Genomic DNA, 288,358 nt, shown 5'->3' with positions numbered 1-288,358 from the left:
TCGTGTTCCACATGAAGGGAGTAGGAAAAAGCTGCCAATCCAAACTGGTACAAAAGGTTCTTGCTGTGATGCTTCACAGCAAACACACTGCTGAGAGGCTGTGAGGTACTTCAGTATTACAGGTGGCAGAGTTCAATGCAAACAGCTCATCCAAATACCTGTGCCCCCTCCTATGAGCATTTTCTGTAAGCCAACCCACTAATGGCTTGCTCTGTAAGATTTTTCTTGGGAATAATTTGCCTGAACTTCTTTAATATGTGATGAATCTGTCAAGGCTTTTCTCTGATTATTTACTATTCATCTTATGCAACTGATTGCATTTGCTTTTTTTTTTTTTTTTTTTTTTTTTTTTTTTTTTGTTGTTTTGTGGGTTATCTGTGTGTTTTGAAATAGAGAATTAACATTAATGAATGGTGACTAGTTTTGCTGATGCCCAAGTCTCTGCCCTCATGCAATTGTAGGTGTTTGTATGAAGCCACTTTGGGCATTTGTGCAATAACATGTGGGTGAGCACAGATTTGTACTGCAGATTTGTACAGATAGACATCAAGGGCTCCCTCCATGTTTGCTTTCTTATCAGATAAGTGGTTTCCTTCCCCTTGTATATTTGTCCTCTCTATACTGAATTTATGTTCCCTTTCTGTATCCTTTTTCTCTACCATTCTCAAAGGGTCTTACCTTAATATTTGAATTTACTCTGGCTCTTGAGTTGGATGTGCTTTTTTCTAACCTGATCTCAGTAGTGCCATGTGAAGCCAGGAGCCCCTTGTGCTTATTTCTTGATTTGGCCAGCTTGAACATTTTTCTGAGCTCCTCACAAGTGTTTTAGTGAGCTGTCTGTGCTATGTCACTCCTTTTGAGCTGTCGTTGGTGGGCCTTCGCTCCACCAGTCCGACCTACACTGTGTTGCTCTGATCTGTGGCTCAATTTTGCTGCTCTCTTCCCTCTCCAGGCACCACTCTGTTCTATTTCCAGATATATTTTTACTCATTAAACTCCTAAAAGAGAGGCTGATCAGAAGACAGTCCCAGGGAGGATTTGGCCCAGAGATACTTTGCCAGATCCTCTGCACTGGAGGTTGAATTTTGATGGGGATGAACATTTAACAGCTCTGCAAGTGGTCTATGAGCCGAAACCCTGCAGTAATAGTGAAGAACAGACTTAGGAAGAGAAAAACCTGACCCTTTGAAGCCCTTTTTACCAAGGTAGTACATAGTTAACAGTTGTTTGAATTACTCCTGTGAAAGCCCCTTGCACTCTAAGAAACATCACTGGAGAACAATGGGTTAGCCCCAGCTGATTGCCAAGCCATTAACCTCAGCTGCTGGAGTGCCTGCTCGTGCCTGTGTGAATCAGCTCTTCAACTGGTGCCACCAAAGGAGTGCCTACCCTCCACATTCTGGGGAGTAGAAATGTCCAGAGTATTTCCTAATCCAGCCAGGGCTGCTTTAAAACAGTGGCTTGAATCCTCTGGGATTTGCAGAACCCTAAATCACCCCCAGTGATTTGAGCTTCTGCCTCCAGTGAGGGTCTTTTCATCACCCAGATCCCCTGGAACAGGGCAGAGGAACCTCTCCCAGTCAGTTGCAGCCAGGCTCAGGGATCCTTGGCTCCTGACCCTGTGGCTTCTGGGGCTGCGGATGCAGTGGCCCATGGGAAAGGTTGTCCTAGAGCCAGGGGATGCTGAAACTCCCCTGAAAGATCACCCCCAGGGCAGATCAGCTGAAGAGTGGTGGAGTAGCACGAGGCCAAAGGAAAATGCTCACAGTTCCTCTCCTAGAGCTGTTGTGCTACGGCAGATGCAGCAGAGGAGTGTCAGTGTGCAGCCCCTGCCGTGGTTTGGGCTTTGAGAGGCAGGGCACCACTAATGTCCCATCAGCAAACAGTCATGTTTTCATTTCCTTCCCAGCTGTGCAGGATGAACTCAGCCCTCCAGCTGCAGCGGTGCAGGGGGGCTTGGCTGCCTGTGCCACTGGCACCCCTGTCCTTGGCTCCTGAGCCACTGGCACCCCTGTGCCACTGGCACCCCTGCCCTTGGCTGCCTGTGCCACTGGCACCCCTGTCCTTGGCTCCCTGTGCCACTGGCACCCCTGCACTGCTGGCACCGGGCAGCTCCCACCCCAGCCCCGGGGGCTAGAGCATGGAGACCAGATGGACAGGTCAAGGTTAACCACACCCACCTCCCCCTCCAGATAGCTTGGTGGCTCTTGGAACGAAGGAAAAGGCTTCCCCTGAGTGTTGTTCTGGAGTCTGCATGTGTGTATGCCACACACAACCCCAGGGCTTTCTCACAACTTGGACTGTCACAACAGATAGACTCAGAGTCTGAGGCATCTTTTGCATCGCTGATTTGCTTTTTGCTCTTCCCTTCCCTCAGTTAAGGATGTTACTGCAGGAAAGCCCTTGTTCCCGATCTCGGCCACTCCAGGGGGTCCTGAGTTAATAGTTAAGGTTATTGCCTGGCTAACCTAGTTGATGTGCTGCTGTTTGAACTTGCTTGCTTGATGCTCCAGGTGGGAAGGCAGGAGAGCAGCATCCCTGCAGGCAGCTGGCTCGCCTGAGGCAGCCTGGGCACGGCAGCAACCTGCGCTCCCCTCGCACGGCTCAGGCCAGCACTGCCCTTGCTGCTCCCCCAGCATCCCACCAAGGATGTGTCCCTCTCACGTGGCTGCTGCTCGTGGCACTGTCTGCCAGCGCCGCCACACTGATCTCGGTACAAATCCTCGATGGAGCAGAAGTCCTGCTCCAGCAGGAAGGGCAGGGGATGCTGCTGCCCTTGCTTGTGTGCTCCTAAATAACAGCCTGTTTATCGGTGCTCTTTGATAGTGTGTTATTTCCTAGAGTAATGTTGTGTATCAAAATAGCCCAGAAACATCTGATTGCCCGTAAAAGAGAAAAACTATAGATTGCAAGTGCTCTGAAGCTGTTCTAAAGTAAATCTGTTCTGTGTAACTGCAGAAGATTATTGAACATAGCTAGAAATTGTGTCTGTGGGGCTCCTGTCTTAGATTGGGTGCATGTTTCTGGGTGTCCTGAGACCAGTCCAGTCCTAAGGGCACCTGTATATGGCTAAAATACAACACTGTACTAGGCTCTCTTACCCTGTCTTCTAGGATCCCTAGTTCTCTTAGACTGCCTGATGTGAACTCCCTGAAACTTTGGCAAGGAACCCTCTGACTCGCACAATTTTCCCTGGGAGAAAGATCTGGGGTGGGTGAGAAGAAGAATGCTTGTGTGGGATCAGTCAAAACAGTGATTTTAATTCTGATCTGTTATCATAAGGCATGTTCCCATGCCAGACTAAAAAGGATTCCAAGTGAAAAGTAGCATTAGGGAAAGAAAAAAAAAAAAAAGATAATCTTTTGCAATAATGCTTTTTTTTTCCTCATTCCTTCCACTTCTCCCTCCTCCTTCTCTGTGATGTTCTGGCAAAATTTCTGGTATCTTGCCAAGTATTTAGCAAGAAAATGGTTCAGTTTTAGTATTTTTTCGACAGATCCATCACTGATCATTCTCTGGAGTCTGCCCTGTCTGCTCAACAGCTGGTTCTGTTCAAAGAGTCTACTGGAACTATTTGTGCATATTTGTAAATGATGGATTTAGATAATACCCACAATAATTGTAGAGTCCTGCTGTTTTGGCACAGTAACATTTTACATTTGCTTTGCGTAGGGATAAAGGATGATGCCAGGTACACAGACATGAGCTGTATCTTCCTTTAATGTGTACTCAAGCTGCCATGTGAGGTCGTGGCAGGGCTGACTTCTGTGGAGGGAACAGTTGAGTCTTGCTGGGCTTTAGGGGAGTTTATACTGAAGCAAGTGAGCCCTGAATCTTCCAGTGCTGCTTTGGGGACTGGTTTTGAGCAGCTGTAGCTTGGGCCAGTCGTGGTGTTCAGATACATCTCCCAGTGATGGATGCAACAGGTATCACTGGCACAGGAATGTAATTATCCCATTATCTGAAATGGGCCCCTTTGGCTGCATGTGGGGTACAAACAGAATTTCTGGGATTCAGAGGCACTGGTTCAGCTCTTGGGGCTGTTAGGTTTGGGGATGTCGCAGTGCTGAAAGAATGGTATTGACTTTAAACCTGGTGCCTGTTGCATGTGTTCTTGGGTCCTGATCCAGCTTCTCAGGAGCCTCTGGCATGCACCAACTCAGCAGCAGAAGCTTTCCCTCTGTCCCCCAAGCTGAGCAAGTCTGATTTGTGCCTGTCCTTCCAGCTGAAGGCATAGCTGGTGTTCCTCTCCCTGGCTGCAGGCTCTGCATCCAGGGCAGAGCTGGTTACCTGTAGACTGCTTTGCAGTGAGGCAGCAAAGCAGCTGGTGTTCTCTGTATTGATAAAAATGCAAAGAAATTAACGTGTGTGTCCCTTTAATGAATAGAATTAAACTCTGCTTCCTCCTCTGCCTTCTGCTGTTTCTCCTGTCAATCTGTGCCACCAGTCCCACTTGGAGGCCCAATTCCACTAATGCTGTGCTGCCTGTTTTTTTATACATGCTTGTGTAAGCTTGTTTGATCTGGTTGTTTCAGAGGAAAACATTGAAGTAGCCCCTGTGCTGCACCACACTGCTGTGTGTCCAGCACACCTGGGCTCTGCTGTAACAAGATAAGCAGAGCAGCCCTTTCAAGCTCCCCAGCAGAGCTCAGATGGTCATCTCAGGGGACTGCTTCGCCAGCAGAAATCTCTGCTTGTCCTGCTGAGCCCTGTGTCTTGCCTCCAAGCTTGTTTTTCTCTCTACTGACTTGAAGTAAATTAGTTTCCACTCTCTTTCTCTCTTCCCTCCCAAAAATAAAAAAAGAGAGCAAAGAAAGGATAAGAGCTAGCTTGGGAACTGTTGCATATGTGAATGCAGTTTTAGAGTTCATCTGTGTTTCTTGGAGGCTGCAGTTAGTGTGTGCAGCCGTGCTGTTTTCCCTGCTCCCACCAGGCTCCCATGTCAGTGCTCCCAACAGTCCTGTGAGGTCCAGCTCTGCTTCCTGTCCTGCACCTGAATCCTAATGCAGCAAACTGGGAAAGTATCTCCTCATTGCTCTGCTCCTGCTGAATGCTGCTCTCAGCTGGGTTATTGCTCAGCCATGGTGATATTGCTGCCTGATTTATATGGCCTCTCTCCTTCTTGCTCCTCTGCTGCTTGAGTACAGCCATTATAAAAGCCATCTGCAGCTTGTGCCTTTATTCCTTGGGTTTCTAGGCTGGCAGATGGTATGGACAAAAAAAGAGCCTTCCTCTGTCTAAATTAAGCAATAACACATCAACTTCCAATCACATTCTTATTATCACCTCGTGATCGCACTTTCATAAAATCCCTGTTTCCACAGCTAAGCATGATAGATATTTCTCAGCCTTATGGCTTGTGTCTGAAAGGAGTCTCTGTGCCACAAGCCCTAAAAGGACATTTCAAGAAATTACACACCTGTCCTTGCCTCCTACTTTGCAGTTTGCAACCGCTCTGTCCAGCCAGCCATTTGTTGCTGCTGAAATAAAACCTGGATAAATTCCCGTGTTTGGTGGGGTCAGAGCTCAGCCTGGCTGCTGTGCTGGTGGCTGAATGGGCTGCTCACTGTCTCCTGTGCCCTCATTTGGTGTGAGTTTGGGTATCACTGCAATTCAGAAATTTCATTTTAGAGCTTTTATCTTGTCGCCATAAAAAGTAATATTTTGATTCTGTTCATTTACATATTTTTTTTCTTATTTTGACCTGCTGGTTTATTATCTTTTCCTCATTTGCCCTAATTAAAGTGCTGTGTACAGCAGCTTGTTAGACTTAACTACATTCCTGCATCTCGCCAGGAAGTGCCTCTTCACTGATGGCTTCAGCAGCAAGATTGGCCCTGGGCAAATAATTTGTAGCAAATCACTGAGCATCACCTCCTTTTTTGGGTTAGGATTAGTCTGTGGCAGATCGTTGTTCTTGTTTCTTGTAATGATTTCCCAGCTAAATCCTGTGACTAATTTTTGGGCTGGGGTTGCTCACCCCTGACTCCCTGTGACTCAGCATTTGTGGCTCAAGCTTCTCCAGCTGGACCTGTAATTTGTAGACAATGCTTTGGTTACTTGATTGAATCAGTCTAACCACATCAATGCTTAACGTGAATTCCAAATTTTCTTAGACATCCTAAGTATTTTATTCAATCTTTCAGCTTTTCTAAAGACTTGCTTTGTTGCATGTAGAAGTTGAAGACAGAATATAGAAATAAATTAATTACTGAAAATGTTTGTTTTATCCCTGGCTATTTCATTATACACTTTGGGGTTTTTTTCAGTATTCCCTTGGTTCTAGTTCCTAGTATCCCCATCACCCCATGAAACAAGCTGGTTTTTTTCCAACTTGGAGAGACACCCTGCATCCAAAACCTGGGGAAGCAGAGATGATGCTCATGTATAGGTGGAGCAGGGGAGACCTGTGGCCCAAGGTAAACTCCTGTGTCTTTATTCTGCAGCAGATGCTGGAATTTGCCCACAAAGAGCAGTTGCTCCTCCTCGGTTTTGCCTGAGTGTGAAGCAGGCTCGGAGCAGAGGAGTTTTGCAGCTGGGTGCTACACGCTGATGAGGCACTGGGGCTCTGTGGTTCAGCACAGCCCTGCAGGGTCACACCCAGTGCTGGGTCACCTCCAGCACTTGTGTCTTCCTCTGGTGTCTTCCTCAGCTGGGGCAGCTCTGTGCCCTCCAGGTGAGAAGTGCCTTACTCCCAGGAGGAGGCTTTTACTGTGCAGCAGGGGACAAGTTACGGCATAAATGAAAACAAAGTGCTTAGCTCTCTCTGCACAGTGCTCTAATGGAAAAATATGCTGACTGTTTTCTGCTCTTCCCTCAAAAACTGATGTGTTTGTAAATTCTAAGCAAGTACTGACAGGTGACTAATTTATTTTTGTCAGCTTAGCAACAAAGCCTACCCTTTGCCACCACGTTCATTTGTTATGGCAGTGCGTTGGCTGACATTGAGATTCATTTGGGTTTTTAATGTATCTCAGTGATGCAGCATCGTAGCTATTCAGCTGCATTCCTCTCTTTTTCTTGTAAAACTAATTAGTGTCTAATTTCTCCCCATTATTTCCTTAAGCTCTGTGTGCATCTACAGACAGGCATTTATAGTTTTCCTGAGGTGGAGAGCCTAAAGCTGCAGTTTGGAGCCTCATGAGGTCATTGCTGACTTCCACCTCTTTTTTTTTTACAACCCAAAATGCAAGGAGAAATGGAGAGGAATAGAGGCAATTTGATTTTTTTTATTCTTTTCTGGAAGATGCAATGTGCCATTGCCAAAAAAGATCAAGATTGATGTGCCAGCAAGCCCATGGATATGTCAGTGGGTGCTGTCAGAGTCAGTGGGAGCCTGGAGCAGTGACCGCACCGAGCTCTGTGCCGGCCGCTCCAGGCGGGTGTGAGCCATGAGAAGCACAGGGCTCGCTGTGAGCAAACCCTGCACACCATCTCCCACCTTCTGGGGATCCTGTCATTGCAGGAGTCATCTGGGAACAGATCCAGGGCTGCTCTGAAAGGGAAAGGGCTGGGAAAGTAAAGGGCTGGAGCTTTTGTATTTCTTATGCTTCTCCTGCGTGGCTCACATCGTATGAGTGAAGATCACCTCTTGACATGCTCCTGCTGTTACCTACCAGTGGCTGTGATCCCAGGGACAGCAGGACCCACCAGAGCCAATGCTCTGATGGTCAGTCTGGGGCTGGCTGCAGCGTTTGACCCTAGGCAGTGGTGCCAGGATGACACAAAGGTGGCTCCCATGAGTCTTCTCACCATGGTGGGCTGGTTGTGCCCCAAGAGCGTGTCACTCACCCAGAGAAAGCCACATGTATTCTTGTCCTTGCTGATGTGAAACCTCCTCCAGATGTGCTCTGCTCTGCTGAGGGCTCGAGTCAGCTGTGCTGAATCCTGTCCAAAGTCTCCAAAGTCTCTAGGCATCCCTTGTGCTGGGAGAGGTAACTCACTGCCCTGCTTCCCACTGCCTTTGGAGGACCTCATGTGGTCAAATATCCACTGATCTCACATTTGACAGGTTTGCTCTTTAGAGTTTCTTGTCAGTCTCCAGCAGGAGCTTGGATGCAATGTGGAAAAAGCCAGAGGACATGGTAGGCATCACTTTTGCTCACTTGTGTGCTGCTTTCAGCATGTTAGTGTAAATAAGGCTAGTAGCAATCTTGGAAATTATTGGTTGAGATTTTTTTTGCACATCATCCTTCAATATAGCAAGTACAGCAATGGCTTGAACAGGTCTATGTCCTTTGACCTTCATGCAGCTGGACCTTTTCATTATTTTCAACAGAGTTGCTGGAAACATCTAAATGTTATCAGTACCCATGTCAAAGCATATTTTTATAGCACATTTCTAGACCCTTTAACTTCAACAAAGCATTGAAGAGCTTTGATGGCGCCATCTCAATTATCTGTCCTCTGTGCATTCCTCTCAGCTCTCAGACACGAGCCCCGTGCTAACCATACATCATTATTAGACTGACTTCATAGCACTAATTGACACAGAATGAAATTCAGAGCAGGAAACAGAGAGACTTTAGCATTCAGTATGAACAGACTGCAAATTAGTGTTACTGCTGTAAAGGTTAACTGAGATTGAAAACTGTTCTATTGCTGCCATGTAAGCTGAATGTTTCCCTTTTTTTGGGAAATACCCACGATTGGCATCTGAGGAGTGGAGGGGATGCAAAGGGAAGGAGAGCACCTGAGCTTTAATCAGAAGTGGTTATCTGAACTTCCCGAGCAGCTGTGAAACTCCTGAATTGGGAGGTCTTAAAAAAACATCCCAAATCTTGCATGGAAGGGAGCAAGTAAATTACAGCTTAGTGAGCTGCAAGTCTGCGACATCTGGAGCCAAGCCAGGGTAGAACTGAATGCCCAAGTGTACATGGGCACAATGTTTATTTCTATTTCTTACCTTTAAGTCACAGATTTGGATGACTGAAAGAAAAAGTTATGGAGCAAGTCTTGCCTTTCAGAAATTTGTCTAAAGTCCTCCTCCATTTTTTGGCAGTTTTATGTTAAGGGTTTACTGTAAACACCAGAAGTAAATATAGCTGAGTCCATAGAAAATGCTAATTTTGGTTCAGGATGAACACACACTGAACGTTTGCTGCTGAAAGCAGACCACAGCAGAATCATCACCTGCATTATGCAGATTTTCTCATATGATAACATGGCAATATTTTCCATGATTACAATATTAAAATTCTTAAAACTATATTTTACCTTCAGTAGCAGTCTACAGCAATCCAAAAACATCAATTAAAGGGTTAGCAATACATATAAGAGCTAATAAAACAGTTACTACTTACAAACAAGCTCATTAAAACAAGCTCATATATATAAAAAATATTTTTCTTCTCTGTTACTGTGGTGGCAGCTCATCCAAACCAAACCCACAGCTCATGTTTTGGCTGCAAGGTGAATTTCCGTATGGCATGAGGTGTCATTTCTGCTGGCGTGCACACAGAGCCAGTAAAACCCAATATCAGAGTGCTTGTGAGAGTGCATGGGGAGGCCAGAGGTGGTCCAGCCACCCTTTAGTGCTGGCAGGAGTGTTCAGACAGAGCTGAGGAGACAGTTCACTAATGACAATGTACTGCACAACTTGTGAAAGCAGGGAAGTGCTGTGGAAATGCTTCATCAATTTCACTTTAAATTAACCATAGAGTAGAAAACCGATTACTGGTAACTAGAATAATTAGACTACAAGAAAAACTCATACAAAAAACCCTTTTCATCTTATATGAAAAAGGCATGTGCTTCAGAAAGGCCTGTGTAAATGCTGCCTCACACCATGGACCTTTTATTTTTTCCTTCTCCTGGCCCCTTGCTCAACCATCAGCTGATGTAATGCAGGAGGAGCCCTTCAGAGATTTGACCCCACTTTGTGAAATGAACCAAATCTGCTTTGCCCATCTGCAAGTTACAGTGCCATGGAGAGTAGGTCTCAGTGCTACTCTCTTATCCTTTCAGCAGAAAGTGTAAAAAGCCAGAGCACAGTCTGAACTCCTCTCACATCAAATTCCTGCTGCTGTCATGGTCTTTAGCAGCAAGTTTTTTAAGGTATTGGACTCAACATGAAAGTGGCCAAACACTCTGTAGCTTGAACTTGATCATAAAATAAGTCTTGTTTATAATTTTAAGTGGAAAGCTACTTCTGCATTACCCGCAGAAAACATAAATGCATTGCTGCTTCCAGCCCTTTGGCAGGTGTTATGTCCAAGAATGGACTTAGGATAGGTACTTGCAGCTCAGAAATTCATACCTAAAACTGTCTAGCCTCTTTTTCTGTTAGCTAAAAAAAGGAAAATGGTGTATGTTTCACTTAGGGTTTTTTTTTCATTTTTGTTTTTCTTGAAATGCATGCCAGTGCACCAATTAAGTAATTCCTATCTCAGTTTTAAGAATAATTTATAAGGAGATCCTCCTGAGTTAAATCATCTTTTGTGAAACATTGCAATGGAAATGTCTGTCTTCACTGTGATCAGACAGCTTGACTCTGAACAGCTGCATTTCACCAAAGATGACTTCATGCCATGACTTGCTAACAGCAGCCTGTGTTGTGTCCTGTATCTGTACTATTAGCTTACCAGGAGATGGGAAAATAATATCAATATTCAGTGATGAATTTAGCACTGACATATTGCAAAACACAGATGCTGAATCTTAAAACTGTGAAATGAATGGTTCACAGGGTCTGATATTATCCCCAACATTCACAACATGTTTTGGTTTATTTCTGAATGAAAATATCTTTTTCCATTTCAGCATCTCTCTGGTGTGGGGAGCACTGACCATGTCCAATCCTCAGCACCTAAAAGTTGTGGGGGGAGCCTTGTCCTAACAATGTCATGATTCTAATCTCATTCAGCTGGACGCCTTTCCAAAGGCCTGACCCTGGCTGATCTTCACCCATGGAGAAGCTGTAAGGTATGGACAGGTGTGAGTGTGGCAGGGTTGCTCTCTGATGAGCAGCTGTCTCTGTGTGGAATAGTCAGAGGTGGGTTTTGAGAAGCAAAAGGCTCAGCAGTATCTAAACCCCATGTTTTGGTACAGCCAAATAAGGCAATAGCAGTAAGTGGTGGAAAAGCTGAATTTTTAGAAACTCAGAGTGCTTGGAAAAGTGGTGGAGGTGGGGAAGATGAGGCTCCTCACCTTCCTGTGAGCTTTGATTTAGAGCCAGGCAGCTGATGGTGGGGCTGGTGCTGGGGAAGGGACAGGGAGCTCAGGGAACCTGGGGAGCTCAGCAGGACACAGCCCCACGGTGCAGGGAGGTCTGCAGAGCTGACAGAAAACAGCAGCAGAGCCAAGCTGGCTGTTGGGCAGCAGGCAAAGGGAAGGTCCCTGGCAGCAGTAACACAGAAGCTGAGCCGTGCCAGGATTGTCCTTCTGCAGAGGGAGCCTCTCACTGCTGTGCTGCAGAGCAGGGCTGTGCTGGGGCTGCTGCCCCAGCCCTGGCAAGCTCTGGTGGCTCTGAACGTTTTACACCAGTGCAATGATATTGAACGAGGTACTGGTATTAAATAATTATATCAAGGTATAAGAACAGCCCCAGCACTAGCCTGTTTTCAATGTCTTGTAACAGTTCTCTTTATTATTTCATCTAATTCCTCCTGGAGGTGGATTTTGTTTCTTTCTTGAAATCCGGTGTTTGCCCTGTGCTCCTTGCTTCCTTCCCAGTGCTGTGATTTACAATGTAGCTGCATGTAAACTCATTACTAATAGCAGATTTGGTTTCATGCCATGTACAAATTCTTTTGCCAAGAACCATGTAGTAACATATTCTGTCACTTTGCTTTTTGGGTCCTTAATGCCTTTGCTTTCCTTCCCCTCCCTAAAGAGCAGAGGGATGAGGATTATGCACTTAAACCAGAGTGTGTGCTTAAGGCTTGTGGGTAGGAGAGGAATATGTGTATCAAATGATACACACTGAGGCCAGTGAGTATTTCCTGACTAAATAAAAGGATGCACCAAGCCCCATAAACTTCTCTCTGTAGTCACTAGGAATGACATTTCAGCAAGGCCGAGTTGTTTTCCCCACGGAAGCAGCGCCATGGAGTTGATTCATACCTGTCACCAGGAGGGAGCCTTCAAACTGTCATCCTGGCCATTCCTTACAGCTCTCCAAGTTGCTTTCCACAGCTCGCTGTAAAACACCCTCCAAAGCTGGAGTTTGGCTCTTGATGAAGAGTTTAGGTGGGCAGTATGGGGTTGCATATTCTGCAGCATGGGTGTGGAGCAGGTGAAGAACAGGATGGCATTGTCAGGCAGGGCTGCCCGAAGCTTTTGTCTCAGTTTAACTGCCATGGCAGGAGGATGCCATGGGGTTGCCAGAGGGTTTAGTGGCTTGTGTAAATAATTCCATGCTTCAACTGTTGCTTTTAGAAACCTGTGCTATGGCCCAAAACCTGACTGTGACCCTCTAGCTGTGAGCACAGTGCCCTGAGAGACACTGCACACACCGGACTCCTGCACTTCAGGCACAGAAAAAATATTGAAAAACTTTGTCCTTAAAAGAAAACTAATAATAAAAAACCCACCATAGTTTGGGTGCAGTTTGCACTGAAGAGAGATTTTTAACACAGGGTGAAACTCATTGTCCTTCAGAATCTGGTTTTGTTTACCTCAATCAGTGCTAAAATATTCATTAAAGACAGCAGAACTGCTTTGTATTATGCAAAGAAACTTCATATTAAGTGCTGTCTGTATGTGTTCAGCATATGAATACATTATATTCTTAATGCTCAGACACTGCAAATAGTTGTTGTGAAAAGGATTCCAACAACTTGCTAAAATATGTATTTGATTAAAAAAAAACCCAGCCTCAGGGATATAGCACAGCTCTGGATAGTTTTTATATGAAAGACTGGACAAAACTTCCTCCCAAAGTTTTTCCAGAGGAATAAATTGATCAAAACAGAAAATGTGAGATGGACAAAACCAACCAGCTGCTGTATCTTTTCCAATAGTTGTTGTCTTTTGTTGCTTTTACAGGCACTCCTCTGTGTGTTTTGGTTTTGCTTTTGTGGATTATGGCCCTCCCTGCTGGACTGGTTCTCCCTAAACGTGCTCCCCAGGCAACACCTTAGCAGCAGTCTTCCAATATGAAGGAATGTCAGGAATGTCATTCTGGTAGCATTAGTCCCATTTTTCACTGAAGCAAATAAAAAATGCTTTGCAAAATGCACAGAAATGGTTTATAATCCTCAGCCTAAGAAGCTAGGGAATTCCAAATTAAAATTGGCTTTGGACATGTGTGTTGGTAAGTGGCAGATTGAGCTGATGCCCTCCCACCCTATATTTGTGTCCCACTGGCAGTGTATTTCTTGGAGCCTTTGTAGGAAAATATGTCTGATCTGCAATACATCACATTATTAGGGTGGTTTTTTCCACCAGATTGTCATAATATTTTAGGAAGTTTGTGTTGATTTTGCTGTCAGGAAATGAAAGTGAGATTCATGAATAAGTACAAACTAATTGGGCATAGAGATAAATCTGCTTTCTCTAACAGCAACAATGTTAACTCTGGAGTAACTGAGGGTAGCTGACTCCTCATAATCAGCTTTGCTTATTGTACAGAAGAGCAGAGCACCACTTGTGCAACTTATAACAGTATCTAATAATTTCTGAAAGAGGAGTAAAAGAAATGACCAGATAGCCACTTAATGAGTGAGTTTTTAGTCAAAATATTGTTTATCCCTTGCAACTATGCCATTCAAGTTCCCTAATTTGTTTCTTTTTGCTATTCTAATAGACACTTAGTTATTAATACCATTATTGAGATGAAACTGTGGTGAAAATTTCCTAACCATTTTTATTCATCAAATGTCCTGAGCATATTCTTCTGCCTTTTGTCATAATCTTCTACAGAGCTACTTGCTAGTGAGCTCTTTGCTATTCCCCCAATTGCTGTAACTCAACATGATGGCTTTCAATATTGGAAAGCCCTAAAATATGATGGAGTTAAACAAATTCCAGAGGAAATAATGTGAAAAATATTATTTGGATCAGATGCAGGTCTTAGCTTTGCTTTTACCTGTCCACTGCTGCATTAAAAACTATTCCTTTTATGATCCAAATCAACAAAATATAAAACTCCTAAAGGGAAATTTCCTCGCCTGAGGAGTGAATCAGCATTGCTGCTTTCCATATATTTTATTAAACAGAATATCATTTAATGTCTCTTTTATGTGAGGACTTTTAAGCATACTTGGTGGCATTTGGTTTTCATTGCTACTCAGGTTAACCAGAAGGAACAAGCAGGGTGGCTGAGGTGGAGGTAAATTGGGATCAGCACACGCCTGGCTGCTGGCTTTTTGTACCCTGGTGTGTGTGCCACGGCTGTCATGGAGAGAGCAGTGTAGGTTGCTCCCTGCAGGTCTGCAACTGCAGGTTATTCCTGGTTATGGCAAAACTCGAGTGGGAAAACTCAGGGGACACAGGTCAGTCTGTGGTTTTGGGTGTGGTTACCTCCCCCCCATCTCAGGGCATCCAGGCAGCCTGTGGGGCACAGGGGTTTGCTTTGGCTCTTCAGATGAACAGACAGAATGTGAGAGCTCAGGGATGGCTCTGGAGGCACCTTTCTTGACTTCTCCATCTGCAAACCCTGGGGCTGCTGAGTGGCTGTGCTTGGCTCAGTGACCCTTCAGCCTGGCCTGGCAGAGGGCACAGAGAACGTGCCTCTGCCAGAGGGGCACTGCCAGGGTCACGGAGCTGCTCAGTGAGGAAAATGCACCTGTGCCAGGTTAGAGCATCTGCTGCTCAGCACATAGCACAAATCCAAAGACAAGGGTGAATGGCCATGATTTATATTCTGCATTACTATGGGCATGATGATTTTTGTGGAGCGAAGAGGGACCAAAACAGGTGATATGTCCAAGAAGAAAGGCTGTGCTGACAGCTGGACTGAAGCCAGATGCATCCTTTACTGCATCAGTGGCCAAAACCAGGAGCACAAGTGCTTAACTCTGAGGGATGCTGATCTGCCCCTGCAGTGATTGCCGGTGGGATTGAAGAGAGGATGCAGATAAGCAGGCTCCCCACTTGGTCCTTACCTGTGTCTGCACTCACTGCCTGACTTATGAGGTAAGCATAAAAATATTTCATAAAACTCTTTACTTACAAGGGGGAAAAAGGAACAAATGCTCAAAGGAAGATGGTAGAAGGAAACTCTTCAGTCTAGGATTCCTGCTAGAATAAGCAGGGAATTATTAATTGGTATTTTGGGAGAGGTAATAAAATTTCAATGGCTAAAATTAAATCCTTATCTCTTTGGCAACAGAAACAGAAGACTACAGAGGATATATTGGGAAATGTTACACATGTTATCCAAGTTCATGTACCCTTTCAGAGCAGGAACACTTGCCAGCTTCAGTACCAAAACTTCCAGCAGATATTTTGTTTTTGATAAATCTGAATGGTTTTCTTCCATGGCTGAGGGGTTACAGGAGGCTTTGCTGACTCCATAGGGCTGACAGGGTCCTGGAAAAGCAGAAGGAGCCCTCAGGGAGGGTGGAGAAGGGGCTATTTCTCACCACCAGCCATATATAATTTTAAGATCTGAGGGAGTATCTCAAGGTGTCAGCCCATTCCCTAGTGCATAGTGGTGGTAATTGTATTTACAGCTGGATGTAACCAGATTTGCACAGTCCTATCAGAGATGAAGAGGCTGATGAGGTGTGACTGCCACATGGGCAGAGGTGGGAGGTGCTGTGGGGAAGCTTCAGGGGCAGCTGGAGCTCTGTAGCTGTGAAGAGTCTGCTGATGGTATCCCTGAGTGATGGCAAAATCAAGGAGACCTTAAACACAGTTTTTCTAGATAAAGTGCACATGGTATGTGCAAGAGAAGCTCAAACATACATATCTTCCTTTAGCTCTGATAGGGGAATGTCTGAGGACGGGTTTTGTTTGCTCTTTTGATATTTTATGATTCACACGTTAATTCCAAGCTTTGCCAAAAGCTCTGACATATTTTGCTTTTAAATAGAAATTTCCCTTTTTAGTTCTTCTCTCGTGCATTCACAAAGCCAGTGGTTTATAGACATAGCCTTAAGCAGTTTCTGCAGCTTCCCAGCATGTCAGCCAAACACAGGGAGCACAGGTCCTGCAGGTACAGCCTTTCTCTGTGATGTAAGGCTGCTGGCAGTGCTCCAGCCCAGCCCTGAGAGGCAGTTCCAGCCCTCTGGCTGTTGCTTTCCTGTGCTGCTGCTCTCCATCTCTGCCAGAGCCCATCTGCCCCAGACCCCTTGGTGTGCATTAACAGGTGCATCCCCCTTGTGTTTTCCTGCTGTCTCTGGAGGTACCTTTCAGTACATAGCAACACATCTGGACCTTCAGTTAAGTTTTGTCTTGACACCTTTGAATTTGATTTTTCACTTGAGGTAGTGTGTAGGAGATACTGATCTTGGCCAGATATTTGACCCAAATCACCAAAACTCAGCCTCAAGCGGCCCCTGGCTATGTGTTTAGGGACTGGGGCGCTGGGGCAGCTCGCAGCATCAATAAGTTGGTGGAGCTGCACTTCCCTGAGGTGCGTGGAGGTCCCCAGCAGATGAATGTCCATCAGCCTGGCTCAGGCAAAGCTGGTTTTCCTCTATTGCTCCTAAAAGAGCCTGAAGCAAGCAGCTCAGCCATACGACAGTAGGGGAGATGAAGACACTGAATCCTTCCCAAGCAATTTTGGTCTTGCCAAGTATTCTGCTTTCTGGGAAAATGAGTATTTCCTGGGCTGGAGAACAGAGGTGAGGTGCCATTCTAGAGAGGGTTTCTCGCACCTTTTTTCCCTGCATATTTTCAACTGAGTATTTTTATCTAAAATCCAGAGAGCTGGTACCAGTGCTTTTCACCAAGGAGACATCTTTCCTGATATTAGTGTTCCACTGAGCCATTGAAATATGCCCTGTGCATTGCCCTAGAAGGGATGATTAACTTCTTATTGCTTAAGATGAAGGATTTTCCCACAGGGCATTTTCCCAGCCAGCTTGTACATGCTCCTGTATGATGTGCAGTGTGTTGTGGACATCTTTGATCTGGTTGTTTGCAACCTTCTGTCCTGGAGGAAACTGCACTTCTGTAGTGGGAGAGTTATACAAAAATCATATGCTTTAGATGTCTTCAGCCAGAAAGACACAAGAGACCATGCCATGAATATTACTGAGACACCAGCTTGGAACCTGGAGTAGTTCTTGCTTCAGACAGTTATTCAGCTGTAGGTTTTTCTGTGGCTGCACTGATGGATGCTGCAAGGGGAAAAATACCCTTCAAACTTCATGTCCAGTTACTTGAATGAGAAGGGTAAAGAGTATTTATAAATGCTGCTGGAATTCTGAGAGGAGAGAGAGGTTTGAAGGAGTGTGACTACATCTATCCTTTAATAGAAAATTGAGGTGTAAATCACAGTTGGATGAGAGCCTGTTGAAGTTTTCCCTACTGGCTCCCCCTTGCCATGAAAGGACTCTCAGTGAGTCTTGCTCCTCTCTCTCTGCTCTGTGTTCTGTTGAATGCTTTTCTCAGTCAATTGAAAATGGGACATCTGTAATGTGGAGGCATTCTGGCAGGCAGGGTGTCAGCAAATCTGTGTATGATGCTCTTGTAATGATGTTTTCTAGTGGGTGCAGCTTTTGTCAAATGAGCATAGACATCCATCCACGGTAATATTCCATAAATACATGATACAGCCAAATCACTGGGCAGTGCAACACATGGGCTGAAAAGGATTTAGCCTAGAGTTGAGCATTCTATTTATGATAGCTCTTTCCCAGGCCATCCTTACTTTGCTTTTATGAGCCTCAGAATGACTGGGAGAAAGTGATTGCTTCCAGTGGCCCCTGCATTGCTCGGTGGTGCTTTGGCTTCTGGTTTTGAGCAAACGTTGCTGTGTTGGTTGTCATCACCCTCCTATCCTTGGCACCCCATTTTGTTCTCATTATACACGATGGTCATGATGTGCTGTGCAGTCTGGATGAGTTCTCCTCAGGTCTCTTGCTGCCATATGTCTAATGGCAGATAAGCAGTATGCAGCTTGTTATCTCAACAGAGAGGCAGAGCCTGACTGCGGCCGCTGGAGCCAGGATAATCTGTGTTGGCTGAGTCTAAAGCATCACTGCAAGATTTTGGTTTGCTTAATGCACTTTCCTACAACTGAGCTGCTGGATGAGGGGGGCTGGGTTGGTTTTTGAGGTGGTGATTTGAGCAGTAGGATCAGCAGAAGGTATTTCTGAGCAGCTCTTAACTCTGGCTTCACTTTTTAACTGCAGTTGTACGCTGGCACTAACTCTATTGCTGTTGTAAGGGGATTGATAGAATAACACTGGAATACTCAAGAATACAGGGTAGGAGCTGTGCTCACACCCTGTAGGTCTCTCCAGCTATCATCAGTTCACCAAGGCAACATGTGGTAATCTCCTAGAAGAGTACATTTCTGCCTCTCAGCTAAAACCACATTTAATCTGATCTATTTGTGGCACACTATTACAGAATGTTGAAGTTTTCTTGTGTAGATTTGATTTGTTATTTTCACCATCTGACTGCTCTAATATGTCAGATTTATGATCTAATTATTTTACTTTACTGTTAGATCCCAAATTAATTTACATTGCAGTGGTGCTGGCTCATTAGCAATATTCATTGGGGTCATCCCACACACATAAGCATATCATCAACCTAAGGACATGCATTTCCTTTTTATATTATCACATTATTCACTTGTCCTTCGTGCCTCAGTGACACTGTGTTACTCTGTAGCACCAAAAGGGCCCACTTCTCTGTCTCACTGCATATTCTCCATCATCATCAGTTCCCATGTGTGTTGCTGGGATGTTTGCTCCTGCTGGGCAGTGTATCTGTTGCAGTGCTCACTTCTTTCCTGAGCCCTCTGCCTTTGCTGCTTGTGTGCAAACCACCATGCCTGATGTCTCTGCGGGAATCAGTTGATTTATTTTGCATGCAAAAGAGATATCTCACTGAATTCTCCTACTTTGGCAATAACTAGGTATCAATATATCAGTTGTCAGGTCAGGTCTCCTAAATAACATCTGGCTGAGTGTGCTGTTCCTTTATTTGCTAATAAAGCCATTTTTTCTCCTATCATCTTGTAAAGTGCTATTGCTCAGAGCTTGTGTTTTCTTTATGTTGTGGCTCTGAGTTTCATTTCAACACAAACCTCTAAGCCCCAGTTGTGATGGGATTGTCTGTCAGAGATGGTGTTTATCAAATACTGCCTCCACTCTGCAAAATATGAATCCCCAATACCTTAAAGTACTGTGCGTCTCAGACAATTCAAGAGCCTCATGGCTGCACATCATGGTCTGAGACAACGACAAACTCATGTGCTAGACTCTAGATATTACCTAAAGATTTGAAAAATGTCTCTCTTTGGGAGGTTTTGACACCTCTGCCCTGTGTTAGATTAAGTGAGGAAGAGCTCTAGTGAAGTTTTGCCATCCTGGTTGCTGTAATCGCACTGGGGTTCCCAAGATCACCCACTCTCCATGAGCCTGCAGAAAGCCAAGCTTGCATGGCCCTGGAAGTGGCACCACTGTCCTCACCTAATTCAGATTGGGAAACAGAAAGCCAAAGACTTCCTCTGGTTAATTCTTGCCTGCATTAGGTCACATGCTGCAGAGAGCAGGAGCCAAGTGCAGTCTGAGCTGCCCATCCTTGAGTGTGTGAGATTTGTAAACAAGCCTTTTCCCATCATAACCAGACATGTATTTGCTATAGAACAACCAGGAATTGGGAAATGCCCCTCACCCATGGCCAGTAAGGTGTTTCTATCACTTGGCTGGGAGCTTGGGGAAGTGCTACAGGACAGGCAGCTGAGGCCTGCAGAGGAAACAGGGGTGGGTTGCTGAGCTTTAGATTATATCACCAATGTTTTAAGAGTTCAGCCCATCTGTCAGATAAAGGTCAAAAGGAATGGATTAAAATTTCCCAAAATAAATTTGACCTTGTCAAAACATTTTCATCTCCTTGACCTTTATTTCATCAGTGTCTTTTGTGTTTTGAGTCACAGCCCGATTTTGAAGCCTGAGAATTTCCCAGCGATGGATTTTGTTCATTCCCATCATTTGGAATGAACATGAGGACATGGTGGCTTGTGGTGGCCTCCTGGGGAGGGAGGTCTGGACCCCATGAGTGCCTCTCAGCAGGAGCTGCTGGGCAGTGTCCTGGGACTCTGCTTTCCTGAACTGGGCAATCAGTAGGGCAGGACTGAGGCACTGGCTGGGCCTCCCCAGGGTCATAGCAGCTCCCAGAAGGGGCTGCTGGGTGTGAGCAAATGTGTTTTAACAGTGACACAAAAGTAGGAAGGGTGAGACACAGACACTGAGAGTAAAAATGTGCCAACCAAAACAGGAATGTATTTTCTACCCTGCAAGGAGTGAGAAGTCTCTAGGCAGTGTAGCATAGCCCTCCCAGTGGAGCTTGAAGATGATGGTACAGGTAGTAGATACAAAGGAAAGGGCAGTGGGCAGTATTTTGGTCATGATGCTAATCAGAATTGTCCTTGCTTATCAGATCTACCTAGTGGCTGGGGTGCCTTGACCTCCTCTGCCATAGCTTCCTTGGCCTGTCCATTTTGGAAATGTCAAAATTAAATTTCCCAATGACCCCATAATCAATAAAGAGGTCAGCTTCCTTCACAAATAAAAGATGCTAAGGAGACCAGAAGCAGTTGAAGACTGTATAAAGCTCCTAAGCCCTCCATTTAGAAGAGTTTGAATTGGTGTACTTTGCTATCTAAGAAGTTTCTTGCTGCAGGCACTGTATTGACATTGCCAGTATCTACTGCTTGTGCAAGGAGAATGCACCTTGAACAAGGCCTTTGAAAGTATCAGTCTGTTCAGGAGCCAGAATTGGGAGCTGGAGCCAGATGTCATAAAGATATTAACATTTCATTTAATTGCAAACTGCTGTCTCTTTCAATGACCAGCTCAGGAATAGGTCCAGAATTTCCACTTTCACTGAACTCTAAGACTGGAATTGTATTTAGGATTACTGATGGGCTAGAAGAGGTCTGAAGGGAAAATAGATGTAAGCAATTCATTGTTGTTGTTAGAGATATCAAGGTTACACAAAGAAAGTTACTCTAAGATTTTGGCTTCCTTTAAGGGGAGACCGATATATATGTAATAAACAGAGAAAAAAAAATTCTTGAGCCTTTAAAACATGCAAACAAAAGCACCCAGATCCCTAATATACCTCAGTGCATGTCTGTAACCAGTCTGTAAATGGTTCACTGCAGTTGTCCTTCAAAGTTCCCAGGCTGGGATTGCAAACAATTTGGAAACCAATTATTTAGAGAGAGGAAAGAAAGGGTTTAGCATCTGAAAGTGTAATAAATCCTTTGGAGCTTGATCTGGGGTGGAGGAAATACTTGGGAATGTCTCCAGGTCAAAACAAATGTAACAGGATTTTGATTTAGCAAGACCCAAACCCTGCTGGCCCTACTGCCAATTCATTAATTGCAGCTACCTAGTGCCATTGCACTGCTCTCCCCTGGGAGTGTGCCTGCTGTGAGCTCATAGGATTGGGATTACAGGTGTCCTGGGGAAGGAAGGGATAATGCCACTCATTGGTATGCGCTTTAATTGTACAGTTGTTGGATCTGGAAATGAGAAGAACGGCAAAACCTCTGTTTAACTAGAATTAGTTTCTTTCTATGAAAGGGAGAGAGACTTCATTTGATTAATTTAAGTCTGCTTCCTGCCTTTCATTAGCAAATAAAAGCTTCTTTGTGTGCCGGGGTGGGGGCTGTAGAGGTAGGGAGAGGGAGATCAAAGCTGCTGCTTTCTGCCGGGTGCTTCTCCGGATCAAGCCCGCAGGAAGCAGCCAGGACTGGAACTGCTGCGAGGGGACTCAGACACAGATTGGGGCTGGCAGGTTTGTGCTCCAGGCTCTATGAGAAGCCTTAGTCAGAAACTATTTTTGTTTAAAGCATTTCTCACCCTCTGCATTATTCAAGACTTGAGGCCTTTTGCAGAGTCCCTCCGGCTTCCCCCTGCACACAAAGGCCCATCTGTGCCCTGGCTGCCGGCCACTGCGGATGGCCAGGGGAGCTTCCGTCCTCCCAGCCCTCAGAGCAAACCCAACGAGCAGAAAGAGACCTTGGCACTGGCGAGTCCTGACGCTGGGGACAGTGCAGATTCGCCCCAGAGTTTTACCACTGCCTTATGGGGTCGTAAATGTCTGCAGGAGTCTCAAAAGCTTTGTGTTTTAGATGAAGCTGGATCCAAATTTATCCCAAAGTTACATCTGGCAAATGCAATATGAAGTTAGAGCAAGGCAGTGGTTTTTTTTGTTTTTGTTTTTTTTTTTTTCTCCTTCTTTTTGCTCAGGAAAAAGTTACCTGCAAGAAGCATCATGCTTTTCCTAGAGAAGTCACTCATCTTTGCGTGCTCTGTTAGTTTTAGAAGAATGAAGTTTCTGTTACGTTATGCAGACTGAGTGGTTTATACAGACATGAATCTCCATTTCTTGTCCCAGAAGGATGTTCAAGACTGTTTTCTAACTGGTAGTTAAAGAAAGCAAGATTTTCTCTGAGATTTCTTGTGCTTTTGAAGAGGGGAGGCCCTATGTCCCATGGATGGTGCAGAACACAGTGAGAATTGCACCAGAGCCAGTCACCAGACTGGAATATTGCTGTTCTTGACAGTGTCCTTAGGACAAAAACCCTTGAGTACTCACGTTGGTTAGGCAGACAGCATAAAGATGTTGGTTTTAATGATGGGGTTTCTTAATTCTGTCACAGATGTAAAGGTCACATGAAACATGCACTGAAGGAAATGATACCTGAAGGAAATGAAAAGAGTGCTCTTAGCCTTTCCCTCCTCTAAATCCCAAGTGTCCATCCCTGGACACCATAGGCAGAAAGGGAGACTGAAGCAGGGAAATGCTGAGCAGCTCTTGAAAGCCACAAGGCCCTTGCTGAACGTTGTTTCTGGACATTGCTGCTCTCTGGCAGAGCACATTCTCACACTGCCCTTTGGTGTTTGGGTTTGCTTTGCTCAGTCCTTAGCCCTGAATATCTGTGATCTGAAACCCTCTGTGGGGTGAAGAGGATCAGAAACAACACTGTGCAGCAGTGTTAAAAGAGATGCTTTAAAAAGCACACATAAGGGAACAGGGATCTTGCACTGAATCATTTCCTACAGAACGGAAAGTTGTGTACTGAGCCCTCTTGACTTGAGTGTGAGTCACAGCCTCCCAGCCACACTCTGGTCAGGAGAAGGGGAGTGCTGGCCTCACAGCAGTGACTCTCAGTTCAGAATGATCAACTGCTTCTGGAAAGTCTTCTGAAGATGAGTCACAGCTCTCCCTTTGCTCTGCAGCCTGTGAGCAGAGCCATGTGATGGGGCAAGAGAGAGAGAGTGAAGGTGTTGGCTTCCTTCATGGAGCATCAGGCTTTTACTGTGGATGAAACTTGCCAGTTTCTTGTAGAGCTGGACAGTCTGTCAGCATGGCAAACACTGTCTCCCGTTTTTTTGTTGAAAAGAAAAAAAAATTGAATGGAAACAAATCTAATGTGATTTTACAATTTCAAACTGTGACAGTACCCAATATTTTCTATTTTTAATGAGCTGTTAACTCTCCATCAGAAGATGAATGCAGTGGTTCCCAGAGATGGTGGAGATGTGTCCCTGCAGCCTGCTGTGCTCTGCAGGACTTCCATGACTTGTGGCTGCAGGGTGGGGGCCTCTTGGGCATGTCCCTCAGGTGGGGTAACTCAATATTCTGTCAATATCAATGCTGCTCTAGAGGGGGGCTGGTCACCAGCAGATATGGGCAGGTGTTAAGGGCACAGGGGTTGCTCTGAGCTGCTGCTGAGCCCTCCTGTGGTATCAGCAAGAGTACCACTGTGTGTAGCTTGTCAGACACAGGGGGCATTAGAAACCTTAGATGGAGTAAAGATGATCCTTCAAATACATTGGGCCATGAGTAAATTCTGAGTAAGGGGGTGGTGCTCTAAAGAAAAAAAAGATAGTGGTCAGAATGGGAGAGCAGAGTTTCTAAAGGCTCCAGCACATCTGGAAGTCTGAAAAAGACTGAGCAGCATTTTCCTCTGCGTTTGTCTGTGCTGAGCTCTGCCACAGAGGAAGATGGCCAGAGGGAATGTTTCCTGGACTGATAGCCCTGATGCACTTCACATGTTTGAATAATGCTGGAGTAGAACAGAACCTGGTCTGGGGCAGAGGTTTTGGGGATGCCATCCTAACATGGCACATCTCAGAGAGGATGATTTTTAACTGAAGGATGTGGAAGATGTGTGGAGCTGCAGCAGAACCGATGAGTGACTGAGGTTGAAGCATTCATCTGGAAATTTTGGCAGGACTCATGGAGTTTGTGATGAAAGACTGGATTAGGACTGGGATAGGGAACAAAGCGGCCTGAGATGATCTGTTGGAAGATCTTGAATTAACAGCGTGTAGTGTGACATTCAGCTTGCTGTGGAGCACAAGCAGCTGGTGTGACCTCTCCACTGGGCAGGTGACCCAGCTGACACACGGGTGGGTGTCAGCAAAGCTCAGGGGCCCTGCAGAGAGGAGGTGGTGTGGAGGATCCTGCAGTGCTCAGGGTCACAGCCTGCAGAAACTGCTGCCTGCTGGCTGCAACAGAAGCAGTTCAAGCACCATTGTGGTGCTGCATGGGAGATGACAGCCTGAGCTGCACAGGATAATCCATCAGATGAATATTATCACTGCAGCAGAAGATGAATGGGCTGGGAACCTGAAAAGGAAAGGGACACGTACTGAGTTTAAATTGAAAATTGATACACGGTCCCATGTATTATCAGAGACAAAAATTGTACTACTGAAAAGGGAGTCATATGGGGTGGAAGGTGAGCAGGTAAAACTCTTTGGTTTTTGGGGATCAGCTAAAGGAATGTGAGCTGAAGGAGGCAAGGGTAAATAACTGAAAAAGATTTTGCCATGATAACATCTGGGAAAAGCACTTGTTATCGTGTTTGAGTATATTCAAGTCCTTGGTGCTTTTAAATCTGGGAGTTAGTTCACTGGAAGGTCAGCGACTGAGTTGGTGAGAGAGAATTTAAGGATGTCTCCAGGGAATGAGAAAGTCTCAACAGAACACGCCTAGAGCTGAGAAAGCCCTGCTGCCTGAAGCCATGTCTCAACAACCTTTCCCTTCTGCTGTGGCAGGAATGAAAAGATGAGCTGAATTTCTGCTGTTGGTGTCAGATACTGAAAATAAGTGTGTTCACTTTGGCTTTTATTGGTTATAGCAGGGGAGAAAAATGGAATATTTAGCTAGTGCTGAAAGAGGTAAATTAAAAGTGAAAACTCTCTACTGCTGCTGAAAAAACCTGAATTGCTGGCTTGAGAGGAAGCAAAGCAGAAAGGGCTGCTGTGGGCAGCGTTGCTTTATCTCCCTTGCACCAAACAGCGTGTTCAGCACTGCCATACCTGCAGCAGAGCACCAGGACCACTGAGCCTCTCCTCCCAGAGGTGGAAGCTTGGTGTGTACCCCGTGGGTCTCGGGGGTACACACTTCACAAGATGGGATCTGGAAGGGCTTGCAGGGAGCTCTGAGAGTCAGGTCAGCAGAACTGGCTGTTCTTGCTCTGTAAAGGCCTCGAGACCTGGATGTGTGCAGTGCTTTTAAAAGCAAGGGGAGTCCCAGCCTGTTGCAGAATGAGCAGCATGTGCAGGCAGTGTTTGTTAGAGGAATGAGTGGCAGTGTGTGCCTGGGTGCCCTTCCCATCTCACAGAGCTGTGTGGGTTCAGAAGGGACACAAGCAAGAACTGTAGCATGTTATACAGAGCAGATTGGATCAGAGAGCTCTGCAAGAGGGAGCAGCAGCCCCAGAGACAGGGATGCTGCAGCACATGATGTTCTTGGGCTTTGTTTCCCTGCAGGAATGGGGACCAGAGTTCAGCTATTTATGTCCTTGCTGGTATGTATTGGAAGGCAGTCATCATAAGGGCAGGGGGGTTCTCAGAGATTTAAAATCCCAGTAAAATGTTCTGCTCTTTCCATCTTTGAAGGAAGCAGGGACTGAGTGAGCTCACATATGCAAATGAGGATGAAATTAGTGACAGGTGAATTAGCCAGGCTTGCTGTGGACAGGAGCTACTCATGGCTTGTCACAGAAAAGATGTGATTTGCTCTCACACTGTTCATCTGAGTGCTTGGACAGGGTGTGAGAGGGAGGATTACATTTGCTTTCTCCTTTTTTTTTTGGATTTTAATTATTCAATTTTTTTTAGCACAAGTGAATGGGAAATACATTTATTTCCAGAAATGTGTTTGCAGGAACTCCTAGGAGGCATTGCAAACACTCAGGCATTCCGGCACACCCCGCAAAGAATAAATGGGGAATTGATAGTTGTGAGCAGACTGTAGGTCTGAATAATCGTCCTCCCAAATTCTCTCCAGGGAATGCTGTTAAAGTCTGAACATTGTGGGAGGAGAACTAGGATTTATTTGGTGAAGATTCACTTACCATAAATAAATAAAAATAAATAAGTAGGCTAAATTAGTAATGAATAGTTCAGCCAGCTCTAATGCTAAATAAACACACTGAATTGTAATGAAAATACTAAAGCCTGTTTGAACTGGAGCTAGAAATCCAAGGAGAAATAACTGTGTGGCACTTAAATTAGCACTCACCATAAAATATAGATATATTATATAAAATATAGATTTTTTTTTTTTTACCTCATGAGATTTTAAAGATTCATCTGTTCCCTGTGTTTGTAAGGCTCAAACTAGACACTATTCAGTGCTATAGTGTGCCATAAATCACTAAAGAATTATAAAATCCCTTGATGTATGCTCTTGGACAGTAACTATATTTGTAGAGGCTCTCATGGGGGTGCATTTATACTGATAGGGGGCTGTTTTAAATTCATACAGTTATCTCCATATAAAGCATTTTTATAGGATTTTCCACATTATGGGGGGTTGTGTGACTTTAATTATACAACTCAGACTCTATTGGTAAAACTTATAGGCAAAGATAAGCCGTTTAGCAAGGCAGACTCCTGCACTTGAACTTAAAAGAAAATAATTTTCTTCTTGTGAGTTCCCCTAAGAACAGCTGGAAAAATCAATATCTGCTGTGGCAGGCGGGAGAGGCTGTGTTTGCAGCCAGCCCAGGGAGGTGTGGAGCCAGCCTTGCCCTGGGCTCCGAGCCCGTGTGGCTGGGCTGACTCCCCTCGGAGTGGCTCGAGGCTGCTGAAGGGCCACCGAGCACGAATCAGCCTTTTGTGGCCACTTTAGAGCATTTATTAAACTCTGCAGAGCTGCACTGGAGCTGCAAACTGTAGAGTCAAAGACTTTAATGTAGCTTGTATAAAACCGTGCAGTCGAGGCAGAGAAAAGCAACATGGAAACAGAGCTCTCAAAAAACTGAGTATTTCCTTTTATTGAGGGCAAACCCCTCAGGTGACAGGGTAAGACTGGCTGCAGGCCTGCACTTGTGGTTGATGGGCTGGGGATGACCAGCAGTGCTGGTGTTTAGGTCTCATTGGCTTTTAGACCAAGAGAAACCAAGAGGCCCCATGGCACTGGAGCTCAAGGGGCAGCTGGAGACCGATACCAGTTTCCCAGTGGTGGAAAGAAATATCTCAGTGTGCAGACTGGCAATTATGTGCCTCTGAGGGTGTGGCCAGTTTCTGGCAGTGATGTGGAAAAGAGCTCTCAGGAGTGAAGATTCAGTAGTTCACTTGATAAAAATAGGATTATCTCCATCCCTAAGTTCAGCAAAGCAGCTTTTAGCAGAATATATAGAATATATCTGTGCTCTCTGACTGCATTACACAACAAAAAGAATATAAGAACTTAGAAGAAACGAGTAAGGTATGTAGTATCCCAATGTGAACTGAAAATGAAAAAATGAGAGAGCTTTTTGCTTTATTATAATAACATGGAGCAGAGTGAAAGAATGGCTCTGCATATGAAATAGAGTTAGGAGGATAATCAACCCAAACCTCTTATGATCCTACAATAGAGGTACCAACACTGGAGGCATGCAGGAGAGTTAATAAATTAAGGTGCAACTAAAATAGATTCATGGTCATTTAACAATGTGTCAGGGCTCCTAGAGAAATGAGTAAAATGTATTTAAGCCTAACGTGAAACCAACTTTAAACAGGAAAGAATGAGGGAAGGAGAAAATGAGAGAAGATTTATTGCAGCAAGCAGCTGAGGTTAACTTGCTTTCGCAGGAGAACAGGAGAAGAAAATGGCACACACATGCCTGGAGGTGGCTGTAGCACTTCCACCTTCCTTCAGGAGGAAGAAAAACACATTGAGGAAGTATCTGAATACCCTTAAGATGAGTTGTTCAAGTGCCTAGGAATGGCCAGATGGGATTTCTCATCTTGAATACTCCCAGAGCAGTCACTTTCTGCTGAAGCCGACAACCTCACTCACGCCATGAGGACCAACCCCAGCCCTTCTACTCTGAGTACCAGCTCTGGGACTTGGCTGCCCAGCCAGCATCCACACGGGTTTGAGGATTTTTTGTTTGGTTGGTTATTTTTTGGTGGGCAGGTAGAATGAGCCATCGATTCATGTACTTTTGGCTCCCCCTGCATTGTTTTCAGCTTTGAGGAGTCGCTGTGTCTCTTGGGTTTGCTATCAAAGGATGATAATCTTCAATCCATCTCAGGCAGGACAGATGGGAGCCCATCTCTGTCTGCAGACCCTGGCTGGGTACTTTCAGAGAACTATATACAGCAGTATAAATAGTTACTTGAAAGCTCTGCCCTAAAGGGAGTGGGGAGAATTCACCTGTGCAGGTGTTCAGGATGGTTTCAGGTTGGCTGTGGGAAGGGCTGGCTGGGTGCTGGGAATGCTGTGGGAGATGTTTGTGGGCAGAAACCCCTTTTTGCTGAAGGAGCAGCCATGGGCTGAGCCCTCTCTGAGCACAAAGCTTTGCCTTGCAGAGTTCCAGCACAGCTGTCACTGCTGTGCTGAAGGGTGAAGGCACTCTGCCCTTCCCTTCTCCTCCCAGGAGCTGTTGCACATGGGTCACCTCTGTGGTGGCCCAGCCCCACCCTGAGAGCCTCTGCCCTGCCAGGGCACCCTGAGCAAGGCATGGAGCCAGCCCACACTGCTGCAGGGTTAGTCCTCACACCTCCCCCGGGCTGCTTTGCAATGAAATGTTTCTCATTCTGGCTTCATTCTCTGCCCTGTGAAACAGAAACTGGGGGAGCACACAGGACCCTTGCTCCTGCAGTTTTTCTCCTCCATCTTCCCTCCATGCAGGACTGTACCAGCTCTGATGCTGTTTGTGGTGAGGGAAAAAGGGAATAATTCTATTTCTTACAGTGATATTACTTTCTCTGCTCCTCTGAAAGCATGTGTTTGCCTAAACATGCTCCCAAGAGCTGCATTTTAAATTATATATAAGTGAATACCATAAAAGAAAACCTATCTTTTTTTTTCTTGATTTTAAGGGATTAAAATAGACACATTAATTTCAACATTTAATGGTTTTACTGTGGTGATGTTCACAACCCTTCCATGTTCATTTTTTGTGACTTGTTTAGCACTTATTGTCAGTGCTGTTCACTGAAACAGCACGTTGCAAGAGAGCAGGCTCCTAGATGACATGGATTATTTATAAATACTTTATACAGTCAGAACGTATTTATGCAGGACAACAATTTGTTTGGTTATTTCCAGAGGCTGAGCCACTAATAGTTACATTAGAGAGACAAAAAAGACTGAACTCGTGCTCAAGAAGGGCTGCTTTGAGCTGTTACCCTAATGAATCTACTCTTGCTAGATAAAAATAGATAAAAAGTTTGAGCTTCAGGCTTTGTCTGCTTCAAAGATACCTTAGAAAAATGAAAAATACCTTAGAAAAATGAAATACAAGGTCTTGCATCTTCTAAAGTTGATGTAAAACTTCACTGATGTCAGCAGTGCCAGTGTGAGGCTTGGGAAGAGTTACAGTGTGAGCAATATTCTTGTTCTTTGCTTTATGAATCAAATGTTTGATTTAAATTTATAAATGTACTTTATACATCCCTGGTTTAAATTTCTTACTTGAGGCAATAAGTTATCTTATGACATCGAGGTAAGTCTAAAAAGAAACAAAGGAGAAGCAGATGTAGAGAAACGTAAACCTGATCCTGCTGTGAGATCTCAGCAACCAGACTGGGATCCCTGGGCCAGCCACTGGCCCCTGCACACTGGGATCCACCCGTGTGGATCTCAGCAGAATCAGTTTTGCTGCCAAACCCAGCAAAAACTTGTCTAGATCATGTTTCTGTGGTGCTGCAAATCTTCTCCTCTGAGTGAGTTTAGCAGGAGCCGTGGTGCCAGGGATGGCAGCTCACGGCTCTGTCCAGGCAGGTGAGTTACTTTGAGTTTGAAAATAACCTTTGTAGTTAAGCTGTGAGTGTAACAATGCAAGAGGCTTGTAGGGGAGAATTTTGTCTTGATTTCTGTGACTCTGTCCAGATGCAGCTTCTGGAGGTGTGTGCCAGACACTGGCTGACCCTTTGCAATTCCTGGGAAGTTTCCATGTTGCAAAGAGCAGAGCTTGCTGCAACATCTGGGAGAATCTGCAGTGTTACTCTCTACAACAGGGCAAAATTAACACAATTGCAATTATAAAAATACCCCTTTCACAATTCCTGCCATTTCCAGTCCCTTAGTGGACTGGAGTTACTTACACACTGCAGTAGAACTTCATCAGGATGCAGGACAGGTTTACAGAGGCCTTTTCCCTCCCGTTCCATCATCCCTGAAACTGCTGCAGATCTTCCCAGCAGCTCTGCTGGCTTTGTTTGTTTATTTACCTTCCATTATCCTCCTTGTTCCCCATACTTTGAGGTCAGTAGATGACCAGCAGATCTGCCCAATTTATTCCTGTGTATGACAAAAGAGACCTGGGTCAACCAATGAGCCATGAACTTCTATTTCTATTTTGCTGGGGTTGTACGTCCATGATCTGCACACTGCCAGTCATCCACCATATTGATGAGATTAGCTGCTAATTAAAAACCCAGCCAAGCCAGGCAGAGGAAGATGACTCAATTAGCAGAATGTCACTGAATCTAATTTACTTTGCTTATCACAGACTTATTCTCTAATGAATTAGAAACGAAGAGCAGGACACCTTCAGAGGGAGATCGAGGGGCTTAAAGGCTTAAATGCTTTCTAACCCCTTTGTGCTCACGGTTTGGGTTGCAGGGAGTGTGCTGATACTGCTAATCACACACCCGAGGGCTGCTTCCCAATACCTGTGTCCTGAGGGAGTGTATCCAGGGAAGCCCTGCTGCTGGCTATTTCATGTGACAGGCACTGATTAGGTCAGACCTTCCTTTCTTTATAAACCTACATGTACTTATAAGCTGGGAGCAAGCAGGGGCTTTGGATGGCACATCACTGGAATTGTGCTCAGGGATGATCTCTGATTGTGGAACGGACACTGAATGTGGTGGTTGGCCAATGAGAGTATGAGGGATTTCCTGGAAACAAAAGCATGTCAGAAATAGACAATTCCCACTGTAATGAGTATTTTAAGGCACTCCTCAATGCTTTTCTCATTTCATATATGATGTTTGGATGATTAACAATTAGAATAACGTATTTTACTGGAGCTCTTTGGAAGTACTTTAAGAGAGCATTGGACAGATGCACAGCTGAATTTGTATGTTAAGTGGAGACTATAAACCATTATTTCTGCTGCTGTCTTCATAGTAGATAACAGAGCATATTATGGCTGATTTAAGTGAGGATATTACTGGGCTCTAAGCTTTTAATCTGATCTGCATGACAAAGCCCACATGGCTTCATGAGCTTTACAGGGCTCACAGGGAGTGTGTGGAAGTCTGGACGTGCTGGTCATGCCACAGGATCAGGGCTGGAGGCTGGGAGTTTGTTACTGCCACTGAGCTTGTGTAACACTGATCAACAGCTGGCCTTTCTAGCCTGGGTTGGCAAAGAAAACCATTGGACCAAACAGTCTCATTCTCACAACTTTGTTCTAGTAATAATCAATATAGCACAAAATATGAAGATTTTAAAGCTTCTAAAGCTATTTGGGAATCTCTCTCCAGAGACTTAATCCACACTGGCTTCTCTAGCAGTCCTGTGACTGGTCTGGAAACTGCCATGGGCTGTAAGCTCTTCTGCAAGCACGTATGTATATGTTGATTGCAGGAGGAAGGGCAGAGATGGAAATGAGAATGGATGGGATGGGAAGCCTTCTCTATTTCTGTCCTGAATCTGTTACCAAGGTATGAGAAACATTGGTTCAGTGACAGTAACTGTCCCTAAAATTCACCACTTTCACTAAATTTATAATGCAGTTTCTGCACAGAAGAAAAACAAATTAAATGTAGATTACTGTGCAGAGATGGACACAAGTACTTTGCAGTTTTATATTTTACACATCCTGCTAAATATCCTGCCATTTTCAATCCCCATTTCCTTGTTTCTTTCCCCAGTAGTTCTCCATTTTACAGAAACCAATTTCTTTAGCAACATGCAGTCATTGGAGAGCTACTTGTCTACCACATCTGGGTGCAGCAAGCCATTTCACAGAGGTTTGACCATTGCAAACACACCTCTATAAACTGTCCTGGAGGAAACAAAACTCAATAAGATATTCTCATTAAGCTAATAATGACAAGGAAGTCTTCCTCTCCACTGAGTCACTGAAGTTTAAGTGCCAGCAGATATCTTGCCATGTTCAAATGCTGTCCACAGCTCTTGGTAAGTGGGAATTTTGGACACATGCAGTTACTGAGATCACAGCCCTGAGCCTCCTGTTAAATTAAGTGAAATATATAAATTTATGATGAGGTGATTGATATTAACAATTATTAATTCTATTCTAACTCTGCTGTTAATATGGTGATTATCCTTGTTATCAGTTGTTAGTTTTGTTTGTTATCTGGAGAACAGTGTCCATACACATTGTTCCTCTCAGGCATGTAAGCCACAAAGCCCAGCTCAAAGACCCTACAGGGTCAGAACCAGATCTGATCTCCTCCCAGTGAGCAGAGATTATTCCCTATGTTTTTCTGAACTTTCCCTAAGTTTTTCTGAATTTTCCCTAACTTTCTTGAGGGAAAATGTGAATTCCACAGTGGCATTCCAGTCTGGCTTCAAGAAGAATAAGATAGGCAGTGAAAGAGATTTAATAGTAATTTATTTTTCTTTTGGGTTTGGCAGCTGTGGAGGCTGGGATTTTCCTGGTTTCTGTCAGTGAGCAATTTCTCACAGGTTTGGAGCAAGGATTACAAAATTCAGATAACTTTTGCATGGCTCTGTTGTTGTAACTTTGGAGCTGGTGTAGTGTTAAGTGGAAGTGTTAACACAAAGAGGTGGGAGTGAACAGAAGTGGTAGAAAAAGCTGGGGAGCTCCTCAAGGATAACCTCAGTGCTGTGAAACAGAAGGAACAAGAGAAGTTGAAGGATCAGCAAAATCAGCAAAACTTATGCCAGCAAAGATGAGTCTGGGCTGGAAATGCGAGGAAGCCTGCAGGAAGATGTGCTGGGTGATGGCTGGGCTGTGGCTGGCTGCTGCAGGGGATGTGCCACAGCAGAGGAAGGAGAGGTGCTTTATAGGCAGGTGTAAATGTCTGAACACCTATCAGCTAAGAACAAAAGAAAGATGTGATTCAAAGCCAGTGATATTAGAGGAACTGATGGTTTTACACAGTGTAAGTCTCAGGGAAGGGACGGATCAGAGGGGAGGGGATCCCAGGTTTAGGAGTATTGAACTCAGGCTCTCCCCTGAGGCACTGGGGCTGTAAGAGTCAGTGCAGGTATCACTGTTCCACTCAGAACCACTGAAAAGGACTGTTCAAACACTTCCTAAGCCCAGCTAGGCAGCATTCCTTGTCTCCCTGGGATCTCCAAGTGCTTTAAAAGTCAGATACATCAGGAAAAGGTCTCTGCCATCCAAATATTTTTTAAGTGATATCATTGGCAAATACAATGGATAAAAGGAACTTAAACCTCTCTGGCTTGTGTGTAAACCAGTGACAATCATCTGCTCTGATGTTCTGGAGTATATTTTTTGGATTGGCCTCATCCATGCACGGCTCTCCCATAGCTCCTTCAGGGATTGCACCCATGGTCCCTCTCCTCTGCAGTGAGGCAGCCATGGTTCACTGAGCTGGAGAGCATTTGGAGGCAGACAGAGGCTGTGTGGATAATAAGGCACAGGAGGGCCTTTTATTGCTTCATCGGGAGCTGAAGATGAACACAGAAAGGAATGGTTTCACTGACACACGGCAAACCTGACACCACGCAGTGTCACTTTTAACTCTCACTCTGTCAGTTCGACAGAGGTGACAGGGAAGCTCAGGCTGGGTGCAAAGCAGAGTGTGCAGAGCTGTTCCCCACTCCCAGCCAGCTGTCCTGTGGTAAGTGGGGCCCACAGCCTGGTGTGACAGCTCATAATCACCATTGCCTTTCACCCTGGGAGTGCCAGCTGGTGATGGGGGCACGAGGGCTCCAAGAGCCCAGCCTGGATGCACTGATGAGGGGGAATATCCATGACTGCTTCTCTAGAGTCACATCCTGGCAAAACATGGCTCTAGAGGAAGAACATCAATGTGAGGGGAATGGGAGTGGAGTGCAGGGATGGATACAAGGAGAAGCATATGGGAAGACAGGACGATTTCTGCCACCTGCAAGAACAGGAGTGAAAATTTGAAATTTTGTGTGTGCAGAGCTGAGGACCTACTGGGATGGTGCTGATAGCTTCCAGGGGTGCTCAGTTCTCCCATGGCTCACCTGCCAGAAGGCAACTCAGCAGCTCAGCTGAACTCAGCAGCGTGGCTGGCTGCAGATTGCATTTCAACTGGGAGTTTTCTCTTCCTAAAAGTATTTCCTGACATCTGTTTGCCCAGCCACAGAGCTGCTCCTTGCACATTTGAATTAATGTATTTTACTCCTGAGCATTTCAGGAGGAGGCCTGTGGGGCTGGCCAGTGTGTCTGCCCTGGCTGGGGCTCACCCACTGCCTGGCCCCAGAAGGGTGTCAGGGCTCTGAGGGGGCTCGGGACGGAGAGGGGGAATGAGGCATTGTCTCAGCACAAGGATGTGCTCTGCCAAACCCAACAGACTGAGTAGGAAGGCACCAAGAAATTTTAACATGACCTAATAAAAACACTGCTGCTAGCCTCTGCTGCAGCCAAGGAACCTGTCCTGCAGCTCTGGGGAAAACCCGAGCCCTGCAGCTGTGGGAAGTGAGCACAAATGGGGAACAGAAGACACAAAAGTGAGAAGGGGATTGGGACGCCTGAAGGCCTTTGTCCCATCTCTCTGACAGCTCCTGTGTGCTGGGACCTAGAAGTGGGACAGCTGAAGGCAGCCTGCCCCTTCTGCCATGGCACCGAGGCTCAGGAGGGGAAATGCACAAGGATTTACAAGGAAGGTATTTCCCTCCATCATCTGAAAAGAGATACCTTAAAAAACCCAGCCAGCCAACCAACCAACCAGCCAACACCCAGAAAACCTACCAAAAAAACCCCAAACCCACAAAAAGCCCTCCCAGGAGTTGTTTTACTTACCATGGAGAGAGTTAATGCGGGCCTTGAACGCAATAAGATTATGAATCCTTTGACAATGGTCTCTATCTGTGTTAGCCAAATAACATTTCTGTCTTTGACCCAGCCTCTCAAGGCTTTCTACAGATGAATACCAATGACCCAGGCCTTCATTATCCCATCATTACACAAATCCTGCTGTTAATTTATGTATAGGAAAGAACTAGCAGCTACATAAGGCTCCATCAGCTGCATAATTACTGCATATATTATAAAACAGCAGCAAATGCTTCCTGTGAATACAAACCATCTCTGCTCATTAGAAACCTTGCAAGAATTAATTAATGAAGGTGTGATTCTGCCACTTGAAGCCATGGGTATTGTCCCAGTGTGCCTCAAGATTCAGCTATCTTGGGTTTTCATATTACTTTAATGTGGACTCCAGAGAAACTGAGAAGAGCACGTGGCCTAAGCCAAAGCTGAAGGAGGCAAAATTGGGTGGTGGAGTCCCCAGCTAGTCCTGTGGCTCCTCCCAGCCTGATCCATGGAGATTTGCACGGCCGCATCTGCTCTGCAGAGGTGTCTGTCCCTGGTCCCTCCCAGCAGGGATGGGGAGGGCCTGGGTCTGGATGCATTTTCAGCGCTCAAGCTCTTGGGATGCAGGTCTGGATCCAACTTGTAAAACAAATGAAACAATCCTGTCATTCAAATAGAAGAATGAAAGGATTTAGGAATTTTCCACAGTGACATTTGTATTCTACAATTAATTTGCCAGCACAACTTATAACTTCCCAGCTTTCTGTTTGCTTATGTACGAGAAGAATGTGCTCTGCTGGACTGACTGTAGTGATTAGTTAAATTCCTCATACATCCATTATTTTAAAAAGCTTCTATTCTGCTTTGCATCTGTATTTATATAGTGCCACCTGATATTAACTTTCTGCTTGAATGATGGCCACTAATTCTGTGTGGGGCTCTGGAATGTCAATCAGCAAAGGTTTGAAAGTCAGCTCAGTCCCCCGGGTGAGGGTGGGGATGGGTGTGTGTTCCCATGACACGTGCTCTCATTCCATGGGTTTTCTGTCTTGCCATGGGAAGGGAATTTGGGCTTTACCTGGTGTATGAGTGGTACAGATTGTTTGGTGCCTGTATCAGTGGAAACTGCGTGGAAAATATGTAAAAGAGAAAAAGCTCTGCGGGTGGGAAGTGCCAGCCAGGAATACTGGGACAGAGGGCTAAAGAATTGCTTCAACTCTTGATCCTAATTTTGGGGGAGCACTGGGACTCTGGCTGGCAGTCAGACACAGCAACACTGATCATGCATCTCACGTGGACTTTCTAACCAGCCATGGGAATAGCAAACCTCCTTTGAGCCAAATCTGGCTTAAAGGGTGGAAAAGCTGTTTCCCAGGGAGGAGAGTGCTTACTAATTTCAAGATAATTGAGATTTTGAATTTGTTGCTACTTTTTTTAAGCAAAATTCATGTTCTGAACAATTGAAAAAAATGCAGCTTTGACACTGAATATGCTGCTTTTGTTGGTGTTTTGCTTGTGGACACATGTAAATAATGCCTCTTTATTCACACTTGAACTGTGGGCATATTCCTGTGTCCATTTTTTCCATGTGAAAAGCCATTTTTGCTTTCCTGCTGATGGACATTGTGAGAGCCATGGTGCCTCTTCTTCCAGAGGGAGCCTGTGAAGGGCTCCAGAGTGGCTTAAAATAACTCATTCTTGAAGCAGCCGCAAAGGACCAAAGGCAATCTAATTCATCAGGCAGGAACATTTTCAGTTTGACTATTTCTTCCTCTGAAATAAATAAAGCATGTCCTCATTAAAATGAGAGGGATACTTGGAAACTGATCAAATTTGATTTGACAAAAAAAGATAAAACATAGATAAAATTTATGTATTACTGATCTGGAAGGCATTTACCTTTCTTGATGACCCTCATTTTTCAGGGAGTGTGTTTATTAAAGATACAGGTTGTGAGTTTGTACCTATATTTATTTTTGTTTCTCTTTCACATGCTCTCTGGCTGACAGAGAATCTTCCTTTCAAATGCCTGTTGTCTTTGAGAATTGTCTTCTCATTTATTTACTTTCATTTTGCCTGCTGGAAGTTCCTATTAATAGTAAGAGGACAGTGCCATGCCAGCATGTCTTTATTGGGGGCTTTACAGATGTTGTCAGTTTAATAATATAGCAATAAATTCCATTTAATGTAAAGCAGGACTTTGCCCACAGTGTCTTTAAGTGGTTCATTTTGTCTTACAAATGTAAAGGTCTTGCCTTGCGTTGGCTTGCCATGGTGAAATATTACAAATATTGAGCTACAATGAGGCCTTTTTGTTGTCTCTCAGGCTTCTGTGCTGTCAGGATGCAGCTTCATTATCAATTCCCCATGAATGTTTCAGGAAGGAGAAAAGGAAAACTTCTTTACAAGTGTTGTCACTTCTCTTGTGACTCCATTTGGGTTTTTCTGTGTATCAGATGGCGTGTGGGGGGACACAGAATTTAATTTAAAATCTTTGACTTGTTCTCTGTAATCTCACCCCAGCATTTTGATAGCTCTGATGTATTCATCATTTTAAAGGGTATGTAAGCACAGTAAATTTTATACTGCCAATAAAACGTGTTGGTGAGTTCACTGAGAAATTCCCAGATCTTGGGGCCAGTAATGTTTGAAATACATAGTAACCTCTTTATTGCAACATTTTACACATCTACAAAATTAGGTTACCAGTCAGTAGCTAGCTGTAAACTGCAGTGCTGCAAGATAAACCTGAAATAGTAAATATTGTATATTACACTGTATGATCTTTTTAACAGTCTAATTTTCAAAAGAGTCTTGGAGAGAAAATGCTTACTATTTCCAGCTTATTTTGAAATACAAATAGTGGAGATACATAGCTTATTAAATGGCTCTCTGACATATGGCAATTATGCTGATTCTAATGATGGTTAAAATCTAGCTCCAGCTAAATGCTAATAGAGGTAGCAGCCTTAATTAAATCCACATTTAGGTACTGCTGTTCATGCTTCCTAGCCATCTGAGCAAAGCTCCCACTTGCTGCCTAACCAAGTTAAGTGTGTTGGGTCCCTCAGGACTGCATCCATGCACAGAAATACCTAGTGATGGCTAGGGAGGGGTGCTCCTGTGTCCTGGGACTCAGAAATTGCCAGGGCAGGCTGTGCAGCCCATGTCCTTGACAACAACCCAGTGATCTGGTGAGAGGAGCATCCCCCATGGAGGGGCAGCACTGGGAAATCTGAGGTAGAAGCTGATCCAAAAGACCACCTGGCTCTGGTTGCTCTGGCTGCAGCAGAGTTTTCTGCCAGCACAAAACACCTCTATGGCTTTAACCCTTTCCATTCAATATCCCTTTTTATCCTGCAAGAATTCCTTCTTCCAGAGATCTGTTTTCAAGCTGCTCCAAGACCCTCAGCATTGAGGTGAGGTGTTACATCTCAAAGAGATGCACTTTGACAGGTGAATTATTCTCAAAGTGAGAGAAGGAATTACGTTTGCATGTTCTTAATGGTCTCAAAGAAAATAAATTTTAAATTTTATTGGAGGGGGTGGTGAATTGCAGGTGAGTTTGCTGCGCTGTGCAGTCAGTTCAGAGGGAGCTGGTGCTCAACCACTCCTGTGACATCTCTCCCAAACTGAGGGCATCCTCTTCTTCCCTTGTAGCACTGAGCTCTGGATCATTCACCTCTCTTAGTTCCATTCAAAGAGTCAAACTGTTAAAATGGCTGGGGAGGACTGTTTAAGAAACTCTTCACATCACAAATTGCACAGTAATGAAGTTCTTTGCAAGATATATAATGAAGAGCTTGCAGCTTTCTGTCGGTAGCTAAGTAAATCTGTAATTATCAGCTCTGCAAGGTAGAAATTTAGGATGAGGAAGGCTGATCTGGTGCTATAAATGCATTGGTTGATAGTGTAATATAGATCACATATGCCTCTCTTGAGAATTAGAGTTTAGATGCTCACATTATTGCTGCCTAAACTGTAAAGGCAGTTTAGGGAAGTTGAAAACGTGCCCTGGCATGCTGCTCATTCATGTCAACTTCATACAGACTCTTCTGGCTTTTGGTCAGTGGGAAGGCTGGGGACCAGTGAAAACTGAAAGCAGGGTCAGACCTTAACTCCTTCCAGAAGGCACTGATAAACAATTGGTGCCATTCAGGGCTGCAGCAGCCTTTTGGCAGAAGACTTCTTCCGTTTTCTTTTTCTGTCATTGACACTGAAGCATTCATTCTTGATATTCCTGTCTAGTTAATGACCACTTTTAACAGCTCTGTCTTCCTGAGGAAGCTCAGAAGGACTAACCTAAGGCCAACCTCAAATTCATCGACAGGGAGGCACTGTTGTATGGGTTTGGGCCAGGACACAGAATATAAATAATGATTTCTTGATCCTAATGGGCAGAGGGCAGAAATCTAAGGCCTTTCTTTGACATTCTGCAAAACTCAGCCACAAAAACCAGATATTGCTGTTCTGTCAAAAAGGGAAGCAAGGTCCAGAGATATCAAAGAAAATATATTCCTTGTTGAGAACTCACCTAAAAGAGAACCTTTGCCCCTCAGGTGCTGAAGTCATGTTAAGAAGTCTTTATTTCTTTTTCCCCAGTGATATTCACTATCTATTTTAAAAGATTAAGTAAATATATAACTTTGCTTTCACATCACCACATCCCTGCTCTCTGTCTGACTTTCCCTATAGGTGACTGAAGCAAGGCATATGTGCTGTCCGTGTCTAATGGGCTTTTTATCATCTCTAGCTGGAAAAGAAGCTTTGTTCTAACCTACCTTAGGTGAGGTAGGGTTAGACCCTACCACGCAGTGCTGTAACTCACCTGTGGTTGACTGGTGCTTTGGACAGGACTGAAAATCCACCCTGAGCTTGCAGTGTGGGGGTTAAAGCTCCTCCTGCAGCACCTCCTTACTCCCTCTGCACAGTCAGTAAGCACCAAGTTCCTTTTTCAGGTATTTTGGGTTTTGCCTCCCAATTTATGCAAAGAAACTTCCCTCTGTCTTCTAGGACTTGCCAAGCACTTGTCCCAGTTCTGGCAATCATGTATAAAGACAGATGAATGCATCATAAAATGTGTATGGCTTGGAGAGACTTTTTGGTCTTTTGAAGAGGTCTGCTTGCCTTCCCCACAGTAAGGCACTTTGAGCCCTGTGGATGAAAAAGCCCAGCACAGTGTAGAACAATGAAAGCACTAACACTATCTGGGATAAATCCTACAGGATTAGGCAGGCCTGAGATAATTATCCTTTTCCAGCAGAGGAGAGAGGCAGTAAGCTGTGTAGACTTCTGAGTTTTATCTATTCTCTTTTTGCCATCAGAAGAGGAACTTTCATGCTCAGTTAGTATGAAAAATATGTAATGAAACTCTACAGCAAGTCACTTAGAAGCTAAATAACTCAATTAGTACTTCTGTCCTCCACTTATGTCCCAATTTGTGCACCCCATCAGGTGCTGGTTAAATCCTCCTTTATTTTGTGTTTCTGTCCATTACACCAGTGATGACTTGGATGCCTTTGAGGTTTATCTGGGCTGCTCCAGCAGTGCTGTGCCTGGCTGGGAGTGCAGACTGGAGCATGGAGCTGCCTTTAGACAGTGTCCTGCCCACAGCTGTGTGGCTTCCAAAATTGCCGCTACCAAAGGTTGTCCTCTCCCTTCCCCCAGGTTTATAATTTGCAGTGAAGCAGAGACAGAACCTCAGAATGGCTGAGGTTGGAAGTCACCTCTGCAAACTGTCTGGTCCAAACACCCCTGGTCAGAGCAGGGTCAAATAAAGAGTGTTGCCTGGGGCCATGTTCAGGTTTTGAATATCTGCAAGGATAGAGACACTACAGCTCCCTAAAAAACATGTTCCAGTGTTTGCCAGAGAGATCAAATGTAAGATTAAAAAATGCCAAACATTTTCTTACGTTTAAATGGAGTCTCCAATATTTCAATGAGTGTCTCTTGTCCTGTCACTGAAAAGAGCCTGGCTTAGTGTTTTTACTGCTTCCAATCAGATATTTACATGCATTAAAGAGACACTGCCAACCTTGAGCCTTCTCTTCCCAGCCTGAGCAAACCCATCTGTCCCAGCCTTTCCTCACATGAATGATTCCAGCCCTTGATCATTTTAGTAGCCCCTCACTGGACTTGCTCCAGAACTTACTTGTCCAGAACTGGATGAGCAGTGCTGCAGCCCTGTCTCCGCAGGGCTGAGTAGAGGACATTAATCACCTCCTGTGTCTGCTGGTCGTGGTCTTCTACCAACACAAATTGCTGGAAATATTTGCCTTCTTTACATCACAGGATTAGGCAGGATTAGGCACATGGCTCGTTCATGTTCAGCTTGGCACCCACCAGTACCCAGAACCTTCCTGCAGAACGGCTAAACCTACACATGACTCTGTTTTGCCAGAGAAATACAGTTAAATGAAAATGTTCTTATCAGTAGAGTGGTTTTGCTTTTCTTTAAACAGGCCCTTTGATCAGAGCTGTGTGAAAGAGCTACCCCTGCATGGTTGTATTTGAGAGGGCTGTAACCTGTGGTACACCTGAGCTGTGATGTCCCAAATGCTGCTCCCCTCTTCCAGCACTGTGCTGAACGAATGGTTTCTGTCATTTGTGCAAACATGATGTGTGACTTAGCCTGGTGTTAGCAAGCCAGGAACCAGCAGCAAGCACACGAGTAGGTCCATGAGGCAGAGCTCAGCAAAGGCACTGGCTCAGGCCCTGGGGAGCTGTGTTAGCCCAGCACAGCCCTTCTAGCAGGGCCAATTAACCTGAGCCTTGCTTGTCACTGCTCTTCTGGTGCCAAAGCTGGAGCTAGTCTGCATAGGGATGAAGTGCACTGTATTTATTGCATGTTGTAAATGTGCCTGTAGGTTGCTGTTTCACTTAGACTGAATTCCATGGAAGGATTTGGATACTCAGTTCTGTGCCACCAACAGGAATTAAGCATCCAGCTCTGCCTGAAGATCTGGTCCTGAGGCTCTTAGGTCAGTGCTGCTCAAAAGATATTCAATATGATTCAGTGGATATAAATCACCATTGTTCTCTTTATCTGAAAAAAGGTTGCTTTGATTTATACCAGCTCAGGAGCTGGCACGCTGTTTGTGTAGGAGAGTGCTTGCATTCCTCCCGAAGCCTGTGGCAGTGTCTCAGAGTGATCTGTATTCCACTACAGCATAAAGTTTTTTCAAAATCTGGGAGCCATTTGCAACTTCAGTGCCATGCTGTGACATGATGCATTGCTTTGTAAACAGGGCCTTAAACAACTGAGGTCTTAAATCCATAAACTGAGGCTTGGCAACACTTTGAAAATCTCTTTGCCAAATAACATGCATTACAGTACCCTTCAAACAAGATCTGACTGTAATGTTCAGGTTCCTTCTGATGCTCTACCAAGACATTATGAGACTACCTAGGGCTTATTTCCTCTAAAAATAATAAGAAAAATGTATTTGTGCTATGTGTAAAGTGATGCATCTGAAATGCATGACATTCCTTTGGTGTTTTATTTCCTCTAGGATAGCATCCTTTCTTTTAAAAAATAAATGATTGCTATCAATTTTGCGTTTGGAACCTGCTTGCTAAGACATCCCCCAGATAATATCCTCCCTGAGACACTCCAACATTTGTGCCTCTTCCCTTCCCTCTCGGCTCCCCAATCTCCAGATGGAGTCAAGTGGGGATGGTTGCTGTAGGTATCGATATGTCTTCTGTTATTTTTGTGAACACATTTCAATTCATCTGCTTTCAACAGTTGGGGTTGTTTTTCCCCTCCTCTTCATGAAGACATGGCTATATTTTTCTGCAGTTTTACTTTTCACTAAGGCATCCATACGACCCTTCTAATTTATCATTTCACAGCACTTTGCTGCTTTTAAACACTAAGTTGTCCAGGAGCACTTGTGTTTGTCAAGGGATGTGACTGCCTCACAGAGAGCTCCAACTGCTGTCCAGGCTCTTGGTAATGAGCCTTCTCCAGCCTTGATTAGTGTGGTTACATGTGCTGCTGCTCTGCATTCTTCTTTGAGACACGTGCTTAAGTCTTAAAAGCAGGGGAAAAAGTGAAAAGTGAAGAAGCAGAGTTCTTTGACACAGGTTTGATTTGATTTTTGGCTATAAAATCCTTAGTACTGTAAATTCTGCTTGTTTCAAAGACACAGTGCTGAAAGCCAACTCTGCAAGTGCACATGGACACAGCAGCCCTGAGGTGCATGCAGCAGTTTGGTTTTCCTACTGCAGCCACTTGAAAAGCGGCAGCTCCTAAGTGGTCATACCCAGTAATGGCCTCGTTGTGACCACATGCCAAATTGAAGTGTATTGTAAAATCTGAAAGAAAACAGAAGTTTTAGGCAGGCAAAAGCTCTGCACACTGGTGCAGTATGTTCAAAAAATAATAAAGAACATTTTCTGGGTACACCTGCATGTCATTCAGCATGGAAGCAGTTAATAACCCAATTACTTCACAGCATCCTCTTCAGCTTCCACTTCCATTCTCTTTTACAGCAGTCCAAGGGCTGTTTCCAAAGTGCCCAGACATTCTTAGAGCTACCTGGTGAATCATAAATCTGCAGACAATGTTCTCTGAAAGTCAGCAGACACAAATGATGCAAAATGAACTCCTGCCTTTTGCACCAATACCTCTCAACATTTATGTTCTTCCTTAACTGATTTTATGGACTCGAGGAAGGAGTAGTATATTTTGGAATTTTTGTTATTAGGCTTTGTATCGCTCATAACACACCCAACTTTCATGTAAGAGGAAAGTGTTCTTCTGTGGTTGTCCAGAGGCCACTTGGCACTTGAGGAAAACCAGGAGCTAATACCCAGAAAATACAAAGCATGTCTGGAGGTGGGACAGTTTTAGACCTTCCTTCTGGGCTCAAAGCCAAATCCATCATACATTATTTATCATATACTGAGAAAACAGAGAGGACAAATCAAGATCTCAGCCAAGTCGCTGATGAATTAGGATGCCTGTATCATCCCAGCCAGCACTGCTGACTGAATGACTGTAAGAACCCATCTGTGCCTGGGGCCACCTAATTGTGGAGGTTATTGGCAGAGCCTGATTTGGGGCCAGCACAGTAGTGCCCATCCTGTCATTTTGTCATTGTTCCTCTCAGATCTATCACCTGACTTTTCTGCACACAGAGTCAGACTTGTCTCAAATGGGAAAAAATTATGTTCAGTAATACAGATCTTTGGTTCTCTTTATGCATGGACTTATGGAACCTGAGTGGTTATTGAACCAACAATCAGTGCCACACGACTGCAGATGGAGGCTTTTTTGAGCTGTTGTTTAATTTTGGCATGCACTGCATGAAAGAGCAGCAGGGTGTAAAGGGTGCTCTTTCCTCCTGCCACTCTTCCTTCAGATTCATTCCTAGGCTTTGATCCTTGGCTGCCCAGGATGTGATAAACAACTATTGCAAGCCTTTGATAGATAAGCAGGAGGTTTTGAGGGAGGAGGATATACTGAATGGTGAGTGAGAAAGGCTTTATGCAAACTGTTTTTCACTTTCATGTCCCCTGGGGTGGCCTAGCTGAATTCAGTCTACATAAGGGCCTCTGATGCCAAGATATGTCTAACCTGGAACATTTCCATCCCTCCCTCAAGCTGCACAGTGTTAGCAGGAGTATAAGAGCAGCTGTGGCCTCTGATTCTGGAAGTCCTGCTTGCTCCAGGAGCTCCTGAGCAGCTCCAAAGTTCAGCTCCTGCCTGTTTCACAGAGAGCTGAGGTGCAAGCAGCCCCTCCTAGGTCTAAAACCAGTGACTGTTTACAGAAATTTCCTTCAACTCCTCTGTGGGTGCTGTTGGGTCAGGGAGGGGGCCTGGTGTAGCCCAGATGTTTTGACCACTGCTGGCTCTTGAAAATGCCAAGAGTGTGGCAAGCAGGCAGATCTCTGCCTCCTTCCCCGGCTCTGTTTCTCAATGTATGCAAACCTGAATAGAATGATAAAAAAGTGGGAAAATTTACAGACAGAGCATACAATAACAGAATTATATTTGGAAAAAAATTATGGAGATTTGTAGAAAATCTATAATTTGCCTGAACAATGTGAACAAGCAAATCACCTTCTATCTGACTCATTATGTCTTATTGAGAACTGAATTGTAAGTCTTCCTTGTTCAAGCATGATTAAGACTTACATGTCTCTTGTTGGCAAGATTTCCTATTGAGCAGAGTAGCAGCCAAAGAAAATGATGGTACAATTTTATGTGATTAGGACAAATCCTTAAAAATCTGGGCAATTTTCAGTAACTATGTCAAGACAGTAACTAAAACAGAAACTTTGACACTTGTCAAAGCTTCATTGTTGGATCAAACAAATGTTTCTAATTGATGGAGTCAAACTGTGTTTATTCATATCTCTGTGTTTTCTTCAGTTTTGGTTTTTTCTTGTAAACATCTGTTAGTTTTGTTACTGCTTACGTAGTCTTTTTATGCACATTTCCAAGAGTGAAAACATAATTCATTCCTCTTCAGCTTCATTTAGGGGGTCTTCTGCACAATTAATATTTTTCTTGTAATTTTCTTTTCTTTATTACTTTTCAAATAAATTCACAATAACAATTGGGAAATAATTAGGATAAACCAATAGGATTTACAAAAAAGCCTTGTGTTGGAGATCTTGTCATGCCAGTGGGAGTATTCTGTACATACCAAAGATGAGAAGGAGAAAAACAAAACCAAGTCTGCAAATGAATCTTAAGCTATTCCTTTCTTCAGCAACTGGAAATTTAAACATTTAGCTCAAGGAAAATAATTAAAGCAGACACTAAAGGAAAGGAAAACATAAATAACTGGTAGGTTTGCCAATAGCCTTCGAAGGCATAAACAGTGCTGGGCAACAGCCAGCCAGTGGAAATGCAAAGAGGAGGCTTTGTAGCTGGTTAAGCCAGGCTCAGGCACTGTCCTTGTCAGTCTCTTCTGGTTTGGGATGAGCTCACAAGGGTGTGCTATCAAAGCCTCAGGCTGTTGAGTTGTCTCCATCTGTAAAAAGTCTTAATCCTGTTTACTTCCTCATGGATGTCTGCACCTGACTTTTGCTGTATTTATCTTGGAATCAGCCTGGGTTTGCAAACACAGGGGTTCATCTGCCCTGCTCCACTGCCAGTCTGTTCAAAGATCAAGAGTTCCTTTGTTTCAGGTGAGCTGTTAAGCTGTTCCTTAACCCCTTGTAGTTCAGCTTGGGAACATCCTTCTCCATGACACCCAACCTGACAGCCTCAAACTGCCATGAGGAAAGGACAGGAGAGCTGTTGCTTGGGTTTGTTTGCTGTTAGCACTGGACAGTATCAGCCTCTCTAAAAGCCTTTTTTGGCCAATTTGATTTGCTATCAATATGCTAATAAAATCAACTTATCACACACATTTCTTTTGTCATATCAGAGGGAGCTTCTTCCAGTCCAGCTCCTGATTTTTCCTCTGGGACATGACTGCGACTGTGTTATTTCTCTATTTTTGATGGAAAAGGTTCATGATTGCACCTAGTAATAAATTCCTCTCAAATCTCAGGTTGCTTTCTGAACGAAATTGCTATTACATGTAAATAGTATATATCTCTTTCTTTATTTTATCATCTTCTGCTTTGCATGTCTGTCTAATGACTCAGTGCCTTTTTATCACAGCTACTATTTCTTTTCTCCAGTAATAATTATAAATTATCTGGTTTCTTTTAGAAGTTTAGTTTTGTCATCTTTCATATTTTTCTGTGCTATGTAACCCTCTGCAATTCTCTAAACAAATTTTAATACCAGAAATTGTTAGCTGCAGTTTACACGCCCTTTGATCCAAAATGTCACAGTTAGACCAAGATGTCCAGAAATATTTAATGTCTTTTTAATTTTAGAGCAAAATCTAAATGCTTTTACTCCATTTTGCATTAGTCTTCTCTCTTTTGTGTTTATCATCAAGATTGGGAAAACACTACATTTTTTAAAAATTTGAAATCAATGAAATTGTCAGGATAAAAATATGATGCAGTTGCATGATTGGTAGTGCTGAAAAAATATATTGCTGTGTCCTTCTCCAATTCAATATTCTTCCTTGAAGTGAAATCCCTTGCAAAATTAAGGCCAAACTAAACCTGGAGAATCACCTGTAGAAATGTCTTGACTTGGGCTGTCAAATAACTCTGACTTCTTTTTAGTTTTTAGAGTGGAGACTGGTTCAGTAGTTTGTTTCTTAAGCAACACTTCATGTCTTTCATAATTTTACCCAGGTTATTTTTAAAAGTATTTTGGTGAGACCTAGGAGCAGAGTTGCAATGGTTTTGATCACTGCCTGCTTCACCTAGCAGCTGGCCAAGATAAAATGCTACTTACTGCATTTTTTACCCTGTTGAGTGCATAATTCACAGAGCAGTAACAAAGGTAAAACTTGTAGGAAAAAACCCAAAAAAAAAAAAAAAACCAAAAAAACCCCAACAATCAAAGCCCTGTGAGTAAATGCTTGTACAAACAATCACAGAGAATGTGTGTGTCATGTTTTGAGGAGAGCTCAGACCCCAATGACAGGGTGAGAATGAGCCCAGCAGGGAGCTGTGGATGTGTACCTTCAGGGTGAAATACTTTTCCTAATATAGACTCCTGGACCCTATGAGATACATATACAATATCATAATTTTCTGTACTGTAACTTATGTCCATTGCTGTGAGTCCTTCTGCCAAGATTTAGGTCTTTCAAGGCAAAGTTTAATAAACAATCATCAATGCGTTACCACTACTACTCCAGTCCAAATAATAAGCAGAAGAACTCTTCTTGAGATGGAGTTATTTAAAATGAGCTTCTTAAAGGTATTATCATGCATCAAAATGCAAATTGGAACCCACAAGCACTGCAACCTCTCGAGTAGGTGTTCTGAAATCCCCCCAGAAAGGGCACTACAGGGCATTACACCTCTGCAGGTGTGTGTGAGGCTGCTGCAGCAGCACGGTGCATTTGTAGGTGAAGCAGTGTGAACACAGCAACACTGTGCACAACAGGTTGTTTTAAATAACAGGCAGAAGGCCCCAAGAAGGAAGTTAAAGCTGGAATTTGATTGTGTGTGGGCATTTCCACAAGAGAGAGGTGCAAAGAAGTTGGCTGCAAATGAAGCAGGCTGTTCTCAGGCACCCTGAGGAAAGCCCCGGTGTGAACCAGGAGCAATGAATACAAGACAAGCAGTTTCAAACTAGCTTTCCATTATGGTTGGCTCATTTTAAAAATCTGAGCTGGGTTTTCCTGGGTGTTTAATGTTTGCAATATCTATTGATTTCAGCTGGTGTTGGTACATGCTTGACAGTTTCAGAAGTGTTGGAGCAGCTGCTGTGCCCAGCCTGCTGCACATAATTGCTGAGCACAACAATCTCACGGCTCTTTTGGGTTCCCTGCCCTTACCCAGCTCACTATCTCTTGCCTCTTAAGGGCACTGTAATGCCCTTAGGACAGGACTATCTCTTGTGTTGTGTGCAGCAATGAAATGATAAAGATCCTGGCTGAGGCTGGTGCTTCTAGGAATTACAGCAAAAAAATTCCCGTAATTATTTATTAATATGGTATACATCAATGCAAGACATTTCATTGGCTTTAATAGGCTTTGGATCAGATTCCTTAGTACCTCTGGCCTTTTTGGGCTCCATTATTCATGAAGGAACATGTTTAATTCAGAGTTAGGGACTGCCAATATAACGAGTGTACCTTGTGCTTTTATCTGTGGCTACAGAAGTTATCCCTAAGCTTGGACCTGCTGCATCTGTGTGGATGAGAGCACGGCAGACTCCCTTCTCAGGATGCTTGTGTTGGTGTGAAATAAAGATGGAGTTTTTCCACCCAGGGTGGAGAATTTTCTCTCTTTTGCCAAATGATGGGCAATGCTCACCTTGGGCCTAAATGGCAGCTTTGCCAAGTCAGCAGAGGAGTTTATCTGGTCAAAGTAAGGGTCATGCTCTGCTCCATCCTATTTTCATTCAGGGGCAATCTTCTTGTCAACCTTCCATTATCTTTTCCCCAGCTTTTACTTGAAGATAAAAAGAAACAGCTTATAATTCATTACAGTTCATTAAAATGAAAATAAAATTTATTTTGCATCAAAATGAAAAAATATGACTTGTTCATTATTAGCATATAAATGGTATTTTTTTATGTCACTCTGCCACAAAATCACTTACATTTTCAATGATCACAGCACACAAAATTAATTTTTGATAGCCTTTTGTGATTTGGTTGAAAATTCTCATTTCTTTTTGTGCATTAACAGCAAACTGTATCCACTGCTATTCATACCAAATTTTAGATAATGAAGCAATTAAAAATACATGGATTGAAGATCTTATCTCATTTTTCCTCTGGCCTATTTCTGCTTCATTATTCATGAAGGAATATGTTTAATTCAGAGTTAGTAATTGCAGATATATCTAGTATAAATTGTGCCTTATACTCTTTTACCCAATTTCAATTTATTTTAGCAAATAGATCTATGGGGAAAAAAAGAGCAGTAAAGACAAAAGGGCAAAAACTACATCTCAGTGTCTCCAAACAAAACCTTACAGGTCTATTGCTTGTAAAGTATGTCTGCAACTCGGGGAAAAGTTGAAGCATTGAAGCTCTGTACTTGGCATATTAATAACCTGGCATTCGTATCAAATGGCTGAATTAAATTATTCTGATTTGAGGCAGTTTGAGAGACCTCAAGCCTCAGTGTTTCTGTCACTCTGCTGCTCTTTCCACAAAGTCAAAAAGTCCCAAATCAGTGAAAATCAGAAATAACAGAGATATAAAAGTAAAAAATAGCAGAGTCAAAATAAAATTAAGGTGTTTTAGGCAAAGTACAGGAACCTTGGGTTGCCAGAAAGTGAAAATGAGTTTGGCTGGTGTGTTTCCACGTGTCTGGAGTGAGATGTGTAACAGCTTGATAAAACATTCAGATCCTGAACACATAAAAATCACGAGATCTGTCACCGGCTTTGGGATCCAAGTTAATAAAAGCAGAGTGCAGCAGAGTGGGCTGGAGGGGGCTACCAAAGGCTGCTCTGTGGCCAGGTGGCTCCTGCCTGCCCCTGCCAGCAGTGCCAGGGGTTGGCTGGGCTGGGAGGAGGGCAGGGAGGGAATGGCAGAGGACACGGGGCAGGAGAGGGCTCCGAGCAGCATCCAGGGGCTGCCAGGGCAACTGCCCCCAAAGGCCAGCAGGTGTGGGGCCAGGCTGAGTGCCTGAGCTGGGGCACAGCTGGGGGTTTGGATGGTGCCTGTGGAAACAGCTCTTCATGGGGAGGTGCTACCAGGACTAATTTTAACCAGGAATTCTAAAGGTTAATTGCTGTTGGTTACTGCAGTGCCAGGGTCCTCTCGTTGGGTTGTAGGCTGTGCTTAGGAGTTGTCACAATAACCCCCTTGTCCTGAACCTTCTGCAGAAGAAAAGAGTGGCACAATATGGGTGAGGTTCCAGATGTTCCTCTGACCACGTGTCAGAGCTCTGGAAGAATCTTTTGTTTGAATTTCTAAGGACACAGCCCCGAAACTTCCTTTATACCAGTGGAACTTTGTGTATGAATGTCTCAGACTTGAAATAGAGTTTGTGGAATTAACAACTTGGATTTATTAAACATTGTGATCAGCACTTTCTGGTGCAATTATTAATGCAAATATTTCGGCACAGTTATTTGATTAAATGAATAACTTGCAAAGTGATGCATAGCCTTTTCTGCGTAGTCCATGATTCATAATTTCAGTAAGTTAATTAATTACAATCTTATTTTCTCTCTTAATGAATTCTAGTTAGCTTTGATGGCTTTGGAAGCCTTAAACATGTTGTGAATGATTCTCAGTTAAAGTTTCAGAGGGGTTTTATGTTCTATAGGAAATAGCTTTTGCAAACTCTCTATCACCTTTTGGTACAGAGCACTAACAAAAGTTCTGCCCACCTTCTGCTCCCTGTGCCCTGTGAGGAAAATCCCTCCCTTCATGGATGAGCATCCTGCTTTTCCTAGATGACACTGACAGGCATGGCTCTCAGATAAATCACAGTGCATTCAGTTGCTCTGACCAACAAAAGCTGAGCTGCCCCGGGTGAGCAGCCATGGGGAACCTGTGCCACCAGAGCCCTGTGAGGCCACGCAGGGCGTCTGACCTGCCTTGGTCTGCAGTGTCACCCCTGGTGACCCTGAGCATGGCCCAGGCCTTGTGTCCTGAAGCTGCCCATGAGTGCCTTGACTGCTGTCAGAGCCTGCTCTGGTTGAAACTCGCTGTTGGTTCACCACATGCCGGTGAAACTAAATATAATGCAAAATTCTTCCAAGTGCATGACATCTGTTTTCCTGGAATCCCGTCTTTACAAAGTGCACTAGAAGCAGATTTCCTGGAAGAGGAACTGGTGCACAGAGAAGGAGTTTCCAGCAGAGTTGTGCTGTGGGATGGCTGTGGCTGTGCTGAAGCTGACCTGCTGATGGCTGCTGGGGACAGGGACATCAGGGTGCTACCAAGCCAACAGCAGTGCCTCTGTAGGAGGAGACAACTTCTCACCAAATGGCCCATGCTTTTCCCCACTTTGGCATGGTGGTTCACTTGCTCCTGCAGTTTGACCTTGATTTTTTTCCCTACTCTGTCCTGTTTGGATTTGGTCCTTTATCTTTTACTGTATCTTTCCAGATTAAGGCTCTTTTTGGAGAAAGGTGGATGGAGGCCACATGTTTGGAGATTATTCCATTGTCTCAGACCATATCTCCTCCATCTCCTCCTCCTTTTTCTGTCTCCTTTTTTGTCACATGAGTGTTTCTGATCTCTGCCTTGCCCCCCATCACCACAGTTTGCTCCCTTTCCATTGTTCCACTTTCCTCTATCCTTTTGTGGGAGGGTGGCATGAGAGAAAACACCACTGAGCTCAGAGCAGTCATCCCCTTGCCCTCCATCCATGCTGCAAAATAGGTGGCAAAAGCAGTCCCAGCAGGTGTCCTTGAGAGAGACCTGGTGGCTGGAGATGGAGAGGCTCAGACTCTGAGCTAATAACCATGTCTAATTAAGAACCGGGTAATTCAGATACCCATCAGACACACTATCTGATCATAAGCACGAGCTGGGCACAGGCCTAGATCTTCCCTCCTCAATGACCTACTCTGCAGTGAATGGTCATCCAAACAGTCCCACAAAGCAAGGCTTCATCAGCTTTGCTTCAGTAGAAACTAATTAGAACCATCACCCCAAGCTGGAAAGATGTCTTTGAAGTACAAATATTTCCTCAGCTTTTCTTAATCAAGGCTCTCTTTTTATGCCCCTCTATATATGCTGATCCCAGCCAGCACATGAACTAGAAATCCTGGAAGGCTGGGAGGGAAAAACTCCTCTTGCTGTATTTCCAATTGGATGAAAACCAAAAATCCATTGGAAATCTCATGATTTCCAGCAAAATGTACTGGCCAAGAAAATCTGAAGAAATTGCAAAAAAGCATCCAGATGTCTGGATAAATCCCTGGACTTAAAGAAAAAAAATCTGTGGAGATTTTTTGTTCTTAATACAGAGAATAAAACCTTATTCATCAATATTAGTAAACCGCTCAAAGAGCATGGTGCCTTAAAGGCAAAGAATTAGCTGTGTTGTTTGTGTTGATAAGCTTATGGGCCTGAGGGCTTGTTTGGCCTGGACAAACATATTCTAACAGGAAAGCAAATTGTGAAAGGCAACTTATTCAAGAAGGTAACCTGTGCAAAAGAGAGAGAGATGTGTGTATGGTTTTTCTCACCTCTCCCACGCTGGCCAGGGAATGTCCTCTACCTACAGCCCAGTACTGTCAGTGTCAGGAGCAGAGTGCAGGGACACCATTGCCACTGTCCCCTTTTCCTCATGCACCAGTGGCCAGGACAAGTGGATGGCCACGTGTTTCCTGCATTCCACACTGCCCTGAGCTGTGGTGGGAGGTGGGGAACATTACCTGAGGTACAGATCCAGGACGGGGCCTTTATTCATACATTTTCAAGATGCCTCCCATAAATTCACTGCAGAGTGGCTCAGATGTCTGAAGAGCGAGCTGTGACGTGGCCTTGCTATTTCAGATGTTTTTGTTGTTTGCTCTCTGCATCTTTATTAGCAGCACTCTGTCAAGGCTGTTGCATTAAACATTGATCCACCTTGACAGTGGGAGCAGGGTGTGCATACTGAAGGGCAGGTGTCACCCCTTGCCAACAGCATCCCTCACTCACAGATATTTAACCATTTCTTAGGCTCCCAGGAAAGACACATGGAAAGGGCGTGCAGTTTTCCTCCCTGCTCCCACACGGCAGGGAGGAAAACTGCACTCCTGAATTGTGCACCTGGAAACCTGCCAAACAAGAAGGAACCTCAACCAGCCTCGCTGCTCTCCTGTCGAGGCGCCGTCTGCTCGTTCACATTTGCCAGGTGGGAGCTACTTATCATTTCACAGCAATTCTGCAGGCTGAAGCCTACTGACCTGTGGGGAAATTACTCAAAGGGCGTTTTATAGCACTTGAAGCTTCATCTGTGCCTAGTGATGGGCTCACTGCCCTAGTTTTGAAGGTGCTTCCTGCAGTGATTCTTTCATGAATTGCCACTTCATGGGATAGTTTCGATTTCTAAACATTCTGGGGTCCCCTTGAAATAGCCTTAAGGGAAGTGGCAGGTTCTGAAAATCTTGATGCCCTCTTGAAAGCAGTTCAGATGCCAAATGTTGGTCTCAGTACTGGGAAATGAGCAGAGGGCTCTGCCTGGCATGCTGGTGACTGAGGGAGATGGGATCTAACCTTTGAGGATGTTTGAAAGGGAAAATACTAATTGCTGTGTTTCTGTGAAGGGCGTGATGAGAGACACAGATGGGCAGGGTGTTTGTTTCTCTGGCTTCTTGTTTTTAATTTAGCTAAAGGCACTGGGAAATTTCATAGGCAGATAAGAAAATAGCTACAGCAACCTAAGCGAGCCCTGGCAGCTGCCTTTCTGAATATTTTAAACTTCCCACTGCAAAACTCACCCCACCTTCCTAAGTGGAGCAATCCTCTCACAGCCTGGGTGCACTGGGCTCACATTTTCTCGCTCTTTCAGCCGAAGTGCCACGAAGCCCTAACGTCCGCTGACTTTGCTGCTGCTGAGCAGGGGCGCTGCTCCCTGGCCTCTCTCGGCGCCTTTCCCCGTGCTGGTCGCAGGGCTGCCCTCGCTCGGGGTGTCAGTGATGTGGCTCCCCTGGCTGCTGCTGCTGCTCTGGGGCACACGCGGTGTCCCCGGCAGCGGGACGGAGCAGTGCTGCAGGCTCCCCTCAGGACGCGGCCCCTCTCGGGGCTGGGCTGTGTCCCTGCCACGCTGGCCCTTCGCTGCTGCTCCAGGCCCTGCAGCGGCCCTGCCCGGAGCTCTTGGCAGGGCCGTGAGGCTGGGCCCGAGTGTCTGGCAGCGGTGCAGGCGCTGGGAGCAGCAGAGGGGCTGCGGGGCTGTGTGGTTCTGCTGCCAGCTGGCATCACTCAGGCAGGTGCCGAGAGGGGACCAAACCCACCCCGATGACATGGCCCAGATGAACCTTGCCGCAGCCCCACCATTCCTTCATGCTCTCTGGGCTTCGTAAAGCACCTTGACTTCAAGGTATCTGCTCACAGCATGTGCAAATTTGGCTTGAACATCTGATAACTTTTATTTGTAAGTTTTAATTTTGGCAGAGTTTATGTGTGGGGGTTTTTAAGCATTTATATGAATTCTCTGGCTAAGGAAAAGTTTGAGGCTTAAATTACACAGTCGCATTAACAGCAGTCTGTATGTTAACTACAGCAGTTGGTGGGCTTTGAAAGGTTTGCTATAAATCACCTCGACTCATGGCATTTATATTCACTGGGGCTGCTGCTGCAGGACAGCCTGACACCCAGTGCGTGTGCCCTGTGCAGGACGAGGGGGACTTGTCCCGTTTTGGTTCAATCACAAATATCATATATTTTTTCCTCCCTCTTAAAAAGGGCTTTAAAAATGAGAGCTAAGACCAGCATTTGCAACTTTTTTTTTTTTTTTTCCGCTAGGGTTGAACTCCTGTGTTTCAACATGAAATTTTTAATCCAGCAGTAACGCCTGGGTGTTGCCTGGACCTCCAGGGACTGCTGGCATGTGTTTCTCCAAAACTGATGTGTCTGTTGCAGGCAATTGTTCTCTGAAGTCTGTTCAAGCTCTCAGCTTGTTCTCCACAACCCCCTCCACCAACCTGACAGTGCTTCAGCTGCTTCTGTGATGGAAATGCTTGATGGCATGTTAATTAATGCATCACCTTGTCAGTTCTATGCAGTCTTCCACCCACCTGGCCCGACCCTTGTCTTTTCTCCTCTCTTCTCTTTGGGTGGTGACCCCTCTGGATGACCTGCCTCCATGGATCTGTGTGCACCAGTCATGGCACTGTTCCTAAAATACAAAGCTTGTGAAAATGTGAGAGGACGCCACTACATGTGCCCTGGGAGGCCACCAGCTCACTTTCAGGGGATGCTGGGGCAGTGAACAGCACACAGAGCTGCCTGTTCCCTCCTCCTCATGCCCCTCACCCCATTAAGAAGTGAGCAGTACCTGCCCATGATGATGTGCCCATCCAAAGCCCAGAAGTTCCTGAAGGTGTCGCATACATTAATAATTTTAGCATCCTTCTATTTCCTCACTGATCTGCGGAAATTTTAGTGTTTGTGCTAGTCTTTTTCAAAGTCTTTTTCAGCTTGTCCCATGGCTCATTTTGGAAAGCTGGGCCAATCAAAGTCCCTCATAACCTCATAATATCAGAAAATGAAGTCCAGGGTTTCCTTTCTTCTCTGTAGTCCTATGGTCTCTCTTCTTTTTCCAGCATTTGTTAGTTTGACCATCCTGAAATTCCATTTTTGGGAGGTGTTCTCATCTTGGGTGCATTTCTTTAATGTTTTAGTTATACCTTTGTGTGGCCACTCGCACCTTTGGGGTATAATTTGTTTTCAGTTTTTGGGCAAATGATTGGCAGGATAAGAAATATCTCAGTAATACATAGTGAGGGATGGCAGTTCTTAAAGGTGTCAACCTTCAAAAGAATTAAGATAACTTTTATGGGAAATAAATTATTGTTCAGTCCAATGGATGGAAGAGACTGTGGATTAAGTGGGGCCAATCCCTAGATAAATTACTGGAATTTTCATGGGGGGGAAAATGTCAGTAAAAGTCAAAATGAGCTGCAGGCTGCTGTCCTGCTGCCTTCTGGGTGCATGAGTGCAAGTGGGACCAGGAGCCCAGACCAGTGTGTTGAGGATTATTCTTTATGCCTGGGTGACTCTCAGGCTGGACACTATTGCGTTATGCTCAGTGTCTGTGTCTGGTGTTAGTCATGCACATAGCACTGAAAAACACTTAACAGGGGGAAAAAACACAGAGAAATGGGAAAACCAAATAAAGTCCTAGAAAAAAAGCTTTGCGTTTTGACTGAGTTTTGCAAATAGCTGGAGAGTGAGAATATGGAAAGGTGAGGAAGGACTGCTAGGAGATGGTCTGTGAGGAAAAAGCAAATTTAACCAGATTGAAAAGGGTAAGGAGAAAAGAGGGAGTGGTGGGTTCAGACAGTCTATGGAAAGGCCACAGTGAAGCCAGGAGTGTCTGTGAGAAAACGGAAGAAAAGGTGGTTTTGGAATGAGGAAAGCTACAGGAGTCATATGAAGAAAGGAGAAGAAAGTGTCACGTATATTTATTTTTTTTTTCCAAGTGATTTTACCTCATTCACTTTTTAAACAGGAGGGTGCAAGTCTCAAGCAGGCAGAAACTCTCTTGAAATTTTCATTGCTTTCAGCTTCCAACCACCCTGGAAACCCCTCAAGAGCAGGCTCTCACAGTAATTCAGCACATCTGCCTCTGGCTCCAAACGTGGGGGAGGCTTGGCTGTGCTCCGGGCAGCTGCTGGGACAGCATGAGAACATGAAACCAGAGCCGACCCAGTGCCCTGGAGCACGTGGGAAGGTTGGGCTCTGGCTTGCTCAGCAACAGGCTGAAGAAAGGTTCATGCCAACTCTCATTATGTTCAGATGGATTCATCTATCACTTTATGGTCTTTCTGCTGACACTGTTTCTGAGGGGTCAGGCACCCCCTAACTGCTGGTGATGGGCAGCTTTCCTTCCTGAAAACCCCACTGGAAGAAGTGATTTGGGATTATGGAAATTGGTAGCTCACCCTAGAAATTCTTGTGCAGGACTCTTAAAAATGAATTATTTGCATGGTTACATATACGTTTGTAGAGTATCCAGGCAAACTCTAAGCACTGAGCTTTTGGGCTTGTAATCTTGCAGAATATGAAGGCTTTTCACTGGAAATGCACTTTGTTGATAATTTTCAACATTAAGACCAGCTGCTTTCTTGCAGGCATTTTAAGTGTTTGTAACTCTGTACAGTTTTTTACCTTTTCTAGTTTTGTAATCATGCAGTTTTCCCTTCATTGGGTAAGAGCAACTTCTTGATGGGATTACTGTGGGTATTTTTTTTCCTTGGTGAGGGTTAAATGCAGCAAGTGGCAACAGGAAGAAGTTGTAGGTTTTAGCCTGTCTTCCTAGGATAGTCTGAAAGCTCAAACATATATATGAAATAATTAAAAATTACTTTGAAAATGGTAATTTCCTTTTCTGGATCCTGGATTATTTATCTCTGTTGTCTGGGTCATGCTGCACCTGAGCACACCATGCACAAGGTGAGCCTTGGAGCACCTTACCCTCTCGGGGCAAAATCAGTATTGGGAAAAGCATTTTGTTTTGGCTTTAGATCTTTGCTCTCTAACGCACTGAGTGGCTCTGCATTCAGTTCCAGTAGCTACGTGTGTCTTGCCTGGTACGTGAACATCTCTGGCCAGATGTTCAGGTCATCTGCCAGCCACAGGCCTCTTTCTGCAGACCATTCCCCCAAACAATGTGGTGGTGTCAGAAGAAGGGGAAAGCATGAGTCTGTACCATTTTGTGATCTGTAGTGTCAGAAGAAGGGGAAAGCATGAGTCTGTACCCTTTTGTGATCTGTAGTGTCAGAAGAAGGGGAAAGCATGAGTCTGTACCCTTTTGTGATCTGTAGTGTCAGAAGAAGGGGAAAGCATGAGTTTGCACCATTTTGTGACCCCTGGTGTCAGTGGCCCCTTGCATTTGACATTCCAGACGAGCAAATTTCCAGCTGGAGCAGCCCAGCCTGCTCTGATTTCTGTGTGTGCAGCACACAGGCTGACCCTGGTGTGAGATGGACGGGCTTGAGGAGCCACATTACCTTCCTTGTGGGGTGGCAAATGCCTGTGCAGTTTCCAGCATGGGGAGATGACCCTGTGAAGCTCTCGAGCTGCTCCATCTGTCTCCTCCTGGCTCGCACAGCCTGAGCTTTGCCTTCCCCTCTGCAGGACCCGCTGCAGTGGCAGCAGAGCCTCACACACAAAGGCCAGGACATCTCTCAGCAGAGACAGTGACTCCTGCCCCACGTGTGGCCCACGTTCCCCCTCAGCTGTGGAGCCACGGGCACTTCCCTGCAGTGGTTACAAACTCTGGAATTCCCCAGCGCTGCCGTGATTCACAGCAGCAGAGCCAGGCTCCAGCCCCCTTGTGCTGCACTCTGAGCAGATGTTGGAGAGCTTAATCGAGGCATTAGCTCCTGCAGAGTACTTCAGCCAGCACAGTGGCATTTTGCAGCTACAATAATCTCCCCTTAGCACTTCCAGTTGTGTCACTGCTGCAATTAGCAATGCGTTTATAGCACTAAAAGAGACCAATAAGAGCATTCAGGCTGGTTCCTGGTCACTGAGCAGCAGGGTTTCTAACTTTCATTTGTGATCATTAGGCCTAAACACAAATTATACTGACCTTTAAGAAGTGGCCAGGGAATTGTTAGAGTGCATGGGATTTAGGAACCAAATGTTCTTCTAAGTTCTTTGTGATACGCTAACCTAAATCTTACATCCCTTTAAAAATCTCAGTGTTAGATTTCACTGAAAGCAAATTGATTTTTCCTAGAATCATAAAAAATTGAGGCTAAAAGGGAGTTGTGGAGGTCACTGTTCTCAACCTCTTGATCAAGACAGATAGTTTTAAGTGTCAAACTCTGCTCTTGACACAGAGCTGAAGTGGAAGAGAGGTAAGAGGCCTTGAAAACACTACCAGAGATTTCAGTGACCATTGAAAAGGGTCAAAAATTACTGATACTACATTTTGAATGGTCCTCCCTGGTCCATGCTATTGAGCCCTTCTCCAGGCTCTTCTGTTGTACAAAGGGGGTTTTGATGTTTTCTGTGCTCACCAGAATGGTGTTGGAGTTTGTACAGATGAAGTGTTCAGTTGACTGCTGCTGGTTACCCTTTGAAGCTGCAATTGTGCAACAGCCCTTTGGAAAGCTGTTTGGGGACAGTCTCTTCTCCTTGAATCCCAGGATCATTTAGAAAGGTGGTGTAAACACACTGGACAACTCCTACTTCAGGCACTGATACCAAAGTAGAGGTTGAGTTTTTTTGACATAAGCTATGTTTTTATATTCCACTGTTATTCCCCTGCTCCATTATTAGCTTGACCTTTCTTCCCCATCTCTAATTTGTTGCCAACCTTCCCCTGTAAAATAAAAAAAACTCCTCTATAAAACAGTTACCATGTTTAACTAGGATTTTTCTGCCCACAGCCCCTCTCCTTCCCCTGAGGATGCTGTGCCCAGAGCCCTGCCCTGCCCTGGCATGTCTGGGCTGCAGGTCTGCATGGCAGTGCTCAGACATGGGCTTGTGGTGTCCCTGTCCTGCACTGGGTGAAGGGTCAGATGGGTCTGAAAGAGCATCTGCTTCTTCAGCACACAGAGCTACTCGTTCAGGAGGTGACTGCACTGCGTTTTGTTTACAGAGAAGCCTGGCTTTGAATCCCAGAGAAATATTCCTGCGAAGGGCCTGTGGCTCATGGAGGAGCTCTGTGGACACAGACATTGATTCCCAGGGAGACCCATTTAGGTGATACTTATTCATCACTCGTGGGAGGTAGGGGTGGAAGTAGGTGCACTTCGACATCCCAACAAAGAATATTTTAATTTTTTTCAGTTTAAAAGTGTGTGTAACTTACCAGTGTAAATGAAGAACAAAATGGAGAAACGTCTGTGATGAAATATTCAAGTTCTTCACATCTTGGTTTTTTCATCTCTGTACCTCGGAGGGACAGCACAGTCTCAGAGGCTGGCTTTGTAGTGCTGGGTAGCAGCAGCAGCATTTTGTCAGTGCTTGCAGCACCTCCCCAGCCTGCAGCCATGTGCTGCTGCCAGCTGGGGCTCCCGAGCAGGGGGAGCGGTGCCCGGTGCTGGATCCCAGCTTCCCAGCATAAGCACTCGTTACCAGCAGCCTGAATTAATTGGCTTGGAGAATTTATTAGGTTAGCGAGGAGTGACAGTGACCCAGAGAATGAACTCTGGCAGAGAGGTAGAAACAGAAGTTGGGCTTCTGCTTGTCCCCAGGAGAGTTTTGAAGTGTTTTATTCAGGGAAAAGCCTGCAACAAATGGCACCATGGAAATGTGGGGATTGCTCAGGGGCAAGTATTAAGGTTGGATTTCCAGAGACAGCTGTTTATGCCATCCTCATCTGTAAAATTCAGTGGAGAGCATTTTACTGGTCCAGCTTTGTCAGCAGGTGAAAGAGAGGCACACAACCCTGTGGAAAGACAAATTTTAGGGGACTACAATGGATGCAGGGGCCCCTGTTGCCTCACCACCTGCAGCCCTCACCCTGTTCTTCAGCCAAGCTGCCCAAAGACTGCAGCAGCCAGGTTTGGTGAACAGATATGGACACTCTTTGCAAAGAAGTATGATAAGATGGGAGAAAGAAAATCATACCTTCCAGACCCTTTTTCTGCAAAGTCACAGAGGCAAATCAGAATATGTCTGAACAGTCTGAACCCGAGCTTTTGTTTCAGGCATCTAAGAGAGTTTTTCATTGATGAGGGTGTCTTGTCTCTACATGTGTGCATGACTGCCAGCAGCTCAGAAAGGTTTTGCCTTGGGAGCCAGCAGAGATGACATCCCACACAGTACAAATGAGATGCTTGCACCATTCCCTGATGTGCTTACAAAGATTCACAGCAAAAAGCTTTTCCTCCCTGCCTCCTCTCACACCATGACTGCAGTGCAGGCTGAGCCCACAGACTGGGTGTGGAACTGAGGAGTGCCCCTTCCAGCCCCTTCCAGCTGCCCATCCTGCAGCTGCCCTTCAGGCTGTCTCTTGTGTCTGGCCCGAGGATGCCAGAACAGCTTCCAGGCATCTGCCAGACACAGAGACTTCTGCTCTTTGTCTGGAGAAATGGACTGCACAGCCTGAAAGGCAAAAATCTGTTTGTTGGTATTCATGTAGTATCGAGAAACACGAGAATCTGAGAATTACAGACAGGAACAAAGAACAAAGACATTAAGTTCCCAGTCCTGGTCTTTTTCTGTGCTATTACTCCAGGAAGAAAACCCACTGTGACAAATGGACGGTTGAAATAAGAAATGTCATTACACCAGGTTGCTCTATTACAAAAACATGACTGGGCAGGTAAAACAAAGACATGTGGCTTCTTTATCTTTGGTGTTGAATAGTCCAAATTTCACCTCCAAGGTAAAGTATTTCTTGGCTTGTAATTTGTAGTGGGGTTTTGATTTCTCAAATCAGCTAGCATTCTTCATTCATTATAAACATGGATTTAAAAGCAGAGAGTAAAACCATCTAGGGCTTATTCATTCCTGGAGATTTTTTATCACGAGCTGCAGTCTTCATTATCTGAATTTTCTATTAGTTGCTGGAAGGTATGCATTTCTCATAGAAACTACCACATGAAAATGTGAGTAACACATAATAGAAAAGTGAGGAGGAAAAAAGGGCCTCTGACTGCCCCTTCAAATGGAGCTTCACAGCTTCACAACTGAAAAAAGGCAATAAATACCCAGTAACAAGATTCCAGTCTGCTCAGCTGCATCTGTAATATTGGCATAGATTTTGAGCTTGGTTTTTTCCTTGCTTCAATATTTTATCCTTCTGTCACCCACAAGCAGGTTCTTGAGTGACTTTTTGGTGATGCCCAGGGTGGTACTGTTGCTTCAAGGCGCTGTGGCACAGAGACAGCCTCACACACCCAGTGTTGGATGACACTTTAGGTACTGAGCTCCACAGGACACCAGGGAATGTGGCCAGGGGTGCAGCTCATCCCACCACCCACAGCAAACACGGGGCTGGGAGCACGGCCAGGGACACGCCGTGCCAGGCCGTGTGGCAGCCACAGCTGCCTGTGCAGATGCCTTTTGGCCATGGGTGAGAGCTGCACCACGCTGGGCTCGGGCAGTGGGAGCTGAGGGAATCACAGCACACCTGCACAGGGCAGGGTCCTGCTCTGCTGCCAGAGCCAGGCAGGGCAGGCTGCTCTGTGTGTGCTGCTGGCAGTGGGCGAGGGGCAGGGTGCTGGGGCAAGGTGTCAGTGTGGTTGTGAAATAACAGAAGAGTGCTGTGAAGAACCCCTTCCCTGCTGGAGGCACTGCCAAGCACCCTGCACCACACGCTGCTGAGCACAGGCAGGACAGGGACCCAGGACCCGACCTGCAGGGCAGGGCAGGCTGAGCAGCCCTGGGCAGCAAGACTTCTGCCATCTGTGTATGATCATGAAAGCACAGCCTGCCATAAGGCACTGAGTGGGATCTTTGGAAAACTGGGAATTTGAGCAGTATGGAGCTATGGAGAAGAGGGTGAAATTATGGTATATCACATCATGCCCTTGGTCACACTATGGTGGATGAATTGCTCTTCAGGAAGGAGATAGATGCGTGGTTATGTGAGTCCTGAGGGTTTGTAATTGCAAATATTATGGGTATTTTTATTGCATTAATATATGTATTAATATATCATTGATATAACATAAAATATATTACGTAATTGTATTAATATTGAGCTGGCAGGTGAGAGCTGGATGTAGAGATTAGTTCCTCCTCATCCTGCTATATTATGCAAACCTATAGGAAAATTATTATCTCATTCACTTAATAATATATTGAATAATATCTCATACACACAGCTAATTATACCTGGGTCAGGTGTGTATAAATTATCTGCTGTCATACATAGCAACCAGGTCTGAAGAGAAACAAATGTCTGATTCAAATCTGACTAAAATCTGATAAATCACAGCTGCAGCCTGCATCTTCACATTGCACCTGGAAGGGAGTGATGTTTCCTCTGTCCCCATAGGGAGCTGTGGGATTTAATGGATGTTAATAAGATATTTGGGAGCCACAAAGGCTGGGTACTGAAATAAGCATTGTGAGTGATGCAAAGCTGATAGACAGTTAAAGAAAATGGAAGAAAATGAATTGAAATCCCTGTGAGACAACTCCAACCTGACCCAGAAAGACGGTATCCTCCAAACTTCACGTGCTCTTGGGCAATTCCACTGGAAATATTGACTGCAAATGCCTCTGTGCTTTGTATTAATCCTCAAGGCAAAAGTAAGGTCATTGCTGCAGAAGAAGTGGTAGCATTTTCATTTTAAAACAAGCCTAGGGCTTACTGAATCTTACTCTAATTAGGAGGTCTTTTTTTTTTTCTCTCTCTCTGTTCTCCTCTCTGCGTCGTGCTGCAAGGCTGGCTTGTTTCCTTGGCGTTGAAGTGGGGGGGAAAGCTTTTGTTGGAGATTTTTAAACTTCTGGCTGGTTTGATGGCTGTGCACAGGTCACAGGGAGCAGGCTGTGAGATGTGTCTGAGTGGTTTAGGAGCCCCTGAGAAGATGTGTCCTGATCCTCTTGGTGCTGCACTGGGACCGAGGACCCTTGCACTGCTGATGTTACCAAACACCAGGGCAGGGTGGCTGAGGATTGTCCCTGGCTCCCTCTGGGAGCACTGTGGTGGTTTGAAGGCAGTCACTGAAGCTCTGTGATTCAGGGCGAGTTTTGGGTGAATGTTGGCTTTCAAGACTTGAGATTTAAAAGCAATATGTTTGATCCCTGTTAAAAACAGGTATCAAAGGCCAAAGGAAAGCAACCACAGTTCTGCAGGCTGTGGAGTGATCAGCTGCCACAGGGTAAGCCCTCTTCTGCTGTGCTAAGAGAGGCATTGCTCTGGCTGGGGCACTGGTGGGTGTAAAACAGAGTTTCACTGGTGTCTTGGAAGCTCACTTATTAATAACTGTGCTTTCACCACTTAGGTCTCAGGCTGGAGTGAAGTGGATGGTTCTGGGATACAGTGCTGTGTTCACAGCCATTTTGGGGCATTTCTTCTCAGGACTGGAGCTATGTAGGGGTGGGTCCCTCAGACAAGCAGGGCAGGAGCAGGGCTGGCTGCAGCTGGGCTGGAGGGCTTGTGGGTTAGGAGCACACCATGACTGATAAAGTATGTGAATATTACACCAGCCAAGTGTGCAGGGAGGGGCCTCACTTCTGTCTAGGCTACTCCTTTCTCAACTCAGAATGAACTTTACCAAGTAGGAAGAGGCTTCTTTTTTCTACCACACTGTCATCTTCTCTGGGTTTTTAATTTCCTCTGCCTCTGTCCCATTAACACTAGAAAAGTGTACTAGGGAGATAAAAATCAGCTTACAACTTTATGGACAGTTGATTGGGAAAAAAAAAAAAAAAAAACAGAATGCTGAGCATAGCTGGCTCAAGCCTGCATATAAGCTCTTAAAAATTATTTACTAGATACTCAATAAAGTTTACCAGAATAGCCTGTTAAAATTGCAGAGGCAAGAGCCTCGGGGGAGATTTCTGTGCTTCACCCTGCGCCAGCCCAGCTGTGGCTGTTGGTAGCATTAGGAGTAAACACAGCTCCAATTGACACACAGTTGCTTTCTGCTTGCAGCAAATTTAAGTATGATATTTATAGGCATCTCTGATCTCTTTTGAGCCATTCTATCCATTTGAAGAAGCTGTGCTTTGAAAAAAAAAAAAAAAAACACAACAAAACACCGTATTCCTCTCTTCAGTGGTGGAATTAGAGAAAAATGCCAAGACACCAACTTTCAAAATGCTTTTGATGCCTTTAATGTTTATTTTAGTGCCTAAAAATATCTGAAGGCCTGATCCAGCAGCAGACATGGGTAAGGAAAGCAGCAGCAGATCTTCTTGCCCATGAGTTTGTGGCTAACATGTCTCTGTAGTGCCAGGCTCAGGGTTATCACACATACTCCCACCTAGAACATGAAGTCCCTGCTGGAGCCCACGCGATGTAAATACATTTGTACCAAGCATGCTCCCCTGGCCATGCATATTCATGACGTGCCATAATGCTCCGTGCAGTGGCACCATTATCAGCCCTGACTGACAAATGGATCTCTAATCTAATGTATGTGTGTCACACATGGATCAAGGAACTTTGAAGGGAAATGCGTTCCTGGGAGCTGAGCTGCTTGTGTCACAGCACAGCACTAGTGCAGAGTGGGACAGTCTCCAGTGGTTGGTGGCACTCAGCAGCTGACAAACAGGACACAAAGGCACCTCCCTGTCGCTGGAATTGCTGCTGCTGTCTGGAAGAGGAAGCTGTGCTAGGAGCAGGAGAGGCTAGTGCAAGAGAGGAGTTCAGAGGAGAAAATAGCATGGCCCCCTCTGAAATACCACGGCTGGAGCCTGGGAGACCACAGACTGAGTGAGGCTGAAACGGAGTTCCTGAGCACCTGGAGCTCAGCATGCCAAGGCACACAGGAACCAAGGTTCTCCAGCCCCAACCAAATGGTGCCTTCACAACTGTCCTGTGCAGCCACACCACATGCAACTCCTTTGCCTGTTTGTAAAAAGAAAATGTGGTCTTGAAGGCAAAGGTGTCCATAAAGGATTTGTGCCGAGAACAAACCAGGACATGCTCAGGGTGTGGCTTGGAGGCAGCCAGACCATTCAGCTGGTGCTGGATGATCAGAAACTTCTCAGCTCATGAGCCTTTCCTGTGCTGCACATATTTACACATCCAGAGGGCTGTTTTGTGCTCAGTACTGAGGCTGAACAAGGCATAGCACAACTGATGCTGCTTGCTGTGTGCACACAATAAACCATCAACAGATGGTGGGTTGCTTGTATCCTTTCCTCTGTGTAATTCCACAATCCTGCCCAAGCAGTCTCTAATAAGCACCACAGGTAACACAGAGGCTGAAGAACCCACATCATCCCTTCATATTGATAGTGCAGCATGAAAAGCTTTAATGAAATAATTGTTCTATTGATGCAATCAGAGCATGGCACATTGTCACTGCCAGCAGGGCTATAGCAGTTAAGAGCAATCAGTTAAGTGTTAATCTTGTGCAGTACCAGAGCATGCTTGTGTTCTGAGCTGAAGAGCAAGTGATGATAGAAGCCATATAAACAGCACCCATAAAGGCAGCAACAATAACCTGGTGGAGATTTTTCAAGATTGTGGTATCCTCTGTAGCCCAGCTTTTTCATCCAAATGAAATTCTACCACATGAAATCCACTGGAAAGCTCATGTCAGCTCTGAACACACATAATTGTTATGCCTCATTAATTTGGTGTGTTTATTTGAATTGGCTGGTGTGTTCCTAAAATACGTAATCTAGCATTTAAAAATATCTGATTGCTTCACAGAGCTTTGAATGGCTCTAAGTGAAAACTGTTCTGTGGCTCATTTGTCTTTCTCATTGGAATGCAAAGGATAGCTCACAAATGAACAGGACTGGAAAGGTGTTTAATTTATGAACCAAGATGTAGTTCTAAATAATGTCTAATTAAATTCATTCATGACCTGGCATGTGATGCCTAGCTTAGCCTGGGCATTGTGAACCATTAGTAAACAATTTAATTGTAATAATTGCCACTGGCAGTAATTATTTTCAGGAAGGCAGCTAATTTCAATCAGCAGAGGGAATCTGAAAGGTGAGGAGCACACGTCCTTGTCTTTTTGAAGTACCAACAAAAGCAGCTGCACACCAGAGTGACAAATACTGGGCAGTGCTTTCTAGGAGCAAGGGTGAGGTTTGGAGAAGCCGAGGACACATCCCAGGCACTGGAACCCCCCTCCTTCAGCAGCAGCCCCTCAGGCAGATCGAGAGGGAGCCATGGAAAGTGCAGCCAGCTGCAGGACAGGCTGCATTTGGAAGATGTAAGGCACAGACTGGGGGATGTACATGCAATACCCTTCCTGTTACTGCCATGGCTGCCTGTGCTGTCTCTGGTTCATTATCTGGGCCAGGAGCCAGCAGCCTGCCACTCTGCCGAGGAGGAGCTGCCAAACTCTGAGGGAGCTGTTTAGGCTGGCCTGAACCACCTCCATGTTGATTTCTGGAAGATGGAAAAAACTGGACCCATGTCCAGAAACTGAGAATTGAGCTTAGGAGTGTTGTCAAATGCTGCAATTAGACACAGGCCTGTAGACAAGGAATAAAGTGCACCATTATTTCTTTGTTAAATTAACTTTTCCACCAAAACCCTGTGATGCTCACTGGGAAGATGTCACTTGCAATTTTTTTTCCCTGTGCACTCAGTGTGGTTCCGTCTTACAGGCACTTTAGCACTGAATTAATTACTACATTAATGGATGTCTATAGTCCATTAGTAAATTAAGACCTGATGCTAATTCTCTGGGGGGAAAAGAGAGGGGCGTCTATTTAGTACCAAATAATTCAGTTCATTGCCAATGGACTCTAAATGTTCAAAGGCAGGAAGAGAAGTACATCAAAGACACTTTAATTTGAAAAGCATAGAGGAAGCTGATCTCCAAGCCTGTCCATGTTACAGACTGTACAGCAGCACATAAATTACCTTTGAATTTATAATCAACCACATCACTAGGGAGTGGGTAGGATGAACCTCTACCACCAGGCATTTTCTTGAAATAGCACCTGATCATGCAGGTTTTGGAAGGGTACAGGTAGCCTGAAATTTTGTGGAGATATCAATTTAAATGAGGGAGATTTTTCCTGCCTGCTCTCCAAATCTGACAGACTTGATCAATCATTCTTGAACTCCAAAATAAATTTAGGAGAAGCCAGCAACACAAGGGCAAAGAAAACAAAGACAGGAGTAAACACAACATTGTTAAAATTGGCAGAAGTCTGCTTTGGACCCTGCCCAGAGGTCCCTGAATCCTGAGTTTGTCTCTACGTGTCAGGAATGCTGCTGTTGTTCTGTGGGGTTTGAGGTCACCCCATGGCAGTGGCTGCAGTGATCGTGGCCAGGTTTGTGTGGCTGTGCCCTGCTCCATCCCCTCTCCCTGCCCTGGGAATGGGCAGCCCTACCCAAGGCTGCGCTGCTTCCTGCTCAGGACACCCAAATAACATCTACATGCTCAGATCCACTCGTGCCAGAGCACTGCTGCCTTTCCTGCTCTAGGAATGCAATCCACGCTGATGAATTTTACCTTTAATAGTATACAAAAATGAAATTTGTTCCGTAAGGGAGGAAGTCACAGTCCAAAAGCTGTTCATGTGGGTTTTTCCTCTCTGCCAGCAAAAATATAACAGTTAATTAGGCTGGAAAACCCAAAGGAAAGTGAATTCTGATGGCCAATCATGAAGTGGCATGGAAAATATCTCCATGACAACAGAAATTTATAGCACTTCAATTTTAATATGTCAATGGATAAGGGTAGTTTCACAGGCACTGTGCAGAAGATATGCCCCTTTCTCCTTCTCTTGATAGTCCCTGGATTAAATGGGAGCCATGTTAGTGTGGTCCCAGATGTGACAGTGAATACAACATTATGAAACCTGAAAGTTCTGAATGCAAATACACCACCAAGGTGAAAACTGACTGTGCTGTGTAAGACAAACATTTGGACCTTTTTTTTGTAAGATACTGCAGTATATTGTTGTGATTTCCTCCCATATTTTAGTGCTATGTACCTGTTTACCAACTCAGGGCTCAGCTCAGTACATGTGGCACAAGGAGGTGCCAGTTCCTATCCCAAGAGCACAGTCCACTTCTTGCAGAGGTTATCAGTAATTGCCATCTTCTGATGTTACTGTTTTATACCCCATAATGAATTCCAGGGTGCAGAAGAGAAAAGAAAGGAAAAGATGAGCTCAGAGATCATTGATACCTATCCCAAAGTCTGACCTCCATTCTCTGCTCATGAGGAGCAGGACTATTATGCTTCCATCTTAAATACTGTACTGAATGTATTTTGTAAATTAATCCATGGCCATGAATGTCTCTTATAGGAAATGTATTGTAGTATTTAGTAGTGAATGAATCATTCAGACATCCATGGATATTTCATTGATGATTTCACTAAAATTAATCTATTTGTATTTTAATTTAAGTATCAAACTTAAATATTGTAGTATTGGCTGTTGGGAATATTTACCTTTTGTTGTTTTAAATCCTGACAGGAAACACATCTCTTTTGATCAGACTTGATAGGATGCTCCTGCCCATAAAAGACTCATGACTTCACCTACAAAGAGCTTATCTCTCATTTTCACACACTTGAGCATGTTTTGTGTGGCTCCTTCCCACCAGCCATGCCTTGGACTTGGCCTCTTGGGCAGAGCTGTCTGGGAGTGCTCAGGGAGAGATATGTGTCTATAAATATATGAAAATGGCAGGGTGAGGCATCGCAGCCTGCTGGTTTGTTTTCTGTAATACAATATGGAAAGCGCTAACAGGATTAGCCTTTTGTGATGAGTGATAACAATGTATTAAAAACAAATGTTAATAGGCAGCATGAAATTGCTAACAAAGTAGAAATTTGCTAATAAAATTCAATGGACCTAATCTAAACGTTGATAATGTATCTAGCCTTGAGAGCCCTTTTCCACAGAGCCAGCAGTGGGATGGTGAAACAGGAGGATTTTCGGTGCAGAGCCCAAGGCTGCCATGCTTCTGAATTCTTACACTTCTTTTCCTGCTGCAAAGTGACCCCTGGCACCTGGGAAGTGAACATTTCCAGGTTTTCAAATAATCCAAGGAGGGTTGAACACTGTCTGAATGTGTTACCTGTGTGGAAACCAACCTGAGCAAGTACCTCTCCAAGCCTCCCTGAGACTCGGGGCTCTCTGGTGATACAGTGGCAACAAGAATGGGTGGAAAACTTACCTTTGGGGCACATTTTGTTTACCTCTGTGTATTGCCCTGGACAGCTCTAAAATTATCCAGGCTCCCAATGAATCTGCAGAGCTGGGAGGAGGGATCAGAAATCTGGGTGAGCTGGGGGTGAGCAGACTGGGGTTAGAGCAGGGTGGGACCTGGGGAGAGCAAATAGCTGATGCCTGCCCTGCAACACCCTGGGTACTAACTCTGCAGGGCATCTGGGCTGGCTTTGTCCTCTGTTTCAGTCTTCAGAAAAACTTTGGAAATTCCATTACTAAAAAAAATAAATAGATTCAAAATCAGCCCATTTGGGAAGGAAGTGAGAGCAAGGGCTGAAAAATGAGACAATTCATGGAGGGAAAATTGGTAAAAGCAGACAAAGGAATCTAAAATGCAGAACAAATAAATTAATTGGATAAATAGTAAGACAAAAAGAGGCAAACCAGAACAGAGACACGTGTGCTGTAATAACTCTTTCAGAACTACTCAGATTAAAGGAGAAAGTAGAGATCAAATGAGCTAATTTAAGCAGATGCCAGGCTCAAAGGATAATGTGAACCTTAATTACTTACTCTTACTCTTCCTTCTCTTCTTAACTAAGTGAATATCCCAGACAGTATTTTTGAGTTTTGCCAGACAGGAACCCAACTGCACATTTCAACCAAGGGCTTTGGCAAGGTCCTCTTCCTCAGCACGTTCTTATTTCCATTTTTCCTTAGATTTAATTATTTTCCAGCCTGGCCTTCTACCTGCTTCCATGCTGAAAATCACTTTAAAAGGTATTTATGAGCAGCCCAGGGAGTGGCTCAGATGCTGTAAGGCCCTGCTCCTCTGTCAGTCAGGATGTCCTTTGCTGTTCCTCCGTGTTCCTTGACCTCATCTCATCCCCATGGTTGCAGACAAAGGTCCTGCCACTGGTTCTGCTGCACCCAATTTCTGCAAGCTTTTAGGAGCACTTTGCAGCATTTTCCCACTCATGTTTGAGCTTTCATGCACTTCCTCAGTGTGGGGCACTTGTGAACTTCGGGGTCATTTCAGAGGGGTTTGGATCCCCTGGGGCACTCCTTTTCCTGCACGGTGAGCTCAACATTTGCAGCTGTGGGGCTGCCCACCGAGGGCTGGGAGAGTTCAGTTCTGAGGAATGTCCATTGCCCACATCACACTCGAGACTGAGCTTCTTCCCACTCCATGTGAGTTTTCAAGATGTTAAAGAGTCACTGCTTTTCCACAGGAGTAAATTGGAAATATATGTCAAGTGAGGTACGACAGAAAATTACATTTTTTAATAGGTTTGCATTTTAAATGAATAATCAGTCTGCTGATAAGATATAATGACTTGGGACCACAGAAAAGATTCAAGGAAAGGCAGTGTTTTCCTTTTGTCTCACAAGTGACTCTCAGCTGAGAGAAATAATACTCTTTCTAGAGCAGCAACTATAGCAACAGGAGGATTTGACTGGATAGAGGTCAGGGAGTATAAGCTGTTTTTCACTGCTGATTTTAACATGCCATCCTCACAATTGGCTATTACTTGTGGTGTTAGGAGCCCTTTGTTGCGATTATATTTCATCTGGTCCTACAGTGTGCTGAATAATTAAAGCTGTCAGCACAAAAATGAAATATCTATACACCTTTGAGAACAACTCCAAAATAATTTGATGTCCCAGTTATCACAAGAAAATTATTAACAAAAGAAGCTATCCACAGGGCAGGAAAAATAAGCTTTGAGAGCATCTCTGTGTATTTTCCACATCATATTGCCTAGAACATTGTCACTAGTGGCAGTCACATGAAATTTCCTGGTAACTGCAGGTGTGTGGTTTCTGTAAGTGTGTTGGGGTAAAATTCATGCACCTCCCATCAGAGTAGGAGAGCACAAAGCAGAGGCTTGAAGGTGAAGCAAAGGGGTGTTCCTGTACCCAGCCACAATGCTCATGACCCCATTGGCCTTTAGGAGGAAAAGGTACATGGCACATTTTCATCTTCATGTCCCAAGCTATGGCCTGACCTGCTGTGATGCTTTGTGGGTGTTCTCAGATCTATCAGTTCAGAGCCACCTGTGTCCCACCAGGATGCAGGCAGGCAGAAGAAAGGCTTAATGCTGTCCCTCCTCTGTTTTTTCCCACTGAGCACACCTGTGAGCACTCTAAGGTCCTTTTCTGATAGTGAGTACCACTATTGTGTTATTTTCGAGGAGTGGGACAATGTTGGGAATACACAGCTTGCTTTGCAGCCACAATAACAATTAGAGTTTAAAGAACATTGACACAGGCTTCTCCAGACAGGAAATTCAGGAGGAGCAAAGCAGAAGCAGCAGCACTTTCCTGGGGATGGATGGGGGGTGTTCATACACCACGGGCTGTGTGTTTGCTCGGGGTGTGCTCCCCGTTGGTGTCGGGCTGTGATGACAGAGGGATGCCACTGCCACTTGTGGCTTTCTTCTGCAGGGAGGGACATGCACAGCTATCGAGGTCTTACTGTAGCAGAATCATGCCAGAAAAACACTCCCTCTCTGAAATTCCTTGCTGACAGTAACACAACCCAGTTATTCCAAGCACTCAAAATCTCAGTGCACAGGTCAGTACAGCAGGCTCCAGCTGCTCATATTGTAGGACGACATCAGAATTGTGTGAAAAATGTGCAGCTAAATAGAGGAAAATACAGTGGCAGTATGCTCTGCATAATGTTCTGGGGCTGGCAGAGTTTTCACAGGGCTGTAAGGACTGGCTTAGCTTTGCCATAACCTCCCACAGAAGTGCTGTGCTGCTTTCTTTTTTCATTACACTTGTTTTTAGGTCCTCTGCATCATAAAAGAAATGGGTGCCTTGTGTGGTTCTGTACAATAATATCCCTGTAGCTCATGCTGAAGTTGAAGATAAACTCATATCTTCCCTGGGTTTCTTGCATGAAGCTCCACAAATCCTGAAGCCATTAAACACAAACAGACTTGGGTCTGTCAGTGGAGCTACTTACATATTCTGTCACACAAGTTTGTCCAGAGGCATTTAGCTGCTCAAAGGCACAGAAACCTGGGTAATGCCTGTTTGCAATTATGTGTAATGGCTGGGCACATGGCTCAGCAGGAGAGCTGCCATTTGCACCCACCAGTGTCCTTGGATGTCACTCATGTGGGTATGTGCCATGGGTTAGCTCCAGGGGGCAACTCAGCCCCACAAAGCCACTGCCTCACTCGCCCATGGTGGGCTGGGGGGCAAGCAAAAGGGTAAAAGGGAGAAACTCGTGGGCTCAGATAAAGACAGCTGAGTAGGTAAAGCACTCGGAGCCATCAGGGCAGCCCTGTGCTGAAGAAGGGCAAGAATATTTAATCGCTAAGGCCAATGGAAAGAGTAATTTCCCCAGAAGCCAGAGCTGCTGTAGGTTGTCCTTTTGCTGGAAACTTGGTTTTATCTGTGTTGAGCTCAGGAAGTTATCACATGCTCAGAGTTTGGGGTGGCTTTAGAAACAAGCCTGTTTGTGTTTGTGTACCACATGGAACAGTTTAATATTTGGGTTTTTCATGAAGCGCCAGTGTCTGCTTTTAATAAAAATGGCTTGCAAGCAGTCAGATTTGCTCTTGCACAGGGGAATAAATGACTCACGCCTTTTAGGGGTCCCATTCCTTCAAGGCAGACATAACAAGCTGCTTTGCCTCCTGTTTCTGTCTAGGGCTTCATTTCACTCTCTATATACCCATATATATATATTCTGCACTAAATACAGAGTGTAGAATAAAGTGTATACATGCATGTGTATGTGTCTGGAGTCTGGAGACAAAGAAATACATCTATATATAAATACACGGAGCTCTATATATAAACACACAGAGTTAATCTCTTGGTAGGGGGATTCAGCTGTTGAGAGGCCATTGCCTTGGTGTCAGTGTGTCCTGTGGAGGAGGCAGCACAGCAGCACACAGGGCTTGCCTGAAGCTCCTGTGGGCACACAGCCCTGGGGTGGAGCCCCAGGGTTTGCTGCTTTTGCTGGAAGAAGCTCAGGGGGCTGCAGGAGCTGAGCCATGGGGATACCTCTCAAATCCCATGTCCTGTTCCCATTGCTGCCTTGCATCAATTTATGTTTAGCTTGTGACTTCTGCCCTTTCTTCTTTCCTGCCAGCCTTTAAGGTTTATGGTGCTTGTTTGGCTAACCAAGCCCTTACAGCAAAGCCCATCTCCTCCTGGACAGATGTAAAGTGCACTGCAGTGAATGGTTGGTGCATTTAGGTCATGCCTCCTCACTGGCACTGCCTGGCTGTCCCCAGCATGGCCACTGCCTACGTGGCACATCCATCATTGCCTGTGCAATGGGAATGGCAGTGCTGCTCCTCCCTGCTGCTCTTCTTCCCCGGGGACTTTTCCCCTTCCTGGAAATCAATACATGCTGCTGAAAATTGCTAACTAAACTCCAACTCTTGAAAATGGACATAATGGGCTTCTTTCTCCCTGCTTACATCCCTTGTTCAGTGCAACTCCCCTGTCCCTCTCTTGGCATTTAGCCATTTGTGGGGTTTCTATAGGTTGATGATTATTAAGTTGTGTTCATATTGCATCACAGCATCCTTGGAAGTGATGCCACTTGCCACAAGGACAGCAGATGGACAGAACATTATGTAAAGAAAATTAATCCTCCTGTGGTGGGAGTTCCCCAAAGTGGCAGAAAATCAAGGCAATAAATTAAGTGCATAAATATTTGCATCAAAGTCTAAACCTGCAGGGCACACAGAAAGAGCACATATTGTTAAATCTCCCATTTTTTATTGCTTTATCAGACAGGGCCATTATTGCATTATAAAGGATATATACTTTCCCCCTTATGAGGAGGAGAGAACTGTACAGCACCAGTAAATCAGGTTATAAATTGCTGAGATAGATAAGACTTGATTCTGAGCCCACTGGAGTTGAGGTCCAGGCTCTCATGGCTGAGAAGGTGTGCATTTGGTTACATGCTTGCCCCTCTCTCTTTATTTCCAATTGCCTAGAAGAAAATAAAAGACTTGGAGCATTACAGATGGTGCTGTTTAAGGAAGTAGGGGCCAGCTTTTTGGTTATAAATAGGGATTATTTGGGAAAAGCAATGGACAGTGCAGTGTTGATCAAATGTTGAGGCCGTGTCTTAGCTTTGGGAATGTCCCAAGCAAAGCAGTCTGATACTGAGTGAGCAAACCTGCTGCAGCTGCAGTATTTGGAAACAAATGAGGGCCAAATTCATTCCTGCTGTCTCTGATGTGACCAATCTGAAGGGGAAAATAACCCACAGATTTTACAGTCAGCTATTTCTGCTCCAGAAATAGAGGAAGCCACAGCAGTGAGTACCTCACACCCCTGTGGGCTTTCCCCCCTTCAGAATCAAAAAGCAAGGGCAGGATCTGCCTTCTGTGAGCTGACACACTGCAAGAAATCCAGTGTTATGTTCTGTGCGCTGAAGAATGTATTTCCATCTAGATCCCGGAAGGATCTAAATCAGACCAATCTTTCAGTTTAATGGTTAAGTGGAGAATAATAAAACATTTCTGTGAGTTAATGTGGGGCTGATAAATGAAAAAATAGGAAAATAAACAGCCAACGGTTCCCATTTGGGATCAAACAGGATTATTTTTTTGTCAGATTGAAATTAAAATTATGTTTGTCTGGGTTTTTTTTTCTGTTGTTGCTGTCTTTCATCCTTCCTTAAAACAGACATTAAACTCAATTCCACAGGAATTTACTTTAGAACCCAGCAGCAAGGTTAAAAGCCTAGTCTTTGTATGTTTTACCGGAAGAGAGAAAATGTCCCTGCAGTGTTGTGGAGGCTGAGAAGCAGAGATGTGCTGGAGCTGAAGTGCAGTGATCACAAGCCCTGAGCAAGCACGTGAGCCCTGCCCAGGCTCCTGCTCCGGGGGCCTCTGCCCATCCCTCGGGTGCTCCTGGCTCCAGGTCTGGGAGTCACTGGGACTGGTCCCAGCAAGAGGCCAGTCCTTGCCATTGGGAAGGCAGATTCATGTTAATAGTTTACGGGAGAAAAGCCTCATTTCCCCCCAAAAGTACAGCAGGAAAAGCCCCAGCTCTTTGTGGCTCTCTATGGGACACAGGGTTGGGTGCTGCAGGGTGTGCAGGTAAATAGGACTGGAGAAAACATAGCCATTGACCTTGGTGGTTTTTTGGACTGTTTTCAAACAATGAACCTTTAAATGTGGGTTAAATGCTTATAAAATGGTGCTGAGCCAAGTCCTGTTTCTCTGGAAGGGAAAGACTAGAGGTTTGTGGAGGAATGTAAATTATCACTATTTCTTTATGTATTTCTTCCATCCCTTTTATTCAGGATTGAAAGAGTTAATATAAATTGGACTAATTTTTTGCTCTGCCCTCAAAAAAAATTTTTTTTGTAATAAGAGAAACATTAGGTATATGAATTCAGTGATGTTTTGCTACAAATACATCTGCCTACAAAGAATGTACTGAGGATAAAAGAGTCCAGCAGAGTTAGATGTAGTGAGATTTGATCTAGGGGACTAAAACATCCACAGTTACCAGCTTAAGAAAAAAATACCCTCTTTTCCTGCTTTGTGCAGCCTCCCAGAGCTTTTCTGGGAGCATAAAGAGCACTGCTGGTCTTGGGGGCTATTTCTCAGCCCCTGAGATGGTACAGGTGTTAGACAGTGGAAATGACAGGTTTTGTCTATCTGAAAGAATCCAGGACTGATTTATTCCATCTAAAAGAGTTCTGGGATATGCACAGAGCAGAGCTGAGCTCTTGGACAGTGCAGAGCTCCAAGGGGAGCATTGCTTCTCCATCTCCTGTGTTCCCCCACCCTGCAGGCACCCAACCCTGAGGCTACTGGGGAAAAATGTAGAAAATGCCATTCTCCTTTGGGGAACTTTATTTTAACTGTGCCCTTAAATGGAAAGATTCTGAATCAAAGCTATTTCCACAGGAACCAAGAATTCAGGGTGTTTATTTATCTCCTTGTCACTAATAAAACCAAATTGCCTGTTAAAAATAGTCCTTGTGCTTTATGCAAACAGGCAGGGGATGATGCAGCAGGCAGGGAATGAAAATGAAAAATGAGTGATCCCAAAATTACTTTGCTGTCTGCCACGAGGTTTGGGAAAGGTCTCAGGTCTCTGCTTTGCTGTGTGAAGCCTTGGAGACAGAGCATCCTCCTGCCAGGAGGTGTTTGCTGCTGCCTGGGATGTACCAGCCCTGTGGTCACTCCAAACAACCAGGCTGGGAACCACCAGTGCTTTTATGCAGACATTGTTAGTGCCAAAACCTCAAACAAGACTTGGGCTCCCAGGATGGCAATCTCCTCAGGAGCTGATCAATTGAATATAGCAATTCCTGTGAAAACCAGTCATTTATCTCTCATTAGGTGTGATTTTTTATACCAGACCCTCCTGTCAGACCCAGCACATATTTCAGGGAGTGCTGGGGCCACTCCTCCTGGTGCAAAGAGCGGAAGAGAGGAGCCACAGAGCTCCTTCCCTTGCCAGCTGTACCCTGCTAAACAGCAGCCACGGAGTCTCCAGTGGGAGAAAAAACCAAAATCACTCCATGTGCTGGAGCTACCTAATGGGTTATTCAGTATTGTGTAGCAAGCTGCAGCCAGGAGAAGCAGCAGGGCTGTTACATCACTCCTTGGATCAAAGGTCTTGCTAAAGCTCCTGGTGGGTCAGAAGAGGAATGAGGCTCAAAGTGCAGGAACAGGAGAAAGGATGGGACAAACCTGCAGAAGCAGCATGGCCCGAGCCCACACAACATCGTTCAGCTTCTCCCCAGTCACATTTGCTTTCTGATGTTTCATTTATGCCCAGCTAAAGTAACTCAGGCCCTGCAGGGACAGAGGGGAGGAGGCAATGCTGGAGCACATGGAATGCATGAGGGAACTGCTACACAGGCTTGCATTTGCAAAATGTGTTTAAACTGCTTATTTGTCAGCATGTAAATGCAACACTGAAAATCATTAGGAATAAAACAGCAGCAGGAAGCTGTGGACATGACCAACAACTGGCCTGGAATCTTTCATCTTTATCCACTGAGCTGTATCTGGGATTGTGTCCATGTCACAGAGACCTTCTGAGGGTTTTCCTCATGTGACACAGGCATCACCCAAAGGACTGTCACCGTTTCAGAGACACCAATGCCTTTCCCTTTCCATGTGTGTGTGTGTGTCCCCAGCATGCTGCAGCTCTGTCCCCACTGCAGGCAGGAAAACCCTGAGGCAGCTCATGGGGCACGTGCTAATATTTATCCCTTTGCTGGTATTGATTACTCCCTCAGGGACTTACAAATAATTCAGTCTGAGTAACAGCATCCAGAGAGTGCAGCTGCAGTGACTGGTGATGCATCAGACCTGAGGGAGAAGAAAAGAGCCTTCCCTGGAAATTTTCATGCATGGACAGGTGCTCTGCTGTGTGGGTGGACATATTTCACCACCCTTGCCATGCAGTGATGGATGGGTGACAAAACACCTCCAAAAAGACAGAATAGGAAAGTTGCAGCACAAAAGAGCTTTCATGAGACTTACCTAACTATGAAGCAAAACCCAGAGCAGGGCAGGGTCACCATGCTGGGATTTAGGAGCACAGCTTGGGGTCCCCAGCCAGCAAAGGCTTCTTTCACTTCTGACACATTCTGATGCTGCAGCTGATTTCCCAGTTAGGTTTGGAGATGACAGGGCTGTCACTCAGCTATGCTTTTTCACAGTAGTTTAAAAGTCAGATAGTAAGCAAAACTCCCAAGCTCCTGATGATACCTGTCTCAGAAGGGAGTTTTCTCACCAGAGGATTGACTGGTGTTCTGCTAAAAGGGATATATTAAACCCCAGGTCTCCAGGTAACTCTAGCCCAAACTTTGCTGAAATCCAGAAGAAAAAGGGATTCCTTGGAATTATGTGTTACTGAAATATTCTCTGGGGTTAAGGTAAGTGAAAAGGTTTGTCCTAATGTGATCAGAAATGTCACAGAGAGAATTTCATGCCATTCAAAGTCTTTCAGCTTAACAGCACCTGCACGAGAGGGGGTCTGAACCCTCATCCACCAAAAGTTGAGCTCATACACCCTGTATCACCTTTTCCCACTGAACTCCCAGAGAAAAAAATATTAAGAACTAGAGAAAACCAAACTAAACCAAAAACACCCCAGACTTACAGACCATGCTCTCCCTCTAGCATGCTCTTGAGGTGATTTTATTAGCCTTTAAGGAACTGTGTCTCATATTTCCCCCATCCCTCCTTACTTTATAAATATTCTAGAAGACCTTCAAGAGTTGGTCCAGAGCCCTTCATCAGCCCTGTGGACAGGAACTTTCACAGCACTGCAATTCTTCCAGCATGTCAGAAAAAATTCCTTTAAACATCCCCCGGTGTAACTCATCCGAATTAGTCCTGCTGCTGGTTGTGGGAGGAGAACCACTTGCAAAGCAGGGAATGAATCACTTGAAAATGAATATTAAGCTTGTTTGGAAATGAAACCAAAAGAACTGAGTCAGCACAGACTCTCCTCCCCGTGGGAGACAGAGCTGCTCTGGATGGCAGCAGAAATCCCCGTATCACAGCCAGCACACGTTGGGTGTGCGCCGCATCCGCACACAGCCCGGCTGCACGGTGACCACCGTGCCTCAAGGGCTGCACCGGCATCCCTTCCTGGGCTCTCCTGGCACCACATTGCAGGGATGAGCTGAAACAAAGTGCTCCAAGTCTTCCACTCCACTCCCCAGGGGCCGTGCCCCCACCTCCCTCACAGGGGGAATGAATCTTGCTCGTCTTTCCCCTGGCTGTGACAGCATCAGGCTGCTCCAGAATTCTTGTTCATCCCCATGCAGACACAGTGGGGCAAGACAGGATCCTGCATGCTCCAGGGTGTGTGGGATGGCTGTGCTGCTGTCACCCTGCCAGGCTTTCTGGGCTGCCCAGGGGGCTTTTGGCAATAATGGGTGGTTTTCTATGGGAGCTACTAGGTAATGCTGGGCGTTCTGCAGAGCCACACTACAAAACAGGGATGAACTTGTCAAAAGACACTATACTGTAATGAAGTATGGACATGGAAAGGGGCCAGACTCAGCTCTTCTTCTCACAATAATTTGAGTTATTTTGATGTATTTTAAATAGTTAATGACTTTGTTGTTTATTCAGCTCAAGCAATCTAAAATAATAAAAGAATTAGAGGGAGAAAACGCAGTTAAAGGTTGTCAGAAATCCAGCCAAAACATTTGGCAAATAAAGAAACCCAGCCTGCCTGTGTGAGAACAGCAGTATTTGGGGTTAATGACATTTTTTGTCCAGACAGGAGCATAGAAAAGGAAATTCTCAAGACTTAAAAATATTGCTGTAATGCAAACCGCAGTTCTCAGCCAGCTCTTGTTCTGAAGTTATTTATTTGCCATGACTAATTTGCAGTTTCAAATGCGGTCATCGCCTCACACGTGGCAGTGCCGGAGCTCTCTGGGCACCGGGACTGGAGGCACTTGGAGCCCAGCAAAGGAACTCTGCCGGTTCCCATGGGCAGTGCCAGCCCTGCTCTACAGCCCAAAACCAAACCCAATGGGGTTCCTAAAATGCATTTCCCAGGCGTGCAGGGACGCTCACACACCAACATCGAAGTGCAGATGCCGACTCAGATCGCTGCCTCGCTATTTCTCATCTTGCCCTGCTTGGTTTTTTTTTTCCTATTTTCAATTAATCAGCCCAGGGATGCATTGAAGCCAAGTGTCTTGACAGCACAGAGGTAATGTGGGAAGGGCAGGCAGGCTGCAAAGCTCCCAGCAGAGAAACCAGCACTTGGCTCAGCTCTGCTGTTGCCCCTGGTTTTAGGGTAAATACGTTGTTAAGTTTGTTCAGCCAACCATCACTTCCCATTTTCCATGCCCAGAGAGCAGGATGAAGCAGGCAGCACTGCAAACACAGGTGGTTTAAGGTGTTCTCCCCACCCTAAATCTCCTCTGTGAGGGGTGAAGAGAGGGTGTCCTGATGCCCCTTTCCCAGCACAGACAGTCTCTACATCTGCCTTTAATTAAGATGAGAAAGGGGGGCTTGGGGGGATTCTGGATTCATTTCTGGCAGTGCCATTTTCAAATTCCTTTAGTTATGTGTGACGCACATTGGGCATGAGCTGAGATGCACCAGGCAGAGAATTGGGCTGAAAATAAACCTGGAGTTTATTTACTTATTTTATTTATTTATTTATTTATTTACTGTTGTGTCAGTCTCCTGTTGATATTTCTTGGTTTATTTTATGACATCTTCGAGGCCAGTAAAGTGTGGGGGGAAAAACAAAACAGAGAGAATGTTTGTTTTTTGAGGATGGATTAAGAGTGAGCTGGTACAAATTGTGTCATTTCACTGAGTGGATTCAGAGCATTACAGTCACTGTGATGCTGGTGCACACTCATGCTCATGCACTCTAAATAAGAACTATACAGCTTGTGTTAACTCTTAATGCATTATTATATTGATACGAATTTAACTGATGTTAATTAATTAAAGGAATGGACAAACTAAATTAGCACTTACCTATCCATGTGAAAGAAAGAGGCTGTGTTGAAGCTTGGAGTCAGCAAGTAGCTGAGTGCTGGCTCCCCAAAGAGAGACCAGGGGAATGTGAGGTGTTGATCCAGTGGACCTTGGGTTAGGGACTTACTGGATCTGTGGAGAGAAGGACCAAATCTGACAAAAAAAGCTCCTAAACAGAGAATTCTGGAAAGAAATGCATGCTTTTTAGTGCATTTGGACCTTGCATCAATTGCCTGGGGGTGTAAGGTCTCTGCAGTGAGCAGGTCACAGCTGCATCCCCACCCTGTGATGGGCTGCAGTGATCCCTGGTCTGTCCCTCCCCAGGGACACCTGCATCCCCCATGGCTTGGCTGGTCCTGCTGTGGCCAGGCTGCTGGGAAGTAGCTCACAGCACTTCTTCTTTTTTACTGGAGGCAGAAAGTAATTTCTTCCTCTGAAGGCTAGGGCTGGAGCTGTCCTCTGCTAATGAATGCAAACCATCAGTGAGCAGTAATGGAAAATTGGGGATGATGTGGCAGGCAGTGGCTTGCTTTCATGGCACCAGAAAAGCACTTTTAAATTTAAATTTAGCAAAGAATTTAAAGCACATATAGGCAGACTCTATTAGAAAGTGAAATATTTGATCTTGGCTATTAATCTGTTATAAGAATACTTTCATTTCCCTGCCATGTGTATCCAGTGATAGACTTTCATAAATGAGATCACATAAAAATGTACTTTATGTTTCTAGTCAAATCTCTTTTATTATTATGCAAGTCCTGGTTATGAAAAAAAAAAAACAACCAACCAACCAACCAACCAAACAAACAAAAAAAACCACCAAAAAAAACCCCCCAAAAAACCCCAAAAAAACCCCAAAAAATTGCAGAAGCAGACTAAGAAGAGCACATTATTTTAACTCATTTATACAAGTGAAATACTGAGTGAAATACTGCTCCTACTTGAAGGCTGTACATTGTGCACTACTAAACACCCTGGGAAGAGGTTGCTCCATTGCAGCCATGCTACCAGATTTGGGATAATTTATGGGCAGTGGAAATACAAATAGAGTCTAAAACAGCTCATGTGGTGTGGGGTACTGCTATGTGTATATAGACACAAATATATATGTCTTTTTATATGGAATATTTTCATATTGAAGTATTATATTCATATTGAAGCATTACATTTGGCCTCTGTCTTACTGAAGTCAAATATATTTTAAGGATGGTCCATAATTAATGTGGGCTGTCATTCCTGACACACTGCACCACAAGCAAAGTGTTTTAGGAAGTTTCCATGTGCCCAGGGAGGCTGGGAGGCTCTGCTGCCCTGGTGCTACCTGTGGACACGTGCAGGGATTGTGTCAGCCCAGCTGGGCCAGTGGCTGAGGGCTCTGCAGAGCTGCACTGCCTGCTCTGGTGGAGGCATTAATTCAGAGAAGAGACCACTGGCAGCCTGGAACCAGCACAGAGCATCATGAGGGATGTTTCAGGGCGAGAAGGAAAAAGTGCTTTACTTTGGCTGATTAGGCACAAATGCCTGTTTTAAACCACAAATCTGGGCAATCATAATCCTGCCACTTTTCCATTCAAGCAGCCTGACAGAGAGCTAGCAGGGGCCACAGCATCTGCTATCACACTGCTGGAGCAGAAAGCTTTGCTTCCAGATTCACCAGGGCCGTGGATCCAAACGCTTCCCCAGGATGGGGCAGCCATGGTGGACAGTGAAGGTGTACATTGACATCATGCTTTAGCTGAAAAGTCCAGTCTGGTATCTTCCAGAAGAGGGATTCAAGCTCAAGGCTTGAATCTGCAAAATGGAGGATACTTTTGGATCATGTTAATGCTATTAATAAATTAACCTGAAACTCCTTGCCTGTGAATTTAGGATGCTGGCATGACTCTGCTTTGCTTGAGGCCTGGCCAGAACAAACTGGTGCTGGGCAATTTACTCCAGGACATGAAGTGTCTGAGCCTTGTCCCCCCAGAGTCCCCCAGCTCCAGGTTCAGCCCTTCCCCATCCAGGTGGGATTCACAGTTGGTGCCTCAGCTGTGCCCTAGCTCAAAGGCCTGCAGTCAGGGCAGGGAGCAGCCAAAAGGCTGATTTGGCACCAGAATAGCCACGATCATCTTTCCTGGAAGGATGAAAAATTGCCATCCATGCCTGGTTTTAACTTTAGTGCAACCTCAGTACCTCATCCTTTTTAATAATTCAGAGACAGCGAAGATTTACAGCTTTTTGCATTTGTGAAGCCTCAGATTACTAACAGCCTCTGATTTTTAGAAAATAGGTTACAGATTCTTTAGCAACAGATGAGGAAATGCTAAATTTCAAAATCCCCATTGTCAAGGCAATTAAATACCTCGTTCCTGTTGCACTTGGTTTACTGTGCAGCTATTGGCAAACGGCTTTGCCCTGGGTCTTGTGTCATTGTGTGAATTAACCATGTTCTAGACTATAAATAATAATTACAGTAAGAGACCTTAGGCATGGCAGATGCAGGGATGTGGTGATGGTGTTTCCAGCAGATGGAGAGGCACAGCCTTTCCTGCCAGTGTAACACTGCCAGGGTGACACTCTCTCAGACCACCCTCTCCGTGGTGAACTGGGATTCCTGTGCCTTACAGAGCAGATTCTCACTGAAGTCAAGGCAAACAAAACACCTGAGCACCTGGTAGCCTGATTTCCAACTGCCCCCTCAGTCTTTCCTTTAAAGTAGTGGCCAATGACGCATTTGGAGATAATTAAAACAAAGGTTGAGGGTTTTTTGTTTTAATATGCCATGACTATTAGCAGCTGGATTAGGAATAAGCCAGCACAAAAGCAGCATACTTCTTATACCAGCTATAAATAAAACCAGGCTTCAAATTTGAAAGCAGGATTTTTTTTCCTTTTTCCCCTCCACAGATCTTTCCTTTGTGCCAAGACTAAAATATTAGCACTGTGTTCCCTCCTCTGTTTAAACAGACCTCTTTGCATCTAAGTGCCAAAAAAGTGGAATTCCTGAACAGCAGGTGAAAAGAAAACACAAGATCAAATGCAGTTCTGGCTGCCAAGAGAACCTGCAGCACGGCTTGGGGGTGCATGAAAAGTCATGCAGCTCCTGGTGCTGTCAAAGACTTCTGGAAGGTCATCAAGGAGTTTTTTTCAAGCATCCCACATCAAAAAGCTGCACAGGGAGACAAATCTGAAATACATCATGGGGATGGTGCTAAAGATACCAATCATCCACTTTTAGGAGAATTTAACTTTTCCCCCATCACATCTATTGAAGCAGCTCTAAGAAATCAGTGCTCTGTGTGGAGACCAGGGTATGGAAATAAATGTAAGTGCTCACACTGGGTGAACATTAGGCAATGGCTGGTTTGGGTCCATAACCCAGCAGGGGCTATGGAAGAAATGTGTCTTTCTGAGCTCATCCTTGCACTTAAGGCAGAGGACACATATCTTGCTGCTCTTGGAACCAGCCACCCTTTGCATTAATTCATATTTCTGCACCCAGCTGGACATCTGTAAGCCCATGACAGCGTCTTTCTCTTTGGCTGATGCACCCTTTGGGGATGCAGGGAAGAAACTGCTCCAGCATTTCTCATGGTCAATGGCCTTCAGGAAACAGACTGCAGTTGAGCTCCTTGTTGATCCCTTTGCCTACCGTTCCTTGTCATCACTGGAAAAGGCAGAGAGGCTCTGGCCCAAAAGCAGACATCTGGGTTTGAAAACAAGAATTTGGACGTTTCTCTGGGTCCCACTGTGCCAGCAGTGCTGAGAGCCCTGCAAAGTTCATCCACCTTCCACCCCTGCACTGGGGGCAGCACCCAGGTGAGGCTGCAGCACTGCCTGTGAGCAATGACGGATTCCCAAGAGGCACTCATGAATGCTTCCCCCATACTGGCTATGGCTGAGAAATGACTGACCAGGCAGCAGCACTGGGATCACAGGGTGAAGTGCTCAGGCCCATTTTTCCTCCTAAAAATCACCAAGAAGCAAAGTTCTTTCAAATAAGACACACGTGGGTGGGGTTGAAAATAATACAAAGTGCACATTCTCCTAAAGACAGCCTTTTTTTTTTTATTTTAAAACTCTGCATCTGAAAACACCGTATGACAGAAAGCATTATATACACTGCAGTGTTTTTGGTATAATACAGTATTTCATACATCCATTTTTTCTGCAAAAAATTTGCTTTGTTGGACAAACAACTAAACTCCCATTGACAAAGAATACAGCTAAGGCACATTGTTTCTGCTAAATGAAAGACAAAAGGGTGCAAAAACGGGTAGTGCAATAATTGCTGAAAATCACATTCTACTACAAGAAAAGCATTCTGACTTTGAACTTTGATTACTGGTCAATTTAAGACATTTCAATATCTCATAAAATACTCCTTTAAATAAATAGCAAAATATCTACATCTTTCAGTGTGTTCCATTTGAATTTCCAATTTTCTTAAACTTTTTTTTTTCTCCTGTATATACACGGTTTTCTTTTTTCTTATTCAATAGATTACAAAATATTTCTGTACAATTTTATGCATATTATGATCTATAACAAAATAGTTATTTCTTAAAACTATATTACCACCAGTCTTTGAAAATGACAGAATAGGAATAACTTATTATGGACTATGTTAGGCAATAGAAAAATCCAATCAAACCAAAACAGAACCAAAAGGACAAAGTCAGAAAAATAATTTCATTACATTGAATTAATTATTTTAGTTTCACAAATCTTGTTTTATATGTAAACCCTTTTCAGTTGCCTTTGGGTTGTATCCACACATGAATACCAACATAGGACAGGATTTGGGATTCCTAAAAGCACTGCAGCCTGCCGGGAATATTGGTGCTACTCACTGAAACACAACAGTTCTCATGGAGGAAAGTATTAAAGAAACCCAACATATACAAGCCTTAGCAGAAGTCATTGCTTTCTGCTTACTTTGACAACCTTTGAAAGAAGCTCCAAAAGCCAGATTTTTGGAGATGCATTTATGAAAAAACAACCATGTTCTAAATGTACTGTTAGATTCCCAACCAACACCCAAAATCTGGCCCTATGTGGTCACGTTCTTCAGATTTTAAGACCATACCATTAAGAGGATATTTCTTCTCTCAGCTACCAGTACAAATCTGAGAGGAATGCTACTACACCATGTTAAAATGTGTGAAATTACTCTACAATTTGTCTTGTGCATCTGAGAGCAGTCTGTCCTGTTGTAGCCTGAAGATAAATTAGAAGTTACTAAGTTTGTACTTTGTATGTAATTAAACCAAGTTCCTTATCTACAGTGACTTGCAAGAGACAGAGCTCATATTTTCCTAAGGTTTATATGAATGTCTGAGACTGCCTTTTGCCCGAAGGGAAGGTCATTTTCTTTCCTTAAAGACTGCATTTGTAAGCAATTTCCATTGTATTTGTGAAGTGTAAGCTGACAGCAACACAACTGAGCTGTAATAGAAATCTCAAGGTGCCTTTTATTCATTCCACAACAAACAGAGAAAGTGAGCAAGACACAGACAACACCAAAGTTCCTAACACAGTTTAAGGCCACATTTAGAAAGGATGGAAGTAAGGCTTTCTTTAAGGGGCAACACACTGGATGCCACAATGGGAACAGACACCGAGCGATCCAAAGCTGATAGGATTCATCCACAGAAAAGCTGAAACAACACCCTAGTTTTGGCCAGCAGGTCTCTGCCTTTTTTTGGATCTAAGCAGGAAAATAAAATGAAATGCCATAGACATCCTCCTCTGGAATATTCCCAGCAAACTGAAGGTGCTCCCCTAGCAGAAGTGCTATTGTCTCCGTCAAGGGTGTTAATTACAACAGAACCAAAGACAAGCCGAGTCATTACAATATACAAATGCAGCGCCATGAACTGCGCCTAGAATTGTCACTCTGGTATCAGAGGCACCTGTACAGTATCTTGCTGTTTATTTGGCAAGGTTACAAGTAATACTTCTAGGTTGTAACAAAGTAGAAAGAGAATTTGCATAGATTGTACATTCAGTTCAAGGAGATTTCTGGTACCTTTTTTGTTGTTCTCAGGTAAACGTGTTTGCAGACACAGTGAGGTAGCAGCTGTGGTAGCACCCATGAGCAAAAGAAGGTAACCAAGGCAGAAGCAAAGAGCAGAGCGATCAACACACTACTGTTAGTAAGAAGGAATGGAATCAAAGTGGTACCTGCAGTGCCACATCATGAGGGTAACTGCTCCCAACGCCACACATAACTGAGGCTGTAAGGCCTGGCAGCCTCAATTTTAAATGCTGGTTATTCAGCCTGATTATTCTTTCCCTTACTGTGATGATGGTGGTGAAGGTTTTGAAGGTCAGTCTCTTCTACAATACACCTTTGTAGGGAATTACAAATCAGAGTGTTTGCCTTTGAAGATTCTGTAGGAAAATGTGCTGTCCTACAAATTCTTCCTTGCTATCCTCAATCCCAATTCACATTTCTTTGCCTCCTCTGTGCCTGGCTGCAGCAGCAGCTGCCCTCAGGGCTCAGCAGCAGGCATTCCTGCTCTCAGGAACTCCTCCTGGACCTCTGGAAGGGCAGTGCTCTGTCCTCTCTAACACTGCATCGCTCCCTACCCTCTCTGTCAGCATCATCCCTGGAGCTGCCTTGGCAGAAGCCTGAGGGTTTGATTTGCAGAGGCTTTTTCACATGATGTTTTCAATTGTCATTTAATAGTGGCTGAAGTCCTACTAATCCTTAAGATTACACTGGAGGTCTTGAATGGTAGAAATAAAGACACATACGGATCACTATCTTTTCACAACTGGACTGAAGCAAAGGCCAGTGAGAAAGGTTGCCAACCATGTCCCACCAGGTCTGTCTTACTCTTTTACTGAAGTATCAAATAACCAAGTCTCCTCTCACATATATCAGATTCCCATGCCTGAAAATCAGGACAAGGTAACTGCTGGCTTTTACCAACTCCTTCCTGTGTGCAAGTACTGAACTGACTGAAAGCTGCTATGAAAAGCAAACTTTCCCCATCTGCAGCTGGGTTTCTGAAGAAGCCATGGGGATTTAGCTCACTCAAGTATAAAACTTCCTGCTCTATGGAAAGTGCTGGGGTTGGCCAAGGTTTTATGTGGCCAACTGCTGAAGCTTTGGGAGCTGGGAAGACAACAAGGAGGGCGTGTTAGCCAGTGGCAAGATGGCAATTCTCTGATGGCTGTGATGAAAGAGAACTAGAGAAATCAACAGAAAGCTGGTCCTCATTGCTGGGCCACAAGAAACATCTGGATCTTCTTTATCTGGATCTTGTCTATCTTGTTTATCAAAGCTGAGATCTCAGGGAATCAATGGTTTTTAGCCTTGCTGTGCAGAAGGAGCCCAGTTTGTTCAAAGGTTTGTTGCAATGCAATTGTGTCAAACTTTTGCAAAGTTTCAGCATCTTGTCTACCCTTTCTCTCTCCCTTAGGTCAGGTTTACACTATCCCCATTCTGATTCACTGACTTCACTACTGTGCTCACTATAATCGTGGCTAAGAGTGATGGAGGCTTCATTAGGATGGCAATTAGTGCTGCAGGAGATAGAGGGACAGTGAATGCACATTAGTTGGTACTTTTGAAGGTGCTGCAGGATCACTGTTAATACACCATTAAACAACTGTACAGGCATTGTGCACTGAAGCCAGTACCCAGGAAAGTCAATTTGTAACACACGAATGCACATTCCTGTATCTCTAGGCTTAGCAATAATGAAGACTTAACAACAGAGATACAGAGGGACTTTCTTGTATAACATTTGCTATCATGAAGGAATTGTTAAAATTCTCTGCTTGCTGAAAGCACAAAAAATAAAGACATAATTTCAATTCTAAAAAAAAACCCCTTGAATCTCAGAAAATGAAAATGCAAATATTACTACTCAATGTCCAAATGTCATCAAAGAAAGAATTGGACAAATGTGAAAATAAACTGTCATTTGAGCTATTTCGTTTAGCCTTGGGGTTTAACATTACCATATAAACAGGTTTGCATAATGCTGGGACTGACTTTGGACATAATTCATTAAATCACCTATGCAGATGTTCTGCATTTTGCCACGTTCCCTTTCTATGTAATACAGATTGATCACAGGAGTGTTACATGGCTGTCATGCAGAATGGGCAGGGAATTTAAACAAGCAAAGCATTCCACACAGAGGATAAATGTGTGCATATGGAAATATAAACCCCTCCCATTGAAAGGAATTTTGATCAAACCAGGCTTCCAGCTGGGATCCTGTTCAGCAAGGACTGGCCAGTGTGACTGGAAAAGAACACCTGCACGTTCAGGTGAGGATGCATAACTCTTGTGTTTTGTACCAACTGTGGGTCCCTGCTCTGAATTCTCCTTTTCACCAAATGTAAGATCTGTGAAGTTATTATCTTCTGTCCATTGACAATGCTCATCCCAAGCTCCCAGTGCTGCCATTTCAAACCAGAGAAGCCCCTAAGCAGGACTAAGCTGGGCTTAACAGCATCACCTTGGAGCCAGCTCTGATCTCTGATGCAGAGTCTGGCTTTATATGTTTTTTATTCACAACTACTGACTTTGTAACTCAGACACTGAGTCTCATATATATCTTTTGGATCCATGTCTGAATGATAACAGCTATTGTAGAGGTGGCTGTTTAGGTCCAAAACTTGACACTGCCCCCAGAAGATGTTCCAAACATGGCAGCTTATCTTTTGATGGATTCAAACAGACAACATTTACCCATAGAATACTGTCATAACCTTTATTTATGCTGGACTTGCCTCTGAAATCCTCATTTAGCACTAGCACTCTGGACGTTTTTCTGGAGAAAGGACTGCAGGATCAACCCATCAGCTCCACATCCTATATTTTAACAGCAGCACTGGGATTACCAGCTTGCTACAAAACTTCACTGTTTAAATGCTTCTTGCCTTTCAGAAAATAATCTCATATAAATTTTCTTTGAGATATTTTAAACCTAGCATATAATGCAAATGGATATATCAGCAACCATCTGTTTTCTTTCCTTTTTTTTGTACTAAAACAAAATATTTTGCACCTTATTCTTTAAATGATAAAAGTGGCAGTTTTTTTCCTAACCGCAGAAGACATGATTGTTGTCACCTTCTGCTTGGTCTAGTTAATGAAAACTTACCAAAAAAGCACTTAAAACATTCCTGCATAAGAATAAAAACAAGTATCAGATTTAAAAACGAAGTTATCTGCATGCATGTGCGTGGGTGCACCCTACACATGTGCTTATGTGCAAGACAGACTGAAGATTTTGTGGCTACCTCAGGAGTCTTACTGAGAACAAGCACTGCCTGGGCTTGTTAATGAGTTTTATTGTGTGCCTTAAATGTGACCTTCTTCATTTAATCTGCAGGGCTTGGACCGTGCAGTCGCCATTGCATCAGTGTGACTAAAGCCCTGGATTTCACAGTGAGGATTGGAGGTCCCCAGAAAATATGAACTTCACAAAGGAATGTTACATTAAAAACAAGCACTGTTAAAAACCCCTACTGAATAAGTAATAACATTGTGATTCTATTACATAAACCTGTTGGCAACCCTGGTTTCACACACGCTTGCCTCCAGAGCTGGTTGAAAAGCTGGAACATTATCTTAACTGGAATATTCCAATCAGCTCTCATTGCTACAAACTTTCCTAAAGCTACTGCTCATGACTGACAAAATCAAGACAAAAAAAAAAGGGAAGTGTGAGGGGAGGAAGGCCTTTTCTTAATAAAGGCAGCTTCAGTTAGTAAAATAACATAATCTTCAAGCTGCAAAAGCAGCACCTACTAATTAGTCATTGACTAAAACATAAATAATAAATACCTAAATTGTTCCTTCTATGCATCCATTTTTGTGCCAGATAAACATTTCAATGCTCTGCCTTAATGCCAGCACAGCTGACACCACAATTTCAAGTCCAAAGCAAACTGAAGTAGCTTTAAACCAATATGACAGAGATACTACAAGCCACGGGGATCTGTGTGTTACAGTCCTACTGCAAGTGTTGTTTAAAAGGGAATTCAACCTTCCTGTGAGACATGATTATGGAATGATCTAAGGGTCTGTTTCCCTCCTGATGTGGACACTTCAGTCTCAGCAGAAAGTTATCCATGCACACAGAAGGCTGAACAGATACCTTCCTTTATGACAGCAACAGGAGTTCTTTCCTAATTAACCCAATGGCTTTTGATGGTCTTTTTTGGTTCTGTTGCTAACTAGAGATTAACACAGCAACAGCAACAAAGTGCATGTTTTTGCTAATGTAAAATACATTAGTTGGAGATGAATTTGTATATAAAACCTGTATTTTAAAAAGTTCTTGGAATGTAAATTAATTTTTCCTTACTGTAGTAAATGCAGGTTGAAATGATGCAAAAACATGACTATTTAAAACAGGATGCAGCCTGCTAGGAATACTGAAGACAGGCAAGAGTAGATTGTTGACAGATTAAAGTAAAAGCACAGAGAAACATGGCATTGTTCTCCTTCCCCTGGCTTTAGGCAGTGACCCACATCCTGCACAGCCTTCCAGGTGCCCTGGCAAAGCCTGGAAGGATCCTTCTTTAGGAAGAGATGGAGATCTGAGACCAAGGAAGGGAATTAGTGTTAAGACTTACTAGCCACTACTCAAATTAGGGAAGAAACCTGTTGTTGCTAATTTAGGTCCCAGTTTTACCATTTTACTGGTTTACAACTCCACTGCCTGAGAAAAAACTCAGCTCAGCTCATGAGCAAAGGGTGTGAGCAGACACATCACAACCCACTCCAGCCTACACATACACACCTGCTCTACTGGCAGCCTGTGAAAATACTCAGGTACTGGTGGCTTCCAAAAATGTCTGCAGATTTGAAAGTGTTGAAATTCAAAAAACTTCTTTGTTCTTTAATAAATAATCTTAGTACACTGACCCTGAACCCGACTGCATGAGACATAAAAGACTACTATAGTAAAACACTGGTTTCATTTAGAGTTTATCATTAAATTAGTCTGAAAAAAATCTCTGAAAGGAATCTGAAGGTTTCTGCTTTTGCTTGTTCTCTCTAACTAGAGTAACAGACATCAGCTGTGTCCAGAATTACTTTGTGTTATTAAAAACCCAAGTGAGGCTGTACCATAATTACTTCACATTCTCTGAGGTCATGTGGCCATACAGACTTCAGCCTGCAGGAACCAACCTCCCCAGGACGTGTAAGAGGAAGGGAATTTTGATGTGATTTATTCGTTGTAGCAAAGTAACGAAAGCCTATGAAACAGCAGAGGCACGGACAAATTTATTTAAAAAAAAACCCTTTAGCAGCTGCTCCTTCACTGCCCTCCCCATGGCTTGGTGCTACTGTTTCCAAGCCCACAGGCTGGTGGGTGCAGTGGCACGTGGAATGGCCGGGTCCCCATGGGACAGCACAGCCTGTGGCATGAGGCAAGCTGCTCCCAACAGAGCTGATGGAGAGGGCAGTGCCGAAGGCCTTGTCAGAACTTCAGAACTCTTTTGTTTTGTTTTGGTTTTGTTTTCTTAAAATGAATTCTATTACAATAAGTAACAAAAAAATGTAACTTTCCCTTAGGTTTCTGAAACCTGGTGTGAGATTCACAGAGAAGCGAGGTTCAATTCCCTTTTAAAAACCTATGCCGGGGCAGAGCGTACCGGATGCTACCTCAGGCGGCCGTCGGGTTTGACGGGGCCCAGCTCGGACTTGGGGTCGGGGCTCAGGGAGCTCCAGGCTGTCTGGGCACAGCCCTGCAGGACGGGGCAGGCCGTGGGACCCACGCTGCAGACGTCCACGGCCGACCAGACGCTGCTGACCAGAGAGTCCACCCAGGCGTCCAGGCGGGCGCCCACGAGCCCCGCGCTGCGCTTGGCCTGGTCCGCGCGGGCCGCGCTGACCGGGATGTTCAGCACGGGGTTCAGGCCCTGGAAGCTCTGCTCCATGTACGCGTTCTTTGGAGGCCCGCTGTGGAACTTGATGGCTTCCTCTGGAAAGGCAGAAGCAAAGCCCAAAGTTAGTGCATTGAAAAAGCCACCGCTAAGGACCTAAGTAAACAAAAAGACCAAGGTTTAGTGGTGAGCTCTAACCCGTTTCTCACACATTGCATCCCAGGGGTTGTGCTCAGCTTTGGCACTCTTTGTGCTCAGTACAATGGATTCTGCTCCTGCAGATTCTCATCCTGCAAGTGCTGCCTTAGCAGGCAAAGCTCTGACCCTGAAAATAGAGCCACCCTTATTATCAACATGTACAACCAGCATCCCCAGAGCTGCAGGACATCCAGGACTGCCTGCACCTCGAAATGAGGAAACAGTTCAAGGACACCTGGTGCAAGAAGTCTGCCAACCCCTGTCAGACATCCAAGTGCTATTATTGATTTGTCTAGAAGAAAGACCCAAGATCTCAGCCTGTTTTGTTGTGGGTTTTTTTTTTTCCCTAAACAGATGAACCTTGCCCTGCTGTTGGAAAAGCCACAACATTTGTTAGCTCTATCTGCCTACAAAACCCAGGTGGTGCCATTTATGGCACTAAAAGGACAACACCATGGTCTTGGACAAAGCAGACCATAACGAAACACATGCAGCCCCAACCTGATTCCTGGAAGTGCTCCACTCTCACTGGGAAAGTCGTCGCCTGGGAGACTTATGTTTTCAAGCTCCTACTGTGCTGAACAGTAGATCACAACCATTCCCTAATGACACTTTGCACTGTGGTTGCTTTCCTTACCTATCTCAGCAAAATACAGTACAATACCCCAGATTTGCAATATTGCAGTAAAAATCAGTATCAGGCTGTGACAATCCTTTCACAGACCTAAACTGGACACCGTGGGTCAGGCTGCCCCTGTCAAAGGTTGGCTGACTTCTGAGAGTCTGAGTGCACCAAGCTGCTGCTTATAAAATCAGGATGAGACCCTTGAAAAACGTTCACCAAGTGCCTGTTGGGAACAAATTTCCAACCATTTATTTTCGCTCTCAGCTGCCTTCCCCAGCATCCTCACTCTGGCAGCACAGAGGATATGTTTAGCTCTGCCAACAGACACACTGTCTAGAACAGAAAATGGGCCCATTCAGGCTGCTCCAGGCGAGGAAAGCCACCGCGCTCCGTGAGCGTCAGAGGCCAGGAATTACATATTCACAGCTACAATTCCTTCCACATGTCCTTGCTGCTTGCACTACAGCCTGACACTGAGTCCTTTCTTCCATGCAGAGGACAGCATCTCAGGTGCTGGAAATAAATCTGTGTATTTATTTAGAGGGAAAAAGAGTATAATTGGAGCTTTGCTGTTACATTTGCAAAGTCTTTAATGTCAAATACTCTGCAAGTCTGTTACTTCAAATCCCCAATTAAACTGGTTCAGCACAAGCCCATTACCATTATACATAATTTAACTGTTCCTGCATTTATCTAAACCCCTCTTTTTATTTTAAATGGTAGATACGCACAATAATCTGTAGTCAAAATGAGTTCAATCTGTGCACATGTGTCAGGAATGTGCTCTGCCAGAGCACTACAGTTTAAGAAATAGAACAAGTACACATGATTAAATTTCCTCCTTTGGAAGCAATTAAATATGGAAGACTGTTTGTCAACATATTAGTTAAACAGGAACATTCTGAGTAAAAATTCCCAAATAAATAAGAGTTGGCATTACTAGCAGGATCATCTGATTGAAACAGGCAATTCAGTGAACTTGTTGAATCAAAGCCTGTTGCGCATGTGTTTGATGCACAGAACAAGAGAGATCTTTATTCAGACAAGAAAAAGAATGAAATGGAACTTGCTGTTCTCTCTGGCTCAGCCTTGTACATGTCCCAGGCCTCAGGACTTGGTGGATTATCAGGACTGGGAAGGATGAAACCTGCAGAAACTGCAGGACTCAGTGCTGGGCAAAGCAGCAGAAGTTGTGTTAAGGCTACCACTGCCCACAGTGAAAGGTGCTGCTCCAGTCAGGACACACGGAGAACCCTGATCTGCTGGGGCTTGCCTGCCCCACAGCTGAGCAGCACCCCAAGTCAGGTGTCAGCATGTCCTCGAAAGGAAAAGCTGGGTAACAGCAACCTGAGTGCAGAGTCACATGTGGCCATCAACAGGAAATGCTGGGGACTGGACCCAGAACCCTCTCCTGGAGCCTCCAAGGCTTTGTCAGACAGCTCATAGCAGAAAGCAGGGAGGATGCTGCTCACCCGAGCAATGGCACATGGGCTGTTCATCTTTGCATTAAAGGAAAAATGACAGAGAATCATGACTCCATAATTTACCGGCTGGTACAGAAGAGAGACAGTGAGGCTCCCAAGCCCTGATATGCTGTAAAAAAAGGAGGCTGGAGCTACTGGGTGTGCTCTTGAAGCACTGACACTTCAGTCAAGTGTCACGAGGAAGAGCTCATGAAAAAATAATGAAGAATGTAAGGCTTGCCTCTAAATGTTTAGACATTTAAATCTGTATAGTTAGCACAAACAACTCAAAATTAGCTGAATTGCAGACATTAAGCGAGAGTTTTTGTGCTGGCCCTGTGACTTCAAGAGGATGTGTATCAATGCAAAATATATTCCTCTGACTTGAAAATATAAATTAAAAAAACTTGGTTATTCGTGACCCCTATTTTTTATTTGCTCTTCACTCACATGTAAGGACACATTTCTCAACTGGCTCTTCTTGGTCTAACTTTTTTGGATTAAACACACAGCCTATAGCCAGCCATACAGGCTGGGATTTCAGCATTTTTGTGTGGGTTCGTTAATCATTTTGCAGAAAAAGCAAATTAGTTTAGACAGAGAGTGGGCTAAGGAATGAAAAATATGGTTTCCTTGGTACACATAAAGGCACTAGACCTGTGGGTTTTTTAAAGCAACATGAACATACAGCTTTATTTCTTTACTTGAATTGTGTTAAAACCCTCTGGCAAAGATGTAATTTTTTATTGACATTTGTTTGTTTTCTCTTGCAGCAAACAAGACAGTGCTGCATTTGCTCATTGTGGAACTAATCGACTCCTTGTCAGCTGGATCTGAAGTAAATTTCAAAGCAAATCCCTGTCTTCAGGGTTTTTCTCGGAATGATGATTCCAGGGCATGTCTGCTCTTCTGCAGTCATGTGCCTGCCTGCTGCTATTACTGCGTTTATCAAGAACATGTCATGTTACCTCTGGTTAATTTAAAGAAATCACAGCAGTTCTGACACAAGTTGCCACCCACTTTATAATCAGTATAGATGCAATTAGAATTGATTGAGCCACTGCAAACAACCAAGGGCAAAACAAAGGTTTCCCAGTATCTGCTAATTGAGAGGATCTATAAATATGGATTAGGTCAAAAGGCCGTTGAGGTGCCTGAGTGCATCTCCCATGTCTGCTAATGCTGCCAGCCCTTGAAAGGGGGCGTAGGGACCAGGCACTGGTATTTCAGGATCCATGGGAGCAGCAAAGATCAGCAGCCCCATGCCCAGGACATGCCATCAAGCTGGAAATAGAGTGGGAAAGGTCTCTCTTAAAGCAAAAAAGGAGGTTGCTCTTTCTCACTTCTCTCCTTGCTTGAAGGAGGAAGGGCTTTCAATGTATTCATTTATTTACAATCCAGGGTTTACTATCATCTTGAGGTTTTTGGGCTTTTTCTGCCCCAGAAGTGAACCTGCTACTGGCTCACAGTAACCTACTTGGCTTTAATGGAACAGGTACTATCCATTAAACGGATGACAACTCATTATCGGCGCTCCAGCTGGGAGAGCGCTGGGGAAACTTTGCTGTGAAAATAAAGTCAAATTTAAAAATGAAATTGCTTTGGCTTTTTCTCTTCCCCTCACTGTGACCCTGGGAGTCAATCACACTTGGCCTTTAAAGAGCAGGGAAGGGGGGAAAGTGGGATGATGGGGATGCAGAGACAACCTCTACTGAATTTGCTGTTTTCTTAGGATTTGAAGTCTGCTGGGTAGCTTGTATTATAGTCTGTGAGCTGCTGGCTAAGTGCTCTGAATGATACCTGTTGTTTGCTTCTGCCTCTGCAGTCCACTCGCAGAGGAGCTGGACATCTGGCCTTGAGTCTCCAAGTACTCAAATTCCTAAAGCTGCCAACAGAAGTCCCCCATTTTCGTGTGATCTGCCAGTGATCTTACACGGTTCTGCTCCGTGTTTTGTCTTCTCCACATCCCATTCCCTCTTTGTCTTGGCACAATTATTCCTAGAGCATCCTGCTGGTCCTTGGCAGCCCTCCTGTGTCTTTACAAGCATGGAGTACTTGGCTTTGACACACTCAACCATATGGTGAGAACCTCAAAATTGTTGTTTAGAAGAATAAATTGGAATCTGTCTGTGCAGGAGGTAGAGGGAAGGAGACTCTGATTTGACTCTGGAGAAGGTGAACCTGATTTCTCCAAATGATTTATCACAAATGCATCTAATGTCCTTTTCTTTTCTTTTTTACTTTCTCCAACCAGGCAAATACTTGCAGGCACTCCTGAGCCAGAATATCTGCTGAAGGCAGAGCTGATCAGTGACACAACTCAAAGCAGAGAACATAGACACAGATTTGGATGACTGGAGGGGGAAAAGGACCAGGAAGGAATAAGTAACATTAGATTATAGACTCTCCATGGAAATACCTTAGGGAGCCATATTTACAGTGGAAATACCCCAAACAGTATCCTCAGTAAGTCCATGTAAGATCTGAGCTCTCAGAGATTCAGGTTTTGAAAAGGTTAATGAATCTGTGTTTTTAAAACAATTTACATTCTATCAGCTACTCACATCTGGTCACAGCATCAAAGAAAACACTCACTCTTGATTTCCCTTTATGGCTTTACTTGCATGCAAATTAGGCCAAAATTAATAAATAACTGGAAATAAAAAAACTGAATAAACGAGTGGCATATGCTGTTTTTATAAACTGCTAAACAGAACATCTTTGCTGGCAGCTGTCCCATGATTATTTTTTTATTTTTGAATGCAATTATGAATTCTGAGAGTCATGATACAGGAATGAACGTGTTTTACTTTAATTATTCAAAGGAAGAGCCAGTGGCTCCCTTCATGATGCTGGGAAACCAAAACAACTTTTCCTTGTTGTGCTCTGGGCTGAAGTGATGTGTAGATAAGCAATGATTTAGGAAATACAGGGATTGTTGTCATGCCCATGTTCTCACAATACAAGATGTTAGTGGCTGCTGCCAGTTTTGTGCAAATGCTTTTTAGAATGGCAAAAGCAAATTGCACATAAGATCATGGAGAGATTTTCATGTCTGTAACTTTGTGGACTCCACTTTCTATATCTGGAGTGCATAAGACAGAGGGGGCAGAACCATTATTGAGGAAATGACATGCAAAGTGCTACAAAATGTATCAGTCCAGGGCAATCTTTCTGACAGGAGTTGTTTTTTTATCAGGGAAGGGGAGGACAGGGTGGGGGTTGGTGGTGGTGGTGAAGGAGGATGGTTGGAAAAAGGAAAATTTTAAAGAAATCCCTAATAAAACATATTCCCCTCTTCTACTGGCAACTCCTAGCTAAGTCTGATGTATTTTAGTTCTATTTTCAATGTTAAGACAAGAAAATAATACTATTCCTTCATTTCAGAAGATTTTTGGCAGGTTTTGCATTGTTTACAGTAACAGAAATCGTTCTATTTGAAGTTCTAATTCTTCTGTCATACTCTCATTATGCCTTTATTTGGTAGAAAAAATATGTTTAAAGAATAAAGTGGTGACAAACTGACAAAAAGCTGGAAATTAAAGGCAAATCATGGTTGCCTGCACAGAGCACAAGTGTCACTGAGATAGAAAGCCTTAAAAAAAAACCAACAGGAATTTGCATTGTAAATACAATTCTAAGTACAGTGCAGTGGCACTACCTGCCCCTGCAATTAACTTTCTTCTCTACCTCCATGCCTCAGTCATCTACAGATTACACATCACATCATCAGAAGCAAATCACTCTTGACACTTTCTTCCTAGATAATATTGTTCCCAAGCTTTATATTTCAGTCCTGTAGTAGATTCTAGCTACCACAAGTATAAACAGGCTTCTTAACAAAAAATGTGAGCCCAGTGTATCAATGGGCAATACAGGGTAGCTACACATTTTCAGTGGAATTATTCCTGATTCACAGTTTGAACCAAAGGGAGTTTTGCCTTTACACCATAAAGTGTGGGCTAATTTTTGAAGTCTGACACATATTTACCTGTCCATGGGGCTCTCACATTGTAAGGAAAAGCAGCAAGGTTGCTGGCTACATGCCACCTTTTCCATCCAATTTATGCCTTAAATGTTAAATTACCAAAGAACATGGAATTCATTAATTTCCAGCAGACAAGTCGATAGCAGCTGTATTCAGCAGCAAGCTGCCTCAAACTTTGAAAATGTATCCCTTCTTCACATGGTGTCTGTTCACAATTTATCATTACCTATTAGCTATTAACGGCAGTGGGTTGGAGGTGATTTAGTTTCTGCTTAAGAAACGATGCCACCAAATGTTAGCAGCAGAAATCAGTAAGTTCACTCTAGTGCTGGAAATGTGTGGAATCAAACTCCTGTTGAGTGAGATAAGGGCTGCATTAGCTCTCAGCAGTTGGCTGCTGGTGTTTGCATTACAGAAGCAGCACGTTATGCTGGAAGGTAAATGCCTGACTCAGTTTATTTGCTGCCTTGTCAGGAAGAAGAACTTCTGAAAACTTAACAGGATCATTCATGTATCTAGGAAATTTAAGATGTCTAAAGTTATGAATATTAATACTGGGCAGATGGAAGCACTTGAGCACTTTTAGAAGAATGGTAAAGATATTCAGAGCAACAAGCTTGTTTGATCCTACTGAATAAAAAACCAGGTGTGGCAGTAAAATGTTCCCTCTTCTCCAGTAATGTCCTGGGCACTGGCTGCAGACCCAAGCATTTGGATGATGCCTGTGCCATGCAAACATGGGAGCCTGCAGAGCCTGGCAGCCCCAAAATGGCCTCTGTATTTGGATGGCTCAGGGCTGCTGTGGCAAGGAAGAAAACAGTTTCTTTCTACAAACTGTCAGTGTGGGTCTGGTCCCAGGACTGTGTTTGTAGATATTTCTGTAACACAGCTGCTTGGCAAGTACTGAGCAGGTTTTGGCAGGTATCAGGCAGAAGTGAATGTCTGGACCTGACAATATGTCAGGTGAGCTCTGGCCTAGGGTAATTTTTTCTAATCCAGCATTTTGCATATTAATGCGTTTATTGTTAAACACACAGGCTTTGTCAAGAAAACAGTCTGAACACATGTAAGTCTCTAAGAGGAAACATGAATGAAAAGCAGCACCAGAGGTCACCTCTCCAGAGGTCAATTTTTCTTTGCATTTCTAAATGATGGCTTTTATGATAGCTGTTAGATTATTGAGAGTCTGAAGTTCTCTGGATTCTGACCTGTGCATAATTTAAAGATACAAATAGTCTTTTGTTCAAAGTGGCTGTGTTTTACAGATTTGGATACAGTCACTTCCACTTATCTTAGTGCAAGAGTTTCTTCTTAGTATCTATAAAATCCCTTTCTTTAATCCTTTTCCAATACACTGCTACTTCATTTTTAACAGCAACATTTACAGTGAATACAGACAAAATATCTATATTATTCCTGCAGCAAATAATAAAACTTACCTTGTTTGATAGGCTGCTGATTTGAGAAGGTGAGAGGAGTAACAAGGAATTTGGTTTCAGCTACCTGTACCCAGTGGTGCAGAATTTTTATTGTCCAGACACCAGGTCGCAGGGGCAAATTCAGAGGTGGTTTGTAGTGAGTAAACTCGGCACTGGATTCAATGAGAATATCGTATGTCGCTGCAATTACATTAATGGGATCCACCCAAATGACAGTCACGGTGACATTGGGGCCTTTCCCCCACTTCTGCATCCCAACGGGCTCGTCCATTGGCCCAAGGAGTCCTCCGAAATTCCGGAAAAGCCTTTCCTTGGCATCCCACTCAGTGCCAATCTGAAATGAAAGAACACAGTGCTGCTAGCATCATCTCTGTAAGCACCTGAGTCCTTTATGGCAAATAAGGGCTCTCAAGAGACACAAATGATATTTCTCTAATCACATGAATGATACATACATATAAAAGCAACATGACCTAAGATCATAATGCGTACACAAATTGTGAGACAAGTAAGAAGGCTTGCTTTTTTGCTCCCTTTCTGATTGATGAAAAGGTTTTCTATATCTTAGAGTGACACAACAGGTGATAGCAGCTCTCTCTCTCCGTCACAGAAGCAGTCAACAAGAGACCAAGCTAGTGGCTGAACACAACCTATGCACAGAAAAAAAAAAAAAAAGTGACCCATTCTCTCCTGGGTCATGAAAACGTATTACACGTTTGAGACATGGACCCTGCAGTAGAGACCTGCCCAGCTGCTGCTAAGACCAGGGAAGACACTTCAGCTGCTAACTTTAGGACAAGTAAAATCAGGTCCTTTACTACAATCCACCCATAAGATGCTGTCTCCTTGTACTCCCTTCCTGCCCCATGTGGGAACTTATTTCTTGTAAACTCTTATTGTCATAATAGTGACATTGTTTTTCATTTATTCACTAACAGTAAACCAGATGATTCACAATCTAGCGTAAATATTTAATTGACCTTTCTTTTTCCTAGCAGCTTTCATGTTCCATGCCCTTTATATGAATTTGAATGGTTCACCCATGCAAACTTCCAAGCTGTTGCCACTAACACTTGTGCACTGCTGAAAACAGCACCTCAGACCAGCCAGCTTGGAAATGGAGTAACTGCCTTTCTTAGGCCAATGGGAAGACTTCAGTATCCCAGCACTAAAGCCAGCAGGTGTTTATGAGGCTGGGCACTAAGTAACCTTTCCATAAACTCTCCTGTGATCATAGGACTGAGGGCTGCACTTCTGCTTTTGGAGGCAGTTCTGGTATGAAACCCCTCAAAGTCCTTCTGGTCTTCTTTTGCCCTACTCTCCGAACAGTGCAGATGACAAAGAGTTGATTTCTTCCTTGTTTAGAAAGTCTCTGTGGGTGACCTCTGGAGACCCCTCACACACAGGCAGGATCTCCACTTTCAAATTTGTGGATATTGCAGATTTTCCCCACACAGAGCTGTCCTTATCCCTAGGCTTCACCTTACAAGGGCATGGTCAAAGCCTGTTTTCCTGAAAGCATAAGAAATAATTGTAGCTCATTTGCTTCGGAGATTTTTCTTCTAGATTTCGTTTCACTTAATGAGAATAAGTGATTCCAATATAATGCCTAAATCCCCCCAAATCCCCAAAACATTATGATTACCTGATGCCTATTACCTGTACTGGAAACTGTCCAGTCTCCAGTCTCTTCTAAATAAATCCCTGTGGTTGGCAGACAAATTACAGGAGGACTGCAAGTGAAATGCTACAAGGTCAGTAAAATAAAACCCTACCATCCTAACTCTGTCTGTCATCACACAAATTCCTCCTACTGGGCTGTGACACTGCAGAGTATGAGACAAAATGAGCCTTCCACTACTCTGCAATCAACACAGCATTTCTGGTATTTCAGAGGTATTTCACCCAGCACACCAGCTAATCAAACCAGACAGCATAGCCCAGATATCAGACCCAAGCATCGAATGCCTCGAGGAGCTGTCAGTGTGTGCTCTCCTGACAAGACTGACTGAATATGTATGGAAATAAGCTGAGAAAGAAAATTTCCTGACCAGACTTTATTATCTACTCTGCCAACCTTCACTGAGGTGCAGCCATATCACACCTACCAGTGCTCAAGGGATCTAGAAAGAATAAAGACACAACACGTGAAACAAACCTACACCCTCCTGGGCAAAGAAAAGTCTGTAAAGGAAGCTCTTTCCACCACATTCAATATATCTTACTGAAGAACTCATTGTAGAAAACTTACTTCATCCTCAAAAATTAAACATTTACTCCTGACATCCAACTATTTCCCCTCTCTTTAGTTTCTCATCCCTGAGAAAATAAATCAGAAAGTTACAGTCCCCTTGCTCCAACCTCCAGGTGACACTGCTTTACACCAGGCTGCACCAAAGATGTTGAGATTTGCTCACAGGAACAAAGGTTTATCAGACTGCTCTGTGGAAGAGCTAAGCCTGCTTTTGGGGAAAGATTGTAACACAATTGTTGTCTGGTTGTTAAGCTCTGCGCAGGTGTGGCATTGGGTTCCCTAAAGCAAACCAGAAGTTACAGCCGAAGGGCAGGGGGAGAGGGGAGGGAAGGACAGGTACCCCCATGTTCCAGGTGTGCTCCAGGGCCAGGGCTCACACCAAGGCTCCACAGGCACCTCGGGGAGGGAAAGGCAGGGAGCTGTGCACTGTGTTCATGGGACCTGCCTTTATGTCTGATTCCCAGCTGGGGACATACTTTCCCATGCTGCACAGCTTGCAGTACCAGCTGCTTTTAGAAGCACAGTATTTTATAGGGAATTTTACTTAAAGCACTGGTTAGAGGTTTATAACCCTTGAACTTTACACAGCTGAGCTCCCAGTACTGAGATGTCCGATTTTACAGGGCAAGAGATACTACAGCCCTATAATAAGTTTCACAGCTCTTTAAAACATTGTGAGTAGGCTTTCACTTTCAAATAGAATACACCAAGTATGGGATTGAATCAAGCAGTAATGAGTATCTGATAAATTATGAAGGGATGTGGCACAGAAACTGACATTTTCCACATTATTATTTTAATCACCTTTACTTTGGGCTTCAAGAGCAAGCACTGTGTACAGGGTATGCTTGGAAAGCTGGAAATCTCTAATTGGCTCAAAATTTCTGTTTCTATCTCTGTTCGAACCCAGATAAAATTTTTCCAAGATAAATTATACCCTGATTATGGGTTTGTGTCTCATTGCTCACCACAAACAGGACCATTAGGTTCACACAATGCACACTAATTGCCTGCCACCTAGTTTATTTTATTCCCTGTGATGAATCACAAGTCTTAACAAGACCAGAAACAGCATTTAAGTGATAGAGGGTGAGCTGAGACTTTTAGTTGTGTGCAGCAAATCAATCCCCTGCCCTGCACGGAGAAGTTGCCTGAACCCAGGCTGGCAAGACACATAGTGTGTGCATTGTGCACGAGCCAGTTTTAGGAGGTGTGGGAGTTCCACGCTTGGAAATCATCTCTCTTGTATTTCCTGTAAGTTTATTTTATTTGACTCAGCCTGCAGGAGCCATGTGCCATCGAAATGCTGTCATTAACTCCCCCCTAGGTGTGGGGCAGCCCAGGTAGCTGATGGCTTCCCACTTGTCTTTCCAGGGTGTGGGGTGAAATCTGCTCCTCAGGAAGTGAAGTCTGAGAGCAGCAGAGGGCAGGGGCTGGAGAGATCCCATAATCTCTGCTGCAATCTCAGTTGTGCACCAGGGTCACAAATACACTCGGGAGCACATTCAGTGCAGCATATTTGTGTGCTCTTCCTGCTGGCCCCAGTGCTGTGAGCTGGGAGAGAGGAGAAAGTTCCCAGCTAAAATAGCCCCATTCAGTTTCAAATTCCTGCCAGATCATGGGGTGAAAGTTATTGAAGAACAAGCAGTTCTATGTCTCAATAAGCATAAATCTTAATTTCATCTTCTGTGAACACTGATGCTTTCATCTTAGCTAAACTGCCAAGTTTGTTTTCCACATGCTGGACCTTGACAAAGCAGTGGCATTTTAATAAGCAGTAGCAGATCAGAGCTTTCCAGCCACACTGAAGCTGAAGAAGTTAACATTGGATTTATAGCAGGGTAACTAAGACAATTATTTGGCTCAGAGGCAGAGATCCCCGCAGGCCAAGGGAAGGCAGAAAGTAAAAAAAAAACCAATTAAAATTTAAATAATTTACTCTGTACCTCTTGGTCTTTGAAAATATCATCTATGAAAGGAGAGGACAATGAAACAGGTTAGGTGAGGAAAATAAAATGAAAACAAGTAAGCAGCCACCAAAACTCTTTTTGTTGAGTTTCAAACAGAAGAAAATGTTTCCTTATGCTCAAAAAAGCTTACCAGTGATTAAACTCTTAAAAGTACTAAATAAGCAGAAGAAATATTCCTACAAATCACAAGAATTGGAGCTTGTATGAACATTTATCACTGCATGAAATGGCAGGGCTACCATCCGACACATTGATAAATGAAACACACTTTCCATCCATCTCTTTAATGGCACATTAGTGTCATGGATTTGCCATGCACACCAAAACACTGAATCACACCTAGGCATTTCTTAATTGTCCAAGAAGATGGTAATTTATGAACTTAGCCATAATGACTGGAACACATTTCTTCAATCAATTTTATACCTTAATTGAAATTTGCGGCTTAACAAGAAAAATCATGAAATTAACTGCTCAGACAGTTGTATCTTTAAAGCAGAACACAGATGTCAGGTCCTATTAGTGGTCAACTTTCCTGATATATTTTAGGTAGATTTTTTTATACTCTATGACAGACACTGGGACAAATTTCTACAAAAATAACAGGATTTGTGGGAAATCTCAACCACTGCTGTGATAATTTTCTCTTTTGTGTTACAACATCAATATTCTGCTCACATGTGGTATCAGTACCTGACTACCACTAATTTTGAGAGGCTTTTTCAGTGTACTCTCGAGAGACACATTTAAACATGCCACCATTTACATCTGGAATTGCAGAAAAATGGAATTTTCCCCAGGAGCCTTTTACAGCACTTGCAACAAACACGGTGGCAAAACTTTTAAGGTACTTTTAAATTACTGCGCCCCTTTGACAACAACAAAAGGCTTCCATTTGTTTTTAAAACAGAAGGGAGTGAGGACACTCAGATTAAAGTAAGAAATGAGTGTTGACCACAGATCTGAACTGCCAATGGTATTTCCTTCTATGATGAGGATGCACACTATGCTAGAAAGCCACTCTCACCTCAAATTTACATGGAAATACAGTTTCCAAAGGCTGCTGATTCACTCTTCCCTCTTGTGATGCCACAGGTGTGCATGGGTGGCTATGAACACTCACCTCTGAGAACTGCAACCTCCCAAAATCACTCGGTGGACTTGCAATCTTGAAGACTTTCTTGGGCATCACCCACGTTTCCAAAGTTTCCAGTTTACTGACAGCCAGATTGGTTGCGTGGTGCCTGATCAGGAAGCCTTGGAAACGGTCAGCAAGGAAGTAAAGGTGGATGGAAACTGGATGGCCCATGGGGTAGTATCTGTAAAACAGCACATGCTCATCATTATGTAAGAGAATGAAAACTCCATTTACTTGGAGCTAGTGGCTTAAGAAGCATTCATTTCAACTAGAAAATCCACCACTGTACATTAAGAGATTTCAAATGTGTTCATGACTCATTATCAAATATTCTTAGGCCGTTCCAATTACCCCATAACGTAAAAATATGTTACTAAGAACACAGGCTCATTAATTCCATATCCACAGCTCAAAGCTCTTTAGGAGGTCCTTCTGTGTGCCAGAGAGCTCCTCTCTCTCACCACCTTTCCTGGTAGAAAGTGGCACCCAGAGACACCCAGAGATTGTTAGGGTGCAGCACTGTTTGCTCGGATAAACTGTAGGATAAAGGATGCCCTAGGATTGTGCCTGTGCTCCAGAGCTGCCTTTCCTGCCCCAGCAGGGTCAGTGCCTGAGTGCACAGGACAGCAGGGAGTGCCTGTGTGACCAGGGACTGACCTCTGGGCCCCCTCTATTCCCAAACCTCAAGGGCAGGGCTCTGCAGGGTGGCACTACAGTGAAGGACACCAGGATCCTGTCTCCATTCTAGGTCTCTGTATTTTAGGGAAAAAACTTCACTTTAAAGACTTGAGATTGCTTTTGCTGTGAGTTTTTTACGCATAATCAAAAAAACCCCAAAAAACCTACTTTGAAAAAGGGTCAAACAACTAGGCAAAACCAGCCATTGAGAAATCTGGAAGCCTTCAGTTGAGATTTAAAGACATTGTAGTCACAGATTCAAATAATTAAAATGTATGGTTGATTGTCTGCTATGGCCTCAGAAACATCTGTAACAATGTTTGGGTACATATGGATGAATAAATAATTAAAAACATGTCATTCATAGCTCAGAAATCAAATATTTTGCTACTTTACAGCACTGACATTAACTGCAAAACAAGTTAAACTAACCAGCATCACACCTTTTCAGTAAGTCAGCTAAGCCTGACTCCTCAGGCTTGTTACCACAATTAAAGGATGAGCACTGAGGAGGACTTTCCATTGCACGAGGTCAGCAACACCCCAGAAGAAACTCTCTAGAGCTGGAGAAATCAACATAAGAAGACAGGGTACCAACAGGGCCAGCACTGATGGACCGAGCAAAACCACTGCAAAGCTAAGCAGCCAATGTCAGCAACAATCTGACTTCTGTTCCGAGTACTAAGACCTCCTGTTTTATATGTGTGCAGCAGCAAATATTTACAGTATCCTTGAAATAGTCTGAGTAAATTGCCTCTTGGCAGCAGAGAGTAAAAATGCCTAGAGATGGAAAAAATGAATTAAATCTCAATCACACATTAATGTTGCTCCCACGGAAGATGCTGACACTCCATCTCCTTTGGCACCCGAGCAGTCTGTGGGGGGCACAGCTTTCTGAGGCTGTGGGCTGGCCCTCATTAGGAAAGTGTGCAAGGCAGCTGCTCTTACAAACATCTCCTGGGCTGCTGTGGGTGGCAGCATGGGCCTGAGTCCAAGGGGGATCCGAGGCAGGAGCCGCTTTCCTTGCAGCGTGAGCTGGGGTGCTGCATGCACAGGATCAGCCAGCCTGGGGCCATGCTCAGCCCCACAGCAAAGGGAGCACTGCCGAGGTGCTCAGCCCAAATCCATCCTTCCATTTCTGCATTAGAGACATGCAAAATCACAAGAGGGAAAGAGGAAAAGTATGGGTGCAAACACCCAGAAGGACAGCGCAGTATGACAGGAGAGGAGATGTGAATCATAAAGCTGAAGATCAGCCATCCTTTTCTGATCTGAACTGGATGCTGACTCACAGTGTCTTGAGGGGGCTCAGGTAGGTATGAAAATGCTCCATATCACTGTTTGCAATTCCTCCCTTCACTGTTTCATGAGGCTCCAGCCTGCTGTAAGGAGCTGTGCTTTATTCTGGAGACAGTTGCAGTCACAGTGTTCCTATCTATAATCTGAGCAAGCTTGAAAAGCACCTTGAGTTCCTGTGCAATGGAAAGTTCCTCAGAAACGAAAGTGATAATTGATATAAATCAGCATCAGAATACTGGCAAAAGGACTGAAGAAAAGTAATTGTCAAATTATTTCAGTACTGGTTATACATAGTCCCCATCCTCTTTGCTGGCTTCACTCTGCAGGACAAATGACCCAGGACTTCCTTTATTTCATGTAAGGAAGGCATGCTACTAGTGATTATTTCTATCTAATTGTTATTGATCTTTTATTACTTTGCACCGGTAACCTTCACTGACAAAAGTCTAATAGGAATCTGGAGCACTTATTGCCACATCTTTCTAACTGGGACATTGCTCAGCACTTCCATGACTAATTTAGGAAGGTCAAGGCACATTTGGTTCTCTCTCAAGAACACAACAGGGGCAACGTCCATCCATCAAAGCACATGGAGTGTTTGCTGACTTAGGCTCTATGTGTTTTTTATTAGGATAAAAAAGGACAGGCTCCAGAAATACATTCTGAAGATGGAATAAAGAGATGGTAAAGTAAGACTTAAAAAGAGGAACCATCTCTGCTTTGAATCTGAACAGATCCAGATGTGTTTGCAGGCAGCAAACATCTATCATGAAGAGAGCCTTTTCTGTGCAAGTCTAACTTCAGGAATTCTTCCTTCAAATGCCTTTTAGACTGAATTCTTCTTAGCCAGGCTTATAGGTGAATAAGGAATCTAGAATATAGGAGGAATTTCCTTTTAAAGAATAAGGACTTTCATTTAAGAAAATATATCTACCTATATAGATATATAAACACCTACATATATTTTATGTATTTGATGCTAATAGACCTTACCAGTTGCAGCATTTCGGCACAGAGAGCTACACCAAGCAGGTGAACTGAGCCAAGCAAGCTCTCTGCACTCCATGTGTTCTCCCAGGGGAACAAACAAGCAAGGACCATTAACCTGCCTGTGTTCAGATTTGTTCTGAAATCCTGTCCTTTGCTTTTGGTAAGCATAATAGAGGTGAACATGACCTCTGCTGCAATCACACGGAGGGTTTAGGAGCTGAGGCTATAATACACTTGCTGAAATTAATCAAGGGAAACGCAGCAGTGGGGGTAGCACTGCCCAACTGGATCCTGTCAGTCTTCATCAGGCTGGAGAGGAGCTCCTTAAAAGTGCAGCAAACAGGTCACATAATGTCAACCCGGAATAACCAACGCTTTATTATGGACATAAATACTGCTGGAAATAAGCGCTGTGCACTTGCAGCTGCCTGGCCCCGCTCGTGGCTGTAGGCTCCAGCCAGCAGAGCCAAGCAGAATGAGCCTCCCGCAGAGCCTGGCGGTCCCTGTGACCCCAGAGCAGCGAGCAGAGGCAGCACTGACCTGCAGCTGTTGTCCCCAGCAGCATGGAACGAGGTCTCGGCCCTGTGCAGGCCCAGGCGGGAGAAGGAGTGGAACATGGTGAGGGCCACGTCGCTGAGGGTGCCCAGCCCGTCGGGCTCCTCGTACACGTTCTCCCAGTAGGAGCGCAGCCCCGGCGTGCCCGACGGGTAATTCCCGTACAGGTAATAGTCCAGCTGGCCAATGATCTCCTGATTCACCACGGCCTCAAACTTGCGGGCGAAGAAAGTTGGCCTGGCAGTCTGCTGTTGGGATAGGACAGGAAAAGACACTTGTGGCAGCAGCTCTCTGGCCACAGAGAGAAACACAACTTTCCCAGGCATCGTCCTGGGCAAGACTGTGAGAAGATCAGAGAAAAGAATGAGAAACAATTCTTATCTTCTCTTGCTGCACCTGGTATTGTGAAATGCAGAATGTGTTATGTAGATTTGTTTACCAAAGGGTGATTTCTTAATTAGCCAATGGTGATGGTGTTTGGACTGGAGGACCCATTAGGTCCAGCTGTATTGTAACTGTCTATAAGAGCAATGAGCTTCTTAATAAAGAGATTATTAATCAAACTTTTGCGAATGATGGGCTCTATGCTAATTATTACCTGGCTGGGGGCCCATTGTGACAATAGACACTGAGTTCCCATTTTCAGACATGACACTTTTTTTTAAGCAATGGGTTGGAGTTGAGAACTGTTTCTCTCCACGGGCAAAGATGACTTAAAATGTCACCTTCGGGACCATTCATTGTTAGGAGTGATGTTAAGATTCAGCTAAAAACTGAATTACATAATTACCCCCTGAAAATCCTTTCAGACCAACAGCCACCCCATGCTGCCTGGCTCAGGAAGGCTCTCCAAGTCCCAGAGGGGTGGGGAATGCTCTCCAAACCCCCATGTTAGCCTGGAGACAGTGCAGCACCGGCACGTGTTATGCAGGGAGCAAAGTGCACTGTGGCACTGGGGCTCAGAAGAGGCAAAGCAGCATTTTCTGTGTATGGATTTGCTGCCAGGAGGTGGTAAGAGGTGTCTGGGAGAGGTGCCATTTGTGGCTGAGGTTTCTTTACTTCTGAGTGGTCCTGCCCAGATTTTTTCTCAGTGCTTGACTCAATCTTGGGCATATAACTGCTTTATATGCTACTCAACTACCATTAACTTTCAAAAAGTCTTTGTTTTGCCTTGTTCATATTTGAGCATGGATCCTGAGGCGCCAAGGAGTTCAAGAGTGCCCCAGATGGTTGGAAAATTCTTTTGAGGATGCTCAGTTTTGCTCTGAGATGGCGCATGCTGTGGGCTTTGAGATCTCAGCACACTTTGTGCCTCTGTGGGAACAGCAAGCCCCAGCCTTCTGGTGCCGTGTGATCTTGTGAGGGGCTCTCTCACCAGAACATGTCAGAAGCCGCCTTTACATCTATTCTAATTTTGAACTTTCCTTTCCAGCTCAGTTTACCTGATTGTTTCCTGAAATATCATTGTGGGTTCACAGCCTGGGACAGGTCAGGCTCTGCAGTCTGGCAGGAGTTTTTAAAGACTTGCCATTTATTCTGTGCTGGAGATTTCCCTGGGATTGGTGTTTGGGACAGCAGAGCCTCTTTTAGATAACATCTCATTTGCTCTTTTTGTGAGTGCCTGTGTCACTGACTTCAAGTGTGCCTGGTAGACAGCACACTACAGTAAAGAAAAGATCTCTGTTTCAGAGCAGTCATCATTTCTGTGCTGTAGGGTAACACATATCCCATCCCATACAAAGCCTGAACAAACATGCTTTATGCAGGGAACCCTGAGGGGCTGGAGGGATGGAATTGCAAATCTGGTGACCTTGAAACAAGTGGCTGTTCATTCTCAATAGAAGATGCACAGGCCGGATACAGCCTCGAGACTGAGTGCACCCTGGAGCACAGGACTCGCTCTCGTGTCTGCCTTGAGGAAACTATCACAAAGGAGCTGATTAAACCTTTAAAGACAGTCCTGCCTAACCTGGGTGATCAAAACCTCATGACTAAGGCTCCCAAAATCACGAGATAAACTTTAATATGATCGTGCTGATGAATATAATAATGAAAATGGATTTGCCTTGTGCTGTGTAAGTCTCTAGTACACACACTGATTAACTTCTAAGCTTTTTTAAAAGATGATAAACATTGCTTAACGCTGAAAGCCAAGAGTGCTGTGAAATGAGGAAAGCACCTGAGCTGAACATTGGAGAAAACCTTTTGCAATGAACTCACAAGAGTTATCAATTAATATTGGTACAGTCAGAGATGTGTCAAGCTTCCCTCCTTTCTAGCACAGCCAATTATCAATGCCAAGGAGTCCAAAGATTTGCTTTGTGGCCATACCATGCTGTGGTATGTCTCCAGGGCCAAAACACAGGAGAACTTATCTTTCATTCTCCTGAAATTAAGATCAGAATTTCCTCCCATCTCTTTCTCCACCTGCCTGATGGAGCCAAAGCTTCCCTTCCCTCTCCCTGCTGCAGCCATGCATTCAGCCAGCTCTCCACCCAGCACGGGGGGAAGAGCCTCTGCAGGTGTGTTCAGTTACCTGGAACCGGTGGAAGTCTGCTGGTTTGAAGTCGTTGGGTGAGCAGCCACACCAGTCAACAATGTGCTTGTACTGACACTTGCAGCCCAGCTTCCTGTTCCAGTTGGTGATGCGCAGGTTGTTGTCCACCATGGAGTCACAAAACGGGCTGTTCTCCAGCACGGTGTGAAAGAAGGACTGCAACAAACACGGAGCAGATCACCATATTTAGCTCCTCAAACTTCCATTTTCTCCTTCACTTCAGCTCATGGGCCCAAACCTAATGCAGGTGACCTATTTTCGTTTGAAATGACAGGATTCACAAGCTCTGTTGTTCTGCCACATATGAAACACACTCTGTGTGCCTGTATTCCATAGAGCATGGAAAAATCACAACACTCTACAGACCCAACCCAACTGTAAGAACACATAGCTGAGGTCTTGCTCTAATAACCTGGCACAGAATAATTGCACTTCTACAATGACCAGCTTTGGGCACTGGCAGCCCAAAGGACTCCAGGAAAGGCACCAGTGCTAGCAATCATTTTGTTTTTATTTCAGCTATATGAGCAATTCTAAGAAATGCCCATTATTTCCCTTCTGTAAGTTGCTCCTTAGTCTAACAGATTTAGGACTATTTTTCTGAACAATGTGCTAATGGCATATTTCAAGTTGTTTCCCAAAACAATTGTCAAAACTGCACCATCACCCTGGTTACTCTGATAAAAATACAGTCTCAGACAGCTCTTATGTGGGTGTCTTATCTCCAGCACTCTGAAATGCATTGCTTGTTGAGTGGCTTTGTTCTGAAACACGCAGTTCACCCTAGGCACCAAAAGGACATTCTGCCTCCTGCATTTACGTCTGAAATCATAAGTCTTCATTTGCTGACTCATGGCAGCATGGAATTCCTATTGGGCAATCCTAATGGTATCATCATAATAACAGCTATTACATAAACCGTGTGTAATGGGGACTGATATAGCAGGTTAACAGGTCAGTGAAGGCAGGGCCATTTTACAAAACCAGCTAGCTACCTTGCAAAGAAAACCTTGTAGAAAAAAGCTATGGAATACCATCAATTTTAGCCCTGCAAGAGACCATTTTTGGAGCAGTGACTTCTCTTTAAAATCAGCAATAGTAAGATCTATAAATAACCAGCATAACATTAGCATGGCTGGCCCCCAAATAATCCCACTACCCTTTTTAATGTTAAATGACAGCCCAGTGAATATGGATTTTATGCTTGAACTGTTTGGTTAAACCCATAAAGGCATCCATTCTCATTCAAGCGAGAGGGGAAAAAAAACCCTACCCAATTACCCATTGCCCTGTGTCCTTTCATAGCAATACAGGAATTTCTCTAGATAATGGATGAAAAGGTTATCAGAGTAGAGAGAAAAGGTGATTTTTAACAGAAACAGGTTTAAAAGAAGATTATGCAACATGTGTGGGGAATAATAAACTTCTATCAAAAGATAACAATTGCTGTGCTCCGCCAGAAGCTAATGAGCAAGATTTGCAAGATTGGTGTCATCCATCCTTCAAAATGTTCAGGAACCAAGGCAGTTATAGGTTTAAAGGCAGTCATCAGTTCTTCCTTGGGCTGGCTGACTGCTGCAGCCTGTGGAGCAGAGCCTGGCAAGCCAGGGGAGCAGTGTACCTGCTGGGGCAGGTGTAGCACAGGCTGCCAGCCACGGCTCTGTGCTCTCCCTGCAGATAGTGCACATTGCTGACACATTGCTGCACGCCAGGCAAAACCCCACACTGCTGTGCACTCCCTTTCTGCATCACTTGCAGCCAGAGCGACTCCTGAATGATCTAAATGATTTGTGACTGTGCCTTCTGGCTGAGTTTTGAACAGAACAATAAACCTTTGTTTGCAGGGTTTATATTTTTTAAAGAAAAGTGCTGGATAATAGCAAGGAAAGCTACTTATGAAGACAATTCGCCATCTCTAATATCCTTCAAAAGCTTTGTGCAGGAACAATTTGCAAGCAAAGGGCAGCTGGATTTTTGGTTGTTCAGTAACAGATTAATAGGCTTAGAAGTATAAAACAAAGCCACTCTTTGCAAAAAAGTCCCACAAACAAACAAGGCAATAAACAACTACAAAAGATGTTCTAACCCTAAAGGGCTTACTTATTATAGAAGTAAAATTTTCATTACCCACTGTGGGATGCTCCAAAGCCCACTGACATCAGGTGAAAGCCCCTCTGATTTCAGTCAGATCTCTGGGACAAGCACAAACATTGCAGGTTTGAACACAGGGAGGGATTCTTTGCATCCACATACCTCGGCAGGAAGCAGCGTGTAAGAGTAAAACCTCTTCATCTTTGTTACCAGATCATCATTGGAAAAAGTGACATATTCCACAAACTTCCTGTTCAGGAGGAACCAGTCCGACCCTCCATCGACTGTGATTCCTTCTGGGATCTTGCGGTCCCCCAGGCGCCACATGTGCGTGTCGCACTCCAGGAAGAGCCGATCCAGCCCTTGTTTTCTGATAAATCTGAGGGAATACAAGAGGAGCCATCAAATGTTAATTTGTATTTTGCTCTCATTGGGAGCTTTATAAATAAAAAGCTACTTTCTCAAACAAAAAAAAAGGATCAAAAGGTCACTTGTTTATATTTCTGTTCTACTCATAAGTAATGTAGAGAGGTTTAATAAATGATTAATCAGTTCTGTTACAGAGGCAAAGATCAACAGATTGCTTTTCAACATAATTTACACCTTCTGCTGTCCTAACACAGTGCAGGTGACAGAGCTCTAGGGCAGGAAAGTCCATAATGTTCATTAACTCTGAACAAACCACCACAGAAGAACTGCAATATGAACAGGAACTAAACACATTCTTCTCTCTAAATAAATTCAGTTTTTAAAAAACAGGAAAATGTACATAAAGGTAAAATGACCAATTTTCTCCTATGCTATTATGTCATTAATTTTTCTATAGGGATACAGCCAATAAGGAAAAAATACCATTGTATTGGTATTTACTGTAGAATGAGAAAGATTGCTCCATTTTCAAGTCTCTGGGGAACAATGTTTTGTTATTGCTGAACCATGAATAAGAGGAGCAACTGCAGAGCTGCAAAGTTATGGAAATGAATTATTTGAGACCAATGTAGGAGAAGAAAAGCTGGGAAATCAATCTGTGTTTGAAAACACTTTGGACTGAATGCCCTCTCATCTTTTGAGACTGTCTGATCCAAGTTTCTGTCTGTTATTCCATTTGGGAATGATTTCCCCGAAGGAGAAGCAGCGCAGCTGTGAATTAGCACCGAGGTGGGCTGAGCACCATCCACCCTGGTTGGATGTGAGCACTGGACACATCCCACACGTTCTGAGCAGTAAGAAATGCTCACTGACCACACACTACAGCAACCCACAGCCCCAGCCCCCAGACCTCTCTGGGTGCAGGACCTGCAGGATGACAACAGCTGTGGCACCTACAGGAACAGGGGCACAGCCTTCTCTTCCTGAACCACACACAGCTGTGCCAGGGTGCTTCAGGAGTAGCAAGCCAAGATGACATTTTAGTAGTCCTCAAACACTTCCTGCTACTGAAGGAAAGGGAAAAGAATAAAAGTTAAGGAACAACAAGCACCAGAGCTTTCTGGAGTCCTGCATCTGGAGAAGTGAGCATTAACCCCATAGGCCAACTCCCTGGTTCAAGTTCTGTTGTGTACCAATCAAAGAACTGAGATGCAATTATGAAATGGTGCATATTAATTTTCAAAAGGACCGTGAATGACTTCAGGGTCTATGTCCTACTGATAGCTATGTCTCTTTTCATAGTATGAGAAGAGCTCCTCTGTTAACACAACACTGCTGCAAACGAGTAAATGAGAGTCGAGAAATTTTTCTTTCCATGAACAAGTTTCTAATTTCATGTTCCATTATGAAGGATAATAGAAAAGTCTTGCAATTTTAATGCAGTGCTCTGGAATGTAATCTTCAAATTCAATATTTATGCAGTTATCTCCAAATCAAATATTAATGTGCCTGAAAGTTTGGTCATTTATTTATTTCTCTTCAAAACTAAATGCTCATTAGAGTTAATTATTTTAAGAAAATAACAGAACTTTATCGACTACATTTAAATAGGAACATAAAGTTCTTTTCCATTAAGTAATTTCTTTCAACTGCTATCTCTACCAATTTATCACCCTTTACTCTCCTTTTCAAATGAAAGGTTCTTTGACTGCAATAGAAACCCTCAATCAAAAAAAGCCACCTGGCTATTGCAATAACTGCTCTGTGTAGAAAATGCCTCAGCCTGTGTGACTTGATCCAGCTCCCAGCTCCCTGGTACTGTAACAGCTTCAGCCTTTTTGTCTGAACTTGGCAGCAGAGGAGCATGACCGTGATCCAGATGAGAAGGTCCCAGCAAATCCTGACTCACAGCTTCATGTTTTCCAAAGTAGTTGACAGGCTCTTTTTTTTTTTTGTATACATGCACAGTTCTATGTTGGTTTTTTTTTTGGTTTTTTTTTTAGCTAATGGCTTGGACAAGCAAATCTCAGGATATGGAGTGAAATAAGCCAATTCCTGGAAGTACAACTATTTTCACTACAAACCTCAGCCCCCAAATCTTATACAACTGGGTTACTAGAAGAAAGTAAATGTACTTTCCAATCACTTATCCTCCAGTAAGGCAGCACAGCCCAACTAAAGAGCTGCAATGCCTTTTGAGATCTCCCAAAAAATGCCCCTTTTGCTTGTGCTTCTTGAAACCCTCCTAGAAACACCACAGGTTTCAGATATATAACAACTGAACAGAGAGCAGGTGTTTTTCAGGAGGATCACCCTTACTGAGCCTCTTCACACACAGTCACAACATCTCAATGGAATAAGGCATTAGCAAAGCAAATAATTTCTGTGGCCTACAAAGCAATGATTTGTCCAAGGGGCTGTGAAGACACAGCTCTCCACTGGGCGATGGCTTGCTGCTCATTTATGTTCCTTGGCAGCCAAGGGGACCAAGTGTACTTCAGACCTGCTGGAAGCTAAATAGGAGAGGCTGCTGGCACAGAGAGCTGAACAGCAACCAAAGTGGAAAAGGTGGATGAGGCTCCCTTTTTTCCCTCCAGGCTCGTCTAGGATGACTGATGCTCCCAGCTACTCCAGCAATAGTGATTTTGGCACTCAGGAAGGCAAGAACTTACTCTAAGCATATTGAATACTGCCTGAGGGAAAGGGAAAGGGGTATTTGTATGCCACACAGGCCTTTCCAAGAAATGAAAAACTCTTGGACATTACAAACAGTTCATAAAGATTCTTGACTAGCCATCCGAGAATGATGACAGCCACCTCTGAAAAGAAAGATAGGAAGATGGAGGGCAAAAGCATGACCCTACTGATTTGTTTCTAGTCTTATGCTGTATTTCATTAGTTTCTGGTTATGCTCAAGGGAATACCAAATCAGTAAATTTTATAAAGCCAGGCCAAGCTTCATAAAGAGCAATGAAATGCAAAAAATAAAGGGTGATTTTTCCCCTTGTCTTTCTCTCTTGGGTCTCACAAAACAGCTTGCAGATAACTCCCAAATTAAAAGTAGGAAAAAAAAAGGCTTAGTAATAGCATTCCCTTAATCTTAGTCAAAGTGGAAAAATTCAGGTGCTTCCTGTCACCCTGAACATCAGGTAAGACTGGCATACCTCTGCCAGCTGCAAATGCACTGGCCAAACAATGACATCCTACTGAACCAAGGTATGGTTGGCCAAATACAACAGAGATTATAATCAGCTGAAGACAACTGGCCTTTCTCCTAATCTAAAAAAAAAAACAACAGGAGGAAAATGAGAGGAAAGAGTCAACCAGGAGAAAATAGAATTAAAAAAAGACAAGGATTAAGAAAAGCATGCCATTTTGCCCTATTCCATAGAACACTCAATCTAAGACATCTTATGCTTCTCCTTATCAATTTTAATTCTTCCTAAAGAGCCTCCAGTTTTTGAGGGCCTGGGGTTACACTCAAAAGTAAGGAGGAAACACAGGATATTAAGAAGGTGTGTCAGCACCTGAGCTCAGCAATCAGACACTGACACACATGAAAGGTGCCACTGTGCCCTGTGTGTGGACGCAGCCTCACAGGTTCCAGAGAGTTATTTTTATACTTTGCTAAAAAACCCTACTGCCTGCAGCACGTGGTCTGTCATTGAGTGTAGATGTCAGTCCAGGCAGCTCATGATTGCAATCCAGTTCAGGGAACTCCCCTTTGTAGTTGATTTAAATATTTATAAATACATTTCAGACAAGATTCTAGGACTGTATAACACATTTGTAACTTGTGTAGCACATACTCCTGTAACATGAGTATAAACAAAGCTCAACTCTTATGTTCTAACTGCTAATAAATATTGCCACACAGTTACTTAATATCAGCAAAAATATCACAATCAAATATCCGACTTTTTGATAGTTTTCTCCAAGGGACAGTGCAAACCACAGAAACTTGTAGAGACCCTTGCTCCTGAATGCTCTACTTACACAGTAAGTCAGAAAGTTTGCTGTTTTCTTTTTCCTGAAGTTTATGAATGAGTAAAACTTCCTAAAATATCAGAGGCTATCAGACTGCTAAATGCTATTTACCAGTAACTTTATCACTAAAAGGTTTTTTCTGGAAAGAATATATTTTTTAAGGAGAAAAGGTTTCTTCCTAAATTTTTCCTGTTTCTCGCCTCTTGCCTAGAAAACCTCCCATTGACATTTCACTGTTAACCAGGTGTACCTACCCAGGACCTCCTCATCATTACTCAGGATTTAAGAGTAAGAACTATGAATAAAAGTTACAAAACTCCAGCAAAACAATTCCTCGCAAGTCAAAAGCCAATGCCAATGTCAAAGTGAGAATCTGTAGAGCTAGGAGCTCCACTAGCATTAACATCCAAGTTTTCCCGAGTATATGTGGACAAGGTCTGCATGCTTTGACTTTATCTGCTCCTCTTTTCATTGTCTTTATGTGAAAATTTGAGGAAGAAATTCCATTTCAGTGCAAAAAGTCAAGTAAATATTTTTACAGATGAGAAATGTGAGAGTCACTTGCCAGCAGTGTTTGCACAGCCACCCTGGAAACACCAGAGTCAATCAGATGGGAAGCACAAAACAGTAATTTACAGTTTAGGTGACCAGCTAGAAAGCACTGAAAAATAGTTTGACAATCTTGAGTGTAGCAGTTACAAGAAGTAATTTGTGAGCAATCTCTAGGCTACCACACATCTCCATAAACCAGGCACTGAAAAATTCTTTATAATAAGCAGACTAATGAATCCCAAACCTGTGCAGAGCAGAATCATTCCCTGCCTGCCCAAGGTGGGAATCCTGGCCTCCAATGAGTATGCTGAGTCCAGCTGACCCTGATCTCACTCCATTTCCATGAGTAACTCTATTCTACTGTGGGAACCCAGGGCAAGGGGAATATCCCCCTGTCTGCCCTGGGGTGCTCTGACCCCCAGAGGAGCACTAACTTTGACCCTCATTCATGGAGAAGGCCTCCTAAGCCTCAAAGTAAACTAGAAACCACAAAAGTGTGAAATAGATTGTAGAGAGTAGTGTAGTATGTCACATGGGTGAGAAACTTAGGTTTTAGGATTTTTAGTATGTTACAGATAGGTTCAAATGGAGGATATAGGGTGTTGTCTTGAGTTCCCATCTTCATTCTTCTTCTTCCTCTTTCTTCTTGGGTTTTGGTGGTATCTTGTAATTGGGTAGAAAAATCCGCATTGTGGGTCTTTAGGGGTCAGTTATTGGGTTAGAAAGGAAAATAATTTAGGTGTCACTTCTTGACTGGGTAGCTTAGTTTTTGATTAGACTTAAAAAGACCTTGCAGCACGAGCTTTTTAGCCATTTTTGTGCTGTTTTCACACATGCAAGGTCTGGGCACAGACAGTGTGCTGAAGTTTTGATAAGATAACAATAAACAGAAGCTGAAGACTGAAAAAGTCCAATGCGTCTCTCGTTCCTGACACAGAACTGCTCCAGGAGGGTCTCCCCTGCCAGGGGAGCCCCCAGGGAGTTGCCCAGCTTGGGGCCCACAAACACTGAAATAATTAACAATTGGCTATTTAAACACAATGTCTATATGGTACCAGCTGTTAACCTGTTTTTCTAAGGATAGGATGTTGCAGTGTGTTTCCTGAGACCTTCCTGTCATGCTGAAAGCCTCCAGGGCTGATCCCCCAGTCCCAAAATGGAGGTGAAGCTTGAAAAGGGGAACAGTGTCAAACAGAAATAGCACATACTTAGTCTGTCAAGATGAGGAAGATTTCTACCCAGTATGACAGGCATCGTGAGGAAAGCACAGAACAAACAATTCCTGCTGTTTCAAAAGGCCTTGAAAATAACTCTTGGTACAGACAGAAATGATGGAAGAGAAAGAATAATTGTAACTTGCTTTTCAATGTGCTTTAACTGTGACAATCCTAAATGCAATTCTTATGAGGTCAAAAATGTTATGAGAGCAGAATTCTTATCTTTTGTTAATTCCCTTATTCAGAAGAAAATATTTAAACACATTACTATCTCAACAATCCCCTAAAGCTTTAATGACAATGCAGAAAAAAACATCAACAATATCAGAAAGAATTTCTCTCTTGACTGAATTTGCTCTAGTAAGATTGGGCTTATTTCCTGATTGGGCTTATTTCAGGAGCAAAAGCCAAAGCCATAAATAAGCAGACAAATTGAAATGCTTTTAGCAGTTCTGCCCACTGTGCTAAACGCTCAGGAGTTACCAAGAAGCACAAGGAGATGTCACTTTCAGATGTGATCAGTGTTTGTCACCTGTATCTCCGCATGGCCCACAGCACAGCCCGTGCAGGGGAGGGATGGGCACAACTTGCACTGGGAGATCACAGCTGCCCCTGGGCTGGGGATGGGCTTCAGAGCAGAAAATCCAGGTTGCACAGCCACCCAAAGTAAGACAGAGCTGAGAGATGCAGCTTGTGATGTTTGTTCCTGGAGTTTCTGTGGCAGAAGTTGAAGTGCAAGTCATGGGAACAAGGAGCTCTACTGGAAGGATTTTTTGACAGTCCATGTTTTCAATGTATGTTAAACACTTTTGTGTTTAATTGCACACATGTTCAGTGTGCAATTAAACCTGGGGCAGACTACTGCTGCCACACCCACTGGGCAACAGAAAGTTTAGATCATTTACAGTGCAGCAAAAATGGTACAGTAATTTGAATATCTCTTTCAAGACAGAAGTTCACCTTGAAATATTATGTTCAGTGTGTCCCTTCTCAATCAGTGGCATCTTCATGGAAGCCAAGCAGCCATGGCACTTAGGGTATTCCACATAAGATGCTGCTGAAAGCTGATGAATACACACATTTTATCTGATCATTATTCCATCTCTATATGGACATGATTAGACTTTTCAAACTTACAATATGTACCTCATATGCTATATAATTTGTTTCTGCTTCTTTCATATGCAGTCTTCCCAGAATATCCATTTAATGCTTTAGTCCTAGCACATCTTTGCATTCTCTTTGAAAGAAATTTCCCATGATTCCTTCTTATTTTCCACCTTTTTCTACACATTAACTTGCCCTGGCTTTGAAAAACTTTTCTTTCCACCTTTTCTCTTTCAGAGAAGTCTCCTTTTCAGAGAAAGTGTTAAAAAGCCTCAATGTTTCTCAATATTTTAATGTTGCAGGCCAGGGAGCAAAATGAAAAACCCTCTAAAATTCTTTAGTTGTAGGAAACTTGCAAAGTCTATTTTTTGCAGTAATGACTCTATTAGGAATTGCCTTGTTTTGTCAACAATTCCATGCATTTCCTTGTGAGCATAAAGCTCGGGAGAGACTTTAAAAGACTTTCCTGTGGGTTTCTTTACCCCACTCTTCACTTACTCTGTATCTTTTAAGCAATAGCTTTTAGAAGCTCAAAAATGAAATGGCTTCCTCTCACCATAAGGGAGGCCACAACTCAAATGATTCTGTTTCTTTTTATATTAAATAAGCAAAACTGCAAATTATAGTATGCAGAATGTAGCACGAACTCAGCACAGACAGACTCAATGATATTAAACCTGACATTTTGCCATCTGTTTGTCTCCAATAAATGTCTTCTCTGGAAGGTTTCTTGTTTCCTCACCTCCTTTCTAGTGACTGAGGGCAAGTGTGAGTCCCTTCTATAGGGGTTTTCAAGCTACCAAATCAGGCCGCTGACTTGTGGGTACACCAGGGCCAAAAACATCTGTGCAGTTTCAAATGATGTTTCCTGTAATAACCATTTTATAAAAAGCCTCAGGACCTCAGATGACAGGGCTGCAAATGAAATGTGCTGCTCAATGTTCTTAGACAGCAATAAGATTCCTGATTATTTTACCAACATCTCAATTTTCACCTTCCTGATTCTGTCCTTGCCCCATAATGGATGGCTACTTCAAACCTTCTCACTTGAAGCACCTTCCTGAACCAGCAGATGATCTGGCTTGTATACTGTAAGAACAAAGAACATCCTGCTTAGTCCCACACCAAGATGTATGGCTGCTTTTGTTTCTCTTTGCAATGACAGCTTAGAGCTCTGTTTTCCAAAACTGAGCAGAAATAAAAGCCCTACAAGGAGGCAAATTGTCAAGCTGAAGCCGTAAAGGCTTTATGGCTCCCCTAATGCTTAGCATAAAGCACTAAGAACATTTGAAAGTTAGCTGTAATGTCTAAATTTTTAAAGTGCAGTCTCTTTGCAGAGAAGATGCATGTTGCTATTTCAGTCGCTACACTTCTCATGCAACTGTTGTGCTGAACTACTTCCAAGCAAAAAATAGATCTTAGTCCATGTGCTCCGGAATACTCAAGTGTTCTAAAAAATTTAGCGAAAAAAAGTATGAGGCTGAGGGTAATTTGTGCCAAAGGAACCACCAAATATGTTTCATGAGCAGCAGTGTAAGTGCTGCTAGGACATGTGGTTAAACTATTCCAACAGCAGTGATAATTAATCCATTTTTTTCTCCTGATATTTGGGTACTTACTGGGCAATTCATCAGTGCAATACACAACAGTGCTTACGGTGTGATCCATTTTCCTAACAGACCTCCAAACCCCCATCAACCCCATGTACAGCACACCAACAAACAGTGTGTGCCGCTGAGGAAAAAAGGCATGTCAGAAATGGGGGTGAAACAGATGTGTGCCAGCAGTGCAGATTTTGGGAACATGCTCCAGTCCTTCAGTAGCTAAGGCTTCTCCAGCCTCTGAGAGCTGGGATGGGATTGTGATGCTCCTTGGTACAGTTCACCAACACCTCTAAAATGATCTGGAACCCAGAGACCAGAAAGAGGACAACACAACTGCAAAGAACAGCAGTAAAGAGGAGAAAAAAATCAGCAGAAGAAATGAATACAGACACTTAACCAAAACTTTAAGGGCCTTTTCTTTAGCTGTTTGTATTTTACCTACGAGCTCAAGATTCCTCTAAGATCTAACAGCATCCAGCCTTTTCAGCATGTTTACACTGTTTCCCAAATGACTGCTGTGGAGAGGTTTCTATACAAGCCCCCCCCTTCCTGCCTGTCATTGAAGATGTCACATTTGACTGTCTTTATGTTTTATAATACATCCGACAGGTGCTGCTCCTGCCAAAAAAGAAACAAATCCTCTGCATATTCCAAACTGCAACAACTTATACAACTACCAGGTAATTCACTTGCTTTTAATAGTCTAAGACACTGAAAATAGAAGGAAATGTGCTGCCCACTAAGCACTATGTAACAACTCCAGCCACTGTGTGCAATTTAATTTCATACATCCACCTCTGTCAGGAAATAATGCTTCTCCAGCTGAGTGAAGGAGCCATTTTCATGTCCACTCTCTTTGCTAAAGCCACTAAAGGAAAATCAGAGTGATGCACTTTTTCATTACTTTGGCATAACTAAAAGAAAACTTAACTCTATAGAAGGAAGCCCGGTTTCTCTCCTTATTTGGCAGTAAAACAAGTACTGATTGTGAACATGGCTTGAATAAAGAGTATACTTTAATTGAGCTCTACAAGCATTTCAGGTTTAAGATGGCACTTCTAATCTTTCTCTGTTTTATGATCCAAAGACTATGATGACTTAAAATTAAGAGTTTTCAGTTGTTTACAAGGCAGACTTAGACAGTTGAAAAGCTTATTGATTAGGTGCCATTATTCATCCACAAATTAAAATTAAAAGTATCAGCAAGGGTTATACACCGCTTTCAATTAAATTTAGATGCTGTGCTCCTGTATTATTAGTTCACATGTTTTGAGAAAAACACCTTGGACCAACTAAGTCATTATTGTACACAGGGCAGCAGCTAGTATAGGCCAGTGTCCTCACCCTTATTATGGCTTCAATTTGTTGTTTTAAACAAAATATTCTGTCCCAGTGTGTTTTGAGATAGGACATCCAAAGGGAGTTTTCTTCTATCGCCCAATAACATGGACACTGGCCTGTGTTCTAAAAGCTGTCTTTTTTTTTTTAATTTCTTAACTTTTTGCTGCTAACCCTTGAGGCTGTTGCTTCTCTTCCAGACCTTACTAAGATCTTGACCATACCATTCTCTTCATGGGGGATTTCTTTTCCCCTGGGCTGTGACAGGACAAAGCAAAGAGCAAAATTAAAAAGCTGGAAAAATTAGTAGGGAAAATCCCCCATCCCTTGCTCTTATAACAAGCAAGTTGCTGAGTTTAGCTGTGGCAATTCCACAGGCAAAGTTCACAAGAGGTTGGGAGAATACTGTAAAGCAGCACCACTACACACCCTCGTGCTCCCTGGGGACGTGGACATGGGGTGACAGCCTAGGTGGGCCTCTGCTCTTGGCTCACCTGCCTGAGCTTGTAGGAGGTATTTCAGCCCAGAGAACTTCCCCAGTCTGACTACAGGGATAAACCTCACTGGTGTGAGCACAGCTTACACACCTGGGCACTCACTGAAAGCCAGGTGGGAACTGTGTGTCAGGTGGGGAGAGCAGAGGGTACACTGACCAGGTTAGTCAAGACTGAGTCACTCAAAGACTAAACATGAAATATCAGGCTAGAAATCTTCACTTTACATATTTCTCTCCCAATGGGTAGATGTAGAGCTGGAAATTCACCCACAATACAAACAGGGGAAAACTACTTTTTGATCAGGTTTTGGAAACAATGGAATTAATTTTTACCCAACACCAGCATTACTCAGAGGCACTTGCAGTTGCTGGCTTTAGTGTGTCTACAGCTGGGCTGTGCAGGAGGAGGGAAACCACTCTACCTCCCTATAGAAAATTTGGGGACATGCCAAGGGGTAATGTGAAAGGATCCATTCATCCAGTGGTCAGCAGTGGGAGCACTTATGGGACTCAGGGATTAGGCAACCATGGCAAACAGGGATGGCAAATCTGCACTCATGTCCCAAATCATGTTCCCTGATGCACAGGGAATTTATGGTAGAAATCCAGGAAAAAAAAAAAACAACACAGTGACATGTTGTAATAAGCTAAAAGGTATTTAGTTGTTTATACAAAGAGAACCATTGAACTACTAAATGAGTTTGCTATTCCTGTGATGGAAGGACAAGTAGCACATTAGCTCATTTCATTATTAAATTAATATCAGCTTAGTATGTTTAATTTATCTAAATTGTTCTGATCCAGTTGAAGTTGGCATGTTTGAACCAGCCTGATGTTGGTGTGTCATAATCCATTAGTTATTTTCCTTAGCCAGCTCAGGGAATTTGAGAAGACTCAGGAGCACCAGAGGAGCAAGGAGGCAAGAGACCAACTGCTTTTCCCTGGCTCTTTCTCTCCTCTTTTCTGCTCTAACTCTGCCGTCGATCACTATTGCCAGCTAGAGCTGAGTCTGCCAATCACTCTGACACTCTGCATTTCCCAAACCAGGGACTCTCCTGTGAAAACTGTTGACTTGGCTTTAAATATGACTCCTCACAGGATTATTTTTTACTATCTGCTATAGAATTTGTGCATGCACAAGATGAATGCTCATGAGGACTTAATTTCAACAGGAACATGACAGAATTGATAAGTCTGGTGACAAGAGTAAGAACGGCCAAGAAGAGAGAGAGACTTGTGAGTTATTCTGCCTGCCTGCTGTGCTGAACACACAACTCAGTGTGTCACATTCTCTGGGTACACTTGACATTTTACAGAATAAAGGGAAGACCTGGTGACCCAAACAGAATAAAACAATATTTTTAGATGCAAAGGCACCAGGGCTCAGCATATGGAGTTGCTGGTAGTGCAGCAGGACTGCTGTTATGGTACAAAACCAGCAAAAAAGAGGAATAGCAAAACTATGAATAAAGAGGAAAGCAGGACCACAGGAGTCAGATAGGAAACTTCTTTCAACTGCAGAGGTTGTTAAAGCCTTTGGAAGATAGTGTCTGGTCACTGCTGCTCCTCCAAACCACAATGGCAAGTTCAAGTACTAATGATGAGTGGTGGGAAACACAGCACATTCCTTCTCCAAGACTTGTGCAGGGGAGATGAAGAAGGATTTTGATCCAAATTTTAGTAGACTGTGATAAGCTCCAGCCACCATCCTCACTCTTACTGGCACTGCAGGCTGCTACAGGCTCCCATAGCTGGGGCTCTGCCCATGCAGGGCTGTGCTGCAGAGCTCAGCTAACCCAGCTCACCAGTGTGCCACCAGGTCAGTGCTGGTGTGAGGGGCAATTGCCACTTGCTCACAAAACATCAATCTGTGCCAAGTCCACAGAAGGATGCAACATCAGTCTGCTCAGCGCCTCTCTCCCCACAAAAGCATCTCTGACTCTGGGAAGGGGTCACTCTGGGCCAAGAAACAACTATCCTCAGAAAAGGGTTTCCTCCTCATTCCCTTCTCTTTCCTGGAATAGGGATTTCTTCAATCAGGTGATGCTGGAAACCATCACCATACAATAATTCTCAGTGGTCTGGTTAAAATAAGGTGAGGAAAGGGCCAACTCACCTTGCATTGTCCCTCCCATGTGATTTCAAGAAGTTCATGTCACGGTATCTGGACAGGAATGCCACGAGCTGATCATTTGTCCTGTGAGAAGAAGAACAAAAGGTGCACAAATGACACTGTGAAAACCACTGCATCCAGAGCAATTTATATATTTATTGTTCTCATTTGGAAACCATTCTCAGATTCTGAAGGAGGTGGTTCCAAAAAAAAACTTCCATCCTGCTGCTAAACTTCAATGACCCCCTCTGCTCAGGAAAGCATACTTGGAAGCAAGCAAAGCTTTATTACACCTTAACAAATTTCTTATCAACCCTTGGCAGGTATTTTAAGCACTATAACAGAGTATGCATGAAGTAATACTGCTCAACACTTCTTAAGTATGAAAATCCAGCTGCAAGATGACTGCATTGATAGTTCCATTTTACATGCTTTGCTAGATAATTCCTAGGGAATTTAGTTCAGTATCTATTGGCATTTTATTTGTTTTCATTGTGTGATAGAGAAGAGGCCAAGGTTGGAATGCATAACGCAAGAGAATTTTGATGTCAAAAAGGCAGTATAATCGACGGGAACAAAGGAATTTAGAAGGTTAATTCCAATTAGTATGACAGGCAATCTGACACCAGCATTTTCAAAATTTCAGCTGACATGTCCAAGAATGTATTTATGCTTGACAGCTTTTGTGGTCTGTTCTTTCTTTAACAATGGAGCAAAAATGTTCTCTGTTTATCTAGGTCAGCATATTTAGGAAAACTGAATAAATCACATTAAAAAGATCTTAATCTCCTGAATTGCATTCAAATCCACAACCTTATGGATACAACACCATTTAAGCAATGGTCTGTAATGAATTTGGTGGCAGAAAGACTCAAGATAAAAGAGCTGTCAATACTACTGTATTTTGAAAACATTTCATTATTATAAGCCACAGAAAACCAACTTAAACCTGAATGTGTTTAACTGTACAAAATGTGTTTAACTTCTGGGGTCAGGCTGCAACAACCTGGAAATGTTATCAGCCAAGTAAACTATTTTCATAATCTCATTGATTTTATCCAGACCAAATGAATTATCTGTCAATCAAGCATGCTGACAGACAGGGCCCTGAGACCCTCCTCCTTCACTCCCTCATGTGAGCTGCAATACCTCCCAGGGTCAGACTCTGCATCTCAATTTGGCAAACTCAGAAAGTGCTTTCTGTATAGTAAGCTGTGCAGATTTTCACATTTGCTGCTCCAGTGACTCTCCATCTTACTGGGATGAATAGGCATTTAGTGAATTTACTTAGCAATGCTTCCACATGAAATGGTTTCAATGGCTGACATCTTCGGGTGAGTTTCTAGGCAAAAGCTGGCATGCAAAGATGATCTTTAGAAATATAATCAAGTTTGGAAGTGCTTGAGCTTTAATTTCCTTACAGGATAAAAATCAAATCAACCAAAGTAACAATCGACACCACTCAATAAAACATCATCCTTTCTAAATTGCTCACCAACCTGTATTTTGCTATTCTGCAGTACTCTACCAAGTGCATCAGAACTTGGGGCTGCCATACAAACTTCTCACTGCTTCTCAGTTTTTAGGTAATTCTTATAAATGTCCAAATGATGCTTAGCTCTTGAAGTAATCAATAACTGACATTTTCTCTCTTCTTGAAAACACTGGTGGTATCTTGGTCCTGCTTTGAATATTTTTAGTTTTTTGTTTTAAAAAACTTATGCAGAGTTTTACTCCTTGTCCATTAATATGCTTCTTTTCATGTGCTGACAACATGGAACTAAAACATCATAGTTCCATTGGGTAAAACTTTTTAGTTAATTGACATTTATATGTATGCAGTCAGCCAGTTCTATGCTCAGCATGGCACCACACTGAATTTCTATTAAGCTTTCACTCAAAGTGCTCCTTCTGGCCCCAACATCATGAGGATGCTGCACATCACCTCTGACTTATTCCATCAGAAGACATTAAGAAGAAAATCAAAGGTATTGAACACGCCATCGATGTAAATGCATTTGTTAAAATCCTCCTCACTTTTCAGAAACCTTTGCCTTGAGGGGTAGATTTCCTAAATGCCTCTGGCACAGATTGCTGCCACACTTCTTCACACAGAGCAGCAGCAGAGTCTCTGCCTCGGCAGTGCCTCTGGCACCAGCTATTTCCAACGCCTCTGGCACTCCTTTGGACAAAGACTGGAGACGTGGGCCTGCTTTTTCTCTAAGTAAGGCAATCAAAAGCTGAGATTTTCAGCTGAAGACATCACGGGAGCAACAGCAATTCCACGTTGCCAAATTAAATTCTGCTGTAGCTCCACAAATTTCAGGGATAATTCACTGAGCATAAATTTGGCACAAAATCTTTTACTAACTATCACGGTAAAACAGAAAGTAAGAAGTGCATATAGCCTTCCTAAGAAGGAAATAAAGTCATGTGGAGAGGGAGGGTAGTTCATGCTACTGATTAAAAACGCACTAATATTACATATCACATTCCTATCAGTTTCCCCAGTGTGTAACACAGCATGAATACAGATTGAGGAAAAAGCCCTTCTGCAGTCGGTGCCTGAGGCTGGGCCTGATGGATGCATCCACACCGCTCTCACTTCTATTTCCTTTGGCTATTAAACTCACTTGGAGGGCAAGGCACCAGGGAGAAGGATTAGTCAGCTGGTTACCTGGATCATTAGCAGGGAGGAGGATGGTGTGAGTGTAGAGAGGCTGAGAGAAAAGGGGCATTTTCAGGTGTGCAGCCCACAGGGAGAAATGCAAAACGAATCCTCCAGTGAACTCCAAGAGTGCAGTGAGCTTGTGTGTGGGGGAGGGCTGCCACGAGAAGATGACAAGTGAGGAAGAGTGATGGGAAACAAAGCATGTTTGAGTTCACTGATGCAGATCTGGTGCTCAGCAAGGGCAGGTCTGCCAGCTGGGATGGGGGTGGCCATCTTCCCCAGACCCTTGCTGAGGTCACCTCGGTGAGGTCCTACAGCTCCCCTCCTGCAGCAAGGGTGACACGGCTGGCAGGGGCACTGTGCCCACCTGCTGAGGTGCCACTCACCAAAGCTCAGCCAAACCCCCGTCGGGCTGGGCTAAGGATGGCAGCACTCAGCTGGGCAGGCAGTGAGCCTTCAGAGGCTGCAAAAGTGACTCAACCCATGGCACTGCTCAACTGGGGATGTGGCTGAGCCCCTGGGCTGGGACTCTGCTTGGGGTTACAGGTCTAAGGGAGAAAAAAAGGTGAGTCCTCTATCCAGAAGGAAATTCAGAAGATATTTCCAAAGCAAAGCAAAGCAAAGCAAAGCAAAGCAAAGCAAAGCAAAGCAAAGCAAAGCAAAGCAAAGTCTGCTACCAGTGTTTCCTCATGAGCAGCCCCTGGCCTGGGACTGAGGTGTCCCAGGGTGTGAGCAGGCAAACCAGGCACTCAGTAAGCACATGCTGAGCATGGCAATAATTTCAGAATATAGTCTATACACTGGGGACTGAAATGAACAACTGGAAGAAAAGCAGTGACTGTGTTTGCATTGTCTGAACACGCTGGAGGTCTGTGCACAGAGTGGTCCCTGCACACACCCATGGCCTGACCCTGCAGGCAAGAGGCAGTGCTGGTCTTGCTGGTTTTAAGCAAACCCTCCAACCCTAGTGACTAATCCAAGCAAAGAGCAGAGATGCCCTCAGTCTGCAGCTGTGAAAACAAATTAGGAAAGCCTTTGGAGAATATGAGAAAAGGAAATCAAGATATTATTACTTTTGGAGGATAGTGATGGCTAATAAAAATGTTCTGATTCAGCAAGGTACTTTAACACATGGGCAACTTGAGGGATGTAGGGAATAGCAGGCACTTCAATGGGGTTATTAATATGTCAAAACCTATGCAAGTTAATAACAATTTGGCTAAGTTAGATCAAAAGTTCAGAAGCTTTTGGCAGCACACAGGTATGGAAACAAGATGGTTTGATTCTGTGAAGGAATGAGATGAAGGAAAGAGAACTGCTCTGAGTTTATTAATTATTCATCTTGATTAACTTAGGGCTATCTAATGACAAGTCTGCTGGCTGCTTCACAGGAGGAGTTAGTGCAGGGAGGGGATTAGCCCTGGCCATGGTGAGCAGTGGTGGCAGCAAACACAGCAGTAGCTCTGCCTGGTGTGGGGTGCTGGAGAGGCAGGTAAGGATTACAAAAGCAGCTGAACAGGCGAAAAAAGAAACACAAAGACAAAAGTGTTTGGAAGAATGGGGCAAGGAGGCTAATGTGGTTTGAAGCAGCAATGAAGGGCCTCTGAAGCAGGGATGATGAAGGCAAACATACAGTCAGAAGAGATAATCCAAACTGTTACAAGCTCTCCCAGTGCCCAAAGCTTTGGTGTTTCCACCCGTCCCTGCCTGACTCATGCCCACAGTTTCCTTTCCCAGGACTCCTGTGCCTGTGTGAAGGCACAGCCCTACAGAACCCAGACCTACAGCAACCCCAGCAGCTCTTTGCCAAGAAACTGTTTCTACAAGGTTGCTACAGAAGGAAAAGACTGCAGGGAAAAAACCTGGAATTATTGGGCAAATTCACCTATTCAGAGTTAAGCATGATATTAATGATTAATAAGGCTAAACACAGTTAAACATGCAGATGTGCACACAAGAGCCTGAAAGTGGAAGAACTGAACACCCTAAATTCTGCTACCTTCTTTTCAATAAATTCTTACAATGGTACTTAAGCTCACTGATTCCAGTAAGTTATTAATTTCATATTCATTAACCCAGTATTGTAGAAAATTAGGGCATGCCATCACTACCAAGCCCCCGTGGCAGGAGAGTTCCTTCAGGAGTGTTCCTTACCTGTCTATTCCTAGCCCGGGCTATTGTTGCCCTGATTTGTAAAAGTGTTAAATTTTCTTTTATAGTTCTTTTGATTTTAAAGTTCTCATAAAACTTCTTTAGCCTTCTGATAATGTTTACATATTTGAGAGTCAGAGTTCCCACACAATTTCAAGCATAAATAGAATAGTTTACATATTTCTCTGTAGGTAGAGAGAAATTATTAATTGATCTTTAGACTAGTGTGGTTGGAGAGGTGGTAATTCCATCCTTCAATCCACAGTCACCTTTAAAATTCTATAAATAGCAGATGTTTGAATTAAACTAAGTCTTTTTCTCTTTTAAACTTACCAAGCTTCTGTGTACTCATTTTGTGTCCAATAACAACAGGCTATCCCTCTCCCTCTTACACAGGGAGGTAAGCTCAGCCTGGCTCCCCAGGTTCTGCAGCTGCCTGACAGTCCTGCAGCACTGCAGGGCACAGAGGAGCTGGGGAGGAAGGAGAGCAGCCCAGGAGACAGGGAAGGGGTTTTGCCAATTGCTGCACACCTGCACAGCACCCAGTGCACTCTGAAAGTGGACCCCTGCTGGGGCACAGCCGCACTCGTGGCATCTTCCCACTCCTGAAAGGGATCCTGACCTGCTCTGCTCCCTCCACCAGGCCACTTTGCATGCATGTGGGCACGGCATGTAACCTTACAAAAGGATGCAACAGACAAATGATTCAAGAGAAAGAAGTAAAAATCTACAAAACGTCCTCCTGGAACACTTACAGCAAGATGATCAACCCCGCAAATGCAGCATGAGGAGACTATGGGAGAAGGTTTGCAGGGTTCAGCTTTCAGACCCTGGATAGACAGTCTGAGCCTCTTACTGGTGCTCCCAAGTCCTCCTGCCTCTCCAAAGGCAATTTAGCACAAGGAGAGGCTCAGCAGAGCCCGACCCAGGCTGAAGTAAGAAAAAAAAACCCCAACAAGTCTGCCATCTAAAAATGCAAAGAAAGGCGAAGGCTATACTTAGCCTTTGCTATCCATCACAGAACAAAGATTAGCATGGCAGGCATTTCTCAGCAAAGCTGATTCCTATAACAACAGCCATTCATAAAACAAACCAAATAAATGAAAACAGCAGATACGATTTCAGAGGCCAACTGCATGAGCAAGGCTCTGGGTGACAGTTAATACCTCTGCTTTTACAACAGTGTTGTCTTAAATGGTTTGTTTGTCTTTCAAGTCAGGTTCAACAGAGAAACAAGATAATGGAAGAAAACTATTGCCTTAGCAGCTCAGCTGCTGGAGTACTTGGAGATCAGAGCTGTGCTCCAGCACGAGCTCTGCCATCTGGGCTGGGAATTCACACCTGTGTGTTTCAAAGTGTCAGCCTCCTGCATTTGGATGCTGCAGGCACTGATCACTCATCACAAGGGACGCAGCTACTCTCCTGCAGCCTTGCCAGTGCTGTATGATGCTCAAGACATTCTGTTAGTTACAGTCATCTTGGCTGTGCTTTCAATTACAGCTTCCCATTCAACCATTGTCTGCTTCCTATGGAAAAGAAAAGAACTCGCATAGTCAAAAAAGAGTGGAAGTCTTTTTTAGATGGCACATGAATAAACCTCTTCTAGTGAGAGTACATAAATGCCTGGGGACAAAGGAGATCTGCTGAGAGAAAATAGAATATACTGCATCGTCTGCTTCCTGAGCCACTCCAACCTATCTTCTATAAATGCAAGGCTTCAGATGGTATTTATAAAATAAATAAATAAGCCCACTGCTGAGAAACAGCAGCGCATGCTTAAATGAAAATCCTAAAGAGAATTCATATAAGAGAATCCCACCAAGGATTAATGAACAAATGTGATTAAAACTATCTACAGCTCTGGACTGCTGCCAAAACGCTGCCAGCAGTGTTTGATATGTAAATGCTTAAAACATTTGCTGTGTGTACTGCCGTTGATGCGAAGCCTCTATAGAGAGTTTCTCCATCTAATTAGAGATATTGGTTTAGCAAACTTTGGAGTCTATAAAACCCTCAATGTCTCATTATTCTTTTAAAATAGAATATTCATTTGTTTGGAATTTTTTCCAGCTATATCCCATGAAACCCTGAAAGGCCCTTGGCTAATGAAAAACTCCAGCCCTGTATGAGCTGATAAACCCTACAGCTTTTATGATAATAAAATTCTCACCACATGCACTCATTAAAACTTTGTAACATCACTTTTGACTTTCTTTTAATATTCACTGGGAAAAAAGTAAATTACTCAATTTCCAATTATTTTATAGCACAATTTCAACACAGGCATTTAAAATCTCCAGGACCTTATCAAATACACCATACAATGGTGCAATCACCGTGTCTCTGATCTGGTGGAGCCCTGGTGAACAGTAAGTGCTGAACTGTAGCACACTTGGAGCTCTCCCAAAATGATGCAACTTTCGCACTGTATTGTCATAAATTACTTCATGGGTCAGGGCCCACATGTCCACGTGTCCAGAAGCAGAATGTGCAAGGATTACACACGAGGTCAAGAGCTGAGAGCTGTCCTTAAACTCATCTTCAATCTCTTAGGGGCACAAGTACATTTATTAAGGAGACTTTTCCAGGGAGGCCAATCCAGTTATAAAACAGATTGTCCATCCCCACCACAGATATGTCACCAACTTACCAATGTTTAACTCACTGGTGTTTATGAAACATTTTTACAAAATGCCCTCAGTATCTTTGAATTGATCCTAGGAATTAATTTGTCTGTGACAATGACATTTTCTCAGCATCCCTGCTGCTGCAGTAAAAAGTAAATAAGGAAAATACTACTCTGTAATACCATTTCATATGCAGCTCTTTTTGTCTGATTTTAAAGCCATTATTAGTTGCAAGTTACTATATTTTAGAGTAAAACTACAAAATACATTAAGGTAGTTTTCCTTTCATAAATCTAATTGCATGCAATTGCTAAGTCTAGATTATTTGTATGCTTAACAAGAACAAATGCACTGAAAAATACTTGAATAACAAAAGCTTCTGAAGTACCTTCCAAATGTGCAACTGCGTAAGGCCTGGTAGACACGAAAATAATCAAAGAAAATTGGCTATGTGCAGGATGACTTATTCCCTACATAACCTGGTATTGATGCATGCAGCTCAGAGGTATTTTGCTAGAAAGGAAGGAAATGTTTCACTTGGATTTGCTAAACAATTTTCCATTCATTTTTCTATTTAAGTTTATGAATCATCAGCATATCACCACCATTATTTATTTTTTCATCTTGCTAGTCCAGAATTTGTGTGCCTGACAGATAGCCTTTGCTAGAAAGGCCTATAAATGCCTATTTCAAATAAATATTTTTAAGTAAAGGCAGAGATGTGTGTCTAACTTAGATAAGGGCTAGAAAACTTATTAAAGGTATATACTGTAGTAAAGCAAAATTCCTCTCCCACCACATTCACAAGAGATGTCAGTTTAGTTGAACTGCATGGATGAAAAAAAATGCTTATTTTTATCAGTGCTGGCAAAAACTGTTTATCAAGCCTTGCTGGCATTCCCATTATTTAAATTTGGAAATTAAAATAATGCAAATTAATGCAGAAGAAATATAGCAACGTGGGGTTTAGACTCTTCAACTTACACTCTGATCTAAAATGCTTAGCATTCATAGAATCACGTGATTACTCAGCATTATGTCAGCTCCAAACATAGAATCATAGAAGTACTTAATTTGAAAAAGACCTTTAAGATCATCAAATCCAGCACTGCCAAGCCCATCACTAAACCCCATCCCCCAAGGCTGCCACTCTCCCAAACGAAGGTGCCAGCCTTGAGTAAGCAGATTTCCTTTTGGCAGTGGTGCAGTCAGGTTCACAAGCAGAAGTTTCTGTTCAGGGGCTTGTGAAAGCTGTTTAAGAGAGAGAACTGCCACATCTGCCTTCTTCCCAAATTAATGATACAATGGAGGAGAAGCAGCAGCACAGGCAGGGGCAGGTGAGCCTGCCCACACTGGGAAGAACTACTGGGAATCTTGTCACCTGCAGGCAGATGGGTTCACACAAAGCACAATGAGGCCAATGTTCCCCTCAGTCACTTTAGCTGACCTTCCACTAATAGCTGCCATTGACACTTGAGTCAGCAACTTTCCAAGGTAGCTGTGCTCAGGATAAATGGAAAGAATTGTGGTTTTCATGCCAATTTGGTGGATGACACCAACAAGTCCAAATACAAATGTTTTTAACCTTTTTCTGTTTAGAGTGTAAGGACTGATTGAAGCAGAGTGTGGAGCTAATGAACACATTCTCTCTGCTGACAATTTGGCACAGAAGGGCTGTTTTAATATCACACTGTCAAAGGTCTGTGACATTTTTCATTTCCATCAATAAGGCAGTTGAGTGTTGACATAAATGATCATTTTGATGGACAGTGAGAAGGAAGCAGCCGTGCACCTGAACAGGTTACCTACACACACTTCTATTTACATTGAGACACATGTCTGAAGAGGATTCATGCACAGAATGTCTAAATTTAATGAGGTTATTTACTTAGTTTTAATCCTGTAAGGAAAAAAAACCACCAATCTCTCTTTTCAGCATTTTTCTATTTTAAAACTTTTATGACAATAAGGGCTTTCTCTCACTAGAAGAAAAACCTATGGAGTGACAGAAACATTGGTAAATGCACTTTCTGCCCAAAGTGCATCTTTGAAGAAAGCAGTACACAAATTACCCACATTTTGTTCCTTAAAATATTTTTAGTATCTTCAACAGTGAGACAAGTTCCCTCTTCCAAGTCCTTTAATCAATGAAAAAACCACTTTTTTCTATCCTCTTTCCTACTGATAAAGCACTGTGCAAAGGATTTTATTCTGTTTTCATATCTGTAATGCTCCAGAATCAGTGCAGTGCACTCAGTTTATGCTTGTGTAAGCCAGAGCATAAACCCAGCTCTGTGTTCCTGGAATAAGCTGTGGGAAACCATAACAAAGGTTCTGTGATGTTTCCCAGTTTAGAGGCTGTGAAAACGTATTGTTCCACGTGTGACAGCATGTTAATAGATAAACATCAGCACTGCCTTCCTCTCACTCTGAGAGGTGCTCTGTCTTTCCTTGCCTTGTCTCATGGCAGGTAATTCTCCATAGGAAAAATTCCCAAGCAACCATTTCTTTCCTTAAGGCCCATCCATTGTGTCAGAGTGGCAGCAAATGTAACTGCTGCCAATTACTACATGACTTCTAAAGCTGCTGAAAAGTATTTGCCAAGATAATTTGCTTTTCACAAAGTTGCCTTTGCCTGTTGTTATAATGACAAACCGTTCCATTTCCAATCACTGCCTCAATGCAGGGATCAGGATAGAGAACTCCCACATTTAACTGCCACAAACTCTTGATGGGCCAAAGTCCTATGGATGCTAGAATATCACTTGTGAGGATGCTGCACTACAAAGAGTTAAGACAGACAGGATTATCCTGCCTTACAAAAACATCTGAGTCCACTTAATATCTGCTGGAAAGTATCTGAAAAAAGAGAGTACTGAAATACTTGACTAACCAGCTGCTAATACCCAAGGATATTTAATTATTAAAAGTAAACATGATATAATTTTAGCTTTATAAAAGCACTGGGATTTTATTTAGTACAGAATGATGCTCACTGCTTTGTATTTTTCCAGTGTTTCTCTGCTGCTGCATATTCATGTAGAACCTCATCTGCCTACACGATACATCCCATTTTGATGAAAACAATAATCACTGATTAAATAAGCAAGTGGAGTGAGCTTCAGAAATGATCAAGTTCATTACTCAAATTAGTGAGACTTTGTATAAAAAGAAAAAAAATCTAGATATTGGGCTGAATAGGAGCTTTTTGTTTGTTTATACCATGTATATTTTACATGGCATGGTTTATATTCAGCAGTTTTTTCACCATCTCTAAAATTAAATTATCAAGAGTTTTGTGCAAAAAGAGAAATTGAAATTAAATATGAGCACAGATTTAAAGCAACCATTCACTTCATCCAATTCACACATTCCCGCGTGCATCTGAAATTTTATTTGTACAAGTCAATACGAAAAATGATTTGCTAATTGTTGAAAAATGGTTTGATAGTTGTTGAGCAATTATTATTAAAAATGCTCAGTTTCTTTCAAGAAAGTGGGAAGAAAGAAACCTCCTTCACCCTGCTTCTCATGGCAGAGCTCTGCCTGGTGGGGTCTGTCAGTCTGGGGGTGCAGCCCTGCTGTCCTGCCACAGCAGAGACCCTCCAGCACCCCACGTGTCACTCGGGCCAGTTCCACACCAGGGATGGACCTGTTCAGCAGATCCAACTCGTATTTAAAGTCCAACATGTGAGCTGTGTGTTCCTCCATCAGCTGCAACAGTCTTGCAGCTTAAGACTCATGAGATATCTTTGCTTTTCTGGATGCAGTTGATAGGTTGCCACTTACTCAGCTTTACTGTTAAATTTTGGTAATTTCTCAGTTTTTGAAACATAACTTGCTCCCTCTGACTGTGCTGACGGTGATTCACCCTGAACCCCACCCTGTCACACCAGGAAACCAGAGCCATTCCTACTCTGCCCAGGATACTCCCAAAGCCAGCACCAGCCCACAGCCACCAAGGACAGCCCATGCAGGACTGTGGAAACACCTTCCCTGCACTCTCCCTGCTGAAGCCGCTCTGCCCCAGCCCTTCTTTGCAGGGCCACCTCTGGCTCCAGCAGGGAAGGCAGGACAGCCTGCACTCAAATGGTCCAGCCCAGCATCCTCTCCAAAGCTCACAGACACTCCCTGCTGCCACACCTGGAGTTTCATGTCTATAAGAAGCAGAAACTGCTCACCTAAGCTTGGAAGCAGCAGGGAGCTGAGACCACCCTCCTCTTGCTTCTAAAAGGGCTCAAGGTATAAAACTCAGCACTTCTGGGTCTTGCCATCTCTTGTTTAATTTGCAGGGTAATCCTGGACAAAAGCTGGCTGGCTTTGTGTGACATTGCCCTGAGAGCAGGTGCTTCTTCTGATGCAGTGGGGAAGGTGGACCTGGGTAAAGAAACATTTTCCCCCATCTCACACTTTCTATGGAAAAGACCAGAGGGAATACACACTCATCCAGTGAGCAGCTTCAATCTCCTAACTGGAGCTATCCCAAGGGGGCGTGGTGGGACTCCACCAGCACAAGGTCGCTGCCAGGGATGAAGCCCAGGGCTCTTCATCTGCCCAGTGAGACCCCACTGCTGAGGCACTTTCACAAACTCCTTTAAAAGTAAAGCAAATTATTACAAACCAGCCCCTGCCTGAAGCTCCTCGTGGGCCTGCCACTCCCTTTGATCCCTGAGCTGCTGAATCAACCTGTTGGAGTGCTTCAATTCAAAGGACTAAAAGGCAAAACAGGGAAAATGGGGTCAGGCTAATGGGATTTAATATCAATTCTGCACCAAGCCTGAAAAGATGGAGGAACAGGGCCTGGGGGGTGAAAGGGATAATGAACTGAGAGTTGATGGAAAGAAACTTAATTGGTTTTAACAACAAAAGGTCACATTTTTTTACCTTTATTTGGGTTGAGCAATGATCTTATTGTGACAATTTGTGCCACCTGATGACTTGCCCTACTCTTGGTTGGGACTGTTTTGGGGTAAGTCAGTGAGGAGTGCAGAGCTAGGGTATGAGGCACAGACCTGTGGCAGAGAGGATGCTTGCAATGGGAATGTACAGATCCACTACCTGATATAACTGGGGCTGCTGAGAAAACAACTGGCAGGGTGGGAGGCTGATGCCCCTGCTCACTGCTGTGCTCAATGAGCTGCAACCAACACAGTCTTATTCCATCAGAAGAGAACCAGGGGTTCACTTCAACTCAAGAAAAAACTCTAGAAAAGGCACATGAACTTAAGTGATGCAGTCTGTCACCAGTGATCTCCTGGCACTGCCAAGCAGACAGGCTGTGACACAGAGCCATTTCCTGGCTGCCTCTCTCCTCTTGGGCTGCAGTGGTTCACAAATGATTCTCCAGGCACTTTGTGATGATACCCAGCACTGGTATCTCATGACACACCACATGTACCAGTTTCCCACAGAAGAGAAAGATCGGGGTGTTTTAGCCTTCAGCTGCAGCTCTACAGCTGCCACCTGTAGCATGACTTGAGCCCCATGGGAACAGCTTCAGTGCCTACACAATACCAGCTGTGCAAAGGTTCAGCAATGAATCGACCCTCACAGAGCAAGCAGAGCCACGGTCCCTGCAGGCCCTTGCCATGGGAATCATCTGGAAGCTGCCTTGCACCTGACTGGCACAGTGCATCCCATCATATGAATACAATGATCTGAGCCACTGCCAAAACAACTGAGGCTGCCTCAATTAAAGCCATAAGGTGACACAAATAAGCAATTTGGATTTATAGACCTTTTAGTCTTCAGCTGTCCCAAGAATGCATTGTTGCAAGATTACCTGCTAGAAGTGACTTTGGGGCAGCAAACTTTTAAACCAAGATCAACTCTGCATTTGGAAAAGACTTGGCCCCAAACCAGTTCCTAATGTGGCAAAGAGTGCAATTATCCTGATGAAAGCTTAGGGGTGCTTGTGCCTACAGCTGGTTCATCAAGTAATGCTGAATGATGGATATAATTAAACTGCGTGCAGCAGAGTGGAACGTGCTACAATGAACCATTTAGGGCCTCATCCCCTCCCATCAGCCTGGAGCTACAGATGGGCCATCACAAACAGTCAGTGGCATTCAGCACTGCTATTTATACAGGGAGATTCAGAGGTATCATACAAATGCTCTGTGCAGGTTGGGCAGAAAAGAAGAATTCCACTGTAATAAGGTGCAATTGTGAAAGCAGCTAGTCCCTATTTCTGCCTCACATCACACAGCAAAATGTCCGTCTGGGATTTCTGCACTGCCAGGTCAGAGCTCCCACAGTATCTCAACATACTAAGTTTTCACCAGTTAGCACTGGTCAGAACTATAACATAAAAAAAAAAAAGAAGCTTTGGAAAAAGAGATGCATTCTGCAGCATGTCCCTGAGGACAAAGAACACCACACACAGAGGTGCCCAACTCCCTTGTGAGCCACCCAGGCTCTGCAGCACTGGACAGGCTCACAGATCCTGCATTTGGCCTACAGAGCTGCGAGAGCTGAAAAGTCTTCAACATCAAATACCATTCAGCTCTTAGACTTTTAGCCCTATTTTCAAGGGAAATAATTTATTCATCTCTCCCTCTCCTTCCTATTTCTGTATCACTACCAAAAGACTGAATCAGAACAACATTTTGGCTCACCCTTTAATGGCCTTTTGGTTCACAACTATTTAAGAGTGACTTGGGAAAGGTATAACAGCACATGTTGTGTTATCTTCACTTTGAACTGCCACCAGATATTATTTTGCAGCTGTTTTATTGTAAGTGGCATCCTGAAATCTAAACAAAAGAGTGTCTTAATGGCAATTTCAGCAGATTTTTAATTTCCTGAGAGAATTCAGCGGGACCACAAAGGGAGAGCATGTTTAAAAGGCAATGCTGTAATAGGAACACTTCCCTCTTTCAAGCACTTTTAGCTTTCGGAATTTGATAATGATTTCACTGAACTTTCTAAAAAACCCAACAAAACTCAAATGAGTTGAAAAGACATTAAAATTTCTGCTCACAAACCCCAGGTAACCACCACAAGGACCTGTTCCTCTGCAGCTTCTGTTATCCACCTCAGACTTAATCCAAAGTAAAAGTCACTTGGAGCAAAGTTGTGGGAGAGCACACAAGAGAGAAAGTCACACCTGGGAATTCCCTGATGATCAACATCCCACTACAGCTCAAACTCCACCGGAGCTTCTTGCCCAGGAATGCAGAGAGCAACTAAATGCCATGGGAAAGGCTTGCCAGGATGGGGCAGCTAGTGGGGAATTTTTCTAACCATGGCTTTAAAGTACAAAAGCCATTCTGCACAAAGGACTCTTTTCTTGGCTTAGTCATCCCACACTATTTGTCCACAAAGACAAGTTGTAAGTGAAATACAGGTTTTGTAAATATCCCTGGAGCTGTGAAGGAGAAATACAGAGCTGGCCAGATCCCTCATGCTGCTCATTGCCTTACTCTGCCCCAACACATTGGTTACCCTCACAGAAATACTATTCCAGGCATTACTGGAGCATCCTGATGACAAAAGATGGAACTGTAGCCTAGGAAATGATGGTGCACATTACCATAACATTGGTGCTGTTACTGTTTATAGATCAGACTCACATTTAACTTTTTTCTTTTAGGAGACAGACATTTTTCTCAGTCATAAATAAGTAAAAAATAAATTACATCCAGAAAGCAAATGGCAAACAGATGAAAACCCTTTGGGTCTTTGCTTGAGGACCTCCCTGTGAGCAGCCCCAGAGCCAAGCCAGAAGAGAAGAGGCCACCAGCCAGGCAGCCCAGCATGGGCTCAGAGGCTGCAGTGCCCATCAAACTGCACGTCTGGCATCTGGGGCTCTTGTCTGCCGGGCAGATCTCCCAGGGGTCCAGACACCAGCTCAGATGCTTCAGTTCTCATGGGAAGAGAGAAAGGGCTCCATGTTCAGTACTGTAATCAACAGTGCCAATGCTGCCAAGTACAAGAGCACTTGGAGTAAAAATCCTGTTATAAAACCGTACCCTACTGACGCATTTCAATCTGCAGGCACAGTAAAGATGCCTGGATAGCCAATTCCAGTTTGGGGTGCATTTATTTCTGTTGCCAGTTTGAGGCTATGGAGCACATCTCAGAACTACTAAATACCCAGAGGAGTTACTACGAGCTGCATACGTCAGTTCTCCAAAGCAAAAGCTGCTTTATATCCTTAAATCCAGGAGGGGAGGGCAGAAGAAATAACATCAGCTGCTGTGGCTGCACAGAGGAAGGGTGGGCCTCCCATCCATCCTCCATCACTAACATTTGCCAGCTTGAAGGCTGGAGTTTGTATGAAGATTATGTTAACATCAGGGTAAATAAAATTTTTAAGCCACAATAATTTCCACATTTTACCACACCCATTTGTGACCATGCACAAAACCATTGCTTTGCCAACCATTGATAACTTAACAGTAAAACAGAGAAGTGGAATAGCAAATCAAAAAGATAACTTTCAAGATATATATAAATCTCAAGCAAATATGCTGGCAAAGTGATGAAAGAAAAAAAGAAAAGGTTATTTGAGGGATTAAAGAAAGAAGCAAATCTGAAATTCTCAGAGAATGCAGATTCAAGAAAAACACTGATAAAGTTCCTTTTGGACAGGAAAAAAAGATTCCCTGAGAAGCATTAAGAGTGGATTGGCATCTGGCTTGCTAGATAACAATATTCTGAGCAAACAAAGCCACATACAATGTCAGTGACAATCCTGAGATAAAAGCCTCAGGCACTGGCATCTTAACAGATGTTGTAGTGCAAAAGCTACCTGTGCTGCACTCCCCTCTCCATGTAGGGAGACAATGGAGCAGTGCTTCAGCTCAGGATAACATTCCAAAGGGCACTTTAAAGAACACTGTATTATTTGCCTAGTGCCTGGTACATTATTCTAGTGGCAAGGCCTGCTTTTCAGATCAGCACTGCAACACTTCCTATGGGGTGTAAGGTCAAACTCAGCCCTGGAAAGTCAGTATCCTTTATCCAGGCTTTCATGTCCAGCACCAATTTATGTAGTGCCAGGAAGGAGATATCTCTAGAGGACAGCTCTGAAGTCTGAATCTCAGTGAGAAATAGAATTGTTAAATAAAGTCCAGTCAAATTGATGAGAAGTGAGACATAGAGAAACCGGAACTGGCTTTTGAGCCAATGGCTTCGCCTTATTTGCCATTACACAGCTCTCATCAGCCCTGCTGGCTTTGGGATTTCTAAGCTCACAGCCATCAAGGGGGCACAACTGGTCTCAGACATTTCTCCCAAAGCTAGAGTGCTGTATGTCAAAGCTAAGTGCTTTGTTTCAGTTCTAAGAGGAGATTTTCCTGTATTTCCAATATTGCATTTCAAGCCTGCACATAGCAAAAGCTGAGATGTTTAGCAAGAGCAGGTGGGTAGCTCCAGTCTCATGTACCCACTCCATGCAAACTGTGCTCTCTTTTTTTCTCCCGGTCGCCTGCTCCAAAGGTTGTGTAATTTGGTCACAGGTTAAATTGGGGCAGGTCTTGGTGAATTTGACAGAACAGAAATCATCCCTGATATAGTTTCTATAGAATGGTAGTCACCCATGCTTTACAGGAGCTGAAACTGAGCCAGTGGCAGAAACAAGGACATGATCTCCCAGGTAGTTCTAGCACCTGAAAAATAACTTGAAAAAGTGCTAAAGCATTTTTCCCAAAGGTTGAACTTCTTCCTAAAATCTGTTGGTTGTAATTATTTTCACCTACCACAAGAAGAAAACCTGAAGACCTCTTCCCTGCATGCCCACCTTTTCACTCTCGGCAAATATTCTCAGGCCCAGCGACCTCATTTAGAAGTCATCACATTGTTTTTTTATCAACCAGTGTTACCTTGACCAAGAGAGGGCAATACAATGAAGCTAGTGCAGGTCAGTCAATAGTTATTTGCTAGCTCAGTTTTTTAAATTTCTGAGTATTATTCTGGTTGGCAAAGAAAATCTCCATATTGGCACCTGTTTAAAGGACCAGGGCCAGTCAGATCATCCCATTTACTCCCTGCAGTGTGTAGTACCTCAGGTACTATTTTTATTATGCTACACCTTCCATTCAAGTGCCAGACCCAAACTTCTACTGACCATGTCTCATTTAACTGAGGCTTCCCACACAAGCTTTTATGGAAAGTAGGGCTACACAACTTCATCCTAATATAATGTCAAGCAGCAAAACACAAGTAATTTTCACTGGGTTTCATTTAAGTTCTTTTGTTATACCTGATTGCCCATAATGGAAAATGTAGTTGTATCTGCATTCCTGGCTCCATCAATAAGACACTTTATTTTCTTACTGTTCTCAAGCACTCCCCAAGCTTCTGCTAATAATTTTGCTTGACCTTTATTAAAGACCAAACATTAGCTGGCAATTAGATTTGGTGATCCCTTTGGTGATTGAGGCTCAGTGATTTACTGCAAATTATAAATAGTTCAAATGTTTCATTATGTTTATTCTTTATACAAGCTCTGTGGCCAGGTAAGCACTGACACAATATTCACTGTTAAATGATCTCATTAAACTTCTTAATTTAAGTGGTGCAACACTTCACCTGCCACATTATCCAAGGACTCCTGCAATGCACATTAAACATTCAGCATGAATAGATGCTCTACCATAGTTCACCTTGTTGGGAGTGAAATTTCAGTCCCTGAACATAAGGTTGACTACTTTATGCTGTTTGTCAGAGACAATAAATAATGCAAATAGATAGCCATGTAAAGTAAGAGGTTGAAGACAACAATAGCTTTCCCATAAGGTTTCGAAAGAGGCTCTCAAAAGACTTTAGATCGTGAAAAAATACCACTAAAATAAAAAAGCTAAGGAAGGAAGGTGCATTTTTCTTTCATTTCTTTATGAATGCAATGACTGTGAGAGATAATTTCTTGAGAACCCTCTGAATCTGTTCCTCTTTTATTCACGAGCCCAGAGCAAAAGGTGGGACAGTCACACAATCTCCCGTCTCCGAGTTGCTTGTGGAGGTTTTTCTTTAGCCATTTCACCCCTCTTTTCCTGCTGAGAATGTTTAACAGAGCTGAATGAAGTCAGGATGGATAAAGCACCACATCTTTTCACTTAGGCCAATAAATAACATATTGCCACATGATTAAAGGGAAACACTTTTGTTGGAGGCACCTTTATGTGCAGACTGTTTGCCAGTGGTTTGTAAGAATGAGAAGCACATGGGTTAGAACCTCCTCTGTGCTAGTGCTGGACCTACAGACTCCACATACAAAACATTCAGTCATGAGGAGGAATAATAAGGGTATCTGGATTTTCCTGGCATGCATATGCTTTCTTTTACACATTTTTAATTGTTTCCCTCACAAAATGAATAGTTCTAATATTTTTCTCCCATGCCTTTATATTTTATGATGCTTAACATCTGCTTCTGGACATCTCTTCTGAAGGATGAAAGGCTCCTGGCAATTCTGCTGTAGTCTGTGAACATACCAGACTGCTCCCTGGACAGATTTAGGCTTCATCATATTGTATTAACCCCACATACTGAGTATGGTTTTTTGACTTAGAAGGCTGGATTAGCTTTTATTATCAGAAGAGAAGTAGTAAAGGTTTCAGTATTACAGATGGAATGGCAGATGGGAAGCAAAAGCTTAATATGAAGCAGCTCTGGATAAAAACTATTAATCCACAAAATTCATATGTTCTTATGCAGGGAAACCTAGCAAAACCCACTGCAGTATGATTAACCAGAGAGAAATGTAAAGTGCCCCTTGCCCATTATCTGACAAACAATGGCATGGGGTCTGAAAAAAAAACAGAATCCCATAAACACCCTATTTACTATTTCCTGGAAAAACAATCAGCTCTCTCTGGATTATGCGGGGAGGTATTGCTTTCCTAAAGATTATAAATAATAATAATTTACAGCACTTCCACCATGAAAATTAAATGGACTCATATATATAAAATATTTGATGAGACAAGATTTTCCAGGGTTTAAAGCTGTAATATTCCATATTAAAAGAAATACTTAACATTACTGTCGGTGAAGTTGGAGCACTGAAAAAGGTTTATTATTTTTTGTTGAAGTGCATCATGGTATGAAGAGGAAGCACGTTCCCTTCAGTTCTGGTAACAGAGTGCTTTGGCAGGAAGGGAAGTGAGCACTTCAGAGCATGCCTGGGTGCTGAGAGCCCCCAAGAGCCACCAAGAGCCACTGAGAGGCCACCACAGAGCTCTGAGAGCAGCTGCAAGGGGCAAGCACAACCTTCCAGAGTTCCCCCTCTGAAGAAACAAGTGCCTGGAATTTCTCCAGCAGAGGTGGAATGACGGCAAGACAGCGTGGCACTGTCCCACCGACTCCATTAACACTGAACCAACTGCATCTGCCCCACAAAGGTGATGGCCATGTCTGGAAGCCACTGACCCCATCCGGCCCTGTGGTTTGACTTGCTCCACAGGGAACTAGGAACAGTGCAGACTGCCCCAGGTCATGGCCTCAGCATTACATGGTGGTTAGGGTGGACTCAACACCACAGGATAACTGGACACACCTGCTGGCACTAGTGTACAACCATAACAGACCTTCAGCACTCTCCTACAATTTATCCTGTTTAATTCACAGTGCCATCACCTACCTCTTCTATGATCCTGCATTAGTCCACTGTTTAGCACCAATACAGCATTCCTCACCAGGAAAGTGAATAATAGGGAATAACTAGCTAGCTTTCCCCAAAACTCAAGAGCTACACAGAAAACTACATACTCTCCCTTATAAGCAAGGTTGATGTGTCAAAATTGTTAGTTCTTTTCTTGTTGCACATCAAAAGTGTTTAAATACTATGATTTCTTAATTCAAGTCCCCATGTTCTAACATCAAGGCAGTCTCAGTAACTCTTGTGCTCTAATCTTTCTCCCCAAAATGTGTTGCATTTCACTGAGAGTGCTTAGAAAAGGGCATCAACAATAAAGCCTTTTGTCAGTCCTCACAAAATCCTTCCTAAGGCATAGGCTCAGGGGTTTTGTCATTGTTCACTTCAGTGGCAATTTCTGTCCAAGAAACACCTTCAGGAAGGGATTCAGACTTCAAGAGAGATCTTGAAGAAGCCTAACCAGTTGAAGCATATTTCTCTTCCAGGAATATTAAAACCATGTTGCATCATCACTCATCAGGGAGTCGCCCAAGAAAGTCACTTCCGCTTTCATTGGTTCATTTCAGTATAGAGGGAAACTGAAGCCACAAGAAGAATTTTGTGTTTCCTTCTTCTTAGTAACTCTTACAAGCTAAACCTAAAAACAGTTTCAGGATACTTGGGGTTTTTTTTTCGGTGGCTTTTTTTTGTTGTTGTTTTTGGGTGGTTTTTTTTTTTGTTTTTTTTTGGTTTTTGGGGGGGGGGGGGTTGGGTTTTTTTTACAGACTATCTCCTTTTGCGCAATATAGCAAATTTACTGAATGCAGCTCTGAGGCCTGGGTGATGTAAATCCAGAAAGAAGAAAGAATAGAATTTCATTTAAAATCACAAGCCTTATCATGTGATGGTGTGTGAAATTCTTAGCCTGATGCCATCTGAATGAGGATATTCAGGCAACGGTTGATACTGAGGATATAATTTACTCCTAGCAACTTATTTGTCACTTCTACAGCCGTTATCCTCCACAGAAAAAGTACTAAAAAAAGGGAGAGGAGTACCTGAATCTATATTCATACCTTCAACCCTTGCTGAGACATCAAATGACACTGTTAATCAGAGCCCTGGGAGGGAGGAATCTCTCCATGCATGAGTTTCATTTGCTGAGCTCCAGCATTTCTGGCTACTTTCCTCATCCTCTCTTGCAGGTACCCCTTTTGCTGGAAATAATGACTAACTGGATCAGCCTCTCAGTGAAAGTCCCCCCCAGGCAAATGGAAGACACACAGGGTACAGGCAGGTGGTTGAATCCTTGGCTAAATTGTGGCTGTCAGACACCAGCTCACCAGCAGGAGTTTTCTGCTGTAAAACAAAAGAAACTGCTCCTCTGCTTCTTGCAGCACAGCACAGACACGTCATTGCTTATCTCCATACTTACTTCCTTTAGGAGCAAAACATGTACATTCTTAAAATACTCATTGTACCTGATTGGGTAGTCGGCAGCACTGAGGTTAATGAAGAAATCCCAGGGCCAGTCACTCATTTCCATTAAGTCCTTCATGGTCTGCAGGTAGGTGGTCAGAAGACTTGCTCCTCCCCAGATAGTGGCCATTCTCCAGGAGGTGACTCTCACATTTGGGTACTGGCTGGCAAACTGCAGCACTTGTCGGTGCAAGTAATTGGATCGCTTTACAGGAGAAAAGAGTAACACATTCAAGTTATTCTGTCCAAAATTGTCTCTCCCTGTATTTACTAAAGGCCTACCCTACTTCTTGACTCACTGAGTGCTGCCACTGCTTTGCCCTCATTACTATTTCACACAACCTTCTTTTCCTAAATGTGCAGAGAACCCTGGTTAATATTTTTTATTACAACTACAGCAATCACTAACCAGTGTGATTAGCTTTATTAAACATTTGTCATCATAGAGCCCAAAGGGCTTTTGTAAAGGAGGTGACTGCTACCACCTCCCTTTTACAGTGTGTCACTTGCCCAAGGCACCTCAGGTCAGCTCTCCATCCAGTGGGCCACCACCTCACTCTGCATCAACTTATCAATTACTGCTAACTAAATGTACAACAGACAGACGAGGGGAGATACTCATTGACATAGAAGGAGAAATGAAGGCTGTTACATAAATAAGATAACAAGAAAAAAAAATTAAGAAAAAAAAAAAAAAAAGAGGCTCCAAACATGTAACAGATGGAGAGACAAAAAGTGACGTGCACTTTACGCAGCAGAGGTAAAGGGAAGATGAAGAAGATGACAAGGATGGGTAGACTGACAGATGGTGAGACAGGCAATTTATAACCAGTGATATATTACCTTGTCAACATGAATGTAATAAAAATGGTCTTTATGGTAAATAGCCTTAAACATGCGCTGGAGCTGCCGGGAAGCTCTGCCATGAACAACCAAGACAAATGCGATCCTGACTGGGTTGGCTGGCATGAATTCTACGGAGTCCTCATCCCACTGAACATTGTTGTTGGCTTTTCCTGTTTGAAAACAAAACACAGGACATCTCTGAGTGTATCCACAGGGCAGGGGTGCAGAGAGCAGTACACATTCCACTTGGCTCTTTCTTCAAAGGCCCTTTGTAGGGCAGGGAGAGAACTCACGAGGGGTGCCAGCCTGTGTCCCATCCAGTTTGTACACCTCTCCTTTGTCCCCACACAGGGCCACCACCCCTTGGGCAGCAGCCCATGCCCATGGGCCTTGTCCTGAGCAAGGCTGCACAAGCACAGACAAGTACCCAGATGTTTATGAGTTGTATCAAGCTCTGAGTACAGACATCTGAACTTTCAAAGGAAGCGCCACCAAGTTTGTAACTAGTGTCCAAAGTATTCAAACACTGACAAGGCTGACGTTCCCCCAGAAGTAACCCCTTGTTTAGCCAAAGCTGCTCATTCCCGTGATCAGCACAGCTCTGCTGAGAAGCTGGTGGAACTCTGCTACTGAACAGCTGCTGAAGATTATTGACTGATAGCATTTATTTGTAACAATAGATGCGCTCTGGAACATTTAAATGCAACCTGCATGTCTTCACTTTTTTCATGGAGGAGTGGGGCTCTTCCATTACTATGTAAAATACCTGTTCATTTTTATTTTAATAGAGTAATTTCTAGTCTTCCTGTTCTAAAGCAAACACCACTGTGTGAGGTTCAGACAGGATGATAAACTGAAGAGCTAGAAGGACATTTCTAATAAGAAATTTAAAGTGCTTTGGTTTTGGTTTGTGTACCCACTCTGCAATTCAAAAACCAGAACACAATGTAAGAAAAACATAATTTTATCCAAAACATGACATCCATTCTTCAGTGAAACAACACCATTCTTTAGTTCTCTGACCTTGTAAGGACCTTTCTCAACAAAAATGATTTAGAAAGAACCTGATATTTTGAATATTAGCAGACAAAGAAGGAAAGTACCTCCAAGCTGAAAATCTTCCTCCTGCCCCAATTTTCCTCTTGCAAATTTTAACTTTATTATTTTTTAAATGAAAGGAATAATGTTGTCTTAAAAGATACTTGATGTATGTCCCCCCTGCCAGAGGTACAATTTTCAAAATTCTAAGATCTGAGCTGTTACCAGTTTCTACACTTAGTGCTTTTTGTGATGTCCCTTTCTCCTCCCACCTCCACATCCCCACCACCTCAAGACTTCTCCTGCAGACAGCGGAGACATTTGCTCCAGGCTGTAGGACAAACTGAGGCTGTTTCTGGGCTCAGTTATCAGACAGCCTGAGTGCAGCTACAAAGCCCACTGCACCTTCCAGTTATTAAAAACACATGCTTATGTCTGTTTGATTTAAGGAACATGAAAGAAGACATTTGCCAAGAGTGAGAGAGGGAAAGACACTTTTCCCCAGGTTTTTGAAACTGGAAACATATGTTGGTAAAAGTAAACAATACCAAAAGCTTTCTTCTTTTCCAGATGTAACAATTACAAATAAAGGCTGGACACAGAAAAAAGACCTTTGCCTAATCCTTCTTGGACATCTCCTCCTCATTCAAGGCAGTAGTATAAACTTGGAAAAAACAGACCAACTGAATGTTTGCAGAGCACTGTTTAGGTGATCAAACAATTTGATCCCCTTAATTGTACTGAAATGCCCTTGAGTAATTGAAACACTCCTTTTAGACAGCCACAAGAGAGATCCTGCCGCAATGGAAGCAGCACATCCCAGAAGGGAATGTGCTGTCCCAGAATCTCCCACAACTCTCCCTTCAAGTTTCTCCTCAGCAGAGCTTCCCTAGCACACTTCTCTAAGTCAGAGTCTGTTTTCCCCAGCCTGGAGCCCCAGCAAAGCTGTACATGTCAGAGGTGTCCCCTGTGCCTAGAACAGGGATCTTTGCTGACTGTGTCAAGGGCTAAAAGGCAGCAGTGTGTGTCCAGGAGCACACACAGATCCCCCACACCACAGAGCCCACGGAGTCCCAGAGGCTCCCTGTCCCATGGAACATACCACCCCTGTCCTCAGCCCCTCAAGGAACATCTCTTTGCAGTAGTGCTGATCATAAATTAATGCAACTTTATTGTCTCTCTTGTATTCAGACCAGATATTAGGAAATTTCTAGCCCTGTGAATCACTCTTAACTTTACACGGGACACAAACAACTTAAATGGTATTTCTTTAAAAATCCTTCACCAATGCTTCACTAGGACTCAGAGGAATATTAAAACATTAGAAAGAAAGATTAATTTAATTTATTCTATAATTTGCAGTTTGTTTATTATGGCCATCAGCCTATGCCCAGTTCTACTGTTTTCTACTCTGCAGCTGATGAGCTTTGCCATGCACATGCTCAGGGTTTCTGCAGAGTGACAGGGACAAAAAGGGACTGTGAGAGAGAGAAAATGTGCTTGCAAAGAGAACTGACAGGGGAATGAAGGGCAATTGCAATTGCAAAAACAAGCCATTTTTCTTCTAAACTGTTTTCATTTCAAGCTGATGATGTCCCATCAATGAACTCAAATATTTTCAATGGTTTTCATTACATTTTTGGATACCTCTCTTTTGAAATCAGTGATTTTCTGCAATGATATGCAGAAGGTGAGGGGAATTTAAAATAGTCATATTGTGGGCCTTTTATTTTAATCTAACTTGCTGTCAATACCCACACTATCATTTATCCAGCAATTACCGAGAACAAAATCCTCTCAAATTTTCACCTGAAAGCCACCTCACTGCACCAGTTTTCTCTAATAGATTCCTGCAGTGACTTACTTTGTTCTCTTCTGTTTTCCTTCTCTAACATTTTAGTTTTTTCATGTGCTAGTTTCCTTCCTTCTCTTTTAGTTTAGGATTTTTATACCTGCATTTACCACCTGCATACTATTATGGCTTTTTTAATATAATCCTATTCGTGGCTGCCTGGAGTTTCACAAAGGAAGAATGCTACACTTTTTCCATCTGTCAGACTATCTGCTGCTTTGGTCTATACTGTCACTTCCCTGGTTTTAGCTCATGGCTGCTTAGCACCCTCTGTTTTGCAGACTGCTTCACTGATAAAGAACCAGCCTGGTTTGCAAAGAAGATGAAACTGGCAGGAAACATTCAGTTGAGGATCTGCTTACTAAAAAATACAGTAGGACTTCGGATCTGTATGGGCAACGTCAAGACCTGAATAGCTCCAGCCACTTCATTTCTATAAAACTCATGGAGACCAAAGCCTTGCTCATCATGTCAGTGCCTGCATCTTAATGAGCTGCCTCAGGTAGGAGCTCATCCTCTTCAGGCTGTTGGGACAGGACACACAGAAAATGCATCAGATGACTTCACTTAACATCCTACCATTCACTAATGACGAAAACCTAAAAGGATTTTAAGGAAGCACTTGGATTTGACAGCTACTTCAGTACATCACTATACTGCATTCTCCCCATGCACTAAAGCTCAACCTGGGTGCTGATTCCAGCTCCACCGTCAGCCACTTCAGTCCTGCAAAAAGCAGCTGCCAAGATCATCTTCTCACCCAGCAGCTACAAAGGATTCATGGACAGCTTCTTTCCTCTGCCTTCACTATTTCCAGCCTTCACTACACTTGCTACCTCTCAACATTCCATCATCTGCCTTTCCAAGAAAAATGAGTCAAGCCAACACAAGAGAATTCCTGTATCTTCCTGCACAGGTCACTTGGGGCAGTCTCAGTGGAACTGGAGGTGCACTCCATCTCACCTAGAAAGCTTCCTGGGGTGTGGGTATTGCCTGTTGAATGAAGTTTCCTACGTGTTTAGGGAATTCCCTTTTTCTGGGATAATTTACACAGATCAGTGCTTTACAAACTTTAATAAAAAGCCTGCAATGTCAATAGAAAGTAAAATAAAAACCATCAGTGCTTTATAAACCATAAAAAGCCCCCACAATACTAATACAAAGTAAAACAAAACTCATGAAGAATATGATTTTTACAGTTCCATATTGGAAGCACAGCTCTACCCTCAAAATTGCTTTGCACATCTGAGTCAGTAGTGAGTGAATGGAACATTCTATTTATGGCCACTTGGCACAGGTGAAACAGCTCTGGCCTTGAAGCAGGACTTGTCTTAAGCTTCCTCAATGTTTGCTGTTTCATTACACAATGGGAACAGGGGACAGAAGAGCAACTTCTCATGTCGCCTTGCTCCAGAGAAACTGGAACCTCAGCAGAAGGGGAAGTGCACACCCAAGCTCATCTTCCAGCCCTTGTATCAAAGAGCATTTATTGTGCTACTCTCCACTGAAAACAAAACCACATCACATTGCTCTGTCACCAAATGTCTTTCACAAACTTACTGAGAAAAGTAAAATCTCCCCTTTTGCTTCCTGCTCAAAGCCTGACAGGCCTGACATCAATGTGTTAGCAGGAAAACCTGTACCTGTTTTTGAAGATAGCAGGATAATCTCAGCTCTAGTGCAATTTTAGCTTGTATTTGCCCAGAGAAATCAATACTCATAATTAAGAGCTTAATCTTCAACTGTTGCAGTATTACTGAATTCCAGAATAATGAAGATAGTGCAATCATTTTCACATTTGTTGTGATGCCAGATTATGTTCAATAATCCTCCAATGTAACTCAGAGCCAGCCTGCTGATCTCTTCCCTCTACTGTTAATTAATGGGATCACACTTCCACAGCAGCACAAAGCAATCTTTCAATCTATTTTGTGAGCCATCTTATATTTTGTAAATCAATCCATCATCTTCAGTTCTCAGTTTGGTATTGTCCTGGCTGTCCAACAGATTTCCTCTGCACAGAGAGACCTGGATGCTGCCGACACCATCTGAGCACAGCTGCATGTGTACCCTGTGCCTAGACCCATAAATCAATGGATAGAGGACATTAGTAGAGTTATTGCTATGTAGTTCAGCAGAGTATTTGCTGCTATTACATCCATGAATGCAATCAGAAGCCCTGTCATTATAGCAGAAGTATGAGCCATAATCACTCCAAAGAGGCAGATCTCTGTAGTCCCTACTTAAAACTCCTAGGAGCAGCTCCATTCCCTTCAGTGGGACCATTTCTGCAACAGCCAGCTGATTGGTAGTTGCTGAACTCAGACTTCCACTATAAACTCCTTTTCAATTGCTCACAAGTCAACAACACAGCAGGTTGAAAATTTCCAGGCTTGGCTTTCATCTAAAAACATTTTCCATTTTGATTAGAGCACAGACAGGTTTGCTGTGTTCAAATGGTGGCAAGACCAAAAATAAATAAATAAATACAATGTTTTCATTTAGGACACAAAAATTTTGTATCAGACCTAGTAATAGAAGTAGTTGGAGGGTTATATAAAAACCACAAAAAATGTCACTGAGCAATTTACCAGTGAGCCAGGACCTGAAGAGAAGTCTTTGTCTGAGGGTTTGATAACAGCAACATTGCCCTGGGCTGAGCCAGAACTCTTGCTGGAGCTAAGCCCCAGTGGTCCATCACAGCAAGTGCATCTCTTGCCATGAGGCTCCAGAGGGGAAGGTCTGTCTTGCTGCAGTACCCTCCAGTGAGGATGCCCTGCAGAGGAAAGCTGACTTTTGAAGCACAGTGTATGTTAATCATACTTAGATGAAAAGACCATTTTTCCTATGCCAGAACCTAGAAAACTTTCTTTAGCAACATTAGTCCCAACTTTGGGATGCCAACTTTCACTTCCAGTCTAAAAAATTATTTACTTGTTTCCATGGTGGTCCTTGTGGAGATCTTCAGTGAAAGAAAAGATTTCAGGTGAGCACTGATTACATATATACATTTTAAAAATTATTACAATTATGAATATGTAAAATGCCCACTGGTCTCTGGTCTGTTCACTGTGCAGAAAACTCCTCTGGTATATAAGATATCTACCATAATGTGGAATCAGCACCTTGTGTGCCCATTGAGCCCAGCACATGCACTGCCCAGGTCAGTGAGGGGCTCTAGCAAAGCAAACCAAGCTCCTAAAGAAGATAATTATTATGACTGGTGTGGCTTTTCCTTGTGGGTTTTAACTTGCTCAGCAAAGTAGGAGAGGTGAAATCAGTTGAGATGATCTTCTGCACAACTGTTCCCAGGCATGGGGATTAGAGAGGAATGGATATGACTTACAGAATGAAGTATTGCTAGGTATGTTCTCTTTCTTTAAGGAAATCTGTAGATTTCCTTAAAACTGCTGTTACCTGTAGTTTTTATCTCTGAGTTAGCACTGAGCACTTTGGAAAAAATTTTAGAAATCACACTGCTATTGAGGAGGAGTGGATATTCAATTTTTTTTGCAGTAATATTTTATCTCCACAGCCCTGTTCTACAACTTTTCTGTTTCAGACTCTATCAAAAATTACAGGGACAATTTATGATCCTCTGTTAACTTCATATGATCAAGTAACCCATAAGCAAGAAATCAATGCAAGGCAGGAGGGAAGCAGTGAGACATAATTTAGAAGCACTCAGTGGCTACTGCATTTAACATTAAAGAGACAGATTTCAGTAATGTTCTTTCCATGCTGAGAAGAAGTCCTGGTTTGGAACAAAGGAGCTGCTGATGTGGGCATTTTAAGTCTTCTTTAATAATTTCAGAGGGTGACAGCATAAACTTAGGGCAGTCAGAGGAGAAGAGTCACTGCTTACAGATGGAAATTCCCTTCATGAGATCACTGGAAGTTTCTCTATAGTGAGTTTCTGAGCTGAGAAGCAGCTCTGTATCCCTGAAAAATGTCTATAAATAAAGGGAAACTCACTGTAATTACAGATGTAGGTTCAGTTCTGCTGTCCATGAACAGAAAAATAAAAGGCATGAAAGAAGACAGGTAGAAAGAGGATACACGTAGAACTGTTTCATATTCACAGCTGGATTTTAAGAAGATTTTTTTTTTCTATTTTATTCTAAGGGAAAAAAAACCCCAAAGATATTTCTCAGTTTGGGAATTTAAAAGAAACCACTTCCAACCCAGCTTTGTCATCCTCCTGTTACAGCTATGTAATGTTTCTGCTGCATGCGGTACTTCCAAGACCCACTCAAGAACCCATTGGAGCAGACATCACCCATTATACAAATCCACAAAGACACCCTGCAGCAAAAAATTTGGTGGATGTGTCTTTTTTCTCATGATTTGCAGATTTCATTGTAAATGAAGAAATATAAAAACCTTGAGAACAAGGACAGACATTTTTTTGTATCACAAAACCTGCAAAAGCAGTTGGGATAACACAGAACTGTTCAAAACCAACCTTCAGGGTCTGTGTATGTATGTGTGTGCAGCAGCAGCACACTCATTCACTAAATTTCTAGCAAAAGCAGGCAGCATTTGGTTTGAAGCAGCTTACCATATTTCAAACAAAAAATTGCTTCTATCTTGCAGTCAGTATTGAGTCATTACTGAAACCATTTTTATGATTTGCAAATGACCAACTAATTATCAGATTCCACTATACTGCACTTGCAATGCACACTAAACTTAATTTACTACAATACTTATCTAGGCAGGCCAATCATCTCTGTAACAAGCTTGCTTTCCTGACTATTCTAATTATGAAAATGGTAGCATTCCTGGGAGACAAATCTCAATTATTTGTAGTTTTGCTGGAGTGTGTTAGTCAAGCATTTTCTCTCTATTCCTACCGACTGCCATGAATAAATAACACTCAAAAGCAACTGAAAATTAATTAATGTTGAATTAGAATGAATCTTGTAATAATAGTGTTTATCATATCAATTAACAGCCAATTAGCACATTGTGATCAGTGTTATTAGGGTGAATACAGAATGCCTTTTAAAGGAGCATCAGGCTATTTTTACTATATTCAGTGACATTACTGGACTTCAGAGACGTAACATAAAGCAGATCCAAGAACAGACACAAATATTCTTTGCAATGACCATTGATTCCTCTTGCACCTTACACCTTAGTTTGACTTCACAGCCCAAAACTCAACCAAGTCCTGGGCTGCATCCAAAGCAGCGTGGCTAGCAGGTCAAGGGAGGGGATTCTGCCCCTCTGCTCTGCTCTTGTGAGACCCCACCAGGAGAGCTGCAGACACTTCTGATGCCCCCAACATAAGGACATGGAGCTCTTGGAACAAGTCCAGAAGGCCATGAAGTTGGTAAGAGGACTGGAACACCTTCCTTGTGGAGACAGGCTGAGAGAGCTGGGGCTCTTCAGCCTGGAGAAGAGAAGGTTCTGTGGAGACCTCATAGGAACCTTCCAGTGTCTGAGGGGGGCCTGCAAGGAGAGGGACCCTTTGTCAGGAACTGTAGTGACAGGACAAGGAGCAATGGGTACAAACTGAAAGAGAGGAAATTTGGGTTAGCTACTAGGAAGAAATTCTTTACCATGAGTGTGGTGACATACTGGAACAAGTTTGCCCAGGGAGGCTGCGGATGCCCCAACCCTGGAAGTATTCAAGGCCAGGATGGATAAGGCCTTGAGCAACCTGGTCTAGTGGAAGGTGTCCCTGCACATGGCAGGATGATCTTTAAGGTTCCTTCCAACCCAAACCATTCTTTGAGTCTGTGACTTAACATTTGAGAGGTAACACCCTTGGAAACCACCAAAAAAGAGGAAGACCACTATTTACAGGTGCCTGTGTCACAGAGCCTTAAGAAGAAACTCAAAAAAAAGAGATTTTTAAGCTTGGCTTGGCTCTCATGGACAAACCCGCAGCCCATTCCCAGTGGAATGGGAGTCAAAACTTGTGAAGCCAACCAGCTCATCACTGCAATCAGGAGCAGCCCCTGAGTGCACCAGTTCCATGACAATACACCCAAGATAAACGGGAAAAAGACAGCAGTCCTGTCTTTTTTGGCTAACACATAAGGTGTGAGAGTTTTCTCACTGTGTGGAGCCACCCTCTGACAGAAAGCTCACTGCAGGAGGAGACACTTCATTCAGCTCTTGTGCTCCAAGAGCTGACTTGTGCTCGTTACGGGGAGAAAGGTTACAGAAGGCAAGAAGTGAAAGGATTGAAATGAAGCATGTGTTTAGTTATCTTATCCACAACTGGTTGTTGCTAAGGTTGCTCCCATCAACAGCTCCAAACTGATGAGAACAGGAATTTGTCATACAAGAGAAGTCATCCCACCACTCCCAAGAAAACTGATGACACAAACCCAGACTGAAATATTTATAAAATCTCATTCACAGTTTGCATTTTCTGAACAACCAACTACTGATTTAGGTGGCCTGAATTGCACCCCCGAGGCTGCCAGCCCTGTTGCTGCAGATGGATTACATCCCAACTGGAACACCAGTGACAGCCTCACCACCCTTCATGCCAAAACCAACAATGGGCTTTGGAATCAGCTCTTCTCTGAAAAGCCTTTAGATTTCTCGTGCAGGACAAGAAGAAAATGTAGAAAATGCCCTTATTTCAGTTCAGACTTTCTCTTCTGCCTCAAATCATCAGGAAGTTTAAGCCTTCAAGGAACAGAAACTTGAAAGTCAATCAGTTACTATGGAACAACCAACATAACAAATACTAAGCAAAATAGCAACAGAAGTATATCAAGGCTTATACTTCAAATTAGCATTTGAAACAGCCTTTGCTGATTGGAGTGTCTGTTCCAGTGTGTTTGGAGACTGGCACGCCGTAACCTTTACACCATCTCTTCCTCTCATGCTCACAGCAAGAATAATCAATAAGGAGTGAAAACACAAGCAATTACACACATCTCTACTTCACATAACCTCCCAGGAGATATTATGTACTGCTGAGACTATCAAGAAAAGAATAGGTAGATAAAAGCATGTTTGTTACCTGCCTGATCAATGTTTTCCCTTTCTGTTTTACTGTGCTGTCATCTTTCAAGTCCTATGTAAAGTACCTCTTTCCCCAAATAATATTAAGAAATTAACAGTTAATCATTACAATCAGCTGGTGTAAGGCCAGGACCAAGTTAATTTATACCATATGAGTATCTGGTCTGTTAACTCAAAGTTAATCCTCCCTTTGAGATTCCATTACATCTGTCTCCTATTTTTTGAATGTAGAATTGGAAGGACAGAGTCTGCCTTTATTCTCTGTTCAAGATAATTATGAACATAGTGTTGGAAACAGACCAAAAAATAAAGACTTTCACATGTATTTACATAGCTAGTTTGAAAAGGTCAAGTTAGGTACTGAGAATAAAGGCTGCACTAGCAAAAGCAAGAATCAAAAAAAGCAAGAATCATACCTGTTCCCTGTGTCAACACAGTGCAAAATGGGAAAGTTTAGCCTCATGTTTTAGCTGGCACTTGCAGTGTGAGTGAAATTAATGGGAATTTCACAATACAGTCAAAAGAGAGAGAAAAGGTAAATAGCACAGCTCTGTGCAGATTCACTCCAAAGCTGTCAGGATCTGCTTCCCTTGCATCCCTTTGAGTTAAACTTTACAAGTTTCAAAGGCTGCAGGGCTGGGACTAAGTGCTGCTAAGAACCTCACACTGTGGCAATAAAAGATGTGCCAGACATCAGATTCACGTATGTGTAGGTACAATAAATACATATATGCCTCGAGTTTGTATACACTGGTAGATTAGCTAGGAAACAGTGGGAATTGAAGCATTGAAAGTAAAACAGCACACCTAAAAAACAAGCTTCCCCAAGAAACAAATGCAGTTTCTCCACTCAGAGTATACATTTTTCAGCATAACTGATTTTTTGACACATAACTGTTGTCAAATATCCATTATGTCAAAGGACACTGGCAAGCAATGGCTTTGTCAAATGACCCAAAGTACTTTTCATTTGCCCATGTGAATAGTAACATATGAATTATTTTATAATTGATCAGCTTTTGTGCTTCCAGAAAGCACCTGTGTATTCCTTGCTACCATGTGTACTACATAAAGGATTATTGTGGAATGTGAATAATTTTACTCAACAGAGAAGGAAGAAAGGACCAATCTTCTCTGAGTATATTGCTTGTCAGACAGAGGAACACAACATAATAATATTGTGACATTTCCACCAGCAAATAGATTCTACTGCAAGCAATTAACACTGGTTCCTTCAGCAGACTTCAAAAATGTAATCGTATGGTATGCTCAGTTACAATAACATCTGATTAATAAATGACACTGCACTACTTGAGCTAGATTTTAGCATATACAGACAGGTTAAAACACAAGACAAATAGATGGATGTAAATTCTTGCACAGGCCACCCTTACACCCCCAAATTGTTCATTAATATGGAAAATGTTAAGGACATAAATATTCACATTTTCAGAAAAAACAAGCACCAGTGACAATGAGTACTCTGGATCTAACTAAAATAGAGAATTTTGGTCTGTGCAGTGCATATACCAGCCTATGTCTCTCCTCCTGGAGAAGGGCAAGGTAGGGCTGGGCTCTCCTTCCTGGCTGGAATGCTTTCCAGAAGCTGCTTCTGATCAAGAGGGATTAGTAAAGATGGTTTAAGAAGGGAAAAAAAAAATCATCGGGCATTAATCCTCTAAACATTTCATAGCCAACATATCTTTAACACAATCCCTCTAATCCAATTAGGGTGCCTTGAAAATCATATCTTGAATTCCATACTTCACTGTGATGGGCTCTGTACGAGTGCACTCAGCAGAGAGCTGCTGAGCACCTGCTGTGCTCCACAGCCCCCTCCCCACCCTGAACTGAGCCCAGCCCTGCCTGGAGCAGCCCAGCTCCAGCTGCAGCAGCACCAAACCTGAGCCCTGACACATCTGTCAGGGTCAGCACTTTCAACATTCACCCCTTTGAAACAGCAGGGAAAACAACTCAATACAAAGCTTTTGCCAGCAAGGAACAAATTAATATGAATTAACTGAGCTTGGTTTTTTAAATGTTCTTATGAAAATTGTTTGGACTGGTATTCATGAGGATGTATATTCACACTTAAAGTGATAGGCAAAGGATAGAACAAAACAGCATGGTCTTGTTGCTAAAATAAAGGACTTGCACTCCATTACTCCATCACAGAATAAAAAGATCCCATTAACATACAGCTAGAGGAAAACAAAGGGAAAATCAAATTGCCAGCATCAGAAAATGTTCAATAAAAGCAACATAAAGTGATTCTTCTGTATTTCAATTGACATTACAGTTTTGTTAAAAAAATCCAATGTGCAGAAAACATCACTTTATTGACTAAATAAATTACTGGCTGCTGTTAAAAGCATCTGGGGAGAATTTGTATGCAAAATGCATTCTCACAATAATACCATAATTTAAAAGTGAGTTATAAATTTCTCTCAGATTTTAACAAGTCTATGATGGCCTTGGATGTCAAGGAGCTGCTTAAACAGTAACTTGTAAAGGGTCTTCTCTATACTGCACAAGAGGAGTATCTGCGCAATGTCTGAAAGCAAAAATTCATGCTGACTTCTCACAGACAAAAATAATAATGGGGATCATTTCTAAAATTATCTTAACTCTGCCCCTCACAGTCTCTCTTCCCATTCTGCAACTTCATTTCATGTCAGCAGTCAGAGGTACTAAATTTGGCCCCAGGCACTTCCCATTTCCTGCAGCTGGGACTGATCCTGCCTCCCAACACTGCTGCCTATGTGCTGGCAGGGTTTGAGCAGGACCTTGGCACAGGGAGGCTCTGCTTGTGCACAGCTCATCCCACCCCTCTGAATTTGTGGAGCCTGGCAGAGGTGAGCTGTGCAATAGTGTGGATCTCCAGGAATAACTCAAAGGTGCAGCACACTGTGAGATAGGGCACACAACCAAGTTGTTATGCATTTTAATTAGGTAAAGCAAGTGCTAAAAACTGCTTTGAAGGTCTAGATGTAATCCAGTTGTATTGCTTTCCTATATTTGGGGTTTCCTCTTGCCATCTCTCATTCATACACAAACTATTTGATCATCTCTATCACAAAGGGAGGCTTAAAAGACGAAAATAAAAAAACCCAATCTCAAACAACTCATGTTGAGATGTAATTCAGTTTCTCCTTCTCTAAAATGACAGAGCCCCAAACAAATTCATTCACAACTTGGCTTTTATGGTACAGTAGGGCATGAAAATCATCAACTGGCTGCAAAACTGCTAAGTAAACCTAATTTAGGAGATGAAAATGTGTGAAACACAAGTAGCATCTCACAGATTGTAAAATGACATGTTTATTTAAAAAAGAGACCAAGAAAAATAAGAAATGTTGGCAGAGGATTGCAGTAACAACCCAAAGGCTCCCTGGCTGTCGGGTGGTCAGAGCTGCCCAGGACCTGCACACTCCCAGCCAGGGCAGCTGCTCACAGCCCTCAGACACCCAGCACCACAGAGAGGGAGGCAGGAAAAAAGCCCCAGCAGGTTTTTTGCAGAAATAGTTCTGTACTTCACTATCCAGAGAGGTAGGGCCAGCAGGGACCCCAATGGCAGCAGCTCAGCACAGAGAGAACAAACAGCACCGGAGAGCCAGGAACCATCGAGGTCTCCAGCGAGGTCTGCTCTCACTGCAGCAGCTGCTCTGCACACACTCCTGGCAGGCTCTGCCTGTCAGGAACTCAACCTCTCACAGCTTAAAAGCTAAACCCCCCAAAGATGATTTGCAATTGAGCCAAGAAGAAATACTATTTGTTAAGGCAAGGAGGTAGTTATTGAGTAGTAACAACATAACTTCATTCAGTTCATCTGCTGAATTAATTTCAGTCCATCTACTCTGCAGCCCCTCTGAAGTCAATGGAGAATGGACAGTGTAAAATCAGTATCAAAAGAGAATCAGCATATCTGCGCCAAATTCTGCTCATGTTCCAGTTCTGAACAGCCCCTGATCTATAAAAATGCAGATTAACTTTGAGCCTCCTTAACAATCCTCCATTATGGCTAAAAGAATCAAAAACACCTGAGCTGCATTTTCTTTCAAGTATAATTTAATTTCCCCATCTTTATTTTGACATAAAAAGAATGATGAAAAATCTCTTCATGTTATTTCTCAAGACACGACTGCTAGAAGGTGAACTGTTTACCCACACACACACCATTCATTCTCACCCTTTTTCTATGAGACTGGATCACCTTGCCCTTGTCACAGCAAGTACCAACTTTATGAAAGAACACTTAATTTCTGGAATGACTTTTTATGTCAACTAACCCAATGTCTCCTGACAACAAATACTTACTGTTCAACAGCACAACTTTCTTAGAGAAGACAACATCTGAAATAGAATGCCTGTGCTGACAACATTTTTATTAGAACAAAATCATTTTATAAATCCAAAAGTGAATCAGTATGGAAAAGTTTTATATTATTGTAAATGAAGAATTATTTAAAAGTAAAAATTATACTTGACACTGTAATTACATTGCCCCAGAGTATAATCCCAAAAGAACACAGAGACCTTTTGCCAAAGGTGATTTGAGTGTTAATATGAAACTCAACGTGGGCTCATTTTAATTACATATGTGCCTGCTGAGAACATATGATCGAGTCCAAAAAGCTAATTCATTGTCAGCATGACAGCAGGACCTAATATTAAATCTTGCACACCAAGTAAATTTTCCAGAGTACCAATTACTACACAAAAATAGGACACACTGCAAAAGTGGTAATCAGCATGAAAGCAAAAATACAAAAAAATATTTCCAAACAGAGCTCAGCTCTGGGCCAGCAGTGGTACAGGAAATCTCCCAGCAGTTCATCCTTTTTTCTTCAAAAGCAGCAACATTCAGTTGGTCCATCTCTAACCCTACTGACACCAGGTTTGCACTGACTTCCACAGCATTGATTCTCACTGGCACTGTAATCAAGTGGCACTGTTGTCTATAAAACTCTTTAGCAATATGTAACAGCACTTCAAAGTAGATTTTAGTGTGCTTTTTTCTTTCTCTTTTTTTAGACTTAGTCCTAAATTTTCTTAATTTTGAAGAAATTACGGAGTGATTTTGTGTTCTCACAAGTTCCTGACAGGTTTCTGGCACTGAAAAAAATGTTAGGAGTAAGTTTATAACTCTTAATGCTAACAGGCATTTTGGTTTACTTTTAATTGTGGATAAATTCATGCATCAGTCAGTATTTTCTACAGAAAGTGCCTGGAGTATGAAGAGGAGAACCCGGAGTCACAAGGATGAGCTAACGCTGGGGAAACAAGACATAACCACAAGTCTGGAGGCAGCAGAGACCCAGCCAATACTTCTCACTGCATCTTTACCTGCCCTTTTGTTGCTTTACTGATGCATTATTAATTAATAACTACTGAGCGTTCCCAACAGAGCATTTTAAATAACAGCTGAATTTCTTTATGGATGATTATGAATCATAAAAGTAAGTCTGCAATGTTCAAAGCAATAAACAAGCCCAGGTAGGGAGCCTGAACTGCTACAAAAACTGCCCTTTGAAGCTTGAGGTTTTGGGGGTTCCTAAATGTCTCCTGTGTAGTATTACACAATTTCCAGTCTAGCTTAATCCAATTAGTCGGAAGAAATGTAGGATTTCCTCTGTTTTGCCTCAGCACAGGCAGATGCTTTTTGAAAGGGAGATGATGGCATTTTAGAAAAGCTGCAGGGTTGGTTTGGTTCACCGCTTTATCCAAATGAAGCTACACCAATTTAGGCCAGCTAACAATTATAGTTTTCAGTTCTCAACTCAGACAATGTAAAGAAAATTGTCAAATCACAATTATTTCTAAGCAAGATTTATGCAAATGATGAAAAATATTTCAGCAGATCTGAAATGTATTATTCAGGGATGATGCAAGGTTTTCACATTCTACTTGAATTCTGGACAAAACTTACCAAGTACTGAAGGTGTACTTAGGGCACCTCTGTGGTATTGCAGCTGGATAGTTTTAGACATAGTTGAAATAAATTTGTAATGCTTTAAGATGAAAACTCATTTGGAGATTCTATTAATCCATAGGATAATTTTTCCTATCTCCACCTCAAAAAATGAAAAGCCTCCTACTATTTGAATAAAATTCCAGCATTAGTTTTCAAAAATATTGCTGCCTTTAAAGCAGAAAGGAACTCGCATTCCTATTCACTCTTCACTAGACTTAGTTACTATCTGAATAAAGATTTCTTTTTTTTTTTTTTTCCTTTTTTTTTGCCTATAGACTATCCTTAATATTTCTTTCTGGTGTTTAAACTGGTACTTGCACAGGAAAAAGGCAGGTTCAGCTGTGCTTGCTGATCCTTTTATCTGCCTCCTGACAAATAATCCAGGTCCTTGCAATATAACACTTGGTAGATGGGGTAGAAAACAAGTTGCCTACACCATTTTCTGAACAATGAAATACAGAACCATTAAGCTGTATTAAGGCAAAGTGCAGACAAAAGGACACCAGTAAGAGGCCACACAGGGCAGGGCACCCAGGTTCCCAGCACTGAACACAAATGGTCTGTTTTGTTGGCCATTTGTAGGGGAACAGCCTCACCCCCAGCTCCCAGGGACAAATCCCAAAGCCCCCTGTGCTCTTCCCAAGCCACGTGCTGCTGTTGTGCCATGCAGCCTGCCCTTGCACACCTGAGCACGGGGCAGTGGCAGCTCAGTCCCCAGGCCAGGTGCCCCATGTGCCCTGTGGCCACTCTGCTGCTGCAGGGAGCCTCCTGCAGCTCCTGCCAGGCCCTGCTGTGCCCTCCAGGACAGCCAGCAGGGGAAGGTCAGCTCAGCTCACACTGCTCTGCTCAGCCCTGGAGACAATTTTTACTCATCTTTCAAAGCAGACAGAATCTGCTCTTGATTCCCCAGACAAACTACTACTATGCTTTTTCTTTCTGGTATTTCTTTCTGTCTTCTAATCTTCATTCTTCTGGTTTATGGTTCAGTCCTTCTACAGGGATTCATAGAAAATAAAAAGAATAACACCTTTTTTACTTTCAGATATTAAGATGGATCATTATTCCTCCTAATGTGTTAGAAGATATTTATCAGTTTGACTTACGAGGCCTTTCTGACTGTGAAGACCTAAACATTGATTTAATGCCAACTTAAAGACTACTAAAAGTGTAGGAGATTGCATTAGATAAATAATTTAACAATAAAAGGTATATCAAGGCAGACATTATTGCAACCTTCCACCAATCAATCACCATTTTCCATGTTTATCCAATTTTCATCTCAAGGTTCTGTATATCAAATTGCCCAGACATACACTACACAACTGAAATAACTTCATCATTGAATAAAATTGCATAGCCATTAAAATTCTCTAATATCAAGAGAGCTGACATTATATTAAACATCGGCCTCAGTTCCATAGGGTAATAAATTTTGACCTAAATCCAATCTTTCATAGATAGCTGATTCATAATGAAAAATTACTGGTTTGTCACTTTACCATGGGAAATTTATTGTGGAAACTAATATAGCACCAGGCAGGCTTTGAAATATATGATAAGTAAAACCACAGTTCCCTTCCTAAGCACCCTGAAATAAAGGGAAGAGATTTGGTCTGGTACAAAAACATCAGACATTCTGATAGCTACCAGAAAAAGAGAGAAAGAGAGAATTCTTCCTCCTTAAAGATACTTTCGTTCAGCGAACTCCCTTAGGGAACTCAGAATAAACCCTGTTATTTTTAAACAAAATTATTTCAAAGTCTCTTGATAAACAGGATTTAAAATCCACATAAATACCAAACTAACTGTAACATCACCACCCTCATTTTTCCTCTGCCATGGAGTTAAATACCTGGTCTGTACATGACATGAACTGTCCGAGGTGTCCCAACGAGCCTGTGCCACATCAAAGAACAAAACCCAAGTTTCCCCAGTATTAGTCTAGAACTTAACTTCTATGAGTGCTTATTTGGTTGGCCCATGATATGGTGTAATGGAGCATATTCCTGCTGTCCCTCCTTAGTTTAGAACTCTTTAATAACTTCTAGAGCAATCATATTGCAGATTCCTTTCTCTTCTTCTTGAAGTGATCCTTCTGCTTGAATGGATTTCAGCAGAATTTTCTGAGTGATTTCAAGTTTGCACGTTAGGGGCCCCCTAACATCCCTGATTTATTTCCTAAAATTTTGCAGGGTGCAGCAATGTAAAGCAAATGCCATGACAACACAAATGTTTCAATGTTTGGCAAATTATGTCTACAAATGTCCAGAAATGATTGAGAGAAATGAAAATGAGTTAACTTGTATGCTAACTGCAGCATTTTCAATTGTAAATGATGGAGCTGAATCTAGTAGGATTTCTCACTAAGATTTCCTTTTTGATGATCAGGTTAAGAATGCCAGAGATGTCTGAAGCTTCCTTGTAATATTCCTTATGAGCCTGTCAGAAGTGATTTTCTCATTTGCTTTTCAGGGATCTGCAAGGTAGAACATTCTCAGAATCAGAACTGCCGTACAACTGTTCTTATTCCCAAATGCTGGATGGATGGGCTTTGCTTTGGACTATAAACTTCCACAGACTGGTAAGACAAGAATCTCTACCTCTTTATCTGTGCTTGCTCCTATAAGAACAAAATTGTCTTGTTTATTTCTCAGTGAATCTAAAATTTTGGTGATAGAAGTGCATAGAGACATTTTATGGCTCACTGATAAAGAATAAAGAATAAATTTACTGAAGTAAGACATCACTTAAGAGGGGTCAGCAAAGTTACTTTATTACATCAGTTAAACCTCTAGCCCACTTTGCTTTGAACACTTCACAGGAAGCTTGGGTTTGTGATCACCTCCTGGCAGAAAATTATAGATTTGTTTACAAAACCATATCAGCTCTGTGTAGCTCCCCTCTGCTCTGGCTTGGCAAGCCCAGTGTGTGTTATACAGAAGTCTTTTCCACAATGTCTCTTGGTAGCTCTCCTCACAATTAATCTCAAACACATCTCTCCTTAGCCATTTGTTTCTCTGACAAGGTGGCCAAATGAGCCACGCTGGGCTCTCCTGTCCAGCTTTCCCTTCTGTAAGGGACTATATTCCTCACATGCTTTTGAATAAAAGACCAAAGAAAGTGGCTGTCTCAGACAGAGAGAATGACTTGGGGACAGATCCTCAAACCTGCTCAGAGCGTCACAGGGAAATTCTTCCAGAGCACCTACACTTCATCCCATGCGAAAGAGAAAGTACAAATGGGTAAAACATATATTGCAGTAAATTTCTCTTTCGAACTTCCCTATTCCTCTCCACTATTCACTGAATTGCCCAGAATGAATCACAGCCCAGAAATAGATGAAGAACATGAAAATGTATGCTTCTGTTTAGTCATACTACTGTCGAGCTCCACACGATTATGCAGCACAGTAACACACAGAGCTTTCAGCCTGAGAGTAGCAGGGTTTGCAATGCTCCACTGCACAGCAATATCCAGGCTGGCTGGAACCCTTCATTTGCAATTAAAACCACAGGTGAGTAAGCAGCCAGACTGCTTAAGCTGCTGTTTACAGCCACTCACCAACAAAGGTGCATTCTCACCAGCAAAGTGTTTCTCTTACAACTTGTAATGAGTTACAGAAATTAATCAAGATTTCAACAAAACACTTCCATTAGTATGGGCAAGGAAGTCTCCAGAAAAGAGACACAATCACCTTGAAACAAAGAGAATGATCCAAGCCATTATATTCTAGCTCCACCGAGGGCTGCCCTGAACTTCAGCTGAGTAGTGAGGCTTCCAAGGAGATTTGTAGAAAAAGATCCTTTTGACTGACAGCTCTTTTCTGTGGTGCTCTCTGACAGGACCTACAACTGTTGCAGACTACTGGGGGAGGTTTAGGATCAATATTAGAAAAAGGTCCTTCACCCAGAGGGTGGCTGGGCACTGGACCAGGCTCTCCATGGATGTGGTCAGGGCTCCAAGGCTGACAGAGTCCACGGAGTGCTTGGACAGTGCTCTCAGGCACGGGGCTCTGTTTTAAAAGGCAACAAGCAATTCAGGCCTTCATAAGAAATCCTACAAATATCACAACTTGAAAGGACATACAATTGCTATTCAAATTATTAGAACCACTGAATTTGAGTTATTAGACAATGATTTTCCTGCAGTATTATTTTGCTTTTTGGCTTAAATCTTCCACCATTTTTACAGTAACATCTGTGGATGAGGACAAATGGATGAGCACAGAAGTCGATAGAGATCATTCAGCTTTCAGCAAGCCTTAAAAGAAAGGACTGAAAAATTCTTTGGCCTCCCTGGGGGCTGGTGAGAAAGCTAGAGAGGAAAAATGATGGACTTTTGCCATGGGCCTTCAGTAGGGCCAAGACTATAAACCAATGTCTTATTTTATAGGAAAACTGTAAAATGCTTCAGACTTTACTGTGCATTCAGCTGAGCCTGTTGGTGACAGCAGTAGGGACTGGGAGATGGGAGTGCTCCGTTCCTCCTTACAAAGGTGCCAATCAGGAGTAACTTATTTGACACAACTAAGTGATAAAATCAGTGAGGTAGTTGGATATTAAAATAGTGTGAGCAGTGAATCAGGGCTATTCACTTCTAACACGCTCTCAAACTATCAAATACAAGCATTTACTTGGAAGACTAAATATACAATGAGCAATTTCAAAATCTTTTTCAAGGTTGCTCAGCTACAGATTCTTGTCATTCAGTTTTTCTATGGAAGTCATGATTACCCACGGAGAAAAAAGATGGATGTTTTAAAACTACCTTCTGCATAAGAAATATTTGCAACAGAAACAAATTATGGTTTGGAATCTTAAAATGGCAATAATGTCCTGTAAGATTGGCTTCCTGCCTATATTGCTGGCATTTTAATTCAGAGTTAGATCTCTTAAACAACTCTTCCTCATTTCCAGGGGAAGCCATTACAAACCAGTGATCTCATAAAGCTCAGTGACTCCTGAAATACATCAAAGAAATGTACCCTTTTAAAAACCTTCCTGAAACAGGGTGCATTCCCTTTAATTATATTTTTAATACAGTACAAAACTCTGTATATATTTAAGGCATTGTTTCAAGAAGCCACAAAACAGAAAAATTCTTTGCCTTGGCTCAGGAGGATGAAATTAAATGTCGATACTTTCCCCCCCAATTATTTTAAAAGTAATACACTCAGTGCCACTGGCTTCAAACTAAACTGTGGCAGCTTTGAGCTGCAGCTAACATGGCATTTCTGGAACATAACATTTCCCCATTTTCAAAATAATAGTTCATCAGCTGCAGATTCCCGTGAAAACTGAGTATTTGCTAAGTAATGGTACTTGGAGAAGTGCAGTGGTTAGAAAGACAGAGTTGAATCTGTGCTCCTTTGTCCTTGGTGGCATTTTAGGCTTAAAACAAAAAGCAAATCTAACAGCTGCCTGCTAACAACTAGTATGTTACTGACACCCTGACACAGTTTTGTTATGGTTGGAATGTCAAATTAGGAAAGAATAACACTGAAGCTTAACTCAAGCTCAGTCCAGTACTAATGTACACAGCTGCTTGCTTTGTGTTGAATAAAATTAAGATAATTAGATGCCATGTTTCCTCTTCAGGGTCTGTCTACTAAAATCAGCATAATGGGTCCACTCCAGAGGTCCAACAACTATTTATTTGAAAAACATTATGTATGAAAAAGAGTAGGGCTCAAATTTTCCTTGTACAGGGGGAGGCTGGGTTTGGTGCTTTTGTTTTGGGTTGGGTTTCTTGGTCCTTCTGATTCTTCTCCCCACACCCCCAGCTCATACCTTCATACCAACAATTTTCTTTACCCATAGTTGTATTTGACTTTCCCCACCAACACTGTCCACACATTTCAGGATCGCTGGGAAGCATTAGCGATCACTTAAGTACTTCTCTTTCATCTCTGTACATACACAGTAATCTTTATCAAAATATTCACTGAGCTTTTGCTACCCTCACGCTCTCTTCCCAGGAGGTTTGCAGCAAGGACATACTCAGCCATTATCCTCTCCCACGTTTGCCCACGCTCCCTCTTTAATGCTCCATAAAACGATAACATTTTCCAAAACAGAGGCTTGGTGAGAACTAGGACTGCTGACCATAAATTTTCCATCCCTTCTGCCCCCCACTCCTTGTGTCATGTAATGCTCCCAGCATTTCCTTGAGATGCCATGTGCCAGATGATTTCTGCAAGTCTGCTCTTGGGGACCAATTCTGCAGCCTCCAGACCCACAGGTGATCAGACAAGCCTAACGTGGAGAAACGTGACCAGACAGCAGCACCACTCATTTTTCTCCTGACAGTGCCACAGCTTCACTGGTTTTATTAGAGTTGGTTCTGCTTCACACACGTTAAGGGGAGAGACACATCACTTATTTCATAAATTCACTTCGCCTAAAATGCAAGTACTGAATCTTGAAACGGCCCTTTATAATGAAAGCAGTGCTGGAAACATGGTTTCCAGAACAGAACACAATCTCTGTACACGGTGTAATTACATCTTAGCATTCTGCAGAATACCAGTGCATGGCTTAAATGCTATTAATTGTAAGCAGTTTTGTTCCACAGGATGTTGTTTGCTGATAACTACTCAATTAGGGTTATTTTGCAATTAGTCTACTCACAGTAAATTTACTGCAACCAGAGTCATCTGTGGTGTAGCAAATTAAAATGCTGTCTGGGCTGCATGTGCAGTGGCTCTTACATGCTTCTTAAACTGTGTATAGCTCACCACAGTGATTCTGTTGCACTAACAGATTAACACACAGGAAAGCAGCAGCAGCCAATGTCATTTGGAATCCTGAAACCAGCAGAAAAAGACAAATCTGGGGTTCAGTGATCTGTAGATCAAACCCAGTGAGTCCAAAAATGCACTGCCAAAACCTTAAAAGCTAAACAAACCACACATTTATATGTCACTGTGTGCATACACATGCATATTGAGCAGATGAAATCCTCTATTTGCTAAATTACAGCTCCCATTCTTTTAAAATTCTGTAGAGGATGCTCTCATTTCCATGCCTTGAAGAACAGCTCTGCTCCACCCCACAAGTATTTGGCATCTTGTGGCTTTTCCTTTCCCTTCCTGCGAATCACACCTCTTTCTGCTGAGTGCTTTCAAGTCATCAGATAAAAGCATTTTGGACATTCAGATTGCTATTACCTGTGTGTTGTTCAGTAAGCAGAGCTCCAGAGCCCTTTTCTGTCAGTTTGAAAACCAAAAGGTTGTGTTTCTAAAAAAAAAAAAATGGAAAATTTTCTTCCCAGCAGCCTCTAAGAAGCTGAAATCACTTGCTTCCGTGTGCCAGAGCAGCATTATCAATAAGTAACCAGGGAGAAGGCAGTCTGATCTGCAAAAAACTCTTTCAGTGCTGATAAATTATTTGGAATGAGGGAAGCTTGATTATTTTCCTACTTTATTCTAAGCTGGGTTTGCCCTACAAGGACGAAGGTAGCGGAAAACCTGTTTGACTTAAAAACTGAGAAAAGACAACATAAATGCCCATGGGAAATAAATCAGGATCAGCTGAGGCTCTCTGCTTTCCTAGGGACTTCTCATTTGCTAGAACTACATCTTAGAAAATACTTCTCAAAAAACTCTGCTATGTACTTTGGTCTATCTAGGGCCATAGATCTGGGCCAAGAATAAAGCCAGTTGGATAATTAATGATAAAGATTAGGCCAGAGGCTCCCCTGGGGATATGGCAGCTGAGAGAAGCTGGCCCAGAGGAGGCCTGGTGCAGATACCACCTGGGACTGTGCCTGTGATGACTCCTGACCTGGTGGCAATGACCAAGCAGGAATTGTGCTCTGTGTCCATCCAACAACCCTGCAAAGCAAGGGGTGCAGAGCTGCAAACTACCATGATCCACATGGAAGTGAAAACCAGAGAACTCGGGCACTGAATCCAGCCACTGGTCAGCAGCTAGGCTTTTTTTCATCTCAGGAGGACAGGAAGTAGAAATCACAAGTTCAATATCATGTTGAAATGTGGAGTTGTGTAATTGCAGCTGCAGTGCTGCCCATTGCTGTTGGGCAGGGTCAGGGCCACAGTGGCCATTCTAGGACTGTGCTCCTGCCCACGGTAATCATGGATTCTGTGGGGGGTAATGTGGCACAGAGCAGGTCACTTGTGCTTTGTTCAAGGGGATTTTATCTAGGTACAGAGTGATGGGTATTTTAGAGACAAGAAATCTCATTTAAACTTCTGCTTCTTCCCAGTATCTCTGCACAAGAGGAGGGCCATGCATGATGATGGACAAAGAAGGGAGCAGCTGGTCCCTGTGCACCGACAGCTTGGGTGAGCAGAAGAATGTCTGGCCCACCAGGAGAATCAGTGTACAGGACTAGGCCAGAAATGGCCCCAGCAAGAAAACATGTGCCACATTGTCCAAGGGCTGCTGATCCCTGTACCACGTCTCCTGAGACAAAAGGAACTCCCCAAAGGATGTCTATGGGTATCTTCTCAACCTGCACAGGACAGGATTTGCTGTTTCCTCATCTAACCTTGTGCTGAGCCTACGCTTCCCATTCACATTTCCTGAATGCATTTTCCCCAAAACTCACTTCTACGAAGGCCAAACATTCCCTTCTGAGCCAAGGGAGACTTGCAAGCTGCCCATTGCCCTGCTCTCAGCAGTGACTGGGTAAGGCTGCACCTAAAGCCTTCGACACCAATCTCCTGTGCCATAGATTTGTGCTGTGTTTTTAGAACCAGCTTACAGGGAAATGTCAGCTCACCTGCTCTGCAAGTCAGGTGACTGGTGAAGGTGCCATGTCCTGTTCTACTGCTCCAGCAGCAATGCCCTTAGAGGGACTGCAGCCCTCACGGAAATAACACCTGCATGTCAGATAGGGGACATCATGCTCCTGATTTTAACAATCCTTCCTTTTATCACTGAAGATCCTTATAATCAACTTCCTTTGCCTGTTGCCTTTGGAAACAATAAAACACTTTAAAAAGTAACAGCTTGTATGATCCTGCTCTTGTTGATAACCACCGAAGTGAATGTATCACTTAACATTTATGACAATCCAGCTGGATGGAGTCCTGGACATGATTGATAGCTACACTTAGCAGCGTCATGGTTTTGATCAGCTGAGACAAGATCCAAGGGGATTAAATGCTGGATGACATCTCAATGGAAACCACAGCACTGGGAACACGTTTATATGTTGGGATAATGGATGAATGTGCTGCTCCAACGCATAAATATTTATACTTCACAGTTTTGCTGAAAACAGACAGGAAACCTTTGTTCAAACCAAACTGATGGGAACAACACTCACATGCTGAACACACAGACTCAGACCCCAGATGTCTGACTGCTGCTGAAAAACACCAGATTGCTTTTTTAATACATGAAGTGCCTCTACCCACATCTCCCCCTACCAGCAATCCGACCAATGGGGTGTCTTACATCCCCAAAAGCTGATGTACAGTACTTCACAAACTCTCCTGTAATCAAGCTCAATTCTTTTCAAGGACCACCAGAGTTGTTGCAGTCACCTTTCATGAGGGATGGAGTCACTCTGTGAGTGAAGAAGAGCAGTATTTATGTTCTACAGTGGGAGGAGAGATATGGGACCACGACACACTGAAACTCAGACAACAGGCCTATAACATTCAAGGGATCTATCAAATTATATCCATACAAGGCCTTCCAGTAGGCACTGGGTGCTTTCAATTTTGGGGATCCCCCATGTCTGTCTTGACAACTCCCAAATGTATTGAAACATTTGGGAAATGACTTCAAGGTCTGGATCTCCTCTGTAGGTTTGGTGACCCAATCTTCTTGTGCATTGGTGCTTCCTGCATTAGCAACTCGTGTCTCATTCCACATGCTGCGGCATTACCACTTCTCCACAGCAAAGCTCCCAAATCTAGAGAGCAACCTCGTATGGAACACAGGATGTCCAGACTTTCTGCCAAGGAAATCTGGCAATTGAAGTGGTTAACTTCAGCTGTCAGCATAGGCAGGAGGAAATAACCTTGAGGCAAAGAAAAGTCAACATTTTCCACACATATCCATCTGGCTAGGCTAACATGTCTCGCAATTATTATTTTTAAACAAGTGTCACCACTTAAAATAAAAAAAACTAAATGAAGCTCTAGCTCAGCAAACCTAAAAATTTTAGACACAATGCACCTAATTTTTTAACGTGGTATATATCCATACTACATGAGTTTTTCCTAAATTAATCACGTTTGCACAGATTCATCGTTTTTCTAGACATATTTGTAGCTCCCAGTTTTCATGAGAATTTTACTATGACATTACAATGGAAGCATTTATACCAATGTGCTACGTACATATATGCTGAAAGGCTTCAAGTATAAAATGTGACACTGTTCTTGGTTCTAATATCACACTATTATCCTGACTGCAGGGCATAAGAGATAAATCATGTATTTAGAGAAGAAGCAGTAAATATTTATTGAGAAACCTGTTCTTAAGGATGGCAGTTGTTTAAAACTTCTGGAAAGTCACCCTGCACCCATGGGAGACAGATTACCAAGCAGGGCATGGAACCATAGGTGTGTGCAAAATTGCACAGTTGCAGTGTCTGCCCACACTAATGACAAGATATCTGCCAGCTCTGGCCAGGATATCACTTGCATACTTGTGTACAGGATACATTTACCTACACAAGGTTTCTAGCATTGGTCCCATTACTAAGACATCTTCTTGATCCCTAAAGTGTAGGGCAGTGTCTGCAAGGTGCTGACCTCCCTCAGCTTTCTCACAGACCACAGCTGACTGCCATGCCCTTAGGGAAGAAGGGGGAAGAAGAGGGAAGGAATAGCAAGGACATGTTTATCACAGTGGGTTCCACCAGTGGCACCTCAGTGGTGCCCAGGGGCACTCACTGATGCTCATCCTGTTACTGATGTCTGCTTTTGCTCCATTTTTAGCTCTCTACTGTTCTCTTGTCTTCCCTTCAATTTGTGCTGCCTTTACTGTCCCTCTTCCCTTCTTCCAACTGAAAACTGTGTCTCCTGCCTGCTCCATTAATTGTCTCCAGTGTCTGCCCACCCAGCTTAACAATTTGGAGTATTACTATGATAAGAAAGGGAGAAAAAACACCAGAAGAGACATGGTAAAAAACCAAAACAAAACAGTCACAGATGCACTGGAGTGGGGAATGAGGGTGCTCAGACCATTCATCCTGGTAAGATGCACCATCTAAATTAAAAGCCTAAGAATCTTGTTAGAGGGAGATGTGCTTTTTTTGATACATTCTCTGGGGCAGCTCCTCTTTTTCACTGTCTGTACAGGCAATTTAACCTCCTAATCCCTGTAAAAGCAATGCTATCCTCTCTACCACACTGAAATCACCCTGCAGTAACCACTGCTTTGTGATGGTGCAGTAAACAAGCCATTAGAGGAGGCTCCCAATGAAAGGAACTAAACATCCCCTGGTTCACGTGGATCCCCATGTCTATTCTACAGTCTCAAAGCAAGACCTGTTCTCTAGTTTATAAATCCCCTCTTTCAGCTTGGACAAAGACATGGCATATCCTTCTGTGCATGGCCAATTACAGGGTTGGGACTCTGGACTGTTGTATAAACAAATGCTGCTGTGGGTAATGCTGCTCCTTGATCAATACCCACTTTGATCAACTGATCAATGCTATTTTCTTTTAAAAGGCATTTTACTCTATGGAGAGCTTATGGCTGGATGAATGGTGGCACATGAAGCACTCTTTGAAAAGTAGAAAAAGGTCAGCTCAGACATGCAAACTGACAGCAAGCTGAGAGGTAACATCCGAGGGCATGGGGAAACCAAAGCAACAAATCAAAGCTTGGCTTAGGCTAGCAGAGGTAACTGACTTTCCAGCAGTGATTTTGAAAATAACTTTTGCTGATTCAAGAACATTAAAAATAGAAGTCAGCCACAAAATTGGATTTTTCCCTGTGCTTTTGGAAAATTTTTATATGCTTCTGATAATTACCTGGGTTATCAAAATGCTTAAGAATCCAGTGTGACAAAAAAATAGCCATACAGCCATAGCAGCAATGCCACTCATGTATTGGTTAGCATAAAGCTCCAAAATTCACTGTTTCACTGAATGGCTGTTCTCTGATTACCAAGAAGCACACAACTCCTGCACAGCGTGGGAAGATTTTGACTATTCTTCTCTGTGTCTGTAGATTAAGAACTAAAAGAAACAGGAGTAGCAGCTGAATACCTAGATCACATTGTGCAGTAAAAATCTGGTGGAAGTGAATTCTACAGGAACCCACCAGGGATCTTGTGACATCCATATGATTCCCTCGTTCAAAGGGAATTCAAAGCCTCCCTTGTTTTCACAGACCAAGTCCATTACACATTCCTGCAATAAAGCCATTTCTGTCATCAGAAGGCCATTCCAATTACAGAGAATGCTTCCCCCAAGACAGTGTTTTACTTCTCCATCTCCCAACTTACCCTCCAGGGCACAGAAACGTGTCACATGCTCCGGCATCAGCTTCCCAGACTTGTGCTGGCAGTAAACGTCCGCGATCTCCTGGCGACACTGCTGGGACTTGGCCCGGGACATGGCCGAGATTGCCTCCTTGCCCGTCACCTCACACTTGGGTGGCTGGTCATATTTCAGTTCAGGGGAGCTGTTCTCAATTTTTTGTAAAAGATGCTGTGTGGGAGGCCTGTCAATCTCCTTCAGGTTGTTGCTGTTGCTGCTGTTTTTTCCCAGGTGATCGCTGAACTGCACCACCTCGTTGGAGTTCTTCCCCAGCAGCAAGTTCTCCTTCATTTTTTCCTCTTCCAGTTTCTTTCTCAAGTGCTCCTTTTGTTTGCTAATGGGTTTTTTCACCAGCTCAGACTGGTGTTTTTGTCTCTGAGTCCTGGGAGCAAAGTTACTGTTATCAATAGTTTCAAAGTCCTTGGGGACTGAATTTTCATTATTGCTGTCTGTTCGCATTTTCTCTTTCGGTCGGTGGGAAAAATAGCCATCCTATAAATGGGAGAAAAATTATACTCATCTTACTAAACAGTCACATCCCATGCATGACAAGAATTTCTTACATGAAAACATAGATCAATTACAATCCTACATACTGCAGAAAATCCCTGTGTTGCGGTTTGCAGCAGACAGAAGCTGAGAGGCCTCAGGGGTGTCCAGGTCACCTGCACTGGCATCTCTTCTTCACTGGGCCAGAGTCCAAGCCCTATCTCTGATGGAGCAGGGAGGTTTTACATAGGTTTGTGAGCAGTGATTAACCAGACACTTCACCCTGACACCATTAAATATGCATGAGAAAACAGACACAGGTTTCAAAGGAGCAAGAGCAGGTCCTTCAATGCTTCCTTTTCACTCCTTGTGATTAACCATCACAGTTTGGTATCCCAGAATTCTTCATTGCTCTGCAGAAAGCACCACCTGACTACAACCTGAGCTTTCTTTCAATGCAGTAACTTTGCCACAAAACAAATCCCTCCCAATTTTGCCTTTTTTTTTTCTTCTTTTTTGAGTTCCTACATGTTTGAACCCTCCCTGGGAAGGTCAGAGTCAGGCTCAGGTGTCAGCTCTTAACCATCATGATCCTCCCCTCAATGCTCTTAGATAAATATACAGCCCATAACTTTGCAACATTCAAAATCTATCATATAAAGGGAAAGGAATAGACCATGTTAAATATTTGTCTGCATCAGGGATGGGTTAGGTTGAGCTGCCTTTGCTCCAGCTGTGGAAACTTGTGAGGGACACAATTTTTAGATCTGTGGAAATGGAAATATCTCTGTTTGCAAAAGTGAACAGTAGCAGATAAAATCAATGATGAATAGTTATTAAAACATCTGAAGACAGGAGTAAAAATATTGATAGACTTTTTGAGTCTGTCCTGTTTTCTTTTCACTTGTGGAACACATAACCAAAAATCAGAGACTGGGAAATGACAGCATCACTAATGATGACTGATGGGAACATCTTTTAGCACCTATCAACCACATTTTGTATTCAAAACATTTTATCAGCATGAGCTAATTGTTTCTCACACCTCTTCTGGGAGGAACTATTTAACAGTCAGGGTTTGCAGAGAAAGGAGAGAGAGATAATGACTTATCCCAGGCCATGCAGGGAGTCAGTATCAGTTTGACCTCTGAAGCTCCGCAATGGGAAATGTTTGAATCATTTATTCATTAGAAGAAGTTGTTTCGTGAGTGAATAAAATTATTCTCTCTCCATGAAAATGTCCAGTTTGCAACTAGCTCAAGCTGTCAGACACAGATGAATGCAAAGGAGTTTAAAAAAAAAAAAACCCAACACCAGACAACCACTCACAAACCAAAATCCAAACATTTTTCAAACAAACAAAATAATTCTAGTTTGGGGATAAATATTTTCTTAAAAAATAAAATGTAACATTTAAGTGAAAGCATGAAATCAATTTATTTTCTCAGGCTTACTTTAAGGAAAATAATAGCATTCATATAGAAACACAGGTTCATTTAAATAGAAGAAGACTTTCAGGGTCAAAGTCCAACCATTAATCCAGCACTGCCAAGTCCACCACTAAACCATGTCTGCTAGTGCTACATCTACACAGCTTTTAAATCCCTCCAGGGACGGTGACCCCAGCCCTTCCCTGGGCAGCCCGTTCCAGTGCCTGACAACACTTTCCATGAATAAATTTTTCCTAATATCCAATCTAAAGCTTCCCTGGCACAACTTGAGGTCACTTCCTCTTGTCCTGTCACATGTTACCTGGGAGACAGAACCAACCCTGACCTGGCTGCAGCCTCCACTCAGGGAGGTGTAGAGAGCCATAAAGTCTCCCCTGAGCCCCCTTTGCTCCAGTCTAAAGAACCCCCACTCCCTCAGCTGCTCCTCACAGGCCTTGTGCTTCAGCCCCTTCCCCAGCTTTGCTGGGGTTCACTGAAAACTAAAGAGAAACAAAATAAACAAAACATAGTTTCAAGGCAACCTTAATTCCCAGGAATGACCAAACTAAAAAAAAAAAAAAAAATTACTTTCAGAGCCCGGCTCCCACCATTTGTCCTCTATCTTCAATGGATCTTCAAAGAAAAAAAACAACTCTCTTCTTCAATAAACCTTTTCTAAGGCCTCTAAGGCAATGCCACGACAGGATATTTCTACGTATCTTGGCAACATTCTCTCTCACAGGCTGACTCTTGCTAAATGTTTTTTGTCTTCAAATTAAAAAAAAAAATCCTAATCTGAAAAGCAAATGCATGTCAATAAAAGGGAAAGGAAGGGAGAGGAGATTTGCTATTGGTTCTTCACAGTAATTCTTATTACCCACAAAGGAGACCCTGGCCCGCACCAGAGCAACAGGCACACAGCTCCCATGTCCTGGGGAGCGCAGAGCCCTGCCTGCACTCTGCCCTCCTGCTCCTTCCAAACCTCTCTGGAGCATGACAAAGTGCCCAAAGATGAGGTGTGGGCACGTTCTTGTTTCACACAGCATCTGACACTACACTTATGCGATGTTTCAGTGGGAATCTTTGCTCACCAGTTTGCCAGCCCTGCAGCAGGAGTGCAGGACAAGCTGCGCAGCTCCCCTGGGGCTGCCAGGGGCTGCAGCTCCAGCGTTGCAGCAATGATCCCACCACGCTGGGACAGAGCACAGAGCTGGGATGAAACCTCAGGAGAAAAGGCAAAGCCAACAGCAGATTTATTGGTGTATGGTTCACCTCTTTAAACTATTTTGCTCCTTCAAGTGCTTTGCCCCTTCTGGGAAATGCTTCTCCAAGTCTACATGTTGGAATCTGAAATAAAAATGAATTCTAAATGCTTCCAAGGCAGACACAAAATGAAGCTGGGCCACAACTCTTCCCTGCCGGCAGGGCCAGTGAACACCACAGAAACTCCCACCACACAGGACACCCAGTGTCTGCAGGGAGATCTCTTTGGGAGGAGCCGGGACTAAAAATAAAAATAATATGTACACTCTGTACAACAAGTGTAAAACCAAGAGCTATAGATATACATTGAAACATAAGGACATATAACAAATGCCCCAGTTGGAAAATCAAATCCAGTCTCACGCAATCTCACACCTGTTGGTGCAAGTGTTAAATGAAACAAAGCCCAAAATCTCCACCCACCTTTGATCCGCATTTCCCTCTCGATGGCTTTCAAAGCCAAGCGTGATTTTTACAGTACAATGATTTCAAGATAGGCTCCACACATGAGAGCAAAACGTACACATTTGCAGTGCAGAGGAAATGAAACTCAGCACTCCCAGCTTAGAACAGCAGCAGCTGCTGACAGTAAGTTGTGTTCATTTGTGAAGTTCAGGGGTACAAGCAAAAAGCAGCACATCAGGTGTTCAGCTGGCTACAGGAAGATGGGTTTTACTTGCTCTGCAATATTTTATTTTTACAGTGCTGGATTAATTGCAGATTTTATTCATCACAGATGTCTAAGACATTCAAGACAGGGCAGAGTCATCTCACAGAGAGACAATCTTGAAACCAGGCAATCCCAGGTCTGACAGTACCATGGGACATACATCAGCAGGTTCACTGTCTGAATCATCATTTATTTAAACTTTTATCACACTATTTTTTAGCAGCACCTCCTTATCTCTGTGCTTGCAAATCACTGAAAAAATGGAAGGCCATACCAGGACCAAATGAGAAGCAAAAGCCCATTCATACAGCCTGCATGTGTCCACAGCCAAAGATGAAAGCAGTGCTTTCAAACCAACACCTAACACTGCTATTGAAAGCACCATTTTGGTCTTTGCAATAGAGCAATTCTCTCTAGGCATAGACCAGAAGAGGCTATATCCAAAATCAACTCATTTGAGAGGCTACCTTATTAAATTACTCAGTATTACAGGTGTCACACACAACATGTGCCCCCCAAGAGCACATATTTTACCTGTGCCTTTCCTGCCTCTGTGAGTGTAAAGCCATCCCCTCTCATCCAATCACTCCATGCCCTTGCTCAAAGTCCCTCTCCAGCTCTCTTGTAGCTGTTTCAGGTACTGGAAGATGCTGTAAAGAAACCTCTGGAGACTTTGCAGCACCATATTTCCAATATTAAGTGTGACACTGTGGATGTCTATCACAGAACACAGGCCTAAGAGAAGGACTGCCACAAGCAGAAATATTCTGTCCTAACTTTATCTGTTTCTCAGAAGATACAAGGAGAGGTTAACTGCTGAGTGCTCAATGGCAAGAGCCCTGGCAGGGAGAGTTTTAATGACTGTGGGGCCTCTTCTGAGCGTGTGGACACTGCAGTTCAGGAATAACAAGCAAATAGTCCAAAACTGAAAAAGAACAGTCTGTACCCAGGAGTGTGCATGAGATCGCTGCCAATTACATACTGATTGCCATTCATGTTAAAAATAGTATTATAATATTAATGCAAAAACAACATTTTAAACTCAGAGCCATTTTATGTACTGTGAGAATTTGAATTCTGCTCCAAATTCTGCTCCTTGTTGAACACACAGATTTTGATTCTCCAAACTCCACCTCAGGTGTGCTTTATTTAAGTTTGTCAGACACAATGTATGCTCTTTGGTGTATTAGCCACTTCATCTGCAGTGATTGAGGATGTGGGGCTTAGGTACTCTGAGCTTGATTGAATTCAAAGTCCCATCTATCTCAGGAGGGAAAGCCTGGGTTTCTGCAGAGACTTTGCAATCTACTGAGGAAAGCATGGAATAAATTGCTGCTGTCACCTACTAGAGACCCAACAACAGCTGCTGCTGCTCTCTGCACCTAGCACAAATACAGAGAATTTGGAAGAACTTCCCAGCTGTCTGTAATGACAAATGGATTTTAATGACAGCCTGTTAACACTCTTAGAGGCTTTTGCAAGTACAACCCACACCAGTTCAGCCAGACCCTAGGTAAGTGTACACACCTGCAGACTGCCTCTCTTCACATTTTACTTGCATATATTTGCAAGACACATCTGTCAGCTATATTTGCATCCAAACTAAGCTTGTTCAAGCATAAACATGCATTTGGGGTTACTCATGCCACAAATTCCCCTGTACTCTTTCAGATACATTTGAGGTATCCTGCATGCCAAAGGCAGGAGGTTAGAGATAAAGACCATGGCTCCAATACTGGGCACAGGAAACCTCCAACAAGCCAGCCCGTTGTCAGTGGGGCATCCCACTGCAGGATCAGAATACACTGCAAAGCCATTAGGTACAACTCACAGAGTGTCCCACTGTCCCTGGAAGGAGTTCCTCTGCCAACAGCCTGGATTAGGCAATAGGACTGGTAATTTTTGCAATACACAAAAAAACAGCACTAGACAAATTCCAAATCTGCTTTCAGAGAGAGAACCTAATGTGCATTTAAATCAGCAGAGACCCAAACATCAGCAGACAAGGGTGTACCAGTTCTGCAGACAGCATGGGCACACAAGACTGAGGGATTCAACTCGAGGCACCAAAGCCAAAGAAAGAGCCCACACTGTGCAGGCAGGCACTGCTCCAGCATCCCCTGCCACACACCTGCAGAGGCACAGTGCTGCTGGAAGGTTCCTTCTGCAGAGGCTTTGTAGGGAACCTAAAAGAAAACTCTACCCAGCTCACAAAGGCACACAATAGGGGCTTGCATTTATCTGCCAGAGGTGTTCATTGCATTGTGCAGAGCACTTCCTCCTGACAGTAAGAAAATGCTCCCTTCTTAGGAAAAGTTATTCACTGTACAATTTCTTTATCAATAAAGTCCTATAAATACTGTACAGATGGATGGACCATGTGCAACCAAGCCCTGAATGGCAAATGTTCACAGTTACAGTTTATCTGACAACTCATTTTCTCCCCAGCACGGAAGGATTTGCTGTCTTTTTGTACTGAGAACATATTTTCATATTCTTCCTCTGGCAAAGATTGGTACCTCAAAGATGCAGCAAAACAAACCAGAAATATGCACATGAACACAGAGCAACAGCAAAACACACAGATCTTCCTCAAAGTACTGGACATGCTGGCCTTGAGGACCAGCTATAAATCTAACACCTGTACTATAAAAACCTACATATTTTTACTCCTTTCACATAGTAAAGCAGCCAATTATTGACCTCCTGTGATAATATGCAATGCCTGGGCAGTCATGCAGGATCACACACAGCTGAGGCCCCCAGAGCTGGGGCAGGCACTTGCTGCTTTGCAGGAGCTTGCTGCTCAGGATCCAACCAGCTCACAGAGCTGGGGAATAGCTTCAAAATTTGCATCACATGTCAAAGCCTCAGAGATCTGGTCAGCTTTCAGAGGGCCATCTATTTTATGTGTCCTATGACTAAGAAGAATTTAAACAGAACTATGAAAAGATAATTAAAACAAGATTCTGTTCCATATCAATCACAGCTGTGACATATTAGTTGGTAGTGCTTGTTAATTACTTCAATAAAGACACCTTCTAATTGCCAGAGGATAGCATCTCTACATTTAAATCTTTTTTCTTCTGCTCTTATCTTTGTGCATTTGTGGGCTGTTTCTTAGCTGAAATCAAAGCCTTTTGCATCCAGAACTACAAACTTTACGCTGTGGTCACCCCATTGTCTCCTGTCCTACCACACTCACATCTTTCAAACTGTAAAACCACCACTGCTCTGCTTGAAGCCCTCATGCAGCCACATGGATGCAGAGCAGACATCCCATTGTGCCATCAAAACAAACAAGAAATTGGGAACTTTAATTGAAGATGTGGTTGATGTGCCATGAGACCCTTGGAAAATGAGCACTTTTGGCAGGTTTGAACAAAAGTGAGGCCAAATACAGCAGATGGAGGAAAGGCAGCAGATGTTAATGTAGTTCTATTTTTCCATATGTTTTTCTGTTTTGTTGTAATAAGTACATTGTACTTTAATTGTCAGTGGCTGAAGACTCAGGAGAAACATTTTGTGAGAAATATATTACGTTACTTTATGCCTTTCATTAGAGAGGGAGATGCAAAAGGTGAAAATAGATTTATTGATTTGCAAGCTGGCAATGATGAAAGATGTAATTGCTTCAAACACAGTGCTTTCTGTAAATGTAAAAGGAAAATGAGACAAAGCAATAATTTGGGTTAAAAGGGGAATTCTGATACTTGAAAAAGCAGGAGTCCTTCAGGTTCAGCTCTAACAGATACAGGCACAGCCAGGCCAAAACTATTGCAACACTTGGCATTTTAAAATGCAGAGAAACAGATGGACCACCACAAAGTGCACAGGGGACCCCTCAGTGGAACATCTGCATTGGTGAATGTTTGGAGGATTATTTTTCCTTTCCAAAACTATTGCCATCCATTTTTATTTTTTCTTAACACCACTTTCAGCAGTGTGATTCAAAACACTAGAAACAACATCGTAAAAACATCATTAATAGAAGTTGCTTTTAATCCTTTATATATATATACATTAAGGGAAGATGCTCTGGTTTGAAATCTAATGAAAACAGCTTCAAAACTTTGGCTGCTTTCCTCAAAATATTTTTTCTGGTTTTTTGCTAACATGTGACTTACTTTCAGAGTGATTTAGATTAGGGAGTAAAATTATATTGCATCCCTCAAGAGACCAAACAGATTTTCACATTTGCTCCAGATTAGCACAGTAACTGTACAAAAAGCCATAATTGTATCAACAGTAATTTCAGATGCTCTGGTTATTAAAAAGTTTGGAATACTGCTAGAGGGAGCTGTGAAAGTACACATCCATAGTCCTTCCAAAATGGACCACCTTGTTTTCTGCTAATTTAAACTTCTCAGGAAAGTTTGGACTTTGACAGCACAGACCAGTCAAATGCATTCAGTCTGTAACAGAACTTGATTTATAACCAGTAACTGCCCCCACTTTACACATTTTATTCTCTTTCAAATGACACTGAACCTCATCAGGACTCCAGATTCAGGCACAAGCCTGCCTTTGGCAAAGGTCCCTCCCAGGGATTCACCACCAGGAACAGCAACACTCCCTGGGCTGGGCAGTGACAACGCTGAGCTGGGGCAGGTTTTTGGTCTGTGAATACACACACACTTCAATAGCTCCCACCTCTGCTTTGCAGCTGCTTTAGCTCTGCCTGGGTGTGGGCAGTGGAACCCACCCTGCATGATACAACACTATGCTCAGTTCCCAGGCAAAGCAGCCCTCAAAAGACCGTTCATTCCAGCATCTGTCCTGCAACATTAACCAGGGTTATTGAGCCTCCTGGATCCACTTCAGCACAACCACATCTTAAAACAGAATTCCACAAAACCAGGAAAGACATGAAGGAGGACTGGCCTGACAGTGCAAAATGCAGCTCCTGAGAAAGCTCAGGAAAACCCTGGAGGTTTATTTGCCTACATCTTCTCCCCTAGAGAAGCTGGATCTTACAACAAAGAGTTCAGACATGAAGGAGCTTACAAGGAAATCAGTCTTCTTTCAAGGGAAAGTATTTAAGTGACTTTTTATAAAAATGTCTATACTTCGTGATCCTTGAACAGAACCCTCCGTTGAAAAGACATGGTAGAGCAGCAGCAGACAGTAATTAATGCCACACAACTTCTTAACAGGAGTTCAGAAGGTGAGGTCAAGAACTGATAAATCTACATGACGGTTTTTCCTGATAGCTATTCTGATACTGAAAGGAAAATGTGAGAAGTTCTGTGTTTTTATTTCTCACCAAATTGTGGTGCTTCATTATTTGACAAAGGTGCCCTGAAGAGATAGTATGTAAATAAATAACACAAAGTAAGAACAGGAGTAAAGCTCAATCATTTCCATGTTTAAACTATGGACACGATAACCACACGGAATACCCGTTACCAGCTGAACTTTCATTTTTATTTTTTTACCTTCCCCTCTCAATGACCTAACCCATAAAAAAATTACACGGTTAATCTGATCTGAATTCCTCCGCTTTCATCTCTATTTCTTTCATCCAGAAGTCAGCCAATATAGATTTTATATCTTTCAAAGCAGTAGTAAACATGTGAAAATGCTTCTTGGTGACTTGTTATTAGCTAGATTCCAACTATATTCATGAGGATGCCTATTCCAACTCCAATCTAAACAATCTTGAGCAGCCCAGGGTGAATTGCTGAGACACACAAAAGATCTCTGGCAGCTATAGAAAGTAAACATAATCAGAATATGGACGGTAGAAACCAAAGACGCCCTCACACACAAATGAAAACATCCTTGTAAAATACAGTCAGTTTAGCACAAACGTATTCAGCCTTAATTAGGTAGAAAATCTATTTAGATTAATACAATACAAAGAATAATAATGAACTTCAGGATTACATTTTGTTACTTGGAGGGAAAAAAACAACACAAATAAATGGGAAGTAATTGGACCTTATTTAATAGTCTCAGACTATCAGCTCAAACAACTATAATCATTAAAGGCCCTGCAGTGATCTTCTACTGATAAATGCTGTTAAATCAGAATTACAATACAACAAGCATGAAGAGCAAAGCCTATTAAAATGAGCAACACTAAAAGAAATAGATTAATTCAAATCTTTTTCACCAGCACCACAAGAAGTCTTTGAGCCAAACACATAGAAATGAAAGGCTTCCATGTTTCCTCTTGTTGTGGGTGAGATTGAAATATTAACACTTCCACACAGGTGATTACTGCAGGGGGACTGCAGATGAGCAGCAGTTACCTGCTGTTGGATTTGTGGATGTGTCAGATACTGGTTTGTACCTTCACAGAAAGTTCAGAAAGTTCTTCTGCAAGACCAATAGTTACATTCATAAAATAAAAATTGCAAAAGCCAGAGGATTATTATGGGCTCTGCCACCTACCTCCTTAGCTACCCTGTCAGCAGTTCAGCCTTCCTGAGAGTTCAGCCTGGGACTGGCCTCAGCAAGGGTGGTCTGTGTGGTACTGCATTCTCAGTTTTTGCAAATTCATTCAGAGCTATACAAATGAGCAGTTTTAACAACATGATGAAAGATGACAGAGTTCTGGGGTTAAAAGATAGACCAAAAATGATGCACCTTAATTTCAAAAACTTGTAATTTTATTAGCTCCAGCAAAGATCATGAAGAACATATGCATTAGGAAAAGAGATCAGAAAGTTTTCTAGGAAACTGCCTTCTTCCCTTTCTTGAAGAAATACTCACTTTGGAGACCAAACCTTTTTTCTGTACTGTACTAAACATACTGACTACACTTGAGCCAAACACCAGATTGTATAGTGCCCAAGTTTCTTTAGCCACAGAGCAGCTTTCCTCTCATGCTGTAAGCACAGTGCTGTCAAAACAGTTATTTGTAATTACACTGCATTTAACAAAGGTCATGTTTCCAATGTTTCCATAACTCCACACTTACAATTCTGTCAGAAACAAGGACTCCCTCCACACACAGTCAGTGATCATATGCATCCTAGCATATCCACATCCTCAGCTGACAGAACCAGATGGGCAGCACAGCATAATGTTAACTTAGTCACTGCTCATAGACTATGCCACACAGAAAAATCAAATCACTATATACTCCATTGTTTTACTGAACATCATTATGTTAGAGCATAAAAAAAATGCCAGGCAGAGAAACAGTGATGAAAATTGAGTCCTGTCGATCTAGAAATTCTTGCTTGTGTCTTCCTCATACCTTACTATTCTAAACCAGAAAAATAATGTAAAGTGACCTGGAAACTTTAAATTTTCATCTACAAATAGATATTGTGTGAATTTTATCAGATTTATCCGAGATTTTGGTAAGTTGTCTTCTATAACATCAGCACTAGACCAAAATATGCTGTGAGGAAATAGAACAGTGGCGAGACTCAACAGTGGCATTATTTCCACTTAAGTGGAATTAAACGGGCAGTGGAAGGATGATTGCAGGATGAGTTTACTACGTTTGGCTTTCTAGACAGTTGCTCTTTGGATTTTTTTTCTTGATTTTGCAGCACTCATCACCTCCCACCGAGCACTGTGATAGGGTGAAAGGCAAAGACACGTTTCAGTTCCAGGGACAAGGTGTCAGTGATGTCACACATCCAGTGGTGCTTTCTCTCACGGAACAAACGGGAAAATTCAATCTCTGTTTTTATATCTCAAACCTGGTGTGTAGGACAGGATTTAGTCTTTTATACACTAGAGAGTTCTCTTTTACAAGCATATTTAATAAACTACAGCAACTGTGAGTTTGTTTGGTGCACATACTACTACTGTAGTGCACTGTAATTCTTTAGAAAGAAACTGTTTTTAGAATTTTCTGATTGCTGGAACACAGTTTCACTAGCAGAGACAACACAATGATAGCTCATACATCGTGCTATGTATATCTTTCAAAACATGTATTTCTCATTAGTAATTTTACTATGCCAACCATTCCAAATATCAAAGTGACACCTGACAATTATAATGCTACATGTTCACCAACATAATAATAACACTTCAGCAGATTGATATTTGCAATGGTTTAAAAGGAAGAAAATCTCTACCTAAAATCTCGCGTAGGATGCATAAACTGCAGAGATGAGGGCACTGCCAGAAATCAGCCTAAGGGAACTGTTGGTATTACAGATTTGAAGCTAACAGCTTCTAATGCATGGTTTGTAAGGATGGATCCATCCACATGAAGCAATGCCAGGGAGAGACACACACACACACACACACGGTGTCTCTTTAGTGATGGGGGCAGATCAAGTACTGCTATTTTGCAGGCTTTGGCCCTTTGGTCATATATATCCAAGAGAATATCTATCCAAGAATATATATCCATATATCCAAGAGAAGAGACTTTCAGTATCCTATTTTGTCTGATGAGCCGCTGTCTCTCAGTGACACGATGCTGCTGTGAAAGGTGCAAATTCAGCAAGTGTCCACACTCGGTCCTTGCACACATCTGCCGGCAGCAGATCGCCTCCCCTGGAAGCAGCCTGGAAAACCCACGGACGCCTCAAGGCTTTCCCGGAGAAACCCCTTGTGGTGACAGTTTGCACATAATTCCCTTTCTGAACGCCGGGATGTTTCGGGAGAAGCAGCACGGCAGAGATGCCGACACTCGGCCTTTTGCCGCTCCCGCGCCGGGCCAGCCCCGCCGTGATGGCACAGAATGTTCGCTCAAGCCCGAGCTGGCCGGAATACCAATGCAGGCCAGCAATGAGCTGAAGGGCAAACAGGAAGGAGGGAAAAGCCCTGTGACACAAAGGAAACAAACAGCCGGAGATGAGCTTTCCAGCAGGTACCGCATCGCAGCTCCGAGCGGCGGGCCCGGCGCTCAGCAGATGCGCGGCGACGCCGGGACACGCTCCGGGCTCCGATCGCTTCCAGGGCAGGAGCAGTGCTCGTTGCCAGCGGATCTCAAAGCGTTGCCCTTTCTTATTCTTTATTAGCATGAAACGATGTTAGCCGAGCAGATTTGAAGAAAGCTGATGCAAGCCGAAGCCTGCTGTAAATCCGCATGTGAAAGGATGCATTTCGCAGGCGATGAAAGCCGAGAACGAGGAGCTGTCGTCTTCGCTTAGTTTAATTCCTGTGTATCCTTTAGTGCAGCAAAAGCCGTCATCAAGAAGAAACAAGCGTCTCTGTCTATGGCCCAGATTCTCAGTTTATGCCCAAATAAATTTCATATTCGTCTGAAAGTAGACCGTTTGAATGGCTGTTAAAATGGGTATTTTTGGCTTCTCCAATTGCTCAAGGAACTTAAAAAAGAGCAGACTTAGGAATGTATTAGGCAACATTTTCTCATTGCGTTGAAATCTCCAAGATAATGAATGTCTTGGAAAGAGCAATAAGATCGTTATCATCCTTAACTCTTTGACCGAAGGCATGAGCTGGGCTGCTTCCAGTAAGCAAGTGGTTCGTGTTAATTTTATAGACGTGATTGAAATAAGTAAAGAGTCACTTGAATTATTTTTTTCCTTTGCAGTTAGTGAATAAATGTGGGCTAGTTGGTCAAAAGTACCCACTGACATAGAATAGTGCAGCAAGACAGTAGTGGTTGAAAAAACCCTGTTCTTATCTGCCATCAATCGTCCACAGAGAGAGGGAATGACAATTGCAATGTTACACATCTATAAATACAAATTCCTCTGTTCTCTACATCCAACAGGACTGTTCCCATGCATAAGGGTATTGCTTCAGTTCTGGTTTTACAAATAAGGTGAAATTCTGGCAATGCCCACCCAGAAGTCAATGGACAGGAGGAAGTCTTCCACTCCTGGTGAGCCACGTCAGCCCCACAGGGATCCAGCCTGTTCCAGCACAGTCCTGCTCACAAAATTCACCCCAGTGTCTGTCTGAACTCAGAGCAAATCTAGATGATGAACTACAACTGCTTGCAGTGCTAATTTTTCTATGCAGTGCCCATATTCTAATGAATCTCCTATAAAGAACTGGTACTTTTTTACAATATATTTATTGTATATAATTCCAATTTTACAGTATATAATTCCAAATTTACAATATATAATTCCATTTATGTTGTGAACTGGCTGGCAATGAGATTTCTGAAGCTCTAAACACATCTACCTTGAAAACTGACTCCAAGTATGTTCAAAGAAACAGGCTGCTGAGCAAGGAACAAAAACCAGGATGATACTGCATGGGGCAGAAAAGTAAACTGATTTTCACTGCTCTTTCGGGCATTTGGAGGGGCAGAGAGGGGGAGAACGGCGAAATAAAGGATATCCAACACCAGAAAAAAACATACATGAACTCTGATAAAAATCTGAGCAAGGAAATGGCCTACCCATTGCACAGAGGAGTAAAACTGCAGATTCACAGCTCAGTGCACAGGAAAAGGGCAGAGCCAAGAGTGCAAACTGAAAGGCAACTATCTGACATGAAAAACGTAATTGACAAGTATTTGTAGGAAATTGTTTAACACCAGCCCTCTTGACTGTCAGCTTGACATTCATTAAGTGCAAAGAAATTGTCTTTAAAAAGCAGCATTTAATTACTTACTGAATTGCTATTACAAAGCAGTTGTTTTTAATCACAGATCACATTAAAACAAATATGATCCGATCCTGATCATTAGGATTAACTACTGTGATCTTGCTTGCCAACAATAGTATCTTTGTATTTAAAGTAAAATGTCATTAAAAAGCCATGGGAAGTTCATCACTAATGTGCAAGCAGTGTAATCTTAATTTCCTCCTGCAGATACTGAACTGAGACCAATCATGCAAGATTTTCCAGTATGTAAAATAACCGTCAGTTTTCATTACAAAGAATATGAAGCAGAAGGAACACAGAAATAACAAGGCTTTTCAGAAAACAATTTTCCAGATTTAGAAAAACCCATGCCACACTTTTTCTAAGAGCTAAAGAGATTTTTTTCAAGGGGTAAATTTTCCCAGGAATCCTGAAAACAAAATGTAATGTTCCTTTGTTCAGAGTTCAGTTCTGGGCTGGTAAGTAAGACTAGAGTAGGCTGATTATTCAGCCTACCTCTCATGCAGATGATGGTACAACCTCAAGTGTATGGCAGATATTATTTATTTAAGAAAAACTGACTGAAGATCAGTGAAATTGCCAGCAGTTAAAGATTTTAGTTCTTGATAGTACAAAAATGATCAAGCAGACTTAATGTGTACCAATGGCAAGAATAATGCATGGCTCAGAAAAGGCTATTACAAGGGAAGAAACCCAATCTTTGATAATAACTTAAGCAAGTGCAGACTGTGACATCAGCACACATGGATGTGAAGGTAGACAGCTTTCAGGAATGTTAAACAAAGGGCTGAGATCTCCAGGACCCTGAGCAATTTACAAAAATTGGGCAAGAAGTAAGGAAGACAAAGCAGCTAAGTGTAAATGTATAGGGAGCAAAAGTTTCACATATTACTCAGGACATACATGGTATAAACAATGAGAAAGGATGAGTTTGATAAATATTTAGATTATTCTCTAGAAATTATGGACAGTTTGAAGACATGAACTCTAGATTGAATGTATTTAACACTTATTTAGCCTCAGTCTCCTTCAGACTATAATTTCTGACCCCATCTTGAACCTTGCTGCTGGGCACCCATCCTGTCAGATGCTATCCATGGCAAATACAATGTGTTTTATGTTTGTCTTTTAATCTTATCTCTGAGCTTCTGCTTTGGTGTTCAATAGTTCACCTTTTGTCTGATTGCTACCCTTGCTTGGGTTCCAATCTTTGCAGAGCTGCAAACCTGTCAGACAAGGAACAAAAAACTCATTTCTAAATAGATAAAGGAACATAAAAACAGCCATGGGTCAGGTTCCACCTGAAGTTAGGACAGCAGGTTTTGTGAAATGCTGCCAAGATGAGTCAGGCTTCCTCCTCTACTGCCTTGCTGGTGAAAACACATGGAATGTCCCAAAACTTTTCAACCTTAAAGCTGTAATAGAGCTTCAGGCAAGGACCAAGGGCTGCACTGTTTCTACCTCATCCATCCTTACCCTCCATCCACCTCAGTGAAGGCTGCCCCTTGAACTGCTGGACTGGCACAGGTGTATCAACAGGGAGGCCTCAATTGGGCTGGCTCAGGAGCCCTGAGCGGGGTCAAGAAAGCCACCAGTATTTTCAGTTCTTTGTCAGCAATGAAAGACGTCAAACAAAACTTCAAAGCCTCTTCCTAATAATCCCCGAGGTCAACATCTTACCTCTTCTTTCTCAGAGTGACACAACACTGGGATCGAGAGTTTGCTTTCTTCTCTCTACTATTCTTTCTCAAGTTCCAGATAAAATGACATTTTCACAATTAGTTTAGTGCTAAAGGCTTATTAGTCAAACTGGAAAAGATCTGGGTATAACTGAAAACATGAGGTTTACATTTTTAGCAGTTAACTCCCCAGGACACTGCATTTCCATTGTTGTCAAAGTGCTGGAATAAGCCTCAAGACTGCACCATGCAAAGCTGAAACAAGGATGGGCTGAGGGCTCCTAGGGTTTTCCAAATCCATGAGCCCCACACTGCAGTGTGCCCCAGAGACCCCCACAAGAACAACAGAGCCTCCTCCCCCCAGCTAGAGACACAGCAGATGAATCTGCAGGTGTTGGTCCACAGGGCACAGACTGACCCAGCTGGCACAAGAGCACATTTAAGTGGTTCTGCAACCACAGCCGTCGTGGCCATGACATTGTTAGTGGAGGCAAATCAAATGGAAGTCACTGGAAAAGCTACAGTGTCCTAAACCAGAGTCTTGTCCGTTGTGGCACTGCTGAGCCAGCAAACCACAGCGACAAGGATTTGTCAAGGTCTATCATGCATTTATCACCCCCACAGCACAGCGTAGGGCAGCTCATAACGTTCAAAGGAACATGTACTTTTTCCTATTACAAATAAAATGGTTTGAGGTTACGCTCCCTGCATGGTAACACTGTCCCAGTGTTTATGCTGAACATCTTTCACGTGATTTTGTTACCCAAACTCCCCCCTACATCTATGATGGTGGTCTTGGAAAGACAAGAAAGAGGCATTCAGAAATGCATGCAGACTGCATGTATTCTTTAGCAGGAATATTTTCATGTGTGTAAAATGAATAGTTAATCAAGCAATTCACAGTCAGGATAAAGCTATTCCAATACAAAAACTTTCTGTCCCTCTAAAATCTGGCTAATGTTATCACAGAAAACAAATAAAAATGGATTCCTTGTTCCTTTTCCAGACATTTCAATCAAAATTTTGACTCCCTGCAAGTCTCTGCCTGTCCTGCTGGTAATGACCTTCATCCAGGAGACAGGGCATGGAAGAACACTGTGTGTTTTCACAACTTTCTGCCTTCCTTTAATTTGCCATCTCTAACATCAACAGTCCCAAGTCTCTCTTGAATTATCACTCCTCAAACAGGCTTGTATTGACACTGGAGATCTTCCTCCTACTCTTCAAGTACCATTAAAGTCCTTATGAAGATGCACACAAAATGGAAATATTTATAAAACTGTGAAACTGAAATATGCTACATATGCTGAAGACTAAAGTAAAAACAGCAGATGTCATTATTATGCATACTTATTATATATTTACATTTTATATATAATTTACATATTACACACTTCCTGTTTTTTTTTTTTTTTTTTTCAAATATCAACACACTTATGTATCAAATAGCTTTTTAAATAAAAGCCTGGGAAAAGCCAGTTTGTCTTCTCTGCAACCTCATAAATTTGCAACATCTCTTATAAAGATCTGTTTTGCAACAAAGTAAGCAAAGGAGTGGGTGGAGGGAAAAAGCCTTTTTTGACAGGCATCCTCTTTGCTGATCCAGTTAAAGGAAGCTGGATATTCAGACGAGTGGTTAAAATGTAAAAAAATTTCCATGTTTTGCAATGGCAACAGATAAAGCTGCTGATGTGGCACCTTCCCAGTGCTAAGAATGACAAGGTTTGTGATGGGAAGCTTTTCCTGCCCCAGTGAAATTTTAGGTGCTAAGGCACAGAGAGGCAACTCCTGCTGTTTGCTCAGAAAAGGTTAAGGGAACAAAGGAAAAATCAGCACATTTGCTTCATCTCTGACACTCACTCAATCCAGGGTGACTCATGGCTGCTGACAAAGCCTGGGCTCTGGAGGAAGCCTAAGGCTTTTTGGTCTCATTTTTTTAATTTCGAAGTGAGAATAGCTGTAATTATCACGTAGCTGACACTCATCCCACTAAAACTAGTATGTGCATAAAACAGCTAATAAAACAAATAAATTAGAGCTGGATAAGAGCTGGTTATAGGACCGGTTCTGTGCAGCATGCACAGCCCAGCAGCAGCTCTGCGAGGCAACCAGCTCCCAGTGGTTTTCCAGCAGCTCAGCTCCAGCAGAAGGCGTTTCCTCAGCCACAGGGAACTGCTCTGGACACAGACACAGGTCCCTCTGAGAAGTACAGATGCAGAAGCACAGCACTGTGTAACTAGAACAATCATGAAGGAGTACAAACAGAACCAAGCAGGGCTGTACTCTGACAGTACTGCAAGAATTCAAAAATCAATGATAATAGTCAGGTGAGAGAGTTGTCCAGACCTGTAAGTGAAACAGAGGCATTTTTCATGAGAAAACTAGAGCTCATCTAAAGCAAAACAGGAGGCAGCAAGCTCAATTTGCAGATTCAGCAAATTCAGAGGGAGAAAACAAGGATGATTTATCTCTGTGTTCTTGCTGCAGTCTGTGGCCAGCTTTCACTAAAATGCAATATATCTAATGCTTGTACAGCATCTTCCATCCCAAACACTCCACGACACACAGCTCCACTGAAATATCGGACATTTCATTATCAGCACAAGCAATAAGTAATTTCTACTGAAAAATTAAAACAAATATCTTCCTGAACTGCTTCAGAAAGCTGTGGGCAAGTATACCAGGACTCCTATAACCAACATTCCTTTTCTAAAAAATCTAAACAAAATCTCATTTGGGCTGACAGTTCGTTTTACATAAGGGAGGCTTTAGAACCAACTCACAAAGTCTGTATATGAGAATGTGTGCCAATATTAAATTTTGATAAGTCATGAAGTCTTTCTGACAGGGTTATGGCAGCTGCCAGTTTGTGTTTCACTGATTTTATAGGTCAAATAATAGACATTCTGATGTCAGACATTTCAGTACATGATTGTTAAGCAATACTTTAGCCAATCCAAAAGAGCTTAGAAGCTACACATATGGTCCACAGCTGATTTTAGCCACCAGTAAAGAAACTGTATGTTGCTATAAGAGATGCAACTGCTGCACTCAGATGACACCATTAATTTAGAAACTATTGAGCAGCAAGCAGACCCTGCTATCCTGATTGCTCATCTGCAGCAAAGAATGACTTGTCAAGTGAGCCACCCTGGTTACTCAGTGACATACAAACTGGGACCAGGCAGCTTTTCAGCAGTGCGTGGCCATCACTGAATTGTTGTGGTCTGTACTGTTGCTCAGTGCCACGTTGATGCCAAGAAAGTTTTTTGCCTTTTCTTTTACATACCTTTTAGGTATTTTCAAAGCTCTTAGCAAGCACACTTATAATTCTTTAAGTCTGATAACTTAACACAGTCTTGGTATTCTGTTAAACCAAAAGAGCAAACATCCTAAAGGCCTCACAGCTGGAGGCTGGAAAACCCTATGTCAGCATAGGAAGCCAAACCCCCCTCTAGAATACATCCTGTACACTAAGATTAAACCCATCTAAAGAAGAATACTTTGAAATAGAAAAATATCATGCTATTCATTCAAGCCTCTCATTGAGATGTCTTTGTTAGATATGCTAATTTGTGAGGTCTATAAAATTGTATGTGTAATCTACTGTGTGCATGCATTTCAACATATTCCACCTCGGCAAAGTGTTGCACCATAAAGATCCTTATTAAATACAGAATGAAAAGCCCTTTACCCTTAAATGTGTCTAACTCTTTAATCTTAGGATGAAGGAAAAGGCATCAACATAAAGAGACAGAAAATTGACCACAGCTGAACATGAAGAAGTGACAGAAGGTAGAAATGTAGGAGAAAAGAAAACAGGGAGATGGTGCTTGTCTCAGGGCCTCAAGAAGACAATTTCAGATGAGGCAGAAGTCTCTACAGCTGCCATCCAATAAAGGGTAACTGTCACACTGTACTGCAGTTCTGCACCTCGCTGCCAGCCCTGCCTGGCCCCAAAGAGCAGTGCAGATCAGACAGCTGCACTGCCACAGCACATACAGAGCAGTTATGTGGACAGCAAACGGGACACAACTCACCCACTGCTGGGCTCAGCAGCTGTGGAGAGGTGTCTGCAGCTATCATGTCACACGTACAGGTTACTGCAACCAGCAGCCACCAACACAGCCCATGCTCTCTGCACACCTGAGCCAAACAGGGAGCTGCTGCCCACGGCCACTGTCCAGGGCTCCTCCTTTCAGTCAGTCCTGCTCAGCTCCAGCCACCTGCACCCAGGTGTCCCCAGTGCCTTTGCCATTGATCTACCCCACAAACCAGCAAGCACAGCAGCCCCTGCCTCACCTTCACACCTCCCAGGAAAACAGCTGGCACATTTTGGGAGCCGCACCTTTCCTGGGCACCAGCAGAAAACATGGGGTGCCACATTTCCCACAGGTAAAGCACAGGGAACTCACTGCATTTTCCCTACACGGTTAGGATGGGTTAAATAGAAAATAGTATCAAAATGAGGTATTTTCCAGGAATTACCTATATGCCTCATTAACATCTTCATCTGATAACCTCCTAGTAGCTATTACAAAAAGCATATGGACAGGAACATAGTAAGTTCTCAATTCCTATCTCCTACCATAACCCTTGTCCAGTTGTCTCTCTTTGTTCAGATTCCCTTCTGGAAATGATGGAAATGTGAATCATTTAAGATGTGTCATCTGCTGTGCAAGAAGAATGACACAAATTGGGAGGTAACTGAGACAAGCCATAAAATTCTATTTACACATGGCTCTGAATTTCTGTTGCCATTTGAAGGAGCACAAGGGATCATTTAGAGCTAATAAATGACAGTATTTTGTTTTGCATCTCCTGGGTTTTTAACAAATCAGCTGTTGCGAGAATGCTTTTTAACTCCACACAGGGACTTCCATATGAAGAAGTTTCCTAATACAGAAGAAGAATTAACCAAATCAAGGACCCAAGTAGGTCCTAATACATACTGAATTTTAACAGTTAGCCTATGAGATATGTAACCCCCAAACACTCTACCTTATTTACATAAATATATACACAAAGGATGATGGTCAAGGCTATGAAATTACCTACAAATCCATGGAGGAGATATATGTAGCACATCACTGCAAATTATCCCTTAAGTAGGAGGGGTGTGGGAAAACCTGGAGGAGAAAAGACTGCTCATGCTATTTCTCCTGGTTAATGTCTTTGACTAAATGAAATTACATGCTATTGTTATTCTTAACAGTTTTGTTCTTAACAGAGCAATAGCCAAAAAGGCACCTGTGGTGCCAGGAGGAGCCCAACAGAGCCCAGGGGCTCAGCACCAGCACATTTCCACAGGCTCTGCCTTTTCTAGATCCTCAGCAAACCTACAGCATATACACAAGCTATAAAGACCCTTATAAGATTTTCCTGCAACTAGTTTAATGGCTTTTTCAAGCAATAAGATAAATGAGAAACAGACTTAATATATATTTTTATGATTAGCAGGAAGATATCAATAAAATTATAATTAAAAATATTTTATTCCAGCCTTACTTTATGTGAAATAAAGACCACCAGGAAAATGAAGATCACTTTTTTACTCTAAAGCTCTGTGATTTTCTGTATTTGCCTTTCACCCTTACTAGAAGGCCAGAAAAGACACTATGAAGTGATACATCCAAGGGATAATATGCCAAGAAATGACAGGTTTATAACTCTAGTTAACGATGTAACTTTCATACTGAGGCCATGCAGGCTATAAAATATGAACTCATTCCTGTAACCTCCAGTTAACCAGTCTGCCAATTTTACCTCACCCTTTCTTTCTCATTTGTTTCAAAATACTTTGTAGTTGAGGTTTTGATCAGACAAAGACCTGAAACTGTGACCCAAGACAGAGCAAAACTGTAACCACCATGATGTGATAGCAAAGGAGGCAAGAGGGCAATCTGGATTTTGAGATTTTAAGATCTAGGATGTCATTAAGTGGCTGAAGTACAAACACAGAGCAGATCAATGCAAACATGTTCAGAGTTAAAAGAAACATCTTTTGGTGTTAGTGGCAAACCAAAGACCAAAAAGGTTTCCTTTGGTACAGTAAACTTTTTTGACTCAACTGAAAAAACTACGTTCACTGCTAATTTTTCAATTTTTTTTTACTACAGAAGAGGAATTCTTTCCCAGATGTACCTTGGAGATTCTGCTCAGGGCCTGTTTTTCCTGCCAGCACAACGTGACAGTCAGGCAGCTGCTGAAAGAGCGCCCTGTGCGCAGCTGCAGCCGTGCGCGATCCTTACCCTGCCCACGTACCCTGGGCAGCCCTGCTGCCTCGGGACAGGCTCTGCACAAAAAGGGCCTGTGCAGGAGCACAGAGCTGCTTTCAGTGCCCAGCAGGGCTCGTGCTCGGCCACCTCGGCACTGATGGAGCCTTGCTGGGAGGGAACGAGCCCCAAACTCAGCCCAGCTCCAAGAGTCACCAGTTCTGTCACTGTCCCCTGGAGCTGCAGGAAAACAATCTCACCATGAGCCCTTTCAGGGGAATTCTCAGTGTAATTCTCTTAAAAGTAGCTTGTTTCCATAGAAGCCTTCAACATCCCTTGATTGCTGCTGCAATAATTCAGGAATCCAAATAACAATTTGGTAGTTATGTTTGGAAAATAAAATAACCTACAGAAAACCACCACATGCAAACAAACAGAGAGAAGTCAAAAACCCTCACCCAAATGAGACCTTCTCTGTCAGGGCAGATCTTCAGTCAGTAAATCAAAGAATTTCTACTGCTCAGTAAAAAATTGAGTTAAAACCAGAAAAATGCTTGGATGGAGTCAATTGATTTCCCTTTCTTCCATTTTTTATAAGCAGCAATGGTAAGAGAAAGAGAAGAAAGTCAAAATTGTCCTGGTCCTGCCAGGTGGGCTGACAGGCTGTTGCTCCACACCTCACTGGCAATGGCTCCAGCTGGGAGCCTCGGGGCCCTCACTCACTGCAGGTTTGTGCCTGCCCTCGAAGGGGGTGGCTTTTCTCAGTCATACACACCAAACCTTTTGGGGTACCTTGTGAAAAAAAACACTACAGATCACTTTGACAGCTTGAATCCCACAGATTTAAGGCCAAATGATATTTATTAGGGAAGACTCCTGTGCACTTCATAGCTGTAGGAGCTCTCTGTACTGGAAGGGGTGGGGTGAGTCCTGGCTGAGAAAGGACCTGGCTCTGGGGCTGATGAAATCATCTCTTCCACACCCTCAGCTCATGGCAGCCCACAACTGAACAAGAAGAAAAGTGATGACTGTTTAAGTGAAAAACAGAGTATTACCTTTTTAACCAGCTCCACAGGATGTCCCACAGCAAGACATGCATTTGTGAGATTCAAAATAAATCTACTCCAATTCTAATGCAATTTTATCTCTAAAGAGAAGTTCTGCTGGTTGACACAGTTGGTACAGTCTGAACTTAACAGACTAAAGGAAGCAGCTCTCTGGAGTCCCTAAGGATTAGTGGAGACAAATTATAATGAGCACTCAGTGGCATAATTGCACAGCAACCCAAGAAGCAAAGAACAGAAAGTTTCATGTTCTTTGTTGCTAACTAAAAATATTAAAAAATAACAGTTGCAAAAAAATTGTCAGCCAATTACTGCACTTGGCTTGTTTCTTGATACAAGATTAGGCAATGAGAATTTCTAGCAGCAGCTGTCAAGGCTGCTAGAGCTGCTGCAAGGATGGTACATCTTCCCCCGGCCCAAACATGGATTGGCCATGGCTGACAGCTGCAGGAGAACCTCTACAATAGCATTTATGCAATCAGTGCTTGCATGGTAGTTATTTATTTAAATTCAGGTTCAGGAGCACAAGACAGGATTATACAAGGGCAATGACATTGCAGGTGATTTTTCAGCTCTAAAGCAGGTTTTACAATCCTGCTGTTTAAATGCACTGCTGGTGGGACAGAGAGATTAGAATTAATTATTCACTCTTGTGTATTTAAAACCTACAGGTAGTATCAGTGCACCGCTCCAAGGTAATTTCCAAGGTGTCTCAGGGGGGCAGATAATGCTGGAGAGCACTTACTGTCAGAAGGGACATGTGGCAGGATTTGCCTTCTGCTTCCCCAAAGCTGGGCAATTCCTCAAACCCGCTTGAGCACAAGGCCATTGTTGCCAGCAGCAAAGCTGCCAGCAGCAGAGCTGCCAGCTGGCCTCTTCCCTTCAGTTTCTTTTGGGCAACTTGGCTTCAGTTTCCAGAAGTACTCTGCAGAATGTGAATGTACAGAATCAATGTACATTTATAACACTGAGATCATTTATGCTACCGTAGAATGTATCTGTGTCTGATAGGTTAAGTATTTGTAAGGCTAATGATCCCTTAACTGCACAATGGTACTCTGGTGCTCTCTATTCATTCCCATCAGACATTTCAGGGCTTGGTTTATGAAAGAAATTCTCTTTAGCGTACCAAACGGAAAGCCATGACAGAAAAATCCTTCCTCTTTACTAGGAATAACAGCAGCTTCCATCATGAGAAAAGTGTTTTGCCTTACCTCCGAGGTGAAAGGATGAATGTAAAACTCTGATGCTGCTGTGTTCTCTGTACCTACCTTCAAATTCTCTGCCCATTTTCAGCTCATCCCAGTGGTATCAGCGGTAATTGAGCTCACTAACTCTCCCAACTTTTTTTTTTTTGCTGTTTTCAAGACATTTCCTGAAATATGAAGGTAAGGAAATGCTGCAACCATTTTTACTTCTAGAGAAATCAGAGACTGACAATGGAGGAAGGCAACTTAATAATTAACACAGCTCCACAAGGCTTTTGTGCAGAGAACTTAATATACTCGGCATGTAGTCTGCTAAGTCTGTGTTTTCTCTTATGGGAATTCAGAACAGTAGGAATGTACTGTCAGAGGTGGTAAAATAAAAAGTTGGTTCCATTTACTGTGATTACAGAGCTGGTGGGAAGACATCCTGATCCCACAAGACCTGTCTCAGTCGCTGGTTCCAACACACTGTCAGAAATCACACAAAAGAAACATGAGGGGTGCAACAGGTCACACATTTACTGCAATCTCAAAATTTCCTATCCTGAAATCCTCTGGTTTTACGTGTGGAAGCACTAACACTAGCCCAGCTTATTTATGCTGATTTAAAGAAATCTTTATGGGATTACACCTCAGCATCAATATAAATGGTCAGCTAATTAATGCCTAGATCAGCTTCCTCCTGTGACTGATGGAAAGCAGTAACTGCTTCTTGCAGAGAACCCAGGCTTAATTCTCCAGCCTCTTCCATCTTATATTGATTCAATTCTGATTTCAATACTTTAACTAGCCTAGACTGTTTAGTATCTCTTACAGTGCAAGGAGGTGCTGCCTACATTGTATAAGACTTAGCTGTGTTCAGGCTCATTAACAGGTTTAAGCTCTACATGAAATGAAACAGCAGCAGAATTCTGCTGGTAGGTTGTGTTGGTAGTGAAGTTCAACTGGGCAGATGGGCTGTTTGGGGGAGAGATGGTCCTCTGCACAACAGCAATGTTCACACATGTTGGAGTTTATCCTATTCATACTTAAAACCAGCCAGTATCATAAAAGCCAATCACACACTTTTCCTAAATAGGCTGAGGTTTTGCACCACCCTGAAAAAAAAATACAAGAATCCATAAAAAATATGGAAAGATTGTGTCAGCACCCTGTAGTATTTAGCTTTCATCAGGCCTTTCCAGGTACAGACCTACTTAGTGGATCAATTTTAATGCTGTTACTGCAAAGCAAAAGTGAAATTATCACTAAATTGAATCTATCAAGTACTGCTCTTGATAGAACAAATGTGGTTATGTGTTTTTGAGGTCACTGGGATCACATATGGTTATTTCTTCTTTCTACTTTTAATCAGGTCTACAAACTGGAAAATTATAGATAAACTGATGAGAAAAAAATGGCATCTTTCTTCTGTCCTTCCACATGTATATTACAGGCAGAAAGAATAGGAGAGTTGTATAAAGCCAAGCCTGTTTAATCAGTGCTTGGCTGTGGGCAGTTTCACATTTCAGTAATATCCAGCTTCACAGCATTGAGCACTTGCACAGTGGCTTCCCTAGAAAGACTCAGTTGAGTGCATAGGTAGTTTTTGTTGTTCAAACAATGTATCTTCCAATGAATAATCTAATAAATAAACTTAGATTTGCAAACTAGAGTAATTTTGATACACTCTGAGAAATCCAATGCAGACATGAGCTCATTTCTGCTCTTTCATCAGCTTACCCATAATTTACAGTTGTGTTTCTGCAAGTTTAGTTGGATTGATTTTAATTTTTTTATTTTTGTTCCAAGCACTGGGTTTAGGCTCTGGAAATATAGGTTTAGGTGCAACAAAACCTTATTTCTCTACTCTCGTAATAAGGATAACATTACCTTAATTCAAGGGACTTAAGCAAGAACAAACCCTCCAAGCCCCAGAGCATTGCTGGGTGTATGCCTAGAGGAAGCCTCTCCCAGCTCTGTGCCACACCTGCACTCTGACAGCCAAAACCTGAGCACATGCTGCCAGTTCTGCTGCTGACACTGGAGCACAGAGGGTCTGAAATGTCAGCAGAAGACATAAAAGGTGGTATCAACTACTTTACAAAAACATAGCAACAGCCAAAATATTCACATTTCTACAGTCTGTGACTACAACCATTACTACAGCAATTACAATCCTCTAGAAGTGCTCATTTTACACTCACAAATGCTCACTTTAGACTGCATGACCTAACTTAAATCTGCATTTTCCAAGAACATTATTCCTACTTTTTCCACATGCATTGATACCTGAAGCCAAATTTACAAAGGTATTTAGGGACTTCACAGTAATAATTGGTATTTTAGCAGGTAGCTCAACACCATCAAAGCAGGCATGGGAGTTGTACTTCTATGTCATTAAGTACTTCTCCTGTATTTTTACATGTCTTTGTATCACAATCCATTCTGAAACAGATCTAACACATATGTTTGTGCAGAAATATTCTTTGCAAAGTAAAATTCCCCACTACAAATGCACCACTGCAGAGGAACTTTGAATCTCAGAATAAAAATCACTGCTAAACTTAAGATTAAAAACATGTCTCTTTGGGGAATATTCTGCAATTGTCCATATCTAGCAATGTAACTGTTTTGCACCGGGGTAAAAATTATCCTCTCCTTAAAACTGGATGGGCACTAAACCTAGGGCAGCAAAGATTATTGTCAGAGCTTGTATCAGAGCTTCACACAGGATAGAGCCTCTGCAAGATCCCCAAAGACTTCTCTGCAAGAGATTGTTTTCTGGTGTTTTCCCCAAAACTGGGCAGCAAAGCCATCCCAGAAGAATGGTTATAAACAACTTTACAAAGCAATCTGCACTTCATGGTAACTGCTCTTTATCATTTTCCAATCAACACTAGTTGGCTTCTAATTGATTTTATATTATGTCCCTTACCAGAAGTAAGAATATTGTGTTTACTAGGGCAGCACAAAGAGGGCAGGCCTATTCTTACTGCTGTATTTAATGCTGCTGCTAATCATGGAGATTAGACTGAAACAATTACAACAGCTAATTAAAGAACAATGCGGTTTTTGGCATCTTTTCTCAGACAGCACTACTGGGAATTCCTAACTCAGGCAAAGCAGGGATAATTAAAAATCGAGCTCCGGTTTCCCCTGCACTGGCAGCTGGATCATGCTGATTAAACTGCAAATAAAACACATGAAACCAACACTTTGTAGTGTATCCAATTTCACTTAAAAGGGTCTTTAAACTGAATCATAAACAGAGAAACAGTGCACAACAAATTATTTAGCTGAAGCTAAATAAGTCTTCACTGCAGTTGCTTCACAGCTCACTGTCTCTGGCACAGAGCATGGGACACTCATTAGTGCAGGGCCTGGTGAGCCACTTGAATCATCCATGGCCCTTCCAAAGGCAGAATTGCTTAAAACATCACACTAGAAGCCACTGAGCTCAATCAAACACCACCATAAAAATTTGGAACACCCCTGTGGAAAATGCAGAATTGCACCCATTGACACTCAGGTCTTACTTCGAGTAAGACAGGGCCAGAACCCCTTCCAGTGAGACTCTGGAGGGTGGATGAGGTGCTGAAGAGCAGTTGGTTTATGACAGCTATAAGTTCAAGACAAACTTGCAGAAATATAAGTAGAATTAAGCCTTGTCCAACATTATCTGGTCCTTCTGCTGTAAGACACCATGGACAGAAGAGCAGTCGGAGCATCCCTTTGTCCTGCTCAGATCTCAGCATCACCTGGGCTCAACATGCAGTGACCCAGAGGCAGCTTAACTTTGTTACAATGATAATAAAAATAATAACCTTTACTCTTGGCTAGCATTTGCCTGTATACTTTTGAGTCACACAAGAGCAGTAAGAACACAAACAAACCCTAAGAATAAGACATGAAAGGTAATGCAAAAATACCAAATTACTTGCCTTAAGCTTGTTTGGGTGTTTAAAAATCTGCCTGAAGGTTGTTACTGTGCTCTCTGGACAAGTACTTAGTGCTTTGTTAAATAACAAGGGGATCTTGTTAACAATTTTTAGCTAATGCCAAGAAATTTTGTATTCATGCAGCTCTGTGGAGAAACATCAGTACTAACTCATTTTCAGTGATCCCACTAACTGGGCAAACCTCATATGAATTTGATACTTGTACAGCTCAGCTACACTGAGTGTGTAAACCAGCAAGAGCACCACATTCCTTCAAAAGCACAACTATTTTCAGCTTTATATATTTAGTAAGCATATTTAACAGCAACAAATAATAATAAAAAGCAGGGAGGCTGCACTTGGCACCTGCAATACTTGTACTAAAGCAAAGTGCTTAAGGGACAGAATGCTGATGCCAGCAGATGCAGAGGAAGGCATATAACTAAGGGGAAGTTTTCTAAGACAAGGCCCTTCAAGTTTTTGCTAAGCATTTGAGAGTCTGTCTACAGGACAAAAAATCTGCCACAGAAAAGAATTAGAGACCAAAAGGGGAAATACATTGTTTTCTACCTACCTACCTACATATGGTGCACAGATTACACAGCAGTCCTGCTTTAGCCACATGTCATGGGAACAGTTTGGAAGGCTGGCTCAGAGTTAATTAAGAATGAAATTATGCTAAAGGTCCTTGTGGAAAAAGCCCAGTTAGCACAGTAGTATTTCAGAGAAAACGCTCAGCTGCTCAAGAATCAACCAGCCTGGGCACAGAGGTGTTACAGACACTGGGCTGGCTTTTGTCATGAAAACACCAGTGGGGAGCATCTCCTTTGAGCCCTCCCTTGCCCTCTGCCACCAGAGAACTGGCCTGGCCAGTGCAGCTGGACACTGTCTGCCAGTGGAGCCCGCTGCTGCCCCAGGGTCAGCTCTCTGTGCAGAGCAGACAGGTACACATGTGAACAGTCACAGCCCTGCCTCAGCTTAGTGTATGAATTTGGTGACATTTCAAAGCTCACAGAGGATTTTCAGAACCTAAACTCTGGAGATCTCAGAGATTCTACTGAGGCTTCACTTCTATTTCACCCAGAGTCAGCCTGAACTGACACCTATTATTCTCTTCATTACCTCAGACAGAGTAATCTTTGCATTTCCCTCCATTTCATTAACCTTATTTACTTAAGACAAACTTCAAAAGTAATTTCAGCAGCCTGGACTGCCTAGAAATCAACGGCAGCAAGCAGTAAAGACAGTATCACCTTGCAAACGTTTCTCCTTGCAGAGGGCTGCAAGAAGTGGCTGTTGAACACCAGTAACAGGAGAGAAGAACCAAAAAGCCAAATTAAGAAACTTAGTGGCCTGGCTGGCAACTTGCAGTGTGGTCTTGAAGGTTTCTCCTCCACCTGACCGAAGAGTGACTGATAAGGACTGTGCTGATTCCTTTTTGCCCACTTTCTTCCTTAGATGCACATATGCTTTTTTACAGGGAAACAACATAATCTTTATTTTAAGCTATTTGTTATTTCCTATTACTTTTGTTAGTCTCTGGTTACACATAACAGAAGTTTATACTGGAGAAGCAGTTTTCATATTTTTCTCTGAAATTACAAGTTTGTTCTCAATCCCTGAGATGATATCTCATGCTTAAATGAAATTTTGGCAAAGAAAAGCAAAGCACTTTACAGCTATCCTTCTTCATCTAGTACCATTATGCCTTTATATACCTGTGTAAAAGCAAGCTATGCAAATTTTCCTAAAAATAATGATGCTAGTGTAATTGTTCTTTCTAGGCTATGTTCCAAAACCAATTTTAAACTTGAAAAAAACATGAAAGTGAGATAGCTGGGAAAAAATACTTTGTTTTTTACTTAATAATAAATGCTTGAAAGGATCACAGCATTTTATAAGGTCATATGTAACACCAGTTATGACACCACAGTAATGCATTATTCAGTGCCAGCAAAGAATATAAATCCTTGTAATGTACATGGGTGAAATGTGGTTTAATTCTTATTATCCTTTGGCTTTGACTCAAAGTTCCTGCTGAGCGTTATAATGTTTAGATGATGCAAATTCCCTGAGATGCTTTAATTAAAGCTGCAATGTAAGACTTTGCCTCTGGCTGTTGGTCACAGTACCTGGCACTTCCATTTCCAGAGGTACCACTCACCAGGCTCCACTGCCCAGCCTGAGCTGGGGCCCCCAGTGAAATGGGCATTTCTGGTACTGCTCAGGCTGGGGCAGACTGGTGCTTTGGGCAGACATTCTGTCTTTGCTACTGCACGGCTGAGGTTTGTCAGGAAATATGACAACTAGGAGACTGAGAAAATAAAATTCCTGCTCTAACCTCTCCTTTTTTTAACAAGGAATTTCTCTGGGGGACTACATGGATGTTTAAGACCAGGAGTTTGTAGCATACATGCTACTTCTCAACAGCACACATTGCCACTGTGCTCCAAACACTGGTAAAGAAAAGACTTGTGGAATTTGTATTACCTGGTGACTGCCATAATTCTCTCCTGCTCAGCAGCAGGGCGAGCCCCTGAACCTCCAGGACCGCCCTGGTATGTGCATGCATAACCCAGCACTGGGCTTAAGGAGTCTCTTCTGCTCACCTTTTATGAAATTATCAAAATACATGGTTTTGTTTTGAAGTGAAAAACTACCTCAGATCTCTAAACCCTACAACTGCCAAGAAAAGCTTTTCTTACTCAGCTCTATGGGATTCTCATTCACAGGCAAGGACAGCTGGATGCCTTCAAGCAGTCTGGCAAACACCCAGATTGGAATTTTTAGGAAATTTTTGGAATTTTTGGTATTTTTAGGAATTTCACTCTGTCTTTGCACAGCATTGGCACTCCTGTGATTGTGACCAGCCTAATGGCTCCTTCTCTCCTATTGAATGCTGAAGCAAGCATTTTAAATGCAGTTGTTCACATTTGTTGACTCAAAGTGCACACATCCTGGAAATTCACCGTCTTTCAGCATCGCTGCCAATAAATAATTAAAAAGCCTATTAAGACGGCAAAAGCCAATTCACTGAAATTATAAGCAAATATTTTTGCATCAGGGCCCAGACTTGGGGAAACACTTAAACAGCACCTTCAATCCAAAGCAAGTGAGCATTCACATTGATGCAAGTGCCTGACTTGCAAGTCTTGTGTTTTACTGAGTAAGAGCTATTACTCAGCTCTGTAAATTACTTTCTCTTGTGGAAACATACAGTTATTCAAGAATTCAAAATATCTAGCAAAAACAACAGTTTCATAAGTAGAAATACAAGTCTGATTTCAGCCTAAGTCCTATAATTTTGCATCTGGATAGAAAAAGCAAATAGTACTGACAAAATTTAGCCTCCACTGTATTTTTTCAGACATCAAAATACTTAAGTTATTCAGATACACCCAATATCACAAAGGCAGACAATAATGGAAATAAGGACATCAAGAAAGTGTTCTACTTCAAGCAGCATATTTGCAAATATTACTGGAACAAAATTAACTGCCACAGAGGGAACACAGACATTAGGCACAAGGAATATCAGTTTGAAAAACATTCAGAAAATGGGACACATCAAACTAAAAGTTAAATTCTAATTAAGAACATGAAACCTAGGAGGAAAAGCATATGCTGTCAGAACCACAGCAGTTACATCAGTGAGGTGACAAGGGAGGAAAATCTGAAGAGGAACAGGGTTACTTAGAGAAAGAAAAAACCTTCTTTTGGGAACAGAGCATCTCTGCCAGACAGCACATGTGTCTGGCAGTACACCTTGGCAGACAGGCAAACCCTGCTGACCCTCTACAGTTTGAATTTCCCAGGATAACCTTCCCCAGCTTTCTAATTCTGCTTTTTCATGACCAGCTGAGATGATGGGAGCGAGGGGCAGGAGAGGGTTTGATGATCCCAATGAAAATTAAAACTACCAGCTGGGACACCACTGGTCTTTGACTGATTGCAATGCCCACTCTCCCACTCAACAAATAGATAAATGCCATTTTCTGAATTATGCCAATATTTGGATTGGTGTTGGATGGAGCACACAGGCTCAGACAGCTGTTTCAGGAGCATTTGCAAGGAAATCATGCTTTTGAAAATAGACAACCTATTCCTGGAGTTGAACGGATTAGCTCAAGATGTAGGACTGTCTACTGTGGAAAGTCATTTAAGCTAAAAGAGAGCAAGAATTCACCTTGGACCAACAATTTTTGATTAACTTCCTTTGCTGGCAAGCTTAGTATAAACTAGGCACTATGCCAAAGCCTCCCAACCCACTCTGGAGCAGATGCAATTTGAAATGATGCTCTCATCTTTTAACAGCATGGACTTCAGGGTGAATTTTCAGGTAATGGTCAGAAGTGGCACAGACCTATGGATCAGTCATTATACTTTGTGTAACAATAAATCAAAACAGGTCTTTACTAACTTCCTTTACTGCACAGTAAAGGAACAGCTCCCAGACTGGTGTGTGCATCATGGTGTGTGGCCTGCAAGGAAAAACTGTTACCTCTAAGCTGGAACCACAATTCACCAAATTCATCAATGTTTAGTACAAACTGGAACAGTGGGAAATTCATATTAAATATATTTTAAAATATAGAACTTACCCAGACACAATACCTAAATGTCTTTAACATGAATGAGATCTGCACACCCCCGGATTCACAGGCACCACACCAGCTCCACCAACTCTGCAGAAGCAGCTTGGTGTTTTGCTGTGACTTCTGTGGCATCCTCCAGGCAATGGACACGACCTGGCTTTCCACTCTCTGGCACCACAAGAAACAGATAAATGCCAGAAACCTGTTTGTCATGGAGATGAAGCCAGTCACGTCATCAAATCTGCAGGCTACTCACACACATTGCCTGTACACAGCCCCTCGTGGTCACTACTGCTGAGTATGAACCCCGACAAGAATTTCATTTGAGTTTTAGCTTCCCTGAAGCTTTTGGGCTTTCCAAGTCCATCAGTATGCCTCAGGCCAGCTGGAGCCATGCTGGGATTTGCAGCCTTCCCGCGGGAAAGCCAGAGAAGCTCTGCCCAGCAAACATGCACCCACTGAAACCACAGAGACCTCGCCAGCTGCAACTGGGGCAGCTCCTCCTGCACAGCACAACCTGCATCTGTCAGGGACCTTTCAAATAAAAATGCTGAACTAAATAATTTCCTTATGAATGGCCAAGTTTTACGTGTGCTAAATCTCCCACACAAACACCAATTCACTAACAGGAGCAGTGCTGGCACATCATCAGCACTTTCTGTGCCAGGCTACCCAGCTGCCACAGGACCAGCAGAGCCAGAAAGGGGTGACACAAGAAATCTGGAGCAGGGACCTGTGCATGCTCAAACTTAGGCTCCACGTCAGAATTTAAAGACAAGATAAAAAACATCAACAGTTTTCTGTGTGTCAGTTTTGAAGGGCTGGGCTATAAAGAACACGAAGCTTTTCAACAGGAGAAAAAAAATGAATGTGAAGATTAAGTCCGTTTGATGCCTAAAATAAAAACATAATGACCCTCATTTACACAACATTTCTTGATTTCATAGGCAAAGGAACAGCCAGCACACCTTGAAAAAATGTTCACAAAAGGCTGACTTGGTGCCTCATTTGTTATTTAAACTGTCTTTTGCTTTTTTGCCCTTAAAAAAAAACAACAAACCAGCTATTAGCCAAGGCTAACTTTTTGACCTCTGTAAGACACTATGTTCAGCTAGCAAGTACGGTGATAACAGTGCCAACACAAGTTCAAAGCTGAGCTGCCAGAAAGGTGCTCTGTAAGCAGGGATCAAACATCGCTTGTTTCCTGCTTACTAAGAAACCAAACACTATTGAAGACCACAACCAAATTAGCATCGAGATAATTTGTAAATAATTAACTTAGTGTCATTTTATACACTAAGTGCCTGCTCTTCTAATATCATGATTTAATTATCAGCATTTTTAAAAAATATTTTTTTTGCTGTATGTAAACGAAAACATTAGAAGACAGTCAAAAGCAATTAGAAATGTAGGCAACATTTACTACATAGGATAAAACACAATTAAATGCTAAAAGACAGAGGAACAAAGAAATAATAATAATTCTTTCTGGTTCCTGTGGAGTCATGGAATAGCACGCATAATAAATTGTATTACGCATAAGCAGCAAGACGAAAACAATTTCAGGTTTACAATTGTTTTACAGCTGACTCTCTAAGTAGAGCAAGGAGCTCATCAAACCTGCTTGTAGCAAAACCTTTCTCGGAAGCTCCACTTCAAGCTTGGCCTTACAAATCATTAACCCATTACCAAGGGGCAGGGAACTGACCAGTCCTTCAAGGCACAGAGCGGCTTGCACTCTCCAAAGTCTCAGTGCCCACTTTTGGGGCACAGGGCAGCGTGGCCAGGCCACCCTGGGCTGCAGTCACAGAGGGGTTGTGCCACCCCAGCCTAAGGAGAGGGCTCCTCTGGGGCTCCCACTTCTCAGGCAAGAGCTCTCCACCAGAGAAAACTCCACTCCTTTCACAGACAGAAGAAATCCTGGCAGGGTGGTACGTTTGGTTTTGTTTTGCTTGGAGGATATAAGCAATGCTTTGGGGTGATGGGCTGTGAATGCCAAACACCGGAGAGGCACACTCTGGCTCTGCCCCAGGGCTGTGCTGCTGTGAGAGGCACCACTCTCACAACCTCGCTATTTTTGCTGCATGACAGATTTTGCTAATCCTGTTCTGAGCCTGACAGCTCTCTACACACACACAATGCACTGAGCTCAGGCAGTAATGCAGGTTCTGGCTGGAGCTTTGAAAGGCAAGCCTCAAATTCAGATGCTCTGCCAATTACTGGACACACTTCCAAGAGCTCATACAGCCTTATCTAATGCATGGCTTGCTGGAAATTCAACTGATAGAGGAGTGCAAGGCTGCCTGTGTGACTGGATGGGATGGGTCACAGCCAGGGCTGTCCCTGTCATCACAACTGGGATGCCACAAAAAGGTGTTGAAGAGGAGGGGGAGTTGCTGGTACATGTGGGACATGCCATTTCCACTGCAAAAGTCACCTGTTTGGCCTGGGCCAGCACAAGAATTCCAGTCATGGAAAGGAACCACACATTTCCCACCAGTACTAACAAGGGGCCACACCAGCAAGTCACAATTTTGGTTTCTTTTTCCTGAAGAGGAAATACAGGGATTATTTCAAATAACTCAAGATTATTAGCTTCCTTCCTTAATTTCCCATGGAAACATGTTTTCAGACAAATTTTATCACTTCCACAAATGTCCATCTAGCAGTTTTGGGAGTGACAACTGACAGATTGCCCACTGCCTCAGCATCATCATAACTCTGGCAAAAAACTGTGCCTTGTTGTAAGGCAAGACAATCAAACATTTGTGTCTTTTAAATCTTGCTTTGGCTTCAGCACTGCAGCCCATCCAGTTGCAGTCATTTTCCCAATCAGAAGCCAGAACACAGGAACAGGTAACACAGAGCTCTGTGGGATTTACCAGCTACAGATTGACTTTTACTGGGCCTACAGCCCAGTTAATTCCCCACCAAGGGATACTGGGGAGCTCTGCAGTGAGCCAGACTCCAGGGACTGCACAGCTACATCAACAGGGCTGTAAAACAAGGCAGTCAGAGGAGGAGGAAGGTGAATGAGAAAAATGTCCATGTGATCTGTGCAGCAGCCCAGGCAGGTGAGCAAAAGAATCTTCCACAAGAACCTTCCCTGTGCACTGGGAACAAGAACTCTAGGAGTGGGTTCTCCTTGTGCTGGGGGCTGCAGGACTCAAGGGAGGGGCAATTACAGAAACAGACAAGTCTCAGTGTGTTACATGAAGTGGGCATAGCCACTTCAAAGCTGCCCTGGCTACAAAATTATTGTAACTAGATCTGGAAAGTGCTGCATGTAAAACACAGCTGTGCATGTCTATATTTATCCAATTATTATCTGATTGTTTGTAAGAAATTCTTGGTGCAATGTTATTTTCTGTGCTGTGCTTCTCCATCCCAATAATGGAATTAACACTTTAAATCACTTTGCTATGCAAAAGCTATTTATGCCACTGGGGTCTATTCCCAGCATAACCTGAGGAAAATTGCAGAAGTGTGTGTGGGGGAAAAAAGCAGCATCACAAAAGCCTTTTCAGTTGTGTTCAGCTGTAGCTATTACAGAAAATGAAATAAAACGCAGACCCCTCGTTTCAGTATCATTTCAAACCAACCCCAAAGCAAAATTCATCTCAGATAGTTTTCAAGAAATTCTGTGCAGAAAACACCCACAGAGGGTAACGTGAACCAGGTCACCTGCACACAGCTTTTTGTCCTGCCTGCTGCACAAGCTTCACCCTGGCAAGTCAACTCACATTTTCCTCACTGCTCACTGGGTGCTTGTGATTAAGCATGCTCTCCAGTGTTAGCCTGGGAGGGGAGGAATGGGACCCACCCAGCACACGATTGGAAAGTAACAGGTGAGTTCCTCCTGTTTTGATGTTCTGGCAGCAAGTGACACACAGGAAAAAGTAAGCAGCGCTGAAATCTTTTACAGCCCTCACTTCAACATCACAACTGTCACAAATACATATTGTATCAGTGAGATATGAAGTATTTCTTTATTCCTAGATATATTTATCAGAACAACTTCTACATCTAGTTCACTTAAAGAAATGAAACAGATACCCAAGCGTTCAATTAGTCTCCAAATATATTTGTTAGTAGAACTGTCTATTTGTTATGAGCAAAGATGTGCCTTAGAGCCTTATTTAAGCAATTAGCCAGACCTCATGCTATCAAATATTAATATTTTGTGTTTTATCTCCACAATCATTACTCTGAAAAAAATCAAGATTTTTCCTGTTCTGTGATGTCATTTGAAGTACAGAGTGTAACAACATAGAATAGCTTTACAGTACAGCAGAAACAGAATCAGAATGACACATTTGGTTCTGAGAGCAATTGATTATAATTAACTTAATATAGATACTTCATAATTTGTATATCTTCCCTTTTGCCAATTTGCCTTATAAATAAAAACAGACAAGCACAGAACTCAATTTTCTTTCCTTCACCAAACTTTGCTATTGCTGCTAAGCATTTTGAATGCAGTTCAAATTAAAAGGGTACTGCTGGGAAATACCACAATTTCCCTAATTTTTAAAAATCATAGTTTGGGAGCATAAGGCTTTGGTAGGTGCACTGTTAAAAATATTCATAATTAAAGACAACTGCATAAGAACATCCCATGTTCCTGAAGCTTCACCATGCTTGAATAGGCTTAGGGCAATTAAAACTTGCCCATTTATAGAAAAGACAAGTATGTTTTAAAAAATAAGCATAAAGAAGGGACAGAAAAGCCACTGGACAGCTCAGGAATACTTCTGGGAACAAAAAGAAACCCAACCCAGAGCTGACATGCAGAGAATACAAGCTGTAGTTCAGGCTTAATGAAATGAGAGCAAGGATGCTTAGCAAGCTGTGGCTGCAGCGTTCAGGTAAGAGTAGAAAATACCCTCCTGTCCATCACAGAAGTTCCCTTCTGTATGTGCTGGCTCTGGGAAGTTTGCCCAGGCTGCAGCTTTCACAGAGGAGATTTCATTCTCAGCCCTGTCCATGGGACAGCTTTTACAAGCACCAAACAGACAGGAAACATGCTGAAAATATCAAACACCCTGCAAAGAACAAGAGAAAGGAATTACATTATTACAAGCACCCAGGTCACTGTGAGCTGACAGGTGCTTTTTTTTCTTACATAATTTAGAAAGCTTTATGTAAGCTTTTTTTTTTTTTTTAAACTTGATTTTTAAAAGAGGTTTCATATAAAATTCAAGCTTCCCAGCATTGGAAGAAGGTTTCCAACACACACTGTGTAGCCTTTTCATGCAACAGACTATTGCAAAGAACTCCAGTGGCCTTCAATGCCAGACTTCTCAGTTTGTTCATAGTGTGCAAGTTCAAAGCCATTAAGTGCTTCCTTTCTATGTCCATGGCTGAATCCCATACAAGGCTTGTAGGTAACAAAAGTTACACAGTGTGCATAGAAGTTGAAACCTCCCAAAATACTGCACGAGATTGCACCTCAGTATCTTCAATGCAAATAATACCCAGTTAATGCTGCAGGCAGTTTTCTACCCATATCCAAAAGGGACCATTCAGCAGATAGATTTGAAGATGCATTCCCCTTGTAATACCCAAACTCTTTCCTGTGTGATTTAACAATGGGGATATTTCTAGTCACTGTGTTTCTGGGCTTATCTTTGCTAAAATCAGTGTATCTGATTATTAGAGAACAGCAGCTCAGCAATTTGATTGCAGTGGGGACTGCTTTATGAAGATTTCAGAAGGAAGTTCATGAATTCTACCTGTATTTCCATGCCCCTCAGCAGGAAGGAAAACACACTGTTTCCTCTTCATTTTGACAGCTGAGTGCAAAATCCTCAATTACTGTGTGCACAGTCACCACGAGAAATTGCAGAATTTTCCCCAGTGGCCACATCCCCTTAGACAGGTCAGCTCTTTACTTGCCTTGGCACATCATGGATCCCTCCTAACTCCCCAAACTAATGCTTCAGAATAAAAATATTTATCTGCATTCTGAAAAGCAATTATCCTGGAAGTTTCCTTTTATCTTCACAACAGGATTTTACTTAAGACTCCATGCTTGTGGTGTTACCAATCACAATTATCTTGTCACAAAAACTACAAGACTTTCTTTTTCTACAGGCTCCAAACTTCCTGGATTCATGGGGTTTTTTTCACTAATATTTACTAAAGCTGAAAAAATCCCCAGGTTTCTAACACACGAGGCAACAATAAAACTCAAAGAAATTCCAAGAGACAAAAAACCCAACCACTTCCCACCCAGCCACGAGGGCGCACATCTGCCTGCTGCTGGCTTAGCCCAGCACCCCTCAGAGAGCAGCTCTCGGCAGGCACTGAGCACAGCCCGGCTGAGGCCAACACAGGGCAAGGTTCACCTCACACAGGTGAGGGCAGAGGTAAAAGCTGCCACAGCTGCACTGATTACTCAGTCCCTCTGTTGCACAGAGCCCCTTTCCCTCTGCCAGGTACAATATTCCATGCTCCTGTACCAGCCAAGCCTTGGAGGGCTCCACAGCATCCCATCACACACAGCTTTGGAAGGACAGCAACAACCACCTCTGTAACCCAAAGACAATAAACTCCATCGCTCCAAGGGAATGGAAAACCAGGCCAAAATTTATCTGTGGGCTAACTGCTGCTAAAGCTGTCCCACTTGGCTCCTGCTATTTCTGTGAAATGGAGGACGGGAAGTGCAAAATGGAAACAGCCACAATCTCATTAATGGAGATAACTTCTGACATCATGAGAAAAGGAGTCGCAAACAGTCACAGCTGCTTCAGATGTAATGTACAAACATCTAAGCTGCTGAAAACAGCTTTCATTCTCTTTTTGTTTGCTTCATCCCAGAGTTTGCTCAGTTTCTCTTTGTGTGATAGTGCAGGCAAACACGCCTGAGCCCTCCTAAAGAATCCTGATGTGACCTTATCAAACACCTCAGGGCTATCTGGATTTGGCATTAGCCCACAGTGAGATTTAGAGATAGAAAATGGGAGGCTTGTTTTTAAAATGTTTTTTTTTTTTTCTAATTAAGACCAAGTTTCTGGGTTTTACCCTAGATGAGAATCATCTGCAACACACTGCAAATAAATTTGCCACTCCCTTGAACATAAGTCATTAAGTAGTTGTTAATCTGTTGCACCAAACTTATAAATTACATGATTCATGCTTTTTATACACAATTTAACATGAGAAAAACTAAAGAATAGTTGTTTGTGAGCTATATAATCACACTTGGGGGAAAGAAAATCAAACGAGGAATAATAGAAACTTATCTGACTGTCATCAAGTAGTGACACACTGTCCCAGCACAGGTAGGTATAAATGAATCACACTTATCCCCACTATACTATTTGATTAGCACAAGTAGTGTGATTTGGCAGGTCCAGTTTGAACAAACTGCTTTGATAAGCCTCTAAAAGAGAAAACGTGAGGGAATTGTGTGTCTTTTCCTTGGAAAAATATCAGGGAGAACACTTGCTTAGCTCTCAAGTCAATACTTTCCTCTCTTCATTTGCACACAAACCAAAGTATATCTTTATATGGGAGTTCAAAGAGATCTGCTGAAGCTGAGCACGCTGGAAGAGTACCCACTCTCTCTTCAGAAGGCCATTTGCAGCCATACCTGTAAAATTTTCAACAGCTGATTGAAAGACCAGGGAAAGGAGGGGAAATTATATGAAAAATTCATGAGAAAGCCTCCAGAACACAGCATGGGTTTGAAATGTCAACATTCAAAATACCAACCAAACCAAGGCGAGACAGGAAACCAGAAGGCAGTGGAGAAAAACTCTCAAATGAGCAGATTCATGCCAAGATTGTGCAGGAAACCACCCAGCAGAGAAGCTGCTCACCAGTCTACTCAAATGAACAAAGTGCAATGCTCTGCTCCCATCTGCCCCCAAAGAAAAAGAGGAGAATAAAGCATGTAGGAAACTTCTGCAAATTTGAAGATTCTTTACTAACCATCGGAGCTGACATCTCAATCAAGTCTGTAAAACATTAAAGCTGCTGATGTTATTCTTCTCAAAGTGCTTTTTCACAGCAGAGAAAACAGAGACACTTGCAGCCAAGACTGCTAATTTCTTAGGATGTAAACCATCAGCTTCCACTGTTAATCTGAATCTGTTTACTTCAGGTAAAGAGAAATACTTCCCTAGAAACCAAAGTCACACCCTGACCCTCAGCTGAGAAGGTCCTGCAGATGTACTTCTGCCTCTCACAGAGAGACAGTCTGTTCCCTCCCCACTCCAGAACACCTTCTGCTCCCAGCTCCTCCATGTGAGCAGCCCCCAGTCTATAACACTTCGGGACACAAGTGCATTGCTTATAAGAAGTTTTGACTCTCCTCATCTAATTCAACATCAGAAGAAATCAGCTTTCTACAGAAAATTGATTCAGAAGCAGACGTGGCTTTCAGTTATGCTGACAGAAATACCAATACATAAGAGGACACACTTAATTTCTACCTTTATTATTCATTAAATAATGCATCTGTGCTTTCCCTGACCAAAACAATATTAAGGTCCCTTGAAAATACAGAAACTTTGGGACTGGCAGTCTTGCTGGGAGTCTTAGCAAGGAACTAATGGGCCAGAAGAGGGAATGCCATGCAGGTCAGAGAGGATGCAGGCTGGCAGGGCAGGGTAAGGCAGGTCTATTGGGGCTGAAGGCACTCCCTCAGCCATAATTCACAGCAGCTGGAGCATTCCACCAGCTGGAGCTGATGATCTTGTCACTTCCTTCTCCACCAAATGAAAAGTTCTCTTGCTCATATTCACATGTGCATTCTCCCCTAGCACCTTCCCTAACACAAACTCATGTTCTTACACTATTTCAAGTCAGTAATAATGCAAGTCTTCATTATTACTGTATATTTCTAGTTCAACAGCATGCACAGATCAGTGCTTTATTACATACACTGTGTTTTGATACCACTTTCTAATGCCACTGTGTTTAACAAACACTGTGTGATCCTTCCTTGCCAGTTTTGACTCACAAGGACTTGGCTCTGAAGTGAGGTCCATAAAATAGATGTAATAGGCTTGTTGAAACAAGTAACAAAACAGTCAAAAGCCTTCTCCAGAGAAAGGCCAGCAGAAGACAAAGGTAGAAATATTTATGCAGTCACTCAGGGGCATTGGAAATGTGTTCTGAATAAACACTTATGTTCAGTATGCAAGTTCCATAGCCTTTGCTGTCTCCTGAAGATCAGCAAGAATGGAAATCAATGATGCTGCCTTGTTAGAAAACACAAATCAAAGCATCAGCGACTTTGTAAAATCCCTTCTGTCACTTTGACCTTCTGGTGCCAGGCAGCTCCACAGATTCATTACCTTTCATTGTAATGTCTAAAGAAAAAATCAGCAGCACAAGTGTTTGAGAGTAACACCAGCAGCAGGAATTGGTAAAAGGCTGGGAAGCAGAATACACAAAAAGAAATGAGAACACCATGAAAGGATGCTCACTCTGCCTTGAGGACTGTGTCCTCTCTTCCAACACATACAAGTCAATTCTGCTGCTGTCCAGCTTACACCAGGTCCTTCCTCCCCATCGGCACCTGCTGCTTCCTGTCAGGAAGCTGCTTCTCTCCTTGCCCAGCCAGTCATGTCAGCAGCTACTGCTACACCTGCACCCTCTCCAGGGACACCACCAGTGGTAAACACCATAAATATGGAGGGCAACACCAGCCCAGCCCTCTCTTTCAGAGACTCTCTTGTAAGAAAGAAGTGGGATGGGGGTAGTACTAACCTGAGTCTCCAAGCTGGTGTAGGGACTAGGAGGTTCAATCTACAAAGAGAGCAGACAGAAAGAGCCATTACTCTGGAATAGTGGAAAAGGAGGTGTTCTGACCTGTTCTGGTCTAAAGTGGTGATATCGGGAACAAACACACCTGCTTGAACAAGGATGGCAGGATTATCCTTTTCTTTTAAGATTTACCACTTTTCCAGACATCTAGAAATCACACAGAACTTACAGAATCTCTGCAATATTTGGATGAGCAAAAAACCTTGCAGTAACAGGAGTATACCAGAGGGCCACGTGCAGGCCCTCACAGCTTTGATTTGATGCTCTTTTACAATTCTTAGATTACAGCTGACTGGTTTTAGATCAGACTAATATTTGACTGGTGCTTCTGTAATTTCAAGGCATTAAGACCTTTTCAGAAAGTTGATCAAGACTTGATGGTAAAAGGGTTGGCCACACCCTTAGCAAAATTTTTCTTCCCAACAGCTGCAGTGAGCTGTAGTTATTTTGTTTTCCATTACATTTCTTCCTAATTAATGCTTCTTCTATCTTGCATTATAATGCAAGTGCACTGTACATTTTCTGCAGTCTGGCATCTTACTTAGTGTTGAAATCTGAACTCTTAGCTTAGCTTGGCCAGAGGATTCAAACCTCATTAAAAAACTTCCAAACACAAAAGCACAAAATCGTCTATCTGGCCTGTTAATTAAAAGATTAGCAAGAGATAACATCCCTGTAGGAAACTCCATCATTACTGTTATGGGATTAGCACTCAAGCAAAATCTTTAAAAACACGTCTTTTAAAACATAAGGAACATTTAAAACCTCAGTTCTGCTGGTGCAGGTATTACTCTGCAAGGTCTTACTCTCCACATCCTGTTTAATTGGAAAGCCTAACAGAGTGGAACCAGGTCAATGGTGCTCTCTCTTAAATCCATCACATCTTTCTCAATTAGACACTTTTAGTTTAGAAAATTCTTGTCTATCAGTTTATTGGGCTCCTGAGACTAATTTTGAATTTTGAGCCATTGTGATTCTCACTTTGACTAAATCACAGAACAGAATGAAAAAAAAAAAAGTCAGCTTCCTCCAAGAAACTATATATCGCTTTTACTTTTAATTATGTCTATAAAGCAGCTTTTGTTTTAACCATCACCATAAATATACTAATGAAGAAACAAGCTTCAGCTCAGGAAAAAAAGGTTAAGGAGGAAATTGGCCTTGAAAGCCTTGACACACCTTCCCTCCATTCAGCAAGCCATGGGTCAGGCAGCACAGTGTGCACAGGTGAAAAAGCCCATGATTACCCCTGTCACACTGCTAACTTACAACAGGCTGATGAAAGGTTACATTTAACACCAGAGCACCATTATGACACAGATGTAGTAGATATTATCTGACTAACTGGCCAAATGATATTAACTGGCCAAATGACACCAAGACTGCAAGGAAACTGAGAAACCTCAATGAAATCCAAATATCATGTCATCAGCTAAGCTAGAGAAGGAAAGAAATCATCTGAAGGTGAGAGATGAGGTGAGAGAACTCTTGTCCTTGGACTGCCTTACTCTAAAACAAATGATGGCAACACTCACAGCTCTTCTCATATAGACTTAGCTGGGATAAACTCATCCATTTTGCAGCTGGACTCTTAAGCAATGCTAGTTTGGTCACAACATTGTCCTCCATTGTCCCACTCATATTTATATTGTAGCAGGAGGATCACAACACTAGCAGGTGTGTGGGACAGACAGAATACAAAGTGTGTTTAAATACAAAAACCAAAATACTACTGTAACAAAGAACAGCTCAGCTGCACAGGCTCCCCTTTGGGAGATCATCTGGATTTTCTCAGTTGGTGCCAATTTGACTACAGACAAAAGCTTTTTCAACATGCACTGTTCACTTCCAAATGACAGTATTTCCGTAAGAGGAAGTAGCTACTGTATGTATAAAAACATCCTGGAAAGATCAGGGGATTCTTGTAAGAGATAAGGTTTCAGACTACTTAAAAGCTAGACAAACTCAGTCCAATATTTCCTGAATAGAACGGATTTCTTATGTTAATTACTATTTTCCAAAGCTTCCTGGACCAATGAAAGCTGTAAATATAAACCAGGTTTTGAATGGCATTATTTCACCATGCATCAGCATGGGCCTGTGACCTACAGTTTTTCCTGTTTATTTTCCCCCTCATTTTGGCTGTGGTGAGTTGTATTCATTTATGCAGTCACCATTGTGCAGCATTGCAAGGGGGATTGTTTTGTACCATCATTAGAACACACAACACTCAAATGTCACATTCTCTTACAAATTATGTGAGGAAAAAAAATGAAGCTTGGCTTTTATGGGCAAAAGTATGAACAATCCAGGTTAACTCCTTGCCCAGCTCACACTTTTTTGCACAATTGCTAGAGATGGTGACAGGGAAAAACCCAAACCTTTCTCCCAGCTGCAGATCAATGTACAACACTGCTGCCTCTCAGCCTGCACTCCACTGACTGAAACAAAGAGATGTGGCTGGATTGTCTCTGGATGCCACCTCTGCCCTGCACAGAGGAGTTTTCTTTCACCGCATTCCCAGCTACCCACTCTACTTTCCTGCCTCCCTCCTGCAGTTACAGATACACTCAGGACAGCTCTTGGAGCTAACCTGAGGGTCCCCAAAACACAACTGCAGAGAATACATCCCAATTCTCCTCTTTAAGCAAGGCAATAAGGAAACTGAGGAGGACAAAGAAGGTGAGAGGACATAAATACAGTCAAATTTGATTTTCAACAGCAAAAAATAGTTTTAAAATTCAAGCTCAAAAAGATTTTCACTCTTACTGCAGGAAGATACGTCCTCTTAAAATCATCTGCCTATCACTAGTGCCAAATAAATGTCATATTTTGGTAAATCCCAGAGCCCTGATGCACAGTTATGGATGATAGTGTGCCCAGGAACAGCCCACATGTGAGGGATGAGGGTACACATTTTTTTAAATGTACAACTTCTGTGCTTTGTCCAACCTGCCTCCCTCATTGATTATCAGTTGCTAACAAAAAGAGAGCAAATTATCACACAAACATTCAGGAAAAACCGCAGAATAACTGGCACCATTCCAAGCAAAGTTTTGGTTAGTCTGTGTATGTTCCACTTTAATTCTAGCAGGTTTCAGCAGCCTGACACAGAACCACACGAGCTGTGATAACTAAACCCCAGGGACAACAGCAATCATCCCATCTGAAAATTCAGACTGCCATTTTCAAGTGCTATGAATCATTAATCTCCAGTGCTTGTGATCAAATGAAATCTGTAGTGGCATTGGAGTGTAAACACTATGACAGTGCTGTATAAACAGCCTGACACATCGATCACCTTTAAAGACTGATCAGGGTAAGACTCCGTTTACTATTGAAAGGTGACACAGAACAGCAACTCAGCTCTGGGGTTTGGCCACTGTGTCTTTCATAATGGGTTAATGCCTCACTCCCAGGAGGGAAATAGACATGTCTTCAAATACTTTGCAACTTTCCTAAAACAAAACTAAAAGATAGGAAGACTTGGAGGAACTGAGGTACAGACAAATAAACCAAGTATTCCAAAGTCACATGGGAAATATGAGAGAAACCTGCAGAGTCTAGGACCTTGACCACAAGACATGCCTCTCCCCCATGCCACAAAAGATGTTTTTCCAGCAGTTTCAAGAGACACCAGGTTTGACTATGGTAACTCCATCTTTGCTTCAATCTAATCACACATGACCTCAGCCTGACTGCAGGAAAGCCCAGGGCTTAGACTCCAGGTGCTGTTGGCTGCACTGGACCTGTTCCTGCAGACAAACCTCCAGCTCACTGCCCCTCCCATCACTTCTGGACTGCACACCTTTGGTACCAGTTCAGCTTTGGTGAGTGGGGCAGAAACGTCAAAGGATTTTCTATACTTGATGAGCAATTTTCACTCATTTCTAGTCACTTCTCTCCATCCCTGGAGGCAGCACAGATCTGTGTGTGGCTTGGCACAAGGCCATCAGTGCCAGTCACAGGTGCCCTCACCCCAGAACCTCAGCACTGCAGCAGGTTTTCCAGGTTTTGTGCAGCTGGACCCTGAGACACACAGGGAAACTGGCTTGTAAAGTTCTTTTTTAGTTTTATTGATTTGTTCTATGTCACTTTACGGCTGAATCAGTTCTTTCAGGCAGCTCATGCCACTAGGCAAAGAGAGCTGTGCTGGTGCAGCAGAGATGGCCAGCAAAGGCAGGAGCAGGAGGATACCAAGGAAGAACCAGCAGTTAGGACAGGGTAAGAAGGCAAGTAGCAGTAACAAATGGCAGCACCACCACCAAATACTTCTTCCCATGAAACCACAGGTTCAGACAAAGATACAAAATATTCACCAGAAGTGACACTTCACATGTTCTCTCCAATTGCTCTGCAGCCTGCAAGGCAGGACCATGTAGCAGCAGCTCCCTGTGGGCAGTGCTGTTTTTACAATTTGCAGTTGAGGATTACAGCTATCCCAGAGCACTGTTGCTTCGTCTCTTCTGCTGACTCATTTTATGACCCAGAGGTTTGTTAGCCTGCCAGCCTGTGGTTTTTTTTTCCTACATTCGAATGTGGCTCAAAACCTTTGTTTATTCACAGAAACGTAAAGTAAAACAAAACAGGATTTGGAGGGACTGCCTGGACTGCCATTTCCCTGTGTTGCTGCCACCTCTCCACTAGTGAGGGGGAACACAAGTCAGGTAACCTCCCACACATCCTAAGCATGGTGATGACACGAGTGCCCTGGAGCAGCAGCCAGGGCACCAACACTCGGAGTTCCCCTGCAGACATGTCCCTGCAGTGAAACCCAGCCTCTAATTACAGGAAGTGTTCAGTAACCTTAATTGTAACCCTTAGCTACAAGTCACATTAACAGCTGCCTCTGCACCACCAGCTATCTCACATGCTGACTTATTTGGGGAAGAGTGACTTCCCAGCAGTGCCATTCCTGCCAGCTGGGGCACAAGCTTCAGGGCAAGGTACAGGAAACTCTGCAGCCACCCAGAAAATGGTCTTGCAGATCTGACTTTCATCACATTGCCCACCATCAGAAGCTGCACCAATGTCTGCAAAGAGTGAGCATTTCCAGGGTGGTCTGAGTGGCAGTGCAGTGACAAGATGTGGTTGTGGAACAGCCCCAGTCAGAGGTGCTGGGTGGTCCTGCAGCTCCTGTGAGCTCTCGGGCCACCAGAGCGTGTAGAGGCTGCTCCAAACCACTGAGCTGCCATCAGTGCCAACAGCCTCACTGGTGCACAGCTTAACCAACCTGCTCTTCAGTAGCAATGTGAGCCCACGTGGCTTCTGCCAGCCCTTAATTTTGACAAATGAACTGTTTGTGTGGCCAAATTGCAGAACTGATCCTAACTAAATACAAACCACTGGGTGAAAATGTATTTATTCAAGATCGCTTTCTCAACTAGTTTGCTGAGAAGCTGCAAAGAATGGGAGGGCATCTTAAGCCAGGACACCCATCAAAATTTAAGATGCAGACTTTCATCATCAGCTCCATAAAAGTACTGTCTTGGGCAACACCCCTAAGTATAAAATACAGGCTCTAGACAATCAAAACACTCCCTCACATACAGGGCTATCCCACCACCACTCCTCCCCTGCCTATCCCAACTCTGGATATTTTGCCACCAGAAACAACTAAAGCCTATAATAGCTGGTGGCTTTGGTACAAAGTGTTCTAATCCTTGGCTAGTAAAATAAATCTGTATACCTCCTTCAAAGCCAAAAATCTGAGGGTCTGTGTCTTCTAGGGAGAAGAACAATCATGAACAATTGCATGCTTATCTAACAGTGGAAGAGCAGCTCAGTTAAATCTAAGACCTGCTAGTTCCTTGCTTTTCAGTAAAGATAAAACTGTTCTCTTGGCTGCAGGAGTTGTACAGAAGAGTATAGTAATTTACAGAACCTAAACTGCAGCAACACCTACTATTCCTTAGCTTACAATAACAGTCAGTGCCCAGAAATAGGCCAGAACTCCCTAATACCTCCATAAAAACCATTACCCAGAATAAATCCATACCATCTTACTGAACATTTAAGCCACACACTGAATCTTCTGTCTATTACTGCTCCAGTTACAAATGAAGCTGGAATTATTCCTATCTTTGGTGTCTTTTACCACCTGAAAAGTATCTGCTGCAGCCAGCTCAGCACAGACCTGTGAACATAGCCAGGGCCAGCAACTGCAGCACACTGATAGCAGCAGGAAGCTTCCCCAGATGTCTGTAAAATATGCCTGGCCACTGAGATGCTGCTGTCCCAGGCTGCTCTGACATTTTGAATATGTCAGCTCCCCAGGCCAGACATGCTGTCTCACAGGTCCGAGCAACAGCTGATGTTTTCACTTATTAACTCCAGGCACACTTATCTTTCAGCCCTGACACCTCAATACAGCACAGCTGCTCCAACACCACTTTCCAAATCTGTGCTTAAGAATGATACATCTGACCAACTCACAGCAAGGGTCAACTGTCCTGCTTTCCTTAATAATTTATTAAGAGCTGGCAGGAGCCACAGCTTTGCTGCACCGTTCAGTTGTTCTAACAAACTGCACAGTTGGTTTCAGGTGGCAAACGAATTTCAGCATAAAATGCAAATGTGTAAAAAGACAAGGAACATTAATCTAATGGATCAATATACTCTGGGCTGCTTAGAGATGGCAAAGTGCACCGGATGCTGCTGACAAAGATCTTTTCCCCCCATGCCCCAGCTCATCTCTGTGCATCCCACACGCCGTCGCTGCTGTGAACCACAGCTTCATGCCCACTTCCCCAGCAGATGCTGCTATGGAAGCCTCCAAGAGGGCACCCCAGGAGGTACAGCCTGGGTATGATTTTGAGTGTACTTACACTCATGGATGTGGGTTATTTGTAGTTCTAATGGTGAAAAGGGAAAAAAAAATAGAAGAAAAAATGACACGTGTCCTTATGCAACATTTTAATAGAGCTGGAGGAGTCTATATTTATAGAGTAACCAAGTGTCTTAAACAGCTACATAAAAAAGCACATGGAAGGAGACATTAATTCACTTGAGAATATAAGCATTGCATTTATAGGGGAAAAAATGTCCTGTCTGACAACCATTCCAGACGTCAACTCTTATGAGAACAAGCTGCCTGGATATTATCTGACACAGGACACAATGTAAAAAAATCAGTAAGAAAACCCTGGCCAAATTTAAAGATCAGGCTCATTTGAAGTTTCCAGACAAGTAAGTTACCAGAAGCAAATTAAAGCCTGAACAGAAAGGAACATGTTCCAAAGTTAAAGGAGCAGCTGAAGAGAACAGGGCAGGGCCAGTTTCAAAGCTGAGGCAGGCTGTGAACAGAAATCAGCCAGTCAGCACAAGGGCTGCACGCTGCACTTGGAGCTATTGCAGGTAATCAAGCTGGAAATCCACATCACAGCACTTGGAAAAGAGAGAGACACAATGGTGGGCCAGCTTAAGTGGTGTTGGCATAACCCCAATAACAACAACAACAAAAAGAAAGCACATTTTCACCAGATTTGGCACTGCACACAGAAAAAGACACCCATGCAGTCCCTGCTCTCAAAGCAGAGCAAAGCATGGCTGTTCAGTGACAGCCACACTGGGGAGTCACCAAACACTGCTGTGAGCAGCAGCTTCAGGTCTTCACCCTCCTGAACCCTCCTGAACTCCCCAGGGCTCTCCCAGAGAGGGGCACAGCCTGGCACAGAACCAGGGTCCTGCCCTGAGCCTTTCCATCCTGCTATTCTCATGAGAAGGTTCTTTCAAAAGAATAAACTGAGGACACCAAGAGGCTAGGAACACGGCCCTGGGTCTTTCTTGAGGGAAAGGGAAAGGCAAGGGGAAAATCAGCTTTAAGAAAATCCAGCTAAAAATCTTGAGGGTAATAGAACGAGAAACAGCCCATATAGCTTCATACAGAATAAAGCCTGCCAGACAAATTTAATTGCTTTATTTGTTCTTTGATAGAGTTAGGGTGTAGTGGATGAAAGGAACACAGAGGAGGTCATATTTTCTGGATTTTAGGACAGCATATGTGTCTCACGATATCCTAATTGAAAAATTAATTCAAAAAGACTTGGGAAGGGGCAAGCACAGCACTGGAATTGAGAACTGGCTGCAGGACTGTAAACAAATGATAATGATAAATGGCACTGTATTGAGCTGAGGGGAGGTCATATTGAACAAATTCATTAATGACCTGGAACGAGGATTAAAGAGCACGCCAACAAAATCTGATGATTGCATTAAAGCTCGATTGTGTCTGACGGGTGCAAGGCTGCTGTAAGGTGAAGGGGACACGTCCAGCACCAGGATCCTGCTCCCAGATCCTTGGCAGGCAGGGCTGGCGTGCTCCAGCCACAGCAGCCTGTCATCCATCGCCCTCACCCCGAGCACACAGCACTGCACATCTCCTTCCCTGCTGGCCACCCTGAAAGAACAGAACTTCCTGCTGCCCAAGAGCCAAACGAGATGTGTGGCAGCAACGCAACCCTTGGCACATGTCAGGAATGCACTGACAAGAGGAAGGCTGAGACCTCCCAGTCAAACATAGCCAGGAAAAGAAAATCCCACCACTAAAAATTACACAAATGCCTTAAATCCCATCAAGTTGTGTTTTCATGATCTCCCTGATACAGCTTAAAAAATTGTGGGGTTATGGATTAAAGTCCCCGATAAATCCATTTAGGATCAGACACTTCCTCTACATGAACTTACTACATTCCAATCTTTATGACAGGAGAAAAGAAAATTAAAGAAACAAACAAAGAAAAACTCCTAACCCAGAACAACAGATATGACCAAAAAAATCCTGACCGAACAAACAACTTTTGAAAAATTTGAATGAAACTTTTAACAAAAGAATTTGTTACAACAGGTAACACTGATCTTCAAAGGATGAAATAGATAATTTACTTTTTTAAAGTACAGCTGCTGATTTTCAGCTTTGGAAGTATTGAGGGTTTAGTACTAGACTTTGAGTTTTATCAATAAGCTACAGGAAAAGATAAAGAATATGCAGGTAGAACAGCAGTTTTGGCTCCCTTCTGCAGTTTTCATGCCAGAACTAAAACATATTTTTCCCAAATAACAGAACCTATCCATCATTTTTATTATCAGTCTGGATGCAGATCCAAGTTTCATCACTTGGTAAGTTAGAAAAACTCTCATTAGCATCTGTGTGTGTAGGGAGCCCATAAGAACACCTCATTAACTCATTAAAGAGGATTCTCACAGAGATTAGCTTCGTCAATCCTTCATTTAGCTACCAATCCATTCATGTGATGCTATTAAGCCCCTCATAAACAGCCAAGTGCTTAGTAATACACTGTAGGAGCTCAGGTTTGAACCCTACACTGGTGCACACTGCTGCTGTATTTGTGCTGCACCACCATGAAAATCACTGCAGCCCCAAAGGATCATTTATTTCCAACTGATGAGCTGAAGCCAACACGTTGTACTAAGATGGGACACAATAACAGTACCCAAACCCCATGATTTCAAACCATTCTTAAACAAACTTTGCTCACATCACACATTTGATGGCATGACAAGAAACATGCACAGGCAAAATAAAGGGCTGAAGTATTACAGTGCAAAGCAACTGCTGCTCGTTGATTGAACAGGGAAGCAGTCAGTGAGGAACCTCTCACCTCCATCCTTAATTTCCAGGTTTTTCTTCTTTTCCTTCCCTCTAAACACTTCTTTGCATCACTGCTGTCACACCATCTGCAATCTATTTTCAATAAGCCACCCCTGCATACACAGCACACCTGCCTCTGCCAAGAGAGGCTCCCTCTCTCTTCTGGAACCGGCTTCCAGAACTGCTTTGGCTCACTACAGTCACAATGATGACAGAGAGGCAAAATCTGCCACTTCCACATATCAGACAGGTATTGTGTGTTGGTAAACAGCAATTGTCATCCAGATGGCCCTACAGCAGCTTCATTTTGCACTGGCCTTCAGATGACACGGTGACAATTGCTCATGTAAGAACATGAACGTGAGTCCTTCAGTTCCTGCCAAAGCATCTCCATTCCCTGCACTGCAGTCAGTGCTGCTTCCACACTGGGAAGTGTCAGAGGATTTCAGCCCATCTAAATTCATACCTTTAATACAGATGCACAATTTTATTTTCAAGCTGAATAATTCAAAGAGCATTAATTCACTCCCACCTGCTTCAATGAAACAGATTTGTAAAATCCTAATTAGCTTGTATGTCCATAGTACCCTTTTTACCAAGAGCATTAGGTTGGTTTTGGTTGTGGGGCTGTACATAAAAGGCCCCTCAACTCTTTACTCCAACTCACTTAGTATCAGCTCACAAACAGTCAGCTCAGTCCTAGCAACTGCTCTGTCACATCCAATCCACTTTGGAAAACATAAAATAATCTCTGTTACTGGAGGATAAACATGGCAGCTTTCAGGATGTGCAGGGGAGGCTGAGCTGCCTGCCTGACCCCAGGCAGCTGCCTGGGACTGAAGCTGTGTAATAAGTGGCTTTCCAGATTTCAGGAACTCAGACAAAAGATGCTATTAATGGCACTGGGGGCTGGAGGGGGGAAATCCTTGAATGTAAAGTTTCAAGTCACTGCACATTGAGGAAGTGGAGTAAACAACAAGAAAAACTTCCCCACAGTAAAGGATTTTGTGAGAGGGAACTCCACAGCTTGGTAGTATCACAAGCACCCTAGGAATCTGGAGAATGAGATGGGAGAAACTGTGGGGAGACTGAAGTTAAAAACTGCACACTGCATGGTTCATTTTCCTGTAATTCCTTTTATTCATTGCTATAATCAACTTGACATGCAAAGCTGTTCCCAATTTACTGACAGCTTTTCAGCTGACATCTAGCTCTCAAGGTATTTTTTTTTAAACTTAAATAGCTAATTATTCATTGCCTTAAACCAGGATATATAACAATGTCAGGAAATCATCTGTTCAAGTTATATCAAAAAGCCTTTGGGGATTAGTTCATCTCTTCTGTATGCTGCAGAAAACACTCACTTGTAAACAATTAAATCATCATTTGAAATCTGTCTACACTTTTAGCATCTCTGAATGTAGACTGAAAAACCATATAAACAAGTACCTTATTGTTGCATCTAGAACCCAGGGCTGAAAGGTTTTCCTCCACAGTATCTTTGGATGGAGGATGAAGGCTGAATTTACAGACTAATACAGGTTTTCTCTGTAAAACCTGTAAAAAAAAATCTAAAAATATGGAGTAGCTGCTTAATGAGACCAGAGTTACACTATTCTTAGGTTATGCTGAGAGCAGAAGATATGCCACAAGGATATCAACACATTTTAGCACAGAGGCACTTGACCTCCATGTAACAGAGTCGCGGCTGATAGGGAAAAAGCATTTAAATTTAGCCATAAAGGGTCAGCCATTGGCCTGAATCTACAGTAACCAAACCTCAGAGTACCCTGCTTCAAGATGCAAGCTCCTGCATAACACACATTAGAAGAAACCAAGGGACATCACTGGAGCAGAACCATTTAAAACTGGTTTTAGATTCCTATTTGAAATTAGTCTATTTCTTTTCAGTCTCCTACTGATTTCTTGACTACATTTTTAAGGGCTGTAGCTTTGTGGAATACAAACACAATGTAAGCAGAACATTAGATAGGAAGAAGCTCCTTTCTAAGTCTTTCTTGGGCTGAGCACTGCAGCAAAAAGTTACCGAGCCTGGACATTGCTCATTTGCACATCTCATTACAGCTGTGCAGATGCAGCCTGAGAGCTTCCATCACACCCCTGAAAGAGAGCAGTAGTATTCCACTATCCAAAGTGTTCAATAGTTTTGAAAATTTGCTTAGGCAAATATATATTTTACAACTACACTGGTTACTCGAGGTTTTCATTACAGAGTTATCCCTATGCTCAAGAATTTAACTCTCTACTTCTCTGAATCAAAAACCTGTAAAAGTATTGAGATGAAAGGCAAACTTGCTGTTACTGCTTCACCACTAATTGTATGATTTCGTGGCTTTAGTACCTTGATAAATGTTTTGGCTAATTGATTTGAATCACTGCAGCCATATCCTTTTTATGATATAATTGCTGACCCAGTCAAGAGAACAAAACAAAACAAATTCTCTTCCTCATGGAATGAAAGCCAAGTAGGTTCTTGTGAAACTACAACTTCCTGTCAGTTAGTGGAAGAAAACAGAGCACAAAGACAGGGGGTGCAAACAGCACATCATTGTTTCAGAGAGGAACTCCTCCATGGCCAAGAAATCCATGAGATAGGATCACTGAGGCACAGTGTCTGGCACTCAGGGACCTTTGGCCACAAAAATGGGCCATGGGCAATTTCTGCCCATAAGTCAGTGCCCAGATCTGGGATAGTGAGTTACTATGCTGGAAATTAAAAGTATGACAAGACAGGAATGAATTTTACATATTTAAAGGGCGTTTCCCAGCATCTTGAGTCCTCAGCTGCACAGAAAAACTCACCTAGAACTAAAGGCAGAATGGTTAAAGCCAGTTCATCTCAAATGCCCGGAGAAGAGGTTTGGATTTATTGCTTATTTCTTTATGATTGTTTGGTTTGTGGGTTTTATTTGTTTGCTTATTTGATTTTTTAACTAAAACTTCAGTTTCTGACATGGTACCTTCAAGTAAATCAACACAGAAACTGTAAACTGGTGGGAAGTTATAGGCAGGTTCTCACCCAAGCATAAGGAAAAGTTTCCTACTTGCTGGAACAAACCAGAACTTCTGAGAAGAGTGCAGACTGATTATCCAGGCTTAGTAAAAAAAAAAAAAAAAACAAAAACTACAAGAAGTTGCTACATGTACAACATCTCTTTGCTACATGTATATCTCTTTTCTTGAAGATACCATCACTGATCTAAAGTGTAAATAAACACGTGCTCTGTCAGAGGCAGATAATTTACTGAACATGACATTGCTAATGGCAATATTATACAAGACACAAGTCTTGCAGACAAAAAAAATAAAAATCTGAAGAAGGTATTTCTCATTCTAACAATTCTGCAACTGACAGGTGACTGCTGGGCTGCAGATAGGAAATTCAGTTTTATCTAAGAGGAAACACAGCTCAGTTCATTCTTTAGGTAGCTTCTGAGTGCAACAGTTCCTTTAAGTAAAGTCAATGCATAAATCAAACACCTCAAACTATAAATAACAAGATTCCTGTATTTGAAAAATAATGCAGGTTTTCAACATTATCTCCCTTCTGGAGTAATTATATTTTTAGAGAGGTAACAGGTTTTAAAATACAAAATTTCCACAGCAAAATCTGTCCATGTAATCAACACTGTTCAGTTTTTTCTAAGGAAAAGACTTTATTTTTTTAAACAGTCTACTAATTTACCTTTAGAAGAAAACATTTAATTTATTTGTATTATTTTGATTGAAAACAAACTGAAAATTTCAGGGGAAATAAACCATAAGTCTACTTGAATGTGAGGTAACACTGCTCCTGCCCTATCATGCATGTATGTTTGAGCTGACATTGCTCATGCCTATCATGTACCATATCTGTATCATATCAGAATTTGACTTTGGGGATGTTTTTAATTTGAATTAAAAGTCACCACATCTGACTTTAGAAAGGGCATAAGGGGTAGGTTTGTAAAGAAAGAATCATCAAAATAGCAATCACTGGCTTTTTAAACAGATGTTTTTAAAAGCACCCAAACAATCCTCTCATTCATTCATTCACTCCTTAATGGCCAGGAGAAAGCCTGTTCCCCTGAAGCAGAGCTCATACTATATGAAGACAGGGCTTTCTCAGTAAAGCAAGAAACACCATTGTTCTAAGCTAAGCAGAAACTTAATGCACAGCCCTTCTGATCTGTTTTAATGGACTGAAGGTTAAGAAACTTAATGACCTTCTTCAACATGTGCTAATCAGGATCTTTAAATAGTAATGGATGGGCTTTATCCTCAAGTTCTCCTAAAAAAGACAGCTCATTTCCGAAAAAGGAAGCAAGGAAATGAGCCTCTGAATTTTTGATTGCTAGCTGAGGAAAAGTAATACACAAAGCCCTAAAAAGGAGGAGTTACAATGCTGAAGTGAGATGACTCAGAGTACTGCAATTAAGAGCTGAAACCTGCAGACAGCCCTCAGGAGGACAGGAGCAGGGGCCAGGGTGGTCTGGCTTGCATCAATCCTGGCCATGATTTTCTGGAAGTAATGAAAGATCCAGATGAGAAGATCACTGATGAGGAGATAAAAATACCATAAAGTAATGTTTGAAACACATAATTATTAAGTCCTTCACAGCAGCAGAAAGGAAGCATTACTCTCCATTAACATGGGGACTCATTCATTCCAACCCTGATGTACTCAGCACTACCCCAATACAATCAAAATGCCTCTTTACCATTAAGAGATTATAATCCTTTACTCGGTTTATACTCACAGATATGGAAGTCTCAGAGCATTACTCTGCAGTAAGTGACCATTAAAGATGTCCACACCCTTCCCACCAGGAGATACACTGCAATGTTTTTTTGACCAATGCTCTCCTGAGACTTCAGATGGACTGGATTATTTTTCTTCCTATGCTGCATCACAATGGTTGTGAAAACCTTTCTCTGAATTTACCAGAGCAAGTCCTTTATGCCTTCAATAACTTAAGGCTGTAAGAAAGACTTAAGCCTAAATTTCTCATGAAAAATTAAAAATGAAATTTTAAGAGAAACCTCCACATTCAGTAACATGAGTTGATCACCTACTCAGGAGCCAATAAAAGTGTATTTTTGGGGATGCTTAGCACTTTATAAATCAATTTGACTACTCAGTAACTTTGGTTTTTGTATTAATTTCTCCAAAATCCACTTTCTTACTGCATGGGGTGTAAGAGCAATTAGAATGCTCTTTCCTTTCACGTGTACATCCTGGGAAGAAAACAATGCCATATAAATCAGACTTTTACTGAACAGGGAGATTATTATATCACTTTACAGCAACCTACGACAAACTAATTCCTTCCAATCTAAAGCCGATGGTGTCTAAGGAAAAGAAAAAGTATCAGGCAATGAATAAACTCTAATGGCAATTCAAGAACAGGTCTTGAAGGCAAATCCTTTAGTCCTGCACAATCAGTCCTTGTTAATGGCAAGGCAGAGAGCTGTGAGAATGCAAACACTCGCTGTGCTGGCATCCTATAACATCGGCACCAGGGCTCTAACTTTGTTATTTGCCCGAGGAGCGGCAATGTTTGTGCAGCAGCAAGGCAGTGTGGCTTTCCAAGGGCCCCTCGCAGGCAAGCTGTACACTGGGGTGAAAGAAGGCCATTGAGTGTGGCTGCCAGCAGGCACCCCGCTCCCAGGGCCACGGGGCACAGACAGAGCTCCTGCCAGGCTGCCCTCACCTGTGACACCAGGGGGACACTTAACACCTGGGACTATTACCCAGGGAGGCGGCCAAATTAAACAAATAATGATTATGAGGTTTTAAAAGCAGTTATGAATGTTACGGGGCCTTGCTTTTCTTTTCCTTGGACAAAAAATTACTTGACTGAACCCAAAAGAAAGCCAGGACTGATTCCTGAAAATAGCAGTTACCCAAGAGAGCCAACCCTCAAAATGCAGCTGAGACAGGGCTAACCTGAGACACCAGCTGAACATTGTCTCCATTTACACACCATTTTGTCAGTAGTTCTTGCAAAATATTAGCCAAAATTTTTCTTTTTTCACTACATGAAACAATGGTGATATTTGCTTTTCAATTTTTAGGAGACCATCAACAATTTTAGTGTAACCATAACATTCTGAATAGTATTTTCCAAGCTCTTTGTAATGGACACATAGACACAAACAGTCAAGCCCATTGAAATTCACAGTATGAAGCAGATGCATATACAAGGTACACCAGAGCTAACATTTTGCACCACAATATATTTAAACATTTCTCAGCTGACATCAGACACTGCTTAAATTCCATGCAGATAATGGATGGACAGTAGCACCCACAGCTCAAAGCTCTGGGCAACTTCTGCATCAAGAACAAGTTTCAAAGAGCAGTGGAAGGTAACTAGACGTGTTCAGGGCAGGAGTGGAAACAATTTGCACTAATGCAGGAGTGTGGGGAAGGAGAGCCATTCTGCACTGCTCTGCTCCCAAAGGAACCAAAGGCAAGACCAGTCTAGTCAGCAGACCAAGAGTTACCCCATCCTGCTTGGTCTAGTGCTTAAAAATAAAAAAAAAAAGTGCAAAACAAAACAATGGTGTTAGGCAAGAAACCTAATTTACTAGTCTTTTTTACTGTCAGGTGTGAATATCAGTACGAGCAGAAGTCTGAAGTATGTCATCACAGAGTATTCTGAAAGTGATAAAAAGATCTCTAGCTAAAAAGAAGCAAAGCCCTCCTACACCTTAATATGTAATGCAAAAGCTCTTTACTTTGGTTCATACAAAAACAGCAGAGCTAAGTTGATCACTCACAGACTATCAATTATCATGTTCTTATTCATATCCTCCCAACAACAGCCAACAGCTGGGAGCCAGTGGTACCACTTGTCACAGATGACCTGGCACACCACAGCCACCTTAACCATGAAGCCAGCTCAGGGTTATACAAATGGTCCTTAAAATATTCTATACACTGTCATTGAAAATTGTGGCCAAGAGCAATTTGAATTGTGTAGCTTAGAAAATCATAAGAGCAGCCTGCCCACGTATCAGTAAATAACAAGGATAAGCAACTTATTAATAAATTAAACCAACCTACACAGAGTGCTTAGCAGGAGAGGACTTGTTTGGGATTTCTGCAGGGTATATTTAAGTATTTCTGCCTGATGTAGCTTTTATGTCAGGGAGGTAACACAGTAGAGCTCACTGAACTTAATTTATGCTCACTATGCAAACCACAGCCAGCTGTGAATTTATTAAAATCCTTATTGCAATAACCATATCATTTCAAGCATGAAAGTCATAGTTCCACTTTCAGGCTTAGTCAACTGATTTTTAAAAAAGGAGGGTAGGGTTAAGATAATAGTGTTAATAGTGTTTAGGTGATCAAATTGAAAACATGAGCAACTGAGCAGCTCCTACAGAGCAGGCCTGCTCCTCCCTGCAGCTGTCCCCAGCAGAATCTCCTGTGGAAGGGCCCAAGCCATGGGCTTGGGGCTCTGATCCCAGCCAGGCTGGGACACCAGGCCTGGCAGCCCCGAGAAACACAGCTGGGTTTTGGTAAAGATGAATGATGCATGCTCACACACAAAATGAACTGCTGCTTGGACACACCCTTCCATCACCATTTTAGAGAAATCCAGCAGCTCCAGTTTTCTATTCATTTGACAAATAACTGTGAATTTTTCAAAAGTGCTGAGACTACCTGCAATGGCTAAAGGTAATAACTACCTGTGGATAACATGGAGAGAGGTACGTCCCCTTTGATGAAAAGAAAACACGGATCCAGACAAACAAGGGCAGATTCAGGCAGCCAAGAGACAAGGTCTTGATTTCTGATTGCAGATCTGCCACCAACCCTTTGTGAGTCCTTGGGCAAACCTTTTGTTTCCTCATCAGATGTGGCAGCATATTCATACACATTTACAAGGCATCACACTTGTACTGAGGTCAAAGAAAATCAGGAATCTTTTTACCAGATCATCTTAACAGATTTCCAGCATTGCTATCAAGTGGATTACTCTAACCTAATCCAATCGAAAATAATTTGATGGGAAAAAAGCCCTCAGACATTTCAAATTTATATTACAGCCCAACTTCAGCAAAATATCACGGGGGTACCTCCTTTGCCTGAGGGCTCTCACCCTTTTCAGAGTTCAAACGCTCACCACAAAAACAGGTGTGACCATTTCAAAAAAGGCTGCAATCCCATTTTCTTGTCAAGTTGCAATCTGTAGTTTGCAACAGAGTAAATAAAATGACAAAAATTACTTTTGTGATAATCTCTGCATTTATCTTCTTTTTCAAAATCATGTAAGATGGCTTTACCCTAAAGGGATGACACCTGAAATGAATATAATCATAAGTCCTCATTGGCCTATTAAATCAAAACTGTAAGGAGATAAAAATGAGCAATAAAAAATTAACTTAGTTCCTACCTAAAGATGGGTGGAAATTTCACTGTATTAATTGAAATCAGTTTGCAGCCAGGCCTTGCTCTCTGCCTCAGTAAACTGCATCCCATTAAAACAATGTTGTGGAAATGAACCAAGCTCCAGCACTGCTGCCTCTCAGGTACCAGCCCCAGCTCTCTGCAGCTGATACCCGCTCCAGGGTGCCTGGCCTGTGTTCTTGTCACCTGCCTTGCCCCAGGAAGGACAGCCACAGGGCACTACAACACCAACACCCATCCCAAACCCAAACTACATAGTGCAGGCGTCCAGATCCCACACACGGCAGCATTTCCTGAGTAAACATGCAATACATTAGACTTTGTTGTTGTTGTTTAAATGCTGTGTTTGTAGAATGGAGCAATAAAACTTATTGCAGGCAATGCTGGCAGGCTACTAGGTGGGAAATTGTATGTAAGAAACAAGGGCATCCCAACACAATGTAAATAGGAAGCAATTGTGATCCCAGTGAAGGGAACTGTCCCACTGAAGGACACACAGTTGAGGTTTCCCAAAGGAGCCAACTTCACTCAAAACTAATGGCATCTGCATGCCTAAGTGTCAAACACTCTTCAAAATTACAAGTGTTAACAAATATTCAACTGGGACTTAAAGAAAAAGTGGCAAATGCCCTCTGGATGGTGCCAGAGATCTGCACTCTATTGAAGTTCGTGGAAATTGTGGGTAGTTGCACCCATAATGAAGTGGGTTCCACATATGTACCCCAAAAATCCAAAGGCTCAGCTTGAGAGCAGTCTTTACTTTAAATGATGCATTTTGACTGCCTAGCATCACATTTCAACAGAAAATCAATTGGAGACAGCAGATGAGTGAGAGAAAAAAATAAAGTAAAATACACTATTTGCTTCTCACATGTGATGTTGGCTCATCCTTGTCAATAAAAACAGCCGGGATGCTCCTAATTGTGTCTATGTAACCACTGACCTTTAAAAGAAAAAGTCACTTCATTTCAGAACACTCAAGATTCCTGAAAAATAAAATAAAATTAATCTGTTCGGTCAACAGAGGACACATCATCACAACAAGCAGATATATAATGCCACAGGCAGCAGCAAATTGCTTTCAGCACTACACAAACTACACAGATTATCTGAGCAATTATTTATGCAAAGCTGTGAGGTGCTGAATGTACACCATGGATGATGTTCTGAGCTGGCCAACTTCAGCCACTACAGAAATGTAAACCAGCCCTCAGCAAAACCCAACACACAGAGCAACCCCGCTCGTGTTTACAGGAGCAGGAGACATTTTTACAGCACCCTGGCTGTGTTCAGCCCTGGCCTCACTGCAGAACACATCTGTACAACAATAACAACTTCCTTAAAATGATGTAGCCAAGTACAATGACATATGTTAAATATAGCCACGAGAGAGCTGGGAGCAGAAATCCATGAATAACTGTATTGATTGCAGTAAAGAAAACCTGGACATGTTTGGAGTGGAGACATTTCCTGATGAAATTCTTTCCATGTGGTAAAAACACAGACATTGTCTTACACCTTTCCACACACTAAAACAGTAAAACAAAACTCCAGACACTACTGTTAGAGTTCAAGTATCTGCTCAACTATTGTTGCAGACAGGGACAGAAAATGGATCTTCCAGCACAAAGAAAATCTGATGCTTTGAAATTAACCATAATTCTTAATTTCAAACAGAAGTTGGAAACATTGAATTTAGTTCTATGAAAATTCTAGATAAAATTTCTTCAATTCTTGAATTTTCTTTAATTTCTTGAAGTTTTCTATGCTTTCAATTTAGGAGATAAAGAATTTACTCTAATGCCCACATTATCCCACATGTATAGTCATTACCAAGTACTGTATATTCAGACCATATTGTAAGTGATGGGATAGAACAAGATGACAACACCACTAGGAGGGTGGCAGAGCAGTAGTGTCTCTTCTGCTCTCTAGTTCTTTAAAATCTTACACTGAGTTTTCACACATGAAAGTGCATTTTCCAATGTTAACTGCTCTGTTAATAAATAAATAAATAATAAGTCAGATATTCTACACTCACTGTCACTCTACATGCAATCTATATGTGAAATTCCTCAAGACTCTGGCTGAGACACAAATTAAGGATGATTTTACTACCCCTGAAAATTCAGGCAGTTACTTTATGCAAGTATTACTGGTTTCAAAAATCCGCTCTATTGCCAACAAACATTAGGAAACTTCCCCAGAAACAACTCTGCCCCTCTGAAAGCCACAGGCAGCACTTCTGAGAGTCACCTCTTGGGGGTCCATGGCAGTAACTTGCCTGGAACATTATTCCTTAACATCCCAACTTTGTGTGCTGCTGGTCCCAGTTTCGCCTGCCACAGCAGATGACAGGAGCTAGTGCTGGGTGGCCCCACAGCTGGGCCATTTTGGGCCATTTTGTGGCCACCACGCAGCACTCCGAGCAAACAGGAACTGGCTCAGCCATGGCCTGGCCTCAGGCACAGGGTGCCACGAGCACCCAGCAAAGCTGGGCTGGGGCTCCAGGCAGAAACCCCGAAGAGGAAGCGCCACAGCAGTGAGAGTACAGCACACACGGCTGGGATTCACGGGGGAAAGAGAAAAATTAAAACCAAGAGTGGTTACAAGATGAGGAACGGCGATAACAGACAGGGAAAGGGAGGAAGAGGTAGAGATAGTAAGTTTAAAAGTGGAAAGCTAAGATCTTTACAGGAAGCACAGATGGGAGCTCATCTTCGTGAGAATCTACCTGTCTGCAGGGGCTGGCAGAACATAGCGAAGCACCCAATGCCAGCATCATCTCCATGACAGGCACTTCAGCAAAAATAAAATCTTTCTCTTCCTGAAAGCTTAAGCTCTGTCCTGAAACATAATCCTCTGCTGTTAGCTTTTCTGCTCGTCTCCTTCCATCAATCATTTCAAGTGCTAGGAACCCGCAGTCCTTGCTGTACCCAACACAGTTTTCATTAATGATACCTCTGCTACCTTATCCAAAAGATCAGAATTTCAAAATCTGCATTGTAGGACACATCTAAATTACCTTAAAAAAAAGGCCTAAACATGTAATGAACATGCAATAACCCATGTTGCTGCTGTGTTTGTCAAACTTCCTCAGGGAATCTTCTGCATAGCATTTAGAATCCCTTTGCACAAGATTTTCAGCCATGCATGAATTAGATTTGCAGTGAAAAACTGTATGAGAAACCCATCCTTTTCTCAACAGGCAGGTGAAACAGCTGTGTTCTAGCACAGAACAGCTCCCCTACACCCAATAAAACTCTTGCCTTGTCATTTACTCACATTTAAGTGTTCATCTTTCTGTTACCTAAGCAGCAGCATGGAAGGTTTCTGTCACACTAACCCGCACTGAGTGAAACAGAGATTTTAAGCAGGTAAGCAATGTTGAAAGTACTTCCAACCAACAGAGCAAGGAGCAAGAGCAGTACATCCTAATTTGGGGGCTCAGGATCATCACCTTTCAGAAGTCTGCTGCAACTGAGAAAGCGACACCAACACAATGATAGCTCACACCAACTCATTACTGAAGAGACAAAGGGCTTGCAATGACCAGAGTACATGTGCAGGAGAGTACAGGTGAAACCTGCACTTGTGCAGGACACACAACCTGTTCACTTCAGATGACACTGGTGAAAATAAATATGAAGATGAAGACAGAGGCTACCCACATTGTTACCAAAGCCCAGTTAATTTATTTTTCCATCCATTATGCCTAGAATGTTTGGGCAGAAAAAAGCAAATTTATTTATTTTTCCAAAGCTTTTGTTCTCTCTGCTCACACACGTGCACGTGGAGACAGTGTTTAATGCCTGTTCTTCCCTGGAAGCACATGCACCAAGGAGCTCCCTGTCTGAGCAGAGCTGCTGAGGGATGTGATGCTCAGCTGCCCTGACCCTGCAGGGCGGGCATCCCGCTGCTGCAGCTCCTGGGAGAGCAGCACTGCGGTCACTGAGAGCCCACTGGCACTGCTGCCCAAGGCAGGGGCACACAGGTGGGATTCTGATGGGCTCCCCACCACTCCCAGGCTTTGCAATGTACAGTTTTAACAGGGCTGGCGGCTTTTGAGGCACTGTGAATGAGCCAATATCTATAGCTGTGATTTTACAACGTGACTGAAGTGTCACATCCCAAGCAGTGCCTGCAAAAGACTGTCCAAATGTAGATCAGGCCACAGCATCCAGAGATCCCAGAGAGGGAAAAGCTGTGCAGCAACATCACACAAACCCATCTGACAGGATCTTGAAATAAAACCTAATACAAGTTTCTCCCTGACAAAGTCCACATCAGGCCTCTTGCTCTCCAGAGAAAAAAAACAGGCATTTTTGTATGGAAACACTCTGCTCCTTTGCCTCCTGAAGACTTTGAAATCACACACACTTATTAGTTATTCCATGCAGGCGTGTGAACCTTTGCACTTGGATGTTGAAGGAAAAATTTATCCTTGACATAAAAATCAATCACATTAACAGTGCAACTTTCCAAACTCCTGCAGGTTCACTCCAAAGAGAGCACTAATTCTTTTTTTAACTTTGAATGAGTCAGATAAAGTGTCTGCTCAGGGCTTTGTTTGTAGGAATTAAACATTTATGTGAGATCCTGAGAATTTTATGTAGCAGCATTTAGCAGAAAATTAATGTTTCCAGCCAATTTTTATTTGAATTTGTATTCAACACCACAGAATTTTCTTATGGTATTTGTATTGTAGCAACTGTTTCAGAACTCCCAAACTTGTTCTCTTCCAAACTAGGAAAATTTGGCAAATCAACCAGAACTTATGAGGTATTTAAAACAAAAGGATAAGTGGCAACGGGAAAAGTTTGACAAGCTGATGAATAATCAGAAAGCTAAAGGAAGAACATCTTAGCAGAAAATATTACAAAGAAATAATTTATTCCTCACAGAGTAAAAAGCCTCTATGAGATAAAATTCAATTTTTAAAAGGTTTACCATCCCTGCAGTTCATGGATTGGTTTGACTACCATAGTTAGGAAACTGTGGCATTTTGTTGTCAACATGACATTTCTGAAAGCAGCAAACAGCAACATGTACCAAACTATGTCTGTAAATCTATCTGCCGGGAGACAAGAAGTGCTAAATGAATCAAAACTCCTAGCAAATAGTATGCTGTAGAATAGCTCTTCAAAGATGGATGCAAACAGAGTTACACAGCTCTGAAGACAAACTGGGAGAACAATGTAAAGGTAAACCCCACTAAGCACAGTTTCAGGAGATAATTATAAAGCTCTAAGAGTCTTGCCATCAGATCCAAGAGGCTTGAATAGAAAGCAAGCAGCCTGCCTCTGATGTTAGCTCCACAAAAGTCCTAGGACCAACTACTTTTATTAAAATAGCAAAATACTCTTTTGGGAAAGGCATTTTCCTGAACCATTTAAATGCAGGGAGGAAGAAAAGAAAAACTGAAAATCTGGAAGTGTGTGGAAAGCTGCAGCTAAACATTTCTTTTGTAACAAACTGCAGTTTCCTGAAGTCAAACAGATATTTATGTGCAAAGCTGCCTTCAAACCAGAAGCACATTCTCCTCTCTGGGTTTGTTTGCTTTGCCTTTTTTACAATGCAGACCATTACACGTTACACAAAGCCCCTGAATAACCCCACTGGGAGTGGGAGCCTCTCTGTGCTGAACATATAGTAAAATAACATTCCTGCTTCAAAGAAAACTTACAAGATCCAAAGAGACAAAAGACTCAATCCAGAAAGAAAAAGAGGCACAGAGGCCACCAAAGGCCACAAAAAAAGGTCAGCAAGAATAAAACTTCCGAGTTCTGTCCCCTTGTATGCAGTATTACCCCTGCAGAGTCAAGAGGTCTCCCAGCATCGACTGATCCTTTCTCCCACTCCCAGTAATAAACTGTAACATCCTCTGAAGTCAGGAGCAGACACAGGACAATGAGGGAAGCTACTCTTGCACTGTGCAGAACAAAAGTCATCCCTATAGGGTCTGCCTCACAAGGCTTAAGTGTAGAGTTCACTTCTCTACAGGAACCAAGACAAAGATCACTCTATATTTAATTTAACTGAGGTGAAGTTACTGCAGAGGTGCTGGACAACTTCACTGAGGCCTAAACTGCAACTAGTAACATTAATTTGAAATTCTTGCTAGAACTCAGAAATTCTAAGTTTATTAAATTATCAATGCTTTACTAATCAAAAAATAATTTAGGCTATGAATTAATGTGAAATTATAAAACTAGAGACCCTTCACATAATATTAATTTATCCATCTTTGGATGTTTTATCATGAATAGTGATTGGTTCATTATATATTCTTACCCTAAGATACATTTTAAATGTAGCTTAAAATTCTAAAGACGGCATTACCAACTGAAATGTGGCAGCAAGAACTAATTTAAATAGAGAACAAATAATGAATACAGTGATAGTTTCTGAAAAACTGCCAGATGACAAAGAAAAACTAACAAGGTCAGCACCTCACTTGCTATGTCATCTTGTATTTCTCCAAGTTTCATACAGGACTTAATTTGGAGCATAAACTAATACGCTTTTCTAACTGCAAACATGTTTTACTTTCTGAGAGAAGGCTTGGAGGTCACTGCACATCACATTTTGCTGTCATATCTGTCCTTTCAATTTTTTCAAGACAGAAAGATGGCAACAGGAAATAGAGGTGCATAACAGTTACTTTGTGCATCAGTTCCTGTAAGGTTTTAACAGGCATCACCTCTCCGTCCAAGGTGGTACTTCTGAAAAGTTGTTACCTCAGCTGAGGTTACAGGGTTCTGCTAAATATCACTCAACCATGAGCTGCTCCAATCACTCCTGACCAAGAGGACACATAATCCTTTCTTCATGATGACATGCCCTGTCTGCTACTGAGAAGCAAATCAAACACACAGGGAAAAGACCTCTTCAGCTCTCTTAAAAGTAGAGGAAAAAAAGCAAGCCAAGAAAGGAGGATCAGCTATTTATTTGACAAAGAGATTTTTAATACAGCTTTTAAAACAAAGCTATCATCTCCGTGATACAAAAAAACACTACCAATCTTATTTCAGGTTTTAGTCAGAGGAAACTCTCAACAAATGCATTGCAACAATAAAATGGGTAATTTATTTTGAATATTTGTTTCTAATCTTTCAGGCAATGCCCAATCATGGCAGGATGCCGCTCGTCACTTTCTGACAACTTTCTCTAGCAGTGGCCTGTCAACAACTCTGGAATGGAATTACTCATTACTACTCTGCAGACTCATAATTCCTCACCTCTTTATCATCTATTTTGCTGATAACTTCTAGCAGACCAGCGAGAGCTCATTTTCCTTTGCAGGAAATTTGTTTATGCTCTAAACTCCTGATGATACAAACATAAACACTGGGGAGAAAACCACAGAAGTTGGCAAAAGATGGGCAGGATCCCACTACAACTTCAATAACCAAAGAGACTGCAAATAAATACAAGATATCACACCTTTATGGTGTTAGAAAGGTCACCAGATTATCAACATTTGTTTTAGATAGAGACAGACTACTTCCCTTTCCAAATCTTGACTTTATTGTGCTTTCTCTTCCAGCTATAAAAGAAAAATTTGTGCCAGTTATGAACTTTGTCACGGAGTGAACATGAAACAAAACTTAGTTAGCAGTTTTTTTTATAAATACCAAAGAGAAAGCTTCAAAAAGGAAAAAAAATGTAGCAGGTAGACACCACTTCCCAACTAACAGAGTAGAAAAATTTAAAGTTCCTTTTAAAAAATCCTGAAGGATTTACACAGCTTTAACCTGAAATCAAATGTGACAAGAGCTTTTGGATGTACTGCAAGAGACTAATAGCAACAATTTTGTTAGGAATAAAAAGCTGGTTTGTCACAGCAGCACAACTCTGTGTACAGCCTGTATCTCCATACACCTGAGCTGTGTATGAATACAAATTTCATCTTGTTATTTGTTGAAGTTCTTTTTCCTCAAGATTCACTCTCCACAGATCCTTGTCTTCCTCCATGCAACAAAACAATGTTCACTGGGAATCTAAAGCTGCTTCATGCAGCATCAAAGTCCTACATCAATCTTTTTATACAGTAGCTGGGATGTGCTGACACCCTACTGCCTTTCAGGGTGAGCATTCACCCTTTGATCTCCAGCTTCACATAGCAAGAAATCTCCTCCACAATATAGATATGCATATATATGCACGTAAACATATCAATTTACATATGTGCATATAAGTACATATACATATTTAAGTAAGGGTGGCTGATTTGTCAACAAATGGGGCATAGGGGAGCATTTATTCTAAGTGCATTTGTTTATACCATATTTGAGACAAGTGTGTTTCATAAGCAGGTAGAAAAATCCATAAATGCTTTGCATTGGGAAAAGAAGCCTAAACATCAGCTCAGGATGTTGGTGTATCTGCCACAGTATAAATGTCACAGCACAGCACACTGCACTGCCTCAGCTTAGGGCAGAGCTTGCTTTGCCTCTTTGGTGATGTGAAGCAAAGCTGAACTTGATTTCGAGTAAGAAATGTTAAAGGAAACATCAACCTGAGCTTAGAGAACGAAATGTCAACTCGGTGAAAAGCTCCAGGTGACTTTGACTGCAGTCAGTCACTACCAATCACTACTGAATATTTCAGGTCTTACAGCTCTGCCAGGACTTTATAACTCAAAGGACAACAAGCCCTAAGGTAAGTCTTAACTCTTTCAAAGTAATAGGTTGGACTTGATCTCAAAGGTCTTTTCCAACCTAGTTAATTCTGTGATTTTGTAATTGGGAATTTTTCCACCAACTTCAGAGGAGTTAAGAATTCACTACATATTCGATGCTACATATTAAAGGATAATGGACATTGCAATTTTATTTTAACTCATAAGAGATCTTGAAAAGATAGAAACTAGAAATATCAAGCACAGTGTCCTTGAGCCCAGCTAACAGAAACATTAGCACCACATAAAGCTCCTGCACAGTGATGTAGATAAATCACACACAAATCTATCAAGAACAGTACTTCACCTTCAGCCTGAGCTCCACTACCTGCCTGCCCTTTGATATCCCACCACACCACAAGCACAGACATGTCCTACTAAGGGCAGGACATTACCCCAGGATACCTGTACTAACTTCCACTTCCCTTAGAGACTCTAGTCTTCATTTAAGAGACTCACAGTCTCTTAAACTGTGAATTCATTTAAGAATTCACAGTTTTCCTAAGAAATTCCTTCCACATTTAATTGCTTTTACTGTTGATACAGTTTATAGTATTTCAAACACTGTTTGCAACCTTCCCATTACACCACACCATATTATGCCATCATTGTAGGGCACAAACTGCAGTGCCTTTTGAGAAGATGTTGATAACCCCTCATTCATATTATTCAATATCTGAAAGGACTGTGAGTTCATATCAAACATGAAGCATTTGCCAGGGTCCCTTGCTGTACAAATAAAAGCTACATGCCAGAAATACATTTCCAGAGGCATTATGCTAAGCACCAGCTACAAAGACAACTCTACAGAGTATGCGAGTGCATAATGTGAATTTCTACAACCACTTTCTTTTGCTATTGATCAAAGTTGGTCTATCTCTGCAAAAAGGTGACAAAACTGTTACTCAAATGCTCAGAAACAATAATTTAATCTTTGTTCAGAAAAGGGATGGAAGAACAGAAGTAGAGATACACATCAGTGAGAATAAAAAATGAAATGGAGAACAGGAAAATCTGATCTTTAGAAAGAAGAAAGGTGCGAGCAAAGAGGAGCACAGACGTGGACATGAAAGCAAGTTTCCAGGGCATGCTAAGGGAGAATCCAAACAGAAAGTTCATCTCTGCCGCAGTGATGAGTTGTCCTGCAGGTGAATCAGCCGCGTTGTGTGGGGTGAGGGGTGCTGAAGGTGCAGCCTCCTTCAATGGGCAGCAGCCGTGCCACAGGCAGGGACAGAACAGGAGCTGAGCTTCCATGGGCCACTGCCTGGGGCTAACAGCCACTGCAGCTCAGCCTGCTGGGGGAATAAACCAGCCAGCTTTCAACAAAAAGGGACTTGAGGAGAAGCACAGCAACAGAGCTACCAAGAAGTCAGGAGTTAGTAGCATGGTAACAGGAATCAGCTGCTCTAAAATAATGTAATGCTACACAAGTTGCTTTGAACTTCTCATGAGCAAAGTGACTAAAGTTACCTTCCAGTAGCAACTGGAACTCTAAAAATCCATTAAATGCATAGTCTGGAATCATTATTAAAACACAAGTCCTCTCAAACATATGCCAAGTGTTTATTTTTTATTTTTTTTAACACAACAGCAGGTCCTGCAGCAACAAACAGAACCCAAGTGGTGAGATTCCTCAAGCTTGCCCTGAAGCCTTAACATACTCCTGCTCTCCTCTACAAACCACGGCCTTGTCTGTAGGCAAACTGTGAGAGCTGTCTAAGATCAGGGCATCCTGCAGGCACCCTCTGCTCCCAGGGCACATCCACTGCTGTGGCACAGTTTCACTGAAGATCTGGACATTGTTTCTGGCTTTTCCTTCACAGCTACATTATCAAACTTTGTTCTATAAACATAAAGACCTTACTCTCACAAAAAAAATTTGTATAAACAAGGAAAATAATTGCAAATAAAATAAAATAAAATAAGCAGGGAGGCAACTTGACCAGAGTAATAGCAAAGAGTTGCTTTGTCACAACACAGAGTCTGCAACCAATTCATAGTTATTCCTCTTTCATCATGCGTAGAAAGTTTCTTACAAAATTGTTAAAACCAGCACAACCAGAGTTTACCCAGAATTAAAACAGCTGTGAAGGATTTCTGTACAGTACTGATTTTGATTCTGGTTTTGCTCAACTATGAGCCAGATAACTGCCCCTCAGAATAGCAGGCAAATGTCTGTTCATGGGGTCATTCCTCCAAGGATGGGACTTGACCTCAGCGGCACATTGCAGCATCCTCACAGCATTTCCATGTGGCAAGAAATGAGCTTTTGGCTAATTTAAACACATCTGGGTAATTCCTTAAGTGGTTAATAAACTGTTAACACAAAAGGTATTACTCAGCAAACCTGTTCAACTTCACAGGAAGTTTCCTTGGGTAGGACTGAATTGTTTGGGCCACAGATTTCTGCACACAGAAGTTGCAGCTGAGCAATGCCTTGAGTAGTGTCTTCCTATAAACTGTATCACCAGTGAGGAAACATCTGTGTTCATTTTGTTTATTCAGCAAGCTTTGGAGCATTAGGGATAATAGAAAAGCTTCTTCTCAAGGACTTATGCTCACAGTCAGCAGCTGGAATGGCCAAAGGTTTGGGGGTTTGCTAGTTTCTTTTTCCCCCTCATACACACACTTAAGGAGATTGGTAATCTTAAAAGAAATATTAGGCTTGCAACTAGGTATGTTCAGAAGATACTCCTATTTATGCTGATACATGCAAACCAAATGACTTCATAATGGCTGTGTTAAATCCTGAAAAATAAAATGCATAGAATTGAAGCAGCATAAGCTGCTTCTGCTACTGGCAAGTGAGAGCTGAGCTGTGGGAAATGTTACCTTTCACTGACTTCCTCCAGGCTGAGACAGGTTTGGGGCCACAGATGTGTGCAGCTCACAGAAAAATGATCCCAATTACTGATGTAGCAGAAAGAAGATAAAATTAGTTCCCTCCACCAACTGCTCCAAAACAGAACCAGCTGCTGCAAAGTGAGCCAGGCACAACCCCAGCCTGTAGCATTGGTAACAGAATCTAACCATCACTGTCCAGACCTGAACCACCCATCCCACCAAATCAGGGCCTATCAGACAGCTGAAGCAGAAGGGTCTCTTCTCTTGGGGCAGGAAAGGTGCCTGCACAACCCACCTGGGCACCTCGAGGGCTGGCAACTGTTTTGTTAACTGACAGTTTCAGATTTGGCTCAAACACATTAAAGACTCTGAAACTGAAACAGAGAAAAGAGCTTGCCTGCTTCTGGGAATCCTGCACAAGGTGATGCCAGGCACATGACTTACACTCAGAAGCTGTAGGCAACAGCCACTTTTTGCACTGGTATTGGAATAAGAATTTGCCACAGCAAAGTACATTTATGCCATGTCCTTACTCACAGCAATCCCCAACAGATACTGTGGCAAAAATCATCTCATGCTTTTCTTCAAATGCATCTTCTCTTCTGCATTCCTCAGTGAGTCACTTACCAAGTCATGAATGCCCTGTAAACCTTCCAGCTCCTTTGGGGGACTGCTCTATTCAGGATAGTCATCCTGTCACTAAAAAGACCCCAAACAACAAACAGACACGGATGTGTGGCAAACATCACTCCTCAGAGCAGCTTCAATCCATGTGTTTGTTGTCTGCCAGGCACTGGTACACACCAATCTGGTCCCTGTCCAGTGACTCAGTGCTTCTGTTTGACTGGGAAGCAGAGACAGCCAGCCTGTGTTTTCCTCCTCCAGGAGAGGCCACACAAGCAGCATTTGTAAAGGTGGGAGGTGAACCTACATCCACTTGCTGCCACACAGACAGAGCACCTTTCTTCTAGACCCTGAGGTTTGGTTTTATTTTTCAAAGTTCAGTTCATACAACCATGGCATCATTTAGGTTGGAAATGACAGTAAGATCACTGAGAACAACTGTTAAAAACACCATAAACCAGCCATTGGAGCTGACACACTGCACAAGCTGTTCTGAATACAAGACAACAACATAAATGTTTGCCTAAACATAAACTTCAACATAAATGTTTGCAGTTTAATCTCATACTGGCAGATGCCTGGGCTGATCATCACTTATGGGTAATTTGGCTATCTCCTTAGGTGGGGATTTAAATTAAGTTCTAACACAGGTAATCAGCTTGAATACAAAGCAGGCATTTTAAACCCATTCAGAAACCCCACCCATTCCCCTCAAATCTGGCCCAAGGAAGTCCACCAGTCACACTGAAGCACATGACCTCTAAAAAGCTGACTGAGAGAATCAGAGCATAATGCAACAGAGATGGATTCAACACAGCTGCCATCAACGTAATATTTCCATAATGCAAAACTCAGTGCAGTCTTCCTGCATGAGCATCCTTAGTAATTCAGCATGGGATTAAATTATTAACTTTCCACAACTTTCACTGAGACCAAACAAGGCCAGCAGAATATGAACAGCCCTTAAAAAAAAATCCTGAATTTTAACTTTTTGCACTCAAAAACACTAAAAATGGAGAGTGATTGTTAAAAAATTCCACCACTGCCAAGAGAAATATGCAGGATCTCAAGCTGTAACTGCCCAACACCACCAATCTCTCTTATCACAGGTAATTCCATTCAGAACACAGAAAGGAACATTATATATTAGTTTTCAGAAGCAATATTTATAAAACCCAGTTAAAGAAGTATTACTATAAAATATTTTCTTTTTTTTTCTCTAGTATCCTGTAACACTTTAGGACAACAGAACAATCTTTATTTTAAGACCCTTTTCACTTTAACAATTTCAAAGAAAATACAAATGCTGTATAAAAAACCCACCCTAATACAATCATATTCACAAGATTATTCTTGACTGATTTTATATCCACATCTTCACTCCATGCCCTAATGAAGACACTGTGGCTGTGAAGAACCACAGGTTATTCTCAGTGTGCTGTTTTACTTGAGCTCTTACACATCTGCATCTTCATCCTATAGCAAACAACTGAGAACACTGAAAAAGGTGGAATTTAGCTGACAAAGGTGTCTCAATATCAGTCCTGTACAAAAATCTCTCACACATCATGCTTACACAGGATAATGATCAGAGGTGGAACCAACCCTAAACATGAAGATTTTCTAAAAGAATCTGCAACTAAAAGGGCACAAACTTGATGAAGTGATGACTGGCCACATCCTAGACTTGTTTAAACTGCATGCTGCAAAGCAAAATATCTCTAAGCAAAGTTCAGTCAGGAAAATTCCAGCCTGAGCAACTCTTGCTTATATTTGACCACAAATATTTGACCACTATGGAATACAGGTATGCATGCATGCCTCTCTTGGCATGAAAGTTGCAAAACTGAGTTCTTGAACACATTTTACTCTAGTAAACAGGAAGGGGAGAAACACAGAAACCACCAAACCACCAACTCTCTACTAAAGAGATGATTGTAACACCTGTGGTATCTCTGTGTTGCTATGAAACTATCATCCTAACCTTAGCAACAGATTTAAACCTTTAAGGATACATTTTGCTCTCTGTAGGCAACACAAAACAGGAAAATACAGCAGAGGGGTTTATTTTAAGCCAACAGGAAACAGTACTTCAACTGGACAACACAAGTTAGGAAGACAGCAATTTACCAATGACAGCAAGCAAGGAAAAAAAAACACCACACAAGTTTATTCAACAGTGAAAGAGTATTTCATAATGGAGTTACTATTTATCAAGTGTGGAATAGAGACCTGAAGCACTTTCCTCACCAGTTACCATGATCCATTTCCTACCAACACAGTCCCAGCTGAGCTACTGAAGTCACTGCCATAAGTCCCAGCTGGAGCCTGGAGCAGCCTCTGCAACCACTGACAACAGCCCCAGAAACAGGAGGGAATTGTTCAAGGACAAGCAGGAAGTGAGTACACGAGGCAATGTTAAAACACTTACAAGCAAACAAAACACACAGCACCTCATTCATTGCCTACCAAAAGCTTGAAAGCACTGAAGCTTAGGTGGCAGAGTTTAGAGCAAAGCTGGGCTAGTTCTGGTAACTAAATTGGAAATACACCTCTGAGGCTGAATCCAGAAGAGTATGAACATAAAGGGCTTCCTTACACTTATCCCTTCCAGGTGACACCACTCCACAAAGCATCTGAAGCACAGTGCATGACTGCTAATACGCTCTGCAAAACCACCCTGACACTTCAAAAGCAACAAAATGCTCCAGCAGTTGCTGAGCTGTCCACATTGTCCAAAAATGGAAACCTTGAAGAACCATTTGACTTGCAAGACCCTTTTTTTCCTTCCACAGTTATTCATTCATAGGTCCTTGATATGAGAATTACTGTAAATTTACATCAGTGCAACTAGAAAGTGAAAATCCCCTGAAGAACTTAAACTACAGAATAAGCCATTAACAACAATCTGGGAGAACACGAGATCAGACTTGTGATGGTACTAAAATAGATGAACCTCAAACCACTTTAAATAACTGTATCAAATTTGTCTGAAATCTTTTAACTTATATATTTGGTTGTATAATGGCAAACAAACCCTATAACAACTTTCACATAAAATACCTTTAGGTCAAATTTTGCTGCGTGAAATACATGCTTAAACCCATGGATCCCACAGCACCTGTAGAATTAGAGTCCCAGGCTACACAAACCTACTCAAAATTCCAAATTAACCTGGTTCTTTCTCTTCATCAACTACCTCTTAAAATGGCTATTTCTTATGAGATTCGCTTCTGGAAAATTCCTGCCCTTTGAAAGCACAATAAATGCATTTGTATTTATCCAACTTTTAAACTAGTTGTGCTCTCAGAGGTTCCATGGAGCCTTGCAGCTGACCTAACTTTTTGTTCTTCCCCACACAGAAGCTTGTCCTGCAGTACAAGCTTGTCCTCCTGCCCATTTCACTGAAATGCTAACCAAGGGGAGCAAGCACCCCTAAACTCACACTCTAGATGCCCACTGCAGCTTCACACAGGGGGACAGGAAAAGGCCAGTGCAGTCTGCTTTTCTTAGGCATCTGGGGATGAAAAAAATCAACTTCAAAAGAAAGCATAGAGAAAAAACACTGTATTTTTAAACTGGGGATTGAGGGTGAGGCGAAGAAATCTCTGTTTACACTCTCTGTGAAGTGAACAGGTTTGAGACCATCTTCTCCTAATAAATAGTCATTAATCACTTGCAGGCACTTAGCACAGGAGGTCATGTGGTGGCAGCCTGGCCAGTGTAAATGTTTAATACTGAATTAGATTAGAAAGGCTCAGGACAGTGTCATCACAGCTACAGTGCTACCTGCAAAACCTCCCCAACTTTCCTTTTCCTCAGTACCACTGAGGCCTGACCCAGGCTTTGGGGATGGGATGATGTGGTCTTGCTATGAGCTAACTACAGAAAGCCAGATGGCCGGGAGCTTATTGCACCATTTTATCACTGTACTGCTGTAAAACACTGTCACTTACTGGATCACATCTCTGTTATTAGGAACATGAACACAGGGGTGATGAGCTGCCTGTAGGGCAGACTGCACGGGAGTCTCCAGCTCTCTCCTGGGGGGACACCCAGCACACGGGCACTGCCACGTACTGGCACAACACATGCAAAAATACAAACACAAACACCCTCATTTGTGTGCACAGAGCTGGAGGAGCAGCACTCAGAGGGCTTTACAAGAATATTTCATAACCCTCCTCCCCCTGTCCTCTACTCAGTTAGCAGCTCAGTCAGAGCCAACCACAGCTATAATTATTGTCATAATTATTATTTTAATAAGAATCAATGACTTATCAAAATATTGCACTGAAGACTTTCACGTCTTTCGTTGTAAGACTGCCAAAAAGGCAGTTCATTGCTGAGGTACTGCTCCATGTACTCTGCTAGCAGGCAGCACCTCCAAGTTTCTATTTCTGCCACTGAGTGACTAAACTCAATTCCAGTGAATGCCAAAATGTAAGCAGTTTGAGGCACAGTAGCTGTGCAAAGTATTATTATTCTCGTAGTGCACACACACTAACAGCTTTGTTTACTACATTCACTCCTCTTCTGCTTGTTTCCTTGGTTGTACATACTGTGGGCCAAGTTGCTGAACTTAGATGCCATAAGGTAGCCACCTGAATTCTTATTTACATATTTAAACAGCTGTCAGGCACCCACAGTAAGTTTTAAGAGCATAAGCAAGCCTGTAAACATCTAAGTCAATATAGTTAGGTGCCAAGATGTATCCCCAGCTAGCCAAATGTAGTTCTCTGCAGAAAAGATGCTAGTTTTCTTGAGATTATTTTTTCTTCAAGGCAGGATTAGCTTGATAACAGATTATTTTTTATTTACATGCCTGTTCAAGATGACTCCAATCCAGATCTCTGGTAACACTCCATTTCCACAGAGAACTCCAGTTTACATTTTCATAATTAGCAGATAGCCATTTATTTAGTCAGAGCTCCAGGTACACAGAGAAAGAAGTTCCTTAAATAACTAATGACACTGGCAACTGTGGGATTCCTCATCATGGGTGTCAGTTGCCACCCCACTGAGTTCACAGGTAGAACATGTAGGACTCTACCTTCCTCTGTGACGTGCAGTTGTGCAACTCCAAAGAACCAAAAAATTCCTCTGGAAATGGGAAATGTCATTTTTTCAGGTTCATTGTCCCTCTCCCATGTAAGGGTGAACAGGCTGGATGTAGTTTCAGGGAGCTTGCTTCACTTTAGTCAATACAGTCACGACCTCACACACTTCTTCTTTGAAAGAAGACACTTTAACTGAACCGTGTGTGCTCCTGAATCAGAAAGAATGCAATTATAAAGAACACAGATAACTAGAAACAGGTTGAGTTTTAAGAACAAAAATGAGATTCATCTCAGAAATTCAGACAGCATGAAATCCAAAACTGACCACCACAAAAAGTCAGCAAATAGCATCAGCTTGAAGAAAAATACTCAGATTTCACCAATATAACTGAACCAAAAAGTACATCTGAAGGGCAAGCAAAGGCTGCAGCATGAAGCAGAAATGAGTGTCCATGACTCATTCAACCAAATCCAAGTTAAACTGAAGTTTGCAGTGTCATTCAGCTTTGTAGAATTGTTTTAAATAAGCATCCCACTTACTCTCTAATAATAGAACAGCAACAGAACAGTAACTTGAAAACAAAATATATGTGGGAAGCATTCACGATCTGACCTCAGAGTCATCCACACACTAGTGTGAAATCTTTTTTAGCTAACTTTTTTAATTAACTGGTATTCATTTTTTGATTTGATTTCATCATTACAAAAAAAAAAGCAGCAAATTATAGACACGTTATAAATAGTTTGTCCCTTGGAGGAATTCTCTAATCATCTCTAAAAATAAGAAGTCATATGATTTCAGTGTCCTGTACTGACCCTTTCAGTACTCAGCAAGGTTACACTGTATATATATTTAGGTAATGCTACATGTTGCTCAATTTTTATATCCATACAATTACAAAGCCTGGTCTCTTCACTTCTAGAGCATACTCACACTCAGTAAAGCACTCAGTCCTGTATTTGTTGTAAAGCTTGAGAATTACTCCATGGGAAGCACAGGTCCACAAGGCATGAAAACCATTTTGTGCTTCCAGGTGAAGCCTGGAAATATCCTTTACTTGCCCAAAACTAGCTGGGCAGCCAATTTATGATACTAGCCTCTTGCTGTGTTTTTTCTTGATCCATCCATGGTAATCAATCCTTCAACTTATCCCACCCCTAGGCTGTATAGTGCCAATCACAGAGAAATTCTGAGAGGGAATCACTGAAGCAGGGTTTGTGGAAGTAATACTGCAAAGTTCCATTTGTCACTCTGGTTAACTGCTAGCAGCTCCAACTTGCTATTCAGCCTGTAAACTATTCAAGACAGGGACCTTTCCTCACATGTGTCTGTGAAGCTTCTAGTGCCCAGATGGTGCCATACAAATGAATAATAATTATATTTTCATGTAGACCATTATTGTGCATAATGTAAATTACTTTCACTGATCCAAGAGGAAATAATTTTCTCATTTTGAAATGAAAAGAGAGAGTAAAAATAATGATTACTTGTTTGATGTTGTCATTATAACAATAATTACATTTGTGGGTCCAGAATCCCCAGCTGGTCTGTACTGACTTTAATGGAGTTATACCAATGCATGGCAGCTGACAAGCTCCTGGTCCTTGCTGAACATCTCAACTGCTTTACAAGAACAGATTACTTCAAACCCACACTGTTTCCATGCAGGATGGGATGTTAATTAAGCAATCAAGCACTTTACAGACTGGGGAAGACAAACACCAGACCTGGCACCTAGAGGAATGGATTCCTACATGCATGGCAGGTACCTGAGCATCACTGCCATGGCCCCTGCCTTGCTGGCATAGAGGCACAGGCTTCTGCACAGATGCACACTGCAAATGAGCTGAACTGCCTTCTGGAGACAGACACTCAACTCTGCTCATGAGAAGGCCTCAGACCCCAGATGTCTGTGAGATTCAACCCAAGCTTAAAAAGGAAACACCCAAACACCCAAAAGGAAACGGCCATAATCAGCAGCACCAAGTGTGAAAAGGAAGAATAAAGTTGTGACCTGCCAGGGCTTGGCTCCTCTGGAGGAAAGAGATAAAAACCACAATGATCAGAGCAATGAGGACTAGTCTGGAGTACCAATAACTGAAAAACCCAAAACTACCTGTCACCCTCAGCTCTGTGGCCCTTAACACTTTGCTAAAGATGTCAAGAGGTTACTGATGAGAGTAGGCAACCAAGACTTCAACTTTGCCTTGTCCCACAGAGCTTCTCCCATTCAATATGTGCTCTGTGGAACAGCATCAAAGGCCTACCATTACTTAAAAAAAATGAAGGCCTGAGGTTCCAAGTCTAAAAATCAGACTCAAACACTTGGAACTGTTAGTCCTCAAACTCCAGTCATACATACCAGAACCCATGTGCCCTCCAAGTATCCACACAGGGATGCTCCTGCCTCTGCCCAAATCAGCCTAAGCCAAAAGAAAAAAATACAGGACATTGTATTCCAGTTAAAGAGCCATTGCAAAAGCTTCAGTGAAGTGCCAGATCTAATTTTAACACTATAAAAAAAATCAGGAAATATTTGATTAAAATTAATCCTTGAGGTTATATAATTTGACTATTGCTACAAATTAAGATCACTTCATGCTTCCATTGTACTCCTGGCCCTTCAGCAAGCGCTAATAAGATGCCATATCACAGATCACAGACTTCCAATGCTGAAAGGGAGAAATATTTTGAAAAATGTTTCTGAATAGAGCCAAAACATGTGGCAGGTAATGAGGGCCTTTTACACCAAAATGTACCCATTTTGCAATAGCTGACAGGAAGTAAATGGGATTTGTACATCCCCTGTACAACAGCTGGTCTTCTCTTGCTAAAAAATTAAAACACTTCTGTTTCAAAGGGAACATCTGCAAAATTCCATCACACATTAAGGAATAAAAAAAAACAACACAACAAAAAATACACCAGTGGCCTGGAAAAGGCTTCTGATCCATCTAATATAACACATTCCCACATTCCTGCAGAGAAGATGCTTAACAAGGTAACTGCTGCAGGAGACCAACAGTGTAATCTGGCTCTAATACTCCCCTTAAATGATGCATACATTACTTCTCTTGCTGCAAAGATTTGTTTGTTTTATTAATGTGTGCCTTGTTAAGTGCTACAACTTTGTAAAAATGATTATGCACCTTCCAGCTGCAGATGAATTGTCTCCCTCCTTTGCCATTACTAAATGATGAGCTGTCTCCATTCTCCTTCTCAATTGTTATTAAAGCCATATTACAGCATGATTAAGATCCTGATAATAAGTAGAACTGTATTTAACAGTCAAGTCAGTACTATGGACCCATTCTCTAAGAAATATATCATTTTGGGCCACATAATAGCTTGATGCTATTAATTTTATTCACAATGCAGGGTACCTTAACTCAGCAGTTTCACTGAGCCCAGTGTACTGAAGTGAGACTCAGTTTCCAGAGATTGATTCATTCTGGACTGAAGTTTAACACACAAAATGATTAGCTCACATTAAGCTTCTTTGCACTTTTCAGGTCTGGAATTTTTTTTCTGAAAATCAGTTTTCCCTCATTTCCTGTGTTCAGATTAAATTACTGAGGCCACAGGTCTACATCAACAAGATACTTAGAGTGGAATATATTTAAATAAGTACCATTTGATTGTGTCTACATATATGGAACTATATATTCACTGATTGAAGCAAAGAGGATAAATCAGTGGTGGGATAGTTTCTTTTTTCTTGAAAATTCATTTGGTTAATAGAGCTTAGCAGCTTATTTGACACTTAAATGCATCTCTGTAGAGTGAACTCCCAGGGACTACAGTGACTCTTACAGCAGTAGCCCAGTTCCTTGCCCACAGTAGAGGACCCCTCCTTCAAGGCACACCTTCTGCCACACCTGTGCAAAGCTGAGCTTTATCACTGGTGCTGCACTGAAAGTTGTGCTCCATCCAGAAACTCACTTGTCCTGTACCTCCCACATGGATGCTCAGCACAGGGTAGGTCCAGGCTGTGTGTTTGTTTCTGGCAAAACAGTGCTGGGAATCCACCTGCACAATCTAAACATTCCAGGGGCAAATACACTTCAAAAGAAAACTCTCATTTCCAAACCTGAAAGAATCCCAAGCTTTTATATGATGTACAAGGTGAATTCTGCACTGGACTTACTTCGGGGAAGCATTTGGAAAAGGCTGGGGGAAATAATTGTTGGATGAACCTTAGAGAAAGTGGAGTAAAGCCTCCTGGGTTTTCTTTCCTGTATGACTCCCATGGTGCTTTCCAGCATTAGAGTTGCTGCTGCTTTGCTTCTAGTTACAACAACTGATCCCAGTTTTTATAACCCTTAGCTTGGAGCAGAGCAGCTCCCGGATGCCTTTCCTAGCTTCAGTAGCCAACAGGGATTAGAGAGTTTAGGCACACATTGTAATTACTTTTTGCTTCTTGCACCTTTAACCTGGTGGAGCTCAGCATGAATCACTAGGAGGTGACAAGGATGGAAAAAGCAAGAAAAAACAGGCTTGAGCACATTCAGCTGATCAACCCATGGAGGACCCAGCCTCACTCTCCACACTGCCAGGAGAAATCCCTACATTTCCCACTACAGGCATGAAATTAAGGAGAAGCACTGGTGCTCCTCAGGACTGTCCTCCCTGGCTTAATTTTGGCTTGGAATTAAAACTGCTCACTGACCCCAAACACACTTTCTTTTCATTCTACAGCTCTCAACATTTTGAGCTATCAATATGTTTGGTTCCTTTGACAGCTTCATGCTGAAAGAAACATACCATTTCTTTAAAAGAACACACAAAATTTCAGACTGAAGAACTGCTTTGATCCCACACCAGCAGGCAAGAGCTGTATTTCACTGAACTGACAGTAACCAGTGCCCTGGCATTTCTGCTTTATGGCAAAACAGGCAGCAGTGAAAACCCAAGGCTAGCAGGAGGCACAAAGGAGCAGCAGGTACCCACTGACAGTGCCTTCAACACCCAGTTCCAAGGCAGGGGCCACAGCTGGGCAGAACAAGTGCATCCCTGTGATGCACAACAGCCTGTCAGTGCATCATCACAGCAGCAGATGCTCTGCTGTCACATCTCTCTCATCCTCAGCAGCCCCAAAGCAGAGATTTGCATGCCATTTTCTTCCCTTTGGGTTCCCAACACACAACATCCACAAGCCCCTTCCACCATCACTAGCAGGCTGCACCAAGGAAACATTCATGGTTTAGACTGAGCAGCAAGCTTACAGTATTTTCACAAAAAGCTGTTGCACACTTTTCAAAGAGAAAGACCCCTCCATAAAAATCAACCCATTCTCAGAAGGGAGCATAATTCTTCTGTGCTTTTGACACTTGAGTTGTGCTGCATGAATAAAGCTTGTGCAAAAGGTGCAGCTGCCAGAACGGTTGCAAGTATGCACTGAAATCAGCGCTAACAATACAGTTGATACTTCTTCAGAACTATCTATAAGATGGTTTCATTAAATATGGAACGACTGCAGAAAACTGCTTATGACTAATGAAAGATCCAGGTGTAGCTGGTCAGGGGATCCAGCACAGTAAGTGTTTTCAATTGCAAAATTGCTCAATTCAAAATTGTTTCTTCCTGCCAAGTTGGCAATTCCCATTCAATTACATGCAGGTACAGTGGCAAACCTTTTACTATAGTACAATGCTATTTTATCTACCAAATGATAGTGCTTATTGCAAGTATCTGACAGCACTTAATAAAAATCTAAACATATTTTAAACACCTGGTTCAAAGGATTATGTTTCTTTTCCTGCAGACACAAATTACCAAATACTCACACTACTTATGTCTAACTCGGTAAAGTAAAATAGGGACCCCCATTTCAGTCTTTTACACAGGGCTGAGACAAATTAAAAACAAGATAAATAAAAGCACTGTAGCCTCATATGGCAATTTTCAGACATCGGTTTGAAAAGAACTGTATTCTGCCAAGTTTCCAAAATCTGGTTTGCATAACTATTTAGTATAAAGGCTCATCTAAGGGTAGTTAGCAGGGCAAGTGAAAAAAGTACAAAAACCATGATCAACTACTACATCACAGAATAACATTTAGCAGCCTTTCAAAAATATACTCCTCAAAATGTACTAAAACTCACCACACTACTAATAGACCAAAGACACATTGAAATTAACACTATTTTTGGTTAAAATGCAAGACTGAGAAATCTTTGAAAAATCCTTGGCGGGCCCCTCGGATGCGCTTAACCCAAGACATGTGGATATAATGGAACCACTGTACTCACACCAGTCAGCTTCTCCAACTGTTGCAAAACAATTTGACATACACAAACAATGGGAAACTCGGATTGAGAAGGATAGTAACTTTGCTTGGATATTACATAAATTGCATTCTAATGTGCAAACAAAGCAACAGGAAAAAATCTTCCTCGATACAGATGGTACACAATTCCATTTCTCAGAGATTTTCCTCGTGAACCGAGTCGGAAATCAAGACTGGTAACATAGGCAAGACTGGTAACTTTACCTACCAATTTAATACAGGTGCCAAGTTTTTAAGGCAGAAGGCTTGACAAAGACAATTTCCCTATCACTTTTCCACCAAGCACACATTGGAGTCAATAGATGGATACTTAAATGTGAGGTTTTGTATTCTGACAAAGTAATTTTAAGGATGGCGGCTCCTTCCCAGTGTGCAGGCTAAGCAAAACCACAAGTACCATAAAGTCATCTTGAAGAAGCCTTGCCAAATCACCTCTTGACAAAGTGTCGTTAAGTATGCTGCCACTTGCTTTGAGCATTGTTGCCCCTTTTTTTTTTTTTTTTGTTAATATCAAAATCAGACATTGTGGCACAGCCCAGTGTGATCCATACCAGTCATTTAGATAACGAGGGGAAAATAGGTGCACTCAGCATGTGTTTTAAACATGTTTTCTATTCAGAACCCCAGTGCTCCATCTTTAGGTCTTTGATCAAAACTGTATGCAAAAGACATGATTCATAGCTGCCAGCATCAAAATACTCATATTCAGTGTCTGCGTGTGGCCAGCCTGGAAACAATGAGCTCTCGACCCGAACCCGGCGCTCGTTCCAGCACATCGGGTGCAAACTGGACACTGTGCCAGGACATTTGTAGGACAACTGCTTAGAGTACATGCTCCAACATAGCCCTGAGCCCACAGAAGAGGATCATTTCCTAGAAAGTCTGGGGAGCTGGGAAGCAGGGCTGAAGCTCCAGGTGCAGCCTGCCCTCTCCCGGCCCCCTGCCTGCCCAGGTACCAGCGTCCGCCAACCTTGATAACCCACAGTGAAGAGATCAGGAAGGATGGAGAGATGAAAGCATAAAATACTTGATGGACAGGAAAAGAGGCAGAGGGCAAGGTGATGGATGAAAAATAGTGGAGCCTAAATAGCTACATCTATGAACACAGCAAACACCAAGATAAGATAATGTGTAGAAACAAAAACTGAATTCAGTAAATTAGATTTTTAATTTCCACATCTAGAAAGCAGAGCAGGATCTGCACACAGTGGATGGGTACGTACTACAAGCTGTCTTAAATGTTAGTGATGGGAGTACTCGTGTGCTGGGAGCTCAGCTCTTTGCAGCCTTTCGAGGCCAAACCACTCACTGTAATTTACAAGGGTAAATCACCTCTGAGCCCCAAGTTCTTGCTTTCTCTCTCAAGGTTGTAAACAAAGATACAGAAACTGACAAAACTAAGCATGCACTTCGAGAGGCATCACGTACTTAATGCAAGCCTACTGCTGAAAGAATAAAGTGAAAACCAAAAGAAGCTTCTCCTGAGCTGGAGAATACTAGCACTAGTGCTACATATCGGAGGTTCGCAGGAACACTGTTAATTTGCTTTCTCACATGCCTAATAGAAAATTCAAAAATAGAAAATTCAAAAGTCGAAAATTCAACTAGCAATAGAGCCAGATTTGCAACCCCTTCTGGTTTCAGGCCTGAGTCATTTGAATGAAAACCAGAGAGTTTGCAAAAGAATAAGATAAGAAACAAGGTCCTCATCCTGTGTGGGCACAGTTTCAGTGTCCCCGAGCTGTCAGCGGTTAATAAAATGATTGCATTACATATCACTGCCCATCACCTCCTGGGCCTGTTAGAGCTGTGCAATAAAGAGCAGCGCCCGTGCGCTTTTCCGGGTGGAACACGCAAAGTAGCTCTAAGACAAACGCCTAGGACGGTGTGGGGCAGGCGGCTCTCCCGCGAAGTTCGGGGATGCTGGGATGCCTGCGGCAGGCAGCGCGGGGAACGAACGGGACGAGAGATCGCTCTCTCGGGGGAGGGAGAAGATCCCACGGATGCATTTTCCGCCTCTGCACCGCGGCGCCCCGGGCGCTCCCGCCGGACCGGAGCAGGACCGGCCCCGCACCGCGACACCTGCGGGAGGCGCCCACGCGGGGTGCGGGAACGCGAGCCCCGGGGCGACTTCCCCAAGTTCCCCGCGCCGCAGTCCCGGCAGAAGTGCCGCCAGACGCCGTGAGACACCGCCGCTCCCGCTCCCCGCCTACCATCGCCTTGCCGTGCGGGGCGCCGGGTCCGCGCCGCTGCGGCTGCCCCCGCTGCTCTCCGCCGCGGTCTCGCTTCTCGCGGCCGCCGCGCTGCTCCTCGCCGGCGTCGAGGGAGCTGAAATTCCAGACGAGGAGGGTCTGCAGGAGCAGCACGGTGAGCGCCGCCACCAGCGCCGAGCGGGAGCGCCGCGCCAGCCGCCGGGCGCACGGAGCCGCCACCATCTTCGCTGCTGCTGCCGCCGCCGCGCTCCCGAGAGCCGCCGCATCCGCCGCGGCACCGAGTTTTCAGCCGGGCAGAGCCAGACGTCAGCAGGAGGAGGGCGGAGGTGGGGAAGGAGGGAGGGGGGGAAGGAGGAGGAGGTGTTCGCGGCGCGTGGGGATGGGGGAAGCCGGCGGGGAGCCCTGGCGGCGCGGCAGCCCGCGGCCGGGCCAGCCCGGGGCCAGGGGTGGGGTTGGCGGAGGAAGAGGAAGGAGGAGGAGGAGGAGGGTGGGCTGGAGACGGAGGAGGAGCGGTGCGGGGGCTCGGCGGGCGAGCCCCGGCGCTGCGTGAGGGGAAGGGGCCGGGGCGGGGCGGTGGCGGCTCCCGGCGGGCGGGCGGGCGGAGGGGAGGGGGCGGCCGGCGGCGGGCGGGCGGTGACTGCCATCTTCTGAGGGAACGCGGCCTCACGCCGGGCCGGGCCGGGCCGCGGCACCTGGCGGGCGGCAGCCCCCGCCTGCGGACCGCTCACCGGCAAAAATGGCCCAAATTCCCCGAGGCTGAGGTGATGTTTTGGGTTGGGGTTTTTTTTATTTGTTTGTTTGTTTCCCTGAAGCATAAAGGGTCCCTGGCATCATTTCATCATTTAGCCTCAGCGGATTGAGAGCGAGAGCAAGGTGCAACACCCCACAGCCCGGTGAGGTCTGCAGGGACCAGGCACGAGGCGACTGTAACTGGATGTGCAGTGTCTCAAAAAGTGAACATAACGGACCAGTTCAGTTGCCTTTTTCTCCCATACTGATATTGGCTTTCTAATCTGAAAGATCTCATTATCTGATGATAGGACCGAAGTAGGGAGGTTTTTTTAATCTGCCTGCACAGTGCTTCTTTTTCTAAGCCTAATTCCACTTTACAAATCAAATCCAAAGGTAAAAAATACTATCTCCTGGTAAGAACAGTTGCTTTTTAAAATGACAGCCAGGTAGGATTTGCATAGACCAGCGGGATTTTGTTTCCATTGGAAGTGCTTTAGTTTCTGATCTGAAGAAAATGAAACAAGTAATAAGATTCAGAAGCATCCTTTATTAAGGATCCTGTGAGGCTACAAATAAAATTTTACAGGAGGTATCCTTGGTTGCAACATTTCACAAGCAGATGAAGTATGTGTCAGTTTCAAAGAGTGCCACTCTCTGAGTATCACTGACTGCAAGGTGTCTCTAAAACAGAGAGGTCAAAATACATCATTAGTAACTTCCAGGAAAGTCAGCGCAGAAAGGCTCCTCTCTGTGTGACAGCAGAGCGTGGTCTGGCTGACTTTCCATTCATGCAGTGGAACCGTGTCCCATTTTTGCCAGCTGGGGTGATGGCAGAGAGCCCGTGATAACAAATTTTGACAGTGTCGGGCTTCCACACCAGTTGCACATGCATCAGATTTGCTGGTCCCACAGTACAATGAAGTGAGCTGTTCAAACAAAGAAATGAAAAAGGCCCAAAGTGTTCCTGAATATTCATTCTGACAGGTTCTGCGCAGCTCGGGAAGATGATGGATAATTTTTATTCCGAACTATCAAATAATTGGGCATTATAAAAACAGTCAGGCAAACTTGCTGACAAATACAAGAAAAAAGTGTCTTCCATTTGGGATTAAATGCTTTGCTCTTCAAAAGGAAGTTATGGTCCTAGTAAGTGATTGCTCCCTGCAGCCTTCCTTTAGGCTTGTAGATGGCAGGAGGTGCTCATGGGGCCAGAAAAGAAACAGACTCTGAACAGGCCAAATGGCCAAGCGCTCTCAAGAGCCTCAGGACCTGATTCCAATCCTGCATGCCTCACTGGGAAATGGGAGACTCATTCCCATGGATACCCTAAAATGGCTAAAAGCCCTAACAGCAACATCCAAGGCAGGCAATACTTCAGCACAGGGCAACACTGCTTTCTATAAAAGGAGCATAGCAGTAATTGTGATGAACTTGTGATCCATGGTTCTTCAAATTTTTATGACCTATTGGAAAATTTCCTCCAGATTTTATGGGGTAGCATATATGCTGGAAAATGTCTCTGGATGTTCCTAATCTTTGTATATAATTACTATGACTGATAGGGCAGTGAGGAACAGCAGTGCATGCTCAGTCTCACACATGTCCTACTGAAAGCCCTTCTGGAGAGAAGATTTGTATCCAAACCACAATAATTTATAGGCCATAAAGATCTGAGTCTTCAGTGTAAAGTCAGCCCTGTGTATGGGTGGGAGCGTCAGCATGAAACACTTCTGCACTGACAGAAAAAGCAGAGCACAGAGAAGAGCAGACTCCTCCTCCTTCAACATCCTCCTTTCCCCATATTTAGAGACATGTAAAATCTGGACATTGCAGTAGGTATGGCATTCATTTTTAAAACTGTGGTATAACCAATGACCACTAACTGTTCAAACCATGCTTCTTCTGTGCTAAAGAAAACAGCCAAATAGAAGGAAGAGAATATAACTAATAACATTTTTTTCTTGTGCTGATTCAAACTAAAAAGGGAAAAGGGCAAGGCTGAGCATCTTGAGAATATGAATATGAAAAAAAAAATCACAGAAGCTGAAGAAATGAACTGTACCAATCCAAAGAAAAAACTAAAATCAGAAATTACATAAAACTATGAAATTAATTTTCTTATAATGTAAATGAATAATGGCAGCTTGACTGAGCTGTGCTGCATCAGAAAATATTTAATCAGGTTACACAGAAGACACTTGAGAGAGTTACCACTCTGAAAATTCCCCATGTAGCTCATGTTAGGTAAGAATTAGTATCTAGCACAAAGTATATAAGAGAAAAACCAGATTTGATTCTTATATAAGTATTATGATGGTTGCATGTGACTGTCAGAGTGTTTGAAGCACAGGTAACAACTGTGACTTGGCTAATTTGCTCTAAAATCCCAAGACATAATTGATTTAAATATTTTTTGCCACTGCACAGGTATGTCAGTTCAGTGTGGGAGTGTTTGAGAGATGGAGGCTATCAATCTTGCCTACTTAAAATGATGTAATAAAGGAACCATACTCAGTTCCATTTTAGACTGATCTACTTTGCTAGATTTACCTATCCTGTTATAAAAAAAATTGTTTCCTTCTCCTAATAGTGTAAATATAGTCTCAAATTGCATCAAGTAACCAGACTTTGTACAAAGAAATAAGTGAAGTTGGGAGCAGTGTTAATAAGCAATATCCTTTGCTCCACTTTGCAGAGCTTATGGTCCATCTGGTGAACAAACACTGCAGGCTTATCTGAACTCCAACTCACAGCCTGACTCATAGGCGGTTTCGAAGCACATTCTGTAATCAGTGGAAGACTAAGTTATTTCAGAGTGAAGATTAGCATTTTTCTTAAAAACAGTCAAGTCTTTATCACATCAAAAGTTAGATTTTGGATATGTGTTATGAGATAAAGGGGAAAAAGGTGAATGAACTGATTTGTCTAAGAGTGGGTATCTCCAATATACTCAGTCTTAAAATCTGTGAAGAATACAGAACAAATAGCAAATTTATGTATATTCCTGTGATATCAAAAAAATCACCTAAGGAATGTGCCTTAGGAATAGAAAAGGTTGGAAATAGGCCACAAGCAGTGTTTAATGAGTAATCTACAGTAGCAATGTCTTCTGGAGACTAGTCTTCTTTCCTGAAGTGACAAAGTCTTTCCTTTTTTTTCCCTTCCATCACTACCAGAACAATACAAGATTACTAATCCCTTTAGTGCATATGGAGGACATAGACCTTTTCCCTGGGAGTCTGGCAGTCTTTCTAGTCTAAGCATCAAATCTGAAAGAGCAAAACAGGGTAGAGAATTACTCCTTGAGAATTTCACCATCTCAGACTACAGGTCACTGCCTGCTCTGCAACAAGTTCCCAAAACATTGCTTTTTGTTTTAAACACTGCTATATCGCTAGACTTAAAAGGTAGAGGAAGTGTATTTTGATTTTTTTGGAACCACAGAACCACCATTAACTTCATTTTCTGCAATTCTGTCATTTTATGGTTTACATGTGTGTTCTTTACCACTCAGGTATCCTATACCATGGATATGCACTCTTCCATATTTTCTTTTCATAAACAAAACCAAGATTCTTTGCCAGGTACTCATTTTACATCAGGCTATTCTCCAAGTGGGTTATAAAATTCAGGTTCTCTCTTATGTACATGGGCAGAACTAAAGTCAAAGGAGATGTGACCACTGCATGCAATAAATGCCTTCCATTCTGGTGGTTTTGTAAAACTTGAGATTCCAGCAAACCTTTCTTAATCCACTGTGGTTTAATTTTGCCACATCACAAATGCAAACTCTGGTGTCAATGAATATGCAAAAGTCAAATTTTTGACACCAACATTTCATTGTGGTAACACTGTCTATAAATTATCAACTGAACATATTGTGTCAGGATTCAAAGACAATAAAAGCAGGTTCCATGTTCAGTTTGTATGAAATACATAATATGGATGTGGAATGTATATTACACCTTCCTTCTGAGGGATAAATTTAGTTCAGGACGCTGGCATATGCTCCACTTCAGGAAGTGAAGGAAAATGGAAGAATTATTCCCTTCACCATCACATTAAATCGTCCCTTTTTCTTTATAATCTCTTGCATATAAAACCTTTTGCTATCAATGAGGGGAAATGGCTGTATATATACTTTATATACAGCTCTCCAAGTTGTGTCAGCTTTTTCTTTCAGCCAGTGGTCGAGGATAATCACGGAAGGATTACCCATCTGTTCTTGCCATGTGGCATTCTGTCTCAGTAAGGAGATACTGCAGTTCGCAGCTTCCTGCAGTTCTTTTTTTTCTGATGTTCTCTCATTAACTAAAAATTGTTTTATTATCCGAGTTGCTAAGTTGGAAAGTCTGGAAGACTCATGAAGGTGACCTACTTTGGATTATCTAAATTAGCACTAACTGCTGCCTGTTGCAAATAGCATTTTGTTTAGATGCAGAAGGTTTCTTTGGCTTGGGCTTTCATTCTAGGTTTTGCTTTTTTTTTCTGTCCACTTGATGGAAAAAGACAAGTGGTACACAAAGAAGGGTAATCAAAGGAGAAGAGATGGAAAAAAGTCTTTTTCACTTAGAGTGACTTTATAGGTTGTGTTTACATGATTAGCCAGTTTTTCAGAATACCCAACAGTTTTTAGACTACATTTACTATGATGTCATACCAGTGCAAAGTATATGTAGAGATTTATCCCAGTAATCACCTGAAACATGTTCTATGTGTCTAAACTTCTACTGAGATATCACTATCACTTGCTGCAGGAATAATAACTAGAAAGGAAACAATGTTTTAAAGAAGATTTCAATAGTCTTTCATTTTCCCTAACATTGGAAAATACACTATTTTAGAGACAAAATTTTATTCTTAAGCTCCTGATATGATACAAATTCATCTGTATGAAAGCTTACTCTGACAACATCTGATTAAATAGTGTGACTGTTTTTCATAAACAGAGCCATTTTGTGGTAATTGATTTAATACAAGCTTTTCTGTCAGGAAACGTTTATGTAGGTATGTCAAACCCAGTACTGGCAGCCTCAACAGATCATTTGCTACCACCGATGCACTCGTTCCCTTGTGCACACTGGGCAGTCCCACAGAACAGAACGTGTCACTCTTTGCAACGTGTGACAGGGACATTTGCCTGAGCTTCAGCATAAGGTCTCCAAACCCTTGGACAAAGCTTCCCAGGACAGGAAGTGGGAGAAGTGCATTTGTGCCATTGTCCCTGGGAGAGAGGAACTGAACAGGTAGCTTGATTCCCTGCTGCAGTTTCTAACAGCTTAATTGGCAGAAGAGTGCTTCAGCTTCCCTCTGTCACTGGTCTGCCAACACCATGGGCTGTGTGGGATATTACAGAGCAGAGACAATTATACAAATTTAAGCAAACAAACTTGATAACTATCATTAATCTTTCTGTATTTAGAAAGTCATTAGCAAAAGCAGGTGCAAAAACCTGTTTGGCTGTAATTTGGATGCTACAAGAAAAGGAAATTTTCAGACAAGGTATTTGATGTTTGATGTGCCTTAAAAGATATGCAGGGTTTGTTTTTTGGTTTGGGTTTTTTTTGGGTTTTTTTTTTTTTTTTTTAAGAGTAAGGCATTAGTCCATGTATGGCAAAGATGACCATGTCATACATTATATCTTCTGAGCTGGAAGGGACCCACAAGGATCATCAAGTCCAAGTGAATGGCCTGTACAGAGATCCAACCCACAAACTTGGCACTATTAGCACCATGCTCCAACGAACTGAGCTAACCCAATGTAGGTCTGTATGGTTTGGGCTTTGTAATGATTTCTGCTTTGATGAACTTGAGGGCTGGAAGGAAAAAGAGCTGGTAAACCTATCTGTCCACATCAGCAACCTCACACAAAACACACCAGCTCCCTGCAATTTGCAGAGCTGTGCTGCTGACCGTGCCTGAGCAGAGGCTACTACTCAGTGCTGGCTTGCACACACTTGTAATCAGTGGTTTGCCTGCTGGTGTGTCAGCCTGCAGCTGCACAAATCAGGTGTGTTTGGACATGGCCCAGTTACACCACACTACAGCACATACTAGTGTAACCACTTTTAAGGAGAGGGCATGGTCTGGTGCCCACCATTGCAGCTCTATCAGTTTTGAAAATTGATTCTCATCTCACATAGAAGCACTGTGGATGTGCTGACTCTTCAGTGAGGGCTGCTGGAGGCACAGGCTTGTTTGCTCTGTGGTCTCACTGAGGGAGATACTAAATTCTGCTGCTTCTACTTCATTCAGGTCTGCCTTATAAAATGGAGATATTTACATGACTGCAGTTCTACCTTTTGAATAGTACAGTTCTTGCCATGAAACTCAGTGCTGAAATTACTAGTTCCTTCCACCTATTTCATTATTAAGCTGTGGGTATGACACACATCCTGACAACTCGTTTGCCTGGAGAAGGTTCTGCTCCAAAAGGCCAGGAGGCATTTGCCACTGTTGTGGTGGTGAGGTGATGTGCAGGAGACACCTGCCTCTAGTTCATGTGCTGCATTGCAGAATTGCTCAGATACCTAAATGCCTGTATGCACAAAACCCAGGATATACATGTATAGGCCTTTTGAATAGACAAGTAGATGCCATGGATTAAAGTGTAGCTCACAGAATACAGATTAGGGATTGGAATTTAAATTGCAATACTTTGCCCCAGGACTGATGCTAGAATGTGTTACCTTTCTTGTACAGGCAGAGAAAATTAAGAAAAGAAACTAAATATTATTCAGTGAAAGGGAAAATAAGCAGACTCTAAATGATTACACCATGCTCTTAAAACAATTTAAGTATTCTGCAAATTAGCAAAAGATAAATTCTTCAGGAAATCCATATTACAAGTTATTTGTATATATTGTGCAAGTCACCCATAAGATCAAACAAAATGTTATGATGAATTTTAATCCAACTTCTGAATTGTACTAAATTTTGACAACACATGAATGATCCACTTCAACACAATCTGCATTTTCAACAAAGTCACTCATGTGACATATGGCTCTTTTGCCCTTGGATGGCTTCTAGTATTGCAATTTGATGTAACAGTGGCACATACCTTTCTTGATTAGTGAAAGTTTTGCATTAGATCTTTCTTTTGCTGAAAAGTATTACAATAAAATATTTTATATCTCTCATGATGTAAATAAGCACCTGAAATTCCTATAAATTCAAGCAATTAGGTCTTGACCCAAGACAGCATTTAATGACTTGCATGGTCCCATTGAATCTGGGGACATAAGCAAGGGCTTCAATCAAAACATGTAGTTAGGAGCTTTGCTGAGTTAAGGCCTTACAAAATGATGCTATGCAGATCAGCTACTATTAATAAAATATAATTTGGTGAATAAGGTAATTTGCTTGTTAGCCAAAAAAGAGGCTCTAGATTCCTTCTCAAAAAATTATATACAGGCAGATTTCACATTCCTCCTTAACCCTGATCCTCCACATTTACACAACTGTTGATGAGACTATAGCTGATCCTATACAACATTGAAACTTCTCAAATGGCCACATTCTTGCCTGGAAACTGAACCAACAAATTTGGTACAGCCAGATGAACTCCACTGAAACAGATTCTTACCTCAGACTTAGATTTACCTGAGCACAGATGAAAAATGCAAAGAGGATCTGTATCATTTATTTTTAAGCCCCATGTGGTGAAGAAAAAGGCATATTATGCATTTCATGCATTATTCTCTACTTTGTGCTGTATATAATTGGCAGAGCTTTTCAGTGAAAAAACTATCTGGCCAAATTCTCAGAGCCTCATGCTCTGCAAAAATCTATCTTAAGTTAATCTATATTAGGAGTAATATTCAAGTTGACTGCATTCATATGAAAAATGTATTTTAAAAGGTCTAGAAGATACAATCTGCTATTTCTTGCCCAGCTTTGTTCCCTGCTGTTGTTGGTCTCTCACGGGATTTCTTGCAGAGTGGTTAAGTGATCTACACTGAGGTTTCAAAAGCAAAGATAATAGGAGTTCTATTCATGGGTTAAACACTTAACTGCTTTAATACAAGATGTGTAGGAGCAGCCCCTAATGACATTCAAATCTTGTTATTGCTGTGCTTCATTATAGGATATACTTGGTTTTGTGGCTGCAAGAAGCAATTGTCAGAGATGACTGTAAATCCTGAACAGCAAATAAATCCCAGCACATGGAAAAAGATGCCTGATTTTGCTCTTACAGCAGGACATCTTTGGACTTCAGTGCTGGCTCCTGACTTACAGCAATGCAAGTGACCCAGAGCAGTCAGTGGCTGGTACCATACCTTCCCTGGGGTCTGGCTGCAGGGGCACCAGCTCTTAACTTCACATTGGCCTAACATTTCTAACCCTTCTTTTTCAAAACACTGCTGCCTGTTCTTAGGGTCTTGGCCATTCCCCTAAAAACAGTATTGTGGCAAGCTCTGAGCCTTCAGTGTCTTTGAATCACATGTCCAACTTATTTTTCTTACATCCTCCAAGGCTTGCTAGTACTTGTCACCATTCCCTGGTGGAGATAATTCTACTGGAAACATTTACAGGAACACTCCTACAGTTCCTCAAGCAAATTAGCTTGGACTATCCATTTATAAATTTTAAATTTACCCAGCTGGCTCTGTCAGAAGCCTATTAGGCAGCATTCTCACAAACTGCTCTCCTTCAGAGTAGTAAAGACTATTTGAGAATGGTGATTTTGTCCTCTGACACAGCTGGACTGGAAAGGAAGTTGAAATGAGTGAAAAGAGCAACCCCTCCCTGGGTTTCTAAGTAATTGTGCAAAAGGGCTAAAAAACCACTTAGTCTTACTATGGAGAAATGAAAATGGGCACTCTGAACAAGGAGAAACACTTCTGGCTCTGCTGTTCATTGTCTCACATTGCCATTTGCTTCCTCCTCTGGACTAACCTGCAAAATATTACTGTTGACCAAACACAAGTGTCATGGGAACAATTAAAAATTTTGTGGAGGAGAGAGTGCCGTATTCTTTACCACACCTTGCTAAAAGTCAAAGAGCAAACCATCCAAGTCCTTAACTCAGCATGGGGTAACATTGGAAATGGTAAATTCTGTGACACAGACTATCTGTGCTCTGTCATAAAGGGAAAAAAAGATAAATAAAAATATGTACTGTATATCTTGGGACAATATCAGTAGATATGCTCATGGCCTTGAAATATACATAAGACTGTTGCAAAGAAAAAAACAATTAATTGTTCTGAGTTCAATTACAACAAGAAAATGTTTAGAAAGACACTAATAAAACTTTCTAGGCACAGTTAAGATAATTTAGGAAAGTTGTGAGGTTTTCCAAAAACAGTTTAGATTAATAAGCTGTTGGAATGGCTTCAGTGCTTCTGATTTTCCCCGAGGTCAAAATGAGTTTTCAGGATCCCTTCCATCCCAATATGCTGCAATGCTATAGAACGTGCTAGCAGGTGAACCAAAGGGGCAGGAGCCTGCCAGTTCCACATGGAAACACAGATGAATTTGATGTTTCCTATCTGCAAATCAGGATTCTAGAAAAATAAACACAGTATTAATAGATAGTATTATTTCATTGAAAGAATCTAGAGAAACAATTGCAATGAGAAGATCCAATCATGCCTTAAGGAATGCTTGCAAAGAGCAGAAGCAGGAGAACTGAATTCACTGTTTGTGGCAGGCTGGCAGCACCCGCCAAGGGAGTGCTGCATTTCCCACCCCAGTGGGCAGAGCCTGTGTGGGCAGCTCCTCTGCGTCCCTCATTTAGAGGCTAATTCAGCTTTTAATTGACTGAGCTCACCCTTTGGCTGGCAGGAGTCATTCTGCATACAGATCCCTGGCTGTCCCTTGCACGTTGCATGCACTGCAACTGTGTGGCCGAGACAGCTCCTCTCCTTCAGAATTCATGGTGAGCGCAGCCATTACAGCAAACAGCTAAATACGGCTTTTGGCCGCCAAATTTCAGTTTCATTGCTGTCAGAACATCACTTATCATGGCTGGGCTATAATTTTCAGGCTTGTAAAACCTCAATTGTCATGTTTGGATTTTCTTTAACACTTATTATAAATGCATGAATTTGATTTGTGTAGAATGGAATGACTGTCAGTGGCTCAGGGATTTGGCAAAAAGCTTCATACATTTCATCAAAATTCTGTTTGGCCTAGAGAGGCGTTACAATTCTAGATAAAAAAATGTGCTTTTTTAATGCAGAAGTAATTTGTAATAGAATGTTCCAAAATAATTCTGTATTAAAGATGAACCGAAACAAAAACAACATGATCTTTTCCTCTCCACCATGGGAATTAATTCAGATTGAGGAAATGGAATTGAGAGAGTCTGATTTGACACATTTTGCAAAATACATGGTGGGTGAGAGCAGGGGAAGGAAGCAATTCCATCACCTTGAGCAGGAGGCCAAGAAGTGAGCACGGACAGTTCCTTGCAGTAATCCTTGGAGCTGTCTAGGAGCCTTAGGTAGTGTTAGGGAGCAGCAACATTTGTGTAAATCATAATTAGTAACAAAGCAAATTACAGTAAGAGCTCTTCGGTAAACAGAAAGAGGAAGCCTGCTAAAATTTGCTTCCTTTTAGTAGGACAATTTGGATTATTTATAGGCATCTGAACATTTGGAAAAATCTAGGAAGAATCTTAAAATGCCCTATTTCTAAAACAAAAGATAAAATTTTACCCTTTTTGGGTCATATAACTTGGAGCTATATTTACATTTGGTTGAAGCATTTGACTAAGCAAATGCATATGTATGAGGTTGTATTTTTACACTTAATTTTGGGGTTTTGGTAAGTGCAAATGATGGAAGAAGTTAATATGAATAAATTGGCACCAGCTTAGAAGTCATCTCATTGCAAGGCGAGAGACATTTGGGACTGTTCATCACCTTGCTACAGGGAAAGCTTCTGTGTTAAGTCAGTCAGTCACATGTTATGTATCAGGAATGTTTTCAGCTCTAGGCTGAGGAACTGCAAGCTCTTGAAGGAGCCAAGAAACAAATGTAATACTTGAGCATGTTTACTGTAAAATGAAGGGCTATTTTATCTCGATCAAATAAACCAACAAGTGAACTGCAAATCTGATACTGAAATAAATCCAATTTTCTCTTGTGTAATTGCTTATTTGATTCTCAACTATGACATGAAGTTAGAAAACAAATTGATATTCTGTCGCTTCTGTTTCAGTAAACTTAACTCAAACAAGTTGCCCTTTAGGTGCATTTTGGATGGAACGGTACTTTATCTTCATCCCAAGGAAATCAGTGTATTAAATTTGTTTGAAAAAATATTATCCAAACCATGACTCCTTTTCAGACAGTGTTTGAACTGCATACTAAAAAGGCCAAATTTCCCCCGAGAGCCAGCACAAGCACAGAGAAGATAAGTACTGTAGTATATCCTCCCCCTGCAAGAAAATGTACCAGCAGCAAAGACACAACACAACCACAGACAAGCTCAGTAGGCACAGAAACTGCAGAGATCTTGTGGGCACGGGCATCTTCCTCTTTCCTCATGGCCAAAATACAATCCTGATGTGACTCAGCATTTAAAGAATAAGCTAAATAGACCCTATACTGTCTCAGCCATGATCAGAATACTAAATCCAACACCACATCTACACTGGGTGAAGTTAAAGGTGTCAAAACCAAAGGACACCCTTTCTGCTGAGAAGTTCTAGGGGCTGAAAATGTTTGTTAAAATAAAAGAGAATCAAGATTCACACAAAAAAAAAAAAAAAAAGAAAAAACCAACAAAACAAAACAAACAAACAAAAAAAAAAAAAAACAAAAAAAAAAAAAAACAAACAAAAAAAAAAACAAAAAAAAAAAACCAAAAACAAAAAAACCCACACAGCTAGGTTGTTTAGCACAGCAGAGGTCAGCACAACGGGCTGGCTGACTCTGCAGCTGGGCACCGTATGGAAAGGCTGGGATCGAAACCGCCGATAGAGCACCTCACCCTGGACTCGCAGGGAATAATCTTTATCAGCTCTAAAGGTCAAATCAAGGCAGGTTTAGGGAAAAAAATCCCTTTAAAAGGTCCAAGGCATAACTAATTCATATCTGTGCAAGCTGAGAGAAGATTTCAAAAATGGTCCCTGTGATGTTTTTTATATTTTTCAATTTTATAAATGTAGGAAAAAGGTTGTTGTGGACAAATTACCATTTTTAGTGATATGTTCTATTTAATTATAAACAATTTCACATTAGTTCATATGCTTAAAGCTACACTATTAAAATCAGTGTTACAGAAAAAAATATTAATTAAATAATGAGGTAGGACAAGTTAAGACATGGCACTAAATACCAGTAGGGGTGGGGTAACAATTTGTAGGAACCGGGAACATTAACAGAGAATTTCCAGAGCAATCCAATTCTCCCCATTCAAAAATTCTATTAATGTATATTTCTACTCTGTATACAATAACCATAACTACTGCTAAAATGTTTAGATTTGATGTAATATGTACTAGTTCCTCTGTTGTGGTACCCTTGGCCCTTAGATAATAAATAACATTTGCTTTTTAGGCTTGTCGAGGCATGTCTCTAGGACACTCTGTGGATAACATCCAGATGACACTTTCTTATATCTTCCTTGAATAAGAAGGTTGCCATACTCTTCATGCCATACTCTTTGCTGACTAATTTCATTCAGATTTCACTGTGATTCTACATTTTCTGGTTTACTTTGTGTATTCTTCTGGCACATACTTGCCTCTAAATAAATTCAGGCTATTACATGTAGAGGGATCTTATTTTGCAAGATCTTTCTCAGAATCAAAAGTATTAGAGCTGATAAAAATAAGATGTCTAAGACAGGTAAACTCGGATTTTTCAACAAATCCTTAGTTGCAAACCATCATCACTTTCTCTGATTGGGAGTTTTCTACAGACAAACTATATCTTCTTTTCAATTTGCTCTTCACAGTTACTTAAAAAACTGATGTTTCACTACCAGAATTTGTGCTTCACAATTGATTACCCATATTGTGGTTGTCCTGTGGAAAACATCCCATGGGAGAGCCATGAGGCTCACAAAGAAGTTTCAAGACCTATGTATGAGCACCTTCAAAGCAGAAGCAAAATTCCATTTACATTTGCACAGGTAGCCATTTTCATTAAAACCATGGATTTATCTGTATAAGTAAGCACAGCGCAGAATTGCTTTCAAAAGAAATCAGTGATCTGAAGAACTCTTTTCCCCCCACTTCGTCCCATTGTAAGTAACAGTGCATTGATTATTTTAATAATAACAAAAAATGAAGAAAGAACAGACCCCAAAGAAGATATGAGTGATCTGTAATGTGGGATGAAGTGCAGATCTGTGAGTGAAAGAAGGGCCTGGCGGGGCTCTTCCTGCTGGGAGAAGCTGATGTTGCTGCGTCACAGTCACAGGGTCTGTGCTGGTCTGAGAGCCCTGGGTGCAAATCAGCTCTTGTCTCCAGCCCAGACAATCCTGTTTCTGTCACCAGGGTTTTACATGCAATAAGGACCTTCCTTGGCAGCTGAAGGTCACAGCTGGGACAGAGAAATGTGCAGGAGGGACAGACTCAGGGGGATTTGGATTAGAAGATTCAGAAGCTGTGATGAATTTGGTGAAAAAACCACAATTTTTTGGCATTTAACCAGAATTATTCTGTTTAGAACTCAACCAAAAAAATCTAATGTTAGCATAACACCAGAACACAACATCATCTTCAGTCCCAGCATGTAGTTATGTTTTCCTGCTTTTTTTCAATATTGTGGAATAAATACCTGTCCTGATTTACATGTAATGAATGCAGTGTATTAAATTTGTAATGTTTCTTCTGGGCTTAGTACATCTCTTTCATCCCCACTATCATTATGTTAATGATGTAGTGAAATAACATTGATTTTAAAACTCTCATTTTCTGCCTTGTTAAAAAAAACCCAAACAGATATAAAGCCTAAAATATGATTTTTGCCCCAAAAGCAGAATATTGTTGGCCTGCCCTACAGCACCTGGATTAGGAACAAAGGTGAAGTCACAAACCTGAGTATCAGGAACTCCCTTGAAATGGGAGTGGAGAGGCAACACATAACCCACAAACAACAACGTATCTGAAGAAAGAAATGCAATAAAAATTGGGTAAAATTATCCCCTGAGTAATGTTGGATGAAATCCAAACTAAAATCACTGAACAGTGAAGCTATTCCAATTTATGCCACAGCAACATCAAAATACTTCCTTCTCCTCTATAAACATCCTTTAATTCTTTCTGGAAAATGGAAGAGTACCACATGTGACAAGTGTTCCTAAGCAGCATGCTGAGCACCAAATGTGAACTATAATTCATAATTCATGCTCAATTAATCATAATGTATAAGGAATGGCTCTGTTAATGCTTCTGCTAACTACCTAACCTATTTTGAGAGATGCAGGCAGAATTTCAGCTTTTGTGGCTTGCTGTTGTGAGTGACAGACTATGGATACCCCAGCAGCTGTCAAAGTCACCAGATTTCCCTCAATGAAGAAAAAATCAATTCTCAGTATTGCAGGAGGCTAAGAAAAGCTCTGAAAAGCAGAAGTGACAGTCTGTGAGGGTGGAGAACGCTATCTTTTCTCATGTAAATCCCACTGAAAAGCAGCCTGTGTAATCCAAGCCTTGCATCAAACTAAGATTTGGAGCAACCTTAATTTAGCAAGTGAGCAATTTCCAAACGATACAACTGAAAGAGGAGAGGTCTGGTGTCTCCAGATATTGTTCTGGAGTTATTTTTACATGGCAGGCAGGGAGCAAATCCTGATTTAGAGGAAGAAGCTTTACCTTCACGTGCTACTATTTTTGTTAATCAGAAGGAGGAGTTAAAAATGGACTGGCTCTTTACTCTGCTCCATTCACATTCTGACAGAGGAAACTGATTGGAATCATTAAAGACACACTTACAGCTGATGGACCTGGACTCAGCCTCTCTGCCCCAGAATCTGTTTGTGGATATTAGAAAGCTGGACTTTGTGGTCCACTATTTCTGAGCTGCATAAGCTGGCAAGAAAAGTGGGAACTTGATGAATCCTTGAAATCCTCTGGCCTAATTTGTGTCGTGTACCCCACAGGTACACAGTGATATTCTAGAATGCCCACAGCATATTCAGGTAAGGGCTTATGTTAGAAAACACATATAAAATTACCATGACGAAAGAGGAGAACTGCATAAGGAACTCTGATGTGTTCTGCCAATGAAATTGGGCTGTTTCACCCTGCCACCTAAAGCTTAGGGACAATATGGAACATATTTTTCAAGCTTCCTGCAATAGGATTCCAAGAGTCTCCTGCAGCCCTCAGTATTGCAGGGCTTTCCAGCCAGGAGAAGCCCAGATAATTGTATTCCAACCTGTCATCACTAGACTTTGGGGTGTTTTCTTTTTCCTCCCTCTCCATTTTTAATAGCTATTTTCCATCTCAAACCAGTAAAACCTGCCATGGAAAGCTGAGCTCAGCATTAGAGCGCCGCTCTTGGAAAATGTCTTGGAAAACTATTAAAACACGTAGCATTCTTCTTCCTTGAATATCAATTCCCGGCTGTTTTGAACATCAGGAGAGCACGACCGGACAGAACCCGGTGCAGGGAGCACAGGGCGGGCCGTGTGTATGGAGGGGCAGCGCTCCCGCCCGTGTTTAACCGAGACCAGCAAGGCTGGGCAAAGGGGGGGCGATGCCGGCGCCCTGGGTCACAACACGGTGCCCACCTGAGCCCTCCTGTGCTCGCCTGAACTCACCTGAGGTCCCCTGTGCTCACCTGAACTCACCTGAGGTCCCCATAGCTCACCTGAACTCACCTGAGCCCTCCTGTACTCACCTGAACTCCCCATAGCTCACCTGAACTCACCTGAGCCCTCCTGTACTTACCTGAGCTCACCTGAGGTCCCCTGATCCCTCCCGTGCTCACCTGAACTCACTCGAACTCACCTGATGTCCCCTGAGCTCACCTGAGCCCTCCTGAGCTCACCTGATGTCCCCTGAGCTCACCTGAGGTCCCCTGAGCTCACCTGAACTCACCTGATGTCCCCTGAGCTCACCTGAGCCCTCCTGAGCTCACCTGATGTCCCCTGAGCTCACCTGAGGTCCCCTGAGCTCACCTGAACTCACCTGATGTCCCCTGAGCTCACCTGAGCCCTCCTGAGCTCACCTGATGTCCCCTGATCTCACCTGAGGTCCCCTGAGCTCACCTGAACTCACCTGATGTCCCCTGAGCTCACCTGAGCGCCCGCGGGAGCAGCCGCGCCTCCGCCCCCTCGCCGCCAGGTGGCGCCGCAGCACCGGCTCAGGGGGGGCGCGGAGCCCGCGCGGGACCGGGATCGGGGACCAGGATCGGGATCGGGATCGGGGATCGGGACCGGGGACCGGGATCGGGACCGGGGATCGGGGATCGGGGACCGGGATCGGGGATCGGGGACCAGGATCGGGATCGGGATCGGGGATCGGGGATCGGGGATCGGGGACCGGGACCGGGGATCGGGGAGCCGCTCAGGGCCAGCAGCTCGCCCGACCGTCAGGGAGCGCACCCTGAGCCTGCCCTGCAGCTTTTATTCGGAATAATTTCTCGTGCTGCTGCGGTTGCGGCGGTGCCGCGGCCGCAGTGCCGAGCGCTGCCCAGGAGATGGGATCTGCACCGCCAGGGTCAGACACCGCCTCTCCCGCAGCCACCGTGAAATTGGTCCTCTGCGACCATGAACGTACTCGCAACAGCCTGATCCTCAGACAGCGCCCACACATGAATAAGTGTACTCAAATTCACAGTCCCACAGAATCCAATTAAACAACGCAAGAGCATAAAGTTACTCATGTATTCATGGATACGGATAGCTGCGTCCAACATTTACTTTGGTCTGGTGCCAGTTACAGTAACCATCACTTATCTGCATTTCATTTCTCAGCTCTACAATTAAAAGTTACATTCAAGCATCCTCCTCCCAAGTGGGCCCACAAGGATGAAACTTTTATAGGTCTTGAAATACATTACGTATCCACTACTTGTGTTTGGTGTCCGGGAAATCTCCAATGGACTCTATAGGGAAACCACAAAACAGTGTACTATGTATTCGGGATTTCGTGCCGGTCTCAGTAATTGTTACAATGTCAGAATAAAAGGAACATAGCTATTTGATAATTAATTACACTCTAATTGCATTCACCTGGGAAAAATAGATAGCACTAAGGGGCAAACAGGGGTCAATAATATTAGTATAGGTGATCACCAATCTTGCATATACAAGCACCAATTAGTTAAGCAGAGTCAGTGATAATTTGCATAAAGGATTCAGAATGTAGAGATAAACACATGGAAAATAAAAGAAATAAAGCTACAACTTAATCTAAACTAGTGATCCATTTTCCTTTTCTATGGTTGCAGCAGTAGGTTAACCCCTGGGAGGAATGGGAGCACCAATGCCACCTCCACAGCTGAACTGTGCACAATCCACCTCTGCAAAGAGCGTCCCTGCACGTTTTGGAGTGCAGCAGTGCTACATGAATGTGTGTAAGAGAGATGGAAAACCAGGGCTGTTTAATGACAAGCATCCTGTATAATGACAAGCAGATGGTGCAGTGTAACTTGTCCCAGACGTGGCTGGAGCTGGTTCTCTGCTCAGGCAACACAGTTGGGCCATCCACAAGCAGAAGGAACTGCTGGTGAAACTTTCTTACCCAAGCGTGGGGCCCTGGTCTTTCATCTAACAGAGGGGAAAAAATAGACAGAAACAAGGCTTGACTGCTGCTGATTCATAGGGTATTGCACCAAGCCACAAAGAGAGGTCAACTTTGGGTTGCTATTTTGAGGCCTCTTACTAGTCTTCAGTGTAGCAGAGCTTTTCCCCAGCCCTCAGCTCAGCAGCAATGACACAAATGAATGGACTCTTTTATGGGTTTGGTAGCAGAGAGCTCCCCCAGGACTCCTTGGCTTGTGCCTACAGAATCTCGGAGTCACACATGAGCCCCACCCAAGCAGCCTAAAAATCACTGCTGCTGACCCTGGCATTCAAACACATCGATGAGCAGTCAAGAAACAACAGCTTAACACAACCAATGAGAACATGAAATTTGTGATCCCTGAACTAACAACCTCAAAGCTCAAAGACCTGTGGCTGTATTCAGTTGGTATCAGCCCAAATGGCTGAGCATTCCAGCACTGCACTTCCAGGGCTGCTGGGTTTAGAGGAGCTCAGCCCTGCCCTCAGCCTGAGCCAGGCTGCCTTGCAATCTGATATTCTCCTCAGGCATTGCCAGGGTAGGGGAGGAGACAAATCATCGAAAAGGAGCCTTGCAGCATGCAGAGAGAGCACCATGCTCAGCTACTGAAGTGCAGGGTCTGCTCCTGCACATCTGTGTTGCCGTTTAGTCCTTACACATGGATTCCTTCTCTCCTGGGACTTGCAGCTGGTTCAGCATTTCCACTGCCTTTTCCTTTGCTGATATGCAGTGGGTGTAACTACTGCCCATCTGCTACATGGACTTCATGCGTGGTCAAGTAGTTCTGTACAATTTTGTTATTATCATGCAAACTACTGCCTTTAGGACTGAAAAGCATCCGCTTCTCAGGTGGAAGCATGGAAGTTCTTGGCCAGGGTGAGGAACCATTATATACCTACAATTCAAAGTGCAGTTCTTTTAAACTGAACTATGATGAAAAATACCATTTGTAAAAATAACTGTGATGAAGTTTCCAGGCCTCATAAGGACTCTGGGACTCCTGCGTGGTTGTTGGATAAAAAAAGAATGTGCAGTCATTTCACAAGCAGCGATAAGGCCCCTGTTCTCTTTGATTATAGCCATTGGTGAAATGACAATTTTTCATTAGGCCCTTTCTATGGTCCATGGAATGGAGAGCGGGTTGTCCAGCATGAGGCCAGGACAGGCCCCAGCAGAACATCTGAAATCCAGCTGCTAATCCAAGAATGCCTTTGCTGATGGGATCCATAACTGGAACTGATTACAGACCCATCCAAAGCCATGTACATCCCAGATCCTTGGGAGCATTATTCTCACACAACTGTTCTAACCTTGAGGATGACTTGAGCTCTCATCAGCCATCTGCCTTACAATAAGCTGACATCCTTATGTATTCTCTCTGCCAAAAGGCAACTTTTAAAATGCTATCTAAAAAAACCTGTGTACAAATTAAACAGTCAACACATTTTACTGCTGCTCAGTAACTAAAATGCTTTCACTATGCTATGCAATCTATAACTGCTGAAATTACTTTCATGTGTGTTTATAAGTCTTCCTATATTTTCTCCTCATTACTCCAAATACATTTTAAAAGCTTGTTAAGATAGATTTGTTGGTATTTTGTATCTAGCTGACTGCATGTTAAAGGCTTGAACCGTAACTTTCCTAACTTGAAATACACTATTCTTCACACTGCTTGTTAAAACACATATCATTCCAACCATGTACATTAATTGGCTTGTCTGGGGAAACAGAACTCAGTTTATGAAGTCTGTCATCCTGCTTTGTAGCTTAATTATAGAATAAAATTAATTTTCCTTCCCCCCAGCCAGACTATTTGCTCTGCTTTTTTTCTTTCCCACCCCCCCCCCCCCCCCCCCTTCCTCACACTGCTGTTTAAATTCCAGGGCTGAGTAACTGATCCTGCTTCAGCATCTGCTCCCAGGGCTGGTGGTGAGTGCAGCATTCCTCAGGGAATGCAGGCTCTGCCAGGGTCCTAAGCTGCACTGCTAACCACCTGGGGCTGAGAGGTGCTGGCAGACAGTCATGCCCAAGCTGAAGTCTGCCATTTCCAACAGAGGCAAATGATTATTTAAGTTATTGCACACTGACTTGTGATGTTCTGTGTACACCCAGTCCCTCTACAGTGCAGCAGGGGCTGCCACATACCCAAAAAGCAGAGAAGTTCAGACATTTCCAGGGACAAAGGAACAACAAACCTGTAGAAAACAGGTGGAGTAACTCTTGTCAGAGCCAACCCTCAGTGAGAGCTGACATCAAGCTCCTTTGAGACCAACATTCTGAATAAAGTGCCCACCATTGGTAACTCCACTGGGTTCACCCTAAGGGTTTTGTTTTCCAATAGCAGTCCTTACTCACGGGTCAATGGCACAGCCAGAAGTCAAGAGCAGCCCAAATTAGACTGCCCAGGAGTGAGGGAAACTCAGGCGGCTCAGTACAAACCACAGAACTGAAGGATTAAGTCACAGGTCAGCAGCTGCAGTCACAGCAGGACTCCTGCTGACTTCAGAGGCACCAGGAGCTCCCCCATGGAAGGAAAAAGGAGTTTATTCCTAACAACTGAAACCTAATGTACTCTAAGAAGGGATTTAAAAAATATGCAGAATTATAAGAGATCTCTGTGAAAATTAACTTTTTTATTACACCATCCTGCTCAGGGTCTAAATCCAGAGCGCTCATCCAGAAAGTCCCAGCTCCCTAAACCTCCACTCTTCTGAGTGTCCCCTTGATAGGTTGATTTTAAGGCAACTCTCCAGCAGTGGAAGAGTGCAAAGCAGCAGGAGCCTGAAGCACTATACACCCCTTACAATACCCAGGTATGCTAATTGTTTCTGCCTTCTCTAACTCACAATTCTGCATGTTTTAGAGCTCAGATCCTGTAAAAAGTCTTCTGAATCAGAAGCCAGAATATTAACTCAGAGCTGTGATAATTTGGGATAGAAATCAAAATTATCAAACTTCACAATGCACATGCTACTGCAAATTTGGCTTCTTATCACACACAACCTAGTTTCCCTTTACAAAGGGATCAATCTAGAGCAAGACACGTGTCTTCCAGCAAGCAGCCCCTCTGTAAAAAAATTCAGGTAAAAATCCTTACTTTAAGAAAGGCACCAGGATCCTCCAAGTTCTCCCTTCTGACTGCACCAGCCCACTGCCCCCACAATGGCAGGAAGGCTGTATATGCCAAGAGTTATTGGCATCATCTCTAACTAGGCATTCTGCTAGTGATTTAGGAAATCTGTTAATGGGAAATTAATTGGAATCAGGATCAGCCAATTGCACAAATTTTCCCCTTGATTAACACACCCACTTGTCGACAGGATGAATTACAAGTCGTGCCATTCACTAACATAGCTGGGCCCAAGGGAACTCGGTGCTCTTGCGGTGTGGTGGCATTTAATGTGTCCAGGAACTGGTGATGCTGGCAGGGTTTGCAAAGCTGGGGGTGTCACAGCAGCAACTGAGCAGGGACAGCAGAGCTCAGTCCCACCCAGCCCCTGCCTGACCTGCCCTGGGCTGGGGCTGCAGCCGATTGCTCGGCTCTGCAGAGTGACAGTGACACCAACACGGTGTGCCCAGCCAGGAGCTCCACAGCTGCAGCGCCTGCACCAGCCCTAAGAAAGCACAAAGTGGGGAAAGGTGAGCTCAGCAGAGCCCAGCACAGCCTGTGGTGCCTCCCTGCTGCTGGGAGGGCTGCGGGTTTGGTTGCTGCACACCCCTCCTGCCCGGCTTGGCCAGCACCGCTCCACCAGAGCCGGTCTGCACACAGCACAGCTGGCAGCCTTGCTCTGCTGCCTCCACAAGCAGCCAGCTTATTCTCGTGGTATTTCTTACAGGCTCAAATCTTCATCTTTCTTACGTTTGTAACTTAAGAAACCTTGTGAAGCCACTGAACTTAGAGTAGTGCAAGGCAAGTGTGGAGTCAAATGGGGTCAGCAGATGCCCAGCAGAGCTGTGGGCTGAGGGCACTCTGACCCAGGAGCACCCTGAGCTCTCTCCTCTGTCCCACTGTGTCCTGGAGCAGCCTCTCCAGAGTGTGCCAAAAATACCCACAGCAAACACCAGCGGGTACATGGATATTCATTTCTTCAGTGCCATGAGTATTACCAAATTATTTCTGAATAAAAGCCAGAAAGGGTTGCCACAAGCATTTAGATTTGGCCTAATGCTGCCCCAGCACCATGGGAAGAACATGGCTTGCTAGGATAGCTTGCCATGGGACTTAAGGCAGGCTGTTTTCCTCGAGTTCAGTGTTCTACAATTCCACATTAAGTACAGTGAATGCTAATGAGACAGCCCTGGAGCTGCTGGGGTGGTCTGTAACAGGGGATGACAGGTCCCCAAGGAGAGCATCAGACTCTCCTCTAATGTGACAAGTGTGGCTGTGTGATTCTCTGCTCCCCTGACACGCTTCCCCGGCTGCCTTGTGAGGAAGGACAGCCTTTTATCTCAGGGAAGAGGCAGTGGGTTGGAAGAAGCTGATGATCAGCTTTGCTCTCACATGGAGGGGGATGAGTTGCAAATTACCTGCTGTCAGTGGAAGGCCGAAGCCAGAGCAGAATGCTGGGCAGGGTGCTGGGCTGGAAACAAGATGTGTGTTAAAAGGGGAATGGAATGCTTGAAGGGTACTGTGTTTTGAGGCAGAAAACATTTCGCAGAAGAGATGTCTGCATAAGTAACATCTTTATAAGCAGGGATATATGGAGATTAGAAATTGCTCCTAGAGCTCTGAGAAAATGAAGATTTACTGCTTTAAGTAAAAAGGGAAAAGGAGATGCCAGGCTGTGCTCCTACTTTGCAGGGAAAGCATTACTGCGTGAGGTTTAAATGAATAGCTGTAAGGAAGGCTCAGTAGGCTCTGCTCACTGTCAAAGACAGACTGAACCCCAGC

The 288,358-nt window shown here is 42.9% G+C and overlaps 1 protein-coding gene and 5 long non-coding RNA genes across 12 annotated transcripts; 4 read left to right on the top strand and 2 right to left on the bottom strand.

The window, feature by feature from the left end:
• Positions 1–85,935: 85,935 nt before the first annotated feature.
• Positions 85,936–265,536, bottom strand: XYLT1 (xylosyltransferase 1). Of its 4 annotated transcripts, none has more exons than XM_068206859.1 (12): positions 265,038–265,536; positions 221,232–221,270; positions 178,433–178,958; positions 150,135–150,307; positions 149,294–149,496; positions 127,787–127,867; positions 115,163–115,379; positions 112,889–113,065; positions 110,338–110,597; positions 106,816–107,011; positions 101,469–101,802; positions 85,936–93,853 (listed from the first exon to the last, which is right to left on the bottom strand). In XM_068206859.1, the coding sequence occupies exons 1-12, from the start codon at positions 265,257–265,259 to the stop codon at positions 93,531–93,533; spliced, it is 2,751 nt and encodes a 916-aa protein (XP_068062960.1). In that variant the 5' UTR covers positions 265,260–265,536; the 3' UTR covers positions 85,936–93,530. The 4 variants fall into 4 exon arrangements, with proteins under 4 accessions (XP_068062960.1, XP_068062959.1, XP_068062962.1 ...); XM_068206858.1 differs by having other exon boundaries at positions 110,338–110,600; positions 265,038–265,531; XM_068206861.1 differs by lacking the exon at positions 221,232–221,270 and having other exon boundaries at positions 265,038–265,532.
• On the top strand, positions 93,745–98,721 carry LOC137483625 (uncharacterized). The gene is made up of 2 exons (XR_011004571.1): positions 93,745–98,122; positions 98,296–98,721. It is a non-coding gene; the product is annotated as an uncharacterized lncRNA (long non-coding RNA).
• Positions 102,707–103,751, top strand: LOC137483621 (uncharacterized). Its single transcript, XR_011004567.1, has 2 exons — positions 102,707–103,222; positions 103,363–103,751. It is a non-coding gene; the product is annotated as an uncharacterized lncRNA (long non-coding RNA).
• LOC137483623 (uncharacterized) lies at positions 113,042–115,419 on the top strand. Its single transcript, XR_011004570.1, has 3 exons — positions 113,042–113,156; positions 113,638–114,007; positions 115,214–115,419. It is a non-coding gene; the product is annotated as an uncharacterized lncRNA (long non-coding RNA).
• On the top strand, positions 265,259–283,891 carry LOC137483622 (uncharacterized). Of its 2 annotated transcripts, XR_011004569.1 has the most exons (4): positions 265,259–265,363; positions 268,946–269,056; positions 279,737–280,871; positions 283,130–283,891. It is a non-coding gene; the product is annotated as an uncharacterized lncRNA (long non-coding RNA). The 2 variants fall into 2 exon arrangements; XR_011004568.1 differs by lacking the exon at positions 265,259–265,363 and having other exon boundaries at positions 266,690–269,056.
• Positions 266,315–286,907, bottom strand: LOC137483620 (uncharacterized). Of its 3 annotated transcripts, XR_011004565.1 has the most exons (4): positions 286,565–286,765; positions 274,371–274,479; positions 266,549–266,695; positions 266,315–266,450 (listed from the first exon to the last, which is right to left on the bottom strand). It is a non-coding gene; the product is annotated as an uncharacterized lncRNA (long non-coding RNA). The 3 variants fall into 3 exon arrangements; XR_011004566.1 differs by lacking the exon at positions 266,549–266,695; XR_011004564.1 differs by lacking the exons at positions 266,315–266,450; positions 286,565–286,765 and adding an exon at positions 286,778–286,907 and having other exon boundaries at positions 266,594–266,695.
• Between the last annotated feature and the right edge of the window lie 1,451 nt (positions 286,908–288,358).

This window comes from Anomalospiza imberbis, chromosome 16, assembly GCF_031753505.1.
Source record: "Anomalospiza imberbis isolate Cuckoo-Finch-1a 21T00152 chromosome 16, ASM3175350v1, whole genome shotgun sequence".
In the NCBI taxonomy this organism is placed as follows: domain Eukaryota; kingdom Metazoa; phylum Chordata; class Aves; order Passeriformes; family Viduidae; genus Anomalospiza; species Anomalospiza imberbis.
This window is presented reverse-complemented; position numbering and strand designations above follow the sequence as displayed.

What these genes read in the sequence shown, in the direction of transcription:
- XYLT1 (XM_068206858.1), bottom strand. Translation starts at nt 265,259, where the DNA reads ATGGTGGCGGCTCCGTGCGCCCGGCGGCTGGCGCGGCGCTCCCGCTCG. An exon ending in CCCCGCACGGCAAGGCGATG is followed by an intron (nt 221,271 to 265,037) that starts GTAGGCGGGGAG and finishes CTCTCTTTGTAG; the next exon opens with ATTGAACCTCCTAGTCCCTA. An exon ending in GCTGGGGACAACAGCTGCAG is followed by an intron (nt 107,012 to 110,337) that starts GTCAGTGCTGCC and finishes GCTGTTTTACAG; the next exon opens with ATACTACCCCATGGGCCATC.